This window comes from Carassius carassius, chromosome 30 (genome assembly GCF_963082965.1).
Source record: "Carassius carassius chromosome 30, fCarCar2.1, whole genome shotgun sequence".
NCBI lineage: Eukaryota > Metazoa > Chordata > Actinopteri > Cypriniformes > Cyprinidae > Carassius > Carassius carassius.
In genome coordinates, this window is record NC_081784.1 from 2488295 (window position 1) to 2744016 (window position 255722).

Genomic DNA, 255722 nt, shown 5'->3' on the forward strand with positions numbered 1-255722 from the left:
TAAATACTTTTTTTGTATGGTTGTACCACCTCAAAACACTTTTACTGTAGAGTATGATTTATAAACTAATACATTCAGAGGTTTGCATCACATTACCAGCACCATTTATGGTTTTTATGACAGTAAACTTGCTTAGTAGCTCACCTGGTACAGCATTACACTTACATTGACAGATTCATTTTCACTTGTTAGCTATTTTAGTGCCACTCCCCAGACATTTTCACATGAAAGCATTGAAAAATGTTCAAGAAATAATGTTACATAATTCAGCAGAAATGTTTTTTCAGTGAGCCTTGGTTTTATATTTCTTAAAACACTGTCTAGGGAAGCAAGTCACTAGATTTTGAAACGGTACTGTAGTGAAATTAGCCCATGAATGACAGACACACTGTTGTCTCACACAAGTCGGCTCGTAAAACCTGTGTGAAACAGGCAGAGATCCTTCCCTTGACTTGAGAGAAGACAATGTGGGGCCTTTAGATCCTGGAAAGGATGCTGGTTAAAGGAAGAGGTGAAGTGTTCCCCGGGGGCAGAGGGGTGGAAGGGACATCGAGACATTAAATCACTCCAGATGGGACATGCTGTCAGAGAAAGGCTTCCCAAGTCCCACTGGGAAAGAACTTCCTTTTGTTATCAGTATTGCTTAGCCGGTCTGAGCTCACTGGATAAATGATAACGTCTGTGAATCCAGCACTCTGAAAACTATCATGTACTCAATGTTTTTAGTGAAACATTTTTACAGCTAAAAAATTGAGTCATTAATTCAAGTTGAGTCATAATCAAAAGCATTGTTGGTTAAAAATGTAAGTAGATTTGAATAACTTATACCGTAACTAATTAAAATTAGTTGACCCAAGTTAAGGCAGCTCAAATATTTGAGTAAGCCCATTTAAAATAAATGATTATGAATCAATATTAATTTAAATTCACCTACAAAAGCAACTAATATTAAAGTCGATTCACCTTTTATTTTTATTTTATTATTTATTTATTTTATTTATTTTTATACCACTTTTAAAGCACTTTACACTTCAGATTGTTTCAGATCAGCTCGACACTATTAAACAATAAAAAAGTAAAATCAATGATGCAAACTTTAAAATTGAGGCAAATTCTGCCATAAAGCAGCTGTAGAAGGATAACTGTTAGTTCACATACACATCACTGCGACACTTAATGTCAACATTTATTCCATTATACAGTCTATATCAAAGTATGCTGGGAAAATCAGATTTCCCTCTCTTTGCATGTGAGTGTTAATCGTCTTATCATCTTAAGCAGCTGTTGTTAAAAATAAAGAATGCTGACATGGAATAAGTAATAATTTTAGTTATTGAAACTGATTAGCATAATTTCTCCAATTCAAAAAATAAGGCAACATGTTTATTTTGATTTAATTGTACTAAAATAACTCAAAATAAAACTAAAAAAAAAAAGGATATATATATATATATATATATATATATATATATGTATATATATATATATATATATATATATATGTATAAAAACTATATAGACATGCTAAAAAAACACACAAAAAAAAATCTTAAAACTTTAACAGAAATTACAATGAAAACAGAGAATATATATACATTTTGCTGAGAGGGAACTGTGAGATTTGCTCATTTTCGTACTTTCTGTTTGTCTGCAGGTATCAGAAGGTCGAGGGAACTGCACGTGGCAAAGAAACCCCAAACCCTGCACAGTCCCTCAGGACAAGGAGAGCGTCTTCCACACCATTTTTGCTTTCTTCACCAAATCTGGCAGAAAAGTTCTGGTATGACAAAGGACTTTTGGGGCATATAGTTCAGATAAGAAATGGCATCCAAATGCATTTAGCACTTGGAAATAAGCCATATTTGTGACCCTGGAGCACAAAAGCAATCTTAGGTCACTGGGGTACATTTGTAGCATAGCCAAAAAAAAACATTGTATGGGTTAAAATGATAGATTTTTATTTTATGCCAAAAATCATTAGGATATTAAGTTAAATTTGTAAATTTCCTACCGTAAATATATCACAACTTAATTTTTGATTAGTAATATGCATTGCTAAGAAATTCATCTCCAGGGTCACATATTTAATGTTGCTTGTAAGGACTTTTTGTCAGTGCATATACATTTGAGCAGTTGACCCCAGCATTTAATGCCCCATAAAACACTCATGAAAAACCTAATTTCACATCAGTTTTTGTGCTGAACGGGTGAATCTTTGATGGTATCCGGTGTCAACAGGACTGTGACCGGCCTGGCAGAGCGTGTCTAACTATTTCCTGCAGTCTGAGCTCTCAGGCTAAAGAAGAAGCCACGAGTATTGATGTGCAAATGCTACTGAACACTGAAATACTACAGAGGGTGAGTTGTTGCTTCAATTAATTAAAAAGTTAATGTAATGTCAATGCAAGTCTTCAGAGTTTGTAATTACGACTTTTAATGTTGTGGAATTGAGGCAACAAGCATTAGTTATAGCTAAAACTAATTAGCTAAATTAATTACCAGCCGTATTCAAATTTTCAGCAGTAAATGTAAACTGGTAACCTTAAGTTAGATAAAAAGTAGCTGGCTAAATGACAAGCTACTGACAAAATGAAGCTGATGAAATACATTGAGACTAATTAAGCAGCAATATATCTTATTATAAATAATTTATCAGGCACTTATCCCATGAAGATCATCAGTGTGAGTCAGTCATATTTCAACAAATGAATTAACACTAAATGTAACTAATAAAGCAAACAAACAAACATAAAACAGCCTTATTTATATAACCTAATCAAAAAGTGATAAACAACAGTATTAACAAGATATTTTGCAACAAATATTTTGTCATAAAATGCCACTCAGTAGTAATGGAAACTCATTAGCAGTGTCTAATTTACATCTAATGCTGCTATTATTAGTTAAATATATTAAAATTAAAATAAAGCTGAAATAAATAAAATATTAGATGATAAACCTTAACAAAATCTAAAAACTGAAATTGAAGCTATAAAACTTACAAAATAGAAATGTTGCCCAAATTGAAATACATTAAAGTACTAAAATTGCTTAAACAAAAATAAACTAAATAAGAATATTTTTTAAATTACAAAAGCACTTAACAAAATTACTAAAACCTAAACTAAAATTAAAACTAAAATTTATAGCATATTAATAAATACTATAATAGTATATAAATAATACTAAAATAACACTGTTTAATTTATGTACATGTGTCTGTCTCAGTGCTTTTTTATTATCAATGACATAGTATTATAGTTTTTAATATTTATTTTTTCTGTTTTAATATTTATTCTGTTCTGTTTTAGTTTAGGTTCTAGTAATTTAGTTGTGTGTTTTTGTAAATTTTAGTAGTTTTTTGTTGTTGTTTTGTTAGAAGTCAATATAGTTTTCATTCATTGTTATTTAAGTTTTAGTACATTAAATTAATTAACTAAAATAAAATGAGAAATGTTACCTTGGTAGCTAGCTATATTCTATACGGTATTTTATTTTAGTTAATGATTCATTTTATTTCAAGTAAATATATATATATATATATATTTATATATATATATATATATATATATATTTTTTTTTTTTTTACTTTCGGTTTCGGTGTGTGTTTGCAGGACAGCTCCTCTGTGATCCAGTTTGTGACACGAGGTCACGTCCTGCTGGACGACAGGGCCGTGGAGGTCTCAACCGGCCTTCCAGAGGACACTTCTGTAAGTGATCAAACGGATGAATAATCCAATCCAACAGTCAAGCATTATTGTCTTTGAAAGTCATCAGTTGCTGCTGAGATCTGGCTCAGGTTTGCAGTTCATGTGCGAGCAGGGGGCTTTTTTTTTACTCTACAGCTGTGCTCGAGAGCAGTCACCCCTAATACTGCAGACCTCGGTGTGCCGATTGATTGGAGGAATATGGGACTGTGTTTCGGTGTCTGGTGCCATGGCATCTGCTTTCAGCTGATTGGCCTTCTGACCCAATTTCAGCCTCCTATTTGTAGCATAGAAGCCAATTCCTAATAGGGCTGTTAAAAGTGTCTGTGCCCCCTTCTGCCCTCAGCACTTAGGAAATGCATTGGTCCCAAAGCAATCCTTTATTAAGTCACACACGACGCCCCCTGGGGCAAAAGGTGGACATGCAACTCTCATTTACAAATTGCATTGCCAGCGTACAAGAATAAATACCGCACAGTCTTGTAGCGTGTTTCAACTGTATCATTTCTGTCATGTTCACAGCCACCAGAACTAATTGGAAATGACAGCATTAAACCTTTATATGCTGCTGTATCATTAATTTAGTCAGCTCAACTCAACAAATGCTTGAGATATATTTAGTGCAATATTTATATCTTACACTTTAGTTTCCATTGTTAAGCAAGGACAAAAATAAGTCAAAAGTCTTATTTTTATCTCATTACTGTTTCAAAGTCACAACTGAGATATTCTGTTTTGTTCGTGATTTTACTTGACTGGGGGCTGCAAATGGCAGTTTTTTTTATTTTATTTTATTATGTTGGCCCTCATATTCAAGGAGTGAAATTGTGGCCAGAAGCTGAAGCGAGATTTATCTGGTCCGGCATCTCGCTCCAGACTGGGATTTTCTGCTAGCATTTCATGCAACATTTACATCCAGATCCATTGAGGGAACTATTTGCTGTTTTTGTGGCAGTACATTATGGTTTCATAGGTGAAATTCTTCCACATTTAAGGGTCAGCAAGCACATATGCCAGATAACACATATTGTGCATAAAACTGTGTGTATGTAAATTATTAAAAGAGAGAAAGTTCATTCAAAAATAGCCATTCTTTTAAACCAGACCTCAAATGTGACCCTAGACCAGGTTTTTTATTCTAAATAAATAAGCTTTCAATTGATGTATGGTTTGTTAGGAGGACAACATTTGGCTGAGATACAACTATTTGAAAATCTGGAATCTGAAAAGTTGTCCAAATGAATTTTTAGCAATGCATATTTTTGAATAAAAAGTTAAGTTTTTATATACATTTACCATAGGAAATGTACAAAATATCTTCTTGGAACATGATCTTTACTTAATATCCTAATGATTTTTGGCATAAAAGAAAAATCGATAATTGTGACCCATATAATGTTGTTTTTGGCTATTGCTACAAATATACCCCAGAGACTTCAGACTGCTTCTGTGCTCCAGGGTCACATGATATAATGTCATCCAACTATAAACAAATAAACTCTTCCTGGCATTCTGTGATGATCTGGATTCACGAAAACCTTCACAGACGCGCGTTTGATCGATTTGTTGACTTTAAAAATGACGTCTCATTTCCTTTTGATTGAGTCAACACCCAATATATTGTAGACTCAGCACAGACATGATACAATTCAGGAAATGACACGGTGATTCATATAGTCTGTAATGTCTGATCTTTGTGAGGATCTCTTGTGTGAATGTGGTGTGTGTATGTTCACTCTCTCTGTGTCGTCCTGCAGCTGGTGTTTGAGGCTCTTCACAGTCAGGAGCCCAGGGGTTATGTGGTGGGATGGATCATCGCCATCAGCCTCCTCGTGGGAATCCTCCTCTTCCTGCTGCTGGCGGTGCTGCTCTGGAAGGTAGCGCTTCAGACACACACACGTTCCTCCATCAACATCCTTGTTCGTTCCTTGAGCAGCGTTCTGAATTTAGGAGCTTGAACAACATTCGTTTTAGCCTAGGAGTAAGTTAGGATTAGATTTAGGGTTGACAAGAACACAGCAACCATTATAACACCGTCAATAATCATTATAAAACAAGCAGAAGCATCTACTGTAGAAACCACTAGGGCTGGGCAATAAAGAATAATTTTTGAGTATGTTTTTAATATATATTTATGATAGAAACGATGACAGAAACATATTACTGCTGTGTAATAAAATGTACTTTTCAAAGTAATAATAACAATATTATTATTACTTTTAAAAGTGCATTTTACTATAAAATATTCATATATTTCTGACATAATTTCCTCACTGTATAATATCAGTAAAGTAGTAGTAGTAGTAGTAATAATAATAATTATTATTATAATAATAGCATTTTTGTTACTTTGAGAATAATTATTATTTTAAGGATTATCATATAACCAAGATATTTGTAGATATCTTGAGTGTGTGTGTGTGTGTGTGTGTGTGTGTGTGTGTGTGTGTGTGTGTGTGTGTGTGTGTGTGTGTGTGTGTGTGTGTGTGTGTGTGTGTGTGTGTGTGTGTGTGTGTGTGTGTGTGTGTGTGTGTGTGTGTGTGTGTGTGTGTGTGTGTATATTGTATATATTTAAATATCAGTTGCGCAAAACACCATATTTGACCAAAAAAGTTTAAATGTATTGATATATTTTCAGTTGCTACTTTTTTAAATGTATGATTTCTTGAAAAAAATAAAAGTTTAATGAATTTATTTCAGATGATACATTTGTATTACAGAATCCAGTAAAAATAAAACAGAATTAGGGGGAAATTAAGATGTAATTAAATGTAGCTGCTCTGTGGAGTTTAGGTTTTTACATTGATTCTTGAGGTCTAACATGCATGTGGAAAGCATTTCCTTCCCCATAAATGACATATTTAAATTTGTTTAAACATCAGTATCATATGATATGAAAAAAAAGCTCTCCTCAGCACTCAGCATATGACTGAACCTGGTAAACTGTAATTACACACTTAACTGCTATATGACATCTAATTAATATTCATGATCTCAGCTGAGAAGACACAACACACTTTTCAGATCATTCCTAATGCCTTGAGGATTGAGATCATGAGCTTAAACAACATGATCAACCTCTCATTTCTCACTGATTTTAGAGTTAGAGTTGTATTTAATGGGAATTGCTTGATAGAAACATTATTCCAAGACCCACAGACAATGTTGAACCATGCAAATACACATCAGACTTTCTACTAGATATTCATCCTCATTGGTCCAAAACACACAGACGTTCCAGATGAGGTTGTTTGCTTGTCACGTTCACTTTGTCTTTTCACATGAGACCCAAATCATGAGACACTGAGATGGTTCCTGTTGAGCAGCAGTTCAGCTCTTGCAAAGTCAATGTGAGCGGAGAATGTGACCCGTCAGGTCATCGCGTCTTGAAAGAGCAGAACCACCTGCTCATGTGCAGCGTCCCGTTACAGTTAAATTAGCATCAGGCTGCTTTTAATACCCTCAGTCAAAAAAAGGCACAGTGAAGCGGATGTGTGTCAGTTTATAAAGATATTCCCTCAACTAGAATTTCAGAGGGTCATATGTCCCTCATTCACACACTACTGTTGTTTTTCTTAGCCTGAGGGGTCAATAGAGAGTTTTAGAGCGATCGTAAAGTAACAAACACAGCGCTGACTATAATTTACACGTACACATAAAAGTGCACTGAACAGATTTAAAGGCTTCTTTTTCTTTTCCACTCCATTACTTTCTAGAGGGAATACTAGAGCAAATCCTGGAATGTTGGTGTAGGGATAGTTTCCCCCCCAAATCTGCCAAAATAAACCTCCTCAACAAGAGCTGCACATGTCCAGCTACTCCAGCGTCAGGAAATGTCTGGAGAGAGCTGGGGTCTGAATCAATAAACCGCATTAAAACAAAGACAAACCTGTCGAGTCACAGGAAGAGGAACAGCACATTTCCTGCACTGACGCTCTTCTTTACAGTAGTGCTATCTGTGTCGCCCATCCCACCCTCTCCATTGGCTCCAACTACACAAAGGGATAGTTCACCCAAAAATGACATCATTTACTCACTCCTGTGTCGCTCTGAATCTGTGTGACTCTCTCTCTTCTGGGAAACACTAAAACTCAAGAGCCAGTGTTTTCAATACAATAAAAAGCACCATCTTAACTTTACATTTCGTTTTTTTTTTGAAGTGGTATTATAACTCCTGGCATCAGTTATACCTAATATATTTAGTAATGTAAATTTAGAGGATGCATAAATATATTTGGATACCTATATGATATGATAAAGCATGTCTAATGCAGTTTGAATGTCAATCACGAGGGTTTTCATAAAATCATGAAAACTCATGAAACCTTAACTTGTGATGGGTCAAGGCACCAAAAACGTACTGCATTTTTTATAGACTAATTTTAATGTGATTAACTTGATATTTTCATACCTATGCATCTAAGAGCAGGTAAATCAATCAGTAAAATTATTACAACTTAAAGTAAATGTTTTCTATCTTAATGTATTTTAACATTTATTTTATTTCTGTAATGCAAAGCAGAATTTTCATCATTATTCCTCCAGTCTTCAGTGTCACATGATCTTCAGAAATCATTCTAATATGCTGGTTTGCTTTTAACAATGTTGAAAACAGTTGTGCTGCTTCAAAATTTTGTGGAAACTCACTTTTTTCAGGATTATTACATGAATAGAAAGTTTAAAAGAATCTTATATCGTTAAAAATGTCTTTACTGTCACTTTTGATCAGTTTAATGCATTCATTACAAAATATAAAAATTTAATTCTTAAAAATATGTATTTCTGACCCCAAACCTTTTAACGGTAATGTATTTTGTAGCAGTAAGGTAACACGTGATTGGGAAAAGGGAGTGTAATTTTGTCAGTAAGCGTCTGTACATCTGTCCACTGCCAACAAAGCAATTATTTTTGTGTTTTGCAGATGGGATTCTTCAGGAGGCATTACAGAGAGATCATAGAGGCCGAAAAGAACAGGAAGGACAGCGATGAAAGCTGGGATTGGGTCCAGAAGAGCCAGTGAGAGCTTGGACTCGGTTCAGAAAATCCAATAAGCTGCTACCTTCACCACAGCTCTTTCCTAAAACCCAGACCCTCCAGCCTTCCATATGTGGAAGAACAGAATATTCTCCAGATTTTTCGGAGGTTTTACACTTTTTTTGTAGTTGATGGTGATCTAGCTGATGTTCGACCGTGTGGCCTGCCAGAAGAGAATCCCATTGATCCCAATGGGACAGGCCTCCTGCCAGTGGGTCTAAAGAGACGGAAAGAGAGACTTCCTGGAACGAATGTGGATATCGTGTCAATACTAGCAGACAATTACAACCCTCAGGGCGCTGTTGAAAAGCGAAAATCTATTTTTTATAAAATGTATTCCATACTGTATAGAAGAGAGCTTCAAGAGTTGTTTTTAAAGCACTGATGACTGACACACGCCAAAGAGTTGATGTTATTCCTTCACATCAGTTTTCAGATGAACCTTGAAGATGGATTGTACCTCTGGATTATCCCCTCAAGATTTTAACTTACAAAGAATCAAAGCAAAAGTTTGTGTCTTTCATTCGGACAACTCATGAATTATTAGATGTTGCATGAATAAATGAGAATGACAAGAGATGCAAACCAAACAAAGCTTGCTCAAGTTGTTAAAGGAATAGTGAAAATTAGCTGAAAATGTACTCACCCTCAGGCCATCCAAGATGTAGATGAGTTTGTTTCTTCATCAGATTTGGAGAAATGTAGCATTGCATCACTTGCACACCAATGGATGCACTGTAGTGAATGGGTGCCGTCAGAATGAGATTCCAAACAGCTGATAAAAACATCATAATCCACACCACTCCATTAAAAATTAAAATGCCTTGATGCAATTTGGCATGGTTTGGATTATTGTGATTTTTTGTTTGGACTCTTATTCTGACGGCACCCATTCACTGCAGAGCAAAGTGATGCAATGCTACTTTTCTCCAAAACTGTTCTGATTAAGAAACAAACACAGCAACCTCTTGGATGGCCTGAGGATGAGTATTTCTAGCCAATTTTCATTCGATTTCAGTTCAGCTGTACTTAAAACAGAAAGAGAAAACCTTATAAGTTCTCAGCTCAAACCTGTTTAGTTAAATATAAGTGAAATTCACAAGCTTAGAGTATTATTTGTACTGCACTGGATTTTGACTCCACTGAAAGATGCATGTTATTCAGAAGGAAAAGATTTTGTTTTTATAGTCTTTCACAAAATATATAAAATTTCTCTGACTAAATCCTATTTCACACAGAAATGCTGAAATCATATGTTGACTTCTGGTTGTCTAAAATCTCAAAATAAAAGCTATTTTATGGAACTTTATGTAAGGGACATATTCCAAGTTACGAAGTACAACTCTACTTAAGTATAAATGCTTTTTTAACAAATCCAATAAGTTTCATGAAGTTCAGACTGCACAGAACCTGCAGAACCTGAAGTGTGTAATGGCCTAAAAATAGGTGGGAATGTGCAGTACCTCATCACTGGGCACAAACTTTTGTCAACATTTTGGACTTCACTCAGAGCGTAGCATGAGCTGTTTACAGTCAGATTTCACATCCATTCAGCCTTTAACTGCTCGAATAGAGCAGAAACGGCACAGAACCTAAATATGTTTGATCGAGTTTTCAGTATAGAGCTTTTAAAATATCTCATCTGAAAAAAAAGAACTTAATTCAATGAACTTGGTTGTTTGTTTTTTGCATTTTACTCTCATTGTAGAGGCCTCATGTGAAAGAAACCATTTATTTGGGTATTAGATAATCTCTGGAAGATTCTCCAAAACAAATATAGGCCTATCTTGTATTATTTGATCAATAATCACCACTGGCATGACAAAACCACATCTGCATTTCATTTCCGGCCCAACTCCAGTTTTTTGCATAGGTGTGTTTGAGAGACACATACTTGACTTTGTAAATGTGTAACCTAACTGTGAGTGTTGTTGCCATTATCACCTATTTTAAGCATTTTAGAATAAACTACTGTCACTGATGTTTTATAGATGTATTGAGAAATATGTTTGTTGTACAAGCTCGAGCTATATATTTATCTACTGAAACTGCTTTTTTAAAATTAAAAAAATCACAAACAGATGCTTTCGTCTCAGTTTTGTTCGGTGCCACCCAAAATATTTCATTCAGTGCGGTTTCTTGTTGCACTGATGCCCTCTAGTGTAATACCAGCGTACTGTTTAAATTCTGTACAAAATTCATTGTACAACTATATATAAGTAAATGCTTGAGAAGTATGAATTTAAAAAGGGGTTTCCAGTTATATTAAAAATGTATTTAAAAAGGTTATTTTGGATTTATATATTTAGCACTCCCCTTTAAAACAATCAAAGTTTGTTGCTTTGCAGCCTGAAATGAAGACTCACAGTTTTGGTTTTATCCAGCTCTATTTTCCAAGCGAAAGATATAACACCAATATATCAGGGAAAAAGTTTTTTAAAAACAGAATCACTGTGTTGGAAAAAGGATCACCCCCTCAGTAATGTCAGTATTTTGTTGAACTACCTTTTGCTTTAATTACAGCATTTAGTCTGTTGGGATTGGTCTAACTTTGCAGATCCTGGCTTTGCAATATTTGCCCACTCTTCTTTGCAAAACTGCTCGAGTTCAGTTACAATTGATGGTGAGCACATGTGGACTGCAGTACTAATTGCAGTAATGCAGGGACATTCACCTTTTTCTCCTTCAGCCACTGTGTGCACAGTTTTTCTGTGATCTTTCAGTCACTGTCATGTCGGAAGGTAAACCTTCTTCCCATTGACTTTCTGGCAGAGGGCAACAGATTTTCAAGAATTTGACAGTATTTTTTACTAACCTTAAAAGTGCTCCAGTTCCTGCTGCAGAGAAACAATTGTTTCAACTCGTAGAATTTTTTTTTTTTTTTTTTTATAATTACTTTTTTTTCTGACATGTTGGTGTTTTATCTTTCACTTGGATGTTGCAAGATGCAAATAAATACAGCTGGATAAATCAAAACTTATTCACTCTTCATTTCAGGCTGCAAAGAAACAAAATACGATTATTTTAAAGAGGTAGATTCTAAAGATTCTTTTCTATACCCACTATGTGTGTGTGTGTGTGTGTGTGTGTATACCGTGTATATATATATATATATATATATAATATATATATATATATATATATATATATGAAATTGAAATGTATGTTTACAGTTTATATGGTTAATTACTTACCATGGTAACCATGGGACATCTGAGAGCCAAACACACAGTGCTGTCCCATAGTAAATGCACTAAATTATTCATTAGCTGCTACTGTGTGATAGCCAGAACACTTGCATGGAGCTACTACACCACCAAGTAAGTGTTTATCTTAATATATCAATTAGTAAAGAAGATCTTCACCTAGCTGCTTATATCAAACATTTTAATCTTACTCCATAAATGTCAGTATGAAAAATTGTTTGACCTGACAACTGTTTAAAAATGAAACCTTGGTTTTTGTTTTCCAGTTAGAATGCATTCAAATATATTGACATCTATTCTGTTACAGTAAAAGAACATGACATCTATACTGGAGGACGGCTTGATAAAAACAAGCTCAATAGAGCAGGTGGTGGCCCCTCTGTCCTCTCACCTGTGTCACCTCACTCTTCTGTGCGGGAGCGAGACAGAACTGGATGAATTCATCCAGCTGGAAGCTGCAGCTAAAGCGGTGGCCAAAGCATCCAAAAACATGGCAGCTGTAGCAACAAGGTCAGTTGCATGTGTTTTCCTGACAGGATATAAAGTGAAGCACAAAAATTATATTTAGTAAAATAAATGCTATCATGAAAGTTTCTTTGCCTCATGAAAACAAATACATCATTGTATATATAGTTGGAAAAATTGCTTTGTTGCTTAAAGAAAAAGTACCCAGGCAGCACAATGTTAAAGTGGGGGAATTAGGTGGTAATACTATGGTACATGTTCAAAAACATGGTGTGACTATGGTACATGTACAAAAAAAACAAAAAAACAAAAGCTTGGTATTGCATTGTGGTTTATACTAAATGTGTTACTGGGTACACAGAAGGTGGACATTCACATTACACTTCATATCCATGCTTTTAGGATAGTGGAGGATACTGATGATGATATTCTGAAGATGGAGATGGAGCCACTCGTGGAATCCCTGACTGTTTCTGGTCAGCACGTGCTCCTGGCCACCCAAAAGCTCAGCATACAACCAGAGATCATAGAGCACAGAGAAGAGCTCATTGAAGCCACTCAAAATGTGCTGTTATGTGTGGTCAAGGTAATACATGTTTTATTTGTAAAGAAAAATAATTGCATGAAGAAATTAGGGAGTCCTCAGCCACAGTCCTGCAGAGTTTAGTTCCAACGTAAACTACATACCTGAAGTTTTAAAAAAATTCTGGAGGGGGTTCAGGTCCATTTAATTAATGTTGAAGCTAAACTCTCCAGGACTGTGGCTCTCCAGGAACTGATTTTGGCCTACTTGACCTTCACGGTTATGTCCAGAAAAGTGTTTCCCAACCTTGTTTTTAGAGCAGAGGTCTCCAACCCTGCTCCTGGACAGATTTCTGTTCCAACCCCTATCAAACATAGGCTTCCTGAAGCTAATGAAGTTTTTTAGGGTTATCTCATAATTACAGGTAGATATGTTTGAGCAGGATTGGAACTGAAGTCTGCAGGACAGTAGCTCTCCAGAAGCCGGGTTGGATATCCCTTAATGCTTTTCCACTGGGGCTGGGGCTGGAGCCGATGCTCGACCAAGAGTGACACTCATTCAGAACTGGCTCACCTTTCCACTGGCTGGGAGCAGAACCCTCCATGTCACCAAAATATGACTGAAAACCCTCATTACCTCTACAAGAGGAGAGCGTTGGTCTCTTCATCCAACCACTGCTGAACTGACATTTTTGATTACTGTTGTTAATGCAGTTAGTTTACCTGAACTAATACGGCTTTTAAAAATGGCGCCTTTCAAACTGCGGTCTGTAAACTGGCCCAGGATTTCTTTGAGTGGAAAAGCTCAGTCTGGTTCCCAATTGGGCTCCAGCTCTTGCAGCAGCCCTGGTGGAAAAGTGGTACCAGTCCTAGAGGCACCCCAACAATACACATTTAGGATGTCTCCCTTATCTGACCCATCGATTTCAGGTCTTGGAGTCTCTGTTAATGAGCTGATGAGTTTATTCAGGTGTGTTTGATTAGGTAGAATTGTAAACTGTGCAGTGTTGGGCTTTGTTCCACTTCATGTGCACTTTCATTCTTGCGGAATAGCCATCGCATGCATGTCGCATGCAGGTTTTCCCATTCGTTGTTTTAACGTTCAGAAAGGTGCTCTCGAGCGCCCCCCTTGTGGCTGCTATGACAATCTTCATTCGGTGTAAAGACCTGAAAAATTCAGTTCCTAGTTTATTTAGAGTCATAGTGCAACCCTACCCCTAACTCTAAACCTGAACTAACTTGCTAGAAAATTAAATCTTCTGTTTTCTAGAACAATATTTACCACCAGCCTCTGTGATTGAAATGCCTCAAAAATGATGGATTCCATTTGTTTTGGTCTCTACAGATCCTTCTAGTGGAAGATGATGCGACCATAAGGAAGATTGCTGCAGCTGCTGATTGGCTCTTACAGTGTCTTTCTCAAGTAGGAGCTGCAGCAGACATATCATCCTTATTGAAAGCATTTCAAGTATACTCAAAGGCAATGCCGCTTCTTCACAACTTGGTGGTGGAAAGAATTCAGGATCTGCGTGACAACAAACAACAGGAGCATTTGAGGGCTTCTCTAGAAACCCTGAAGAAATGTGTTTCCATGCTGCACACTGCCATGTACACGACCATCAAACATCCAAACAGCGAGGAGGCACAGAGTTCAAAGCAATACATCTTAAACCAGGTGGACTCAACTGTAATTGACATCATTACCACACTCAAGAGCAACTGTGAACCAGCTGCCAGTACTTCATGTGGATATTACACCATAATACGAAACAAATTATTAAGACTGCTTTCTGATCCTGCATCTGTTAAAGATGGTGGTTTTGATGTTATGCTTCGTGACCTAGTGTTCCACAGCATGGCAGTAGCAAAAACTTCTCATAGGAATATTCAGTTTGAAGTTGCTGCACACTCCAAGCAGGTCCTTCAGCTCTGGTCAGAGATGTCACAACAAATGAAATGCTGTGATTATCAATGGCTTGCAAACACATGTGCTGCTCTTTTGCAGCAAATCCACAAACTTGACGATGCTTTGGTCAAGGCCACCCAGTTGCAAGTAATGGACATATTTGTCACTACTTCAACTCCCCTGGAACAGTTGGTGTACACCATGAGCAGCATCTTCCAGGATGAGCAAGATGAAGATAAGTTGCATCTGGAAACACTACAGGTTCAATCTGAATCCTTCATGGCTCATGCTGACAAGATATCAGAAGTGGCTGGCTTCATCTCAGCTTTAGCGTGTGATGAAAAGAGTCTTGAGAATGTAGAGAACTCAAGGGGATGCATCATGAGGCTGAAACAAGCAATTTGTGTACTTATGCAAAATTTAGAGGAAGACGAGTTGCATTCAAGTGAACCTCTGGAAAAACTAAAAGAGATGCAACAGAGATGGTCAGAGGAGATGGAGCAGCTCTTACATGCATGTAGTAGCATTATAAACGTGAATGACTTTGTCTGTCTTGCTCTTAAGGAGATGCAGAGCAACTGGATTGAGTTTGTTGATGCACATTATGATGAAGAAGCACACATTCTCACAAAACAGGCAAGCTTGCTCATTAGACACATGAGCTTGGTAATCCAGGTTGTGAGAAGGCATGTCAGTAAGAGTGACAATCCAATCTACCGTAACGGACTTCTGGTTCTGATAAAGCAAGCGGAAGGATCCGCTGCTGAGGTGACAAGTTATGTCACTGACATCTATTCTTATACCAGTCTTAGCAATGAGACTTTCTCATTACTCTCTAAAAGTGTTTCAACAGCCTTAAAACACTTTGATATTCTACGTGAAGGACTTGATGGTTTGCAGCATCCACATCTGCTCAGCCCACTGCGGGAGGGAGCTCGCCAGTCTGCCGGTACTGTACCATGTGCAATGCCCATTTCAGAGCATGAAAGATCAACTGAAGATCATTCCGATAAAACAGAATCTGAGTCTGCAGTGCAAAGTTCAACTAGTGAGGAAATTCCATGTCAGGTCAAAGCTGGTTTAGAGAATCCGACTGTTCAAACAATAATGGAGTATGCTGTGCCAAACCCTGAAGAAGCATGGATTGCACCTGTCGTGGAATCTAAAGCTGTCATACAGCGCCATAATATTGATTTGTTGCCTCTCTTGTGTGAAGTTGTCTGCATGACCAAAGGTAAAGATGTAGAGGCTCTTAACATGGCTTGTACTGGAGTACTAGGACTCTCAAACTGCTATGCCCAAGCTACAAGAGAAGCCACCAGTGTCATAGACACAGCTGATAGTAAGGAAGTGGAAAATCTGCGGTCCAAACTTGTGTCCTTGACACCCTTGCTTGTCCAGACAGCACAGGAAACAGCCATGAGTTCAGCTATGAGTGCAGATAGCATTTATAAACACAGTACCGAATTCTCTGACCTCATCAAAAATGCCCGTAAGATATTGCTGCCAGTGGCAGGGATGTGGTACCATGCTGTTTACTCCATGTTCCAAAACTATGTACCCAATCTGTTGGAGACCATCACACAGGAACTTACGGAGGTCATGTGTTTATGTGCAGATGCTGTGCAACTTGTGACATCTTCGGATATAAAGGTGATGGGAGAGTGTCATGAGAGTATAATGTCTTTGCAGAGCAAGCTCCAAAAAGCCCAAACCAACACCAAGAATCTAACAGATATAGCGGGTTCAAGACCAACTCAAAATGATGAACTTGATGGTCTCTGCATGCTTTGGGCCATGTCTGTCCAAGTAGTGTTGAACTCATTGGATAAGATTGTGGGAACAGCAACAACTGATGGTAAGGGGCACACAGTCAAACATCAAATGACACCCAAAAAATGGTTGTCAGTAATATCTGAGAACTCACTTCGTATACAAGAAGCTGCAAGACTGTCTTCTCTGAACTGTCGAGATAGCTATAAAGTTAAACTGCTAGGAGAACTACAAGATGACGTGAAGACACTTACAGACTCCTACCTACAGGCTGCTGAAGAAGTTGGTACAGTGTCCCTCTCAAGTGTCCTGATGCTGGCAAAGTCAGAGCTGCTTCAGAGACAGCTTCAGATCAAAATGAAAGCACTCTCTTGTCTTCTGAGCAAAGTTAACCAAGATTATGTGACGGCCATTCAAAACACTATTGCTTTGGCATGCTCTGTCCAAACAAAAGATAGAGACATGGAAACTGAAGGTAGTCTGGTACAGTTTGAAAGTGCTGCCGAACTGCTTATGAAGAATGTTAAAATCGCCACGGAGTCCATTCAGGACTGTTTCAATTTCATTAGAGACCCAAAGGAAAGGTCCAATCTAAGATTCATTAACGACCACTTGACATTTCAAATGTCAGACATTGTGAGTAGAGCCAGACTAATAGCAGAGACACAAACTCTTGGAGACACTCTCACCCTTGATATCCAGTCACAGTGCTGGTCAGCAAAGGCACATTACCTTGTGGAAGAAATCTGTAAAGTAGATGGAATTCTTGCAGTCACAAAGGAACAGATCAAGTGTAGCTTGCAGGGCAAAGAGTCTAGTACATTTGTCATGTCCCAGACACCAGGTTTCACAAAAAAAGCAACACTACATCCTCTGTCTACAAATAATCAAGGTCCTACTAAGAGCAAACCAAGTGTCCAAGATGTGTCCAATCAGGAGCCAAATAAGGTAAAAAAAAATTTTTTGATGAAACATGTTAAAGTTGAAGAATGGACAACATTATAAACTATTTATCTACCTCAGGAAGAAACATCCAAGAGGAGCCCAAGAGGTCCTGTGTTTAACCTGGTAGATACGACCCTCTCTTACACTTCTCTCTTTCTGAAACGGGAAACTGAGAAGTGGGATGATCAGGGTAATCAGATTGTCAAGGTGACAAAGGAAATGGCAGATAAACTCTATCACATGGCCCAGTACCTAAAGAAGAAAGGGCCAATCCAGGTCAGAAGCTTTTCAAGTTTTATACTGTATAAAGTTTGTTCCCATACTGACACTTGCTTGTTTCACCTGTAGACCAAAGATGCTTTTGTAACATCTGCGAAAGATCTGGTCTCAAGTGGCCAGTCGATCACCCAGTTTGTGCGTGTCATAGCAGACCACTGTCTGGACAAGCATTGTACTGAGGAGCTTTTTGTCATTGCAGAGCAGATCCTTACCATTTCCAACCAACTTACCATCATCTCAAGGTGAGAGACGATCAACAGTACATCTCCCTGACTCGCAACAATTCTGATTGTCTCTCTTGTAGCATCTAAAAGTTACTTTCTTCCTTAAATCCCTGACACATTCAATCATGTTCAAACAACATGTCCTGTAAATTAAACATGCAAAAATCTCATGTGACCCAAGGGGTGCATGGTGTCTCTACAGTGTTAATGCAGTTACTCCTGGGTGCAAATCATCAGATGAGATCCTGGTGAAGAATGCACAGAATCTACTCCAGTCAGTTATCCAAGGAGTACGAGCTGCAGAGACTGCCTGCATCAGGGTAAGGATTATGCGGACCATTATGCACCAGGCAATCAGTAAAAATTTCTATATTTTTTTGTATATATTTTTTTAACTTCAGTGTTTCAATTTTAAATGGCTGTTTCTGATTCTATAGGGTTTGAAACAGCCTGAGCCAAACTCGGAAGCAGCAAAGGCAGCAGCGTTCTGTTTCCAGTGGAAAAAGGGTTTCCTTATTCACCGAGCTCAAGAACAGCTTAACCCCGAAACTGATGATTTGGGTCTACGTAGGACCTCCCAGCATTCAGCGGCGCCCAGCCTTGCACCAACCATCAAAATGTTAGATAATCACAAATGAATAAACACAAAATAAAGGATCTTAATTTTGCCTGTAACTTTTGGATATTCTGTTATTATATGTTGAGAAATCAACAGCCTTGCGCACCAAACTAAAAAGCATTATGAACACAATGTGCCTTTAGAAAATACAACCGAGGGCATACAAATAAACATGAAAAGTACACAAAATGTGGATAAGGCAAAGATAAAACATTTCCGATATAATTTTATTTAATTATCAGTATTTAAGTAGAAATTGCACACCTGATCACATTTATTTACTGTAATAATTACATAACTAAAATACATAATTATTCTACTGCATATATTTGTTGGTTTATCGTTCCAACATTTTTTAAAATAATTTAGCAACATGTAGAAAATGGACATAAAAATCAAAAATGAACATATATTCCTAATGTAAACCAAACTTCAAAAATACTAAATGTATACATTTTCAGCTGCAGACATTTACAAAGGAAGAAATATGTTGATTTGGTATTCAGTACACCTATACATTCAATAATTTTAAGAATGATGATTTACATTAGGAAAGTATGCTACTTTTTTGTATTGGTCCTTTTTCTTCACATTGCTTTTTCAACATTTGTCTGAATTATATATATATATATATAATTGCTGACGATATTTGACTAAATATTTTTGAGGATGTAATCCTTCTAAAATCATTGTATAGTAAAATGGATTAACCTGAAGGCTAAAACAATGACTAAAATTGTTCAGACGGCTGCAATTGTCATGGACTTCACAACACAAAAGTGACAATCGACTAAAAAAACACTAATATCCGAATCTCTCAATTCCTTTATATTTTATTTTAGACATCAAATTAAAAACGAGGAAAGTGGCTGCTGTATTTAAATTCTCTTTCTACCATTTCAGTCAAACTGGAAAAGAACACAAAAACAATTCATTTTCTGTGGAAAAACATACAAATAAAATAAGATTTATCTACGCAAAAAACAATGACCATAAAAAAAGCCTTGTGTTAAAAAGAAAACCATTTACAATAGAGATTCTCTGAAAGGAATCTCATAGGAACCTTTTCATCACCAAAATCACAAATGATTTGATGAAATGCACAGTTGACATAAATGTGACACAGAAGTGCTGCTATATTACAGTGTTTATATATACTCTGTATGTAGTTATATGATAAATACTGTGGGGAGTAAGCAAAAATGTATATTTTTCTATAGCTTTACAGAGTACTACAAATATGAATAGTTTAAGCCACACATCCCTTTTAACCGCTGATAGCAACAGAAGCATTGTGTCACTGATATTTCATATACTCACCTGTTTAATGGACTCTGTCTGTTACAATTGAAACATCGTTTCAATCTATTAATTCACAAGAAGCCAAAATAAAAATATGTCTGGTTAGATCATGATGCAGCTGTGGAGAATGTATGTACAAACAAATATAAATAAATAGAAAAGCTTCATATACATGCAGGGTGATTACAAAGAACAGATGTACAGAATACAGTAAAATGCATGAGCTATATTCCATATAGGTGTGTTTACTGACAGAATGGGGAGGCTGTAGGGTCAAATGTTTTAAAGACATCCCTCAAGGGTCTGTCTTTTTTCTTACTGTCTTTGTCCTCCTCATCCTCTTGTGGAGTCCCAGCAGCAGGACCCACAGGTTTGTTCTGCCGCGGGTCAGTGTAAGCAGGCCGGATCAGTCCTGCTAGTGCCTGGATAGGCAAGTTGTGCACAGCGGGAGCTGCCGCCCGGACTGGCGAGCAAGGAGACGCTGGCATTACTGTAGGCACAGGAGGATTTGACGGACAGCCACTTGTGTTGCTCTCAGAGTCATCAAGTGGACTTTTTTGGTCTTTTTCCACTCCTGTGCCCTGTGATGGTGAGCCATGTGGTGGAGAGCTTGGGAGCTTCACAGATGGCTTTAGGATACTTGGTTTTTTAGAGTGCTCCTCACCATCACGTTTCGGGGAGAGTAGGCTGTGATTGCGTGGATCGTATAAACTAATCCCACCTAACAACGTAGTAGGGCTCTCAAGTCCCGCACCCCTTGAAGACGCCAGACGGGGAGCATAAGGGGGCAACTTTTCTGCCTCGGGCTTAACAGAAGCGGCAACCATTTGGTTTGACGATCCACGCTGTAGCCGCGGGTCAATGGCTCCTCCTCCAGATGCACTCTCACTCATACCCTGTAACTTGGAATCCAGGCTTCCAGACCGACTGATTCTGGGATCAAGAGTCTTATGTGTACGTGGGTCCAGGGGCTTGTCTGGGTGGTGGTGATGAGCATCTACAGTCCTACCGGGAGGACTGCCGAGTCGCCCAATGCCCTCTTTGAAGCGGGCGGCTGCCAGACGTGGATCAGGAGGTGTTGGGGTTGCTGAAGGAGGGTGATCCGGTGGGGAGGAGAGGCTACGGTTTAGTTGAGCATCTGCGATTAAAGGTGGGAGTGGAAGATTTATGGAAGGCTCCTGTTTGGGAATCAACAGTGGAATGAGGTCCTCTGGAGCCCAAACCACGGTTTGCGCAAACACCGGACGCTGGAGGAGAATATCCACCCGGATGTGACTGAACTGCTTGATTTGACAGCGGGGGTCACGCAGCGCTGCTCCAGGGCTGGGATCCAACGGGATCAATGCTGCTCGTTCCCTCAGCTCTCTCTCACACTCGTCATCATCCTCTCCAGCGGGAGGTTTGTGGGTCACAGCGAGGTTTGGGTGGCGATGAGGGTAGGGTTTGGAGGAGTCCAAAGGTTTCATCTTGCGTGGGTCTCTGGCAAGCCTGGGGTCCCCTACACCATCTCCAGCATCTTTCCTGGGATCTGGGGGACGCTGACGAGGGTCAGCTTTTATTCGAGGATCATTGGGCAAAGCTCGTTCCTTCTGGAGTCTAGGGTCGGCTGGTCCCGCACTAGGCTGGTTTTTTAGCATTTCATTCTGCTTCTTTATAGTATTAAGGATAGCTGTTACACTTCCACCCTCTTCCTCATCACTGGAGTACCAATTAGGGGCTTCATCTAATAAACAGAAATGATATTATAATATGAACATTTAAACAGAATCAAACCGGAACCAAGAACTAGTTTAAACCTACTTTGCCAATGAATTATTAATGAATATTAACATTGATTTGACTATATATATTATATATATAGTTAATAAAAATATATTATCATCACCCTGGTTCCCTCAACAAAAAGCCAACAAGATTTTCCCATTGGCTTTTGGATTATTGCAAAAAATAAGCTCTGTGACCAACAAAAGTTTATGATTCTTACAGGTTTTGTTAATCAAGATAATTTTCTCAAATTAACACAGCTTAGTTCTACTTGTTAGCAACTGCTTATTTCAAGACACATAAAAGCTAAAAGATATTACTGATGTATTTTATGATGCAGAATAAATTGTGAAAATATCTTTAACTTGTGTTAACCCAAAAAACCCACTGATATCAGGAGGATGGGACCATTAGTTAAAAAACGTAACTTGTTTCCAGGTTACAAGACTCATTCCTGCAGCACTCTTTAGTTCAGGGTTAAAGCATCATTGTTTCAAATTGTTTATTTCTAACATCCCACACTAACCTTTCTCTCTGTTGGGATGTGCAGACCCTTGTCCATCATTCCTGTGAGAGTCAGAGTCTTGCTTGTTTTGGTTTAGATGTAAAAACAAAGCCTTCTGTACAGCCGGAAGGAAATCCTGCATCCCACTGGAATCAGAGCTCCCATGTGACTGGGAGTCCTGCATGGGTCCCTCATCTGTAGGTACAACAAAGAATAAGGCATGAATAGATTCATATTTAATAAATATCAAACTTTTCATAAACAACAACAACCGAAACAATAATGCCAAATGAAAACCTACCCCCTTGGGCCAAAGACTGGCTGCTAAACAAATTCTTGAAGAACTCTGAGGGCATCTGGCCCATGTTTTGGAAAGGCATGTTCATTGGCATGTCAGGCACAGGTTGAAATGAAGCCCCGTGTTGATTCAGTGGAGGACGGTTCATGTGCTGCATGTTTCCATGAAAAGCAGGCGGCTGACCTGGAGGTGGCATTGGAGTGCACTGTCCAAAGCCCTGGGGTGGAGGTTGGCCTGGTGGGCTTTGGGGAATTCCTGGACCTGTAAATGGTATGGGAGGGCTCCCTATGGAGCCTGGATGAGGGGAATGGGAAGCATTGGGTGGAGAAGACATAATATTGCCAGCCTGCATTTCCTCAGGGCTACTGCCAAACTGTGGACCACCTTGAAACTGTCCAGCAGGGGGAGATGCACTGTTGTAGAAATTGGGCCTGCAATGAAAACAAGAAAGAAACATGCTACAAACCAAAGCCCAAACAAAAAACAGCAAGAAAAACAACTATTATTTAATTGACACTCACTTGGGCTATTGGGGGAAAAAAAACATATTTCTAAACTTTTCTATAATAATGAACAGGTAATCCATACAATGCCAATCTGAAATAACTGGTGGTCCTTAATTTAAAAGTAGTTTGGCAAAAAGGTGGAAATAATGACTCTTTTGAAGGTAGAAATAATTATCTTCTCTTCAGTTCAACTTGAATGAGGATATAATTACTGATATTGCCAACTTGTGAATAGAAGTATAAGAAAAAGCTAAATGACAATACTAAAGCAGGTTATATGACATGTCATGTAAACCGACCAAACTTGACCAAATATTCTAGATGTAAACAGTCAGTGTTAAGAGGACTAAGTCAATAAACATCAAAAGTACCTTAGAGCAATCTTTTGTGCCAAGTCCACAGTAGGATGAACTTTAATCTCAAAAAGAGAGGGGATCTTCTTGCCTCCATCCGTTGGACTTCCAGGACCAGGAGTGGGTAATAATCCAACTCCTGGAGGTGGTTTAGGTAGTGGAGCGATTCCTTGTTTTCTCAGGTCTTCTAACTCCAGCTCATCCTCATTGATAGTTTCCTCATCTGTATTTAGGATCTAAAATGTGCAACGGCAATTAGGTTTCCAATGTGTGATTTATTCATTGAATGTGACATACAATATATTATAGAGTTGATGCTAAAACTTAAAGGAACACTCCTACTTTTTGTGACTTTAGCTTATTCACAGTATCCCCCAGAGTTAGATAAGTCCATACATACGTTTTTCATTTCTGTGCGTTCGTAAGTGTTATTTGACGCACTCACCGCTAGCCTAGCTTAGCACAAAGACTGGATGTAAATGGATACTGGTAGCATAGTAATCCCAATAAGTGACAAAATAATGCAAACATTTTCCTATTTACATGTTGTGATCTGTATAGTCACAGTGTGTACAAATAACAAGGCTATATGAGACAGAGACCATTTTTAATCGTATAAATACTGGGAACTATATTCTCACTATGTGTAGGAGCACACCTAACGTTACTTGGGTGGATTGGCTACTTGGGCGGAGTGATTAGCGCAGCACACGAGACGCCCTGTTGATAGTTCCGTAAACAAAACAAATGTGAATAACTAGCTAGACGTGACTTGTGATCATGGCTGACTTTGAGGAATTGTCAGACTCAGAGGAATTTTACTGTGTATCAAACCAAGATCCAGAACCATATAGTTTTGAGCCAGAATACACAGACGAGGAGTTACAAACTTTGGAAGCTGTAAGACGAAGGGAGAATCAGAACGAACACGGACTGGTGGTGTAAATGTGGAACATGACAACCTATGCCGACAGAAACCGAGTGCCTTTGTTGTAATGAATGGGACCGGGTATTGCCATCAATGTCAAGGCTTGATGACAATCAAAATATTTGCGAACACCCATGATTGTACACTATAAATCTACTATCTAGTAATTGCTGACTCTATTACTCCAACTCTGAGCGAACTCTCTTCTCCTCACCACGGCGCGTCTCGGGTGCTGCCCTAATCACTCCGCCCAAGTAACGTTAGCTGTGCTCCTACGCCTAGTGAGAATATAGTTCCCAGTATTTATACGATTAAAAATGGTCTCTGTCTCATATAGCCTTGTTATTTGTACACTCTGTGACTATACAGATCACAACATGTAAATAAGAAAATGTTTGCATTATTTTGTCACTTATTGGGATTACTATGCTACCAGTATCCATTTACATCCAGTCTTTGTGCTAAGCTAGGCTAGCGGTGGGTGCGTCAAATAACACTTACAGAACGCACAGAAATGAAAAAGGTATGTATGGACTTATCTAACTCTGGGGGATACTTTGAATAAGCTAAAGTCCCAAAAAGTCGGAGTGTTCCTTTAAACCTTGCTAGATGTGACAGTTCCATATCTGGACTTTTTATAAAGTGCTAAAATAACTCTAATTGAGACCCTGGAACTGTATAGTTACTGAGAACACATTTTATTACCACTGCATAGCTGAGCAAGGCACATTATCCCAAGTTACTTAAAATTCTCAGTAGTATGTATTTTAAATATGAATACAGGGCATGTATCTGTATGGAAACTGAATATTAAGTCTCAATTTAGTTCATACCTTCTCCAAAAGCTCCTTGGTAACATCGGTTAAAGGCTCATGGGAGAACTTGCAGTTGTCTCCTTGATAACACTTTGCTCCGGTGTGAAAGAACTTGCAAGGATACTCACATACACTTTAGGGTCAAGGTCCAAAACGGGAAACAAACAAGAGAAAACACTTTCTTTTTTGATTAATGACATGTTAAGATTATCTCTTACTGTTAATCTGTCAAAACAGATGCAAGAAATGTTTTGAAAGGATATTGTGCATGTATATACAGATGTCTCCTTTGGTACAGTATCCCTGGACATAAAACTTGCACAGTTCTTTCTTCTTCTCTGGAACAACATTATCATGTTCAAACTTGCACTGGTCCCCCTGTGAAGCATTAAGATCATGTTTCACTTACAAATTAATTTTGACTTATAAAATGAATGAAGTGTGAAAAGGGTGGAATAAGCTTACCTTGATGCATCTACCCTCAAGGAAGTATTTACAAATGTGCCTCCCATTGTGTTCAACCGTATGTTGATTAATGAATTCCTGGCTCATAATTGGACGCTTCTTCTGGAAACTGGGTGGTCCTCTAGAATCCTGTATGAGGACAAGACAATAATAACATGAGTGCCCTGAGACCTCACCAGTTTACTCAAAAAAAGAGAAGTTCTCACCCCGTCTCCTCCACCATGTTCTCCCCCTCGACCACGACCCCGGCCCCAGTTCTTGCCCTTCTGTTTCTTATTCTTGTTCTGCATTCCCCGTCCCCTGCCAACGGCACCACGACCTCTACCTCGCTGCCCACCAACTATATAACAAGTGAAAGAAAAAGCCGAAAGATGATGAAAAAAAGAACAATAAGCCCCATTTAACTCGAGATCAAGGGTTTAGCATGTTGGGTCTTCAGATGGATTCCCATGCAGACTTTTATAATATTTGTAAGCAGAGTAAACAAACATACACTGCTGTTGTTGTCCCTTCATGATTGGTCTCTTGGCCTGGTCTTTAGGCCCTGCTTTGCCATGACCAGACGACTCTTTAGCATGTTTGTATTTAGACAGCTCCTCAGAGAAATCATCGTCTTCATCATAGTCGTACTTTTCTTCACTGTAGTCACTGTATTTATCCAAATCGCTGTTCTTGTGCTGTATTGATCTCGGTGGTTTTGCGGATTCATTTTCCCGCTGGAGACGTGGGTAGAAAGGAAATTTAATTGCATGCTTCTGATAATGAAATTTTAAATCTAGCACCCGACCGTGAACTCACCTGCACCAATTCTCCGTCATGGTCGCGATATGTTCCTTTGCTCTTCTTGCTCTTAGGTCTGTCTTGTCGCTCGTGCTCTGAGTCATAGCTGTCAGAGCTGGATCCGCTGGATGGAGAATGATGCTGAATTGGAAAATGTTGAAAAAAGAGGTAAGAGAAAATGTACTAGTATCCGTTGAATTAAAAAGATACAGCGAACGAAAGTACCTTTTGTCGGTCTCGTCTCCTTCTCTTCGACCGTCGCTTTTCTTTCCTGTGTCGCTTTCGCGAATGCCGGTGTGACTTGTCATCTTTTTCTCTGTCTTTTCCCTTCTCTTTGTCTTTCTCGACCTCTTCAGGCTCTTCCTTAGTTTCCTTCACTTCTTCTATGCTTATGCCTTCATCATCTATTTCTCCATCCTCCAATTCTCCATCCTCTCTGTAAGATCAAAACAAGCATGTTTGAGGATAGCCAGAAAAATGTTATCAAATCAGTGAAAAAGCTAAATATTCAGAGCAAAACTAGTATTCAAGCATCATTACTATTATTGTTCATACTCAGAAATAGGGGTTTGTTATGAACTTTTTAAAGACTTGAGCCAGGAAGCAACCACCCACAAAGAAAAACACCTACAACACCATAGTATTGTGGCAGTGAGCCTTCAGTAAATATAAAATTATAGCTATAACTTAAAACTTCTCTAGAAAAGCAAAGTGGAAAAATAAGAAAAGAATAAACAAAAAAAGTGTCAATTCTGTCCTGGAGACCATAGGCTGGATATGAACACAGCAATTTGCTTTTCTGTTCATAACAGCATTTTTTAAAACATGAAGATGAAATTAAAGAGTCATGTAATCATGCAGCATAAGCTTTCCTCTTAAATGCCTAATGCATGGAGCAAACTCTTATTGGATTAAAATCAATACGGATGTTTGATTTGCCAGGTGTCAAGTTCCCAACAGATTACAGTTCTGTCTGAAATGAGAGCAAGGAGACACAATTACACTGATGCCTTGTCCAAATACCCACACTTGCTGTCTTGGCCAGACCGTGTGCTCATGACAGCAAGTAAGTGTGCAAGACTGTCCAGATCTTAAAAACACCAAAACGCAGTGCCCTTAACGCACACTAAATCCCACTCTGGAGTGGTATTCAAGGCTTAGTGTATCCCATCATGCATTATGTTGTGGAAATAAATCGCGAGACGTTTTGCCAAGATCACGAGAGTTCACAGAAACCTTTCCAATGCAAGTTAAATATTAATAATAATTAAGATATTACATATAATTTGGTAGTAAAACAAAGTGCTACACATTTTCTTACTGCATAGACATTTGGAACTGCTTTTTATCACTTAATTAGAAGCACCACAAATTAATATTGTCATGTTATAGGGACTACTGAACAGACATTTAGAAGTTGATTTTAAAATGCAAAGTATTTAAAATTAAAATAAAGCTATGTAAACACTTGCATTTTTACAACATTATAAGTGTGTCCCATCAGGTTCGACACACACTTGTGGTCTTCATCCTCACTTAAACACTTGGACCAAATACAGGAAATACGTCATAGAAGTAGTCAAGTGCAAAGAGCGCAAGTGTGGGAATTTGGACAAGGCTTGAGAGTCTGGAGGTCTCTCAGTTTTTGCCAAACTAGGCCATGACACTATAGAAGGAAACCAAGAGCTCTGGGATTTCTACACAGCTAAATAAATGGCCTTAACATACAGTGACAAAGCATGGAGCATGCAAAAGATGCCACTATGGTCCTCTGGTGGGTTTAAAAACACAAAATAGTTAATAAATAGTCAGTGTTTGCAAATGGGATGATGTAGTGACTATGTAGGTGAGATTATTGGTTTGCTAACTAACTTGGCATCTTCTGTGTTTGACTTTGAGGAAAATGGAAGGAAACAAAATAATTACAATATTTTAACCATGCTGCATTTTTCGATTTTGAACGGGTAATGCACACACAGAGATCCAAGGTGCTGGATCTGGATGCTGTCAAGGCCAAGCCAGCAATTTCTTTATTCAATAACGCTGGTAATATTGTCAACTCAAGTGCAATGAATAGGATATAAATGCATCTGAATTGGGGTCAGAAATTATTCAAGAACCAGGACATAAAAACCCTCAAGAAATGCCCTAGATATTTAAAAGTGGGAGCCAAAAAATTGGTTATCTGCTACCTAACTTGAAAAATAATTTATCTAGGCCTATCTAGTTGTGTGTTCAGAAACGATTACATTATTCAGCATTATTTCTGACAATGACATTTGATATAAATGGACAACGCTCTGTGTAATGTTATAAAAATTTTGATGATTAATCATGCACAAAAAGACCAGGAATGCATGTCTGCATGAATCAATTGGGCAGATGAATCTTAAGCCAACCTACAGAGCCTCCAATCACTGGCTGATAATTAAAATTGCTCAACAATGCCTCAACAGTCGTGTCATATGAATTTCCAGGCATGTTTTCCTTTCCCAGGTGGGCGGGGCGTTTCAATGGAACGTGAGTGGGCGGGGCATCGCAAGACTATTTACATATTCAACAGCCTTCAAACGACTTATCATCATTACTATAATAACCAACTACAGCCTCCTACAAATATCCTAAATCAGAACAAATGGGGAAAGCGATGGAAATTGACAACGATGACCAGTGTCACGCTGCAACATATATTAAAATGAAAGTGCATGCAGAAAAATTTTAACTTGTGGGGGAAGGCCTGTCCAAAAAAAAAAAAAGACCAAAAACGAAGCCTAAACGTACTTGACGTTGGAAAAAACTAAAACAAGATTCACATTCACTCGATAGACGCACACAGTGAAGCATTTGCAGATAAGAACATGTTTACTCGACCTTTCTTCCCCTGTCAGCTCACAGTCTGTCATGTTTTTGTCAAGTACGGGGCTTGGGGGACTGGAGAAGAGGCTCACAAAAGCCATGATGATTGGAAACGGAACTGGCCCTTCTCCGAAACCAGAGTGAGGAGCATCAGTCACTCGTTGGCTGAAGGTTTTGATATAACGTTACTGACAGTCTGGAGGAAAAACTCACGGTTTACGCGTCTCAACAACACGTGAGACGCTTAACAGACATTATATCCGCTCTCATGTTTACCGCTGTCTCAACACAGCTTTGATACCCCCAGCTTTGTTTATGTCCCCGGCGGTTTCACAGATGCCCTGGTGCGAGACTGCAGACGCAGAATATTGTGTTTATGTTCGAAGGCTTTTTCGGGATCTTCCACAGACATGGCGGCGCCCGCAAACACTTTCGTTAAAATGGCTGCGAGGATCTTGCAGAAGCTACTGGTCCCGCCCAGTTCGTGAGCGGAGCCAATCGTTGTCTTTAAAGCTACAACGACTTTCTCTGTTATTTGTTGAAGCAGTGGCGCCTAAGCGCGAAAACAATTTTCTGTTAATCTATTGGCTATTGAGAATGTCATCGTTTTTAAACTCACCGTACGTGTTAGGATGACGCACTATTTATATCCCGATGTTTATTACTTTATTAACGGTTCTGTTTTGGCATTTGATTTAATCAAATAATTATTATTTTTAAAACATTGCTATGCACTTGGCCCTTGGAATTCAATAATCATAAAAACATATAAATACATACTTTTAAAGACTAGAAATATTGAATAGGTCAGTGCAGTTCCTAAATACATCAAAAATTTAATAATACAAAAGCTTAAATATATATAACTCACATTCCCAGTGCAATACCAATATACATTTGGCCATAAATAGCCTGTTTATTTTGTGTAAAGGAATGATTGCAAGTGAGGGTGATTTCATAAATACAATACTGAAAAACTATTTAGCTATGTTGGACTATGCAAAATAAAAAAGTACAAACTCTTTAAGCTGTGATGAACAAGCTTAGTATCCAAAAAAAAGTAGTATGCAAAAACATTTAATTTTAATGGAGATGTGATTGCCTGTAAAGAAATTAGTTTAAGTTCTACACAAATATGAAAATAAACTTACTTGTCTATGGCAATAATAACAACAGCAGTATTAATCATAATAATAATATGGTTTGGAGTCACACACAAGCCTTACATATCTTATGTTTCCTGAGAAATATTCATTAAATTCAATGGTAAAGATGCTTCTGATTCATCACTTGTGTCTTCTATCTTGTCCTCGGGTGGTTTTGTCGTTTCTTTCCTTTGTCCTTTACATATAAATAGTACAGTAATGCACACTGGTAAAGCAAATCCAAGAATAAAGGCAGCCAATGCCTTAAGTATATCTGTGATTTTTGATAGAAGCAAAGATTTCTCCTCTGACAAAAAAGAGCAAGTCAAGTTTTCACATAATTTATCATTATGCTCAAATGAATTATTTATGCGCTTGACTTACCATAGGCTATCCTCAGTATCCCATCAATGCTTAAGTGTTCGATCTCACAGGTAACACTCTGCGCACTCACGTTACTATGGCTAAGATAGGAGATCATTTGGAAAGTGCCATCTTTGTGAGGGAGTACTCCAGTAGTTGAGACACCAAAATAGACTGGCCTTCTATTTTGGATCCAACGTACTCGAATGATGTTTGGATAGAAGCCATGCACAGCACATTTAAGATATTCCTGACCCTTTTCTCCTCCAGAAGACACATATACTGCAGGTTTTGCTATATTTGAATAAACAATTGTTTATTAAATTTGCACTGTGAAGCCAAATAAATGGCATGTTATATATATATATATATATATATATATATATATACATGCATCAAAAGCATCCAATTTACAGTGGTAGACTCATACTGCTGATTTACCTGCCCTTGAGAGGGAGTTGTTGGACTTAAGGAAGACCGTTTTCACAGCAGAACACACCTTTACTAGTCGTGCCTCTTTTCTCTTAATGTATTCTTTGCTCTTTCTCTCTTCTGCTAAAAGCTGACCTGGTTCACTGGTAGCAACCACGGCTTCCTTCGCCAAATCCACGTGCATGATGTCTCTGCCATCATACCCATAGCGCCAGAAACGGCTTACTTGCCCTTCATTGTTAAATCCACATCCAATGAACTGCTGGTATGCATGTTCTTCTAAAATAAACCAAGTGTAATATCATTGTTACTGACTTTCAGTAGCTCAAGGTTAAAGTTAAAATATGCACAAAGCCCATTAAAATCTGTTTTAGCCTTTGTCTGAGTCTGGACTGAGGTGTTGACTTTTTTATTTATTTATTTATTTTAAAGATGATTGTAAGATTCAGATATTCTGTTTGCTATACTGCAGTGTTGAAATATTTCTAGATTGCACACTCAGGCTTGCAAACAAACGTAAAACTTCTTAAAAGTAATATAACATAACAGTTTGACAGTATTTTATATTAAAAATATATAATGGATAAAAAAAATTCCCTACCTGCCCCAAGGATGGTGTTTAAAAAAGCCATGATGGGGAGAAAAACTTGCATTTTGTTTTGTCAACATTCACAACACTTAAAGCCAAATTTTGAAACTGAAAGTAGGTGCTTTATATCGCTGCTAACGGTACAGGACAGTTATTTTGCGACTGCCGGTTTTATATTTGCAATCACTTTATATGACTAAAATTCTTAGGAAAACAAACTAATTCAGAGTTATAAAAGGAAACCACAGCATAACAAAAGTGAAAGTACAGAAAAAAATAAAAGAGAAAAAAACTAGTCAAGACATCATGTGACGAAGAACTGTTATAACTGTTTTAACAGGAAGACATTGGCTTTTAGTTACTTTCTGAAGACAACAGTGTGAACGGCACACATGGAGATCATCCAGACATTTGTGTTTATACTTCTGCTTTCTCCTCCGATCACCATGTGGACAGGTTATTTAAAACATTGTTTTGTTTTCTCATCCTTCCTTTTCAACAGGAAGTAATGCATCATTTAGACAACAGGAAGAATATAGTCTTAGCATGTGTAAATTCATTGCATTTATTAATTTGAATACGTATAATGTTTTGAATATAAAACTGATACTTCAATACTGTTATATACTGTATATTTCCATATTTTTCAGCTTAAAATGATCATAGGTTCTCTGAGACCTGAAGCAAAACATGAGAGTTAAATAAGCAATGATTTTAATGTTTTTATGTAAACATACGTTATGTGAGTGAAATTAAATGGAATGCAATGACTTGTGGTATTGTTTGCAGGTTTATTTTAAGAATATGATTTCTTCAGTGTAAATTAAACATTGAATGTTTAATTTTCTATGATTGTTCTCTCTCAATCTTCGTCTTGGCCTAGAGTATTAATGAATATGTTATGTTTTTTTAGATTACGAGACAGTGAATGTGCTGGCCTACACACGGATGATGGAGAATGGCTCCATAGACCAGGCAGTGGTTGTTTTGGTGAATGAAGCCACATTTGCATACTTCGACCAGGCAAAAAACACATTTGTGTTACGTCCCAGGGCAAGCGCTGGGTTCTCAGTTTTAGAAGTCAGTGATCGCTCCTTCTGCATGTATGAGGTGTTAGCAGGATTTTATCGACAAACTGATTACCTAGAGAAACTCAAACAAGAAACAAATTCATCAAAATCACTTTTGGGTAATCTGTTATGATGTCATTCTAAACCAACATTACCTTCTTTCTTTATCTGAATATGTACACTGGACAAAATTATAAATGCAGCACTGCACCATTTTTCATGAGCTGGACTCAAAGATCCAAGACTTTTCTATGTACACAAAAGGCCTATTTCTCTCAAGTATTGTTCACAAATCTGTCTAAATCTGTGTTCGTGAGCACTTCTCCTTTTTCGAGATAATCCATTCACCTCACAGGTGTGGCATATCAAGATACTGATTATACAGCATGATTATTGCACAGGTGTGGCTTAGGCTGGCCACAATAAAAGGCCACTCTAAAATGTGCAGTTTTACTATTTTGGGGGGTACGCGGGGGTCCGTAAACCAGTCAGTATTTGATGTGACCACCATTTACTTCATGCAGTGCAGCACATCTCTTTCACATAGAGTTGATCAGGTTGTTGATTGTGGCCTGTGGAATGATTATCCACTCCTTTTCAATGGCTGTGTGAAGTTGCTGGGTCACCGTGTTTTTGCCAAGTAAGACATGTTCCTGGATCAGCATCTTTTGATGATCCTGGATCAACATTAAAAAATGTAGACTTAACCCAGTCCCTACCCCTAAGCCTAACCCTACCCATAATTTATTTCTAAAATCAGTGGGAATTGATAACTGATAAAGAAGGGTGAAGAAGCACCTAACCCTGATTGTAAGCCTTAAACAGATATTTCCTGAAAAGTTATATATAAATTCTGATTGGTTGATTCGAATGTTGCTCCAGGACCAACAAGGATGTTGAACATGTTGTACTGGGTGAAATCACGCTCACCGAAGTCGTCGGATATTGTCAGGAACTGGAACACACTGTCGTATACACTGATCCAGAGCATCCCAAACATGCTCAATGGGTGACATGTCCGGTGAGAATGCTGGCCATGCAAGAACTGGGATGTTTTCAGCTTCCAGGAATTGTGTACAGATTCTTGTAACATGAGGCTGTGCATTATCATGCTGCAACATGAGGTGATGGTCGTGGATGAATGGCACAACAATGGGCCTCAGGGGCTCATCACGGTATCTCTGTGCATTAAAATTGTCATCAATAAAATACACCTGTGTTCATGGTCCATAACATATGCCCATACCATAACCCCACCACCACCATGGGCCACTCGATCCATCAGCAAGCCACTGGTTGACAACAGCAAACCGGTCACCCACACGATGCCATACATGCTGTCTGCCATCAGCCCTGTACACTGAAAACCAGGATTCATCCGTGAAGAGAACACCTCTCCAAAGTGCCAGATACCATCAAATGTGAGCATTTGCCAACTCAAGTCAGTTGAACTGCAGTCAGGTCGAGACCCCGATGAGGATGAGATGCTGAAGATGGAGGTCCTGGGCTGGTGTAGTTACATGCGGTCTGCAGTTGTGAGGCCAGTTGGATGTACAGTACTGCCAAATTCTCTGAAACACCTTTGGAGACGACTTATGGTAGAGAAATTAACATTCAGTTCATGGGGAACAGCTCTATTGTACATTTCTGCAGTCAGCATGACAACTGCACGCTCCCTCAAATCTTGCGACATCTGTGGCATTGTGCTGTGTGACAAAACTGCTCATTTTTTAGAGTGTCCTTTTATTGTGGCCAGCCTAAGGCACACCTGTGCAATAATCATGCTGTCTAATCAGATCTTGATATGCCACACCTGTGAGGTGGATGGATTATCTCGGCAAAGGAGAAGTGCTCACTAACACAGATTTAAACAGATTTGTGAAGAATATTTGAGGACATATAAAAAAGCAAAAGTGTTGCGTTTATAATTTTGTTCAGGCTATATATGCATTTTGTAACTGAAGCAAATTACTTCTTTAACTACTGTTCTACTTTTCTTATTTTTTTTCATGCAGTACGCCCTTCAGTCAATGTGTATACTGAGTTTCCTGAACAACAAGGAAAAGTAAACGTCCTTTACTGCTATGCGACTGGGTTTTACCCTGGTGACATTGAAATAAACTTTTATCTCAATGGCCAAAAGTCCACTGTGAAAGCAGAGACCTCTGACTTAATGTATGGGGAAGACTGGACCTTCAGAGTGTACAAGTATATGAATATCACCCCACAGTATGAAGACAAGTACACATGTGAAGTGAGACACAATAGTATGGTTGAACCTAAAATGATAGAGTGGAGTAAGTTTGGTCACTTTTTTGGAAATGTAGAAATATAAAATGTGTTCTAAAAGGAATACATTGATAGAATCAGTAATAAATATGTCTGCTGTTTTCTCAAGGTCCTGAGTTTTCAGTATCCACATCCCATCTCTACTGGGCTTATTCACTACCTCTCAGCATCCTGCTGGGCATCATGGTCTCTGTCCTGATTTTAAGAAGAAAAGGCCTCTCTCAGTAATAAAGGTGCTTTGAAAGACTAAACTGCAGCATATATGTGCATCTGTGAACTTTGTGCTCCTGGGATCCTGGCATAGACGTTTGACTTCTTTAGATTACATTGTATTTTAATGAATTTCTCTACATGCCACAGTTTTAAGTCTGAATGTCCTATTCAGAGGTTTGATCAAAAACACTCACTCTCCTTGTTCTTTAATAATGAATTTGAAATAATTTTCTTAATGTTTGTTGTAAATAAACATCTCAGAAAAATGTTATGGGGATTCAAATCAGAATATGAGTTTTTGTTTTGAAACAAGGCATAATTTTAATGCATGTCTTCTGGAGAGGACACCAGGACAAACAGCTGTTAATCAGTCAATAACAAGCCAATAGGGGGAAAAAAATCATAAATCAATATTCTTATGAAATGTAGAATGTCATATGAATTTATTTATGGACATTTTACACATATTGCATAAAGTAAAAATACTGTCTGGTCTTTCATAAAATAGTTGAGAATAATCTCTGTACAAAGTTTTCCTGAAACCTAAAAACTGGGAAAACATTGTTTTTGCTTATATGTGTTTAAATATAATATAAAATATTAATAAAATATATTATTTCAAAAAGTTTTTTTTCTCTCCATTTGTTTCTGTTATGGCATTAAAAAAAATTACAAAACAATTTTCAGGGGGATGTAGATAATAATACAGAACTCACAAATTAGGTATAATCCATCACAAGATCCTTAAATTATTTAATCATCAATTATTAATCTTCATTGTGTAAATATCCGTTTTGGCCTTTAGTTACTCTAAAATAATTTTTGATTTATAAAATTCTATATTTACTCTGCAAGACCCAACCTGAACACATGGCCGCAGCAAAACCCCAAAAACTTGACATTGTGTTCCTTTAGATCCTACTCTCAACTTCAATATCTTTTGAAACATTTATTCAGAAATTTTAGGAGACATATGTCATCAATAGTAAGCCATATGTTTTATGTCTTATTCTTATCATACATGTGTAGATCTGTGCAGTATCACATAGAGACCTTTTGATGGACGAATGAATGCTTCGGTTCGATCGAATCATTTAAAAGAATCGTTTCAAATGAACAACTCGCGAATCAGACATCACGACTCCACAGGCGCTCGCGCGTCTTCATGAGAGAACAGTAGCATCTTAACTAACTCCTGCAACAGTTTATCAAACATTTCCTCTCAGGTTTGTTTCCAACGACTTTTAGACTCCACAGCTTGGAACCGTGAACACACTTAAGGATTAAAAACAACCGACACAAGAAGAACACAAGACGAGCTTTTACAGAGTCCTGGCCAGAAATAGGAGAATGAAGTTATCATACACAGTTTATCTTCTACTGAATTTTTTATCATTGTACGACTGTAATGATTCAGCGCAGGTGAGTATGCACGTATATTTATAATTCTATTATTGATATTTACAAAATAGCTCTATAATATTTATATGAATATATAATTATAATGTAAAGTTTCAATCATATTAGTGCATTATATGATTTTTTATTATTATGGTATGTTTCAAAAATCTAAACAGCCTCAATTACAAACTTATGACAAGCTTGGCATAGAGTAGATCAATTAATTTGAATAAATATTGAATGATATTTTGTTTTGTTAATTTGTAATTGTTCCAAAAGTACTGAATTGTGGTATCACAAACAAAATAGCAAGTTAAGAATCATCCTTGCTCAAATTCTGCAAGATTTTCTTCATCTTTTTTGCTCAGTGACTTTTAGTTAATTTGGTGATTTTTAGTGGATTTATGAAGTCGGTTCTTCATAGTGTAGCTTTTTAACAATATATCTATTATCTATCTATTCATCTTTTTCATCCTTACAAATTTCTTTTTAAGTTTTGCTTTATATTTTCTTCACAATAAATCCCACTTGCATAGCTAAAATGTCTACTATCTAATTCAATGACATTGAGACATTTTAAGTGTGACTTGAGTGTCCAAAAGGTTTCAGAGCCAGCAATTTAAGTTATATCATTAAATCTGTCAGATGCATTTTTGTATTTTTTTCCAGATCAGCTCTGCCTTTATTTACTATGGCATGGCGCTTAGTGAAATTTAAAGCCAATACATTTCCTCTAATGAGACTGTATTAAACTGCCATGAATAACATACAGGAGGCCAGTGTTTTGGACAGAGGTTGTAGAGATCTGCCTAACAGCTTTCTGTAGAACTGCCATCAAGCAGCTGAAGAGAAAAAGCGAGTATTAGACTCTTACATGTGGTTCCTGGAGAGGACCTACAGGTTGCCCATTGAGCGAATGCACGGTCCAAATGCATCTGAGACAACATCGCATCTGATAAATTGTTGCTGGAGTAATATTTGTGTTTCTAAGGGAACTCAGTTGTGTTGGCCTGAGCTTTCATGCCATGCCACACAGGAGTCCCTGTGCATGACATTACCCACAACATCTGTCCTTGATCATTCATATGTGGCATTTTTCATTTTCATACAAAGCTAATGTTTAGTGGGAATGTTCTTTATATCTCCTCCATATATGAGCTTGTGTTCGGGCGAATCTGTAATATCGGGATAACTGCTTGCCATCAAATTGTAACCAGGTGCTGGGATGATTGTGCTTTTTTGCCTCAGGGTTGTATGGATAAGCATCGAGTGATGGGGATGCTGCGTCAAATGGAGAAGTTTCTTAAAGGACACGAGATCCGATTCACCGAAGGGCTACGGATTATTAAATCCAAACTCACAAACCTTCAAAACTCAGTGTCCAAGCTCCCACAAGCAGACCAGTCCTCGTGTAAGTGCCATAACACATGACATATTCATATATCTTATTATATCAATGTACTGTGTAACCGGTTCTTTCTTCTTTAATAAATGCACATGTTTATTTCTGACTTACTGATTATTCGAGGCCAGCACTGTTATCAAAAATTGCTTTCAGTAAAGCTGTAATTAAAACACAAATAATACCTGAAACACTAAAGGTATACTGAAAAAATTTTGTTAATTTGAAACCATTTTCACTCAGAAATTACTAGTAATTACTACAAGAGACACATTAAATGAAACATGAAATGCTGAAGTAGATAGACTAAAATAGTATTTTCTTATATGTACTCCAATCATCTTTGTTTTATTTACAGCTTAAAAAACATAATTGTAAAAAATGTAACTATAGTTACTTAAATGACTAAAACTGATATCAATATAAAATAAAGCTAAACGGAAATGTAACAAAAATCCCCAAAACTAAAAATGGATTGTGACAAAATTACTAAAATTTAAACTAAAGTTAAAATGAAAATTGAAAATGTAAATACTATATAAAAGCAATTTTTTAATAAACATTGAAATAGTCTATACATAATACAAAAATAATATAAAAAAATATATAACCAACAAAATAAATAAAATTAATAATGGAATTATTGAAATTGAAAAAATGGACAATTGGCCCTTTTGCATGGAAAATGACCCTAGGATTTCCCTAATGTAAACACACCTTTAGTCAGGGTAGATAGTATATATAATTTTATGTATACTGTATAAAATGAGACACTAATGGTGTAAACATACAGTTTTTTCAACAGGTGGTACCGCTGTGTACTTCAGTATTCATCATTCAACTGGAAAAACATTACAAATATATTCATGCATTTTCAGTGCACTTAAAAAAAGTCTGCACCTCTAGCGCCAGCAAACAAAATTGCGAAAATATTGATTGTGCCATTGGTTGAGTCAATGATGCTGCATCGGGATGCACACAGAGCAATGTTTTTGCATATGAAACTAGAATAGGACAAAATATTTTACCACAGAAAAAAAATCATATACTTCAGCTTTACTGTAAATATAGTTTCTGGCTAAAGTCTTTTATTGGAATTAATTCAATCACTTTCTCATGTATGTTTGCTCTGCAATGTGTTTATTGAATGAAATTGTGTGTGTCATTTGGTGACAAAAATATTCAGCCGATAAAAAAATTGTTTTTGGAAAGTAATTCTCACAAAGAGGATTTATTCATCCTAATAAATGAGGTTCAGAATTCCAACAAATCAAAGATCTCTAGAAACCTATTTGTGTTATATAAGCATGAAATGACTTCCTTCCTTTAAAAAGAGTGGTTGGCTTCTTCAGGTTTGGAAAGGAGTTAATGCTCAGCACTCTACAGATGATGTGAACGGGTCGGATGTGTAGCTGTGTCATTTGGCTCAAGCTGATGCACAGTTCATGAACCGGGGTTGGCGGCAGGAATGATCAGGAGTTACTTCAGCATTTGTAGCAGCCAGTGCTTGACAGGACAATATTAAATAGATTCTTTGACAAACTACAGATCATCTTCTACATCTACATTAAAGCACTGAAGTGATAGGATTGTGCATTCTTCTCATTTCCCAATGTGACAAAAAGAAAAACAAGTGCCTAAGTTACTAAAAATGCTAAGTTACTTGAAAAAAAATAAAAAATGTATATATATATTGCTCGCTGTGTCGGTTTTATCTAGACTTTTTATTATTATTATTATTAATCCATCATGCATTAGTTGTTTCCTTTCACATATTATATAATACAAAGTCATTTACACTTTAAATGTGACTTTTAATGTTACATTAACAGAAAATGCACAATGGTATTTTTTTTATAATAACACAGCCATTTTAATTTTTTTTTTTGATATTTTGGAGATATTTAAGATTTTTGCAGAACTGGTTTAGTTTAAAAGTCTAATTTACTGCTGTAATGTGACATATTATAGAATAAAACTGAATATTCAAGAAAAAAATAGAGAGAGCAGGATTGGAAACATTAAATAATTTTAATGTTTGTTCATTATTTTTTTATTTAAATTTTTAGTAACTTTACATTTACCTTTAAGTTATAGCATTTTGATGTGCAATTATTTTTATTATTATAATTTTTTTGGTGCATTAATTGTGCGCAATATGACCAGGAATGTGAATTAATAAAGCATATAGAGTCAACCTCAATTTCATGTTTACTTAAATAAAACATACAAGCACCAGGTCTTTATTTTTCTGTATTCTTTGCCTATTCTGTCAGTATAAAATAAGGCATTTCCAATCTTTTCTCATGAAAGTTCCCACATTCAGTAACACATTTCAGCACGTGTGACTCCTGGCCCTCATTTAACCTTGTTCTACTCTGACATTCCTCTCTCTTGATGTGTTTCTCCTCTCATGTCTTCTTTAGCTCAATCTTCATGTCCACCTCTGTTGGCTCCGGCCCATGGGAGGAAGTTTGGCTCAAAGTACCTGGTGGGTCATGAGGTCCATTTCACCTGTTCTCAGGGTTATCGCATGATAGGACCAGGCACACGCGTGTGCCATGAGAACGGTACCTGGAGCGGAGTCAGTGTCGTCTGCAAAGGTGAGTCGAAAAGCTTCAAATTAATGTGTATCACACACTGTTAATCATGGAACATCAATACATAATGTACATAATTCATTTGAATTAATTCATTCAAAACCGTTGATTCAAACTGGATGGAAACCAACAACTGTCTTTATGAGTGAATCATTGAATCATTCAATTATTGTTTCAGGAATGAAACATTTGACTGCCATTATGCTGATTCCTTCAGAAACTAATCAAGTGTCTGATTCATTCCGGAAAGAGTCACTGAATCATTCATGCAATCAATTCATTCAAAAACACACCTTCATCCATCAAGTAAACAAGTGTGTGCTTTTTATGAGTTAATCATCGATTCAACAGATTCATTCAAAAACTTTGATTTATACAGCAACAAAACAAGTGAGTGAATCAATGAATCATTGAAAGGGGTTTCTAGAACACCAAGACTACCGTTTTATTGTGGTATTGTGAGCTGGGTAATCTGTAATCCCATTCAGGGTGACAGTGCTGAGATGTTTCTTATAAATATATATTCTCATAAATTATATAAAATAATAATAATAGTAATGAAGTTAGTATTTATAGAAGCTTATTTCTACAATGGAATAAAACAAATAAAATAGGTCATTGTGATTTTCTCTGAATTGGAGTTACATAGAAACTCTTAAATGCAATTGCAACTTTTTATCTCACAATTTAGATTTTCTTCTTGCAATTCTGAGTTTATATCTCTAAGTTTATATCTTAAAACTAATTCTTAAATAAGACTCAAAATTTAGAGAAAAAAAATCCCAAGGCTGAAACCAATGCTATGCATGAGTATGAGAACCCATTTATACATATATTAAAATAAATAAGTACATACATACATACATAAAGGTTGTGACTATTTCTTGTGTAAGAAACTATATTTCTCATTAATTCATATCCCAAAATTCCTATTTTTGTTCTTTTTCATCTAATCTGTTTTATTTTCCACTCTAAAGCAGTAACAGACATCACACTTCCATCTGAGGTATTTCATAACTTTGAGACTTTAACATTATTCTAAAACAAGAAAATCTTAATAAAGAATAAATAGAAGTGTTCAGACTTCTGGACTGGTAGTGTACCTCGGTCTGTGTTTTGTATGAAGTCTCAGAGGTCAGAGGTTAAGCTCATGCACACATCTCATTAAGCATGCCCATGGTCCGATAGCACGCAACTATGCTAAGCATGCTATTGATGACTTCCTTTAATAACGCTGCTGGCAGCATTTGGGACATTCCTTGTGGTACAGCGGGACGGGGCGAGCGTGCCGCAGTGTGTTTGAAAGGGCCGTGTGTTTGAGGGGAGCGTTTAGGTTAAAGGCAGCACAGACCGTGTAATGTCTATATTTCCGTAGGCGGGTGTAAGGGAGTCTATTTTGAGAGTTTTGAGGTCCGAATGCACCTTTCAGGCTTGCTGAGAAAAACATAACTATGTTCATAGGCAGTTTTGATATATTTTGGGAACTAAAGTGAACCTTTTACATCTGTATATTCTTGCACTTAAGCTTTCTGGGAAAGAAAATAAGAAGGACACTGCTGGCGAAGAAACATTCCTTTGGTCGGAAAAAACTTTTGATTCCAAAGATTTTACTCGTTCACTCTTAATACAGAAAATGTAGAACACATTCCAGGTGCAATATATTATATATATATATAGCATTTGGACTTTTTCATAACAATTAAGCATTAGCACATCATCCCATTCACATTACTGTAATGTGAAATATCTATATATTAATTCATTTAATTTATGTACATTTTTAATTTGTTAATCCATAACACAGGGATTATCTTCGTTTATATCTTCATACAATTATCTTCACTACAAATATCTTCACATAAGTGTAAAAATATATAAAATAGAAAATTTTTTATGTATATAAGTTTATATTGAAGAAATAAGTTTAAGTTGACGTATTGACCAAAACTAAAAAAAAAAAGAGAAATTTAAATTTAAATATAATAAAAATTATAAAGGCACAGAAATCTGAGTGAAATAAAATCTCCTTCCGGACAAAATCTTCAAGAAACAACTTAAAACTGATCTTTTCTGTGAGCATCTAACTGCAATCCTCATAATAAAATAAATAAATAATAATAAAAAATTCTATGCACTCACTTTTTCTCTTCTATTATTATCCTTTATCCCTTCCTGTCCTAACTTTTACTGTTTTGAACGAAGACTAAAACTGATAATTTTATACACTGATTAAACTTCATTTTACTTTGCATATAGTTTTTGACAATATCCCACAATGATGTAAACTGTATCTTAAGCATATTTTTGAAAACATTTATGAATCATCTAAACCAGATACTCAACCACAGCATTACACCCTATACTTACATCACTACTGTTTTATTACAGAAATAACCAAATCAAAAGAAAGTGGTTTAAGGGACAGCTGCATCAGCGCTTCAGGGATCTCATGTGTAGCTATCAGTGCTCTATCTGCTCATCTCTGTCTTCTTCTGTCCACGAGCCTCTCAAGCATGCTCTCTCTGTCCATTACAGATGTTTACATCAGCATCAGTAAATTTGCCCCCCGCAGCTGCTGTAGACAGATGTTGCGTGGCACACTAGCTGTTGTAAACCTAACCGACCTCACAACCATTCACAATCAGATACTGTGAATGTGACAGCGATGAATAACGAGAGAACGCAGTTTAGATGAACTGGTTTTTAGAAGCCGCTCAACATTCCATTTCTCAGTTTCAACACTCTATTGCTAACATTCCAGGAGATCTGTTTCATTTCACTGTGCCATTCTGTACAGGAAATAGGGAAGAATGTGGGCTCGTTTAATTCCTTTAACAATTCAGGTGTTTTCCATGGACACATAATCCTCAGCTCTGTACAGACCCGAAGATAAGAATCTGGGGAATTTCAACTATTTCTTTTATTAAGCCTTAATTAGCATTGCAAATCTATGATCGGTATTCCAGTTAATACAGTAAGTGGCTGGAACAGTTATTTTTGCTTTGTGTCATTATTTTCATGACAGGATGGATAGACGGAGGGATGACTAAAGAAATAAATAAATAAGGTTATGTTGATTTAAATCATTGATTGTATATATAGTTATATATATATATTTGATTAATTTTTTACTGTTCCATATTGATTTAGAGGCTTTACAAAACACGACAATTCAGGATGAATCTAATGAAACATTTTTGGGTCATATTTTAGCATTAGAAAAGTAAAGAAACATAAGATATTTTGCACTGTGACATTATTTTCATGAGAGCATATAATTATTTATTGTATAATAATTTTTGTGTAACCTTTATGTTGCATTAAATCATTGGTTTATATTATTGCATTACATTATGTTCATTTTAATTAATAAAAATTTTTTATAATATTTTGCACAAAAAAAGTAAAAGACCCGGGTTCACTTTGGCAATGTAAATCGTTTGTCTAATTGTCCTAAAAAATAAGATAGATTTTCTGTATACCGCATATATTTTAATTTCTAATTTTAAGATTAAAAGCATTGTCAAGCCACCATTTACATCATTTATTTGGGTTGATTTGCGATCAAACCTGTTTATTGTGAACTGTAGCATCACTGATCCCAGCTAACCAGAGAACAGACACATAAGGTCAGCACATAAGGCTGTTGTCTTTCACACAGATGTGAGCGTGTGCGCCAGTAACCCGTGTCAGAACGGCGGCACCTGTGTGGAGGCTCTGAACCAGTTCAAGTGCACCTGTCCACACAACTGGAGCGGGAGTCAATGTCAATACCAGACGCAGACAGGTCTGTGTTTCAGGAATCTATTCTATACGTGTCAGAGGCAGACAGGAGGATGGGACAGAAGGGAATCTGGGAACCCAATCAACTAGGGGTGGATGATATGGCCAAAATATCATATAAAGATTTTTTCAGGAAGGATCGGTGACCCACGATCTTATTGTGATTCTATTTCATGTTAATTTTTAAAGGGATAGTTCACCCAAAAATGAAAATTCGGTCATCATTTACTCACTTTCAAGCTGTTCCAAAAAAAGTTTATTTCTTCTGCTGAACACAAAATAAGTATTTTTCTGAATAGTGTTGATAACCAAACAGTTGACAGTAGCCACTATGGAAACTTGCAATTCCGTTAAAAATAATTCAGAGACTATGAACTCGCAATTCTGATTTTATATCTTGCAATTGTGAGTTATGAAGTCAGAATTGCGAGATAAAAAGTTGCGGTTACCTTGTTTTATTTTTTTTTTTTTTTTGGTGGAAATAGGCTTCCATAAGCCACTGGCTTCCATAGTATGAAAAAAAGGTTACCCACCAGTGTTGAGGAAAGTTACTTTTAAAAGTAATGCATTACAATATTGATACTAATTGCATGCAAATACTGTACAACAGGCAGAAGAAAATGCATATTCACGTGTGTACAGTAGAGGGCGCACCTCAAACAAACCTCTCAGCTCTGCTACCATTCTGAATGCATGAAGAATAGGATGTAGGAAAAGAAATTTCAACACTCTTAAACAATAATAAAAAAATGACACACAAAAATAATCTTTGCTTATAAGGATGGTTGAATTAGATCATCAAAGTACAGCAGCAAAGACATTGATTATTAAAATGGGATTAAATACAAAAAAAAAAAACTGAAGTAATTAAATGTTAAATATCACAAATATAATTTTTTTCATTTTGAGTAATACTGAATCTGTTTTTGTGCGTGTGAGATGAGTAAATGTATGTTCACATTTAATCTTGAACTACAGTAACAATCATGTTTAGATTGAAAAGTAGGTAGTGGATGGATCACCCGCCCCTAATATCAACTACACATTCATGCCTAAAAATTAAAAACCCACTAACATAATGTTGGGGACGTCTTCAGAAAATGCAGAAAATAACACACTTCACCTTTAACCTGTGTTCCGGTCTTTAAATGAAAGCATGCATGTGAATGTTTGTTATTCATATGCGCCGTCTGTGTGTTTGTGGGAGGTTAAGCCTCCTCTTTTCCATTTCCTCTCTGTCTCTCTCAGCGCCTCCGGAGTGGAGCGTCATGAATGACCCAGCTTTCAGCCGAAAGCCCCGCTGTGCCAAAGTGGACCGAGCTCAACACTGCAGCTGTGACGCAGGCTTCCACATGAGTGGCACCTCAGACAACAGCATCTGTCAGGGTGGGTCCATACAGGGATTTTGGTGGAGATCTCCAAATGCATTAAAGCAATAAACTACTGGAGGCTGTCCATTACAATGATTATACCAGTAAATGCTAAATGTAATATTAACAATGATAGAAGATGACACTTAATAAGGGCCACTTTAACATGTCAGATCAAGTAAAAAAATAACTATTTAAATCAGGGATTTTTGTCAGCCAAACCTTTTCTGACCTAAAATATTTAGGCGTACTATAAAAAGTTGTATATTTTAATAATTTAACAATACATTCACATGTTCACAGTACTATGATTTATATATAAAATAATATATATATTTAGTGTAAAATTTTTATGATTCAATTAATTATTAGCTTTTTCATCAAAAGTTTGGCTTTTACAGTAGAACAGGGCTAAAGGCACACCAGCTTGAAATAAAGGCACAATTAATTGACGTGATAATAAATAAGAAGCTGACTTTTCACTTAGTTGACATGACATGGTTAGATTCAGATGGTGATAACATCACCATATCTATAATCGAACAAGCATATTTAAAAATATGAGATGAAACATATCATATTCTGAAATATCTCATTGATTGTTAAAACTATAAATCTATATTAAGTTATAATAGGATCTCTTTCACAGCTTTCAGAATCTTTATTTTTTTTAATGTGTTATATATATACTATAGGACTAGTTCAAAGAATATTTTCCCTAAGGTGTATTTTATTTTCGTGACTCATTTCCTTTCTGTCGCTGTCTCTTGTCAAATCCACACATGTAATCATATGTTGAGTTATTATGTGTGCATGTGCCCAGATGTGAATGAATGTGAGGTGTATAAGACTGAGCGTGGAGGGCCTCTGTGTGGTCACGCCTGTGTGAACGTCCCGGGATCGTACCATTGTTCCTGTCCCACCGGACACAAGCTGCTCGCTGATGGAAGAAGCTGTGAGGGTGAGTGAGAAACGCTCTTCTCTTAGAAATAAAGGTTGGGAATAAGTGTGTTTTACAGCCTGATGTCACAGGAGAGTAAGAAATAAATAGTTCAACTAAAAATAAACATCCTGACATTATTAACTCACCCACATGTCGGTCCAAACCCGTATGACGTCTTTGCTGAGAGAGCCTCTGATTTTAGTGGTTTTACACCTTGCAAAGCCCTGCAGGTGTAAATGAAGTGGGTAGATGAAGACAAATAGTGAGAAGCAGTTGATTCGGGTTTTGGCTGGTGTGGCTTAAGTACATTTGGAGAACAAATGAGAGAGATGTTTTGGCTGATCATGAAACTGCAAATAAAAAAAATTGGATAAAATAAAATATACAATATTTTCAGTAGTAGCATTAATAATAATAATAATAATAATAATAAAAAACCAAAACTAAAATAAATAAACAATATATTTGACCTAGCTAAATAAACTTTTTTTGACAACTAGTCGATTTTTGTGACCAGTCCCTAATATTTATGTAGTGTAAGTCTGACATTTAAATAAGGTTGTGTTGTTGTATTATTTGTATGTACTGTCAAGTTTAAGGCTGTTCCTTTTTTCTTTTTTTTCTGCCGCATTAAGCAAAAAACATTATTAATAAATAAAATAAATGCCATCATTCTGATGTTTTGTATTTACTCCTTGAATAGTTTAATTGACATTTTCTTTTTGGTTGAAGTTCTGATTACCTTAGAATAAAATTGTAAACAAAATAAAATAATTATCATTTTATTCTAAAATAATCAGAATTTCACCTGGCCAATGAAACTCTTTCTATAAAATAGAAAATCAAAATAAAATGGAATGAAATAAAATACAACAAAATATTAAATATTATATTTTTTTCTGCCATGTAGTAGAAATTTGGCTTAAATGCAGGAGTTTCATGCATTTAAAGTGTGGATAATTTTCTAGTTGAAATTATGATTATCTTAGAATAATAAATAATAAATCAAATATCATTTTAAAATACTTTAAAATATTTAATTTATCATCTAGATAAATAAAGGAAACGAAAAAAAAAACAGAAAGTAATCTGAAGTAATCTCTTACCACTGGTGAATGAAATGCTTGCTCTTTTAGAAAATCTAAATAAAATAAAATATATTTAATTCTCAAATAAATAGCTTTTCATTGGGCAGGTGGAAAACATGTGGCTTGATTATAAATATTTGTCTATATACAGCAAATAGACAGGGTAACAAAGATAGCAATATATTAAATTTGGTATGAAGACAATACACAATTACTAATATTTAATGCATTTAAAATGTAAGCATATAACTTGCATGAAATTGTATGTAATGCCATGGAGTGTCAGATGTGCAATGATGTGGCTCAATACAGACAATTTAAACAGGAAATACAGATTTTAAATAACAATAATTATAGAAATAAATTTTAAGGACACTTCAGTTTTAGATATTGCACAAGTGATTGAAAAGTATCAAATGTACAATGTATTTTAACACACGTGATGCTGTTACAAAGATGATCCCACTCAGAAATCCAGCCAGGAACACGTCTACCATAATTAGAGAACTGTACACAAATCAGATTTAAAGTCTAAATGAAAATTCCCTCATGTAGCCAGCATTTCCAGCTCTATGCATCTTCTCTCACTCTATTATTTCTCCCCTCTCTGAATCGAATCTCTCCCTTTCCTCCGGGCGCTCCAGATGTGGATGAATGTCTTACACAACAGCACAACTGCAGCCATGGCACCACCTGTATCAACAGCGGAGGAGGTTTCCAGTGTGTTAACCCAGAGTGTCCACCCTCGCTGGGCAACATCAGCTACGTCAAAACATCACCTTTGTGAGTTACAGCATACAGCATGCACACCTAGTGAGCTGTCTGATTACCTACTGCATACAACAAGTAAATACAACAGGAGACTTGACAACTCGTTCCAATAGTATGATGTTACCTTAACATATTACAGGAAGATGCTCATAACACTGAATTGATGATTGAATGTGCTTCCAGCAGCCATGATTAACAGCAGCTGGTAGTTAAAGATTTCTATGTGCAATTTGATTTAATGAGAATCTCGGGACCGATCTCTATCCAATCACGTGGATGGATAAAAATAAAATTAAAAGAGAAAAGTACAATTCTGATTTTAAAATATGCTTAATATTACTGTAACTTGAGTATTTGTAATTTATTACTTATTCACAGCTCTGTAATTATGAAATGAAAAGACATAATAATGAAATGCTGTCATAATTATAAAATAATTATTAGGTAAATTATGAGATATGGCAAATTATGACATGTCAAAATTGACATGCTAAGTCATGATTATGAGATGAAAGGAAAACTAAATTATGACATTAATTCATAATTATGAGAAAAAAGCCGGAATTATGACATATAATAATTCCAGCTGTTATATCATAATTATGATTTAGTTTGTCATTATGAGATAAAAAGTTAAATTAAACATACTAAGTCATAATTGAGATGAAATAGAAAAGTCAAAATTATGAGATCGTATAAATTTAACTAAATGACTGGATAAATCTATGATAATTCCAACTTTTATCTCATAATCATGACTAAGTCATATGGTTAAATTTATTTACTTTCATAATTTTGACATTTTTTTATTTCATATCAAATATGACTTAGTATGTTTAACTTGGACTTTTATCTCATAATGACATACTAAGTCATGATTATGAGATAAAAGTCAGAATCATAATACATTTAGTCAAATAGTTAAAATTATGTAATCTCATCATTTTGACTTCAGTTTCCTCTCAGTTATGACTTAGTATGTTTAACTTGGACTTTTATATCATAATGACATAGTAAATCATGATTATGAGATTAAAGTCAGAATAATTATATACTAAAATCATATTGTTAAAACGATGTGATCTCAATTCTGACTTTTCAATTTCATCTAAACTGTAACTTAGTATCTTAAATTTGGACTTTTTATCTCAGTGACATAAGTCATAAATATGAGATAAAAGGCGAATTTATGACATACTAAATCAAAATTATGCCAAAACGAAATTATGAAAAAAAGTCAATATTATGACATACTATGTCATAATTATGAGACAGTCATCTTAAGTTTCATATCAATTATGGCTTGGTATGTTATAATTCTGACTTTACATTGCATCATTAGGACCTAGTATGTCCATTTACATTTTTTACTTCATAACTATGAAATAAATATCAGAATTATGATTTTTCAAAGCATATATTTTTTTCTTTTATGGTGGAAATGAGGTTCCAAATTTAAAAGTGGATATGCATTCTGACAGATTCATTTGCAAGCAACCTTTAAATCACAAGTATTTAATTATGTAATATGTTTTATCGTAGCTTTTAAAAATGATAACTGTGATTATCAATTCAAAGGAGACTCCACCCCAAAATGAAATTTTTATCATTAAATAATTACCCCCATGTCGTTCCAAACACATAAAAGCTATGTAAATACACGTAGAAAACATATCCTTGTGGCGCGGCTGACACAGAAGATCGTATGCTCTTTGCGTTCAGCGATGTTCTCCAAAATGACGCTACGGTGATGCAGAGAGACACAGAGGAGACAAATTGTTGAAAGTCGTTATTTTTGTTTTCTTCACGTACAAAAAAGTATTCTTTTCGCTTCATAACATTACAGTTGAACCACTGATGGCAGATGGACTATTCTGAGGACATCTTTCATACTTTTCTGGACCTTGACAGTGTAATTTACTTTTGCAGTCCATGAGACAGTCACAAGCCTCCCGGTTTTCATCCAAAATATCTTAAATTGTGTTCCAAAGACGAACAAAGCTTTTATGGGTTTGGAACGACATGGGGGTAGGTGATAATTGCAAAAATAATTGGAGTATCCCTTTAAGTAAAGTTCTTGGGACTGGTTTTGGAATTGATCTGTAGTGTTTAATGATCCACAGCCAGTGTGAAAGGAATCCCTGTCCCATGGAGAGCCGCTCATGTCCGTTTGCCGCTAAGACCATTTCTTACCACTACCTGTCTCTGCCGTCCAACCTGCGCACCCCGGCCACGCTGTTCCGCATGGCCACTGCGACGGCTCCTGGTCGGCCGGGTCCAGACAGCCTTCGCTTTGGCATCGCAGGCGGAGGTGACGCCCGCAGCATGTTCGTGATGCAGCGCTCAGACCGTCAGACCGGAGAGCTGATCCTGGTCCAGCCGCTGCGAGGCCCGCAGGAGCTCAGCGTGGAGGTGGAGATGTCTGAATACGCTGACCGCACTTTCCAAGCCAAACATCTGGCACGGGTCAACCTTCTGATTTCACCCTACGAGTTCTGAAGAGGCTGGCCGCTGTCTAGATTGAGTGTTGATGTTGAGACTTGAAGAGGAAAGAATGTTTTCCATGTTACTAAAGCTGAATGATAGAGTTGTTCTCAGATGTGGCTCGATATTGATGCTGGAATAGCCACAAAACTGGAAGATATAGAAAGTACAGTGGAAAGTCATGCTTATATGGACGTGAAATTATGACCTTTAAGGTAATTTTTTTTATATAATGAAAAAATCATATAAAATGCTTTTGCTTTACCTTTTAATACATATCATGGTTAAAGGTTAAGTGTGTATTTTTTCTTGTCACAGTTAAATATACTTTTGTGCTGGATATCTGTTTTTAAAATCAAATGCAAGACGTTTAAGGATATTTTAAGACCTGCACAAATAAAATGAATACTGTTAATGTCCAAACACAACAAACCACAAATTATTTTACTAATTGAAGCACTCACGTATTTAATTCATTTATATCCATTTTTCCATCCCAAGATGTAAGACCTTTTAAAATGATAATTATGACTTTTGTTATACCATTTAAGACACACTTGACCTTCCATAAACCATTTCACAAATATAATTTCTAATTTCTCTAACACATCTCAGATTAATAAAGGTTGATGCAAGTGGGAAAAAGTCAAGTGATAAAAAGTTATGAATAGTAATTAAATACAACGCGAGCTTTATAATTGGTTTGTTCAATCAGTAAGGAAAAGAAGATGGGATTGTGTTTAAGAGCCAAAGAAAGAAAGACGCAAACATCTGCTAAACCTGATGAACAGAACAGTAAGTCATTCTTTGTTTTTAATTACTTCTGCTTCAGTACATGGTTAATATAAGTTTGTATTTATGCACTACTGTCTTTTTAAATAACTTACTTTAGGCTTGTTTAATGTTTTCTAATAAGAACAACGAAGTCTGAACGTTGCAGTTTTTTGTAATTATGCATTTGAATATGATATATTTCTACAGTATTTGCATCTGTCGCTCATGTTATATCAGCTTTGGGATCAAATACTGAAATCAATGGCTGTTTCCCACATTATTGCTTTTAATTGCTGTCTTGCACACACATTGAATGTTTCTTAATTAAAGTGAGAAATTCATTTTTCTGTGTTTTGATGTCTTTCTCTAGTTTCTTTGATCTCACACAGAACAATTTGCAAATGAACAACAAATGAATCAAAATGAAAACAAAGTCAGCATTATTCATCTCTTTGATCTTTGATGTTGTTTTGGTGCAGGACATTTCAAATGTTAATTTGAATTCGTTCTTAAAGGGACAGTTCAGTTATAATTTAAACCTATTTAAATTTAAACCTCATTTTTGTTCCATACAAAGTGAGAGTGAGTAAACCTTGATGAAATTTTCAGTTTTGGGTGAACTGTCCCTTTAATTTATTTAAAGAGAAAAGGACAATAATGTCAAGCACATGTGGTTCTCCAGCTCGTTTTCTCTCAAAAGATCAAAAGAACCACAGGCTTCCAGAAGCATATGTTCAGGAGGGACGGTCGGGTGCCTGTTTAAAATGACAATGCATTTCAATTGTAAAATCTTTGGATAATTACTGTGAAGCATCTCATCTCTGTTCACTGGCCCAGCCTGAAGATTTTTAAAAAAGTTTTCACAAAAGTGCAGAGAGATTTGCCATAATTTAACTTTCACTACAAGACATTTTGAGCAAACAAGTCGTAAGCAAAGAAAGTAACCTCATGTGGCTCCAAACCTGAATAACGTTTTTCCTTCTGGGAAACACTGATGGCTTTTAGAAGTGTTCACACTGCTCTTTTCCATACACTGAAAGCATTTATTAACTATATATTTCAAGCAATCCATATATATTTATTTAGTCTTCTGACTAAAGTCTTATGATATAGCAGCTCTGAATGAGGAATTTACCGGATTATTATTCTGTTAGTTTGAGATGCTTGTTAACCCAACTGGTCTTGAGGTGTTTCTTTCAGAGTTTGAGTTATTTATTATTTTGCACTGGACTGCAAAATAAGAGGGTAAAAAGTATGGCCAAAATGTCATGCATCAGTAAAAGCACATGTGTTTGCCTTCAGAAAAGTAGATTGTTATCTTGACTATGTTTGGTTCTGGTCACGATACGGTTGTGTTTGTTTGTCATGTAACTTGGTTTAAGACTCAAAGTTCATGGATTAGCTGAAAGACTACTACTCAGAAACTTTTATAGGTTTTATTGATATTTTGAATATTTTATTATTATTTATTTCAGTTAAAGTTTTTGTTGTGAGTTTTTTAATTTTAGCTGAAAAAATAACAAAAACTCACAACAAAAACTATATATATTACATTTATTAAAAAAATGTATTATTAATTATTTTATTAAACTTTTCTTCAGTCCCAAGTACCAAGAGAGATTTATGATAACATTGCTAACACTGTAAATCTTTTTTTATTTTTTTTATTTATGATCATCTTAGTACATCAAGTTATGTGAAAATAACAACAACACTGATGCTGAATTTACTTATTTAACACTTGTATCCAGGAAGGGTGCATTAAATTGTTCCAAACTGAGAGTAAATGTTACGTTACAAATCTTGTTTGCAATCTTACTTATAAGCAGATGGGCTAAAATGAAAATACTTCTAATAATAGCTCTACAGACAAATTATTAGTTATAAGGCCATGTATATGCACAGAACGTTTATAAATCAAAGAAATTGACAACGTGCTGTAATTACAATATAATTAAGTGATGCCCCTCGTGGCCTTACTGGAAATATAGATGATAATGAGATTGAGATTGGTGAGGAGAATGACCTCCATAAACATGATTAAATTTGACAAAACAGATAAAATGACACATTCTTGGTCAGCTGTCTTATCAAACACCTTCAGGACACTGGGAATCCTTTAAAAACAACATATTTTGACATAACTCACAACGCCTCACGATTTGGCTTTAATAAAGAGTCTTTATTGCAACCCATATTGTTGAACATGTATGAAACATGGATAAACATGCATGTAGACAGAAAGCAGACGAGACCTGAGCTCTACAGGACATCAAATGTGCTTTTTGAACAGTGTGAGCTCACAATTGAGGAGGGCAGCTGATTGTTAGGCAAACAGAAAGGTAAATAAAATATTGGAAAGGGAAATGGTTTTTATGGAAAAACTAAACAGAATGACACATGAAGGACAAGGGCAACATCACGCAGATAAATGAAGCTGCATCATATGACCAAAAAATATCACATTCTCTTAAAGTGCGCTTTGTAATAAACACAAATCAGAATTTTGTTTAGTCTCAAGGAAATAAAAAGACATATTTCTGAAGTTTAACAGTCTTTCTGTTTACCACGGTTCAGCATGGTAAAGCACACAACCTTCTGTTAAAGCAGACATGTCACAAATGTCCCACCGAGACCTGGGAAGAAAAGGCAATGTGACCATTTCACTGTGATACAGCAAAAACCCTAAAAACAGAAGTGAGTTAAGGCTTCAGTATGCATCTACACAGAGTTCCAAGATACATACGCTTTTCCTCAAAAAAAACTAAACCATTTAAAGGAATGTTTCACCCAAAAATGAAAAAGACACCCTAATGCTGTTTCAAACCCACAAAACTCCTTTTCGTCAAATTAAATCCATGCTACTTCTTTGCATACTATTAAAGTTCAAGCGCCAAAAATGCATCGTAGAAACAAAAAACACAAAACTCCATCATAAAAGTCAAATTCATGTACTATGTTCAAACTCATACTCAATCAAAAGTACACTGCTCTCAAACCTCATTCACAAAAGTATTCAGATTGCATTTTGTGAGGGGGAAAGCTTTTGGCCAAGAGAGGGTTAAATTTAGTGCTGTTCCTCTCACAAAGCTTTCACATCATGTCAGAAGATTTGGAATATAGTGCACAAGTTGCATGCACTACTAAATTGTGCTTTAAACTTCTCCTTTTGTGTTCTACGGTTTCCTCCAGAACCACGAGGTATAAACTCAAAAGTGCAAGATACAAATACGATTTCTGAGAAGTTTAATTTCTGAGATATAAAGTGCAATTGAAAGAAAAAAAATCAGAATTGCAAGATGTAAACCCATTATTGCTAGAAAAAAAGTCATAAATCTGGGTTTATGTCTTGCAGTTTCTCAGAACTGAAAGAAAAAATGCTGAATTGTAAAATAAAAAGATGCAATTACCTTTTTTATTTTATTACCTATTTATTTTTTACTCTTGTGGCCAAAACAGGCTTGTGGGTTTGAGACGAGATGAGGATGATTAAATATCAACCATTTCGATTTTGGGGTTTCTTTTTTTAAAGTGAGAAAAGTTGAGCTGGGCTCTCTACAAAACAAAACAACTTCATCAAATCATTCAGAATATATAACTACTCAATCTGCCCATTTATATTACTCCCTGTACAAACTCGCAAATACAAATCCAACACACATTCTACTATTCACATGATCATGTGCTGAGATCAGAGACAAAACATTTAAAATAACACTTTATATACAGCCAAAGACTAACTTACCGAACAGAGAAGACACTTTGGTCAACTTGAAGTTCTTAATCAAAGTTTAACCCATTTAAATACTTCCTCACAATTTTTTCAGGTATGTCATCACAAAAGTTTCTAAACATAGACCGTCGTCTCTTTATACAGAATGATGAGGACGTTAAAGTCTTCTGGACGTTTAAACAGTTCAGAAAAATAAAAGAGAGCGAGGTAACACCTCAAAGAAGGTCATGTAGTTCTGCATCTAGATCAGCTTCTTCAGCACGATTCCTTCAATGGACCTAAAAGCCACCACCCAACCGGAGCGAAGGAAGGAAACGCTCTCCGGTGAGGGTCAGATGCCAGTTTTGGTTGATCTCTGGAGGTTTGCTTCAGCTGCGGTGCTTTCTCAACCTCACTCCATTTTAGACATCTCAAACTTGGTGGTCATGATCTCCTGTGTCAGAATCAGGTATGAATTCAATCATTTATTTAGGACGGGTGATGCACATAAAAGAGACTAAAACTAGACTTTAGTGTCACTTTAATATCACTACATACTACACTGATGATTTTATTCATATTTTGAACTGTTTTCTATTTTTCTATTAATTTTAATGTTGAAGTAATTTTGTTGTTTTGCCATTTCAGATTTTCTATATTTATAGAGTTTCACCCTTTTTTATATTAATACATCAAGTTCAACTAAATGAAAAGGAAAATTGTTGCATTGGCAAATAAATTGGTAAAAAAAAATTTTTATAAATGTATTTAAAGTCAATTATTTTATTTAAAGTAACAAATAAGTGTTTTTTTATGGCTTTAATATTTGTTACTATAATAACCCTGGAACTGGATCAGATATTTTCTTTTTTCTCCACCTCATGTATCCCATTTGAGAAGAAAACGGTAAAGAAAAAGACTCAAACTTAAAGATACAGCAAAGCAAAACTATGATTTACATTTAGTCATTAGAGATGTGTTTTTGGCCGATTCTTGAAGATGGCTAAGGACTCAGTGCTCAGATCATATATTTTATTCATGACAGAAATAAAGTGAAACTGCATACCTCATCTGAGTCCAGAAGAACAGGAAGAGCTCTGAAAATAAAATTGAATGATTACAAATTCCCATAGGAAGCGCTCATCTTTTTTTTTATGCATGTATGTTTCTTTCAAACAGAAATGACCTACACATCAGTCAGAGAGGTAGGAATATTCTCCTCCACCCACTTCAAATCTTCATCCTGAAACAATACAACATTTGATTATATTATGTTGCCTTTTATTGTCAAATATTTATAACGCTTAATTTGAAAATTATAAAACGAAAAAATATATAAATGTTGGGTCTATGATTTGTATTATGCTTTTAATTAAGTCTCACCGAGGCTGCATTTAATTGATAAAAAAAAAACAGTAAAAACAGGAATATTGTGAAATATTTTTACAATTTAAAACAACTGTTTTCTACGAGAATATATTTTATGATGCAATTTATTCGTGGGATCCAAAGCTGTATTTTCTCCAGTCTTCAGTGTCACATGATCCTTCAGAAATCATTCTAATATCCTGATTCGCTGCTCAAAAACAATCCTTGTTATTATCAATGTTAAAAACAGTTGTGCTGCTTCATATTTTTACATATTTTCTGGATTCTCTGCATACAAGTTCAACAGAACAATTTATTCTAAATATAAATCTTTTGTAACATTATGAAGGTTTTTATGGTCACTTGTGTTCAATTTAATTTGTCCTTGCAATAAAAAGAGTGAACATTTTAAAATCATAAGAACAGTTTAAATATATAAAAAATACAATTATATGGTTTAGGTTCACACTGACCGGATGAGCTGATGCAGGCTTCATCGTCCCATTGGTTTCGGTCTTAGCTGCCCTCAACTTTATCCCATCAGCTGAGGATGAGCGTGCATATTAATAAACCCACAATTTTCATGTAGCACCATAACGTCAGTTTACAGTGAAAACCACACGAAAGAGTGACTGACCGATGTTTGCAGACACCAGGAACTCTTCAATCTCCTCATCATCTGAGTCATCAATGAGCGGCATGAATGCATACCTACACAGAGAGAACACGGATGCGGTCAGGATGCTGCTTTAAAAGAAAACTAGGATTATGATCTCTTCAGTACGCTTGCCTTTGGTTATTAGCAGACGGCCTCCACAGAAACATGATGACCAGCAGAATGATGGAGAAGAGGAACCTCCAGAAAGCATCATCCGCCCACAGCTCCATCCAGTCCTGCTCAGAAACACACATGAACACACGGTTTGAAATCTTCTGGTTCTGCTCCGATCAGAGCAGAGCTGTAATCTCTCTGATACTCACCGCCTGACAGTCTGCTAACCGGAACTTCTTCGTCGTCCAAACCATGAAAATAATGGAGGCTGAAACACGCCAAATATCAGTCACCTCGACTGGGTTTCACTATTTCAGTGATATTCCATGCTTTATACTCACCGAGAACAGCAAAGATGAGCGTGTTGGTGAAGTGTCTGTACAAAGACAACTTCACCGGGTTTCGTCTGAGTTTTAGAGTCTTAATAGTTTGTGCCAGACTGACAAATATGTGAGATACAGTCAAGGAACCGAGTCACTGACTTACAGGACCATAAGAATAGGAATATTATGATCTATTATTAATCTAAAAATTCCTATGTGGCATGCTGCCAATTATTACAGTCAAAAAATACCTAAATATGCTAAAATAGACTTGGAATAAGCAGGCTGAACTACAGAAATAATACTGAAAATATGCAACGATCACACGATTTCAGCGATTATGCATATTATTTATAAAATAGTTAATTTTATTATATAGAATTTTAAAATACTATGTTTTTGCATGCAGTGAAGTTGTGCATTAATACCGTTCAAAAGTTTGGTTTCGGTAAGATTTTTTAAAATGTTTTTGAAAAACTGCATTAAAAATTCAGTTAAAACAGTAACATTATGAAGTATTATTTCAATTTTAATGAAAATTCAAAAGAAGGGCATTTGTTTGAAATAGAAATCTTCTGTAATATTATAAATGTCTTTACTGACACTTTTACATTTGATACATTTAATGCATCCCTCCCTTCTGAATAATTGTTTTTTATTTCTTAAAAAAAAAAAAAATCTTACTTGACCCAAGACTTTAGAAGAGTAGTATATTTGCAGTGCTAAAAAAAATGCACCATCTTCCATTATATGGATATTTACATTACACATTTAACAGCAACGCACACATGCATAAACATAATGCTTAAAATAAACCATAATCTTCTTTTTAGCATCATGCGTAATAAAAAAAAAGTCATCAGGTCTAACTGGGAAATAAGAAAATAAAAACTCAATAAATAAGGCATCATGCAGGAATAAAATGTGGCCCAATAAACAGATCGTGCAGGGGTACAGACACAAACACGGCTTCCTAAAAGGATATCCACCAGCACAGAGAGGAGTCAATCAGAGCCAGGGGAATGTTGGCCAGCAGGGCCAGGTCAGAGTCTTTAGCCTGAGGGAGATGCATGGGAAAAATTAGGAATAGGAAATAGTAGGTACAATGAAACGAAAAGGAATAAACACCTTCCAATGCTTCTCAACTACACGGTTATAGTGTGCAAATAATTCACATTTGTAAAAAACTAAATCTGATATATTACAGGAATGTAGAAAATAAAAACTGTGTGAGGAATGTTGGCAATTAAACAGTTTTGGTTCCCACTGACTTAAAAAAATACAATGGAAGCCAATGGGAATAGAAACTGTTTGATTACCAGCATTCTTCAAAATATCTTCTATGTTCAACAGAACAAAGGAAGTCGACATGAAGGTGAGTAAATGATGAAAGAGCTTTCATTTTTTTAGTTGAATTATCCCTTTAAAACCCAGTTGGTGTAATTCTGTTAATGAAATGAATTCTTCATGATCGAAACAGGCTCAGTAAGCTCATGGGAAGGATATGAACCAGATAGCAGAAGAATCAAACACAGCTAGTATAACGTATGTGATGAGCGCTGGTCCATTATCTCGACCCTTACAGATCAATCACAATCATAATTCACAGTTATTAGACAATAACTGATGTTTATATTGAGCAACTGCATTATAAAACAACACTCCTGGATGTCAGCTTTACCCCAGTGATCCTCAGAACGCCCTCAATTGCAGCAAATATGAAGTAAAGCACACCCAGACCCACCACTCTGTGCATGACGGTGCCTAAACGCGGCCTGAAAAACACAAAAACATCATCAACAACATCCCATATCTAAAATAACTTACAGGAATAGTTCACCAAACAAGAAAACCTGCTGAAAACCTGCTCACTCTCAAGCCACACGAGATGTAGGCGAGTTTGTTTCTTCATCGGAAAAGATTTTTTTTGCAATTCATAACTATAGCATAACGTCACTTTAAACTCTCCCTTCTGGCAAAAAATGCAAGTTCATAATTCTTAAAAACACTTACTCCAGTGAAAAACTTCATCCCCAGTTGTTCTCTTACATCAAAATCTGCAAACATATTTGTTTAGAACTGCTTTTGCTTGTAAACGGTGCAGATTTATCTCCTGATTCAAAAAAGATTACTTTTTCTGTGGAGAAAGCAATATTGTGGATAGAGGATTCACATTTTAGTTATGCAGCAGTCTGAAGTTCAAAACATCTAAATGATGGTTTATTTTCTTACAAACATGCAGCTTTTCACTTGGCAAGATGTTAATTGATTAACTGGAGTGGTGAGGATTATTGTGATTTTTTTTAATCAGCTGTTTGGACTGTCATTCTGACGGCACCCATTCACTGCAGAGGATCATTGCTGAGCAAGTGATGCAATGCTACATTTCTCCAAATCTGTTCTGATGAAGAAAAAAACTCTCTACATCTTGGATGGCCTGAGGGCGAGTACATTTTCTGCAAAACCTTTAATGATCCTGAAACCAGTCAAACAATGCTTTCATCACTCACTTGACAATGCCGTAGCCCAGACTGACGATGATGACAAGCAAACGAGCCAGAGTCCTCTTCAGAGCAGAGACAAGCTCGGCAAAGATCAGCAGACCCTGAGCTGGAGAGACAGAGATTCAGCTATTAAACATTTGGACTCCTATTGACTGCAGCAAAAGCCAGTGTGATGCTTGATGCAGATTCATTCCTTTGAAAGAAAGGTTCAATTTGAATTGATAGAATAATACATCTTGTATTGAAGCTGAAAGCAAAAGTATTGTGTGCTTTAGTGTCATTAGTGAAGCATGTTTATAGTCACAAAGACCAGGGAAATTATCGATAACTATATATATATATATATATATATATTTAAAAAAATGTGATAGACAACAAAGCAGAAATTAAAATATAAATATTAGATTGAACAAAACAATGAAATGTTGCCTTGGCAATTAACTGAAATAAACCGAAGCACTAAAATTACTTATTGGAAATGTATAAAAACGAAATTATTATATATATATATTCGGTTTGGTATTAATATTTAAAAAGAACAAGAAACTAATAAAAACGACAAAAACAAATGACAAAAAAATTAATAACAAAATGAAAACTGAAAATATAAAACCATAAAAGCTCATTCAAAATATTAATAAAAACAATAACAGCTCTTAAAGACTGAAGACTGGAGTAATGTCTGCTGAAAATTAAAATTAAAATATATTCAAATAGAAAATTGTAATAATATTTCACAATACTACTGTATTTTTTTTTATCAAATAAATGCAACATAAGCACTAAAAATACAAATAGATGACACAATTTTAAGTGACTTAAGTGTCTAAAATTGCCCATTGTAAGTAAAGGAAATGGTTGTAACTGAGAAATAAAGAGTGTATTTTGACTAACATGCAGAGCCCACGTTGTTAGTGTTCTGATATTCAGCACAGAAGACAGCCTTCTCGATCATGCCCAAGAAAATTACTCCTGCAATCCAGAACTGGATCCTCAGCAGGTCTTTCCAGTAGCACGACGCCCAGACAAACCAGAGAAGAGCGTACAGGATGTACACCACACACATCACCATGTAGAACTGAAGAAAAGAGGGAGAGACGCATAATAAATCATGCAAAAAAAAAAACACAGAAATGTTTTTTATTTATATAAATTAAGGTCTAAAAATAGGTATCACTAATGCAAAATACAATATCTTATTTCTTATACATGCACATACACTAATTTATATTGCATACACACAAATGTATAAATGCAATAATAAACCTCCACAGAACCTCTAGCACTCCCTTGAGGCATCTAAACTACTCACGATCATGAGAGGCCATTCGGTGACAGAGAGATAGCCGTGGGTTCCCTTCATCACAACACTGACTGAAACACACAATTTAGATAAGACAGCATGAGATAAGATCATGCAGCCATGCAGAAACAGCTACATATTCACACATCTTTGATAAGAGCAGATTAGGCCTACAGGTTAAATTCCAGGTGACATCTTGTTTGCTTGAATTGATGTGAACTACCAGCAGGTATGGCCCGTCTCTCCAGGTCGTAGCAATCACATGATCCTTTAATAACAAAGAAATGATGTGCATTACTCAAGAAACCCTCAATCTATTGCTGTTCCCAAATACTCCATATATTGTGTCCCTGAATGTCTCACCTTTGCTCTGTATGAACCAGTCTCAGCAACAGAAGAACTTTTGAAACTGCCATCCTTTTTTTAAAAACAATGAAAATATATACTGCTCTTTTTGAGACGGAGTAGCTTTTGAAACAGTAACTTCAATTAACGGTTCTACCTGTAACTCGCTTTCCACTTGAGCCGGTTTCACTGTTTTCAGTTCTGCTTTAGATTTCTGCAGATAAATATGAAATAGTCAACATTAAAAAAATGCAAGTAACACTGAATCTCTTAGGATGCAATTTTTAAATAAAGATTAACATCAGCCGATTGTCAGGAACTTGGGAAAGAGGTTGAAAACATGACACTCGCATGAGATTTTTGAGATCTGTAAATGCAAGCATACATAATGTTAGTATTTGTCGAATTACCATTCATTACTGATCTTAATCATTTTAAGAAACTTCATTGTGTCTGAAAATGCAGATAATGTGAGAATGAGACTTCTATCACACTGTGGTTATGAGGGGGAAATAAAATGTTTGGCATAAAAATTTTCTTAACATTTTTTTAATAAAATAGTAATAGCATAATTTTGTTAATGCAAAATACAACTGTGACTTTTATTTGACGGAAAAATAAATATACATAAATATAAATATTACGTAGATTATTAAAAATATGAACGTAAACAAATGTAATAGAGAAACATTAGACTGGCAAATAACTGAAATAAAATAAGTTAAAGTACTAAAATTAATAAAACAAAAGTACAAAATACTTTTACGCTAAATAGAAATATAAAACATTAAAAAAAACTACAAAAGCACATAACAATGACTGAAGTTAAACTTAAATTAAAAACTAAAAGGCATTAAAAGATTATTCAAAATATTAATAAATGCTATAACTGTATATAAATGCAAAACAAAACAAAAAACAATGCTCTTGACTTATTTTTCTCAATAAAGGGGACATAAATAGGTTTAGCTGAATATAGGGCAAACACAACTGACTGAAATCAAGCAGTGTGAACGTACATTGAGCATGGGGAAGACGTGCATGTCACTGCGGCAGGATAATTCCCTGTATTTGTGTTGAATATACTGTCCGGGTCCCAGAGGGTTCGGGTCCAGACTCTCACCTCGACTCAGTGGTGTCTTTTCATACATCTCCTGAGTGAGCGAATAAACAAATGATAAACAAACAAAGAAGCTGCAAGGATTTCAGAAGCAGCTGCCACTCACTTCAATATTGTTGTACTCATTGTGACAGGGGTAATATTTCAGAAACCACTGAATGGAGAACATCACTTCCTCTGGACAACCGAATGATGCCACTGCAAAGTGAAAACAGATCCTTATGTTACTGTGAAATCAATACAGGACATGTTTTTATTAAAGTAACAGTTCAACTACAATGAAAATTTGCTGAAAAATGTATTTGCCCTCAGCCCATCCAAGATACTTTCTTCATTAGATTTGAAGAAATGTGTCATTGCATCACTTGCTCACCAATGGATCCTCTGCAGTGAATGGGTGCCGTCAGAATGAGAGTCCAAACAGCTACTAAAAAATATCATAACATTCCAAACCACTCCAGTTTGTATCTTCAAGTCTTTGCTTCTTCTTATGGACTCATATTTTGGCCAAAAGCAACAATCTAAAGTTAAAGACAAAGTTCGCCCCAGAGAATGAAAATTGTGTCATTAATAACTCACACTTGTATTGTTTCAAATTCATTAAAGCTTTGTTCATCTTCACACAAATTAATTATGAAATCCGAGAGCTTTCTCATAGACAGCAATGTAACTGACACATTCAAAGCACAGAAAAGTAGTAAGAACATCGTTAAAATTGTCATTTGTGTCATCAATGGTCAGTATATTTGTTTTCTTTGTGCACAAAAAGTATATTCATAAATTTATAAAATTACGGTTGAACCACTGATGGACTATTTTAACGATGTTCTTACTTTTCTGGCCCTTGATTGTGTCAGTTTCACTGCTGTCTATGCAGGGTCAGAAAGCTCTCGGATTTCATCAAAAATATCTTAATTTGTGTTCCAAAGATGAACAAAGGTCTTCTGGGTTTGGAATGACAAGAGGGTGAGTAATTAATGACAGAATTTTCATTTTTGGGTGAACTATGGCTTTTAAAACGTCTTAACGATGGACTGGAGTGGTGTGGATTATTGTGATGTTTTTACACTAATTCTGACGGCACCCATTCACTGCAGAGGATCCATTGCTGAGCAAGTGATGCAATGCTACATTTCTCCAAATCTCCAAAAGAAACAAACTCATCTACATCTTGGAAGGCTTGAGGGTGAGTAAACGTTAAAAAAGCTTTCATTTTTAAGTGAAGTACTCCTTTGAAGCATTATCTTCAGTCTAAGCAGAAATAACATCAGGCACCTCTTAGCTGAATGTCAGTATTCTTATACATGGCTTTTCTTAACAATAAAGGTCTTGATGTCTGCAAAAGAGAAGAAAACACAATGTCAAATTCTTTACACGGTTTCCCCCAGAAAGTACTCAGCAGTAAATTAACCTAGTGCAATATGGCATTGTCTTACAGTGGCAGACACTAGAAACCCTCAGTGGAAAAATTAGACAGGCTTTTAAATATTTAATAAGACCTGGTCACAAACTTTAAACAGATCATATGGACAGTCAAAAGTGACTGCATCACAGCAAGATGTCATACTTGACTGATTCCTTCATACTGAATACTAAGTAAAACCCTCAGTTTGCAAATTAAAATGCAGCAATAGGCTACATTTACAGTATTGCTACTAGGTTATTTAATGCCTCTTTCTTCTGTCATACAACAAATAGTAACAGATGTTCTTTGTTTTCACAACAGATAGATAGATATTGACCTATATATCTATATATCTATGTCTAAGTCGAGACATCCCATATTGGTGTCTACTTCTAAGGTTTCAAATAAGTTTTTGGTGAATAAAATGTCAAAATTTGGTTGAAATAATGTTACATGGTCATTCAGTGTGTAACACAATATTTATTTAAAGATTAAAACAACATGCTTAATTCTGACGTGTACATTAAAATATATAAAAGAATAAGGGAGCATATTAAATTGTATTGCTTTAAAGGGGGGAAAAAACCTAGGATAGTGGCAAATTTTTAAAATGTAAAATTACAGTTAATTAGTATTTGGGGTGTAAGTAATTAGTCTTTTAAAATGTCATAAATAGTTTTTTGTTGTAAATATGCCTGACAAGATTGTTACACTGAATAACATTTTAGTGGGTCTCTTCTATAAATCAGGGGAAAATGTATGAGATTCATTTTTTGCTCAAAAAAAGAAAAACAAAATTGCAATGAAATTAAACAAAAAACTAATTTTTTGTTTGTTTGTTTTGGACAGACAACAATTTAAAGCAGTATTAAACTTGTTTTTTAGCTTAAACCATTTGGACCCACACACACACCTACCTTTCATCACAGCACCGCAATAAATGTTGTAAAAAAATACAACAATGCAGTATTCAACCATTTGATTCTGACAGTATTATTAAACATAATCTCTCATTATCGCAGACCTCTTCATGCAAGTAAAATAAAACACATGCTTGTGTTTTGCAGAACTGCAGAATAAAGCATTGAGCTAGTCTTCATGTAAACACAGCAGATGGACACGCGTTTTAAAGCGTGTTTTATCATTTTAATAACTCCGACAGCTGTCTCATAACGTGTTTCGATCTGTCTCTAATTTCTAGAGGTTGCCTTAATAACAATAACCTAAAAGCATCACATAATCCATTAACTAAAGACACCCTGGTATCTAATGCTAGCTGATAGCATTTAGACTAGTCGCTCGTTTTCATCCATTTATAATCAAAAACATCTTCCACACTCACATTAAGCACTGTAATAGTCCACAGGCCCATCTCTGGAGCGGCGTAAACTCCATTTAAAGACGAAGTTGAGAGGAGAAATGGGATAAAACAGAGCAAACGGCCTCTGATCCATAACCACTTGCGACTACTATCGGCCATGTTGTTTGTTTACTGTCCAGAGACGCTCGAGCTGACCATAGACTGTATAAAACATGAGCGGACACCACTGATCTAAAATACAGTCATATAATAGATCAGCGACGGACACTCACACCTGTGCGCGTGACCGTAGAGTGCACGTATTTTTAAACTATTATTATTTTTAATTGAAAAATGATTGAACGTTACAATTAATTTACTTATCAAATCTACATACACAAGAAAGAATAATACTTTTAATCTGCAAGACAACATTTAAGAGAAGAGAGAAAAAAATCAATAAAAACACATATATAAACAGCTAAACAATAGTTTAAATTATCTTCCTTCTTCCTTAGGACAAGATCAAGGACTACAGTGGGGGAACTATAGACTACTGTACCTACAAGAAAAAAATTCCTCCATGAAATCTGTTATTGTTATTAATTTGCATTCGATACTCTTTCAAATATTTCTTTCTAATACAAATAAATTACATTGGGTATGCATTTCGCATTTTTTATATTTACCTTGCAAAATGTAAAAGCTATAACGACATAATAATTTGCTTTTGTGTGAATAAGCGCAACAAAAAAGAGAGTATGAGTAATTAACATTTCTTCGAACAAAGAAAAACGCACACACATTAGACCAAAAGCAAAAAGATTAATCAAAAGTATAAAACAAATCAGACAAGTCTTCCTCATGCGCGTTACAGAAAATGCAATTATCGTCAAAGTCCATGAATTTATAAAGAGCTACTATACATGGGTAAATTTGTGAAGTATTTTGAAAACCTTTTAAGGATGGTGTGCATACAGTACACAGGTCAATAGGGAAAGAAAATATATTTCTATGAAATATGAGATATTCTTATGAAAATATTGCCAAGTTATTACTCCCATTATAAAACTCTTTTTTTCCCTTTTTATTACGGTTTGCCCCAAGAACACATTAATATGCAAATTAGATGCAGTGATACATTGAATAGAATGGGAATATCGATTTATGGACATTTTACACATTGCATAAAGTAAGATAAGATTATCTTTCCTCACATAGGCTAGTTGAGAAACTTTGTACAAAGTTTGGTTAAAAATAGTCTGAAACCTAAAAACTGACTGTCTCATGAAAAAAAAACCTATAGGGTTACATGCCTTTTTATGTCTATTTATTTTATTTTTTTGAATAATTTTGTCCTGACGTTCTCAAAACAACAACAACAACAACAACAAAAACAAAACAATTCTCTCTACATTTGTGTCTTGGGCTCCTCCCAATGTAATTACATAAAATAAAAATAAAAACTCACAAAACTTTCTTAGCAGGATATAATATTTTCGCTGAATATCTTACAGAAGTCTCTCTCTTTGCGCTGGAAAAGTAAGAGACTGACTAAAAAGTGTGTTTATTTTTTATTTGTCAGCAGCAGGAGAAAGAAATAACTTTAGGCAGTTATAAAATAATTTTACTGTACCTCTATCTCTACACTACTGTACCTCAAATCAAAAGCTGCAGTTATTAAAAATACTTCACGTTTAAACACTTCTGTAGATTCATCTAAAGCTTCTGAGTTTCATCACGTCAGTTTAACTTCTTAGTTAACATATAAAAAACACTATATAAGAAAAACAGCTTGTTTAGATTTATAAAATGCATTTCTAATATACAAATTGGATTCTATGCAAAAACAAAGTTCACAAAATGCTTAAAATCACAATTTAGCTTAATTTTATAACACTTGAAAACAATTACATAAAATACAGGGCTTGTTTTCAAACTTTTGTAGCATCACAGTTTTGCAGTCTGTACTGTATATCAACATGCATTAAGGCAGAGACAACACCATGGTAAAGCTTTCAGACAGGGTCCATCATGTTTCTGTGCACTGTGAAATATGTGAGGTCAAACATGCAACAAGGTTTTATTCACACTGCACTCAATTTGACATCTCGCACAAGATGAAATCAGACATTTGTTGTCAGCTATTCACAGACACTATTGTTCAAACATTTGCAAATGAGTTGGTAGGATTTTCTTAATGATTTTGAAAGCAGTCTCTTATGCTCACCTAGGCTGTATTTATTTTATCAAATTACAGTTAAAACAGTAATATTGTGAAATATTATGACATAATGATTACATAAATATAATGAATAGATACAATAATACTCTGCAGTGAATGGGTGCCGTCAGAATGAGAGTCCAAACAGCTGATAAAAACATCACAATAATCCACACGTAATGCAAGTAATTCATAAACTGCATGTCTCTAATTAAGAGATCCATAAAGATATTTTTAACTTTAAATCATTGCTTATGTCTAAAAGCATAAAAGTTCATAATCCAAAATAATTGCTTTCTCCAGTATAATGGTTGTCTTGTCTGAATCAGGAGAGAAATACACTCAGCTCAAACACTGTTTACAAGCCAAAACCGATCTAAATAAATATGCCTTGATGGATTTGTTTCTTACAAACACAGATTTTCTCTTCACAAGATGTTAACCGATGGACTGGAGTGGTGTGGATTATTGTGATGTTTTTATCAGCTGTTTGGACTCTCAGTCTGACGGCACCCATTCACTGCAGAGGATCTATTGGGGAGCAAGTGATGCAATTGAAGCAATGCTACATTTCTCCAAATCTGATGAAGAAACAAACTCATCTACATCTTCGATGGCCTTAGGGTGGGAAAACTTTCAACAAAATTTCATTTTGGGCGAACTATTCCTTGAACTCAACCAAGTGTGTGAGTTTGGCACTGCTTGTCCAACAACGGCAGATGGGTGTTCAAGAAACCTGTTTGAATAAAATCATTATTTACTCAGTTTTTTGACAAAATATACTTCAGTTGGATACCACAAAAAGTCAATTTTCTGATGCATTTCAACTTCCCATCAGAGCAAACGTGTGGTGTCAGTAGATGTCTGCTGCGTCTCCGTCACGTCCCTGACAGGTTCTTCACTGTCGTGCTCCACGAGTCTGTGATTCAGGAGTGGTGTATCTACAGTACTTCTTGCCTCATTATCTCCAGAGGAAATGACGACAACATACCGGTCGTCCTCTGCGTCTGTGCTATTGTGAACATCCACTGTCACTACTGAAGTGTCTGTGGTTTGCCGACTACAGGAGGGTGAGGATGTGAGCACAGGGCCCTCCTCTTCCTCCTCGGGGAAGCTGGTGTTGATGTAGATGATGTCCTTCTGGCTGGAAACCGCGGGAAGCTTCTCTGCCAGATTCTCCAGCCTCTTCCTAACCTGTGTGAAGTCAGGTCGGTCCACTGGATCAGAGCTCCAGCAGCTTAACATGATGCCATAACTAAAACACAAGAGCACAGGACATGCTATGAGATTCAGATGTGTTGTTTAAGTCTGAGCTCTGGTTAGGCCATGCAAGGACACTGCAAAGCAACAAAACGTGATTATTTTAAAGGGGGTTGATTCTGTTCTATACCCACTGTATGCAAGTATCTGCTGTACTGTTATAAAGATCTCACTAACTTATATTATCAGAATTTCATCTTACTTTTTAGCCTTATATCATCATCTGCACCAAATTGCATATGTTTGCTCAGTTTGGGCCTCTGAATGAAATGTAGCTGTTTTTCCTCCTCAAGTATGAGCTTCATATTCTCAATCGATCATACTATATGAGCCACAAATGCTTGTTATGACACAAAACACCATATGCAAACTTTTTTTTGTCTAAATGTTTAATAAATGTTCAATTTACCTGAGATGCAAAATTGCATAACATAAGACTTTTTTTCAGAAAATGTATCTTGAGCTGAAAAAAAAAGTTGTTTCTGGTGGAGGAAATAAATCTATTTTCATAATAGACAACCTTTTCTTGTCTTTGGAATAATGTGCTGGTGAAGTGTTCGAATAGTAAATAAGAAGTAAATACAGTCACTTTTGATTTCATGTTAACATTTTGGTGACAGGATAATATCCATGCACACTTTCAACACACTCACAGTTCATCCAGACAGTCATTTGGTTGTTTCAGCCGGTTTCCCTCCAAGAGATAATCGTAAATCTCATGGTTTTGTACGCCAGGGTACGGGGTCATTCCTCGAGTGATTATTTCCCACATGGTCACTCCAAACGCCCACTAAAAAGACATTAAGAGATAATAAACATCAACAACTGTTGTAAACCTTCTGCAAAACAAACCACCGAAAACCCTGTCTACAGCTGATAACTAGGAAGTCTGTGCCATGTGAACGGGCATTTTCTGCATCAAAGTTACATTTATGTTTATGCATTTAGCAGACGCTTTTATCCAAAGCAACTTACAGTGCATTCAGGATACACTTTTTTTTTTTCTCCAGTAAGTGTGTACCCTGGGAATTGAACCCATGACCTTTTGCGCTGCTAACACAATGCTCTACCACTGAGCCACAGGACAAAGTATGAGGTAATAATAATTGTAATACTTCTATTCAGAGAGGATTCATTAAAATCATCAAAATATAAGAACTTTTATAATGTTGCAAAATATTTACATTTCAAATAAATACTGTTCCTTTATATTATATGAATTTTATATTCATCAAAGAATCCTGAAAAAAAAAAAAAGTATCACAAAGCATTATAGCCATTTGCAAAATTTATAATTGTTAATGTTTCATAATCAGCAAATTAGCATATTAGAATGATTTCTGAAGGATCATGTGACCGGAGTAATAATGCTGAAAATTCAGCTTTGATCACATAAATAAATTATTTTTTAAAACAAATTTAAAGAGTAAACGGTTATTTTAAATGGAAATAATATTTTAGAAGATTACTGTTTCAACTGTATTTATGATCAAATAAATGCAGCCTTGGTGAGCATAAGGCACAAAAAAAAAAAAACTTTTGTAGAGACTAAAAACAGAACACATCTCATAAATTTGGATGTAAAATAGTGAAGAAAGTTCTTACCACATCACTTTTCACCGTGAAGACTCTGTCAGCGAGGCTTTCCACAGCGATCCATTTGACAGGCATCTTGGCAATCCGGCCCTGTCTGTAATAGTCACCACTGTAGATTTTCTTTGACAGGCCAAAATCAGCAACACACACGCTCATGTCATCACCCAACCTGGATGAAATAAAACGTAAGTTAATTAAAACAAACCCTGAGTTTTTAACGGTTCAAATAAACAGACATAAAATCCCTTTTTTCAAAAGTCTCTTATGCTCACCAAGGCTGCATTTATTTGATAAAAAATGCAGTAAAATCACAAATATTGTGAAATATTATTACAGTTTGAAACAACTGTGCACTCTTTAAATCTATTTTAAAATGTAATTTATTTCTGTGATCAAAGCTGTATTTTCAGCATCATTACTCCAGTCTTCTTGTCACATCATCCTTCAGAAATCATTCTAATATGATGATTTGCAGTTTTTTGTGGAATCCATGATGCTTTTTTTTTCTTCAGGATTCTGAAAAAAAACTTGACTAGGAAGTTCAAAAGAACAGCGTTTATTTGAAGTAGAAATACTTTGTATTATAATGTCTTTACTGTCCCTTTTGAACAATTTAATGCATCCTTGCTGAATAAAAGAAAAAAAAAACATCTTAATGACCCCAAACTTTTGATAGTATAGTATAGTATGGTGTAGTATAGTATATATTTATTTAATGCCATGTCAGCATCAAAGGCTATTTTGCCCAATCTTTTGAACAAAGAAAGAAAAAAATGAAAGACTTAAAGGAGCTGTATGTAAGATTTTGACTCTGCTAAAGCATACAAATATCATAATATGTTTGCAGATATTTAAGAAACATGCCAAGTTAACATACTTGTTTATCTGAAAAACAATGCTGCAGTCAGTTATTTTTCTTTTGAAAATGTGCATTCTGGTCCTGAATGTCAAGTCTCTGTTTTGGTTTGTAAAAACCCGCCCACTGCCAGTTTACCCAATTATAATTCGGCACCCCGGGTTGCCAGTTTAGCACAGAAACACTGCGTATTTCATTTCATTTCATTCATCGTAAAGAGTGCTCGTTCCTGTTGGCGTCGTCAATCTGGCAATGCGTGTGTGTAAAGTCTTAGGATGAGGGGTGGGGTGAAAAAAAACACTCTCTAAAATTTTGAATTTGGACTGTAAAACCTAGTTCAACCACTGGGTGTCAATCCTATATACAGCACCTTTAAGACTAAAATGAAAAATGGTGCTACTCTGACTAAGAGACTGTAAGTTCAGGACACATACATGCAGTTGCGTGCAGCCAGGTCCCGGTGGAGGAAGTTTCTGCCGCTGAGATACTCCATTCCTTGAGCGATGTCAATCATGAACTTCAGGAGCATCTGCGTGGGGAGATACTGGAAGTACAACACCACTTCCTATAAGACCCTCACAGTTTGGTTCATGCATGTAGACAAACAGTAACGTTGTAGTTGTTTTTGCCATCTTACCACAGGGTCTTCACTGAGACGGGAGCGAAGGAGGTAGCTGTGCAGGTCTCCGTACTTCATGAAGGGAAGAACAACCATCGGTTTAGGAAAGTGGTTTGAAACAACCTCTAAACAAACACCTGTGTGAACAAATCAACATTATAACAAAAGATTAACAATAAGGGGTAGGCTTTGATTTCATTTTTTGAACGCATTATGGATTTGAACACCATTTCATATGAAAATTGTTTTTATTCTATTTGGTAGTAATGAGCATTCAGGTATGTTTCTTACCCAAGAGTCTGATGACATTAGGATGGTGAAAATCCTTCATGCAAGCAGCTTCGTTCAGAAACTCTTCGATCTCTCTCTGGGAGAAGTTATCCACTGAAAGAGGCAGAAATACAGATATTTCAGACATTTAGTGCCAGGCTCTTGTAATGATCTATACAGGTATAGCTGTTAGATTAGTTCATGCTACTTGAATCAACTGTTAAATACAGTATATGTCTAAAACATAGCCATAAAATCAGCTCTAAAATCAGATTATTATATCCAGATTAAAATCGTCCCACCACTGAGTCATGGACAATGCACAGGTAATATTTATGACATAATTTACTGACACTTTTGTATTTGATCTTAATTTGATTTTAGGGAACGCTCACAACTGGTTATTCTGAGAATGAATTTGAAATAATTTATTTAAATGAAGTTATTTACATGCATTAAAAAGATTCTCTCATAAGTAAAAAAATTTAATTATCAAAAAAATATGTGGGAGAAAATAACTAATTATATATTTTTTTTAATGCAATGAAATAAAAACATATAAACAAATAAAAAAAAGTAAAATAAAAAATATTTCTTTCAAAATTATTTTAAATAAAATGTTTTTTCAAAATAAATGCAAAATTCTTAAAAATACTTAAATATGTTTTAAACAACAACAACAACAACAACAATAATAAATGTAATACTTTGTAAAATAATAAAAAACTACTCATTTTAAATTAATAAATGAAATAATGAAAAAAATGAAATAACTACAAACTGAAACTAAAATGACTTTCATTTTGGAAATCCATAAAAGTGGACTCACATTTCATGGTCTTGACTGCAACTTTTTCCGACGTCCCATCAGGTTGTTTGAGATGCCCCTCCATCACAGACCCAAACTCACCTGTAAGAGAGACATCAGCTCATTAGCTACATCTGACAACGAGCTGCAACACCACACCACACCAGACTGCCTTCTCACCTTCTCCAAGGACTTTACCGATGGACAGCAGGTTCCTCATGATCATCACGTCCTGGAGTTTGGCCTGAAGCTCACTGCTAATGCCCAGACTGGCAACTAAGAGAATGAAGAAATACTTTATAATCTAGAACACATACTTTCTTGGAAACTGGACACAGGTAGTTGATAAATACACTGATAATGCTTGACGTACGTGTGATTTCGATGGCTGAGCGGTTGTAGGATCTCGGAGTTCTGTACTCAACACTGGGAGTGAGTTTATCGTCAGGTCCACACAAACACCTGTAGAGAAACATATTTATACAGAAACAGACCCTTTTTTAAAGCAAAAACAAACAATCAAATATTTAAAAAAGCTGCCAATGCTGTAAGAAAAATATAATTGTTCTCCCTTTGAATTAAGATTATATTTCTTACCCCACTGGCAGAAATGTTTATGTTATAAACTTAAACTTTTAATTTTGATAACATTTTTCAGAAAACAAGACTTAATGTCTAATGTCATTTTGCTTGCATCTTTGATTTAAGAATATTTTGATATTTTTTCTGGAAAACAATTTGTATTATTTTTTTTCTCAGCGTAACCAGTAAGCTTTACCAAAAAAAAATAAACAAATAAAAATGTGCTAATTGACTGATGTCAATCAGTTATATCAACACAAAACCAAAAATAACCAGCAAAAACTATGAAACTTCTAAGCTGCTCTTTTCAGAATAAATATTATTATTATTAATAAAGACCAGAAAGCAACTGGCTCCTAAAATGCAAAAGAAATTAAATGCATAGCTGAAAAGTAGGATTTCTTGCACATTTATTTTGTCTCCTTTTGAACTGGGATTAAGTAACTATATATTTAAACAATATAAATGTTTTTTTTTTTAAATGTTTGCCTTTAACTAGACAATGGCAAAGCAGACATTTCATTAACCCTGGTTTGACAGCATACAAATACTAAGTTTCCTGTCTGTCTTCAATGCAGATTAGCTTTATTTATGCATCCTTTGCAGCAATTTCAGATGCAGTCTAACAGACCTTAGACAGTTAACATTCAGTAAGCAACAGTGGATCTTTAACCCCAAAAGCACCACAGTAAACGACTGGTGAAGTCAGCCAGATGTTGTTAAAGGATTCCAGAGAATGAAGGAGGAGATGTTGTCTTCAGTCTCACTTACAAAAACAACCAGACGTAATTTGAAGCTCTTTGCTCAGTGCTGCTTTGGCCAGCTCTGTCCTCCATAATTTTGTTTTACTAAGAAGCCATGCTGTTTTTACAGACCAACTTCCCCCTTCTTTTCTTTCCTGAAGCCTTTAATTTCTTGCCCCGAGTACATTCAGATAAAGGTACTGTGGTTTCTAAAATAGCCCTTGTTTTTCAGATTTGTTCTTGGAATGAAAATCCCACAGCACTGTGAGATTTAACAACAATTACAGCAATTAAACCTTGAGGGATAAAATTAAGTAGTGGGATTGCAAAATGCATTTAAGAAAAACAATGCATACAGACACCCAAGCCGGTTATTAAATGAAAGTGCATTTAAATGCATTATTATGATTTCAATTTTATTTTATGAACATAAATGTAATAATACGAACTGATGAATCATGCACAATGAGACCAGGAACTGTTCAAGTAAACAACTTTGATTTCATGTTGACTACGAAAAGGAGAAATGACAAAAGAACTTACTGCAAATAAGAGCGATTGTGCAACCATACGGCCGTGAACATCAGAATCAGCAACAGACAGAAACTGCAAGCAACTCCAAGAACGATGTATGCAGAGTCAGAGCGACTGGGAAGCGGAGTCGAGGACGGAGACACGGGCAATTCTGAAAGCAAAACACACATGCATTAATAAACAACAGCATTAACAGTAAGACTGGCATATGTACTTTTAACTACAGTCAGCATTACAGCGTGAGTTTTTCCTCTGGTAACTCATTCATCAAACGGTTGATGATGTGTCCTTTGTTCATGACCCTCTTTTGGTCCAAAATGTTGAGACAAGAGTGATTTAACATCCCTCCTGACTGCTCCAAGAGTCTACTGTTTGTAATTAACCGACTGCATTTTATAAAGGTTTTTAAATATATAATCTACTTGAAAGGTTTCTTAGAGAAAACTATGCATGTGTCCACTACAATTAATTTACAAATCAAGACAAGAGTTCAGCAGGATGACTTCCTGAGTAAAGTCATTCGGGGTTTCCTGCAGTGCTTTTGAATGTAATATTATATATTACATTAAAACTGATTCCAGGAACTGCATTCAAATTGCAATGAACCACATTTTTAAGTTGGTAGATCTTTAACAAAAAAAGCTGCCATTTTCATGTCTAGAAAATATGAACACATTAAAGCACCTTCTTGGGTAATAAAAATTATATAAGTGTGAAAACCGGTGTGAGCAGGGCCGTAGCTGGGGTCAGCGGGGCCCCGGTGAAGGTTGTACCAGTGGGCCCTGTTTGAAATTGTTTAATTTGTATGTTCGTTTATTTTTATTTATTTGTGCTATTTACACAATGTTTAAGTTTTTTTCAAGTTTGTAGGTGTCAAGGTACAGAAACCAAATAATTACATGTAAAATAGCACTGGATAGTCTTCAATATAAAGATGAAATATACAAATCAAACCTACATTTATTCAGACACCTTCAACATTTCTCACATTATTACAGTTTTGCTATATATATATATATATATATATATATATATATATATATATATATATATATATATATATATCAAAAATTATATCTGGTGTCTGAATAATTTTTGGTTTGACTGTTAAAACTACAAAGTAATTCAGTCAAGAGCAGTGAGTGATTTTCATTTTCTTGGATTAACATTACAGCAGCCAGTCGCTAAATTAGGCGCGGTCACTTTAAGAGACGATGAACGCATCCAATATAATACACATCCCATTTTTTCCTTAACTGTTTACTTTCACTTAAGAAATAACTGACAGTTTTTTCTAGCATAATTTCCAAGGTGGATATTTTGACATACTTTGTATGTATTTGTCGGCACAAGAGCAAAAATAAGCAAATTCGGTGTTCAAGTGTTTTGAGACGCCTTTCTCTGCGTGAACCCTGAACACCAGAACACCACGGTACTGAATTGGAGTCTTTCACATTTTTTTGTTTGTTCAAACTGCGATCTGTATTTGTTCGTTCAGGTGCAGGAGGGACTTCGAGGAGAACTTCGCAGAAGAGAGCTCGGTTCAGTGTCGCTGTCCGTGATACGCGGCTCCCGATCTCTCTCATGCGCAGTGCGCACCGAACACAGCGCGCGAGTAAGTCTTGTTTTTGGATGCTTTAATGTTTAAATCGACAAGCTGTAAGGCTTAAAAACACGTGAAAAAGATAAGCTTTCGTGACGATGCGCAGCAGTGGCCCGTCAACTGTCCTGAGCATCTTTTTAGGCTGGCCTCAGCCAGTCGGTTATATAAAATATCAAGGTGAAAGTCATCATAGCTTGCTTAGTATAGACCCAGCTCCCAACCCAACTTTGAGAATAGATTAACGGCAATATTTTTTTATCGCCCGATAAGAGTCTCACGTTAACGGAGCACGTAAACGCCGATAACGTCCCACCACTAATATATATATATATATATATATATATATACACACACACATATTATATATATATATATATATATATATATTTATATTTATTTATTTTTTGTCACACTAAATACATATAAATAAAATTGTCACACTATAAATAAAATTATATATAATATTAATTAAATAATAAATAAATGCACAGCGGACATCAGTTACCTGGGACAATAGAACAGAATTATACAGAACATAATCAAGAAAAACAAACAATATATAAAAAACAAGTCATATAAATAGTACAATATAAATAGTATAATAATATAAGACAAAAAATTACATTTAAATAATAAAAAAAATTGAATTGAAGTAATAATATAATATAAGAAATTATGTGAAAATATATATAAATATAAACAATATAAAAATAGTCAAAGCCTTACAGACTGGTAAATATCACTATTTTTATTTTATTACTTATTTATTAATCTGCAGTGTCACTGCTTTGCTATATAACATCTTCCTAACAGGTGAAGGTTCTAGCATCGACTCACCAGCGTCTGGAACAAAGAGCCAGAAGCGTGATCTTCTGCTCCCGCAGCCGCTCTGAGTGCAGGCCACCACCTCCACACTGTACGTGGTGTTGAACATCTGCAGCATCACCGCGGCCTCTGTGCTGATGCTGTGAATCTAAAAACACACATTTTCACATACACTTTACATATATATATATATATATATATAAATATAACCTGCAGAACAAAATCACTGTACAGTCGAAAGTCTAGTACAGAGCAGTGTGAATTTCCATGCTGGTCTAAGCTGGCTTATACTAGTCTAGCATTCAGACGGAAGCATCTTAAGGTTACCTGATCATCCATATCTATATGTATATGTGTGTGTGTGTGTGTGTGTTTGTGTATGTATGCATGCATATACATACATATACATACATATACATATATATATATATTAGCATCAAATATGATCATCAGGCTTTTTAGGAAAGCTAATTTGTTCATCTCTCAATCATCATTGTACTGCACTGCATTAAATGTATTGATCATAAAACTGAGCATCTAAATACATTCTTACTAAGACAATATTTGGAGATATAGACTGACAACTGGTATTTATATGCATTTTATGCAATTATCTGCTGTACTGTTATTAAGATCTCATAGATTTACATTATAAACTATCAGAATTTCATGTTTTTGGACATATAAATATACAGGGTTAAACTAGTTAACTAACATCGTGGGTTAACCAGCACAGCAGCTTTTTTAAATACTATAAGCCACTCTTTCAAGTTCTTCCTCCTTCAATTTAAAATTTGACAATATTACACAGGAATAGTTTAGTATTACAGGAAAGAAAATCCTTTTGTGTGAAACCACACCAAAACAACGTGTGAAAAACAAACTTAAAGGCTTGCTGGAAAAAGGGAAAAAGAAAAAGGAGAAGTTGTTTTCATGAGCCATGTGCTTGCGTGATGCAGGAAGGTTAACACACACACACACACACACACAGATGCATGTGATACATCAGCACCATGCTGATTGCGTAAAGTTGCCATTGTCACTCTTGTTCCTAAAACTCTCAGACATGCTGACACTTCCACAAATACCATCCTTTTACATCCACAAATTAAAAACGCCATCTGCAGTTCTCCAAAAACAAGAAGTGAATCGTCCTAGGGGCCCTGAGAAGTACACATGGTGTGGTTTAGGGTATTTAGGGTGTGTGCATATAAATGTCTGCTATGCCTCTAGTCAGATTTACACTGCAATTAAAAAAAGTTTTTTTCTAGTCAATCCTTCCTTCAACCATAAACCCCAATGTCCTCCAGGTGTCTCAGGTGAACGTTTTAATGATTATTTGTCTAGCTTACATAATGGCTTCCTATTTTTTTTACAGGTCCTGAAGTTTTTCAAGGAACCCTTGATTGCTGTCATAAAAGCAAACTCAGCAGTTATATTTAAACCCAGCCAAAAACAACATACTTTTCAAACTCCCCTAGAAACTGATTGACTAAAGCACTCTCACTTACTGAATATAACCCTGATCACCTCCTACAGTGCATTAGTGTCTCAATCATCCAAGGATCTGCAGTGAACCGACTAAATACATATTATTTGGATTTCTTCAAGGGTTTAGGTTCAAAACCTAAATATATTCCCAGCTGTAATGCAAATGCACCTGTAATACAACATCTTGTTATTTAAATCAACTGAAGTATGCCAGGAACTGGATGAGAATTGCAAAACAGAAAAAAATTTACATTAGATTGCATTTAGTCATTTAGCAGACACTTTTATTTAAAGCAACTTACAAATGAGGATAATAATAGAAGCAATCAAAGATCAACAAGAGAGCGATCATACGCAAGTACTATAACAACTATCAGTTATCTTAACACAGTACACTACAAAGCAAAACAAATACAATTATATTTATTTTGATGTGAAAAAAATGACCCTTTACTAGAGTTATCGTTATTACTGTTAACTAAAAATAGCTAAAATAAAGGTGCAATAAATAAAAAAATATATAATTATTAAATGAAAAAACTAAACCAAACAATTCAACTAAATAAAATAAACTAATAGACAATTAGAAATGTTACCTTGGCCACTGACTGAAACAAGTTTAATCGACGCACTAAAATTGCTAACTGAAGACAAATTAAACACACTAAAACTGAAAAACAAAAGCACACACGCGCACAAAAAAAAAACTATTTTAAAATAACACTGCCCTACATGCTCTCAAAAAGTTTGATGAGATTAAAACTGGCAGACTTTTATGTGCACACTCTTGTAAATTTCTGTGATAAAGTATTTGTCAAAAACCTAATAATAAATGCAGGTCAAAATCATTCACTATTCTATGAGCAGATGTTATTTGAAGAACTATCTGGTGATTTTGTTGAGGGAGAGCAACAGGTGCTGGTCAGAGAGCAGCTGTGAGTGTGAATGCATGACACCCATTTCCAGTTACTGTTGTGTTCACAGTATGAGGTCACACAGGTCAGTCACGGCAGATTGTTAATCACAGACATTGATGCATCATCATTAAACTCCAGGTCACCCGGTGGTGAGTCAAGACAGACGGACAATAACAAATGACTTCTCCACACACTGTCGGTTTCCTGCTACCAGGCCAGAAACAGGAAGTACACATTGTCTACTAAATGCCATGCTGTTACAAAACCACTCCCATGTGATCACAGTTCACTGGTCACTGAAAAAAGACCACACAGGGCACTGAGAGGTGACTATAGGCACATGCTCAGTGTAAAAAAACAAGCGCAGATTTCTCAACTAACTTCTTGTTAAACAGCTGGCCTTGAAAAGAATTCTAGTCACACATACAACCCTATATGGGTCAAAAAAGAAAAATTGTACTTGCGGTGGAGAAATGACATACTTCTCCTTTACACAAATAGCTCAACCAAAAATGAATGTTTCTTGAAAAGGCCATCCGAGATGTAGACGAGTTTACATCGAGTTTACAGATTTGGAGAACTGTATTACCAATGGATGCTCTGTACTGAATGGGTGCCGTCAGAATGTGTATTACTTGTGGATTATTGTGATGTTTTTATCAGCTGTTTGGACTTTCATTCTGACGGCACCCATTCACTGCAGAGGATCCATCAAGGAGCAAATGATGCAATGCTACATTTCTCCAAATCTGATACAAATCTCCAAATTTTGGGGTGAACTACTGCTTTAACAAATGTCAGACATCGCTAACTGACTGCAAAGATAAAAGCATAACATCATAATGAAAACATCTGCTTATGAGGCTTTCAATAATACAGCTGAACTCAAGCAGGCTGGCATGCTGAAGGAAGCTGTAAAAGTGAATGATGTCAGTCTGCCGCTTTCATCTAAGAAACAAGAACAGCTGTTTTATCTTAAATTCTCGAGCTAATTTCCTCACAGCAGGTGAAAGTGACTTGCTATCTCAGATCCGAAAAAGCAGTGGTCTGTGGAGCACTACTGAGCAAAACACTGCTCTGGGCAACTTGGGACAAACTTGGTGAGCTGAGCAATAAAAATAAATGGTTACATCCAGGATATCTAGATACTATAAAGTCTCTTTAGGGGGTTTTTGCTGTTATTCTATTAAATTATTTCCAATCAGACAGAACAGATGTGAGAACGTTTACTTCAGTTGTGTTATTTTAGTATTCCTTTAAAATTTTAGTTAATATTTTCAATTAATTTTATTTGTTTTTATTTTATTATCAAAGTTTTAGTTATTTTGTTAATTTTTATGTAAACAAATGTCTATATATTTTTTTTTTTTTTCGTTTTTAGTTTTATCGACAAAAAAGCAGTGATCAGTTACAGAATCTGAAATATGAACTCTCTATACATACAGTACAAGCTGTGTCAACATTGGGATTCTAATGATTTTAAACTGATTTCTAAATAAAATCAGGAAAATTTGAGTTTTGTGAGTGAAAGAGAAGCAGAAGAGATGACTGTTTCTCAGTTATTTATGTTTAATAAAATAATTTTGTTAGTACAAAACAAAACACAAAATACACAAAACAAAATTTCCAAACCCAATTACTAACCTTGTTTGTACGGGTTCCATGTTTAATTGTGACATCATATCCTTGTAAGATTCCATTCAGTTTGTCCGGGGGCGGAGCTTCCCATCGGATCATCAGCATGGAATTGTTCACATGAACAGTCAGGTTTTGGGGAGATTCTGATGGAACTATAAAATTTGGAACAAATTCGATGGAACAATAAAAATGTAAATAAAATTACATAATTTCATTTCAGTTAAATTATCTTTTTGAGCAGCATGCAGAACAGACAAAAAATACTTCACATACTTAATCTAAGAAGGCTTTTTCTTGTCTAGACTGTAAAGATATGAAGGCATACAAGGACCTTCCAAAAATAAAATAATGAAAATAATAAAATAATGGTTCCCATGCAGAAATTCTAAAGAAGAAAGCCATTCTGAGAAATTAAAAACACTTTTGTTAATTGAAATGAAGCCGAAATAAAATATAATATAAATATCAGAAGAAAAAGTAAACAAAAATAGAAGCAATTGAAATATGTTTAAGTTGAAGCAATAACTCAACAAATTGGAAACAAATAAAAACTAAAACTGAAATAATAATAATAATATTACATTAAGTATATATATATATATATATATATATATATATATATATATATATAATTGTTTAGTTTTTTTTGTTTAAGTAGTAGTACTCACTTTTAGATTGTATTAAATTAGAAGTACAGTATCGCGTAAAACACGATGTTTATCAGAGACTAAAAGTATCCTTCACTGTTAGGAATACAGAGGAAGTCCTTCACGGACACAACCCACAGGAAAATCCTTTCTAACTACCAGCCCACTCCCATTCCCACATGGCATTCGGAAAACTCTTGGATAAAGACATAATTATCTTCCTCCAAAATGTTACTTCTCCTTTTGACTCTTTCACATTTAGCTTCATCTTCCATTTCCAGTGTGCAGATTTAACTGGAAGTATTACATTAGTGACTTCTAACATCGCTTTACTTTTTCAACACTGATAATCAGAAATGTTTCTCGAGCAGTAAATCATCATATTAGAATGATTTCTGAAGGATCATGTGACACTGAAGACTGGAGGAATGATACTGAAAATTCAGCTTCGATCACAGGAATAAATTACATTTAACAATATATTACAATAAAAAATGTTATTTGAAACTGTAATAATATTCCACAATATTACTGATTTTACTGTATTTTTGATCCAATAAATGCAGCCTTGGTGAGAAGAATAAAAAAAAAAGATTTACAAGTAGTGCAGGAATTTGCTCCAGGTTTATCTGAGCAGACTCACCGCCCTCTGTGGTGTTACTCTGGACCCAGACACTTGGCGGGGACGACCCGATCTCATTGGTGCAGGACACGCTCATGTTGTACCAGGTCATGGCCTTGAGGTTGGTGATTTCATACTGGAACAGAGGCATGCGTGTGAGGTGTGCGGCAGTGGGGCTTCCAGGCTCCAAAAGCTCTCGCACCTGGAAAAGATCAAGGGTAACACATTTATTATTTGTTCTAACAATCTACAATCATCATTTAGAAGGGGTGCTGTTACTTTACCAAGTGATCAGAATTATGATCAATGTGGTGGATGTTAAAATGGGTGCAGGATCTTATACTGAAGGGTCATATCTATTTCCTTAAAAGGTAAAATTGTAAAGTTTAAACCTGGTTAGAGAACCAAGCAATAAGAAATAGTCCCGAACTGAACACAATGTTCTGCAGAGGTTTCATCACAATGCAGTGGCCTTGCACAAGTAATGTTGATTCTTTTGTCCTTCTTACTGTGATGGAGCATGTGCTGAGAGGAGAGAAGCCGTCGTGTCCCGGTGTCCAGCTTATGAGGAGTTTGTTGGCCTCACGTTTTACTACTGTGACATTTGACACTTTGTCAGGAAGCTCTAAAAAAAATATATATATGTGACATTTTACAAATCTTTTACTTGTTGTTTTTTTACTGAAATGAAACAGAAATAAAAATATTAGACGAAGAGCTTGAAAATTAAAAAATTCGTCTTAAAATTTTTTATAGTACTAAAATAACTAAAATGAATATAAAAAGAAAATGACTAAAGTGACTAAAATTTTAATCAAAACTGAAAATGTAAAAAACATAGCATATAAATGAATAGAATAGAATAGAATAGAATAGAATAGAATAGCATAGCATAGCATAGCATAGCATAGCATAGCATAGCATAGCGCTACAAAAACCCCTGATCTCAGATTGGCTTTACCTTTGACATTGATGTGAGCTTCTTTGGATACTGTGAGGCCTTTCACATTGTGAGCTTCACAGCTGTACTGAGTGGGTGCATCAACACCTGCACAGAACAAAAATGACAACATTTAGCTTACTTTAATATCCAGGTACTAAAAGTACTGTCTGTGCATTTTTTTGGGGGGGGGGGGGGTTCTGAAGAATGAAAACATTCATCTCTCTTGTTTGACCAACCCAACATGTGAATATCTAGCTCAACCAACTGTGTTAAATTTGGGGAGGAACAACCCTTTTGGCTGAACAATGACAAAATGGGAGCCTGTTTAGGAAGAATCAGTGGTGCTCGCAAACTATTATTTTTATCATTACTGAACTGTTTTCAGCATTGATAATAATCAGAAATGTTTCTTGAGCAGCAAATCGGCATATTAGAATGATTTCTGAAGATCATGTGACACTGAAGACTGGAGAAATGATGCCGGAAATTTAGCATTGCATCACAGGAATAAATTCCTTTTTCAAAAACATTCAAATAGAAAAAAGCTATTTTAAATGGCAAAAATATTACTTTTTTACTGTATTTTTGAACAAATAAATGCCGCCTTGTTGGACATAAGAGACTTCTTTCAAAAAGATCATACCACACAAACACTAACATATCTGGAAACCATCTTGGATGTGAGTTTTGCACAACTAACTGTACATATATATTACAACAGCACTTGAGTTAGTGCTTTTCAATGCTTTACTCATCTAACATGAACTCTCGGGGGCACATTCTCAGCTAAAACTGACGTGTGATTAATTAGATGTAGAATCAGATTAATTAGCATCTAGTGGCTACATCATGGTGTTACAGATGATTTTGAATATGAATGGGTCTCCTCAAATTAATAATTTTACATGTATTTATTTAGGTTTTTATCTTGGATTGACTATGTATACAAGTAAAGAAAGAATCCTAGTAGTATCCCTGGAACAAATTATAATATAAAACCTGGTAAATAGGATGCAAAACCACGTAACTTTCACCGCCAGCGTGTGGCACAGTACGATTCTTTCAGTGGCACTCCATGCCAACACTCCAGTCCCACTCTGAAACAAGCCCAATCATAATATCCCTTTTGTGCGAGTGCATTTCAGAGCCGCGGTCACAAAGGACACATTGCGTCCCCCAACAAGAGTTGACAGGAAGCTGCTTGTCTGGTTGTTGACATGCTTCTTAGTACTAAACGTGTCTATCTCTGACTGTCAGAGGGACAGATAGTGCCTCCGTTCTCAAGCGACTGAACCATGCTAATGAAACCACGTCTGGAAAGAGATACAAATTTAAATAATAGATTGAGGCTAGGAATAATTACAGGTTCAGTCTAGACATGGAAAAGCAAGGATTCTTGAATATAAACTTTCCTAAATGATACCTACTTTGCTGAAACCAACTCACAGGGATGTTTTGCATGAATTATTCTCCTCCCTTAAGAAGACTTTTTCTGCCTCTTACCCAAAGAAGATTTAGTTAAAAGCAATGTACAAAACAACATGTCAGGGAAACTAATCAAATCGAAAAGAGTTGCCTAGGTTTAAACTATGAAATAAACTATTCAGTTTGAAATTGCACAGAAACGTCATAAGCCAAAGCCCAGCTCAAAAAGGGATGTTTTGCAAAGTTAAATTCATATTTTTAGCTTTAGTTCATCAGAAAAATGACTGATCTCCAAACTCCTTTAAATGAGTCAAACTGACTAAATTTAGAAGATTTACCAAAAAAAAAAAAAAGCTACAAAAACCCATGGTTACAAAAAAAACATGCATGCAGGCTGGACAGATTGTATTTCTGTATGTGTGCCAGGATGTATACGCTAGATTTCTGATGGCCTGTAATTATGGGGTTTGGAGAACAGCCATGCTAGCAGGCCCTGAATACGGATGCAACAAAATTGCAACATTTTATCAGAACACAAAAACAAAAAACATCACAATTCAAATTTTCACACCAAGAAGGGCCTAGCACACAGCATAACACCTACAAAATATCTCAACAATGCTCTGAGCAGCTACTTAGTAACAACTCAGTATACAACAGCAACACACTATCAACCATCCAGCCATTTCTTTTTTTTTTAAGTTTTTGAATAGTTAGGAAACAGTTTAGAAATCTAAAATGTTGGCTTGTTAACTTGTTATTAGGAGGGAATGAAGCATCTTTTATATTTTACATTTCAGTTGTGAGTCTAAACACAAGTAGCGCCGGTGTTTAATATGCTCTGAATGATTAAGCACATTCTCAGTGGCAGTGGTTTCGTAATAGCTTCACCAAACTCAGCATTTCTGTGCACATTTAGAAACTTGAGTGGTAATTACTGGCTAAAGTCCGCACATAAGAAACTGTCATATCCAGCTCAAACTAGTTCCCTCTTAATGGAAACACACATCACAGCATCAAGAGAAAGAATGAAAGTGTTTGTGTGTGCATTACGTAATGCAGTCATTGTGAGCCCGACAGGACAGTGAGTCCGAGTCCAACATGGAAAATCAGAGGCTTTATGTATTCAACACTGATTGAAACAATTTCAGTAAGAAATGACACTTTAAAAGCAGAAGTGAGGTGGAATGTAGTTTTACCACAATCCTAGAGAGCCTTTTTGTGCCCTACATACACAAGAGGTGAAAATGCACTTAATTCAATTTAGAAATTAACCTATCTGATCTGATTTTTTAACTGAATTGTCATATTCAGAGCCAGATAAAAGCCCTCTGGATGTGCATTTACAGATCTAAAATTAACTACATTGAACTACAAAAATGACCTTTTTTGTTTTTATACATGGTTATAAACTGTATTTTACATTACTGTTCTTCTTTTATTTGCCTAGAGCAATGTATTTAACACTAGCTATGTTTCCATCCACCCATATTTATACGCATTTAAAAAATGCTGGATGGAATGGGAAATGGCATAAATTCTAGAAATGTGCATTAAACTTGTGCGCTCAACTGAGAAGGATCAATTTCAATCCAATAAGAAAAAGTGCAAAAAATATGATGGAAACACATTTATCAAATAAATTACTCAAAGCACATCAAAAAAGACGTGAATTCGTAATGAGCTAACTGGACAAACCAGTGGATCGGACTCATTGCACAGCATCTGAAATGTTGTTTTGGTCAATCTGAAATTCCTGAGGCAAAGACTGTCATCAAAGTGGTTTAGTAATCACCTTCCAAAACCGTCTAAAACAACTGCATTCAAAACAGCAGGCATCTCTCTCTGAAAGCAAGATAACATGACCGTGTTTGGGGCATTTCATCTGCATACTGAGGTGCAAGGAATTTGTTTTTTTTTTTTTTTAAAAAAACACTGTTACATAACTTTTACTTACAATATCAACACATGAGAAGTAAATGAATAAATAAATAAACACTAAGAAAAAAACCTGACTAAATTAAAAATAAATACAAAATACAAAATACAAAGATACAAAATACAAAAAGCAAATGGAACAGTAAATGCACCACATACCAGAAAATGATCTGCATGGTTCAAGCATTAATATATATAAGAGCTATTTCCTTCAAGCAAATATGTTTCAATAAGTGCCCACTTCTGTTGAAAAAAGTCAGATTTTAACTGCAAGTCTGCTATCTTTTTCTCAATTATATGCATCTTTTTTCAGTGTTTGTGTCCATTCTTTCACAGTAGGTTCATGTACATTCATCCACAGTTCACAGTGTCATATACTGTAGGTTATACAAATGAGTGAGATTTACTGAACTGATCCAAATTGAAACCATCTAGCAAAAACAAAATAAATAAAGAATAAAAAAATACAGTGTGCATTGATACATCCCTTCCTAAAATGTTACTAATTTCCCTTTTAACCCACTGCCAATACAATAGTACTTTGGGACATTCCCAGAATATATGCACATAGTCCCCAAGAAATGTATTTTATATGCAGAAAGACCACCTAGCAACACTAACAACTCCTTAGCAACCATTCAGAACATTTTGAAGTAGAAAGAATGAAATATAAAGGATTTTCTTGTAAAACGTACTCCAATCATATTTCTGTTTTGAAAAATAACCTTTTACAGCGTAGTGTGGTTCTTCAGAAAATGCTCTGGTGCTTTTGAAGAGTTAAAAAGCACTTCACTTTCAGCTTCTTTAAAAGATCACAGATAGTATGCAGAACCAATAGGCTGATCTGAAGAACCTATAATGAAGCATGTTTCCATCTTAAAAAGGAACATGAACGAAAGTATAACAACTAAAATGGTTCCTGATGAGACGATTATTATTGTTGAACAAAGCTGCAAAGAAGCATTAAAAAGCCTTTATTTTAATGAGCTCTTGGCTCCAGGCAGCAAAAATTTGATCTGTCCGTTCATTTCGAGGCTCTGCAGGGACGCTGGGGCCCCTGAAAGAGGCTTTTGTGTGTGTTATATCACCACCGGGTGAGTAAACTTTAACCATAAAACTCCTGCTTTCATAATAACTCAGCTTTACGACTGTTGCCAAGAAACTGATAACCATACCTAAGAGATTAACCACAAAAAAAAAAAAATCTACATAATTGCTGAAACTGGTCACTGGTATCATGCTAGGGTATTCTGGGTAATGGCCAGGGCATTGCAATATGGTTGCTAGGATGTTCTAGTAAACAACAAGCCATCAATCTTTAACAAGACATGTAATTTAAGGTAGCACAGCATGGTATGAGATAGATGATGAGTTTGTTACAGTCGCGAAAAAACTGAAGTTAACTAAAACTTTAACCATAAAAAAATAATTGTTAAGTGAAAAAAAAAATGCTTGGCTTGTTTGCCAAGGTAACATTTCTCATTTTCATACTAAAATAACAAACGAATGCTAAATTAAAATGTAAAAAAAAAAAAAAATCACATATATCTATTTTGTAAAACTAATAAAAATCACTCAAAATAAAATTACAAAAAGATTGAACTAAAATTAAGATGAAAATAAAAAATATAAAATTTTACAGAAAACATTTAAGTGTCATATGACGCGATTTCAATTTTTCCTTTCTCTTTGGAGTGTTACAAGCTCTCGGTGCATAAAGAAGATCTGTACAGTTGCAAAGACTAAAGTCTCAAATCTGCAAAGAAAGAAGGCGTGGTTTCAGTAACCACAGTTAGTGTTAAGGGAGATGCTGTGTGTATCTAGGTAAAAGCAAAAGCACTTTATTTGGCCTTCTGAAAGTAGATGCATTTAGGAATCTTTAAGATTACTTACAACAGAACCGCAACACATTTTATGGATGACTGTTTCATGAACCTAGGAGAGGAGGTCATTCTGACTTTGCTACGACAATCTGGCGCTTCTGAATCAGTTACTGTAAGTATGTTTTGTTATTAGTTTAAGTATTTGATATTGACTGTGTGTGAGAGAGAGAGAGAGAGAGAGAGAGAGAGAGAGAGAAAGTAAAAGAGACATTACAATGGAGTCATCTAATGGTCTGTGGCTTGTGTACTGCAAACACACACGAGCTTCATCACTGTGTCTGTCACGCGACTCTGTTCCTCTTTCAGACTTGAACTGATGGTGAAACTAAATACATGATTAACTGTTTTTACATTTATTTTGAAAGAAGAAGCTGGCGATTATGGAAATGGGCATTACATTTCTGACAAGTGCTTGTGGTGTTCGGCCAATCACAATGAACTGGGTCAGCTGGCCAATCAGAGCAGACTGCTCGTCAACATATTCTGTTACACCACATACACAAAATAATGATCTTTAAAAACAGCATCATATGACCCCTTTAACAAAAACTACAATACTAAAACAACAAACAAACAAAAAATCTGTACTGGTAATTTTCAGTAATTTTACAGAAATTTCCGTTAACCATAAAAAGCAAAGCAATGAAGTACAAAATTTAAAATACAGGTGAAACATTGTGCCCTATTTTACTGTGATGTCAGTAATACTAAGGATCACACTGGTTTCCAGAGAGAAGCCTGTCGTCTCACCAAAAGATCAAGTTATGACATTCTGGTTAAAAATGTCATACAAAATTGTACAAAATCGTACAAAAATGTTACATTTAAACATGTATGAATGAATGGTTTACAGTAAGACTGATAACATTCATTCATAACATAGATAGGGTGAATTTCCCTTTCTTCAATCAAATGACTAATGTAATTATTACTCTTGATGTAATCAAAAAAGGAAATTACCCACAGTTTAAATCACTGCAGTCACGTGGTTCTCATTGTAATCAGACTGAGTCAAATGTTTGTCATCATCAGTAAATTATATCCCACTGACTTTGAAGACTTATTATTGTGAGTCGACACTAAACGCACAAACCAGCTTCACTAGCTTCCTGCAAGCTCAGTTACATTTCACAATATCTGTTATGTGCACATTTTCCATAACTGGAGAAAACAAAATACGCTGGATGATCTCAGCTGGGGACCTGCATGGGAATACATGGCCCTGCTTGGAATGTGAAACAGATTGCTTTTGAGAAAACTGGAAGTTGTAATCACTTTAGAAGCTAGGCAATAAAAATAGATTTAAGAGGTTTTATGACATCATCTGTTTGGAAAATAAATGCATAAGAGAGCTCTAGAGTTCAGATTGTTGCTAAGGCTCCTCACTGCAACACTGTCATTGAGAACTAACATAACTAAAATAAAAAAATTAATTAACTGAATAAAAGTTAAAAATGAAGATTATATGGAAAAATCAGTTAAATGAAAATTTGAAATGTTGCACTGACTGTAACTAAAACAATAACTGAAATAAAGCGAAACATAAATATTAAAAAACAAAACTAAAAAAAGAACAAACATGCAAAATATAAATATCAGACAAAAAGTTTTTAAATCACCAAAATAAAAACTGATATGAAGCTAAACATAAATAAATAAAAAACGTCAAATATAAATATTAGATGAACAAATACAATTAAAATAGCTAAATAAAAAGTAGAAGCATTGCCCCGAGTCCTAAAATGATTAAAAATTAAATTAAAATAAAGCTAAAAACAAAAATAAAAAAATGACAAAAACACAAATATAAATATATGGTGAAAAAACTTAGAAAAAATAGTCAAAAGTTAGGACAAATTCAAAATATATATAAATATAATGGTATATAAATAAAAATAAATGGTTAAAATAAATCAATTCAATCTATTTTTTTTGCAAATGCAATTTTATTAACACTTAAATAAGCTTAAAATCTTAAATATTTTTTATAATAGAAAAAAGATCTTTCATGTCTCCAAAACATGCAAGTCTTCACTCAACACTCGAAGTGTAATTAAAGTTTCAATTTCAATTGTTTTCTGTTGTTCAAAGTTACACCGACTAATGTTTTCCTGCAATAAGGATGTCGTGATTTACTAGAAGAACGGTTCATCGTGTTTTTGGTCATCTGTAACACAGTGCACTGAAAGGTCATTCAGTATCAACAGGCTCCTGGGAAAGTACAACCTTGTGGCAGAACTTCCAATTCTCAAAAAATTATCATGTGAACAACAAACCTATTACCATAACCTGACAAAAATCTTCAAAACAAATTCTTTCTGAACACTTTTAAGGCTTTTTGATTCTCTGCTATACTGATATCAAGATGTTAAGAAACGAAAGTATTTCTGAGTCGTCTTTCAAAGGAACAAAGTTCAAAAAGAGTGTCGAGGACCATAACTAAATCCCACATGTTCCTACCTTCAATGGTGATGATACTGGGAGATTGCTTGTGTTCTTCAAATCTCTTCCCTTTGTGGAGCCACGTAATGGTCACAGGGTTCGGAGGGCCGACCGCCTCACAGGTCAGTGTGAAGGGAGTGTTTCTCGTGATGTTCACATCGCTCGGCTGTATGGTGAAGGTCGGCAAGCCTGGATTTGAGTCAAATATGGCAGAACATCAATTGTCTAAAATGCACAAGCACGGGTTTGTGTCACCGAGTTGAAGGTTTACTTGCCTTCCACCTCAATAATGATAGGATTTGACTCAATTATCTTGTTAATGACACTGAGCCTGCAATGATATTTTCCAGCATCTGCTCTCTTCACACTTTTAATGCTGAAAGGCAATGTCAAAAGGCAATAAATGAAGAACATTTCTGACAATTCTTACAAAACAAAATATCCTGCAAAAATATCCTGATATAGTGCAAACTATAGGTTAATCTGTGAAATGGGCAGATTGTTCATCTGCCGAAGGCAATGATCTGCAAACATATTCTGGCAGATATTATTAGCCATAATTACCTCATAGTGGACAGCAGGATGACCGTCCCTTGAGTGTAGATCGCCGTCTGCATGCCATCAGGGATTTCCTTACCGTTCCTGAACCACAGAATATTCAGGTCCTGGTTGACGTCATTGATGTCGATGGAGCAGTTAAATTTGACCTCTGCCCCCTCTGACCGCTGGATTGTGCCCACGGTGGGTTTGAAGCGCAGCTTCTGGATCTCCTCCTGTGACAGATGTACGCTGCGGGCTCGTGCCGGGACAATCAGTGGCTCTGTTGCCTGTGTTGGCCAGAAAGAACGACCCTGCCTCGTCCAATGAGGTGACTCTCCCTGATGGACCACAGCTGCTTGAGCAAATATAAGCGTGTCAATCATGAGAGTGAAGATGTTTAACTAAACCTACATTTATCTGGAAATTATAAATAATATATATAAATAAAAAAGTAAAAACACTTTTAGAACTTTTAGAAATACTGTGACTTTCTCTCTCTCTCACACACACACACACACATATTTATATATATATATACAGTACAGACCAAAAGTTTGGACACACCTTCTCATTCAAAGAGTTTTCTTTATTTTCATGACTATGAAAATTGTAGAGTCACACTGAAGGCATCAAGGGCTATTTGACCAAGAAGGAGAGTGATGGGGTGCTGCGCCAGATGACCTGGCCTCCACAGTCACCGGACCTGAACCCAATCCAGATGGTTTAGGGGTGAGCTGGACCGCAGACAGAAGGCAAAAGGGCCAACAAGTGCTAAGCATCTCTCGGGGAACTCCTTCAAGACTGTTGGAAGACCATTTCAGGTGACTACCTCTTGAAGCTCATCAAGAGAATGCCAAGAGTGTGCAAAGCAGTAATCAAAGCAAAAGGTGGCTACTTTGAAGAACCTACAATATGACATACTTTCAGTTGTTTCACACTTTTTTGTTATGTATATAATTCCACATGTGTTAATTCATAGTTTTGATGCCTTCAGTGTGACTCTACAATTTTCATAGTCATGAAAATAAAGAAAACTCTTTGAATGAGAAGATGTGTCCAAACTTTTGGTCTGTACGGTATATAATTAATTATATACTTATATAATTATTATATATTACTAAAAATGACATACACACACACACACACACACACACACAAATACAGTTATTGGCAAAAATTGGTAAATATGATCAAAGAAGGCTGTGAAAATTCATCTGCATTGTTAATCCTTTTGATCTTTTATTTAAAAAAAAAAACAAAAAAAATCACAAAAATGTATTCTTTCATTGGATAATAAGAAATATTATTATGAAATAAATATTATTCTCTAATACACATTGGCCACAATTAATGGCACCCTTCTATTCAATACTTTTTGAAACTTCCATTTGCCAGTTTAACAGGTCTAAATGTTCTCCTATAATGCCTGATGAGGTTAGAGAACACAGAGACCATTCCTTCATCCAGAATCACTCCAGACCCTTTAGATCATTTCGTGTTGTTTTTGAGGTTTGTGTTTGGATTATTGTATGGTTGAATTATCTAAACATGGCCCATTATAAGATTTCTAACAGAGTCAGTCACTTACAGATTTTTTATTTGTTGGTATTTGATAGAATCCATGATGCCATGTGTCTAAACAAGAAGTCCAGGGCCTCCAGCAGAAATATAGGCCCACAACATCAAAAATACAGCAGTATATTTCATTGTACACATGGGGTACTTTTCATCTCTGTGTTCAACAAACCCATCTTGAGTGTTTGCTGCTGAAAAGCTATTTCTTTAGTTTCATCTGATCATATAAGCCAGTCCCATTTGAAGTTCCAGTCATGTCTGATATCTGAATATGCTTTATTCTGTTGTTGGATGAGCTAGGAGAATTTTTCTTGTAACCCTCCCAAACAACATGTGGTGATGTAGGTGCTGTTTGACAATTTTTTAAAGGTTTTCTGAACCAGAGACTCAACTATTTTCTGCAATTCTCCAGCTGTGATCCTTGGAGAGTCTTTAGCCACTTAAACTGATCTCCTCACTGTGCATTAGGGCGATATAGACACACGTCCTCTTCCAGGCAGATTCGTAACATTGTCTGTTGATTGGAAATTCTTAATTATTGCCCTGATGGTGGAAATGGGAATTTTCACTGCTCTAGCTCTTTTCTTAAAGCCACTTCACCAATTTGTGAAGCTCAATTATCTTTTGCTGCACATCAGAAATATATTCTGTTTTTTCTCATCGTGATGGATGATTAAGGGAATTTGGTCTTTGTTTTCCCTCCTCTTTATATTTCTGTGAAACAGGAAACCATGACTGGATGATTTCATGTTTATAATCACGCTGGAGTACTCAAAATTGTGAATATGAATGGGAATATAATTCAGAGATATTTTACTCATAAGAATTTCTAGGGTGCCAATAATTGTGTCCAACATGTATTTTAGAAAAACCTTTATTTCAAAATGATATTTCCCTCCATTTGAAATTCTTATTATCCAAAGAAAGGATACAATAAAAGATCAAAAGGATTAACAATGAAGATAAATTATCACAGCCTTCTTTGATCATATTTACCAAGGATGCCAATATTTTTTTAATATTTAATATTTTTCAATTTTTGAATATATATTTTTATTTAAATATCATTTTTTTTTAATTGTCTGTCTCTTCATGCAACTCCATCAAAAAGGTCCAATACATCTTAAATAACTTATGTATTATGCATAATTAAATGATCAGTTGCTGTAGAGTAGATCAGTGTTTTAGTGATAGCAACATATTTTGTCTTTAAGCCAAGAGCTAGAATGGAATGAACATGTTTCACTGCAGTGGTAACTCAGTTTCAATACTTACCAGTTCCTCTTATTTATTAGAAAATATTATAAATCACTTCATGTTTTATAGAAAATTACAAGTCATATAAACCAGTTTTCACAATGCCAATAAGAGCTGACAATATTTCAGATACATGAATGGACATCTTTAATTAATATAGATTTCTAAATAATAAAAGTCATACTAAAATGCAGTTTAAAACAACATTTAATCAACTTTTTTCAAAATGTTGTGTAACTGTATAGAAGGGAGTCATAAATACCACATCACTAATTTTGTTTTTGAATCACAATCTGTCAAGTTATTATGTCCAACCTATTCGTATAATAAAATAAAGATTTTATTTTTGACATTTAACAAAAAAAGCATCAACAACAGTGCTGCACAACAAACTATTAGGAATATCTACTGTGAGATTTCAGTAAAATCTCATCATTTATAGCTTTTTAACCACATGATCTAAATAGAGTCACAGACTAGTTTCTAAATCTTTACGAAACTAAGGTAGATTATTATCACAGCACTGTAATCCTCAAAACTTTACAATGAATAAAAGTCCATCAATTTTCACTATCTAGTTTGAGATCTACGTTGCATATCTGAAAAGTTAATGTCATATTAATCTTAAAAATGTATTCACATAATTTATATTTAGTAGCGTATAGGCCTACTTAAATATTTAAAGTGCATAAGTAGGCTAACAAATCACAGTTTTTCATGTAGAAAAGCAAACGTTTTGTGTTCCATTTAAAGATCCTGCGCATACTGTAAATCGTTTAGACCACACAAATCTCATCACATGCACAGGCTTTAACAGCACTTAATGAACTTTCTAAGGTTGCTGATTCACTTGCGTTTGAAGCATCCACAAAACATCACATGAACTTTAAGAAAATCGCACATCTTACCAGCTGTGAGTCTGACTGACTGCAAAAACAATCCGACGAGCACTGGAGTTAAAAAGCGCAACATCGCGGAGAGTCTTCTGCCTAAAATAAAGCCCATGGCACTTTCTATTCTTTTTCCTTTCTTCTAAGTGTGTCTGACAGTCTCACAGACGCATGAAGTAGAGTACGTGCAGATCATATAACATCTTCGCTGTTTTGCTCTGTAATGCGCGCGCATCGCCGTGATGGGCGCAGCTGATTCCACGCGCGCTACTGTTGGAGTGGAACGGACGGCACAGGGGTGTTACGAGATTTTCGGGTGCCATGACCTGAGTTACATGAATATTCATGAGTTTCCCGGACATGCGCGTGGAGCTGAGAATTTTAGTCCACGCTCCTTGAATCTCAGCAAATTTAATGGAATATTTCACCAAAATGTAAATATATGTTCAGCGTTGCGCAAACGTGATTCATAATTTCATAACAGTTTTATTGTTTTTATTAGTTTGCAGTGCACATTTTTGTTCATTCAAACTTTTGTGCAGCCGTCACTGAATGAATGATTGCATTCTTTGTGTTGGGATAAAGTACAGCAGACCTCAGTTAGCTGCATACATTGTTTTCAGTTCGATTTGTAGCAAATGAAGATTATCACAAGGTTTAAGGTTCCACTTGACAGTGAAGCCAAACATCCCAGAAAAACCAAAGTCGCCGTTTTTTTAGCTCGTGAATTATCCTAAGTATTTCATTTGCACGATCAATTTTACATAATAAACCTCATTATTCATCTAAAGGGGATGGTGGTTTCATCGGGGAGATGCCTTTGCGTCCTGATGCCTCTCTCGAATATACAGTATTACCCGATATGTGATGTTTTTGTTTGTTTACTAATCGTTAAACATTTTAAAATTAATATTTTAAAGTTTATTTTGAATGATTAACGGTAGAAATAAATACATTTTATTGTTCAACAGTATGACTAATCAACTTGCTGTTATACAGTGTTGTTGATATTTTAACTTTTTCCTAAATCATTTAGGCCTGGAAAAAAAGAATTATATATATATATATATATATATATATATATATATATATATATATATATATATATATATGTATATATATAAATTATGTAAATGCACTTTGAAATAAAATGTGAAAAAATGCTGTGACATTTAAATAAAAATGCAAAAATGAATGAATGAATTTACATGACTTGCCTATTAGGCAGTGTCAAAAACACTTCGTCTAGTTTAGGAATTCAAGTGCATAATAACAGACTACAAACAAGATTTTGCTTAAATTTTATTAGACCTCTAATACTACAGTAACTAAAAAACGTTCTTGTGATGTTCAAAACAATAGGCCTAGTTTTGAAATGTGTCCACAAAATGGCGCTATTCCACAGTGGCCCATATAAACCAGCTCAGACAATCAGACTGGAGTACGTTCTTCAAATATCAGTGATGGCAACTAGCTGAGTTATATAACAATATAGGCCTATACCTTAAATAAGGAAACTCTTTTCCACATTAAAAGACCTTAAACTGACAAATTAACTTTTTACAGCAATTATGTAAAACAACATTCATACAAAATTCAGGCAACCACTGGATAAAATGCTCTTGTAGCATGTGAAGAGTTTCTGAAAATGTCTAATGGTTCCCACCTTACTTTAAAATAAGAAAGATCTTGTAGAGATTGTCACATAATGTGGCTTTTTGATGCATCAAAAGCCTCTAGATTCTCTGTCAAAAGAGACATACGTCTTCTGAATTATAAGTCGATACATTTACAAATAAGAATGAAAATGAGTAGCATTATCCTCTGAAAACCAAATCATCTTCCCAGATAAGACTGAGCAAAGTTCAAGGGCAGATCACCAAGAAAATAATGGAATTACATGAGTCTGAATGTCCATTTCTCTACACCCTTTGCATCTGCGGTCGAGGTGTTACGTGAGGAAAGCTGGACATCCAGACAACAGCGCGAGGAGCTTTGGAGTTCCCATTGGAGCCGGAGCTGCTCTTGCTTCGGGTGACGTTCTCTGAGCAGTACGTCTTCATTCGGTACAAGTTGGCTTTGCTCTCACAGCAGCCCATGGAGCTCAGAAGGATGTAGGCATCCTTTCTGAAGGCCCTGGTGAAGATGGCATAGAGGAAGGGGTTTGTGCACGAGTTGATGGGGTAAAAAAGCACAAGGAGGATCTTCGAATTGGTCACTGTGATAAGCGGGACTTTGAAGGCCGCAGAGATGGCAAAAAACGAAATGGGAGCCATGCACAGAAAGTCGGTGAAGATCAGCACAGCCATGCGTTTGGCGATCTTGGCGTCGGCAGTGCGTCCAGGGAACTCTGGGTTGCGAACAGCGGTGTAGATGCGCACATAGCAGCCGCAAACCACCAGGAAAGCGCCGACGTTGAACAGCAGGAGGAGTATAATGTAGGCTTGGGATAAAGGCGTCTCGATGTCCATCGGCAAACACATGCTGACTTTGTTGTAGCTGCTGACGCCCATTAAGGGGAGGAGAGCCATTCCTAGACAAACCACCCATCCGACGACCATTATCGAAGCAGCGTGCCTCAATCCCAGACGTCGTTCCAACCGGAGAGCGTGTGTGATCGTGTGCCAGCGCTCTACAGTTATGGTAGACAGAGTATAGACAGATAGTTCGCCGCCGAACACCGACAGAAACCCGGCGATCCCGCATCCCGCTCCAGTTTGCCACTCGATAGCGTGCTGACTGTAATGCCCTCGTGTCATGAGATCCACGGTGGCGATCATAAGCAGATACACGCCGATGCAGAGGTCGGCGAAGGCCAGGTGGCACATGAGGAATTTGGGGACGGTCAGTTTGCAGCGGCTGGTAAATAACACAAGCAGCACGGTCAGGTTGCCGACGATGGCCAGAACGTTGATGAACCAAATAGCCACCCGCAAGAAGCTGAACCCGGCGATGTCCTCGCAGGGGTTGAAGGCATCGGCCTCTGGGCTGCACTGGAGAGCCGGTCGGTGACACTGGTCCAAGTCTGGGTAATGGAAGTCCATCCTGCCAAACCTGTCCTCAGCTGATGTGTATCCATCAATATCAGATGCAAGAGAATCATCAGAGGCGACATCAGATGGACTGAGAATGAGAAAACAGTCAGGTCACAGTGTGGTGAAAAATATGACACAATACTTTGCCTAAGTAGCTTTATATATGGGGCTATTATCTTTAAATAAAACGAATAAAATAACTAATAAAAACTTAAACGTGACCTAACAGAAAATACAAAATAAAAAAAATGAAGTTTTTTTTTTCATCCAGCTAGCAAGCAACATTGGTTATTTTCATTCTAAAATAATTTCATTCTAAAAAAATAATAAAAACTATATAGGCATATAAAAAAACTAATAAAATGATTAAGACACAACAAAATCCTAAAATGTTTGACTAAAATATAAATCAAGAGTACGGAGCTATAAAATCCATAAGGATTAAGTAGATCAGATGATCTGATCTCTGAAGAATTGGACTGAAATAAAATATGTGACCTTGGACCACAAAACCAGTCTTAAGCGTCAAATTTTTGAAAATTTAGATTTATAGACCATCTGAAAGCTGAATTAATAAGTTTTCCATTGATTTATGGTTTATTAGGATCAGACAATATTTGGATAGAACTATATGAAAATCTGGAATCTGAGGGTGCAAAAAAAAAAAAAATTGCCTTTAAAGTTGTGAATTCTTAGCAATTCATATTACTTATCAAAAAATTTTTTTTGAAACATTAACGGTAGGAAATTTACAAAATATCTTCATAGAACATGATCTTTACTTAATATCCTAAGGATTTTGGGCATTTAAAAAAAAATCGATAATTTTGACAAATACAATGTTGTTGTTTTTTTGTTTGTTTTTTGGCTATTGCTAAAAATATAACCCAGCGATTTAAAACTGGTTTTGTGTTACAGGGTCACATATATTTATATATACCTGCTGAAACATTGTAACAGATCTTGAATATTTTGACTAATAAAATCAGAAACAAATTACTCTATTTTTGAAATACGGCCAGATCGAAGAGCTATAAAATTCATATGGATTGCATAGGTCAGTCAATTTGGTCTAATCCTGATTTCCACTTTTTCCACTCTCGCAAGTTCAATGATACATGATACATTCTGAACACTTCCTCTTGTCATTATTATTATTATTATTATATAGATTTTATTATTTTTTTGCATTTGAATGCTTTTGTTATTTTGATGTGCATTAAAGTGGATACATACGTGTAAATTGAAAAAATGTGAAAATTTTTGTTTATATATATATATATATATATATATATATATATATATATATATATATATATATATATATATATATATATATATATATATATATTTTTTTTTTTTTTTTTTTTTTTTTTTTTACTCCATATCAAATTAAGTATTACAGTATTAGCTCTTCTTTGTAAATCAGCCAAAATCCCCCCCCCCCCCCCCCCAAATGCAGGGCTGTGCAATCAAAAATCAGAACTTTAGTCTTACTTAGCTGGTGAATTGTCAGCACAGATTGATGATTCATTTCTTAATGCAGTGATAACAGATTCCTCCCTGTATGAGAACCACAAAATACACATAATATTAAAAATAAATCTCAGCTGCTTAGATCTTATAGGAGCTCTCTTGTAATCTCATTATGTCAATGATTTTATAACGTTCATTCAGCAAGAAGTGATGCCCTTATTCAAAATGACAACTAATAAAATGAAATAATATTTTATTCCCATTTTGATTGGTGTGTTGACCTGTTGGAGTCCCAGCTGAGTAGAGCACAGCAGTGGCTTGGATACGTGAGCTGCGCTTCTCTCAGGCTCTTCAGTCCGTTCAGAGGAGGAAGTCTCTTCAGAGAGAACGCTGAACGAGCCACCAGCGTCAGCACAGAGTCCAGGCCATGAGAGGGCAGCGTCTCCAGGGCCGTGGATGAAACATCCCTGGAGGTGAACAACAGAGAGGGAAATACTCCATTTAGAAGAGAAGCACTGCCTCCCAATCAGGTGGCAGGGAAGCTGACCGGAAGTTGAAGTCGGCCGGGTGCTGCCATCTTGTAGCAGAACTTCACTTGCGTTAGCATCCCATTGACTCCCATTCATTTTGGCGTCACTTTGACAGCGAATAACTTTACATCTGAGGCATTTAAAGACTCAATTTGTCCATTATTTATTTCTAAAGATACACGACAATGTATGAAGGGCTCCATTGCCTTCTATGTTACATTATGGCCCCGTAGAAACAGTTTTTGTAAAAATAGGCTAACGATTGCGTCATAACCACTCGACTCTCTGTCGCATTACCGTACAGACAGGAGGAGAAGCTCGCAGGCAATTAACTTAATATGGCGTACTGGCGTTACATTTTAAAATACTATACAAAATAATTAATCAGAATACTTACTCCTGCTCATGCACGCCAAAGAACTCCCCGCTCAAGCTCGCCGTCTCTGCAAGATTAACGATGGCAGTTTTCACGCACAGCTACTTAGAAGATTTACATCTGTCAGAGAGGTTGCTGACGTCATTAAGCTTAGTTTGAGTCTGCGCGTCAGAAACGGAAGTGCTAAAAATAGCTAAAACTGGGCTTCACGTGTCTCAATTGAGTTTCAATGGGGTCGCTGTGTCCATTTCTTTTACTGTCTATGCTCCCAATACTATGGAATCTTAGAATAAAGAAAGATTGATTGTGACTTTAGACTTTTACATCATGCAGTTTTGACATATAAATATATATATATATCTCGCCATTATCCTGCAATTCTGAATTTTCTCTCAATTTTGAGTTTATATGATGCAATTCTTTTTGCTAAAAATGCACCATTTGCAAGATGATGAACTTGATCCATTTACCAAATTAAACATGCACATTAAGAATGTGCTCTTCCCATCATCAGTGAATGACAAACTTTCAATTATATATGGACACCCTCTGGGCAGTGCTCAATCCTGCTCCCTTGTGCTCCTGCAATCAATCACACCTGAACCAGCCAAGCAGGGTCTTCAGGTTTTCTTGAAAGTTAAAAGCATTTGTGGTAAAACTCTAGTCATTCACACTGATATCTGATAAGACTCGACACTAAGAACTAAGCACACACAGAGAAGGGGAAAGACGAAATGAACTCTTCACAGTCAATTTGCAAGAGAAGAGGAAAGTCTTTGCCACAGTATTTCAGCATCATATCACTTACAGCCTAGTGGGACCAAACGCTCCTCTGAAAGCATCTTCATGAATCAGACGCAGATTTTTGTTGTTCTTTAAAAACCTGCAAAACAAACAGATTATACTGTTATTTTACACTGATGATGTCGGGCTAACTTTGAAACTATTTTCACTCAGAATTTGCTAGCATATTTCACAAATAATAAATCATATAGAATAGTATTTTCTGTTTAAAACAAGCATATTTGTACAGTGTAAAGCACAATACTGTATACTAATAGCATGACTAAAGCAGAACTGAAAGGAGATTAGTGTATCCATAATTTGTCAATATTTACAGTTCACGTATTTTAGTTCCATTGAAGGCATGGCTTTCTATTTCTTGAAATCCATTGTTAAAGAGATTCCTGAGGAGACAAAAAAAGAGGGAAACAAATATAATTAGCAGATTTTCTCTAGTAATATATATATATATATACAGTACAGAGCAAAAGTTTGGACACACCTTCTCATTCAAAGAGTTTTCTTTATTTTCATGACTATGAAAATTGTAGAGTCACACTGAAGGCATCAAGGGCTATTTGAGCAAGAAGGAGAGTGATGGGGTGCTGCGCCAGATGACCTGGCCTCTACAGTCACCGGACCTGAACCCAATCCAGATGGTTTAGGGGTGAGCTGGACCGCAGACAGAAGGCAAAAGAGCCAACAAGTGCTAAGCATTAGAATTGAGCTGCTGAAACGAGTATCCGGTACGGATAAAGCACTTTTGCCGAGTACAAGTATTATACCAGTAATACGAGTCAATATCTGTGCTCGGATTAAATAAAAATTCTCATTGGGTTGCTGACCGTGTCTGCGTCCTGTGATAGGCTAGTCACAGTTCATACAGATTTATTGTGTTGCTGTGTCACGCTCTGCTCACTCACACACAGAACACTGAGAAGAGAACAGTATGGAGTCAATTTAACGGCTTATATATGCGCAAAAAATTTACGTTTTGCAAACGAAAATTAAAGTATTGAGGAAAATACATTTGCTTTTTGCAAACAAAAATTAAGAATTGCAAAACATAAATGAAACAGCGCGAAAGCAATGATTTTGCACGTCTCTCTCTTTGTGGCACTGTTTTGACGTAGGGGCGGAGTCAAGGGACGGGGGCGTGTACAACACGACTCCCTGGAAGTGACGTCACCGGCCCGAGACGCAGCTCACTGATCCAGGTCCTGTCATGATGAGCAGATACTTTAGAGTGGATCGTTTATTTTTATTCAGTAGCATTAAAACATTCATGTTTTCGTTTTATTTACTTTATTAACAAATGTATATGTGTATTAGCAGCGTTTTCTCAAATTAAAGAAGTTGTTAACATGAACATCTGCTGTTTATTTCTCTCGATGTGCACACTTTTATAGCATTAAAATGTGTATTGTTTCAGTTGGTTAACTGCAAGTGTTTGTTTAAAATCTCTTAACTTGTGGAGGACGCCAATGCACAGAAGTGTTCTTTGTTCACATTAGTTCAGAGTTACTGCTAGTTTTAATGTAAAATAATGCAATTCACTTCATAAACTATAACCTACATCATTAAAGAGGTCTACGACTCAAGTTTCATATCGATCGCAAATTCGTTTTTCATTTACATAACTACTGGCATAAATTAATAATAATAATTATTTTTTTAACTCGAGTCAACGAGTTAAAAAGAGAGAGAATCAACTTTTGGTTTAGTTTTGTCGTGGCCACGAGATATTAATTCTTGGGAACGTGAATGTCGTTGCCACGAGTTTAATGAATAAACAAACCAGGGTGACCAGAGCAACCTGATATTATCAGAGATTGATAAAATATTTTTTATCCATCCCACAGTCCGTTGATCATGTCTTTTTATGTAATATATGTTCATATAAGGCAAGTTTTATTTTTATCATTACCGTATAAGTCGCACCTAAGTATAACTCGCATCAGTCCAAAAATACATCATGACAAGGAAAAAAACATAAATCGCCCTGGACTATAAATTGCATTTATTTAGGACCAAGAGAAAACATTACCCTCTACAGCCGCGAGAGGGCGCTCTATGTTCTCAGGGGTAGACTACAGGAGCACTGAGCAGCATAGAGCGCCCTCTGGCGGCTGTAGACGGTAATGTTTTCTCTTGGTTCATGTCAAATGAATTTAGATTAAATAAGTCGCACCTGACTATAAGTCGCAGGACCAGCCAAACTATACAAAATTTGCAACTTATAGTCCGGAAAATACGGTATATATATCTGCACATTGCTGGTGGTTGAGGAGAGACCCCCCACATGATTGTACAGCGCTTTGGGTGAACAACAATACACAATAAAGTACTATATAAATGCATCATTCATTTATTCATTCATTCATATAGGCTAGCCGTATATAATTGATATTAATATTAATTAGGGCTATATTTTTATATTTATCGTTATGCTTATTTTCCCCTTTAAATTCGTGTATTGCTTACCTAATTAACGTTCTGTGATAAATAAATGTTTTCATTTACAAATGAAACTAGCAAATTATTAATTTATAATTCTACTATTTATTATTATTTGGTTAGGATATTTATATAGTTATTGTTAAATTCAACCTCTAAAGTGCACTTCCAGTAAAAATTCCTGTCACATAGCATAATCAAAGCTTTATTGGCATGTCGGGCTTTTACAGTAAGCTATTATTTACAAAACTCTTCAGGGCTGCGTTTTCCTCTGAACTAAATCTAAATCTAAACCTAACCCTAACCCTAACCCTAACTAACAATACACATTTTAATGCTATAAAAGTGTGCACATCGATAGAAATAAACAGCAGATGTTCATGTTAACAACTTCTTTAACTTGAGAAAACGCTGCTAATACACGTTGTCATAACCTTCACCTTAGAGATTGAAAATGTTTCTTTTTTGAGACACCAGAAGCCCAAATTCAGACCCAGAACAATAAAACCCACAGAAGAGGTGGGAGTTCAAAGGAGGAATCTTTATATTACCAAACTGCAGGGAGAGGAAGAGTAGATATAAGTCATGATCTGCAAGATAACTACAATCTGATGTGATCCAACCACCCAAAACCAGTGTTGAGCTGCTGCAAGAGCTTTTGATTTGTAGAGTCATTTGATTTGGATGGGAACTTCAGATTGTGAATCATTTGAGTCAGTTCGGGAGTTCAGAGCGTGAATCATTTCAGTTTGGGAGTTCGGAGTATGGAGCGTGAATCATTTGAACCAGTTTGGGAGTTCGGAGCGGGATTGGGAATCATTTGAGTCAGTTCGGGAGTTCGGAGCGGGTTCGCGGATCATTTGAGTCGTTTCGGGAGTTCGTAGCGGGTTCGCGAATCATTTGAATCAGTTTGGGGATCGCAAATCATTTGAATCAGTTCGGGAGTTCGGAGCGGGATCGCGAATCATTTGAATCACTTTGGGGTTCGCGAATCATAGCTGTATATGGATAGGCATTTTCAACTAATTTAGTAGCTAGTTCTAATTACGTTTTCCACGCGTGTTTAGGTGTGATACGTGAACTCGTATTTTTTGTTTTAATGATGTGCCTTTTAACAGTATCAAGTATATTCAAAAACTAAACAAATCGTGCCTAAAAAGTGCATGCATCTAGGCTAATGTAAAGTTTCATGATGAAGTCATACTAGTGCGCCTGTGCATTTTGAGTGCGAATAAAGTAGTTTATACGGTGTATTCAAATGCATTTATGAATGCATGTGAATGATCACAAAATTCAAGATATGAATGAATGAATGAATAATAGCCTAAAGAACCTTTGTGCCAAAAGGGTTCTTTCTTGTCATTATAGAACCTTTTTAGCATAAAAGGTTCTTTTGAGTTGAGTAAAGAACGCTATGGTTCTATATAGAACTCCAATGAAACCTTTTTTCTAAGAGTTTGTTGTCATAACGTTCACCTTGGAGATTGAAAATGTTTCTTTTTTGAGACACCAGGAGCCCAAATTCAGACCCAGAACAATAAAACCCACAGAAGAGGAGGGAGTTCAAAGGAGGAATCTTTATATTACCAAACTGCAGGGAGAGGAAGAGTAGATAAAAGTCATGATCTGCAAGATTAACCACAATCTGATGTGATCTGACCACCTCAGAGAAAACCAGTGTTGAGCTGCTGCAAGAGCTTTTGAAGCACAGCAGCTGTGGTCAAAGAGTTCTCATGTGTTCTGATTGGTGGATGATGATGATGAGTGGATAAAGACTAGAGCAATCAAATAGTGAGAGAGTGATCTGCTCACCTGGTTATGTTCGTGGATGTTTCGACGTGGAAAGCAGTTCAGAATGGAAATATTGATATTTTACTTGTTAACAACATACTTTTCGTATCTTAATTTCAGTAAATGTTATGAAATTAGAGAACTAAGCCAATAGTAGCGCTGGCGGTATCATTTGATTTGGATGGGAACTTCAGATTGTGAATCATTTGAGTCAGTTCGGGAGTTCGGAGCGGGTTCGCGAATCATTTTATGCCGCATTTCCACCGAAATTACCCGGAACATTTGTGCCAGGAACTTTTTTCCCCCCAGACCTATTGCTTTCTGCGTTTCCGTAGGTCTGCGCATGTTTCTCAATACAAAGTATGCTGATTTTGGGCGTGCATCCTCGGTAGTGCGGACTTTGTGCATTCGTCTCGGGAGTGAGATGCCGCGACGACGCAAATCCGGTAAATCTGCAAACAGCAGCGTACTTGATAACAACAGTCAGCTGACCATGGCTACTGCAATTTTCCTCTCTGTATATTTACAATAAATATGTCTTGTCATTATAGAACCTTTTTAGCATAAAAGGTTCTTTGGAGTTGAGTAAAGAACCCTATAGTTCTATATAGAACCCCAATGAACCCTTTTTTTCTAAGAGTGTACATTTGTTAATAAAGTAAATAAAACGAAAACATGAATGTTTTAATGCAACTGAATAAAAATAAACGATCCACTCGAAAGTCTTTGCTCTGCTCTGGATCAGTGAGCTGCGTCTCGGGCCGATGACATCACTTCAAGGGAGTCGTGTTGTACACGTCCCCGTCCCTTGACTCCGCCCCCACGTCAAAACAGTGCCACAAAGAGAGACGTGCAGAAAAGTGAAGCGCAAAGGAAAAATGGTATCGCAAGCTCAAACTAGACTGATACGCAAAATAAAAGCAGCGTTGCAAATAAATTAATAGATATGACCATGGAAAATATTTATTGCAAAATCATTGCTTTCATGCTGTTTCATTTATGTTTTGCAATTCTTAATTTTTGTTTGCAAAAAGCAAATTTATTTTCCTAAATACTTTAATTTTTGTTTGCAAAACTTTATTTTCTTTTGCAAAACGTAAATTTTTTGCGTATATATATGCCGTTAAATTGACTCCATAGAACAGCGCTCTCTGTCTCTCTTGTCTCTCCCTGAGTCACTCAAGTTCGCGGGTCTTTTCCGTTAACGTTTAGGTGTTCTTCAGCTTCAGGTTTGTTTTTTTACTTTGGTTTGTAGTACTTACTTATTAACCAGTAGAGTTTTGGTAAACGTGGGGTTTGTTTAGACGTGGCGCTTGGTAGAATGCGACTCGCGTTGCGTCTCTTCCTGTCGGAGATTTTTTTTTCTTTTTTAGACTTCACGCACTGAGTGACACTTATTTCTTGCTTTATTTCATAAAAAATAAATAAAGGTAGCTGTGGTATATAAAACTATATTACAAATTAATTAGCTACACACACGCACACACACACACACACACACAGTCTCTTTCTCCCTCTCTCTACCGGTCATCAGAGTTTTTTTTTTTTAAACCGTCTGCTGGCTCTAACCAGTTTTTTGACTTCACGCACTGTGACACTTTCTTGCTCTATTTCATTAAAAAAATAAAGGTAGTTGTGGTATAAATAATATTACAAATTAACACACACACACACACACACACATACCTGGTGTGGAAATAAAAAAAATAAAAAAGAACCCCAAAAAAATTTACACTGATTCTAAAAAAATTAAAAGTTAAAAAAAGAAAGTTTTGTTGAGATGAAAACTCTTGTTCATTACATTTAACTTCATAATTGCAACCGCATGTGTTGTATTCATTGTTGCAAAACTTGTTCTGTATATAGTTCATTTGTTATCGTGATCAAAGCCATTGATCTGAAGCTCAATGCTGATGCTGTCTTCTGATAGTTTTCTAATCAGAAATAAATATAACAATTTTTGATCAACCCCTATCGATTGCATGCTTAAAATAACATACCGGTTAAAGCCCCACCCGTTTTAAGTCAACCAGACCCACTTCTGGGTTAAATCCAGTGGCGGATGCAGAACGTGACAGATGGGTGGGCCTAGATTAAGTCGAGGTGGGCCTGAATTTATGGGTGTTCCGAAATCAAGGCTGGGTTTCCCGATAACGGTTGTTTCTTAGCGCGAAGACTCTAAAGGGGGCCACACACCGGACGCGCAGCTCAGCGCCGCGCCGCGCCACGTCTAGGACAACGCTCACCTGAAAATCCGATAACATCAGCAATTTTCTGATTTCTGTAAATAAATATAAAACTAAATGTATATTGCAGCACATGGTAAAGTCCGTATATACATTAACTACGATTTGAGACACATAAATGTAAACACGGTCCTGAGCCGTTGCTGGGCATTATATTATATATTTATTTACAGAAATCAGAAAATTGCTGATGTTATCGGATTTTCAGGTGAGCGTTGTCCTAGACGTGGCGCGGCGCGGCGCTGAGCTGCGCGTCCGGTGTGTGCCCTCTTTAGGAAGCTGATATATCTTCTTATGTGCGATGTTACCGGGTGCTGTCCGTGGCGATGGTGCTGAATTGGTTGATATCGATGGCTCGAGAATCAATTATTCTCTCGTGCAGGGGCTTTTTATGTAAGAAAGCGGTGTTCTTTATAAAAGAAGCGCTTCAGAAATAGTTGAAATTTCATTTATTAGGACTCATGGGATATTATAAAAAATAATCCAAACTATAATAGCCTAGCCTACATATTTTTAAATTGTATCATATATTGCTGCCATAATAACCCATAATAACCCAATAAACCCAATTTGTATGTGCTTTCGTCTCTTTCCCATTTTTGTTCGCTGAGGTGGAGCTGCGATTAAATTTTGTTCTTGTAAATACTTTACAGCATTTCAATAATAATAAAAGTGTACATCTTACGTATGGTGCTCGGCAGTGATCAAAAAGGATTTTAACAGTGTATTTTGAATTTCTTCTTGTAAACTCAGAGATGTGGATTCAGACGGCAATTAAATCACCACACGACCTGTTTGTCAAAAAACAGTAGGTACTAATTTGGAATGCCTGTAGATGAGGTTGGGTAGCAGGTTCCCCCAGAGCTGACAGATCCGACGGTGCAATTAAGTGTAGCAGTGATCGTCGATTAGCCATAGGCAGATCTGCTTCCCGGTTAGCATCAGTGGAGGTCGTCGGTTCGGAGTTAATCTCCGCTCCATTCTCAGAGCCAGTGGTTGTTCCATTACGATCCACAGATTGGTCCTCCAAATAATTATTAATCTCAATACGAGGTTTTTTAAAAAAATGAGTGAGAGTAACTTGTTTGGCCATACTAAGAAAAATCAAGATACCGTACACTTCTAGCGAACGTTATAACCGTTGGTTGTTCGCGTCATAGATGGTTCGCGCCAGATTACAATAGAGCGCGCTACGATGTTGCATTGACCAATGAAAACAAGTCACCAACACACTTAAATATTAAATAGTTATCAGGCTTACTTATAATTTTACTGTTTTAACATAACATGTTATAGATGAAATACACCACATAAAGTAGTATCCATATTTAACAATACAGAGTAGTATTTTATTTATTTTTTTATTTCTGATTGGGCGGGCCAGCTGTCAATGTGGGCGGGCCCAGGCCCGTCCAGGCCCGCCCACAGCTCCGCGCCTGGTTAAATCCCACCCACTTTCGGGTTAGGCTCCGCCCAGTCCGAGTACAGATACAGATACAGATAATTCATATGGTTAACAGATACAGATACAGATAATGCTGTACTCGCTCATCCCTACTAAGCATCTCTCGGGGAACTCCTTCAAGACTGTTGGAAGACCATTTCAGGTGACTACCTCTTGAAGCTCATCAAGAGAATGCCAAGAGTGTGCAAAGCAGTAATCAAAGCTAAAGGTGGCTACTTTGAAGAACCTACAATATGACATATTTTCAGTTGTTTCACACTTTTCTGTTATGTATATAATTCCATATATAATTCCACATGTGTTAATTCATAGTTTTGATGCCTTCAGTGTGAATCTACAATTTTCATAGTCATGAAAATAAAGAAAATTCTGTGAATGAGAAGGTGTGTCCAAACTTTTGGTTTGTACTGTATATATATATGTATATATATATATATATATATATATATATATATATATATATATATATATATATATATATATATATATATATATATATATATATATATATATTTAAAATACACTTATTTAATACTTAGTATAGTTCAAATCAATTAACATATTTTCTGACATATATCCCTCAAGACTTACTAATATAACAATTAGAATTAAACTTTACTTGGAGTACTAATTGTGCACAAAGCACGTTTCATAATGTTGAGCCTAAAATGTGTTTCAATGTCATTATTGAGAAGGATTGTATGATCTTTGAATAATATCAGTCTTTGAATGCAAGCACTACCATCTTGGAAAACTGACCATTATTTCACTACATCAGGATTGTAACCCATAACATTTATTTGGCTCTCTCTTGCTTTTGTGCAATACTCTTTAAAACACCAATATAATACTTCTGGTTGTGTTTAACTTGTTTAGTATAGGGGTCATGTCATGGAGAGTCATTAATTGAAACTAAAAATGCAAAACATAAGATCATTTCAAACCAGTGCATGAACTGATTGTTTCAAACTTATCTTAATAGTTTGGGGAGTGATTGTTTTATGGATCTGTCACAATGTAATGCATAAAGGCTGCTGTTAAAGGACGAGGCAGTTAAAAACTGTACTTGAGCAAAAGGCAAATCCACAAATCACAAGTGCTGCAAAAGAGCTGCGTTCATTTCAAAAGGAGCTTTTTATACAGTTGATTTTAAGGCATAGCAGCAAAAAGGCCCAATTCTTTTTTTGGGGTCAGAGAGAGTGGACAATGGTCATACAAACTAATTTAAGACAAAAGGAAAAGTACTGGTTTGACCCCTTTGACATATACATTATAATAGATTAAGTGACCACTGAAAAACCTATATTGATCAATTGTTAATGTGAATATTGAGAGAAATACATTTCCTTCAATGTTAATATCCCAGTTTGGGGTTTAAATTATGCTTAAACAGAAAATATTGTGAAATATTATTACAATTTAAAACAGGTGTTTTCTATTTGAATATTAAAATGCCATTCATTTCTGTGATGCGAAGCTGTATTTTCAGCATCATTACTCCAATCTTCAGTGTCACATGATTTTCAGAAATCATTCTGATATACTGATTTGCTGTTCAAAAAATATTTCTTATTATTATCAGTGTTGAAAACAGTTCATATTGTTTGTGGGAACTGTGAACAGCATGTATTTACAATTGAAATCTTTTGTTGCATTTTAAATGACTTTATTGACTCTTTTTATCATTTTAATGTGTCTTTGCTGAACAAAAGTATTAATTTCTTTAAAAAAAAAAAAATTCTATAATTTTTTTTTTATTCTATAATTATTGAAATATCAATAATAATTCTTAGAATTCCTGATCTATGGAGGTTACAGCCCTGAATCCAAATGTGAGATACTTGCATTGTGGTGATTTCACTCGTCATTCCGATGAAAGCATTTGTTGGGATTGAACGCAGGTTGAGATTATCACAAATTTCCCTAAAAAAGAGCAAAACCACTTTAGGTTGAAACAATAAGCTCTTTTGCTGACAAGATAAATTTCATGGATCAAGTCTCCTAATCTAATACACCTGTGCTCTTCTCAGCTGTATGTCTATGTCTTTCATAACACTCCATTTTCCGTCAGCTCAAGAAAGATAAAATACAGTAGCATGCTCGCATTACAGCTTCACTATTACTTTCCATCATTCAATCTGACGTACCACATCTCTCACACAGACATAACAGCCGCAGGGTAAAACTCACAGAATGAAATCAGACTCCAGGGAGAAGATGGAGGTCAGGTCAGGGAATACACCTATGCCAGTGTTGGAAATACTCCTGTAGAGACACACACACACACACACATAAAAAAACACTGGGACTTTGGTTTTTGCTGATACAAGAAAACAAAACCAACGAAGCACATAGAGATTGAAGCCTGTTATACTACATTTATATTTTGAGAATATATGTCTGTATGTGTGTGTGTGTGTGTGTGTGTGTGTGTGTGTGTGTGTGTGTGTCACAGTGTGTGTGGGCATGTTTTTGTGACGTGTGTGTGTGTGTCACAGTGTGTGTGTGTGTGTGTGTGTGAGAGAGAAGAAGTTACCCAAAAATGATTTATAATTTCATAAATATCATTGTTTATATGCAATTAAAATGTTACATATAAACTATAAATATAAAATAAAACTACATAAAAACTATAAATATAGAAAATATAGAAATATAAAATTACATAAATATATACCTTTTTTATACTTTTTAAAACAAATCTTTTTAGATAAAAATTTGAAATGCTACTACTGAAATACATCAAATATGGATAACAAAAAATAGAAAAAGACATTTTACAAATAATTATATTTTTTATATTTCTATATATATTTTCCACATGTTTCCATATTTCATATATATATATATATATATATATATATATAAATATGGAAACATATGGAAAATATATATAGAAATATAAAAATATAATTATTTGTAAAATTTATCTCTGATATCTAAGTTGTTTTTTTCTAGACATCAATGATATTATTACAGAGCAATGGAAACTTTAAAGATTTTAACAGCAGAGATCTTGAGACGTTGATATTTAATTTAAATGAATATACATTTCTGGTATACATCGATTAAAATGTGATTTTTGTAGAAAGGCAGAGCTTGGGGATGAGCTGCTTACAGATATTTGAGATTGGGAAGATGGTTGAACGCCCATTTGTGAATGTGAACGAGGCTCCGTGTGTTCTGGATTGAGCTGGGACAAGAGAAATCACAAAACCATGACACATTTCTGGGGAAAGAACTTTCTGTTCCAGTCTGTTTTAATTACGGTTAGCAATTAAATACAGTCATTCAATGATCTGTAAATCTCTTTCATTTTTCCTTGAGTGCTTTCTTACATCTCTGAGACATTCAGAAGATTGTTAAATGCTTCCGTCTCTATGGTTTCCACTGATATGCTCTGGGCGATTTCTCTGGATCCAAAAACAAGAACAAGAAAAATAATAGGTCAAATGTGTCCCATAAACACGATGAGAACAGGAATGTAGAAAGTACAGGTTAAATTCATGTTGAATTCATGGCATATAAACTTTGATAGATGAAGCCTAAATTGTTTATGTACATTTGAATGTAATTTAAAAATATACAATATCAATGCACTGACTGACAGCAGCTAAAGTATAAAACCAGTCGGAACTGGAATTCGTTTTCGAAATATTGTGACTCTCATAATGAAAATATTTCTGCCCAGTCTTTAGAAATCAAAGAACTGATCATAATTTCTGTAATGCTGAATTACCTAAATGCATGCATTAAACAAATTTAAACATATTTATTTTATGTCATTGCTATTCACTGTATGTCACTTATTAGTACATTAAAAACAAACTAAGAATTGAATATCCCATAAACTCTGAATGGTAATTGTGCTACAATTGTACTTCACATACAAATACTTACGAATACTAATGAGATTTAATTTGCCTGAATGACAAAAATAGTGAAGCATGCACCTGCTAATCTGTCTGTAACTCAGACTGTCTAGTCTTTATTCCAAACAGAGGTTTTTATTAGACTTATTTCTTGTTCATAAAATGTTTACATAAATGACAAAAAGCAAAAACAGATAAATACTGGAGCAGTAAATTTGGCCAAAAAATACTTCTGCATCAACTGCTTATTAACAAACAAACAAACAAACAAACAAAACAAAAAAACAGCTTTCACCATCATCTGTGTTCTGGGGCTCGTTCTTCGTACGTTGCTTATTACATCCGAGATCAAATGACACATCCAAGATGATTTCATCGTGCTAATCATAATCCGGCTAATCGGGTTCTTCGAACACACCTGTTGTTTATGATTAGTATCGCTGGATTGAGTTATCTGAGATAACTGCGCGTTCACGCGCTGGCTTAAAAGGGGATATGTATCGATAGTAGAAACATTGATCAGCAACGCTGCTATTGGCTGCCCAGCGTGGTCAAAGAGCGCGCACAGTTTTTCTCCTCAGCAGGGCAAGATAGTCGAAGTTTATTCGGAATTTTAATGTTTAATCAAAACGCCAGGGAACACCTCAAAGTCTGCAAAAGCCAGGAGAGAGGGCTGGCAAAAAGTAGCAGACAATTTAAATCCGTTAGAAGTGGCCATGTTATATGTTTTTATCACTTATTAGCCTATATTTTTGTATTTTAATAATTGCATAATTATTTTGTTCATTGTAATGTCAGAGTCACCACACTAAAACATGGGAACAAATAAAAGTGAAGTACAAAATATTCTACATGGTATTTTTTTGTTATATTATAGTCTCTTCTCTTCTATAAAAGGCACTGTTAAATAAATGGTTGTCTGTTTATAATAGCAACCAAGAAAAAGGCTGAAAAAATAGAAAAGATCTTAGTAGCCTACACTGTAAAATATTTTGCTGCATTAAATTAAGGCTGTATAGTCATTTCAACTGTTAAATCTTGAGTAATGATGAATTGCTTTGACATGTGAAAGTGAAAACTGATAAACTTATGTTAATGTAAAACTTTTTATTGAAGAAGAGTTCAAAAAGAGTTATTGATCACATTATTCCCAAGTGTAGTTCATTGTAATGACATTGTGTTTTCCTCTTTTGTGCACTTTTACATAATACACCAACACTTGTTAACTTAAGTGGACATTTTCTAACTTTCCAAAGGAAAGAAAGTATAAGACTTTGTAATGTCTATTTGTTTCCATTGCACTGGACAGTGAATAAACCCTCTCAGATAACTGTCATATGGAGGAACTAGCCTACCTGCAAGTGCATAATAACTTATATATATATATATATATATATATATATATATATATATATATATATATATATATATATCTCAGAAAGTGCACTATCGCGCTGGACTTCCCGTATCATCTCCGTTTATGAGCTGCAGTCTAATCCTGTTTACATGAAATAAGCCTGCTCGCGAGCAGGTTTAAGATTGCGCACCTGTTGCTATGACAGCAAGTCCGGGATGAGCTTCGAAGAGCCAAACAATCCAAGATCATGCCAAATCGTCAACAATCAAATCCAGCTAACTGAGTTAGCGACGTACGAAAAACGAGCCCCTGGTCATTTATATAAACATATCTAATAACATTGGATTCTTGCACATTCTAATTCAGGTTTTTGTTTATGTCGTGGTTGCTTTATAAAGTTCTGCATTTTACATTTTAAAGATGTTTAAAAAGATTAGTTCCAATTAGAATTTTTCAAAGTAGCCCATATAATCCAAACATGTCTTATTTGAAGCCATTTCGATGGATAGAGATGCTTCTTTTTTGGACAAATGAAAGTAAGATTCTTCACAATATCCACTGGAGTCTCAGTGTGGTATTAAAACTGTCATAGACAAAATACTGCCCCTTTTAATGCCCCCTATTCAGGCCAAATGTTCAAACTGTTCCTCCTAACTTGGATGTCCTGAGCTTTTTTTTTTTCTAAAAGATTCAAAGAAAATTGTCATTGAAAGCTTCTTCGACTCTGTAAAACAGGAGTGGACATCAAAAGATTTTCTTCACAGATCAAATGATGTGGAAATGAGCCAGCTGGCTTGAAGAGGAGTGATGATGGATGGCATTACCCTTCACTAGACATGCTAAACATCTGGTTATCTGGTGTCATATTTTTAAAAACAGTGACTACTCACATTCTTTTTACTCCCTTTAGGCCATCAAAACTGTGAGTGCTGATGATTTTCAGTGAGATGTAGTTTAAAACTCTGAAATTGAGATGCACAGGATGAATAAATTATAATTTCACATTAATTAGTAGTTTGTGATTTCAATAAACCCTTTTGCAACCATGTGTGACCCTGGAGCACAAAAACAGTCCTAAGTCTCTGGGATATATTTGTAGCAATAGCCAAAAAAAAAAAAACACTGTATGTGTGCGATTTTTCTTTTATGCCAAAAACATTAGGATATTAAGTAAAGATCATGTTCCATGTAGATATTTTGTAAATTTCCTACCGTAAATATATCAAAACCACATTTTTTATTAGTAATATGCATGCTAAGAATTCATATGAACAACTTTAAAGATGATTTTAGATGATTTTTTGCACCCTCAGATTCCAAATTTTCAAATAGTTGTATCTCGGCCAAATATTGTCTGATCCTGACAAACCATGCATCAATCGAAAGCTTATTTATTGACACTTAAGACTGGTTTTGTGGTACAGGGTCATATATAGCAACACATTAACAGCCATTCAGAACAGAATATTTATGCATACTGGATAAAATTAATAAACGTAGTTATTCGGTGGAAAATTTGCATAAACTGTAAGGTTTGATAAGCCTCAAGGAAGTTGAACATCAGCAAAGCACTTCTTTCCTGAGACAAAGCAGATAAAAGCTCATCCAGCAAGGACCACAAATCTGAAACGAACAGACAATTGACCTTCATTCTTTTAGCACTTAAACCGTGTAAAATCATATTATTAAGAATAGTATACAACTGTGTATTATTCGTACTATTTCTGCCATATCCTTATTTGAAACTTTGGGACAGATTTGTAGAAATGTAGCATTGCATCACTTGCTCAGCAGTGTATGCTCTGCAGTGAATGGGTGCCGTCAGAATGAGAGTCAAAACAGCTGATAAAAACATCACAATAATCCACACCACTCCAGTCCATCAATTAATGTGCTGTGAAGCCAAAGCTGTCTTGAAATCCATCTTAGTGATGGATTTGTTTCTTCCAAACATGAAGCTTTTCACATAACAAGACATTAACTGATGGACTGGAGTGGTATGGATTATTTGTAGACTATTGTGATGTTTTTTTAGCTGTTTGGACTCTCATTCTGACGGCACCCATTCACTGCAGAGCATCCATTGCAGAGAATCAAGAATCAAATTCAGATATTACAACAATAATTCCAAAGTTACCGTAAATATTTAACAAATAACACTAATTACACCTTAAATTTCAAGCAACAATCAAATTTTCCAATGCACTGCTAAAAATAACAACGCAAATTGGTAGTAATTACATCACATTATGTCTTGTATGTCTGGGCCATGTTTCGATTAAGAGTTTGGTTATAATTATCACTTAGGTTTGTTTTTAAGAGAGGGTCACCATGCTCTCAGAGTTTGTAATTGTGAAGCGCTGCTTGATTCATCTCTTACAGTGAAGGTCTAATGATGTGAGTGTGGAGTAACTGCCCGGCTCTAGTTAACACTCGTGAAGCCTCTCGGTTGGAGTGGAGGCTGTCATATTTCCTACCCTCTGCTGTGCTGAGCTCATCTAAGGGCTGGATCTTTAAAGGAAGGTTGTGTAAGCTACTAGAAATGTGTCTGGACATGCATACAGAAGCCTCAAATCATGTCTAAGTGCTAAGAAATAAAAACAAAAACAAAAGTGTACAATTAATCAAATTCAGAACTATTCTTCAGAATAACAGGCTTTCACTACAACCTGCCAAAATAAAAGTCTGGTTTAACATGACTCAAGTAAATTCAAATTAATAATAATAACTAGGCATTAAATGTAAAACATTTCCATGAATTATTATTTGTATTAAATTATATTTTATTAATTATAATATTAAACATTAATATAATATTATTAATGTTATAAAAATAAAATATTATAAATGATTATTATATATACTGTATATTATTATTGCTACTATTAATGAATTAATTAATTAACATTTGAAAACATTTGTGTCTTATGTGTTTTTTGTAGCCACTGTACAAATAATTATCCTTCGACAGATGCTCCATCCAAAACTTAACTTAATGTGTTAATGATATTTGCCACAAATTTTTTCAACTGCATTGGAATTAACAACATTTTTACAATTTACAAACCATAAAAAAAACAAGCAGTTGGGTGATTACAGTTCTGAAAGCTTTTCCTTATTTTCAAGGACATTATTCATTTATCTCATGCCCTTGATTGCACATAACTCTTATCAGGACTCAAGGTTTCACTAGAGGAAGAAGATGATTTCAAGGCCTCAAGGACATAAAACACAGACTCTCTTAACATAATCAGCTCAGCGGGCGCAATGGCAAGCCGAATCGAGAGACCCGTTAGTCAGACAAAACTACTTGACCCGTCTATTTTGGATAGTACTTTTCACAAGCTTGCCACATGTCAATAACTCCCCCATTGCTTTTTTCAAAAAAGGTAGAGGTGCCATGCGTAAGCAAGACTATAATGAAAAGCATATATTGCATCACTGCTGCTGCTTAGCAGGACTAACAGCTTCTAACAGGCCTGTTCATGTTTTCGGAGTAAAAGTAAACTAACAGGTTATTGTGATCATGCTAGCAAATTGGCAGGAGATAGAAAAGTAAAGTTGCAGTTTTTAGTAAAAATAGTCAATCTGCATTTTGATGGAGGCCTGTTTTTGACTTTAGACCATGCATTAGCTGGAAAATATAGCCTGAAAATACTGTTCCCCTTCTGCATCCTCAAGCGGACACTTTGGAAAAATGCTGCCAGCAGGACCGGTGTCTGAAGCACGTGGAAATGGACTGCATTTTTGGACGTGTGAAACAACTCCAATCCCATTGGCCCATGACATCACAAGCGGGCACCCAGAAGTAGAAGAGGGCACCTGCCAAACACATCACCAACTTTTGTTGTCTTCAGGAGCCGTTGGTTTGACAGTGCGTGTGAAGGCATTATGGAGAACTCAAGGCAAGTGAGCATAGTTAGAAAGTGTGTGCCTCTGTGTCTGAGGTTTCTGACACCTGAGGATGCACTCGATCTATGAGTTATGTGTCTTGGCGGAGAACTTGCACGTTCTGTGCACTATCATTGATAGTGTTATATTGAGCTCAGGGCATGGATGAGGTTGACGATGAAAGTTTGAGCACTGAATCCTCCCAACCTAACTCCAGCCCTGGGGAAATACTGGGAGTAATGGTGCACACCACTAAAAGGCTTGATTTAGTCTGTTCACATAAAGGCAGATACCCGCCCTTGGCGGATTAGACGAGTGCTTTTTTCAAGTAGTCTGTTTTCAGGCTGCCCCCCTTATTAGGGTTTTTCAAGTATGCAGACCCTTGAGCCTCTTCTAGCCATTTTTAATAGATGGTCTATTTCCTTTATCTTATCCCTTAAGCTATATCAGGTAATAGAGCTGGGCTGGGCTGGGCTGGGCTTCCCTCCCCCACTCTATGGTGTTTATTAGTGAACTCTCTCCCAGGGAGCAACTGGGGGTTCAGTGCCTTGCTCAAGGGCACTTCAGCCATGGGTATTGAGGGTGGATGAGAGCACTGTTCATTTACTCCCCCAAACCTACAACTCCTGCCAGCACCGAGACTCAAACTTGCGACCTTCAGGTTACAAGCCCAACTCTCTAACCATTAGGCCACAGCCGCCCCCAGAAATGGGTAATGGGAAATCCTTCTGGATTGGCTGGGTTCCCCATTTTTCCCGAGTTATGTACTGGCCATAGGTATCAGTGGATTGCTCCCTTTCTGAGTGAAAGTTCGGTGTATGTCTGTCGCTTCTCTTGGTGTTCTTTCACAAGGTGAACAGGCATGCACCGTGGCACGACTAAGTGGGCATTCAGTTCTCCAAAGTGTTCGTTAGAGAACACAGCTCGAGTCCCTAGAAGGGGAATGTCTCAGGTTACACATGTTACCACGGTTCCCCAAGAGGAAACAAGACGCCTCATCCCCTCACGATGCCAGACAACCATATTACTCATATATATATATATATATATATATATATATGACTGGAATTTTTATTATAATTGAAAATATTATTACTTATTTTTTATAAGTTTATGTTTATATATATATATATATATATATATATATATATATATAGTTAAAATAAAAAAAATTCTAATCCAATGACTGGAAGAATAATAAAAATTAAAATAATAATAATTATTATTAAAATACTAAAATGTAATTAGACATATTATTTTATTATTATTATTATTTTATTTTTTACTATTATTTTTTTTGTTCTTATTTTTTACTGGCCCTTCACTTGTCTTTAATTATGTTCAAACTTTCTTAGTTTGGCTAGTAATTTTTGCTGTGGTGTCGAAAAAGTATTTTAAGTAATAAATGTAAAGCAAAGTTGCATTTAAATATTTTTTCTTGCAATATTGCAATATTTTTTCATCATCAATTCATCAGCCAAAACAATGGCTTAATGGCAAAACAATGGCAAGTTATTTTCAGTAAAATGTATTTTGTGTAGAATGTATTTACATAACTGTACATTTTGCAGATATTAAATGAGTAAATATAGATAACTGCTTATTTACTGTTCAGATAACTGAATGGAACACATGTGTTTAGACTACAAATGCATTTGGGATGTTATGAAATGGAGCCACAGATAAGCATATCCAATGTCTCTTTTGGTTTGTTGTTGCTATGTTTGTTGTTAGATCTGCATGAGTCTTTAAAAATGCACTGAGACGAGAATAAACTTAAGACAGACATACAAACCCTTAGAAGAGGGAATGGCCCCCAAATCACATATTAAAGCAAAATGACATACTTTACCTCCTTTAAGATGCCCTCTTTTTCCAAATTAACATTCTGTACTGTAATACAAGCATTATTATGAAATAATTAAGCTGACTTGTGTCAGCATTAATTGACACAGTCACTATAAGTTTTATGAATCAGCAAAAAATGTCTAAATAATAATACCAATTAACTAATTAATGATTGCTAATGAACATCTTTTATACTGATGTGTAGTTGCATTTGAAGCTGCTATAAACAACACATATACACAAACACAGATATTTAAATTAAATAAAATATTAAATTTTAAATGATAAGATGTCATAATGAGAACAAGCTGTTTATTAATTCTGATTTGAGGTTTCATTTAAAATACGAAATTGTAGTACTAAAGTGAAAAAAACTGTCTTCCATTTCATGTCTAAATTTGATATTGCATTAAGAATTATTTTAATGCATCATAATCATTAATGCATTAACTAAATATTGGCTTTTCAGCAAAAAAGCTTAAAAGGTGCATACAGTAGCTACTTAAATATTAAGCCTTTTTTTTACTGAAAAGTTGTTGAAGATTGCAGCATATTACAGTAAGCTTATGTGACAACTTGCCCCGATACGAATGTGACAACCTGCCCCAACCTGACTTCTAACCTTCCAACCTGAAATATCTGTATGTTATATACCCCGTGTGACAACTTGCCCCGGTCTCCTATATACAGATACAGTAGATCGCTGGAAAAAAAATGGTGCTGAAACAATTTTCACTCAGAAATTGCTAGTGAGCTTCACAATCAATTGCAAAGGAAGGACAAGTTAAACTTTGACTTAAACGTGACATTTTGAAGTATTTTCTTTTAAAACGTAGCCTACTCCAATAATCTTTTTTTTTAAACTGTTACACTAAAATGTAAATAAAGTGGAATCAAAAGCACACGTCCTAATAAATGAAGGCAGTGCAATATGTCTTAAATGTTTAGTTGAACTTGTGTGTGAGATGTAAGGTGATGGATGAGATGCAGTGTGCTTACAGTCTGCTGTGAGTCCTGCTCTTCAGGCTCTCCGTCGCGCTGTTACAGGTGATGCTCTTCTGAGAACAGCGGCAGATCTCCGGACACATGAAACACACTCCATCGCAGAAAGACATCAGCAGAGGAGAAACAAGAAACAAGAAAGATCTCAGCATTGTCCCGTGGTGTTTTCACCCTTTTTTAAACCAGTAAGATCCACTTTCCTCTCTCCGGGCTTCTGAGTGGAGATCGAGTGAGTGCGCGCTGGAGACTGATGGGAATAAACGCGTTTGGCTGACTCAGCGAGGTGCTTACATTTTGATGAGTTAGTTGGACGATTGATTTAGAGTTTCTTGTCTGATAGTGCAGCAGCTACTTGTTAACAGTCCTTTCACGGGATCAGGTCTGGGAGAAGAGCTCACAAACAAACGGGTTTTCTGCGTATCTTGAGTCATACCAGAACTAACAATGAACGCCCTGCGTGTGTCCAGTCAATCTCACCAAACAGACACACGTAACACACACATACTGGATAGACAGACATACATGTACACAACAAAGAATCAATCATGTTCATATATATGTGACGAATAAAAATCTTGAATCGTGAATGTTGATATATATATATATATATATATATATATATATATATATATATATATATATATATATATATATACATACAGACAGACAGACAGACAGATAATTAGACAGACAGATAGATAGATAGATAGATAGATAGATAGATAGATAGATAGATAGATAGATAGATAGATAGATAGATAGATAGATAGATAGATAGATAGATAGATAGATAGATAGATAGATAGATAGATAGATAGATAGATAGATAGATAGATAAACAAATAACATGTACACACATATACATATAAGATTTTTTGTATATATATGTTGTTTTAATAAAGTTGCATATGTAAATAAAATATACAGAATATTGTTGACATATCGCTTTAGAGAATCATATATGGCAGTGTCACTGATGATATGAGGTAATGCATGTCATATATTACATTTCCGTATGGGCAGTAATTGTTTTTTTTTTCTTTTCTAAGACCACGCTGACCTGTGCAAAGCAGGCAGTAGTTTATTAGTGTCTACTCGTGTCTGCTCCGGCGCCTGGCTGTGCCATTGATAAGACTGGGAGGAGCAATCTAACCTTGATAGGACATAATGAAATCCACTAGAGCTGTGGGCCACTTCTCTCATTTCATATAATCATAATGGCATCATTGCTGACTGTTATATGTTATCATTTTACAGTCCTCTAATAATATGACTCTTTTACTTTTTAAAGGTTTCATAAACACACACACACACACACACACACACACACACACACACACACACACACACACACACACACAAAACTTTAGAATTCAGCAAAAGAGAAAATTAAGCATATTCTCTCATATGCTTTCTTGTAATTTATTACTGTTTCGATATTAAAGAGCAAGAAACACAAGGCATAAATACTCTTTAACAAAGATTATTTACGCCACATTTTTCATGCTGCACATTTTTATTATTGTTATGTTTTATTAAATTCAATATTTTATTGGTTTATTTGTTATTTGTTTGTTTGTTATACTTGCCAAAAAAAGTTTTTTTTTTAAAGGAAATAAAAACAGTATTTATCATCAGCATCTATATATATAGATATAATATTTTACTTTAAAGATTTCGTAACCACTTTTTTTATTTTTTTATTCAACATTCAAAATGAAACATGTCCTATCATATGCTTTCTTGTTGCATGATTGTTTTGATATTAAAGGCCGGGCCAGATATATATACAATGCATACATTTACATTTACTCTTCATCAAAGATCTTAAATTTTTTCCATCGCATTATTAATGTTCCGCACAGATTTCAACTTTAAAGTCTCTATTGGTATCATTTTACTGTAATTATATTATTATTATTATTTCCAGTTGATAAATGAGTGTAAATGTATGCGTTACCCATCTGGCATTCAGAACAAAACACGCGTATTGGCCGTGTTGCCGTGACGTCACCCAAACGAGGAAGTGGAATGTTACAGTTTCAACTGTTACAGTGAAAGTGAAAACACGAGGAACTCGAATCATGATGTTGTTATCCTCCATGGATCGGAGACAGTCCAGCAGCTTTGCCAGATATCTAGATGGAGAATCCTGGGAGATTAAAGATGCTTTACGTGACGCGATTGCAAAGTGTCAACTGTTTGAGTCCAGCAGGTAGGTAAACCGAGTTTCCTTAAAGACACCTCTTACAGACACATGATGGAGGCTGTGCACATTTCGTTTACATGCAAAAGATTTAAATCAATTTTGCGCTTAAATTGGATTTCCTCTGTTCTCCTGCAGTTATGAGCTGACTCTGGATCAGAGCAGAGACCTGACTGCAGAGAGACTCTATCACTTGTTAAGACTGCCTTGCATGAAAGAACACCTTCGAAATCAGGTGAGAGAGAGTCTTCTGCACGTCTTCATTACGCATTCAAAAAGAACTATGGTGTTACCATGGTAAAGCTATGTTGTCATTTGCTAAAAACGATAGCACTTTGATACATTCCTTAAATTCACGTTGTCCTTCAAGCCTCAACATTGGTAGAAGTCCTAATCACGATTTTACCATGGTACATGAGACAAAAAAGTGGTTTTGCCATGTTATCATAAAACCCAGTGCATCGAAAACATCCAGGCAGTACAATGTTGTTGTATTCCTTAGTGTAATGCATATTGAACATTTATTATTTGTCTTTGTTTAGCTAAAAGAGAAGCAAAAAGGCTTCATAAACAAGAGTTTAGGAATCACTGAGATCATCTGCTCCGCTGACATGTCCACGGGAGTCAAGGTTTGTACATTTTTGTGCTATAAACTGACAAAAATGGTGCAGAACAATTTTAACTCAGAAATTGCTTGTAAACTTCACAAACAATTACAAAGAAATGGCAAGTAACATGTTGTAAAATCATTGTTATGGTGTATTCTAAAATTCCCGCTGCTTTGTGATAGAGGTAATTATGCTGAAATCAGCTGCAACAGGTTTTCAAATATCTCAGGTTGCTGTTGTTTACACTATAACTGAATTTTGAGCTGTTCTCGAGACATTTGCATGTGGTGTTGGCATGCATGACGCTACACATTTGCATTTATTCCACATTTGAATAGTCACACTGCACTGTTCGCTGTAACCCTCAGCTCGGTGTTGTGTGTGGACTCTATGGAGGTGCTGTCAGTAATCTGGGCAGTCCAGAGCAGAAGATGAAATGGTATCTCCCTGTTTCAGTAAGTCATGAATAAATGCTGTGCACTCCAGACTTTGAAACACACTCAACAGATTTGCACAGTAATGTTTGAAAGTCAAAGTCCTGGTCATTTTGGTCTCTATGAGTTTGCACATGTGTTTGTTTATTGCAAGAATGGCTGACATTATTGATTTAAAGGTATAGTTTACCCCCAAATTAAGATGTAGATGATTTTATTTCTCTACCGGATTTTGAGAAATGCAGCATTGCATCACTTGCTCAGCAATGGATGCTCTGAAGTGAATGGGTGCCGTCAGAATGAGAGTCCAAACAGCTGATAAAAACATCACAATAATCCACAGCACTCCAGTCCATCAGTAAATGTCTTGTGAAGCCAAAAGCTGCTTGTTTGTAAGAAACAAATCCATCATTAATTGCTTTTCACTTCACAAGACATTAACTGATGGACTGGATTGCTGTGGATTACTTGTGGATTATTGTGATGTTTTAATCAGATGTTTGGACTCTCATTCTGACGGCACCCATTCACTGCAAAGGAGCCATTGTTGAGCAAGTGATGCAGTGCTACATTTCTCCAAATCTGTTCTGATGAAGAAACAAACTCATTTACCTCATCTTACATCATGGGTGGGTGAGGCAAATTTTCTTTTTGGGGTGAGCTATTTTTAATGTCAATGCAACATGCCCTATACAATTTTGTGTTTAATTGCAGGAGTTACAGTTTACAGGGATGTTTGCAATGACTGAGAGGGGCCACGGTAGCAACGTTCGAGGCATTATCACTGAAGCTCGATACAATCAATCCACACAGGTGATTCCCAAAACTCCTCTATGCTTTCATCTACAGGACTGTCTGGGATCAACAGTGATTTCAATGCACATTTTGAAAGTATAGTTTACCCAAAAATATAAATTCTGGCATCAGCAACTTATGTTGTAAACCCATATGACATTCATCCTTACTTATTTAATAAAATTCAGCTGACATTTATATCATTAAGCTCCAAAAAGGTTAAAGAGTAAATTGAATTTGAATTGAAACTGAAATCTAATGTTGTTCACTGGAGACCTTTCATTTTTGTGACTCATATCCACACTTGAATTATTGCGAAACAGACACAGAGTTCAGTTGAAATGTTTCTGATGGTGGTTTCGCAGGAGTTTATTATTCACACACCCTCTGAAGATGCTCAGAAAATGTACATTGGGAATGCAATGAAAGGAAACTATGCCGCTGTGTTTGCCCAGCTCATTATAAATGGAGAATCTCAGGGTAAGACTGATGCAACGGCTGTTCATACTGACTTTATATACTGAATTATCATTAGTTCAGCATATCTGGCATGTTTCTAACAACTCATTTGTGCTCATTTAGACACGGACCCACTGATTTAAATTGTTCATGTGGAGATGCATGCATTTTGTCGTTATTTAAAAATATTTGGAAAGCATAAACTTGAATTACTAACCCATGTGTTAAACTTTAGCACATAACTTGTATGTATATGAACGCCACCTAAATCATGCTTCTTATTGAGAAGATGTCTGTTTCAGGTCCCCACTGCTTTATTGTACCAATCCGTGATCAGAATGGAGTCATGTGGCCAGGAGTGACCACCATTGACATGAAGCACAAAGAAGGTAATGCATTAACACTATTTTTCAATGCAGACCTCCTCGATAATGTTTTTAAGTCTTGACTGTTGTACTTTATATGTGTTTTTGCACAGGTCTGCATGGGGTTGACAATGGCATTTTGATATTTAATAACGTCCGGATACCAAGGGCAAATCTGCTGGGAAAGTGAGTTAACGGACTAGGCATCGTGAACAAAACTGAACTGATTCGTGAGATTATATTTAGGAATTCCCACAATCATGAAAAAACTGAAAATATCAGCGAATGTTAAAATTGTGATTTCCAAACCTAGAAAAGCAATTGAATTTGTAAACATTTTATAGTCCAGATTTTTATGGCTATTATTTAAAGATTATTAATTAAAAAAAATCCTTATCCATTATTTACGAATGACTGGAAAAAAAAAATTATTGAAATTCATTGATGCCAACAGAAATCAAATAAATTAAACGGTGATTATTTAAATAATGCTTAAATATATTTGAACAATATTTTAATATGTTGCTATTATTATTATTATTATTAATATACAATTTTATAATTTTTTAATTTCTATTTGGTCATGTTTTATTATTTATTTATTTGATAGTTAGACAGTTCTCAGAGGTTAATTAAAACAAAAAAATGTAATTTTGAATTTGTCAACATAGATATATAGATAGATATGCATGTGTGTGCCTGTTTGATGTATATAGTAGTTCTAAATGAATGTAGGAGAGAATGCGTGTCTCTCACAGCTCATTGTTCTTGTGTATTGCAGGTTTGGTTCAGTGTCAGCTGATGGTTTGTACTCGTCTCCTGTCCTCAGTAAAAGCAGTCGCTTCAATGCAATGCTGGCTGCCCTGACGCCCACCCGCCTGGGTCTCACTGTACAAGCCATGGCTGCCATGAAGGTTTCTACTCACCTCCACTCGCATTTAACACAACAGAAATCAGTGTTATTACTCTGGAAACATGATTATTATGCACCATCACACACTTGCATCTCTGTGTGACGCAGTAAAGTCAGTGATGCTTCAGCTTCACCACAAGAGGGAGACATGCAATTATTTCTCTAGTGTAATATAGTGAGATTTTAGTATTGTTTGTTATTTTAGTAATATTTTGACATTTATTTTTCATTTTAGTTGTAGAAATTGTATTATGCACCTTTGTTTTTTTTATAAGTTTTTTCATATTTATTTTTAACTTTATTTTAATTCAGTTAACAGCCAGACAAAATTAATTGTTAAATTCTTCATCTATTTATATTTTATTTTAGTTTTGTGTTTAAGTTTAATATATATATATATATATATATATATACTCTGTCACCTGTATGACTTTGATTTATTTGATTTAGATATTTATTAGATATTTATGAAGCAGCTTTACAGAAAATCATGATGTTAATATTTTAAAATATCTTAATATCTTCATGCCTTATATTTATATTATAATTACATTTTATTACACTTATATAATATTATTACACTTATATTATAATTACATTTATCAGATCAGCGCTGGATGATAATATAGTATACATTTTGAGACGATACAAGCAATCAAGCAGTTGAGATTTGCTATATATGTGCTATGTGAGTATACTGTATGTATTCAGATAAGGTTGGACGTGATTATATATCCAAAAGACTCAGACAATAACATCTTGTGACAAAAAAAACCTAAACAGGCAGTTGAGATTTGCTATATAGTGTCTGTATATATATATATATATATATATATATATATATATATATATGTATATGTATATGTATATGTATATGTGTGTGTGTGTATATATTGCTTTACATGAGTATACTGTATGTATGTGGATAAAGCTGGATATATTTATATTTCCAACTTTATATAAAGGTCTGGATGCAATTATGGTTGAGAGCGGCCTGGTCATTCTGCTAAATATCAAATTTTGTGTTTCACAAAAGAAAGCAAGAAATACAGGTTTTTAACAACATGAGGATGAGTAAATGATCGTTTTTAGGGAGAACTGCATCTTTAATTATGAATAATGTCCAGCAGCAGTCTTATTAACTTGTTTTTGTAAAAATCACCTTTAAATAGTGTGTTTTCTCTACAGCTGGGGCTCGTCATTGCAGTGCGCTACAGTCACAGGTAGGTTGTTAAAAAAAATCTGTGTTTGTGAATGTCGTGCAAATTCATGTGAAATGCAGATGTGATGCATCGGTGGTAACAGATCAAAACAATTCCCTGTAATTATTTATCAGCGTTAAACAGTTGCGCATCAAAAGTGATTTATGTGGTCGTAGGGGAGAGAAAAATAAACAACAAGCTCTAGAAATGAGTGCAAACAAAATGAGAGCGGCGTGACGTGTGGAGTCTCTCCTCACCGCAGAGCACATCCAGTTCAGAGGGATACTCTCGGCTGCTGCTGCACGTCTTCCTCACATGTGGCTTGGTGCATGTGTGCATCTGCGTGGGCGATGCTGGGTCTCTCTGAACATGGCATCCCCAGGCTGAAACAAATACAGAAAGAGAGGAAATGTTTGCTTTCTATAGTTGCAGGTTTTCCATTTGCAAAACGGCTCTGCGCACCCACACGCACAAACATATCAGAGGAGGAACAAAGAGCCACAACATGTATGAGCGCTCAGGTGTGAGAGAAAAACCACACTCGCAGTTATCAGGCTCGATGCTCTCAGCCCACCACACCTCTTCTTGTTCGATCTTATTACGACATGCACCTCAAAGCCACTGCACTTCAGACTTTCTGAAAGAGAGAGGGTTTAAGATTAAAAACAACAACGTGCTGTGCTGTCAAAGCACAGTCGGTGGTCACTTTGTGCACATGTGGCTTGCAGATTTGCTTGCAAGGTCTGGGAGAAGCAGAGTAGCAGGTTGTTCGGTCAGTTGCTGGGAAACTTAGTTATAAGGATAAGACTTGGCAAACAGACAAGTTCAGTAGCTACGTACAGTCATTTAAAGTCAACATGAAATCAATCTTTAGACATGTTCATTGGTGCACACCATTCCAAAGAAAATAGTTTTTGTCTTTGCTGTTTTTGATCATCACATTACAAGTCACTGAGATCATGTAGCCATTTGTTAATTTTAACTAATACCAGTGTATGCATTTATATTCTACTGTATTATAGTATATTTTTTCATATTTTAAATTAGCTTTTATTTTTATGTTTTGTTTCAGGTTTAGTAATTTTGTTACGTAATTGTATTGTCATTTTTATGATATTTAAAACAAATTTGGTAATAGATTTCTATTTCAGCTGTAGTTTTAGTCATTTTTATTAGTTTTCATTGTTGTGTATTTTTATATAGCTTAAATAGATTTTTATTTCAGATTAAATCTTTTTATAAAGCTTTGATTTATATATACTTCACTTTTAGTTTTAGTCATTTTTATATAGATTTATTTATTTTTGTTTTTCATATTTTTAGAAAGCTTTGTTTATTGTAAATGTTATTGTATTTATTTTTTATTTTTCAGTCTTTTTTGTACTTAAGCTTATTTCATTTGGTTGCCAATGTTGCTAATTTTCCTGTACAAAGTTTTTTATCAATTTTTTTTTATTGATTTATTTTGATTATTGAAAATGATTTATAATAGTTTTAGTTGTCATTAACAATGACTGAGCTGTCCAACAGGCAAGTAGCATTTAATTAATGCAGTCTTTCTAAAATCTTACCAACAGTCAATAATAATGATTTAATGCCAGAAAATCTTAATATAATCTAAAAGTTAATAACTTAAGTTCATAATTCTTGTACAGGATGTTCAGTAGAAAGTATATGGCAAATAGAATGGGTTGTGAGAGCTGTATTATGTTGAGTTTAATGGTATAGCATTTCACTTTTTGAATGAAATAAGAGACAGCACTGTCATCTGTTCAGTGAAATGAAGGACAGTTGTTCAGATGACAGACGACACTTCATGCATTTCATCAGTCTTCAGGAAATGTAGGTGTGCGCTTGCATCATGTGGTTCCACTATGTCTTCCGGTGACTTCTATATATTCCACTATAGAATATTGCAGTTCAGAATAGTTCATAGATCTGTGCTTCCCGACGAAAAAGAGGTTTATTTCTAAAGAAATTGACTGTAAGGGATGTTAAACATCCCAAAAGGACTCTCAGAAAAAAAAACAACAACAGTCCTTTCTCATGAAGGCTGTCGTGTTGATCACATGAACAGCTGTATGCAACTCACTTTATCTCAATAGCAACTCTACTGACGTCACTGAAGTTGTGCATCTATTTGTTCATGCTAACAAATAGCAGTATTATTTATGTACTATTGAAGTATTTCATATTTTTATATTTTCTTATTTTTGGTTTTAGTAATTTTGTTATTTGCTTTAGTCATTTTATTAGATTCTTTTATTATTATTATTATTGTATATAGCTTTTATTTAGTAATTTTTATTTAAAAAGAATTATGTATATAGTTGTATTAAAAATATATTTTTTAGACATTTGTATTCGTTTTTTAAATTTTATTTTATATAACTTTATTTTTTTATTTCGGTTTTACTTTTGGACATTTGGTTGCAGAATGAATAATAATAGGTGACAAACTCTGCAACATGAATCAACACTGAGCTAAAATAATGACACTGTTGTCTTCTGTACAGCTGCTTATAGTCCAATTATTAATCATTTAATGAACATTGCACTATTAGTGAACTAATTTGAATCAACACTAACAACTAAATTAAACTGAATAATGACACTATTGTCTTCTTCATAGCCAAATTTGTATTTGTTTTTGTACTTTGCAACATTATTACTGTTTAGTTTGTTACTTACTTTGCAAATACTGTGCATCTATAAATAGGGTGTTTCTACAATAGCATCAGTAACCTTAATGCGCTTTAAATGACATTTGACCAGCACATACACATGTCTGTGTAATTTTAAGAGACCTGTACATGAGAAGACACTCAACTTTAGATGAGGCATGTTACAATTTCTGTGTGGGCTTCTCACCTTTAAAACCACACATATGCGCACACACACATGCTCCCATCTCGTCTGCTCTGTGGGGAAGCCACCTGCAGATGTTAGATGTAGAGATACAGTTTGTGGTAGTTCAAGAGTCACAGGTGTACAAAGCTCGACTTAAGTACACAAGAAAGACAGAAACACATACAGACACAAGACCAGACGTCCACCACACACACTAATGCATGCACTGTGGTAAGAAAAGTGGGTAACCTGGAATGGTTTTTGGTTTATTTCTCCGGTGCGTCGACATCCAGGTGTGTTGTGGGACGTCTGACCCTTTGCTGTGACCTGCTGTTTCTGTTTGGGTTTGAATGTGATTCTCTGACAATGACAGCGGTTTCTGAGATTGCAGTGACATTCTGAATGAGTTTCAATGTCTAAATGTTCTTTACAGTCGCAGACAGTTCGGTCCGAAGGATAAGGATGAGGTGAAGATCATCGAGCACCAAACACAGTACCTGAGACTGATGCCACACCTGGCGGCTGCCCTCGCACTCATCTTCACCACCAGGTGAATCTACTTCCTGTTCACGGCCTTTTTATATGTAAAGACAAGACACTACAGGCAAAAACATTTGTTTCAGTTTTAAGATTTGTGGCTGTTTTGGTTGTCATTATGTGTTGTTTCAGACTAGTGGAAAGAAAACATACAAAATACACTTTGAGGTATTTATTTTATAGGGCTGGGACGAGAAATCGATGCAGAATCGATTCTTAGATTTTCAGAATGCATCGCGATTCCTCTGGAATCGATTCTGAGCTTAGATTTTAACAGCAGATGGCGCTCTAATCTAGTTTTTATCTGCACACTCAAATGCTCATGAAGAAGAGTGCTAAAGAGCGCTGTTGCGTTCGGCTGAGTCATGTAATTTCACTTCATCTTAGAATGCTTTTATGATGCAAGATTAATGTAAACACAGCCCACTGTGAGCACCTTTGTAATTCACTTCAACTTTTTCGAATTTTATGAATGATTATTTTAGGTTCAAGTGTCTGTAAGGATTTGGAAACGAGCAGAGTGCGGGTGTTTCTAAAGCCTGCAGTGCCATCTGCTGTTCAAAACTAAGCTCAGAGTCGATTCAAGAAAGAATCGCCATGCATTCGGAAAATATCAGAATCGATGCTGAATCATTTCTCGATTCGCCGTGCATCTATTTATTTTCCCACCCCTATTATTTTTATTGCACTGTATCTATTTGCATTTGTAAATTTTAGTTATATAATGCATCTCTATAAAGCGTTAGTTTTGAAAAAATGAAAATATATTAGGATAATGAGGGTGAACATAAAAACACAAAGTTAGTTTGTTCGTATAGTTCATACAAAATTGTATTACTAAAATCATGGTTTTATATATATATATATATATATATATATATATATATATATATATATATACATATTAATTAATTAGAGTATGCATCAATTGCATATTTTAACATAATATCTCAGAATTCTTAATGTAATCAATAAACTTGGGACATGTGTTATTAGAAGTATGGCAATAACTATTAATATTCCTGGGGTGTCTTTCCTTAATTTAGGAGAGGATTTTGTTCAAAGCAAATTGCATTTGAGAAAAGACTATTTAAGGTATTTAATTTAATTTTAAAAAGCCAAAAATATTACCAGTGCTGTTGTTCAAATGTTTTACTGAAGAGAAAAATCTGAATAACAAAACAAGATTAATTTACATGCATCTACTCCAAGCATTTTCTGGGAATCGAACCTGTGACATTGGTGTTGTTAGGGTCATGCCGTACTGTTCGAGCAGGAAGGCTGCAAAATAAAAATGAAATAAAACATAAAATTAGTAGATTCTTTTGATTCTATGTTGCAAAAATACATTTTTGTTAACTCTTGTGATCAAGCAGTTCCATAATTATCAGCATTTCAAATCTAGGAACGTTTTTCATAATTCAAATGTTTCTAATACAATGACAGAGGGAGGGAAAATTGGACATTGTTTGACTTCTGATTTCTGTAATCAACCCTTCTAGATGTATTCCCTAATTTGGAAAGTTTTTTTTCTTTTGCTTTTGGAGCTACTGTAGAAGTTAACTGACAGACCACTTCCTCTTCTGAGAACCATAGAAATGTGAAAAGGGTCCATTGTATTTTTAATTAGCAAAAAAACATTTTAGCACACACAAAAGCTGTAAGTCTTTTTAAGCCATACAATATCTGTGGGTGAGCAACCATTTTTGCTTTTTCTTTTTTTTTTCTTTTTTATAAATGGTCAGAGTTTGTCTACACAGAACATCAAACTAGATTAAAAAATAAGAAGAGAATATCATAAGTGATCCTGGACCCTGGTCTTAAGTTTCAGTTTTTTGAAATGTGATTTTTACATCATCTGAAAGTTGAATAAATAATCTTTTCATTGATGCATGGTTTGTTAGGAGGACAATATTTGGCCGAGATACAACTATTTGAAAATCTGGAGTTGTCCAAATGAAGTTCTTAGCAATGCAAACTTCAGTTTTTATATATTTACAGTAGGTAATTTAGAGAATATGTTCATGGAACATGATCTTTAATTAATATCCTAATGATTTTTGGCATAGAGGAAAAATCAATCATTTTGACCCATACAAAGTTTTTTGGGCTATTGCTACAAATATACCACAGAGACTTAAAACTATTAAAAGGCTTTTGTGCTCCAGGGTCACATATATGTGTGTGTGTCCTTTAAAGACACAAAGTAGCAGCATTTTTATTGGCCTCCTCTGGAGGTCTCTGTGTTTGTGTAATTCAGGTCAGTGGCACATTCTGAGAAATACCACAGGAGGAGAATCAAAGCAAAAGAGGAGCTCAGGTGCCTCCTTCTGAGAAACCCCTGACGATTTCAGCATTATTTATCTAAAACGTCTGCGCTTTATTGGAAAGTCAAAGAGAATGAAAAAGTTTGATGGTAAAACGTGTACAGTGAAAGTCTGATTCCCTTTTGTACTATTTAAAAATATATATTTGTAATTTAATGTATTAATATTTCATCTTTTATTTTTATTCACATTGATTTTGGCAACATTCCTGTAGCTCAGAAACTACAGTGTGATGCTAGCAACACCAAGGTCATATATTTATACAAAGCAATAGTCCTTTATTAGGTTCTGGTTTGATGTGTTTGTATTGTAAGTGCATTGTCCTTATGTTCCTGTGTTTGCTCTCAGGTACGCTGCAGGTTTGATGGATGATGCTTTGTGTCAGGGTCAGGATCTTCAAAGCAATCGTGCTCTGCAAGCTCTCGTCGCAGGACTCAAAGCCTACAGCACGTGGGAGAACGTCGCGTGTCTGCAAGACTGTCGTGAGTGTACTGGCGGCATGGTGAGTGTGTGCGCATCTTTGCACCTAAACACACTGTATATATACACACTGTTACTCATGTCCTGTTGTGTCAAATACAATCATCCCGAACTGTCAAAAAATAACGTGCATTGATGTTTTCTTTGGATAGTGCTGGCACTGACATGTTTTACATACTAATACAATTCTAACTGGGACTTTGTTGCTTCTTCTTATATATGACTTTTTTATATTAATTTTAAATCTACATGGAAACTTTACAACTTTAAAATGATCTAGTCAAGAAAAGTGAAAAGTGTCAATAAATGATCAACAACTTGAAATAAATGATGACCAGTTCTCATTAACTTATTTTATGTCTGTTTGAATAATGAATGCAAATATCAGTGGTGTAATCTTATTAATAGGCCTTTTTATTTTTGTTGAGTGTTGTGCATATGGTGTGAACAGCATGTATATGTATAAAATGCGTGAAACCACAGGGCTGATGTACGATTTTGCTTTCACACGTCTAACATTAAATATTTTTGATCTCACGCAAAACAAAATGCATGCTAACAAAATAGCTTGTGTTAAGATATCTTTTAAATAAATAAGGCTCTCACGATTGTCACACAAACAAGTATTATTATTACAATAGCTCAAGCCCCAAACTTTACTTTTTTTTTTCTTTTACCTTGCAGGCGATTATTGACCACTTGGAGTTGTAAGCAAACACCTAACAGCACTCTAGCAACTATTTAATTAATGTGCTAGAAACTGTGCTAGAAACACATTAGCACCCATATACCAGCATCCCGCCAATCATTCTAGCATCATTGCGCAGAGTTCTGCAACTTTATTCCCATCCACTTAATTAACAGGGGCAAAAATACCAACAAAATTCATTCAAATTCTGTATATGGACAAGAAAAGGCCTCTGTATGGGCCCCTTTTTAACTTGTGATATAGTCAAGCAATATCACATGAGCAAGAGTGCAATTTATCCCAAATATACAACAAGTTAATATTAAATGAATCACATTTTAGACACTGTATTGTCTGTTTTTGCTCTACTTCACCAATGTAAATTTTTCTAAACAAACTCTGAAAATCTATTTAAGTGGGCAAATATTGGAAAAATTAACTGGTCACAACAAAACGTCATTTCTATTCAGTTTTATGCTAACTGTGTGATTTTGAGTGGGTACATTGAAAGTGGTCAGATTAAGACCTAAACATGAACATTTGCTGAAAATGTACACATCCTCAGGCCATCCAAGATTTTAATGAATTTGTTTCTTCATGGCAAGAGACTGGAGTGGATTATTGTGATGTTTTTTTATCAGCTCTCATTCCGACGGCACCCATTCACTTCAGATGATCCACTGGTGATCAAGTGATGCAATGCTACATTTCTCCAAATCTGACGAAGAAACAAACTCACCTACGTGTTACATTTTCAGCAAATCTTCATTTTTAGGTAAACTATTCCTTTTAGCGATGTCCATGTACAGTATGTATGTCAAATGTATATTTTGATTTGCTTTATTTCCTTTAGCCACTTCTAAATAGAGGCTGTGGTTGATTTTCCTTCCAGGGCTTTATGATGGAAAACCGTATTCCGTCTCTGAAGTGTGACTCCGACGTCTTTGTCACATTTGAGGGCGACAACATGGTCATGCTTCAGGTATTCATAAATACTACATTAGCTAGATGACACCACACAACATGCATCAGCAAGTATTGAGGGGAAAATGCTTGGTCACAAGGGTCATGTTTATTAGCCTCTTTTTCCTTAGGGTTGTTATTTGTTTTCCTTCTTATTTTAGAGCTATTCCCTTAATATAGTCCAATAACACATTCAAATACCCACGTTCAGACAAACAAGACAGTGTAAACAGAAAACACAGAGATATCTACACGCTTGGAGGGGAAACTAGACAGGCTGCAATTCTTTTTAAAATATAAACTGTGTCTCACAAACTAAATTGAATTAAGTAGATTAGCATAAAGGGGGTCATTTTGATGCAATTGCACACAATTTAATCAGCAATAATGTGTCTCTAGCATAGGGGCTGGTGAGGTAATTAGGTCAGCTTTGTGATTCATTTTGTGCTGGTACTAATTTGCACCACATCGATTCGGCATGTAAGATGACACATGCACACATAACATGCACGGAGACTCAAACACAACGTCTGCATTCACAGCTTGCCTAAAGACATGTAGTTTCTGCTGAAATTAGATTATGCCCTTCAGTACCAAAATAAAGTCATACAATTGAATCCTTGGAAACAGACCGATGGTGTTGACATTTTAACACTAGAGAGTCTAAACCATTGAGAAGGACAATATTCACTATTGCAGCTAAGCATTTTAGTTTTAATTTCCATTTGTCCCTCTGGTTTGGAATACTGGAGAGAATTTTGAATATCATGAAATATTACAGTTACAAAATATCGGTCTTAATTCTTTGATACATTTAATGGTGCAATCAGAATTTAAACTCTCAAAGAAATGCTATCTGTGCAGATTAATATTTTTAGCTTTCTTCTAAAACTTGAGCTTAGTAATTGAATTTTTGCACTACTGTAGTTTATATTAGTGTGCATATACACTGCTGTTCTAAAGTTTGGTTTTGATTAAGATTTTTATTTTATGTTTTTGAAAGATCTCTTATGCTTATCAAAGCTGCATTTATTTGATAAAAAAGTGAAATGTTATTATTTATTATTTAAAATATCACTTTTCTGTTTGAAAATATTTTAAAATGTAATTTATTCCTATAATATTAAAGCTGTATTTTCAGCATCATGTCACATGATCTTCAGAAATCATTCTAATATGCTGATTTGCTGCTCAAGAAACATTTATTAGGAATATTGAAAACAGTTGTGCTGCTTCATATTTTTCAGGATTTTTTTGATGAATAGAAAGTTCAAAAGAACAGCATTTATTTGAAATAGAAATCTTTACTGTCAATTTAAATGTATCCTTGATGAATAAAAGCGGTTCTTTCACATTTTTCTTTCTTCTGAAAATTCATCATCATGAATCGCCCTCATGTGCTACAAAAATGGCAAAAAATGTTAAAAAAAACTAGTTCATATGACTCGTGCTATTGAGCAAAACTGAAGTCATTCAGGATTTACAGAATCTTCCCTTCTGCACTCAAATCAAAGTTATGTTTGTACAACCTAAATTTGATCTCAGTGAAGTTAAAGGTTGTGTCTCATGATATTCTGCTAAAAAATCACTTTGTCGTATTCTACAAGTTTTGAAACAACATTATGATTATTTAATGGATGACTGTTGATTTGAACCACTTCTTTCCACTTGCCTTTAAAAAAGCAAAAAATGTTGAAAAATGATAATGTTGTTTAGGAATTATAGTGCCTACTATGTGTTGCCAAGTTTCTGATCATCCAGTAGGTATCACTCATGTGTAAATGTGGGCATTATCCCAATCTGAAAATTTACTGAAAATGTGCTCACCCTCAGGCCATCAAAGATGTAAATTAGTTTGTTTTTAATCAGATTTGGAGAAATGTAGCATTGCATCACTTGCTCAGCAATAGATGCTCTGCAGTGAATGGGTGCCGTCAGAATGAGAGTCCAAACAGCTGATAAAACATGTAATCCACACCACTCTACTCCATCAATTAATGACTTGTGTAGAGAAAATACAAATCAAATCCATTGTTGAGGTGTTTTAACTTGAGCTGTCAGTTCTGTCCAGAATACGTAGATAAGTCAATAATCGATAATATCTTCCTCCAGTGGAAAAGTCCATCACCTGTTGTCTCTCACATAAAAATCACACACACACACACAATTGTTTAGAGCTGTTTTGGACTGTTTTCATTTTTAAATGGTGCTTGATCTGTGCAGATTTCTCTCCTGATTCAGAGATCCGGAGATCCGAACACTACAGTAGCGTTTCATAGTACATCAAACTATTTTTATGTCACAAATCAAATAAACATCTCATGATATTATCTCTTTGAATCATAGAGAACATATAACTAAATTCTCTTTAAAATGTAGCCTTCTGCCTTTGACTGTTACTTTAATATATTGTAGAGCTGCAGTTTTGCTGTTCCAAAGCATACCTCAACAAGTTTTTGGCTATATTTGTGAGGGCTCTTATTTGATTAAGTGCTTTAGGCTAACGATTAACCAATGCCGAAGGTCATATTGGGGCATGTGAAAATAGAGGGTGCTGGGATTGAGGGACCAAACATTAGCTAAAGTCACAAGAACCGTGAGAGGCTCTGCCTGCCACTTTATTTCTCTTTCTCATTCCCACTCTCAGATTGGTTTTGAGGACTTTTTGTAGGACATCACTCTAATGAAGTGTTTAAGAGATTTTAGCGTCACCTATCATGAAGGAAATTAGCATTTAGCTTCAAATTTCATACACATGACCAGCACACTGTTGACTTTCGGCTGTGCCCTGAAAGAGTGTGTCCAGTTCAGTTACATTGAGAAGATTGGTTTACAGTATGCAGTTGTACAATTGTTACGGCAGGAGTAGAGGAGGTTTGATTTTGACATATATAGGGCAGAAAGACAACGAGACTTTATAATAATGGTACTGCTCTGTTACTCAAACATTCACATAAAACATTAACAAACGTTGCAAATAACAAAATTTTATTAAATTCCTTAAATGGTACAACAGAAGTCTTGATTATAATTCTCGATGATTAACCTTCAAAAGGCTACGTTTTCATTGAATAAATATGAGCGCTGCCAGGTTGTTTTTACAACGGTCTTCAGAAAAGGATCGATGACATTTTCATTTCATCATAGTTGTAATACCAGATAAAGTATGAGCGCTGTGCTGCTTTGTGTGCAGCCATTACAGGGGAAAAAGCTATATTTCTGCTGCTCCAAAAGCCACAACTGGAAGAGGATAAATTAGTATTTTTCAATCAGCACGTCTGCATTTTTTGTTCAGATCAATGCTAAAATCAACAGATATTTTTAAACAGGAAACACGCAGTGGTAAATGTGAAACAGTGGATTGATAAGAAGCTAATGTGTCAAAACAATTAAGACCCTAAGAAATGACTTATGTTTTAAACCAATATAATAATTGATACTTTTGACTCATTCCTTTTCTTTAGTTTAAAGGCTGAAATGTGAAGTTTATCATTTTACAAAACTTAGTTTTTGTGAAAACCTGTATCTGAACTTTAAAACATGTTTTTAACAGTCATTTTATGGTTTAATATGTTACCATAGATAGTGCCCTACCCCGATCATACAGTAGTACGTTTATCTGTGCAGGTCTTAAAAAAGTTCTTAAAATCCTTAAATTTGATTTTCAAAGTCCTGCAGATACCCCGAATCAGGAAGTGTTCAATAGTTGTACAGCTCTAGCAAAAAAAGAAAAAAGAAAAGTTTTTTTTTCAGTCATGTAGTATAAGAGTAAATAATTCTGTATCTTCTACCAGAGGGGAGGATATCAGAAGAGGTGTGTGTGGAGGGTGAGTTGGATTTTGGGGGTTCTAATGGTAACTGATGGCAGGCGTATATTTTGTGCCATTTTCATAACTTGTTTCAGAATGCTTATTTTCAAAGCACCTCTCTTGTGCATCTACCGTGCCAGGATGTGATGCAATATTTTAGTACACTCATTGCACATCAATAAAAGTTCAAAAGAAGTTTCTAAGCCAATCTTAGTTTTTTTTATTTTTTATCTTCTTAGAAAATAAACACATTGATGTGCTTTTCCGATGACAGTGGAGGTGCGTGTAGTCAAAGAAAACCCCTCTGTAATATTCTCTCTCTACATCCACTCCATTTAATAAGGGACTCTTTAAAAAATCTCTTTTGGATCTCTTTTGTCTTCTTGGTGTTAAGGATGTGACTATTGTTGGAGCTCCAGGCTGTCACATTTTGTACTTTGTTCCTGTATGCATACTCATCATTGTTCATGATCAAGCCCATGATAGTTGTATCATCTACAAACACCTCAGTGTTGTGTTGTTTTGCAGGTGGTGGTACGAGAGCTGCTGACCCAGTACACCAAACTGATGGGGAACAACTTGGTGATGGGACTGATTAGAAACTGGACCAGCTCAGTGTCAGACAGCCTTAGAACAAGGTAAGATGATTTATGGATTTATAGATAGATAGATAGATAGATAGATAGATAGATAGATAGATAGATAGTTAGTAGAGGTGTGGCAATTAATCGTCTACCAATCGCTATCGGCCGATAATCTCTTTGGGAAGTTTTCATCGTCACTAAAGTTTATAATTTTCATTTCTTTTTAAGTCTTGCTAGTGTGCGCTCATGCACACTCAAAGCGCACACACATAAGGCCACCTCACATACAGCTCAGCAAATCAGGCTTGTGCTGTGTGTAAGCTGTTGTGCAGCAGTTTCCCCATTGTAAAAACTACATGATCAAAAATTTAGGTGAGAAAATTATATATTTTGGGGGAAAAAAACATGCCTAAAACATGCCCTCCCCCACCCTTAAAAAAAAAAAAAAAAGTCACCTAAAAGTGAAATTCCGCTCATTTGAATGAATGTCTGTAAAAATCCTGACTGGAACATCACTATAAATCTACATGATAAAAATATCGTTATCAGTGATCTTATCAGCAGATACTGCTTTCTGTGATCGATATTGGAAATATTTCTGTTTTAAACCATGAAGGCTGACATAAAGCAACGTGCAAACTTTGAACCTTTCAACCTTACTTATTTATACAAAGTGAAAGTTAAAAAAAAAAAAAGTACAAACTAACAGCACTTTTGGCATAAATGTTGCATATTCTCTCAGAGATGACAAGAGACGAATCTCAACATATGCTGATTATTCATTGTATAAAATAATAGACCAGTTTTAAAATTGTAAAAAAAAAAAAAAAAAAAAACGTTTAAAAAAAAATTCCAATGAGGAAATAATAGCATAAACTTTTATTGTACTCACATCGTGTTAGTTATGCGGTGAAGCACTATGAAAGTATTGTGGAGCAAATTATTATTATTAGTCATCAATAGATAGATAGACATGGATGGACGGACGGACGGACAGATAGATAAATTTGGCCATAATACTCTTTATTAGATGGATTTGTCTGTTGTCTTCTCTGTGTAAGATCAGCTTCTATTATCCAGCCTCTAAAACTCCACACAAACACTGTTCAGCCCTGAGAAACCTGTCTACCATCGCTTGTGGTTACTCTCACAATTAGGTCACCAATTCAGCAATTTTGCCTAAGAGGAAAACGTGATCGGTGTAATTGTTTTCCGGCCTGCTATTCATAACATATTAACCGAAGCCGAGATTCTCAGTCGTCCCTCATACTGTAGGCTGACTGAAGTCAGCTTTTATTTGTCTAGAGGTGATTCTGATAGTACAGTGATTTTATACAGTTTCTCTTTGTTTGACTGAGTTAATCTGTATTGCTTTTGGCTGTTTCCTTGTTTGTCTAGCTTTCTTGGCTTCAGCGTGGACAAAGTAGGAGACCTAATGTTCCTGCTGAAAGCAGTGAGCTTCAGGGAAAGGGTGTTACAGCGCAGTCTGGCAAGTCGACTCTACACTAAGGTCAGTTGTTCTCACTGAATCACTGAACACAAACAAAGTTTCCTCTCTGTGTGTTTTACTGCTGCTTATTTTAAGGCAGAGCAAGTGACGAGATCCATGCCAAGTGTGAGTAGCTGGGAAATGCTTTGATTGAATATTTATGGCCTATAGTACCTATAGGATGAAATTTCAACCGTGTAATTATAAATGTAATTACAGAAATTAATTACAGATGTAATTACATGCAGGTATTTTTTTAAATATAAGTACAATGTAAAAACGTGTATATACACAATAAGTGCATTGTACCAAATGATTAATTTAAATGCAAGTGCATAGTAGTTAAGGCCACTTAATATAAAGTGGGATCCAACAATCATTTCTCAAATATTTATTACTGTATTTCCTGATAAACTGAACATTCACTTCAATGGTGTGAGAGACTGGATGATTTCATCTGATTTCCTTTTGAACTGTCAGCAACTGAACTGCAGCTAACTGTATTTCAAATGTGGTAAATTAAGCTACAAACTCGATCACAATGCTCAGTGTTTCCATCTTACATGTGTTTTGAGTGTTTCACTAGTTAGCAGTGAACCCGTTACCTTTTCTGAATATGTTTGCAGATTTGTGTTAAATATAATCTTTGGTATGGAAAAAGATATGTAAATTTAATTCAACATCAACATCTTAATTCAGTTAATGTTCTAAAACTAGTCAGCTGAGCCAGTAGTAGTGCTGACAGTGTCGTGTTAACGTGGCTGAAGAAGCGAAAAGAGGAGGAACAAACCTTATTAAATGAGTGAGTCATTTATGGTGGAACTCGTGACGTCGATTATTCAGTTCAAGCAATTCACTAGCAAAAAAAAAAACATCAAAAGATCCATTTGAAGATAATACTGTGGCACTCAGGGAGCAGTGTGGGGTTCGGTGTCTTGCTCAAGGGTCTCACCTCAGTCGTGGTATTCATTCCCCCCACTGACAATCCCTGCAGGTACCAAGACTCGAACCTGAGGCCTTTGGGTTACAAGTCAGGCTCTCTAACCATTAGGCGAAAAGCTATAATAGCAATATCCATAACTCTGAGCACAAACAAATATAATTTTTTCAATGAGCAAAATGCAGCTGGAGGACAGGAGGTGACTTTTTTTACATATAGGAATTGCCTGCAGAGATCCAAAATTCCTATGTTTTGTGTCATTTATGGATGCTCAAATCGGTCAAACCGTGAAACCACAAGGAGCTTTTATCGTGCATGAAAATATTTTGTTCATAAGATGGGAAAAGGCAAGAAATTAACTAAAAAACGCAGGAAAAAGTAGCTAATAAACCTGCATCTGCAGTTGGGAGGAGCCGAGTTGAATAATGCTCGTGTGTGCAAATGGTTAATATAAGATCTAATAAATATTAAAATATTAATAAAGAAATATATAAATAGGTACAAGGCTGTCAACTCTCGTGTATTCGACATGAGACAGTCAGAATTCACTCAATGTTTTTTTTACACTTTATTTTAAGGTTTCTTGTTACAGTGTAATTATACATGTAAGTACTGAGTAATATTAATTAACTACATGTACTTACTATATGGTTAGAGTTAGGATTTGGGTTTGGCCCAGGGTTACTTGCATGTAATTATGCATTATTAATTGTTATTATTTTAGTTAGTACATGTAATATGTGGAACAAGGACACCTTAAAATAAAGTGTTACCCAAAAAATTTATTTTTCATTCTACCAAATTTTTCAACCTCTGTGATGCAACACGAGTTGTCAATATTTTTGTTCTGTTTTCCTGAAACTGTAAATTGTAACAAATTGTATTCAATGCTATTTACTCCCTTGAACAGGTAGAGAAAAACAAAGATGAGTTCTTCATGGCCTGGAACACTTGTTTACATCACGTGACTTCTTTGGCTATGGCACACATTCACAGAGGTGAGAGAAAGCAGACGTTTATCTACATTATTTATAGTCCATGTGTTGCACGGATGTTAGAAGATGTTCTTTTTTTTTTTTTTTTATACTTTATTTTTATTCGTTTTCCTTTTGAAAATACACAACAACAAAAACAAAACAGCCATAACAAAATACCAACACAACTAAACAAAACGGAACAATCGTTTGGTCACTCATACATTCTTACATAAAACAAAATTGGTGAAAGTGTATTATGTCATACATTGGTCAATAAACATGTCATGAAGTTGTAAACACAATCCATTTTTCCCAATACTGCAAATACTTATCCATCTGTAGGTTTAAAGCGAAAGTCATCCTCTCCATACTTTGGACACTGGTAATAATGTCCAGCCATTCAGCCTTTGTTGGGGGTTCAAATTGTAGCCACTTTCGTGTTACAGCTTTCTTGCTGGCTGCTAATAATATCTTTATAAGGTACTTGTCTTTCCTCATCAATTGAGCTGCTAAATTGCCCAGGTAAATTGTAGAAAATGAGCAGTCAATTCCATCACCGAAAATAGAATGTATTACTTGTATTACCTCCTGCCAATATGACTGAGTGGCTGGGCAGCTCCAGAATACATGAAAATGGTCTGCCAGCTGTTCCCCACATTTCCTCCAACATAGACCACTTCCCTTCTCGCGAGACTGAATAGATTTTAACTTGGGGGTAACAAAGTATCTAATAAGATTCCGCCAACAAAACTCTCTCCACATACCCGAGCTGGTAGAAGTCGCCTGTACAGAACAAATATTCAGCCAATCTTCCTCTGAAATAACTAGACCAGATTCTTTTTCCCATTTTAATCTAACCTTATTTGTTGATTGTTTCTTTATGGATTGGATGGCTAGGTATAGTTTTGAGATAAGTTTATTATTATCTTTATTTTTATACATGTCAGTAAATAGATCAATTAAATTAGTGTCATGCTTCTCCATGAATCGTATCTCTTTATTAAAATAAGTTCTAGTTTGTAAATACCTAAAAAAATCAAGTTTTCCCAAACCATATTTACCAGAAATCTCCTGAAAGCTATCTAATTCTCCCTTTGATGAGATTGAACTAAAAGAGGTGATGCCAAGCCTATACCAGAGCTGAAACCTCCCATCGGCCCTTGCTGGTTTAAAGTCGGGGTCGAAAGCTATCCATCTTAATAGTCTAGATTGTCTTTCAAGTAACGGCGATTTGCATTCTTTAAACCAGATTCTAAAAGGAACCTTAGTCCACTGATTTAAACTTTTAGAATGCTGTTCATATAAAGGTTTGCTACCCAGCACCGATTGCAATGGAACAGTCAGCTGCGAGATCTCCAAGTCCTTCCACTTTGCTGTATACTCTGGGTTACAGCAGCATGCTAAGGGTTTTAGCTGGGCTGCTTTGAAATAATCTGATAGACACGGCAGTGATCTACCCCCTTTCTCTTTCGGTAGCTGCAGTGTTTTAAATTGAATTCTTGGCCTCCTACCCCCCCATACGAATCTTGAAGTCCATTTATCCCACTCATTAAATTGTTTTAAAGGAACTTCAACTGGTAAGGATTGGAAGAGGTATAAGAGTCGGGGGAGCATGTTCATTTTTACTGAATCTATTCTGTTATGCATCTCTAGGGGCAGTTGGGACCACCTATCTATATCTGATCTAATGTTCTTACTTATAGGACCATAGTTGCTATCAAACAATTTAGAAATATCCTTTGTTATTATAATCCCCAGGTACTTAATACTTGGTGAATTCCAATTAAATTTAAATCTACCCAGTATGTCATTCTGAGGGGTGTAGTTATAACTTAAGATTTGTGTTTTTTGAACATTTAATTTATATCCCGAGTAAGTACCGAACTTTTTTAAGACAGACATCAACCTAGGAATACTAACCTCTGGTGCAGTAACAAACAACAAAACATCGTCTGCGTACAGACAAATCTTTTGTTCGAAACCTTGAACCGTAATACCTTTTATCTCCTGTTCGTCTCTAACTGATTGTGCTATGGGCTCAATGAATAAAGCGAAAAGGGCGGGGCTGAGAGGGCATCCCTGGCGGCAGCCTCTTTCCAGGTTAATACTCTGAGTGAGATGCCCGTTGATCCTTATTCTAGCCTTTGCTGATAAATACAACATTTTGATGCATCTAATAAACTCATCTTTAAAACCGAATCTACTCAATGCCAAATACAGGTACTCCCAGCGAACCGAATCAAATGCCTTCTCGGCGTCTAAACTAAGTACTACTGCTCTGATGTTTCCTTTAGTGACATGATCGAGTACATGCAGCACCCGCCTGATATTATCTTGTGTCTGTCTGTCACGTACGAATCCTGTCTGGTCTGAATCCACTAATTCTGGTATTATATCTTCCAGTCTTTTAGCTAATATCGACGCATATAATTTATAATCCACATTTAATACAGAAATTGGCCGAAATGCGCTACACTCCTTTTTGTCTTTACCCTCTTTAGGAATAACTGAAATTATTGCCTCACTCCATGTTTTTGGTGGTTCACCCCCTTTTAGTGTATAGTTAAAACAATCAAAAAGTATAGGGACTAATTGATCTTTTAAAGCCTTATACCACTCGGATGGAAAGCCATCTGTTCCCGGCGCTTTATTAACTTTTAATCTAGAAATTGCTTTCCCTATTTCTTCCTTTGTGATCTCTGCCATTAGGGCTTTATTTTGTACTTCACCTATAGAAGGTAAGTCAAGTGATTCTAAAAATAAATGCATTTCCTGTGAGCTAGTTGTATTTGGTTCCTTGTATAGATTTTTATAGTAATTTTCAAAAATATTGTGAATATCTTCTTGCTTATGACAATTGTTTTTGGTTTTGGGATCCCTAATTTCATATATAGTATTATCAGCCTGTTGCTTCCTTAACCTCCATGCCAACAGCTTCAAAGCCTTAGGGCCATTTTCATAATATCTCTGTTTAATGAATTTAGCCTTTTTCTCTAATTCTTCCTCATATAATTTATTTATTTCCTTTTTAACATTGTTTATTTGATTAAATATATGTATTTTTTTCTTCTCAACATGTTCTCTCTCTAAGAGGCTCAGATTTTCTTGTAGTTCAAGCAGCCTTCTACTTCTTTTCTTTTTTCTATACGATGTGAGAGCTATGAGTTTTCCTCTGATCACTGATTTTAAGGCGTCCCACAGGACACTAGGTGATACTTCCCCGTTATCGTTGTTATCCATATAATCCACCAGTTCTTTTTGGACGTATTCCTTACATGTACTGTCATTCAAAATGCTTGTATTAAGTCGCCACAACATATCCTTCTTTTTATTATCTAAATGCAGGGTCAAGTAGACAGCGGAGTGGTCAGAGATATCTCTGACTCCTATCTTGCAATCTATAATTCTGTGTCTGTCTGATTGAAAAATAAAAAAATAATCAATTCTTGAATAAACATCCTGACTTGCAGAGTAGAATGTGAATTGTTTGTCTGTTGGGTGGAGATCCCTCCACACATCAATCAGTCCCATCTCCATCAAAAGTTTTTTCGTTATACTAGCTCTAGAAGTTAACCTCTTTAGTGCATTAGAAGAATCGAGTTTAGGCTGTATTTGGGTGTTCCAGTCTCCTCCACATATTAAAACCCCAGAGGATTCAGAAGCAATTAACTGAAAAATTTCTTTAATACAGGAATTGTCCTGCTCAGGGGCTATGTATACATTAACTAGTGTAACTTCTTTCTGATCTAGAAATCCCTTAACTAAAACATACCGTCCCTCTTTATCAGTAAATTCAGTAACCACTTGAAATTTTACACTATTAGAGATTAGTATTGCTACCCCTCTTCTTTTCCCTTTCTTATAGGATGAGTAAAATACATTCTTAAACCCTAGTTTTTTTAATTTTTCGTGCTCTGCATTGTTGAAATGAGTCTCCTGCCAAAATATGATATGTAACTTTTCCTTTTTCATCTTTGCAATAGCCTTGCTTCTCTTAATTGGGTTGTGTAAACCATTTACGTTTAGGGTTATCACCCTATATTCCTGACACTGCATTTAAACCACAGCAAGACACTGTTTGTAAACCACATTATTGGTGACCAAACCTGAACTATATTAGAACTATATAACAAAATGAGAACATCACAAAAACAAAAAATAAACCAGCAAATCAAAAAACATAGGTAGACCTCCATTGTGAAGTATTAACACTTCGTGATGTGGGGGGAATAGTCCAGCAGCTAACCACCAGAGCCCCCCTTCAGTGCAATCTATAGTACACTCAAGGATGTACTGTGCACTTAGAAAAGTCAAAAACATAAGTACCCGTACTTGTCGGTCAACTATTCTCATTAAAGGCTAAGGTTGATTCTGAACAGTTAAATTGTATATTTAAACTCCAACAGAGCTGAGGGATCAGCAATAGATTCAATAGGGAAAATATTATGAATAAAAAATAAAAGACTTGTGGGGATGTGAAGAACAACTTAAAAGAGCATAGGAAACTTATCCTAGTCTTTACTCCCACATTGAGGGCATAAAACCTTGTCCCTTGGTGCTAATGTCATTAATGCATTAGTGTCCATAACCATACAACCGCTTGATGTTTTTTGCTCATATTATGCAGTCACTTAACGATCTGTTGTCACCCGAATCCAACGTTACCTTAATGGCTTTAACGATAGATCTATCTTGGCCGGTGAAAACTCTGTAGCTTCTCCTTGATCCAATCCTGGCGGGACTGCCGATTTGTCATGTTCGCGCTCGTTGATCGTTGCCAGACGACCTTCTGTGCTTTTTCCGCAGCCTCAGCGGTTTTCTCCCACTCAATCGGGAATCCCCTCTTCTTCAGATCCTCTGCTGCTTCCGATGCATTTCCATAAGTAACTGGCCCACTCTCAAAAAAGACTCGCAGTTTCGCTGGCGGCGGTGTTTGAAAACGTATTCCTTTTTCTCGGAGAACCCTCCTAATCTGTGTATACGCCTTCCTTTTTGCTAGCGTTTCTGCAGGATAGTCATGATCGAAGTAAATCCTCCTGTCGCTGTGGTATATCTCCTTTTTCTTCCACGCAGAATGTAGAACCATCTCTTTAATTTTAAACTGCTGGAAGTACACAATCACCGATCTGGCTTGCGCCTCTCTGGGCGGTCTGGGGCCGAGTGCTCTGTGGCATCGTTGGATACCAAGGTCAACGTCAGCAAGGGGTTCCAGCTCTTTTCTAATAAAGTTCTCTATGAACTGGAATATGTTGTTTCCCTCGGTTCCCTCCGGGATCCCGTAAATGCGAACATTGTTACGCCTTGAGCGTGCTTCCAAGTCCGTTAGCTTTAACTGCAAACTGTCCTGAGCTTGTAGTGACTGGCTCAGTGCCTCTCTAAAGTCCACGGACCACTCTTCAGTTTCGGCTATCCGAGCCTCGGCCTCACTCACTCTGTCAGTAGTGGTTTTTAGATCGGTTGCGACCTCGTTAAGCTTCTGATGGATTTCCTCTCGAATGTCCGCTAGCTCCTTTTTCAAGTCGTCTCTGATTCTATCTCGAAAGTTACTCAGTTCAGTCTTCATCTCCGTTGACATCATCTTTATATCTGTGCGGATGGCGGCGAAATTAACTTCCATATCCACCGCTGTTGATTTGGCATTTTGTCCACGTGCGCCATCACTCTCTCCTTGTTCCTCGACCATGACACCCTCCGTCGTTATTTTTTCACCCTTCTCCGCCTTCCCAAACTGCTTTCCTTTGCCTTTCCTGTACTTTTCCCCTTCCATCACTGATTATTAAAAAATTAAGTCTTACAAATATTCAAATTGGGGAATAAACTCCGACCGAGCGGGAGTGCGGGATTATGCGGCCATACGCTTCGGATTACCACCGGAAGTCCCTCGAAGATGTTCTTTTTACATCCAAATTCTCACAAAAGACATTTAAATTATAGCAAAGGGTCGCAAAAGATCACTCTGAAGGATGCTGGGATGCACAACGATACCAGAAAGTATTTGGACACTGAAGCCACACAGTAAAAGAAACAGATTAGATGTTTGAAAATCATTGCAAAAAGGGCTTAGAAATGGGCAGTTAGTTCTGAGAAAAACTGGCACAGCATTTGATTGTAAATTACACTAGCTTTCAAATTCCGTAATCGAATTGTGACTCGGGTGCTTAAATACGTTTTTGTAAAATTTGCATGCATCTTAGCATCACATTATCAGCTAATTCCAATTAAGGAAACTAAGGAATTAAGGAAGCTAGTGAATTGCCAGATGGTTTTATCAACTGCAGACAAATGAAACCTCAAATTAAATGTGTAATTACACTTAGGATGTCAAAACGACTATTCTTAATGAGCGTTTTTGTCTGAATTTCCAGTTGAAAAATCTTAAAAGTTAAATTTAAGTTACAGATTTGAGCAACAATTACTGTTTAGTGATCTCACTGTATTTATTAGTTAAATAATTCCAATAATAATTCAAATAAACATTTATAATCAATATAAAACCAATCCATTGGAATAGTCTAATTATTTCAAAATTCTAAGGATATTTTTATAATAATTAAAATTAATTTATAAGACAGCAAACAAAGAAACATTTTAAATCTTTATAATCATAAAGTCTTAATATCTTGAGCAGTGTTTTTGAAGTAAAATGTAAGGGTTTTGAAATATTTGTCCATGAAAATGTCAAAAGACTAATTTAAAGACATCTGTTGCAGGGAGGATGTCGCTGAAACTAATCCCTAAGAGCAAATTTTCCTTATTTTACAGTTAAATGTGTCCTAAACTCAACAAGCACAGTGTATTAGTAGTGCATTAGTAGTGTGAGGTCTAGAGTAAGTGTTTCATGTGCCCGTGTAGACTATAAACTCACCACATGTCTTTGATCATTAAAGACACTGTTTAACTTCCCTTTGACTTTCTGATTCACTCTTACACTCAGTAAGCAACAGAAAGGTGCAGTGCATCTCTCAGCCTCTGATGTTCTAGAGTATTTCCACATGCTCAGTGTGTGTGTGTGTGCATGGGTTTGTGTGTCAAGATATATTTTCCTCTCCTGATAGCAAATTTCCATTCTCTCACCCTCCTCCCACACACTTACACAAACACAGATCATGCGCAAATTTTCTCTTGAGATGGTGCTGATAACATTGAGATGAGGGGCTTTTATTCACACTTTACATGAGTGTTCCAATTTGGGCTTTCATTTAAGATATTAATACTGACTTGACACGCATGATTGTAACATATAGAGCGCGGTCACAGATTACAGAATAATATTAATGACATTGTTCAGTGCCTCAAATCAGTCATATAGAGAGAGTCACAGGCACTGTAAGGAGATGCAAATAGTCATCTCTGTAAATCCATACACTTTTGTTCATTCAAAGCATGGCATGAAATCTGCCATAATAGGATATTTTTATATTACAGTTGTATTAAATCAAACAAAGCCATTTTAAAAGGCTCCTATCATGAGAAATAAATTTTTCTTTCATCTTTTGAGATAAAAGGGCTTGCTTGATGCCCTATAAAAATTTACTACAACTTTTGGAAATTTGTGCAGTTATAAATGAATGATCAGATGAATATTTACTCAATAATGTAGGAAAGTTCTCAGAACTTTAGCTAATGTTCCAGCAAGGCTTTATTAAAGTTATGAACAAACGTTCTTTTAGTAACATTACCAGAACATTCGTTGGAAGTTATCTGGTCTTTAATAATATTTTCAAAACGTTAGCACAAAAAACATTATGTACATTATGTTTCCTGAAACTTAAGTTGGACATTTGTCTAATATAATAATACAAATGGTACTACTTGTTTCAAAATGTTACATTCGAAAGTTGATAACATGGAATGTTTGGGAAACGTTTAAATCATTTTAAAAATGTGAACATACCAAAAGAATGTTTTTGTAACTTACTTGGAACGTTATAAAAATGTTCTTAGAACATATTTTTGTTAGCGGGAAATTTCTACATTTCAGTTAAATAGATTACATTACATTTTTGGTAGTTTGCTTACTTAAAATGCAAATTCATTAGCTGAATCCCAGATCTGATGATTTGAATGATAAATACATTTCTGTTTTATATTGTTTTTGGTCTTTCTTCTTTCAAGCTGAAATAAATATTGCCTAGATCGAAAACATATGCACGGTTGTGCAGCAGATTTTGTTACATCAAAGCACTGCTTCTCATTTAAAATGTGAAAGAAGTGTTTCTTAAAGACAAAGTGTCTAATTTTATTTTAAGGGTCAGGGAGAAGGTGAAAAATAGTAATTTTACTGTTTTTGATGCAAATCACTTGGACCTAAGGGGCAAAAATGTGTAATGCAACACTATTATGTGTAATGCAACCTTCTAACTTCACTATTATGCTGTTAATTTCTCTAATTGTGTTTCTGCAGTGACCTTGGAGCAGTTTGCTCTCGCCGTACGAGAATGCCATATCAAAGAGGACTGTGCCTTGCTCACCAAGGTATGTGTGAAGTGCTGTCTCTCCGCTGCACGACACTCTTTTTGTCTTTTGACTCATCAGCCGGTTCCAATGGAAAGTTCTCAGAAACAACAACAACAGCTTCGTGCCCACTCAAAAAACAATAAACTGAGCTTCTCAGCGTCGCAGGGAGATTTCAGAGGATTCCACTCTTAACCACGTGTTTGGAAAAAGCAGGCTGCAAAACTGAAAAAAGGGGCTAAATTAGTGCAAAGGGCCAGCATTATAAAGCAAGCTAGACTTTTACATTTTACAAGAAAAGAGTGGTGCTTTCCATGCAAAAGTCATCACCACAATAATTCTGTGTTCTGGGTTTTTTTCAACCATTCAAAATACTATAGCAACTAGGGCTGCCTGCCTAATAGTCAGCTAAATGTAAGTTGATCAGAAGAGGCTTAGTCAACCAAAAATGTATTAGTTGGTTAGTCTCAGACAAAAACTGTCAGCGTTAACAGCTGGTAATTACAGTAAATCAGGCAGGAAATCCAAATGTTCACCTATCATTCATCATACACCAACATTTTTACTCAATGCAGATAAGAGTAATACATCATTTGGAACTGTAAAGGGTTTACTTTCATTTGCGTTCATTCACAATAACATCAAAACATTGTGCTTTTGTAAAATAAAGAAAACAAATGGGATGTGCTTTCTGCTGTCTCTGTCTCCTTGAAATGGAATGCAGCACAAAAATTAACTGAAACACAGTGAATAGGCTACAGCCTCACAGACATGAGAAATATTTCTATAGAAAGCAGGCTATGAATTAAAGGGTCATCATGGCTTACTTCTCCACCCCCAGTATATACACAAGTAATTAAATTAATATAAGTGTGCGATTAGTCGATTAATGGCTTAAATGAACGACTACTAATGGACTAGATAAATCTTTAGTCAGGGCCAGCCATAATAGCAACCACTTTGAACACTTTAACAGCTGCATAGCAACATCCTAGCAACCACTTAAAACACCCAAGAAGCCAATAAGCTTTTACCTTGTAACCATTCAGAATATTCTAAGAACTACCACCTTAGCAACCACAGAGCAACACCCTATCAATCACCTACAACACCCAAAAAAACAAATAACAATCCGCCACAACCACCTAGAACACCTAATTTGTTAACCACAAAGCAATGCCTTAGCAACCACCCAGACACCATAGAAACAATGCCACTGCAACCATTCAGAATCCAAAAAACAAATGTTTTGATGCAAAAAGCCCCAAAAAGGCACAGTTGGTGGTTTTGCTTGCAAAAGTCTGTTCAGTTGCACAACGAATGGGGAAAAAATTCCACAGACCCTTTCTTACTTAATATCCAGAAAATATTTCACATTATGGAAGTGTAATGTGTTCAAATATGTCATGCATTTATACTGATTAGGCGAAAATGAAAATATGAATATATTGCATGAACTACTTTTATGGTGCTTTTTTGTCCTTTTTGGAGTCTACATCTTTACACTCTACAAGTTTGCAATGACATGAGGGTGCGTAAATGGTGACAGAAATGTTGAACAGTTAAAGAAATTTGTTTCAGCTTTTCATGGGACAGCTTTATGATAAAATGATTTCAACAGTCATTCATTGTGGCTTATGGGTGGATTAACACATTAACTGTCATTGGCAGTGATGTGACGCAGCAGTATCAGGATGTGTGCTGCATTCATATGAGTATCAGATTAGCTGTGGAGCACCGGAGCAGAACTGCACTGATCTCAGACCAGCTGACAGCAGCTGTCAGGTCCTCTGGAGAGCACCTAGCATGAATAAATCACAGATAATGACCTGGTTCCTGGCAGGTCATGAGGTGTGCTGTCACACTAGTCCTGTGATCGAGAGACAAAGCACACCAGTGAGGAACAGGAAAACCTCACTTCCACCTGTTTCTTCAAACTTCTCTTGCTGTTATTGGCACTGAGGAGCATGCTTACTAATCGCACAGTCATGAGACCTGTGATCTTACGTCAGTTTGACATTTCAAATTGATTGTTTCTAGATAGCATCTGTCAAGTGCAAAAAGTGCTGATACCAGAAGTATTTTTGAACGTTTACTTTTAGAATGGAATACTAACTTAGTTCTTATTTAATGCTATGCAATAAACACTATTTGTTTTATTGAATGCTAATTTAGCAATAAACCACAAATATGACATTTAAATTAAAAAAATTGACAGTTTTATATTTCTCCACCGCTTGTCATTCACAATGCTGTATGGAAATGTATTTATTATAGAAAAAGTTTTTGCTTAAATTCAAAGTTTGCAATGTTGTGATTCATTAGTTGGTTGTATACATGTATACAAATAGTGATATATATATATATATATATGTGTGTATGTTTGTTTAAAACTGACTAAGTTTAAAGCACACTGGCAGTTTATTTTTCCAAACGTTCTATTTCAAAACAGTAAAAAGGAAGCCACTCTCGTCAAGGCATTTCTTGGGGTCTTTAAGCTTTTAATAATAACCATTCAGTTGTTCTGATGATGGTTTCAGTTCCCATAGCTGACACGCCAATGATGTGACTTCCATTTCAGACGAACCCTCTTTCGGTGTGGCCTGATAAGAAACTCAATGGCTCTGTGATAAGCCATTGATTCTCTGCTTTCCATATGAGGAAGGGAGCAGAGCACAAAGCTTGACAGCCAGAGAGATCATGTGCCTCTATATGTTTATTTTGCTTTACGGTGCACGGCTTGCTACAGGTCAAAGGTTATATTATTCCTCTTAGTGTCCATGCTTTACAACTGATTGCTTTGCATGCTCTGTTTTTTCCTGTCCAGCTCTTTGATGTATCTAGGTGGTTTGGTTGCTACCTCACCTCTGAGGAGAAGAGATATTAGCTCGTACCGCTTCTGTTTTTCCATCCCCTTCATCTTCTGTATAACATCCTGTACTCACTCAAATTGGTGCATGTGAAGAGGCCTACAGCTTTTGTAAGGTCCTTCAGATATGCAAAATAAGAAACTTAACATACACAGTGGTCAGCAAGTATTTTCCACTTACATTTTTGGCCTTGCACTGTGCTGATACTGAATGCTCTCCGCCTTAGATGGTGACACAGCATTCACAGACTATCTGTTGCGTATTGCACACGAAAAATAGTGGCAGAAATTGTGATTGTTTTTATCAGTCCACCGGGAAACAAAATGGCAATAATGAATGTTTGACCTGTCAAAATCTGTCAATTTTATGTCACAGAATCTTTGAAATGAACACAATAAATGAACGCAGAAAAATGTTCTGTTAAATCACTCAAAATCAGCTCTGAGTTTGGCAAATAGCATCGACTCAACTTGACTACAAATCTTGGTCAAAGTCATGCAGTGAATTGCAGCCTTTAGTTGCATGTAAACAATATCTCATTGAGAACCGATTTGCTGTATATTCTTGTGCTGGAAATATAATATATATTATATATTTTTCCGCTCCGAAGGTAACATTTATATTTATGCATTTGGCATTTTGATGCTTTTATGCACTGAAGGCTCACATTCAATCAGTTCTTGCTTTCAGTGGGAATCGAACCCATTTCTGATTCTTCTTATGCCAGTAAATCAATGTAAATTAATTTCAAATCTTTTTGTATAGGACTTTTCACATAACATTGTTTCATAGTAGCTTTACAGAAAATGTATGTTTCAATGTCATGATCAAAAAGTAACAATAACTATAACATTTTAACAATTGTTCTAATTCGATGAGAATAGGGATGTACAAATCTACCTTTAAATGATAACGATGAATCCGACAGCCAGTCAGAATCTATATGACTTTAAAGAGTTATCATTTAGTTTTCATTTTTGGTGAGTAATTTTAGTGTAAGGCCTGTTTCAGACATTTTGCATCAGCAGCAGCATTTAAACTAAACTGACTTCATTTCTGGGTTATTGCATTGAATATTTTCTTTGACAATGGCCGTAAATTATAAAACGATTGTGAGGGGGTATTGTAAACTTAAACATTTACATCCAGCTGAACCTAAACCTCAAACCGTAGCTGTAAACCACTGGAATCATCTGGATCCAGTCAGATTTGCAGAATTGAAGTGCTATTTGATTCTGCATGTGAAACTTGCACATCAGGCCTGACAGACTTTTCAGACGGCATTTGATTCACAGCATTTTGACAGCATTCACTCCCTTAGTTCGCTTCATATAAGCCTATATTTCAGAATATCAAGTTGATAAATAGGTTTGCATTGCATTTGCTAGGGCTGTTTGATTCTAAAAATGTAGGAATGTGACTACATGATATTAACATTGCATGTTTCCTTGTTTTCAGTTATCATTCGTATTATAATGACATCGGTGTCTATTATCTCTTTATGTAGTCCAGAATGGCGCTTAAAACTGTCCATTGTGAACACTGCATTGTTTCACCATTTAAGATATTTTAGACTCCTAGAACAAAACAGTGTTTGACTATCAGTGTCTGTATTGTGTTTAAAGTAGAAATTTGAATGTAGGAAACTTGTCCAGGACATAGGTTAATCAATATTTTGTCAACCGTATGCTATTCGAAATGCAGGATCACATAGTGACAACATACCTCATTATCTTAAAGGTAATAATCAGCTATGTGTTTACAAAATGTACTTAATTTGCATGTTTTAGTGTGACATATCTTGACATGGAGTTGTCATAGAATGGCTGCAATAATCTTTTTGAACCGGTTCATTAAAACAAAACCATCCAAGAGAAATGAATCAGACTTGCATGCAACACATTTTATAAGTTGTGACTATTTAATGTGTATTGCAGTGGAACTACTGCAACCTGTTAATATTAAATATGCATCAGAAGCAACATGCAAATAAAGCCTTTGTGATAAATTGTGCTGCTAATTTGTCTTTTCTGTTGCACTATTGCATATTTTCTCCTACAGTTCTGCCTTCTTCACGGCACTAGTCTGGTGTATCAGGAGAGAGCGTGGTACCTGGAGCACAACTACCTGACCCCCAACACCAGCCAACAGATCCGCAGCCAGGTATTTACTCATTTGACAACCTATTCTCATCAGCAAGGAACTGAAGCACTGTCAAGCACACTGTCAAGATGCTAAAGGTGTCGCTGTATCAAAGAACTAGGAACTTGTTTTCAAATGACGTGATGGGAATTGGAGTATGATATTGTCATTATGACATATATGTTGTGGTGTGATTTGAATAGCCACAATAAATCAAAATAATATGCCATTCTAAATGATATGAATGGTATGTGAGTACATTCAAGGAGCGGGGACTATTTTAGCCTTTAAAACCTGAAGTTTTAATAGTTTTTTGTATAAAGATATTGTACACCTTCAGAGCACCTGGACTGCAACACGACTCATCATTTATACTGCTTTCTGGTCAGCTTTTGCAATGCTGTGACTTTACTTTTATCTGACGTTTGCATTTTATATTGTTGATAAGTTGTTTGGTTTAGGGTAGAGGTGGGATTAGGTACTCAAAAATATATATGGATAGATACACATAAAAATTACATCTGCTTTTACAAATACAGAGAATTACTCTGATAAAACATTTAGTTTATAAAAACATTTTTTAAATGTTTCTAAAATGTTGAAAAGTCCTTTTTTCTTGTCATGATTCGAACATTATTTAAAGGTTACAAAAACTTTCTTTTTTAATATTCTAAGAACATCGAAATGTCCAGTTTTGTTGTCATGATTAGAGCGCTAATTTAAAGTTACAAAAATGTTTCCTACACTGTTCTACTAACTTTCACCCAATATATATTTTTTGATCTTTACATTTTTAATATTCTAAGAACGTTTCTTGTCGTGATTGGAACATTATTAAAAAAGTAACAAATAACATCATAAGGACGATTTGAGAATGTTTTGTCTCTACATTATGAGAATGTATATCTAATATGAACTTTTCCCCCGCCATTGACAGAATTTTCCCTTACACTTCTCCGTCACTGATGGAATTTTCTGGCTGTCTGTGTTTACACTGGTGTACAGTAGGGGGCGCTATTACACATCTCCGGAAAGAGTATTGAATGTCTGAATCGAAACGTGGCAAGAAGTAGAAAAAATTATTGCGCATGTAAGCAGATCGATATGCAAAATAATGCAACCTTGAAACATTAAACAGCATATAAAAAATGGCCTAACATTACCGTATAAATTGATAATCCAGGAAGTGGTATAGGATCGTGCAAGCTTTAGATCGGTTGATAGAAGCAGTCTATTCCATCTATGAATTTATTTTTTAATTTTTGCTTTTTCCATGAAACCTACCCATATGGAAGTGTCAATAATTATAACAAATAAATAAAAAAGATTTAAGAATAAAAATAATAAAATGTGCTTTTTTTGTTTGTTTGTTTTTTGCATCTTCAGATATATTTATACAACAAAATATTCTGGGTGCCATTAAACTTTTGAAAATTATCAAAAAGTGGTGGCGGCTGGCAACTTATAAAAAAAATGCTGGCAAGGAAAGAGTTAATAAGGTTATAAGAGCATTCCATAAACATTGCTTTAACGTGTTTTAAAAGTTATATTAATGTTAGGACAAAACATTCTGTTGTTACAGTTGTGTGAATGCGTCTTGACCTAAAGCATGCTTAGGAATACCTTTAGCATCTTAATAAGTGACCATGCTTCAGTTTTTGACACCTTAGGAGAGAGAATGGGTTGGATTTGACCAGCAGCCACATCAGGAGGGTATCAGCATGCTGTCAATCAGTCTTTAGGCAGTTAAGGAGGCGCAAAGCCTTTCTGCCACACATCTGAGACTGTTTTGGATTAGACCTCCTCATTAACCCTTCTCACATTAGCTGGAGTTCACCGAGCGTGGCTGAATGTTAAAGGGTTAGTTCACCCAGAAAGCAAAATTATGTTATTAATAACTTACCCTCATGTTGTTCCAAACCCGTAAGACCTCCGTTTATCTTTGGAACACAGTTTAAGATATTTTAGATGTAGTCCGAGAGCTCTCAGTCCCTCCATTGAAGCTGTGTGTACGGTCTACTGTCCATGTCCAGAAAGGTAAGAAAAACATCATCAAAGTAGTCCATGTGACATCAGAGGGTCAGTTAGAATTTTTTGAAGCATCGAAAATACATTTTGGTCCAAAAATAGCAAAAACGACGACTTTATTCAGCATTGTCTTCTCTTCCGTGTCTGTTGTGTGAGAGAGTTGAAAACAAAGCAGTCTGGATATCCGGTTCGCGAACGAATCATTCAGTTCACCAAATCGAACTGAATCGTTTTAAACGGTTCGCATCTCTAATACGCATTAATCCACAAATGACTTAAGCGGTTAACTTTTTTAATGTGGCTGACACTAGCTCTGAGTTCAAACAAACCAATATCCCGGAGTAATGCATGTACTCAAACAGTACACTGACTGAACGGCTGTGAAGAGAGAACTGAAGATGAACACCGAGCCGAGCCAGATAAGAAGAATCGAGGAGCTGATGATACTGCGCATGTGTGATTCAGCGTGAAGCAGACCGACACACAGAGCGTCTGAACCGAACTGATTCTTTTGGTGATTGATTCTGAACTGATTCTGTGCTAGTGTTATGAGCGCGGGTAAACCGAAGGCTTGAATCAAGGGCAATCATCGCAAATGACGCCATTACGTTGAGCGCAAAAGAACCGGTGAACCGTTTTCTTCAACCGGTTTATTGAATCAAACTGTCCGAAAGAACTACTGGTGAGCCGAAAACCGATGCAACCAGTTCTTGACTCGTGAACGAGTCAATCTTTCGTTCGTTATCTGGCTCGGCTCGGTGTTCATCTTCAGTTCTCTCTTCACAGCCGTTCAGTCAGTGTACTGTTTGAGTGCATGAATTACTCCGGGATATTAGTTTGTTTGAACTCAGAGGGAGTGTCAGCCACATTAAAAAAGTTAACAGCTTAAGTCATTTGTGGATTAATGCGTATTAGAGATGCGAACCGTTTAAAATGATTCAGTTCGATTTGGTGAACTGAATGATTCGTTAGCGAACCGGATATCCAGACTTTGTTTTGAACTCTCTCACAGAACAGACACGAAAGAGAAGACAATGCTGAATAAAGTCGTTGTTTTTGCTATTTTTGGAATAAAATAGTATTTTAGATGCTTCAACAAATTCTAACTGACCCTCTGATGTCACATGGACTACTCTGATGAAGTTTTTCTTACCTTTCTGGACATGGACAGTAGACCGTACACACAGCTTCAATGGAGGGACTGAGAGCTCTCGGACTAAATCTAAAATATCTTAAACTGTGTTCCAAAGAGAAACGGAGGTCTCACTGGTTTGGAACGACATGAGGGTAAGTTATTAATTACATAATTTTGCTATCTGGGTGAACTAACCCTTTAAAATTACCATTGTCCACCTTGAACACACACACACACATAAAGTGGCTAGTTTTTCACAATTAGCTGTGATTAAACAGGCAGGCGGCCTCACTGGGGTTCTTCCCCACAGGAGCCGAGAGGACAGCGGGGTCGACACCGGTCTGTCAGTATGCAGTCAGCAGGTGCTTTCCTGCATGTTTATCACTCGGCCAAACCCAACACAGCCACTGTCTCTGTACAAACAACCCCCACTATTCTCCCAGAGTGACTGCAGTGGCCATGGCACGTGACTGAAGGCATGTGCTTACGGTTCCTTTCAGCGTGCTCATATGAACTATTGTTATATGTTTTCAATGGCTTATTGAAGATGATTTATCATGTGACAGGCTGCATAACGTGGAGAAAATAACCAGATCACTTGTTTATAATTAGCTGCTGTTCACTTAAGGACGTGCATAAGAATCACAATCCAGATCTCTAGTATCTCGACATTTCCTCCTGGACGGCACTGAGATTAAATGGAGAGCAAATTGAGACTTTGCACATTTTGCCCCAGTAATGTCAAATGTGTCAAAACATTGTGCTCAAAGTGTGCAATCAATAGTTTCAATATGAGCTTTTTTCAGGCCAAATGATCTGAGCTGAGTTGTTATAAGTTATGAAAATTTTATTTCTGCATGTTATCTGAACAATCAAAATGTTTTTTCTTGGTTATATAAATGTTAAGGGAAAGTTCCATTGCAAACATTATGAAAATTTTACTTTTAAATGTTCCTTAAAGGGCTCACATGATGCGATTTCATGTTTTCCTTTGTCTTTAAAGTGTTAAAAGCTGTTGGAGCAGAAGATCCGTAAGGTTGCAGAAAATGAAAGTCTCAAATCCAAAGAGATATTCTGTATAAAACTGAAGGCTCATCCACACCTTCCTAAAATGCCTCGTTCAGACATGCCCACACATGTCTACGTCACTGTGTGGGAAGATTTGCATAACACCGCCCAAATGTTCACGCAAAGAGAGAAGGCGCAACTTTTAATATCACTTTAGTATTGTTGCCGCCGCTGCCATGTTTTGAGGACGATGTGTGTTTCATTGCAAAAGTCAAATTAGTTTGTTTTGCCTTACAATAGAGGACAAAACTAGAAATCAGTGGTTAAGTTTTATTTACATCACTGTTCCAGAACAGTACAACCCAAAATATTTGGGTGTGTGCAATGCATTTTACAGAGGAAAGTTTTCTGAACCTGTTAAGAGGCGTAGCATTTCCATCACACTCTTGAGATATTCGGCCAATCACAAAGCACTGGATAGCTGGCCAATCAGAGCACAATGCACTTTTCAGAATGATGAGCTTTGTAAAAATGGACGCGTTTCAGAAAGGCGGGGCATAGAGGAGAAACAATGTACATTGTGGAAAATGTTTTTCGAGCCTAAAATCGCATAAACATTGCCTTACACTAAATTCACAAAATAATGTTCTTTTTAGCAACATCATATGACCCCCTTAAATTCAATTATCAAGCCATTTTGATTTTCTGAGCAGTATGATGTCATACTGTTCAGGCCCCGCCCATGACCGCTAATGGACTGTCCGATATTAGCATATTTCCACCCTCAGCCAATTGTATGCTGTCTGCCATTATCAGCACGCTTGCAAGCAATGCAGGTGTTTTGTAGCTAAATGTAAAAGTGAACCTTAAGAGTCTTAATTTTCTCCTGGCATCAGAGCCACTAAAGAGACAGTGGACTTTTTTTTGTCTTAATAGTAACGCGCGACCGAATACACAAAAATAAATGGAATCGAGGGACTGGTCGAGCAGTAGCTCATTATCATTTAAAGAGACATGCACCAAAACGGGTCACTGTGAACAGAGCTGTCCAATTTGTAAAGTTTAAAAAACATTACGTGAACATCCATTTTCCTTTTGGAAGTTTTATGTTTACATTACAACTAACTATATTTGTCAAATTTTTGATTGAGTGGGAGTTGCTGAAGAAAAGCTCTATCCACCGACGAGATGAAAACATGTTTTGGACAGATAAGAGTGAGCATCTTTGCCTATCGTCTAGTTTTCCATGCCGTGAAATAAGCCATGCAAATAACCTCAGGCTCAGCAAACTTTGATTGGCATTACATTTAGTTATTGATCTGAGAGTCAGTGACTGTTGAAGATAAACCAGAACATCTCTCTGTTGAAGAAACCGTACTGAGTAAATCACTTTCATTAATAGTTTCCAATTTGCTGCAAGTTTATTAAGAATGTATTGTTAGAATGGATTTCATTGAGCTATACTTTTCTAAGAGAAAGAACTGTAGATGAGGTTGTTCTTAAATCAAAAGATATTTTGATCTTTAATTAGTTAAAATCTAAGCAATACGTTGTTTACCTCTATTTTAAACAAATGTGGTTCTTTTGAACTTTCAAAGATTTCAGAAAAAAATACCACCATCTAAAAATACTAGCATCAAAGAATATTGAAAGAATGTGTATCATAGTTTTCACAAAAATATAAAGCAGCACAACCGTTATCAACATTGATAATAAGAAAGATGTGTTTCTTCAACAATAAATCAGCATATTAGAATGATTTCTGAAGATCATGTGACGCCGAAGACTGGAGTGATGATAAATTAGCTTTGCATCACAGGAATAAATTACATTTTACAATTTATTCAAATAGAAACTGTAGTAATAATTTTAGACTGAAATAATATTTCACAATATTAGTGTTTACTGTATTTGTGATCAAATAAATGCAGCCTTAGTGAGCGGAAGACACTTCTTTCAGAAGCAATGAAAAAAAACGTACCGACCCCAAACTTGTGAACATTTTGTATGCAAATGCCACTCAACAGATAGAGACTCTCAAGAGACTCCCTATTATCACAATATACAGAGAAAATATTTCTTCTTGTAGACCTAAAGATGTTGACGACACTCTAATTTGAGTACAAAATGCTTGAGTTGAATGTAATGAACCTCAATTAAATCTTTTGAAACTTAAGTCAAATCAACAGTCCAGCTCTGCTATTCCTGATCATGTAAAGTTTCATTAACATCCAGCAAATGATGCTGCTTGACTTGACACTAATTGGTAAGTCAGTGTGTGTGTGTGTGTGTGTGTGTGTGTGGTAGTGAGTGAGGCAGAAGAAATGTCCATGAGCATGTTATTGAGTGAGTAAGACTGTGTGTGTGGGGGGTCTGAGCACTGAGAACGGTTTCTGTGGATGAGATCCTCACATTTACATGTGATTTCTCTGTGTGTGGCTCCAGCTCTTTAGAATGAGTCTTATTGTACACACTCTCCTATCATTACATGTGTCAACATAAGAGCCAGACTCACATGCCTCACTGAACTCTCACACACACACACACACACACACACACACACACACTCACCCCAACACAGAGAGGGAGTGTTGGAGACTGTTTTTGAATTTTAATTGTGAGCATTGTGTGTTGATTTATGGGTAATGGATAACTGTTTAGAGGGGATTTGTAGTGGACATTAAAAAAAGAAAAAAAAGGGTATGAAAGGGTCATATTACTGCTCTTTCATGAAGACTTTTGGAGAGCTCTCAGTTGTGTTATTTGAGTATCGATTTTCTCAGATGCTTTTCCTAAAATCCATTTTTTTTCTTTTATATGAAATTCATACTTCTGTTCAGGAAGGACACATTTAATTTTTTTTTAAAAGTGACCTTAAAATATTTATAATGTTACAAAAGGTTTCTATTTCAAATAAATGCTGTTCTTTTTTCAACTTTATATTCATCAAAGAATCTTGAAAAGCGAAATGTATCATCGTTCCCTCAAGAATATGAAGCAGCACAACTGTTTTCAACATGGATAATAATCAGAAATGTTTCTTGAGCAGTAAATCAGCATATTAGAATGATTTCTGAAGATCATGTGACACTGAAGACTGGAGGAATGATGCTGAAAATTCAGCTGCGCATCACAGGAATAGATTTCACTTTAAAGTATATTACAATAGAAATGAGTTATTTGAAATTGTAAAAATATTTTTTTTTTTTTTTTTTTGATCAAATAAATGCAGCCAAGTAGAAGACACTTTGAAAACATTACGAAATCTTTCTGACCCCAAACTTTTAAATTGGTTATTTTGATACCAAAATCAATTTTATTTAGACCTTCAAAATATAAAGATCATACTTTGCCAGTATTCATTACTTAAAGCTCTTGTTTTAGAAAAAAATATATGATAAAATAAAATAATAAAGTAAATATTTTTGTTCATCTTATACTTAAAGGCTGATCAAATGACACTGTGTGTTTGACTTTACTTCTCTGTACACAGTGTACGAGTAACCAAACTCTGGCAGAATTTTCCATTCTGTCTCCCTTTCTCCTCTTTCATGCCATCTCTTTCTCTCTCTCTGTTTACACACTCTCCTTATCTCTACGTTTGCTTCAGTGGCGCATGTAACCTCTACATAGAGCTACATTCTTTTCATCTAGTCTGGAAAGAGAGCACAAGAGAGGTCAGACGTACTTCAGACTCCTCATTGGACAGACAGCTATTGAGCAAGACGTGTCCAAACATATTTCAACCGTTAATGCGCCACAGATAAGTGAGTGTTTCTCAAACAGAACAATGAGAGGGTTTATAGCACAGGGTTATAAAAGTCAAAATACACAAGCAGAGCTTTGCAGAAAACTGACAGGCTGTGATCATTTGTCTTTCATCTTGAGCTCTGGAGGACTTGAGCAGGAGCCAAAGCGTCAGGACGATAAATGATCTCTTTGTCAGGCGAAGTGGGAGAAAAGAGCAGGTTCTGTGACTCACGCAGGATGTCTGTGGAATCAGTGTGACACCTCAGGAATGAAGCATTGACATGAGATGAATAGTGTGATTGTGAATTTCACCTATTTGAATCCAACTTTCTTATCATTTAATCAATTTGAATCTATTTATTCTTATTTCTAAGCAAGTACGCCCATGTTCTGCATCCATCTGTGCATGAAAAACATTATGCACATCTCAATGTTTGTCATCAAAATGTGTATATGCTAATTTATCTCTGAAGAAAAGTTTCGATTTTTTGGTGTTTTATTTCCTTTTTCACCATTTTTGATCTTTCATTAAATAGTCCTTGTTTGTATTATAATACTGTTCAATGGTTGGGGCCAATTAGATATTTATTTATTTCCAAAGAAAGAAATTAACACTTTTATTCAGCAAGGCTGCAGTAAATGGATCCAATGTGACAGTGAAGATTTATTTTACAAAAGATTCTATTTAAAATAAAAGCTATTCTTTTGAACTTTTTAATTTATCAAAGGATTCTGAAAAAAAAAAAGAATGTATCGCAGCTTCCACATAAAAAATATTAAACAGCATGACTGGTTCCAACATTGATATTAATAATAATGATTCTTGAGCAGCAAATCTGCATATTAATATGATTTCTGAACGTTCATGTGACACAGAAGTCTGGAGTGATGTTGATGAAAATTCAACTTTGATCACATAAATAAATGACATTTAAAAAAAATTAGAAAACAATTTTTTAAAATAGAAAACAATTTTAAAATCTAATAATATTTCACAATATTGCTGTTTTTATTGTATTTTTTAATCAAATATATCAAGTAAATGCAGTCTTAGGGTATAAGACTTTTTTTCAATGCGTTTAAAAAAATTATGTATTTTTCCCAGATTTTTAGTCTAATCAGTCTATTATATGTTTTAGGTTAAGTTTAGGATGTCACAATGCTGGACAGGTCAACTGACCAAATTGGGACCACAAGAGATACAAATATTATAAACTCAATGTTGTGGTAAATACAGTAATTCAAAACTTTTATACAGTCAGTATGTCATCTGATCCAGCGTGCTGTGGTTCTGCTCGAAACATTGGTTATGGTGAGCACTCATTTCCGTCTTTAATCACAGCTGAGGCAGGAACTTCTCATTCCTGTTCCCTTGACCCTGACATGACAGTCTGACTGTGTTCTCACACATCAATGACTCACGCATCAATGTCTCTGCTGAATTGAAATGGAATAGAAATTAAAGTTGAACGTTTTTCAATGTTGCTTTGTTAATATCCACCAGAGGGTGCTGTTATAGAAGAGTAATGCTTATGGTTATACATTGACTGTGATAAATTGATGTCTAATACCTTGTAGAAATATTTTTTAAAGTTGTAAATAAAAGATGATTGGCATATGTTTTACAAGAAAATCCTAATTCAGTTTTTCCACTTCAAAATCTCATGTTATGTCTTTGTAATTGTGAAATGTACCAGAATATTCAGAGTTAAAATGGCTTCTTCACAATTTTTTCAATGTTCTTTGGAATTATCCTCATTTGTTGTCACTAGTGTCAAGTATCTTTAGCTGTGTTTGCTCTTGATCATAGGCTTGCTCAGGATTATATCCCTAACCTTAAGTATAAATCGCTATATATCGTGGCATTAACACTCGTGTGATTGTGTTCTGCTTGTTTTGAAGCTTTTGGAGCTGTGCAGATCGGTGAAGGATGATGCGCTGAAGGTGGTCGATGACTTCAACATCCCGTCCTGCTGCATCCAGGCCCCTATCGCTGGAGTGGCCAATCCCAGGGCTGAATGGGCCTTCTACCCACAGCCACAGTATCCCAGCAGCACCCAACCTCTGTCTAAGCTCTGAATTAGAGAATAAGCATGGCTTTATGAGGATGTGGAAGAACAATTAAGTGATTTCAGGTTGCTGGTCTCAATGGTTTCTATTTTCTTTATCATCGGTTGGGAGGAATGATGGACTGATTGGAGGTGGTCAATGCACTTACGAATGCATCGCTGATGATTTATGATTAAGTATCATGCTATGTGCCAAGAAGAATGGTAGAAATGGCTGCTAATGGCTAAGGCCTTGAGAAAATGACATATAATTTAGGCACAACACTACATTTTCTTGTTCACTCTTAAAAATAAAGGTTCCAAAGGGGTGAGTTCGCAACAACGCCATAGAAGAACCAATTTGGGGTACCACAAAGAACCTTTCTGTGAACGATTCCTTTTTTCGTGTGTGTGAAGAACATCTAAAGAACCTTGTTTAACATTAAAAGACCTTTTGTCCAAAAAAAGAAAACGTCATTGGATGTTAAAGATACTTCTTGGAACCAAAGATGCCAATAAAGAACCTTTCATTGAACATCTCTTAAAAGAACCATTATTCCTTAGTGTGAAGAACATCTAAAGAACCTTGTTGCACTATAAAGAGCCTATACTGTCCAATGGGAAATTTCCATGGATGTTAAGAGTTCTTCAGAGAACCATCCATACAGAACCTTTATTTTTAAGAGTGTATGTAGAAGGGAATTTCAGTTATATGAGTTGCACATTATGTCGATCATACAGGTTCTAAATATTTTTTCTTAAATTGATTTCAAATAAACACCAGCCAAGCGTCTATTGTTTACAGAGGAGCCCTGATAGCCTGGATCTGAGCTATAACAGCATAAAGAAGTGCCAAAAGGCAGTTTTTTAGTTGAATACTTTAAGAAAAGCCCAAATGTAATTAATCAAATCACATGACACACGGTTAATGAATATTTATGCGATTGTACAGTACATACATTGAGTAACCGTAAACGCAGTACAATGTTGGACAGACATTAACATATTAATGCAGCTATAGTTTTTAATGCTACTATCAACTGCCATAATTGTACCTTTATTTAAAAGGTAAACAATTAAATCACAGGTTCTAATGTAGTTAAATTCTGCTCAGTCTGGGTCTTCAAAATGATGTCTATCTATGTTATTCCTGTACACTAAGTCTGGACCAAACTTTCACAAAAAAAAAAAAAATTTCATTTTGTTCACTTTTTATTAAAGTCTGCAAAGAACAGCAACATGGAATTCCTTAATGTTCTGCCAAAAAAAAAAAAAAATTCCCTTATATTTCCAGATTTTCTGCACTTTTCAATGTAACCTATGGAAGACTGGTTAGAGCTATTTTCTTATTTGTCTTTGTGTGTAAAATGTGCATGTTGTCATACTGTGCCACAAACAGTGGATAATTTAATTAACAACAAAATAAAATGCATAACAAATACCTGCATTGCAATTGTTGACCTAGCTTGTATTGCATGCAGCATAATAACATTGTTTCAAATTGCCCATGATTCACTTGTGGCCAAACATTATTTAACAAGACTGCACATGAAATATACCACAGAAGAGACTACTAGCCTGTGCAAAAGAAGAGCTGTAGTGCTTTTGTTCTAGTTTAATCTAAAGTGTTTGTGTACATTTGTAGCCTGATGGTGTGGTTTGACAAGATGTGGGTTTGACCATTACAAGCCCATCCCATGTGGGGCGTGGCTTCTCCGGATTTTTTACTGTGAGGGTTTGCTTCAGTAAATAGACAGAACAACTCGCTCTCTCTGAGCAGCAGACACAAGGGAGTCAGCCACAGCGAGGAAGTGCACTTAAGAAGACACCGAGACAAAAGACACCATTAAAAACAATCCTGAGGACATTTTTCAAACAGGATCTTACATGACCGCTGCTCCAAGAGGAACAGACGCATCGAGAGATTTAGAGCCGTCGATTGCCAGCTATTGGAATTGTGCTTTTTTATAATTATTAACTTTGAAGAACACTTTTTTTTAATCCCTGGATATTTCTAAATTTACTCTTGGTTTTGTTGTCTTTATCGCTTAAGATGATGCGTTAACGCGTTTATGCCGCAGCGGATATGTCTGACAAGTCCAGGTGAGTTCATACGCGCGGATCTTACAGTATACCGGCTTTCTTTGGGACAACTTTTAACTTTTCCCTTTTTTTGCACAATACTGAATTTCAAAAAGGATTATAGGTTATTAATACGCGTTTTAACATTTGATCACCGTGATTTAAAACCCATGAAAAGGTTAAATCAAATCTAGGTTTTAATTTGTTTATTTGCCAAGATCACCCTGGAATATTTTTTGTGTTGGTATTTTATTCTAGCGAAGCATAACGCGCAATGCACAAAAGTTGCGCGCGGCGGCGAGGGGGAAAAGTGAAACTTCAGATGCGCGCTGTCTGGTGGCTTTACGTAGCGTCCAGCCAAACAATGTCGCAAAGAACACAAAAGTTGAGATGCAGTAGAGGGGTCCAGTCTTCTGAGTGGTCCAAACCCGTTGACATTTAACAATTGAACTGTTTCGCAATGGACAACGACAGGCACCTGTTTGTTTTGTTTTCCCGTTATCCACCGAAAATGAGTCAAAATACGATTAAACCCGCGGTTGTTGTTGTTCTACAGATGTACGCTAGGAGATACCCTACCTACGAGTGTAAAATATACATTTATTCGCGCTGTACTTTCGAAATAGGACTCGAAGTGTTCCCTGCTGGAAAGAATTGCTACGTGCGATATGCGTTTATTATTATTATTATTTAGTATTTATTTGTAACGATCGTCTAATCCGTCGGTCTGTTGGACTGATACTCGCATAACTTTGCGCTATTGTCTGCTGTCTGTTTGTCTTAACACTTGGAGGCGTCGACGCGCTCCTATTAATAGGAAACTTGGTTTTAATGCGCATGTTATTGTTTCGCCGCCGCTTTCTCGATGAAAATAAATCGCTATAAAACATTACCGAGTACTGACAGCAGAATGTTGGCCATTCCTGCTCACTGTCAAGTGACAAGGAAAGAAATAAAGACGTCGCGATCGAGTAGCGTCAAACTCCCCGCTCGTACATTAGCCTACGGGTTTCATTACTGTCCGAAAAACGCTGACTTTGCAACTCGCTGGCAAGTGACATCGAAGCAAGATATAAAATAAACCGAAGAAAGAAACTACGATCTAGTCGCGTGCGTGTTTCTAACTCGCGCTCCTGCTGATTATACAAAGTAGCCTACGTATTAGTAGGCTACTGTCTGACAAGTGCACGCGCAACAAATCCAGCGGTAGGTGATACTACAACAACATGACGGAGTTTGTTCTATTTTCATTTTAGCTGATATTTCTTGTTGTGTTTAGTTTACGCATTGTCGCTTTTTAGGCATGTTGCTTCGCGGTTTGTACAAACCGGCATGACTGAACAAAGCTGAACTGGGTTACGGAGAACCACGGGATGTGTTTTCATTTCTAAAAGCACGACATAATAAACCTCTCCAGACAAGAACGATGAAATACACAAAGTTGAACGCTTGTAGATTCCTCTACAGCGCGAGCTCCGAGTGCCGTGCAGTAGCTATTCGACGCGATCGCCTCGCGCGTTTTCGAGTTTTTTCCCAAAATGTAGACTTGTTTTGCAGTAAGGAAGAAATAGGAAGTTGAAGTGGAGATCGTGTGTGACGCACTTCTCCGGGTTACTGATTTACTTGTAGCGTTAGCTGCCAGCTGAGTTTCCAAACGCGTACCGATCGCCACGAAATAGACTGGAAGTTCAAAACCCCCTGCCAAACAACCCACACAACTCCTCTTCAAACGCTTGCAAACGACAGTAATGAGTGTTTTGTTTGTTCTGCAGAGAGCAAACGCCGGGTAATGTCCCGGCGTCGCGCGGAAGCGGAGAGAGCGCCAGTGTCGGAGCTGCGTTGCGCCCCGGGCACTTTGACTTCCCTCAGCCGAGCGATGGGGACCCGTTAAGGGGAGGGATTGCCATGTCGAATAGTCACCAGTCGAGGTCACCGATGTGCCGAACCTTCTCCAGGTCCTCTAGTGGCTATTTTTCCGTCGACAGCGATTCTGTGCCGGGTTCTCCGCTAATGCCCAATATTTCCGAAGCGCAAGACGACCAAAATGATGGTAAGAGCCCCCCGCAGTGAAAAAGGCCAGATTGTGTGGTGTGTAAACACGAGACTGGCGCGACGAGCAGCGATGCATCATAACAGGTTTCTTTCAGTGGGTTAGATTGATTTTATTAAATTCTGGTTTTGTCTGAGCATTGAATCGCACGCGCGCTCTGCTATATTTTGACCAACATGTCACGACAAATTTAATATTCTAAATAATTTTATTGTGATTAAAGTAAATAATACGTTAAATTGACATTTTTTATGCTATCTATAAACAACAAGGCTTTATTCCCAAGGGCAAAGTCCAATTTGGTTTTGGGCCCCTGGGTGGACACATATGTAAAGTATATTTTCTTTAAAAATATTTCTATATTAGATCAAGTGTAATACATTTGTTATATGTTAAGCATCACATACAGTTTGTTAAAGTTAATCAAAGACATTAGAAAGTGTTGCAAAAGTCTAGCTATTTTATGTAAAGCCTACTGAGGGTCTGAATTGGGGAGGGGGTCCTTTGGTCTGTAAAGTTAAAAACGAACACAAACCCTAACTTCCAAAGTGACCATGACAGATTGTACAGGTGAAGTAAAGGTGCATAAAAATATTAATATAGCCACATCTCAATGTTTATGAATGTCAGATGTTTAACTCGGCGCTTAGGTTTCCACATTAGCGCAGTGATAAGCATAATGTTTTGATGCTTGGCAGTGCACTTGTCTTAAGAATCTCTTCCAGAAAGCATGTTCTTCTCATTTAGAAGGCAGCACAAATCTGCCTAAAGCCAAGTCGACTCATTTTTCTTTGTGATAGCTGCTCTAAAAGAAGTATCTTACATTTCCTCTTTGTTAACATCAGAAGCATGTGCTTGCACGTGCATGAAGCTACTGCTTGGTTCATTCCCAATATCTTGCAAACCTGGTGCACCTGAGATGCATGACCACAGCGTGTGACCTGTCTTCTCATAATGCCTCAGATGGAGTTGGCTGATTTGCCTGTTGTCTTCTTGTTTACCTTCACTGTCACCGAGGCCTAAAGAAAGTGTTCGGAGAATCAGCTTTAGTGCACTCAGTCAAAATAGACTATCCTCTCTTTTGTGCAGGCTAGACGTGAGATCCAACCATCTCTGTTTTCCCTATTGAGAGCCAGGAGATATGAGATGGCGATAAATGTCTTCCTGTAGCCACTCTTAATGGTGAAGAGAAACAACAATAACTTATCAGGGCTCTCATCTGTTGCTTTCTCGGCAGGAGAGTTCCTCTACCAGTGGCCTCTTGTTTAGACCTTTAGCTGCTGCATTGTGTTGGCACAAGGTCTTGAATTTACACGTATGAACTCTGTGCCCGTTTTGCTCACCTTTTGTGGGTCAGACATGTTATTATGTGCAAAGATAAATGAAGATGCGGTGATAAACAAACCCAGAACTGAGCACACAGTCATCTGAACACTGCAATATTGATTTAAATGTCCTTATTTGAAATGCTATTGTTGGTATTGTGTGGTAAAGGCACGAGAGAATGAGGTTGAAGTGTTGACTAAAACTTTGAGATATTGTCTGGTTCAGTTCATACAGGTCTAGCGGAGTTGTGAAAGGAAATGAATATCCAATGGTCCTAATATGATTGAGCATGAGAAAAAAACAGTCAAACTGCTTCTCGCTTGAGTCATAGCGTGAGATCAATTTGAGTTCAGACAGAGTTTGGGTGATATTAGTGTTTAGCCTCATAATAAACCACTGTGGTTCAGCTACTGTCTTACAACTGACGGAAGGTGTAATTTTAGCACAGTTGGCAAATATTTAATCATGATAATGGCTGTGGAAAAACCAAACCAGAGGTCGCAGAGGTGGTTGTTAGCACCAGACGATGCTATGCAATATACAAGAATAGAGGTTTGTTTGAAAAATTGTGTCTTGCATGGTGTGAACTTGACTGTCAAATAGTATTTATGTTTTCATGAAATTAATCCTGGCTTTATGTGTGACACAATGTAGACCGTTTGAGCTCTGCTTCTTGAAAGAAGAAAAAAAAAAGTGGAGGGATGAATTTAAATCAGGAATATCTTGATTTGTAGTTGTTTTAATGCTTGTTTGTTTCATTTGAATTCAAATAGTCCTATCTTCAACGCTCTAAATATGACCCGGTCCCTTATTCTTAATCCTAGCCTTTTACAATTCAACTGTGCACTAAAGCTTTTTTTCTAAAAAAAAAAAACTAAAAATTTATTTTTAATCTTTCCACTTTAGAATTACATTTAAATTCAGTATTACTTGCCATTTATTTGTAATTAATTGTGAAATTTCTGAGTGCCAATTTTTTTTTGTGTGTGTGTTTTGTATTGCAATTATGTTTTCAAATAAAAAATAAATCAGATTAATCTTTGATAGACTTATCTCTGCTTTGGACATTAAGACATTTTGTTTGAATTTTTAGTGTTTGAAAAAAGTATATTTTTTTGATACTGTATATATACGTATATATATCTCAATGGGAAACAAAATGTTTTTTGCTCAGATTGCTCATCCCTATCATTTGAGGTTTGAATGAGCTTGTATATAGTGTGTCTTAAAATCAAATTCCTTTGTGTTTTTCTCAGAGGTATGGTTTGCCGAACCTAGCCACCAGCACGTGCAGATGGCAGCACCTGTGGGAGCCATGGGGCCGGAGATGGCGGTCGCTCGGGAGCTGCGGCGCATTGGAGACGAGTTCAACCGCTTGTACTGTCAGGGGGTGAGTAATATTAAGGTGACACCACATAATCAAATGCAGGAGATTGATGCTGATGAAATATTTTCACTTGCTAGAGCAACGGCTTTCTTTGTCTGTCCAAGGGAGGCAGTTTGATTTTGCGTTTGGATGCCACCCCCCTCATATCAAGAGTTTTAAACATGTGTTGCAGAGAGGAACGCGTGTAAAGAAAGTGGCACCGCAAGTCTCTGTAGATCAGGGCTTTAATGAGGGAATGTTTACTCTGACGCTGTAAAGAGAGCTTTATTTTCATAACTAGTACAGTATTTCTTAATGTTGCATCACTCCAGCAGCATTCAACAAATCAAGGTTCTTCATAAAAGAAGCAAGGTTGATATAGTGTTCACACTTTCATCTCTCATCATCTCATTCTCCATTACTAGATTATACAATCATCAGTAACCGTTAATTAATGGATTCCATTAGAGTCCCACTTTTTATTTGGGATTTTATTTTATTAGAAAAAATAATACAGTATGTAAAATGCAATGAGAGACTTGAAATTAGCACCACTATATATGACATCTGTCATATATCAGAATGAGGTATTTCACTTAATATTCACACTGCAATTGCCATGCATTAATAAGCTATTACAGTTTTTCTCAGTCGCTTTGCTACATTTCTCGAATCAAACTCACAATTTGCAAAACAGTAAGTGCATTTCTCAAAAAAACTCGTACAAATAGCAAAACACCATGGATTACCTGCAAAAGCCAGTCTCCTGCTCAAAATCCTTAGTTCATCTCTCAAAAATAAATATCTGTGTCAATGAACATGTCAGTGCCATCGAATGACAAGTCCTTGTGTCATAGTTTACAGATAAGACAGTCAAAATGCTTAGTCATGTTGTCAATATAACAGTGTACTCTGGAGAGATGTTCTGATGTAAACCATGGCAACATTTTGGATGACAGTTACTGTATTGAACAGTATGCCATATGCTTATGTATGCCATATATCCATTTCAAAAATACAAATTTACACATTACTGTATGTGGGATATTGATTGAAAGAGACAGGATAGAATTCCTAGTTATACTTTTACTAGTGTTCTGGCCCAAAAATAATAATAAAATAACCTTTACAATGTCATTTGGCTTTTTTGATGTGCACAAGTGACACAATGATGTGAGAATTGAACAGGTAGTTTTGAGAATTTCAATTCTGATCTGAGAAATGTACCAAAGTGACTGAGAAAAACTGTAATACATTAGCTGTTTGTAATAAGATATGATCTAGTTAGATTAATGTCTAGGGCTGTAAGACTCATCCTACAGTTTTATAAGTTATGTTTATGCACTCTCAGAGGTATTAATTATCTCAGATTGAACCAAAACAATAAAAGAATCTTATCACAGCCAGCAACGTCACCAAACAGAGAAAACAAGTTTGAATGTTCATATAGATAACCAAAGGTGAACAGACTATACTAGCATGGCTATATTTGCATAAGGAACACACACTCTCAGATATAAAGGTATAACAGCTGTTACTGGGGTGATACCTTTTCAAAAAGTACACTTTTGTACCTATTAGGTTCTAATATGTACACTTTAAGTACTAAAATCTACCTTAAAGGTACCAAAATGGACCCTTTAGGTACAAAAGTGTACTTTTTGAAAAGGTATCACCCCAGTAACAGCTGTTATACCTTTATATCTGAGAGTGTGTGTTCCTTATGCAAATATAGCCATGCTAGTATAGTCTGTTCACCTTTGGTTATCTATATGAACATTCAAACTTGTTTTCTCTGTTTGGTGACGTTGCTGGCTCTGATAAGATTCTTTTATTGTTTTGGTTCAATCTGAGATAATTAATACCTCCGTTGAGGAATTATTGCCTTTCACCTCTTGGACTCCAGAACTGTGTCATGCTTCCTGTTTGGGCAGTCGTCCAGTTGGACACGGTTCTGTCTGGTAGTATTTGAGTTTATTATGTTGTGTCAGACCTTACGCTCTTTTCTTAGCTTGTTATAGATTTGGAAACTGGCAGATGTTGCTTTGAGGATTTGAAGTTGAGCAGTTTCTCGTAATTGCCCTCTGTAGGAGTGTAAACGGACAGAGTTTTGATTGAGGTCATCTCTGTGAGCTCAGTATACAAAAACAGCCTTATCTACTAGAACTATTGTTTGGTTATTGCTGTGTAAAATTACCTTAGTCATTATTTAAGTGAGCAAGACCTGCAAATCTCTTGAAAGATATACCTGTAGGCAAGAGTCATGCTTATAAACGGCTCAACGGTACATTTATTAGTGTGCTTGTTAAGGCAACAGTTACTATTTATTGCTCATACTTCAGGTTAAGGGTGTGAACAAAAGTTCACTAAAAAACTTAACATTATCTTTTAAACTTTTTTCATAAATTTTCATCTTTGTATGTACGTTTACACCATTTTTTCATTAAATACCATTCAAAAGTTTGGTAAGATATTTTTTCATGTTTTTGAAAACTTTCAACAAGACTTTTCACCAAGGTTGCATAAATATATTATAACTGTAATATTATATATTATATTATAAATAACTGTTTAATACTTGAATAATTTTAAATTGTAATTTATTCCTGCGATGCTAGTGTAAATATGATTTGTTCTTCATTTGATTGTTAAGCTATGTCTCATACGTCACTCTGCCTGTGGAAGCTGTTTTATTTTCAAAGTTTTTTTTTTTTTACTTCAAATAATATCTTTCCTGAACAATCACATGTCGTCAGAAAGATATAGTCTTAAAGAATGCTGCTTGATGCATTTACTGTAAACAAGTGCCCTTGATTCATGAGTGATTCATTGTTGCTGGATGTGTCGTGTTTGCCTTGTTCTCCAGACACACCCTGTAGTCTTATCAGAGAGGACATTCATGTTTAGGACCCCAGAAGGACATTTTTAAAGCTAAAAAGAAGCATCTAGGCTGTTTTGCACCAAGTAAAGTTTTTTAAACCATTCATTTTGGTTAAGAAAGATAGCTAGACAGTTTATAATGAATGAGGGGGCATAAAAAATGCTGTTGACCTGGCCTCAGTGTTTTACATGACTTTTCCACGTGTAGAAATACTTTTGGGATTGCTCCAATCTCCAGATAAGAATTGCAAGAAAAAAAGTCAGAACTGTAAAATAAGGAGTCGCAGTTATCTTTTTTATTCCATGGCAGAAACAAACAAACAAACAGAATTGCAAGATGTAAACTCGGAATTCAGAGAAATTTCAGAATGTAAACAGAATTCTAAGAGGAAAAAATGTCAGAATTGCGAGATGTAAACTCAGAACTGCAAGAAAGTTAGTTTATATGTATTTTAATGTTTGTTTTGTCTTATTTTAAAGCATTTTAAATCATCTTGAGGTCTCCTTGGAAGTAAAGCAGTTGTATGACTTTGCCCATTTTTTTTTCTTTAAAGAATGCAAAACTCAAAAGTAATCTTGAAGTACAGTAAAGGGCATAAGAAGGAGCAGAATTCATCCAAACCCCCCTTTAACCACCCACTTCTGTTAAAGTCTCAGACTAATAGCCCTGGTGGAGCCCTAATAGACAGAGGGGTCATCTGAAAACAGAGACAGAGAGGAAAAAAAGAGGGAGGGTTGCATGGCAGTGCTGTATGTGTCTGGGACGGCTCAGCTTCATTATGTTTACCCTGCGGTTAGGCTCTGGGCTCTAATTATGCAGCGGGTCAGTCTCGTCAGCGCCATAGAGACGCACTCGGGCCGAGCGAGAGCTGCTTACACTGTCAGGGTCAGAGAGGAAACGGCTGGCCAGCACTCCAAATAGACGGGTTGGACTCCTCGCTTTTGTTTGTTTCTCTTCTCACGTGTCTGTGATGTAACTCTGGGAGTTTGTTCAGGGGTTTGATGCTCCTGTGTTTGTTTATTTATTCCGATCATGTTTGTTTGAGCTTGATATGGTGAATTTTGGAGTAGCTGATTATAAAAACTGTCAATTGATTGAAACTATTTGCACATTTGAAATACTGGATTACACAAAAAAATCTAAATAGTCCACAACTTAATCAAAGACCCCACGATTTTCCCAAATTTTTAGTGATTTAGTGGATAAGTAAACCCACTCTGGGGGTTTGTTTTGGGTATTGCTCCTGTGTGTGTTTATTTATTTAGACCATGTTTGTTTGACCTCTATATGATGAATTTTGCAATGACTGATTGGAAAAACTGTCAGTGTTTCCACATTTGAATTGTTGGACTAAACAAAAATCCAGAAAATTCCACAAAATACCATTAAATATTCGATTTTATGATAAAATTATATTTTGCTGGAGTAAAGGCCTGTTCACACCAAGAAAGATAACTATATGTGACCCTGGACCATAAAACTAGTCATAAGGGTTAATTTTTCTAAATTATTAAAGATACAACTATTTGAAAATCTGGAATCTGAGGGTGCAAAAAAATCTAAATATTGAAAAAATGGCCTTTAAACTTATCCAAATTAAGTTATAAGCAATGCGTATTACAAATATAAAATTAGGTTTTGATATATTTACAGTAGGAGATTTACAAAATATTTTCACGGAACATCATCTTTACTTAATATCCTAATGATTTTTGGCATAAAGGAAAAATCTATAATTTTTCAGGTCAGAGTACTGCTATGGTGTTTATTAGAGTGCAACTTAAGTAAATTATGAAGTAGACCTGTGGTTTTCAACCTTTTTTAACCTTCATATTGTCATGCTGTCTGGTCTCTGTTTCCCTGGGTGTCCACTAGTGGTCTCACTTCCCCATAGGCACCTCACCGCAGGCACTACAATTCCCACAAAGCCTTGTCCCTTCATCACGGTAATTGCACACCTGTTAATTGCACTCAGGTGTCTTTACTTTCATAGTCATTATCCTGCCCATATAATCCGGTCTGTTTCCAATTGTCGTCATGGAGTCCTTACTTTCCTTCACCTAGTTTCCTCGCGTTTCCTAGTCCTTGAGTTCCTGTTCTTGTTCCTGTTTGTTTGTTTGTTTTTTTGTTTGTTTGCTTCTGTTTGGATATTGTTGGTTACGACCCCGGCTTGTTTTTGACCGTGATTTGGATTACCCTTAATAAAACCACACTGCACTTTGATCTTCCGTCTCCTGTGTTCCCATTCGTGACAGAAGGACTCCATCATGCTAAGATCCAGCGGTGTGGAATTTCGTATACGTTCCCCAGCCACCATAGAGGAGCGGATGGGGAGACTTTCTAACCTTACCACTCTCCGTCAAAAGGGGAGTGAGGTGGGGGGCTTGGGGCAAATGTTCTGGACTATGGCAGTGGGGATGGGGTATAACGATGAGGCACTGAAGGACCTTTTCAACGACTGGCTGGATGACCCTTTACCTGGGTGGGAGATGAAGGGGCTGGAGATACTGGACTTTTGGGGGTTCACCAGTTACCTACAGCATCGATCTCGGTGGGATGACTCCGCCACACCTGTCTCTCTCGGTGGGATGGCCGACTCTAGACCGGGGTCTACAGACAGGTAGGACCGCCAGCCCAGCAACACTGCACAATAAGACCGCCAGCCCAGCGCCACAGTACAAGGTGGTCGCCAGCCCAGCGCCACAGCGCAAGATGGCCACCAGCCCAGCAACATCGCGCAAGATGGCCGCCAGCCCAGCGCCACAGCCCAAGATGGCCGCCGGCCCAGCGCCACTGCCCAAGATAGCCGGCGGCCCAGCGCCACTGCCCAAGATGGCCGCCGGCCCAGCGCCACAGCACGAGGTGGCCGCCAGACTAGCGCCACTGCCCAAGATGGCCGCCGGCAGAGTCAGGTCAAGTCACCGTTGACACTCCAGAGTCAGGTCAAGTCACTGTTGACACTCCAGAGTCAGGTCAAGTCCCCGTTGACACTCCAGAGTTAGGTCAAGTCCCCGTTGACACTCCAGAGTCAGGTCAAGTCCCCGTTGACACTCCAGAGTCAGGTCAAGTCCCCGTTGACACTCACGAGTTAAGCACTACCACAGTTAGACCTCAGGAGTCAAGTCAAGTCACTGGTGATCTTCAAGGACAGAGTCAAGTACCTGGTGTTCTTCATGGACAGATTCAAGTCACCACTGAGATCTGCATGTGCAAAGGCAAGTCACCAATGATCTTCATGGGCAAAGTCAAGCCACCAATCATCTTCATGGGCAAAGTCAAGTCACCAATGATCTTCATGGGCAAAGTCAAGTCACCAGTGTTCTTCATGGGCAAGGTCAAGTCACCGACTATCTTCATGGGCAAAGGCAATTCACCATTGATCTTCATGAGCAGAGTCAAGTCACCAATGATCTTCATGAGCAGAGTCAAGTCACCATTGATCTTCCTGAATCCAGTCTAAACTCTGCGGAACTACCAGAGCTTCTCCACGTCTCTGCTGAACTACCAAAGCCTCTCCACGTCTCTGCTGAACTACCAGAGCCTCTCCACGTCTCAGCCGAACTCTCTGAACGCTCGACTGATCCTGTCGTGGACACGGAGGCCACCCTTAACTTGTTCATGTTCTCTGTTTCAGACTTGCCTATCCAGACTTGCTCTCATGTATCATCGGTGCTGCCCTGGGGGGCTCCTGTTTCAACCGCACGGATGTGGTGGCCTTCTGCGCCACCCTGGTGGGCTTCTGTCTCGGCTGCATGGTTTTGGTGGTCTTCTGCACCTCCCTGGTGGGCTTCTGTCTCGACCGCACGGCTGTTGTGGTCTTCAGCGCCGCCCTGGTGGGCTTCTGTCTGGACCGCACGGTTGTGGTGGTCTTCTGCGCCGCCCTGGTGGGCTTTTGCTTCGACCGCATGGCTCCAGTTCCACCTTGCTCCACCCTGGATTACTGCCCTGTCGGTTCGGCCCTGGGCCACTGAACTTTCTGTCCTTCCTGGACTTGTGTTTTGTTGTTTTGTTTTGTTTTTTGCCCTTTTCTCTCTGTTTCCCTCTATGGACCTGGCCCTCCATCCCTCCCCCTGATCCTCCGCCGGTCCACCCCACTCCTGGGCTCCCTGTTTTTGTTTTGCACCTCTTGTCTCTGTTTCAACATTTTTACTTGGCCCTCCCCCTGGTCCTCCGCCGCTCCACCTCTCTGTCTCTGTGTTCCTTGGTCTCTTCTTGGTTTCGGGTGGAGCATCTGGTAGCTGCTCCGTGGAGGAGGGGGTAATGTCATGCTGTCTGGTCTCTGTTTCCCTGGGTGTCCACTAGTGGTCTCACTTCCCCATAGGCACCTCACCGCAGGCACTACAATTCCCACAAAGCCTTGTCCCTTCATCACGGTAATTGCACACCTGTTAATTGCACTCAGGTGTCTTCACTTTCATAGTCATTATCCTGCCCATATAATCTGGTCTGTTTCCAATTGTCGTCATGGAGTCCTTACTTTCCGTCACCTAGTTTCCTCGCGTTTCCTAGTCCTTGAGTTCCTGTTCTTGTTCCTGTTTGTTTGTTTCTGTTTGGATATTGTTGGTTACAACCCCGGCTTGTTTTTGACCCTGATTTGGATTACCCTTAATAAAACCACACTGCACTTTGATTTTCCGTCTCCTGTTTTCCCGTTCGTGACACATATTCAAAGACTCAATGACTTTCAGTTTTTCATGATCTACAGAATAATGATATAAATATTTTATTATTATTATTATTATTATTCACAATTTCTACCCAATAAAATATTTTAGAGCTTGGCATAACTCGAAAAATGCGTGTTTCCTATATAAATGCCTTATAAAAAATATAATTTCCTTATAAAAAAGTAGTTGTATAATGTGTTCATTTACAAGACTTTTCTAGATCTAGTGCTCAAACTTTAAAAATTATGCTAAAGGACATTTATAATATCCTCAAGTCTCTAAATATGGCTTGGTCCCTAATTCAATGCAAGTTTATGAGATTTGGTTTGTTTTATCCTTTGCCAGACGAAAACTATAATTTCGATCACTTAGGAAAGTAAAATCACGTCTCCTATTCAAGACGCACGTTTTGAGGTATTATGTGTTAGAGATTAGAATAAAGCCATAACAATAAGTATGAGGAATATTAATAATGATGCTTTTCACCAATAAAAAAATGAATTAAGAAAAACTTGAGCAATCAATTCTCCTTTGGCAGTCTTGTTTATTAAATGCAGCGGTGCAAGAACCCTGTGTGAGCTTTCCATTCAAGTTCCTTTCATAAATAGAAAGATAATAAGAATAAAATCATAGATAATAAGATCGTTCACTCTCCTCAGCACTTCTCCAGCGTTGGCTGTGATGGAGGAGTGCTGGTGTGACATGCTAGCACTCTGTTAGTAAGCACTGCGCTAATGCACAGCAGATGTCTGGCCACAGAGCGCGCTTGTTGTTACAGCACCGCTGATGTCTGCATCTCGCCCTGCAAAATCACACATGACGGACCTTTGTCAGCTCTTTGCATCAATGCTCTTTTGTTGCAGGCCTCTTCCCTGGAGAACTGGAACAGTCTAGAGTATTGTAGCTGGTGAAGTTTCTGTTGAGTCATGCGGCTACCTCTCAGGAGAGGATTGCATGCCGAACATGCTTCAAACTTACTGTCTTCCTGAGGGTTAGTGCTGTTTGAGTGACTGACAGGAAGTCAGAACCTCATCTGCCCTTCCTGGCACGCCTGAGATCAATCGTTGGATGCTTAATCAAGTAGAAAAGATGTTTCAGTTGACCTTAAATCTCGTTTACACCCAAGACAAAAACTATAAAGTTTTGATAATTATTCAAATTTGATGAAAATAGAGTAACTGTAATGATAACAACACAAAGAAACTTTATTGTCGGAATCACATCCAGAACGATTCTATGAATGATAAAACATTGACAGATAATTAGAATCCACCTGACTTTAAAGAACTTGAGCATTTAGAGTGGCAGATGACAAAACTGCAGCACGTGCTTATAATAAATACAATATATAGACACTACTATAGTTATATATATCATTATAGTTATTGTTCTTGATGTGAACCTGCCTTTAGTTGGGGTAGATGTCATATTTAATATGATGTGGATGAAAACGATGTTCAAAGGATAGAAGTACAGTACGTTGCACTGCGTTCATTATGTTGTGTAGTGGTGGTAAATTAAAAAATATCCTTGTTATCTGTGTTATTATAGTTAACTAAAACTAATACCATTAAATTAAAAAAAAATTAGTTGCATATGAAATATAAAATAAATAACTTATTTCAGCTAGTTTCCAAGGCAATATTTCTGTTTTTTATTTAGTTTAAAATACTAAAAGAACCAAAACTAAAATTGAAATAATAAATACTTATTAAAAAAAAAAAAAGAAATCACAAATATAAAAATAAAATGAATTCAAAATATTAACAAAAGTTTTATAGTATATCAGTTTAATAGCACTGCTGTTTATTGTTAGTTCATGCCAGCTCAGATTCATTAGATATATGAATGACGGATACATTTGATTATTTTAATTATCTAGTAAATGTTGAAGTTAACTCACTGTAAAGTTTTGATTTTGATTAAATATTGTCACTGGTGTGATTGAAGTCCCAGATTCTCTTTTTTCTGCATCTGTTAGTACTTTTCTCTTTTTTTTTATGTCATTACATTGATTCTCACAATAATATACATCCCATCATACTACTTGACAGTGCAACTGCAGTCTGACGCGCAGCTAATATGGAGTAGTTTCTTTGTTGCTCCATGTTTTTCTATTTCGTGAGTTTGTCACATGCTATTCCTCCATGTAAACTGAAAGCACATGCGCTTGTGTTGTATTACATTCATTTTTACCAGCTCTGTTAATAGCAGACTGGCCATCTGTGAATATATTAGCAGCTCGCTACAGTCTGTGAGGATTGTTCTGCTGCACTGTGGCTTTGTTGAGTTATGCAGCTCTGTTTTTCTTGCATGTGGTCGCTTGGTTTTTTTCCACGCTAGACTTCATTGTCGCAGTGAGATGAATCAGGGATGCCACTCTTCTTCTCCCGTATGCATTCTCTCCTACACAGTACAGATAGGACTCTAGATAAACACCATCTTTTGTGTCAAGATTGTTTTTAAAGCTAACAGTGATGAATTGATCCCAGATGGAGGAGTGAAGCGCAGATCTGTGTCGACTCAGACTAGGCTGAAATAGTACATAAGTGTGTTTTTCCGCAGCGGTGCATGAGCTAAATATGCTTGATTAGAGGGATGCGCCTCTGTCATTTTACTCGATCTTCAGTGTCAGGCTGGTTTCTAAAACGCGCTCCCCATATCACAACCAAGAGCCTTTTCGTGACCCGCTTATGTTGTGCATGCAACACACAACTGCTCTTTAGTAACAACATATGAACAGTTATGTAAACTAGTGATAGACCAATAAATCTGATGTTATTTGGCTGTTTTAGGGTCATCATATCTGTGTCCAATTAATGCAAGCATTAAATCTCCTTCCAAATTTGAAAACAGAAAGTTCTGACTTGGAACTCTGATTGGGTTGAGTTGTGTTTGAAGCTGTTTTAAAATGTTGACATCGTTAAGAGGGTTTTAGTACACCGTAACATTTGATTACTGTCGGCTGAATACAGTTTTATTCCAATTGCACCACATATGGTGTAAATGTTAAACCAATTCATTCAAAATATCATTGCAGAAATGATGCATGAAACTCGAAGGCAAATATTGTACAAACTTGTTTTGAATAGTATAAAATAATGAAAATGCAATATAGTAAATGTTTTGTAAAAATAGAAAATAACAGCAGCTTTCAGCCTGTGCACTGCACTGCTTTTCCATTGTTGTTGTTGTTTTTTTTGTTAGTGTAAATGTGCTTGACGGACATGTTTGACATCAAGTCTTGTGCAGTGTCTCATGCATGTTACAGTATTTTTGTCATTTTTATTTTCATTGGCATATGTCTAATTGCAAATTTGCGATTATTTTTATTCAAACCATTATTCATTGATTTAAAAAAAGTAATTGCAAAACATTACATTTGAATTAATCGATACACCCAGCCCTACCTGATTTGCACATCTTGTTTTGTTCAACAACAATCCTATTCTCAATTTATCGCTATTGAAGAACCCATATCAATGAACTCTACTTCTTCAGATAAAGCTTCCTTCATATTTAATACAGTACGTGGCACTGCTTCCTCTCTTAAATGCCCCTTGTATTCAGTTCACCTAAACTCAGTCACCTCAGGAGTAATTTTGTTGTGGAAGTCATTGACTTGCAGTGATGCGTGGTTTAGCGTTGACTCACTCAAGTCGAAATGAACATCATGTGAAAATATGCAGCATTTGAAACAAGCTTTTCTCTTTGAAGCACGTTCGGTTTAAGCACCTCGGTCCCACTGACTCACAATTTCTCTTGTATAACCACACACACACACACACACAGGGTGAAATCTCCCTCCATTTCATTCCACTTCCTCCTCACCTGTTTCCTCTGGCTGAGGACACAATCCCTCCTTGGTCACGTTGTGATTTTTGGCAGGGCTTTTACTGAATTAAAAGCTGTTTTTTATTATTATAATTTTTTTTTTGCTCTGTCTTTGTTTGTAAAGAAAGTGTTTTATTACGAGGCCCAATTTAGACCCCATGCAGACACACACCTGCCTTGAGTCAGTGATTTACTTAATTAATGTGTGTGCACGTGTGTGTGTGTGTGTGTGTGTGTGTGTGTGTGTGTGTGTGTGTGTGTGTGTGTGTGTGTGTGTGTGTGTGATAGCCATTTTATGAATCTCATTAAATTGGTCATATTTCATCCCAAAACCAAAAGAAACAAGTAAACTAGAAAAAGTATATATATATATGAATGTAAAAAAACAACAACAACAAAAAGCTTTAAAAATAATATTAATTTTATTACATTTTGTTGATATTTTTTGCATGAACACCCAGCTTATTATGTGTTTATTATCTATAATAATTCATATTTTATAATATAACTGAATATTATAAAATAATTGTTGTTTGTTTACTTGTATAAATAATTACAGAATATAAATAATATAATTGACTGATTATCTAAACAATTGAGTTATTTTGAAATATTTGTCATGGATTGTGGGCTGAAACACCAGTTTTTATGAGATTCACCCGTCCTGTTGATAGTTTTCATCTCAGAGTAGATTCTTATCCTGGAGGTGAGGGTCATGCCCCGGCCTGCTGTTTTTCATCCTCCTTTCATTCTCTACAGGAAAGGCTTTTTTCTGGCTTGTAGAGTGCGTTTCCTCACGAGTTCCTGCCAGTCTCCTGGGGGAAATGCCCTCGCTGCTTATCGCAGTCATTCAGCACACTGGGGGAACGCAGCGCAGAGCTGCAGGCCAGAAAGAGGCCACCTGGTTCAGGTCAGGTGCTGCCAAATCTCACAGACTCGGAGATCACCAGATAACCTGGCAGCTGCTAGTTCCTGTATTGCATTTGTTGTAGATCTGACTGGCGTAAAGAAACTGTAAACCCCTCAAAGGTCTCAACATGATATTTCATGTATCAACATGGTGCAGAGTGTCACAGTATATGTTGAAGGACTTATCTGGGTGGCTTTTTATGATTAGCAGCTATGAGTCAGAATGATTTCAACATGTGTATACGTGCACTAATATGCATACGTCTGTATCTATATGTTAGAAATGGGTTAGATTGAAAAAGAAAATTTGATTAGCAAGGCAAATATTTTTTGCATTTATCTTTTTAGTATTTACCTCTAAATTCAACCCCTTTGCTTAAAAGCATTTTAAAATCATTGAATTTATAGATGCAAAATAAAAAAGGTTTTAGTTTTTTTAGTTTTAAAAAGTTTTAGAGCTTTCAGCTCTAAATAGAGTTACAGCTCTATAGAGTGTCTGCTTAAAATAGAGTAACATCTCTATATTTATGCCCTTTAAAGCAATATTGTGGCTATCAAAACACTGCTTTTGTAGCCATTCCATTAAATCAATGTTAACATAGTTTAAAAAGTTGGCATCCCTCAACAGAAAGCCAATAAAATTTTCCATTGGCTTTTGGATTATTGTAGAAAATAAGCTCTGTGACCAAAAAAAAAAGTTGATAATCTTCACAAATGAACAAAAGGGCATTACCACTCAGCTTCTAGCATTTCTCTTTCAGTCTTTACTTAAAAAACATTTTCCCTGAAAGTTTGAGCAAAACATAAAGCTTAAAAAATCCCAAGTTACTGATGTATTTCATGGCTTAGAATAAAACCTGAAAATATCTTGAGCTTGTGTTAACCAAACAATTTTTTTCACACGTTGACTGGAAGTGCTAAAATGCTAACTACAAACTAGCCGTCAGCAGCGTTTATCTCCATTCCTGCAATTTGTACTTGACTACTTGATTTAAAAAATATGATTCTCACTTAAATGCATTGTTTTCTCTCATCCTAACAGGCCGGTGCAGGTGGGAACAACAGGGCCCAGCTGCATGCTCCCAATGAACACGCCATCATCATGTGGATGAACGACCTTATCGGACGTGTAGTACAGTTTTTCCTGCGAAGAAGATGATTGACACATTGAACACCCAGCAGACGTGTAGCAGACATGTAGCATTGTACATCACCCCCTCACCTGACTGTATATATGTACATATTAAGGAATAACAGCAGTGCTGCTCTTCCGCAACCTCTCCGGGTTTCGGCGTACAGTTTTGGACCTGTCGGGATATGTGCAGACCTGGACGGATACATAAATCGGGAACCCTCGGCCATCCATAGACTGACTCACAGCAGAGTTTCCTGCGTTCACATGGAAAGCTGAGCCATTACATGCTGTGTTGATGTGGAGGTTTTTCTTGAACCCCATGTGGAGTGTGGAAAAGGTGCCTTTATTGCCTGTTTGCCTTTGACACATCTATCTTTTTTGTCTTTACCCTGTCTTTTTCTTCATTGCTTTTATATTTATTTTCTCTGTATTTAATTTTGTACATTTTTTGTATAATTTCATGAACGTGGACGTTAGTCGGTTAGTGATTCTGCCTGACCCTCATGTGTTCATTGTCTCCAAATTTGCACTTGCATTCGGTTTTTCTTGCATTAGTCTTGCACTTGCATTAGTCTGTATAAATCAAATGAAATAGAAAATTATAATCCCTTAACAGAAAATGAAATTGGAATTGAAAAATTTGTAATTGAAGACATGACCGAAAGCATCAACAATATTTAGAAATTTTACCTATTTTGTCGAAAACCGTTTTGCAAGATAAGATGAATTACCTTCAGCCAGACTTTCTTGCATTTGACGTCTGAAATATATCCTCACCTCACTTTGAAGCCAAATAATTAAAGGCTTTTCCACATGACTCCTGTCAATCCCAACACATCAGGAAACTTTGAAACTTTTTTAACCTTTGGTACAAATGGGAGGGACACATTATAAAACAAAGATTGACTCATGAATATTAATTAAGTGATATGATGTTCACTCAGTAGTTTATACTGATTTGTCAGTACATTGACAAGTATGCACTAGTGTAAATTATAGTATGGCTGCCACTTCTCATTTTAGCGCGCTGCTGATGCAGTTACAGTATTTGGAAGAAACTTCTGCTGCAGAATTGCACTGTAGTCAAGCAAAAATAACAAAAATAATTATTATTTCCCCAAATATCCCATCCTTAAAGTGGGAGTTTCACATGAGAGTAAAAATAAAGTTCCTCACACAGATTTAACTAGTGTTCAAGTTGGTCATGTGAAATTCGTTGTTTTTACTGACAGAAAGCTGCTTGGTTTGAAAGTGACTTCTTTGTGAGCAACAATGGACAATTGACCTTTTTTTGCCAGTGAAATTTAGCTGTTGTAACCGTTGATACGGCCTTGCCTTTAACGTAATTTCAAATGATATTAACTTGAACCCTTTTTGCTGCTGAACTTTCAAAGCATGTTATATACAACTCAACATCTTGAGCAGTAAAGTTTCGTGAACCTACATTTTCTTACCAAGCAAGCCAAGAAAATTGCTTCGCCGTTATGCCATCTGCAGCTCTTTTCATGCAAAGGTCAAAGTGCCGCTTTATGCTTGTGTTTAAAAGTGAGAGTCATGTGAAAAGGTCTTACAAACACCTTAAGGTACTCATAAGATATAACTCAAGCATTGATTTATGTTATTGAATACCTAAATAAATCAGATTGGACAGGCAAAGGTAGTGTGTATTTGTAACTAATATGGACACATTTGTTGTTTTGACACCATAAACATTCCACATTTGGTATTTCGGTTTTGTTCAATTCCTTGTTTGGTCTGTTTGTTTTTTTATTAGAGAGCAAAAGTGACATTTGGGCTTGTAATTGATGATTCCATTCATGTCCAAACAGCATGTGATTATGTCCAGTTTTGTGAATCTAGTTTAGGTCAGGGGGTTTTATTTGGAATAGCTTTCTCACAACGTGGAAGAAACTGCGTTTAAGTGCCTTGCTCAAAGGCACAGTGTTGATAGTTCGGGATTTTATTCACAGAAACGTTGTTTCTGGTTACACCAAATTTGGGATTGAAATTTGCAACCGTTCTAGTTAATTCCCCATGTCCATATTATAACCACTGTTCAACTCCAGCATTACCTAACAAACTGGCCTCACTATATGACCTTTAACAGCCTCAGGGATTAATGGAAATACACCTGTGTAGATTTCTTGAACAAACCAGTCTTCCATCTTTACTTTGGCTTGTAGATTCACTTCCTGGCTTTGCCTTTTAATGCCATTGTCCCAGTATTCCAGAAATGAGTGCACAAGGCTCAGGACAAGTCTAGTATGTTGGTATAACAATGATGTGTTTTTTGTAGTTGCAAAGATTTAAATATGAACTGATGTATTGACTACCTACCACGAAAGGTATTGCTGAAAGTTATAGGAGTTGATTAGACAATTCCACGTGTGGAAGATGCATGGCCCTCTGTTATCATTGCATTTGTTTGTATATCAGTTTGTTGCTCTTTGCCAAAATGACAATGTTGAGCTTGTCTACCGTTCCTGGTTTACCACTTGAACCAAAGACCTCCTTTTTTAATGCTTAGCGCATTGTGTCATGTTGCATGCTTTCCTTCTCTGCCTTTGCCGAAGGATTCGAGCAGCATTCCCGTTCTTTAGCCCCCCCATGGTCAACCTGTGTATGTCTCACTGGACCTCTGACTGAGTCTTTTCAGTCCTGTTGCACTGAACACCCGCATTATCCGATCTGACGCCACCCAGGACCCAGTACATTTGTAGCACAATGATCATTTGTTTTTATTTGTTTGTATGATATGTTAATATGTGTCTTTTTGTATTTTGCACTGAACCATTTATGTGCTAATTTGTGCAATACTGCTGTAAATAAAAGCCGCTTTTTCAACTTTCTAAAAACAGACTCTTCTGTGTCAATAAGCATTATCAATCCACACATTTTTAAACATTAATTGATAGGATTAAGTAATTTATTGATGCACTGAAAAATTCAGCTTTGCATCACAGAAATAAATGATAATTTAAAGTATAATAAATGTAAAAACAATTATTTTAAATTGTAATAATATATCACAATATTAATTTTTTTTCTGTATTTTTGATAAAATAAATGTAGGCTTGATGAGCAGAAGAAACTTCTTTCAAAAACATTAAAAATAGTAATGTTTCCAAACTTTTGGTCTGTACTGTATAAAAATTAATATATTCTGCAATATGATAACAAAAAACAGTAATATGTGTGCATGTTTTTCCACCAATTTAACCCATCAAATTAACCTTCAACTACTTTAAGTCAGTTTAAAGTGATTTTGCTTGAAATAACAGTCAATTTGATTATAGAAATTATAACTTCAGTTTTTAAGTTGAATTATATGGACATTTTTAATTGCACATTTTAAAAATGTTTAGCCTAATGAAAAAGAAAAAGTGCATAATCAAATTGACAATTACTTTCATTCAAAAATCGATTAAACCTAACTGAATTCATAGGGTACATTATTAAAAGTAATTTACAGGTAAGCGGTACAGTTTGTTCTTTCTGCAAAACTGTTGTTCAATATTGCGACACTCTACAAAGACTTTATTTGTTTGTGAGATCTGGAAAGTCTCTCTTCCTCCAAAAGAGTGGCCTATCAGTGCTCTTCAAGAGAACATGGAAAGTACGGTACCTTCCACAGCTTGGCATAAACTCTGACATAATTCCATAGTTTGTATTCATCCAATCACCTCTCAGGGTTTGGTCACATGACTGCACGTGCACTAAAGAGGAAGGTTTTGAGAATTTTACAGTATTTTTACCATGACTGATGTGGCGAGGTTTGGGGGAATAAAACGGCTCATTAATGTCAGATAGATTTCGTCCAACATTTGTCAAGTGAATGAAAGCTTTTAATTGTGTTTGTTACTTCCAACCAATCAAAATGTGCACAAGCAGGTTTAAAACAAATTGTATCAGACAGACTGATAAAAAGCTGCACTTTATTGACCTTTGAGGGAAAATTACCATGCAAATGTTTCTCAATACAGCTAACCATCAGAGGAATATTGAACTTCGATGCTTTCTGCCTAAATAATATCTGAATTTACTTTATTTAATGGCACATTTCAATATCAACATATATTGCATTTTTGTTTTTCTTTCTAAAATGTCTAAATCGACAGCCCTAAAATTATCTGAAATAATTTTCTGAAATTTCTGAAAAATCTGAAATTAAATCAGCAGACCTTATGTGCTCTTAAATAGTCATACATTTTTAAATATCAGAATAAATCAATTAATAATAAAAAAATAATAATTAAAAAAATAGCATGGCAATATAAAACATATGATGACTTTTATTTAAATGTATAATTGTAATACTATCACATTATTTTTTTATTATTATTATATTACTATTTGTTGATTTGTGTCTCTTCCTCCTTTAAGGAATACTGTTGGTTTGCTTTGAAAAAAATTTATAAAAGTAAAATAAAAAAATTAATTAATTCCATATAGTGTAACTGAATTGATGCAATTCATTTTATTTAAATGTTTCATTCTTATACTACTGCATACCGTGCTAAATATTTCACATCGTGGTCAGTCATTTATTTCTTTATTATGCAGGATCAACATCATAAAATCAGAAAGACTTTGGCCATTATAGTCTTACAAGTTTCAATGAACACAATTTCCTTTTCCCCACAGGGGTAAAAGAAACTAGATGAGTGTCTTTCTTATCTTTTGTTAATGTTCTTGGCATGAGGAAGTACTTATTGCATGAGGGTCAGAGTATAAATTCTTAAACATTATGTCACACACTTCATTTCATCTGAATGTCAGAGAATTTATTGCCATTGTTAGCGAAAGTATGTGCTGTCAAGTGTGATGTAACTCAAAGCAAACAGATGCAAATTCTGTTTGTTTTGACATGTATCCCGTTTTAAGCTCAATTCATCATCGTTGCACAGTTCTCAAACGGCACGCCGGGTTCCAGCACGGCCGCAGTACATTGTTGGTTCCCCTTTCAGTGTGAAACCACATCTTTCAGGAAATTCACAGTCTTCATTGGAAGGACACACACTCACACTCACACTCACAGGTGTGTTTGTCTGTCACAGCTCATCCTTGTGCAGAACGGGGGCCATATGTTCAGGATATTGTGGTTTAGACCCCAGACAAATGTCTTCCTCTATTGACTTCATTCACACAGAGAATTTCCATCATGCAAACACCTCAACATATTTATCGGCTCATCTGGGAGAAACCTTCACCTCCAGTTCATTGCTGATTTTTTCCTGTCAGGTGTGTCAATGACATACTCCATTCTGATGGAGACCACAGCATCGCACAACCACAATAATAGCATTCCATATAAATAAATATAGTATTTATTTGGCAGATGCTTTTATCTAACAGCATCAGATAGCACCACTCGTTTTATTTGGAGCTGAATAATGACACTATTGTGTTGCTACAGCGGCTTTACAGCACAATTTGTTTGCGTCATAAATGATAATATTTGCATTGCATTGCTTTGACTTTCCGGTTTAATACTGTGAATCTGCTTTGAAACAGTCTGTATTATATAAGGCGCTATAAAAAAAAGCTGATTTAGAACAACTTCATTAATATTATGCTTTAACGTCAACAGTAATGGTGTGTTCACACATGAATGTCATCACAGCATCACAAAAGTTGGGAAACTTGGGGCTTTCTTTAAACCCATTTCTTTAAGTTTGAGAAAATATGTCGGATCCAATGGATGCAGTATTAATGGTAAATTTGTTAAAACTAAGCACACGTACATCTCCAAGATGTCTGTTAAAGATCGCGTCACCTGAAAAGCATCTGCAGTGTACAGACATCTGATGGCCATCTTTAAGATGTCATTTGTACATATATATTTTAAATCATAAACATCTTAAAGACATTTTCTAAAAGTCTATTTGACATCTGACAGGAAATGTCAGATGTATTGCAGATGAGCAAACACGTCGCGCAAAATACATCGTGCAGATGTAAATGCAGATGTAAATGCAGACATCTCCAAGTGTGCTATAAGGGCCATCATATATGCAAATCATATATATGCTGCTCATCATATATGTAATAATATATAATAACAAAATGTTATATGTTTGTTTTATTTAAAGTAGGATGTCATGCTATACTATCAGCAGCAAGAATGCTAACACACATTATAACAATCTATATTGCACTGAAATCTCTATATTGATTACTACTCTAAACACATTTCCCACACCTAGGAAGTAATCAGATTAAACTTTTCAGGATTTGACCCCAGTCGCAAAACAGTGCCACAGAATTTGCTTAAAAAACAACAAGCGCTGATTAACTGGGGAAAAAATAGGCTTCCCAGAGCCACGTGTGTGAATGTTTTATCAGAGCGGGTTTGATTAACGCCTCGGTTCACACGGCTGTAAAGGCATACCCAAAGAAGTCAACAAATGTCACACTACACTGCTCCCCATCGCTAAAAGCAGCTAGTTAATAAAAAAGCTACTGTGTGTGGAGAGCAGCTGACTTACTGTCACACTCCTGATGAATGTTTAGTTAGCGTTGCTGCTTTCACTCCCCAACACTAAGAATGTCGAGCTGATGTACAAGATTACGGTAAATCATGTAAATTCATTGAAATGTCAGCCTCAAAAAATATTAAAAAAATAAAAAAATCTCATCATGCTTGAATAACGGCTAGTGAATTTATATAGATAGATAGATAGATAGATAGATAGATAGATAGATAGATAGATAGATAGATAGATAGATAGATAGATAGATAGATAGAATTTTCACTCAGAAATTGCTATTTAATTTCACAAATGATTATGAAAAAAACAGTTAATGCATTGACTTAAAAGTTGTATTGTGAAATTGTAAAAAAAAAAAAAAAAAACTAAAATAATATTTTATTGTAAAACATAATCTTTGTCTTATTTACAATGTCAGAAAAAAAAATGTCATTATGTTTTGATTTCATGTTAACAACTTAAACATGTCTCAAGCACTATGACAGCCCCTCTGATATTCCTCCAAGTGCCTACTTTAAGGCCAGCGAGTCCCAAGCAGGTTAATTTGGGAACATGGGGTTTTGGGAGGAAGAACAGCCTTGTTTTTTGTGGTGGTCACGGCTTGCAGCAGACAGGTGCTCGAAGGGAAGTGGTTGAAACATGTTGGGCTATTTTCTCCTCCCATGCCGTCATGATGATGTCAGCTGAAATGGGATGTTGTTTCAGTTGACTTTTAAGATCACGCGGCTGTAATCTACATGAAGGCTGTGGTGAGGCTGAGGAGGATGTGAGAAAGAGAGATTTTAGCCATAGTTCTGAATGAGATATAAAAGCATGCAGAGCGAGATGCTCTTCTGTCAGGCTTTTATCTCAGCATGTGTCTGAAGTAGCAGCCGGTGCCTCACTTTCCATTACCAGCTGCACTGGAGGAGTTTGCATCAGGATGTACATGGGTTGAAAAGCACATGCTCCAGTATCACAGCAGAGTCAGGATGTGGAAATAAATTCATCATCAGAGTGAAAAGTGGATAAAAAAATTAAAAAGCATATTGTTTTGTTCCGTCTGTATTCCTTACTGTCAGTGCCATGCACAGCGAGTGTATGTGATAGTGACATAATGTGCACATTTTTTCAATCAGATAGCCAATAGCAAACATAATGAACAATTTAAAACTGCAATCTACAGATTTGATAAATGTGCTTTTTGTGAAGGCTAGTTTAATTTCTTCTCCATTTTTTTCACATTCAATAGAAATGAATAACTGCATAATTAGCATATTTTTTATGATTTGTCTGTTTAGAGTGTTTAGGCTCAGCGTATATGCAGTGATTAGGAGCGAGATATATATATATATATATATATATATATATATATATATTAATAGCAGAGTTGTTAAAATGTATCAATTTGGTAAATTATAAAAAAATAATAATAATAACTAAATAAAGTAACAACAACAACAACAAACCATTTAATAATGCATCCCACGATCCTTTCAGTTGATTAAGTGATTTTAAGTGTTATAAATTAATAAGTCATTTTCTGTCTTATAACATACATCAGAACTATGTACATTGGTATGAATAATAATAATAATAATAATAATTTGACCACTTTAGTTATGATCTACACTATCATTTAAATTGAAGGCAAAAAATGTAATATGTCTAATAATAATAATTATAATTTTTTATTATTTTAATTATTACTAAACTAAGAACTTCACGTGTCAGTATAGCGGTGTTGTTTCAGTATCGAGACATTACTGTATTTTTTATATTTTAAATTAGTCTTTATACATACATCTGTACTGTATTTAAAGAAAAAAAGTTTAAAGAAACCAATAATTGTGATAGGTCCTGTTCAGCAGCACACTTGAGTTCTGTCACTTTAAAATATTAATATGCTTGTGTTAGTATACAGGGAATATTTCAGGAAGTATAACAGACTTTCAGAAATCTGCTCTTGTCAAGCACAGACACTTAAGCCACTTTATATTAAACATATTTGCATTATTATCTTGTAAGTTGCTCTGAATAAGATAGTAAGCTTTGGATTTATATATACTTTATTTTGAAAAAGACTAGAAATTAAATTATTTAAAACATGTAAAAAAGCAAATACATTTTTGAATAGATATTTTACATTCACACACACATATTTCTAACTTTATTTAAAATTTAAAACCACAGAATTCACCAAATTGTTAATTTGCTGATGCTTGTGTTGTTGTTTTCCTTCCCGGACCGAGTCACTTCCTGACATTAAGGAAGTGGTGTTTGTTCGTTCTGTTAGTTAAAGGAAAAGAAAAAACTTGCATAAAAAGATTACCAATTTAAACAACATTCTCCATTAAACAGGTTTCGCTGGGAAAAAATTGTAGTAAACACCTGAAATATATTTCTTTAAAAATTACAATATAATTATGTAAAATGTATTTAAAATTCACTTTATGTGTCTATCTAATTGTCATACAGAGAGAAAAGAAATCTAATGTAATTTCCATCTTTAATAATTTATCTAATAAAGATAGCAACCTTGTTGTCTTGACTGCACAGACACTATTGGAAGAGAACTGGATGATGCGTCACCGAATCAACAATGAACTCACTTTCTATTGTCCTCTTGCATTATCAGCACACGGTTTTCCTGTTTAACACTGTAAAGCTACTTTGACAATCTGTATTGTGAAAAGTCCTATATAAATAAATGTGACTTGACTTCACATATATGATGTTCACATAAACATTCACTGCGTAGATCTTTGTAATAGACTGTTATGTAAAACAAAAAGCAAACAAACCCAAATAATGACAAGGAAATATACGTCAGGGAAATGTGAGGGGAAATTCTGACATGCCTGTATGAGTACATTCCATGTACATTGTTCATCATGTTTTTTGTATATCTTCATGCTTTATGAGAAGTGAAGTAGGACACAGGTCACTCACAGGAGGTGTTGCTTTAGTGCAGCCTCTGAAAGACCTCAAATGTCAGTATCCTCTCTGTGAGCCGCCCGTGTCACGCAAGACTTCAGTGCATCTAACTGAACGGCAGGTTTCAGCAGTGCAGTGGCTTTAAATTTTTTTTTTCTGAGCTAAATCGGACATGCATCTGGTTCTAACCAGTTTTGCTTGATAGTGGGTCATGAAATTAAAGCATGCATGGTTGTCTTGACAAGCAACATGTGACAAAAACAAAAAAGCTCATCAGACAAATATGAAGTTGTACTAGTTTTTCTAGCTGTAAAATATTAATCAGGGTGGTGACAGATTAATTGTTAAAGCTGCATGTGCATCAGAAGTTGGAGATCTAGGTGAACTCCAGTATTGAGATCAAATGTGCCCTGTTATTCTCTCATTCTCATGCAACTGTAAGGCTGAAAATATAGCTGAACAGAGGAAAGTTGCTGGTTTAATACATTGACAGCATTTCCCATACAAAAAAAATAAATAATTATTATTCTGGCCAAAATGTATTTTAAATATATGCTAAACATATGTTGTAAACAGTAAAGCTCAATATATTTAGTTCATCTTTCACACACCAAAATATATTTCAAAATGTATTTCAAGGGCAAGAAAATAAAGGATAGATATCATTAGGATAAATGCAAATATAAAATAGGATCAAAGCTATGAGATTTAGATTTAATTACTAGATTTTACTTAATAGTTTTTAGAGAAAGAGAAAGAGAGAAAGAGAGAGTATTTTGTATGTATTTTACTTCGTCGAAATATTCTTGTTTCCTTGTGCATATCGTATGAAATTTACCGTGGTTTACCAGATGTAAGTGGTCATGACAGGAGCTGAAATATAAGAAGGAAATATTAACTATAACTTTATACACAAAGACAGTAAGCGATCCTGTCATTTCAGTCGCAGTTTGAGATGCATAATGTTTAAGTCTTGTGGCTGAACGTTCAAAGCGTGTATTTTAACATTTATGCTGCACTACTTCCATTGTGAGGTCATCAACATAATAGCAAAATTTGGTCACATTTAAAATTTCTGAAGGCCAATGCATTAGACAACAAAATGTTAAAGCAAGTGGCATTTTGTTTGCAAGAAAGATGAATCAAGTACACTTTACATGGACAAAAAGACATTTGTTTTAATTATAAATAAATCATTTTAAAATGTACCAACCTTTTGTATATCACAAGTTTTCTGAAATGTTATCTTTAAATATGCACTGACATGCATTTTTAGGAAGAAAGTGCTGTATAAAATCAAGCAAATGAAATATGAACAAACCTTAACCCTAGAGAAAAAAAACAAAGAACAAACTCAGACCTTCAGAATATAGATAGGATTAAAGCTGTAAGTTTTGATGTATGTAAGTTCTTCTTAAAGGAGCCGTATGTAGGATTGTGGCCAAAACTGGTACTGCAATCACTATAAAAATACTGTAGAGCGGTGTATCCCCTCCCCCTACCCCCTGACTCGAGGTTGCCAGATAAGCTGCAGGATTCAGCAGAAACATAGGCTGCTTCAATGAGCTTCCAATGGCAAGTGGCGAACAGACGTACACAGTAAGTTTTTTTCTGTTAATTATGTTTATGCTTCATGAGAGACACAATGGATTGTTTTTTTAAGTACATTTTCTACAACATTTCTTATCATTTGGCATATTAGGAAGCTTGAGAGGCTTTATCTACCTTTCCTCCAGAACCTCAGAGGCATCCATGGTGCGCTCATCATCTTCCAGTATTTCCTCAATAGGCGACAGGTCCTCTCTGTAAATGATGTAGTTGTTTTAGACCCAAATTGTTTCAAAATATGCAATGAAAATAAAAAAAGAAATAAAAGTGGTACTGACTACTGACCGTTTTGAAAGTGTTTCAGATGATGCACATACAATACTGGAAAGTGATGGTGCAGTCAGGTGGTGCTTCTTCAAGTCTCTCTTACTGGGTGTTGAGGTGCTGGGGCCATAATAGCTGAAGAGATAAGCGTTTTTGATTTGATTTCTTTTTTTTTTTGAACATAAAAATACAATTACAATAAAAAAATAAGAAAATCTGAGAAAAAAAGGATAATATTAAAACAAAACAAAAAACATATAAACAACAAAATAAAGATTGCTTATTTTTCAATAAGAAAAAAAAAATCAATTTACAAGTACTAAAGTTTTTGTCAGAAGTAGGCTAACAAATAACCAAAACATTTGCCACAGCAATTATAACGCGGGACAAATTCAATATCACCAATGGCTATCACAGTGTTGTTTTCAGTTCCATCAGAAAATATTGTTAGAGTAACTAAATTACATTAGCAATGGTCAACTTGCAGCATGTGTAACTTAGTCCACGATATACGTGAAGAACAAATGACGAATCATTTTTACTGAGGTAACATTAGGCTACTGTCTCAATTACGTTTCAAATTGCCATAATGGGCGTGCTAATGTTGTTTTCCTCAGCGTCTCAGCATAATGACAGAGAAACGGGCACCTTTAATGTATTGCTAATGTTAGCATTCGTCCATGTGAGCTAACGTTATGTTACTTTGCACAAACATGCATAACTTTGTTCGACTGTCATGAATATATGAAATTTCCATTGACATCAAGTACAAGTTAGCCAAGCATAGATGAATCTTACCTGTCCAGGAGAAAATTAGCAACGTTGGCGTCTGTGTTCAAATTCTTCTCTGTTTTCAGCCGTCTCCATCTTTCAAAAGCATCTCCAATCCAATTTTATCCGACTGGAGTTAGGGTAGGTTACAGCAAAGCTGGCAACACGGATCCCGAAACACTACTGACTTCGTGATGGGTAGATAGGTGGAGGGAGGCGCGTCAGACCAAAACACAAAATGAAAACATCTTACATCAGTTGAGGGCTGCAAGTCCACTTTTTAAATGACAATATCCGGGCTGGACTACTGTTGTCAGTGATATAAGTATTTGAAATGAACATGATTTCTTAATGTCTAGTGACACATCAGGCCATTTTATGATTAATTGAAATAGATTTCTTACATACAGCTCCTTTAAGTGGAGAAAGAAAACAAAACTCATGAAATAAAATAAACACAATGTGTATTTTGGATGTTTTCTTTCCACTTATATGAAAAAGCAGAAAGACCACAGCATTAGAAAACAAAATATGAAAGCAAAGGCATTTATTTACAAGATGTCACAAATTCACGTTACATGAACACACACCCCCACGCAAACACACACATTCATTCAATTTTGATAAAGTATATTTGAACAACAAGTGTCTTCATACATCCACTAAAAAGTCATCAAAACAGCAGGTGATTTAAAGACAATGAGCAAAAATACTGAAGTGAAAAGATGCTTGAGTGCACATGACATTTGCTTTGATATTTTGTAATTTAATACTTTTGGGGCCACTGTACAGTATGTTTCATTTGAATATGAAATGTCAAAAGTCCCCAAAAGATCAGCAGCATTGCATAGCACATTTTTTTCTCTCGCTCTTTCCTTCTGATCTATCTTTCCTTGCACGCTTGCAACTAAGAAAAAAAAATCCCCTTTAAGTCACAAAGCAGCTGCACTTGCAGATCTGCTCTGGGATTCATTTAGTTGTTTAATGGAACAAACACACCATAAGTCAAAGTATCTGCCATTGAATAAGACAAACAGAAGCAGTGCAGTATATTCTGCAAAACTACAAATAAAGATGTACCCACTACATGCATCAGTGTTTGTGTATAGAATGCGATTGGGCCACACTGCAGTGTAGTTGCATTTACCGTAGTGCGTTGGATTTAAACTCTGACTGTGAACTTCTCTTGGTAAAGTGTTAGTGGGAAGAGAAACTTAGTGCTGCTGGTAATCCAGACCAAAAGCAAATAAATACATCCAGCACTCTACTTTATTGCCTTCCTTTCTTCCCCTCTTTCTCTCTCTCACACCATTTTTCTCTCAGCATGCAGCTGTTTCCAGAAGGGTTGGGGGGGGGGGACTCTTTCTGAGCTCGTCTCTATAGAGGGCAAGAAGGACAAACACATGAGCTGGCCACCAGTCATGGAAAATGTGTGTCACCCAAATCCTTCAGAAGAATACCCCTCCTGCTTTGAATGCCATTTTTGGACTGCTTTACTCAAAAAAAAAATTGATTTGCAACCCGTTTGGAAGATGCCACCTGTAGGAGCTTCTGCTGAAAGCATAATAAAAGATGCATGATTTAAGAATGCATGACTTTAGATACTTTTACAGTGCTAAAATACATTTTATATTAAGTTTTCTAAAATGTTGTTTAAACACAAAAAACAATGCGATACGTTATTTAATAAATATGTGCTACTTTGCATACATTTTTAGAACAGAAATGTGAATGAATACAAATTCCTGGATTTTCAAAGGGAATTTTGGATTCCTCTTTTTAATCACTCAGTGAATCAGAAAATCGTGTCAACAGCCAGAGAAAATGAATTAGGAATAAAATGCTGTAAAAACTGTAAGAAATATAAATATTAAAACCCCTCGCCATAAACCTTCCCAGTACAGATAAGAATAAAACTGGTGTAAGTGCTGCTGAAGTGGAGAAAATATAAAAAAACACTTATGAAAATGGCCTATAAAGATATGTTTTGTAGTTGAAGTATACAGACACAAACAGTTGAAGTGCAAAAACCACTTTCTTTCCACTAATCGAAAAAGAAAAACTGAAAACTGACCAGTGCGTGAATAAACAATTTTATTTATTTATTTATTTTTCACTCTGTAGTGTCTTGCCTTAAGAATAAAGTAAATCATACAAGCTTGCAGTGACATGAAAATGATATAATTTTTGGCTAAACTAACCCCACGTGCTGAACAAACATTAACTGTGTGACTTCATAAAAGTTCAGGAAATTATCCAAAGGCATCCACATGTGCCATGCACTGGTTTTTAATTTGTGCAAATACGATCCAAAGATTTCCAGCTGTAGACTCCATGGGTAAACACTGTCCTAACCCATGCCTCATCCAGCCACGGTTACCTCCTGCTACACCTGTGTGCCGGCCTCTCACCCTCCAGGAGTTCTGTGTACTTTCCAGGGCGAGTTAGTCATCCTATAGGACCTTTCACTTGCTTGAGCTCAACCCCTCCTGAAAAATCCCCTTCAGGAAGAGTCAACATGAACAGAGATTTGCCTGAGGGCAGCCGAGACATTTACACAACACCATCTTCTTTACCTTTTACTGCTGTCTGAGTGCACACTATAACACCAACAAGGTTTCTTCCTCATCTACTTTAGCATCTTATGGCTGTTTACTTTAGCTACTTTTCGCTTGTAAAGTTTATTCTTCTGCCTAGCAGAACTGCTGCAGGAAATGCATCAAAACAGGGTTAAAAAAAAATCATCTATTTTAAACTTAGACCAAAATGCAACCAGACAAAACTCACCACAACATAAATGCACAATAAATGATTAAATAAATACAAAGTGCTTAAAAAAGGTCAGTTGAAAGAGAGAAAAGAGAAAGAGAAATGTAACAGGTAAAATAAAATTGCTTTTATTTTCTATTTTAGAAAACTTGCTGGAGAAAATGCCTCAAAACATTTGAATATGAAATGTCACAGGTTACAACAAAATGCAACCTCACAAAAATCAGCAAAACAAAAATGCACATAAAAAAGTAGGCATTTATTTAGTGGATATGTATCAAAATGCATGCATTCAAATTTATTTTGAATGTATTTTTGCACATTCTTTTTTTTTTAGGAATTTATTTATTTATTTATTTATTTATTTATTTTACCTTACCCTCTTGTTTTATTTTTTCCCTTGATTTTGTTTACTTGTTTTCTGTATTGTCTGTTTATGTACTAAATATATAAATCCGGTAGACAAAGAAGAACAGAATTAACAATGTTAAAAATCTTTATGACTCCAAATTAACCAGAACAAACTGAGACTAACACAAAAACAGCAGCACATGTAAATGTGTGTACGTGTGTGTGGCTGGTGACTCATGAGGTGTGGCTAAGCTGGACGGTGTTATTTTGAGGAGGAATAAAGCTCAGGTGAAACTCACTCTCAGAGAGGAAACTACTACCGACTACTGACTAGTCAAATGTCTCTGGAGTATCCCAAATGTCTCGCTTACTGAGAACTGTGTCCCTTTACTGACCTGACTTCACTCACCTTCTTCCTCTTTCCTGCACATGATAGAGAAACACTTCTTAAACAGTTTACCATCAAATATAGGCCTATACAGTGACCCCAAAAAGTAGAACACTTAAGTCACACTTAAAATGGAAAATGGTTTTAGAATTCTAAGTTAAAAAAAATAGGTATACTGTCCGGAATGAAGACAAAAAAAGTTTTTCTAATGCACTGACATTAACTGCAGGAGGTGAATGCATGTAAATAGACTGTATTATAGCAGGGACCATGGTAAAGACAGACAAGTAAAATGCTGGCAGGCCCGTCCAAGCGTCCTGTAGTGTGAGTCATCACAATCTGTTAGCAGGTTGATTTCACAGGAGCCACCACATTTCAACACTGACATTTCGTTTCTCCTTTTAAAATGTAGTGCAATCGCAAACCTGTCATGCATGAAAGCAACACACAATTATAGTGCAACAAATAAATACAGTGTGAAGAATGAAAAAAAAGATGAATAGTGTGTTTTTACTGTTTAAATATATGTGTGTGTGTGTGTGTGTGTGTGTGTGTGTGTGTGTGTGTGTGTGTGGTATATACACATGAAGCTAAAGTGCAATAATTATGACTGCTTACATTTTAATTAAAAAAAAACAAAATATTGAATGCAACACTGTTACACACATACATACATATATATATATAGAGAGAGAGAGAGAGAGAGAGAGAGAGTCAATGAAATATTGAAAAAAAAAAGTTAACTTTAATGATACAAAAAGCCAAAACATTACCACTATCTTTTTAAATCTCTTGCGTAATCCACAAGGAAGACTTGGTTTATTTATTTCTTTTCAAAAGTTCCCAGTGTCGATAAAAGGTAAAGCATGTTTCTCACAATAACAAAGTCACGGCTTCACGATCTGGGAATATAAAAATTCCACTGCATGTTACTTTGGAAAAACCATCAAATGCAAAAAAAAAAAAAATCTATATTAATCAATCTGCTACAGTGTTAAAACTTGCTTGGAATAAATCACTGATAGAAGTGAGAGTCGAAGGGCTAATCAGAGATTGTGTTGTTAATTCATGACCCTCCGCTTCTCAGGAAAAAGTAAAGGGCTGGTGTATCTGATAAACCCAGCAGGCTGCACCTTTAGACACTTCACAATCCACCAGGACCAAAACACTTTGTCCAAACACTTCCCTTATCCGACTGAACCCTGCGCGAGACGCCCCAGCCTGCATCACACAGCTCCTTATCATCACGACCCGACCCTTCACCTACAACACAAGCTTCCCTTAGAGTCCTGAGCAGGCCTGACTATCTCAACATGATGTTTGTCCATGGATAGATGACACAGCACAACAAACATACAGAAAATGTCATCTGCTATCAGCTGCGACAATCTTATCATGAGCACTAACAATTAGTCAGAGAAACAGTTTAAAATAATATTACAGGATAGAGGCGGTGATCAATAAAACGGAAGAACTATCTATCTAAAATGCATGCATTAAAATGTTTTATTGTTCCCTTCGTTTTATTTACACATTTATTTATTTTTCTAGTTTGTCTATTCCTGTATTAAATATACTGTAGACAGAACTGTAGAACAGAATTAACAATATAAAATATTTAAATGTTAAAACAGCAGCGCATGTAAATGCATGGATTCAGTACTTGTGCGTGTTCATGTGTGGTCAAGGAACAACATCGCTATCAACCAATCAGATCTGTGTTATAGTACAAGCAAAAGGGTTGAGACTTTTTGTTCGACACAACTGTTGTTTAATAAAAAGATGTTGATCTAAGAACATGTTCTGCTCTGAGAACCCACAATCAGTGTTCAACGATCGCCTCTGCTGGGGAAGTCTGTGTCGTGTGTGAGCGGCTGACTCATGGTGAGTACGAGCAACTAAACCTGAAATAAAAAAGAATCAGTAGTTGTGGATGGCTGAATGTGGCTTGAATGTGAATCATTTCGTTTTAGGAGAATACAAAGTAAAAGCACTTGAGTGCTTGTGCTTTTTTCTGTCCCGTCGGACAGCATCATGTGTTTGATCGAAGTTAAACACACCTCGATATTGAAATCTCTGACTTTTCATTGACATTTGATTTCTTAGCAAATCTGAGCACAGTTTAAACCAATAATGAGATCTCTGTTAAAACACAAAGAGAAGCAGAACCATCTGAGATTAAATGGAGAAACAACTGAGATTATTTTATTCAGTTAGGTTTAAAATTTGACTCATTTTAAACTTCTCTTCACATTAAAGTGTCAACCTGTTTTCAACCTTTGAAGTTTTCTTCGGAGAGAAATTGCATGAGAAATGCCAGAGTTTATATTGATATCACTGACACCTGAGCATAAGACATTGAGATCTCACCTGAATCAAGAGAGAAGCAGAAGCTGTTGCTCTTAATCTCATTGCTTTCTATGAGAAAGATCATGGAGAGATCGACTCATCTTAAACCTCTCGACATCAAAGAGATAACTGATTTAACTCATATAAAGTAGTTTTGGCAGTAAATGAATGTGTTGAGGTTGATTCAGCAATATCAAGTCATATTTAGAGTCCAGTAAGTTTAGACGTTGCCTTTTTTCAGTGTCAGAAGAGATCTAAATAAAAAGTTGTATAGATACTTTATTTTAGATTTTAATATTATTCACATTATAATATTAAACCTTGTTTCTGATGTCAAAGTCAACACATTTTCTAGGGGTGTAAAAAAAAACATTGTAATAAAAAGGCATTAAATATAATATATTTTTGAAACATAATATACATAAATATTGTTTTTGATGTCAAAGCCAGCATACATTTCCAGTGGTGTGAAAATGCGTCTTTTAGAATTAAAAAAAAAACATTTATTACAGAGTTTAATTGATATTCATAACAGTAATATGGCAGTTGCAGGCTACTACATTTTGTCCATGAGAAAAAGGGCCAAAATGATCTCATCCGTAATTTTGCTTTCATGTGGCTTGAAATTTGACTCATCTTGAGCATCTTTTCACATTGAAGTGTCGACCCTTTGATTGAGATCTCTTCTAAAGGAGAGGAGAGTGAGACACTAGACTTACTTCCATGAGAGAAAAAAGGGCAAAAGTGTCAGTTTGCTCTCCATTCAATGCCTTCATGCATTTTAAATGAATTTAAATGTTGACTTTTAGATTGAGATCCTTCTGAAACTAGAGAAGACACACATGAGATACGAAACCTTTTCACTGAGATTTTGATGCCTCTGCAAATCTGAGCATAAAGAATAAAATGTGTTATTTAATGCCTAACACTTGAGACATTAAAGAGATTGGACTGGGTATGACTGTACTAAACAGACTGTGCTTCTTCAACACCAAAGGTGACACAACTTACTCCTGCTTGATTTAATATCAGTAAATCAGCACCTGATTCCACAGCTTTTGTGTACACAGATCTGGACAAAGAGCGAGGAGCTGCGAGAACTGCAGCGGAGCGACATGTCGGGGCGTGTCCCGTCTGCATGCACACGCAGGGCCCAGATGGCAAACTTCTCTCTCGCTGCATTGGTGTCATAACTACATGAGAATAAACAAAAAGCAGACTGCTGTTTCACGATAATGACCACGCCTCAGACTAATAAAAGCCCTGGGGTAATTGGGGCCGAGTTGTCATGGTGTGATTATAACCGAGAATGCTAATATCAGTGAGTCAGGTACTGTACAGTATGTAACAGACGTTTCAGTTTCAGGTGGATTAAGTAGAAACACAAACACACGGTCCCTCAAGCTACACGACATCAAGCATGAAACGCAAATAGAGTTTTGGGAGTGTGTCAATACTTCTCCATGACTTCACGTTTTCTTCATGACCCAGTATTCATACGGCTTTCCTTTGGAAACTGGAACATGTATTTAATAGAAATGTGTGTGACAGAAATGAACTTTATTATGGCAGAGTTTTTGCTTTCCGGAATTGTCTCTTAAGGCATTTTTTCCTTATTGATCTGGTCGCTCTCAGTTGTTGCATATATACATTATACAGTCCAATCAAAACAGATTTTTACATATTCATTAAATGAGCTACACATTCATAAACATTTACTGGACATCAGTAAATAGATATGTTAAAGATAATGTTAAAAAGTTTAGGATCATTTAGTAAGATATTTATTTTAAATATATATTTATTATGTATATACAGTATATCATTATACTTATTTTAAGAAATGCATATTTTTATTCAGCAAGGATGCATAAAATTGATCAAAAGTGACAGAAAAGGCATTTATAATATTACTAAACATTTCTGTTACAAAAACACTTTTACTTTCTATCCATCCTGAGTCTTGAAAAAATAACAGATAGCAGAGTTTACACAAAAAAACAAACAAACAAAAAACCCATAAAGGTTACTTGAGCAGCAAATCGACATATTACAATGATTTCTGAAGAATCATACGACAAATAATGATGCTGAAAATTCAGCTTTGCATCCCAGAATAAATTACATTTTAAAGTTTATTCAAATGGAATTTTTAAATTTTAACAATATTTCACAATTTTACCATTTTACAGAATTTTTAGTCATATACATACAGCCTTGGTGAGCAGAAGAGACTTTTCAAAAACATTCAAAAAATCTTACTGACCACAAACTTTTGAACAGTAGCGTTTAGAAACCTAGAATAAGATACTATAAAATATAATGTTAGATCGCATAAAAAAACTAATTCACTACAAAAGAAGTTTTTGCATCCACACCCTTAATTGTAGCAATTTTGCCACTTTTTTAGTGCCATTTTTGCACCCTGGCCTGTTCATTTCTGCCCCTGCTGTTTAAATACACAACCTGGAGGCATTGAGGTTAAAAGCAGGGGATTGGACAGTCTGACAGCTTTAGGCGCCGACGCTTGACTTACAGCCCCAGTCGAGGCGAGCAGGATCTGGACGGTCGTGGGTCACCACAGTCTTTGTGAAGTGACTCCCGGTGGCCTGTAAACAGATATTCATCATATCTGCATTACACATGCTTTCGGCTCCAACGTGTCTGTCAAGCTCTATTATGCCTCTCGTCTTCTCATCGTTCGGCTTCGGCTGACCTTGACTTCTCGCCTCTCACTAGATAAGATAATGGTTATGACACTGGATGGTGTTTGTCTTATGTTTTACATGATGGTGTTAAATGTGCTTAGAACATCAGGAAAATTTTTGCCAAAGAGATTTACAGTAGCATATCAAAAAAGAAAAACTGGGAACAGTACGCAGGCATTGTGTAATGAAACAACTTCCTGTATTTTTAGCTGACTCACAACAGAGGGTGTGGTCAGGAAGACACAAGTGGGCAGAATGCGCTTGTGAACCAGGAGCTTATTATCCATATGCTTGCTTTTTCAGTTTCGTAGTTTTGAATTTATCTATAGGGAACTATGTCAGTACATACAAGATTGTCTTGCTTCTAAGTGCAGAATACAGTCAAAAAAATTCATACTAATTTCAATAGACTGTTACCCTGATAATATTATTTGTAATTAAAAATAACTAGAAAATGCACTTGAAAAAAAAGAATTAGAATTTCATTAATTTATAAAAATATTGAAATGTTTTGTTTACTTATTTAAATTTATTTTTAGATACTTAGTGGTGTGTCTACATAAAATTATTTTCAATTTAAAAATGTTATGGCTATAACATAATTTGTAATGATAAAAAAGTATTTATCTTGACTTATAAATATAAATAAATGTATAATAAATTATATATATATATATATATATATATATAATATTTTAAACATTATAAAGTTGTGTTGTGAATTTCATTGGTTTCTAAAATTATTAATATGCTTTGGTTTTAGTGAAATAAATGATTTGTTTAAGATAGTGGTGTGTATACATTAAAATTCATGTGAAAGATATTAAAACATCAAATATAGATACTGACAGTATTTCCAGGGACAAAGAGACAAAGACAAGAAAAAAATAATGATACATAATTTAATAACTTGTCTAATGAATTTCATTAATTTAGAAAAATATTGAAATGTTTTGTTTACTGCTCTAAATATATATACCATGTCTGCATAAAAATATGCATATGAAAGACATTAAAACATATAAGATATAATCTCTGTATGATACTGAGAGTATTTTCAGAGGCACATAAAACAAATAAAAATACAAAAAAAAGTGATTAATCATATGTTATTAATTTCAAGAAAAATGTTCACCTAAATGTTCGCTGTTCTGGGCTTTTAAATGAATTTCATTAGTTTATGCAAATATTCAAATGTTTTGTTTACTGATCAACAATATTAGTACAGTACATAAAAATATGAAATATTGAAACAAAACATAATCTCTGGGTGATACTGACAGCATTTTTAGGGGCACAAATAATAATAATAAAAAAGAATAAATTCATTAATCATAATACATAATTACTTTTAATACAAATTTGCCTTAAACTTTCATACTGATATTATCTCAATTTTTAACGAAACAAAAAATTCACTTATACATTTTTAACTTGTGTGGTGAATTTCACTAGTCTATAAAAATACTAAAATGCTTTTTTTTTACTAACCTTAATTCCATCTTTAGATACTCACGTATACATAAAACTATGCATGTGAAAGATATTAAGACATATAAAATATAGTCTCTGGGTGAATCTAACAGTATTTCAGGGGGTTTTCATCAGTATTTTCCCGCACGTGTCTAATTTTGCCCACTGAGCGAGATGTTTCACCAATACCTCTAAAATAGAGCTAGTTCCTGATTTTATTTCAAGTTTCATGTCGAACATTGTGTTGTAAATGACTGACGTTGGATAATACACCTGCAATAATAAAAAAGGCCATTTCACATGCTTTTGAGTCAAATAAAGCACTATAGTTCTAAAGCAATGCTGTAAAGGTTTTTCCTATCATACATGTATAAAATACCCAAATAATGTAATGTACATTTCAAATAAAGGTCTAGGTTAATTTGCATATACCCTTAAAGTTGTGGCAACAAAATCTTCAAATACATCTGAGCTTCAGGATGACTGCTGCAGCTGCGCAGTTTCACCCTCTCCTCACAAAATCTGCTCTGCACCTGCTGCTGGAGATATTAAGAACAATTTCGAGAAAAACTATCAGATCAATCTGGCCACATTTGCAGTAGAATGAACAGGCCAGTCTACAGGATGTTTGTGTCTTGAGGGTAAGCAAGCATGATTATAAGTTCACAAATTTCCTCATATGATTCAAGTAATTACTCCCTCAATTAAACTAATAAACTTCCAGCGCTTGGGTTCACAGTTTGTTTTTTCAAGGAAAGCATGGGAAACAAATGTTGTTCTTAATTCTGGTGCCTATGAACGGACACATTAATGATTACATCAATAACTGCACTTAAGAGAATTAAAATGAATAGTGTGAGGGGGGAAAAGTTTGTATTATTTTTTTAATCAGTTTGAACTTCCTACAGTAGTTCATTAAAGGTCAGATGAGTTTGCTGGTGTGGAGCAGCACCTGTAGCTCTTTATGCAGTAAGTGTGTGACTAGCTTGGACAGTGAATGCGAGTGGTTAGTAGCTCATTATCCTGATGTGACCTTTAGAGTGACCCAATCTGAAGCCCACAGTGCTGAGACCCCTGTCACACATGCTGCTTATCACTGAACAACATCAGTTTATGATATGTGTTGACATTTATGGGAAATGTCAACATCAGTTATATGATATGGCTGTAATATGCATCAAAGCATTTCGTTGGGTTTATTGGAGTTAAAAAAAAATCTAAATAAAATTATATAAATAATATATTTTTAAAACATTATATAATAAAAGTAAACATCATGTCAGATTGTGGTGTATATAAGATTAATTAGTGATAAGAAAAAAGACAGAAAAACAAAGCTGAGAAGATAATCGATGAAAATCAATGGCATTTTATTACATGTTCTGACATTGATATTATCTAATATACATGTTTTATATATTATTTATATATTATATATAATAAACAGAAGACTTATTTTTCTAACCATAGATTGTGGTTATATATATATATCATTATTTATGATGAGAAAAAAATACAAAAAGATAAGCTCAAAAAAAAAAGTTCAAAGAAAATTCATGTTTATGATATGTATTGACATATATGGGCAATGCCAACATCAGTGATATGACATAATATGTATCAAAGCATTAATTAGGGTTTATGCGAGTTAAAAACAAAATGTTTACTAAATAATATTAGTACACACACACAATATATATATATATATATATATATATATATATATATATATATATATATATATATATATATATATATATATATATATATATGAGAGAGAGAGAGAGATTAATTTCATTATCATTTCATTTTAATTATAGATCGTGGTTTATATACAATCTAATTTATAATGTGAAAAAAAGCCTGAAACACAGCGTGGAGAAAATGAATGAAAATCCAAAAAATAAACTAATAAATGAAAAGACAATATCTAAAACCGTCAAAGGAAAGAAATAAGTTTTGTTTTGTTTGTTTTGAAACCATTCTTTGAAAAATCCACTTTTCAAATATTATTCTGAACCTCAACCCACTTTCTGTAAAACACAATATGTCTTCACCTACACATGTAATATTTTTAATCACTTACTAACCACAGATCAAGAACCAATGACTGTTCTTATCTTAACAAGCAATGACTCATTCTAAAGTCACAAATATTTTGGTGACCTTAACCCATTAGTCTGTATCTGACTTATAACATTTATTCCAAACTCATGATTCAACCGCTTGATTTAACCGACACCCATTAGTGTTAATAGTGGGAGTGAAATAAATTTGACATCTGCATAATCCAAATTCAGCAGCTGCATTGCACTGCATTTAATGCAGATGCATGCACATACACATCTGCAAAATGAAATTTGCAGATATGAAAAATTGCAAAATTTAATCAAGATCTATATTTAAAAATCAAAACATTTTGCAGTAATACTTGCACGTGTAAATTATAAAATAACCTTTTTTTTTTGTAATCCTAAAATGCCACTGCACAGTTAGTTGATTGCACTATGATTTACTGATTAATCCAACATATTCTTTCTGGTAATATGCTAGTTGAATAACAAAAACCAAAAACACATTTATTAATAGTCACACTCAGGAAATGCATCCTCCAAAAATCAACACAAGCAGAAATGCAATGGTACAAACTTCGAAAACGTTGTTTGTATGTCAACAACATGAAGCTTGCATCTCATATATAAGTGACTTTTTAGTGTGTTACACGTGTCCTCACACACAGACTCTGGGAATGCATGTGAACCACAACTCAACCACTCTGTTCGCAACTGGCAGACAGATCGTAGGAGGACAGCTCAACATAAACACACCGTTAAAATAAACAGTCACAAGTCTGACCACAGAAAAAGACAAATGTCAAACTGATAGGGTTTTTCAGGGAAACATTTATTGCGAGTGATAAGTGTTCATGTTACATGGCTCTGCATCGGCTCCTTAACAATCCTTCTGATAGTTTGGCAGTGCTGCTCAGTTTTTTGTCTTTACAAGTCCACAGTAGCTTAGATTGAAAATAAATAAAGCATGCTGCCTCCAAGTCATGTCAGAGTCATATACACCATGATGGCGTGATTATTAAAGAGACTTTTTGCGTTGGGTTTGAGTCAATGATAAAATGACAGCAGAAGCTAATGGTTATAAAGCACAATAGTTTGGTTCCAGACGTACAATCCCATTCATCTTCTCAATAGAGTTATAGCATTACTGTACAAACCTTTCAAGACAGGTCTACATGAGTGCTGTATAACATATAATCATCTACATGAGACGTCCTTCTGTCTAAGTTAATGACGTCAAGGCAAATTTCATGGAATGACAGCCCACTCTCAAAAAAAAAAAATTACAGAAATAGATAAGGAAAGAGACTGATGCTATCAAAACAAATGTACTAAAAATAAATCTAAAATAACAATGAGTAGATGCTTTCTATACTGTCTTGTACTTTTGCCTTTTTCTCGGATTTCCTTCATAGTTTAAAACTAAGATGTTTTCAAGATTAGAATAGATCATGGATAATAGAATTATAAATTGATAATGAATGAGAAAAATACTTGTGGAACCGAGGGTGTGAATGCTGATATAATGTAAAACTAATTTGTAAACATTTTGTGAAAAATACATTTTCAATCATTATATGCGGTTGCACAAGAATGATTAAATAATGTTTTCTTACAATTAATCTTAAATTGCACCTAATGTGCATCATTTCTTCTTCACTTTCTTGCACTGAGACTAAAAATGCATTATAAGGTTCCCAGCTAACAAAAATGGTCTAAGAACATTTAATGTTACCATGCATTAAGTTATGAAAATATTACTTCTGACTTTTGCGTGAACATTCTAAATATCTAAATTTTTTTAAACATTTTATTTTTGGTTACGCAAACATCCCATTTAATAATTTTGCAAACATTATGCGAATGTTACTTTTGAATGTTCTCTGAACATTCCAAAACAATAACATTAAAAAAAAACACATTAGATGAGTGTTCATCTCATGAACTTTGAATAAACACTGTATTAACATTCCAACCAAGTTCTGAGAACATTCCCTGTTAGCTGGGTTAAAGACACATAAATATGCTCAACTCATCCGTATTATTTCAAGCATAATCACTTCACATCATAATTATGACTTCCGAACTCTTAAGTAGGAACTTCCCAGGAGGACCTGAAGGCAGAATAAACACAGTGCGCTGAGTGAGCGGCTGACCTCAAGTGCTGCGGCCCACGTCTGACGCCATTCTGCTGGACGACAGTCTCTCCTCGCTGTGACCTGCACAAAAGGACACAAACTTCAGTTAACAGAGCTCCAGAAGCTTCCAGAATCACAACGATTAAAGTAAACATCAGGAGAGAGAGAGAGGGAGCGCCGCGGGCTGCGGCACCTGTCTGTGAGTGTTTCTCTGCAGACGTGCAGTAATAGCAGGGCTGAGGTTTCAGGGCCTGAGGCAGTGCCCTCAACAGCCCGTTTCTGCTTTTTTTGTTTTCTTTTCCACCCCCTCCTCCCTGATCCACAGAGTCATGAGTGAGAGAAGTCTCTTTGTTTGCAGACCGAGCAGGCGGACTTCATTACACACAGACACAAGCGCAGAGAAGATAATGACCGCCACGGATTTTAGTTTTAGAATATATATATATATATATATCTTGTTTGTTTTTGAAGGTCAGAAACATGAAACGGTCTCAGAACTTTGGTTAACGTTCTTTCAAGGTTCTCTCAAAGTTATGAACAAAATGCTCTTCCAGTGTTAACAGAATTGTTCATAGTAATCTGGTCTGTAATAATGTTCTCAAAATGTTAGCACAAATACATTGCTCATGGAACATTATATTTCTGAAACTATCGTCTAATATTTGTTTTTTAAATATTACTAATGTTACTACTTTTTTTTTTTTTTAGAACGTTCAGACAACGTATACAAAATTTTAGAATTTAATGTTCCCTTAACATGTGCGTAACAAAAAAAGTTCAGGAGATTTAATGAAAGATCTTTCTCATTCATTTTCTTACTTAAAACATAAAGCCAGATACAGTACAAGTCAACTGCTGGCCTAAGTAAGATGTTTAGATTAGGAGCTCTGAGAAAAAAAAAGAAAACAAAAAAAAGGATTGTTCTGAGACTCTAAAGGAGACATATTTGATATTTACTTTTTTTCTGCAAGATCACAATGTGAATGCTAAAAAGTCTATTTTGATCTTTATTGCCCCAAACTATGTAGCTTTTAAAATATTATATTTTGTATTTATCTTTCCTACAGAAAAAAACAACATGGTCTGAACACATTTGCATCAAACAGTTTTTCGAAATATCACATCACACTTTGATTCAATAATAAAGGTGGCAAAAAGCAAATAGTTCAAACGGAAAAGCAGCCTATACTAAATACTTATTAACCCACACAGTGTTTAATTTGCATTGTGCTGAGTGGCTGTCTCCCTCTCAACTTCAACCACATGATCTGGTGTTAGTCTGCCTTCTGTTAAGTCACTGATCAAGCACGTTGTTGGTTAATGGCTGAGAAACGGATGAAAGCCCACATCCCTGAAGTATACATGATACGTGATGACAAGGCTGAGAGATTTAACTTGAAAGAGTCTGATTAGAGTAAAACACGCTACACAGTATATATACATTTTAAACATTAATATAAATAAAGACATTAACTGTATTTATTAAAATAAAAAATAAATAAAATAAAGTAAAATTTATTTAATTGTTTTAAATGAAGTAATTAAAAAATAAATATAATATATAATATAAATAAAGGTTTTACATTTAAATAAATACACTTAATTAATTTAAATAAAGTAATTAGTTCATTAAAAAATCTTTAAAAACTTATTTGTTAAATACATTTATTCATTTAAATAAATGAATCACATTTAAGAGAACAAAAGTCATATATCTGCCTTAAAACGAAAAACTACAAATGCAATATTTTCTTCTAGACAATAATGAGATTAAAAAGTAGAACAAATGAAGATGTTCTGGTGCTTCTTTTGTTTGTCCTGAAAAAAATGGGCCCTAGTAATCTTAAAGTGTGCTCAGTTTTTCAACAGCAAATACTTCAATCAAAAATCTCAACATTATCTAATCAATATAATCAACTAAAGTAAATAAAACCTGCACTGCAATCTCTATTAAGTCTCCTGAGTTATGAAAGTCCTCAGTCTGAGCAATAACCTTGACCTTGTGATAATTCAACTGCACAGTCTTTATTCAGAAAAGAACTCAAGTGTGGAATGAGCGCGGCGTGAGGAAGCCTTTGAGTAGGAGGCTCGCCTCGCACCCGTCTCACTGTCAGCGCTGGAGGGGACGGTGCTGCTCGAGACTAAAGAGATAACAGCCAGAAAAGCCTGATGGGAAACCCGACACTGTGGCCGAGTGTGCCTAGATACTTACACACACACATACACACACACAAAGGCCCACACAGAGACTATGTACACATGCAACCAGACCAAAAACACAATATACACAACTTCATGTGGGGCAATTCACAGTATTATGAAACAATTGTTATAAAACTAATGCATCCTGGATGCTGATACGCAATACAGTTAGCTATGACACAAAACACCTGTTTGATCCTATAGTACCTAAAATATTACCAACACAAACTTTTATCAAAAAACCTATTGGAAAAAATGGTGCAGAAACTATTTTTATTCAGGAATTGCAAGTAAAATTGCAAGAAATGGCAAGTAACACATACTGTAGAATTAAGCATGAAATTTTGAAATGCAAAGACTGAAATAGTATTTTCTTATTAAAAATCCATGTGCATGTATATTGCATGTCACTTTTGAGTCTAGTTTTGCTTGTTTAGTTTTTTTTTTGTTTTACCAGAATATCAACAAGAGTTTTCTGCAATATGATCACAATGGATATACTTCCTACAAAAAAAACAATAGCAGGTTACAAGAAACTCCTGACGCCAGCACTCTTCAACAACACGGCGTCCCTGCCCATGAAATATTCACGCCGCTCGGCGAGCGAGTCTTTGACCTGTTAATTGATGCGTGAGTGAGATTAATGTCTCTATTTCTCCTAGAGGTTATTCTTTAAAGATCCATGTGCAAACAAGCCTCTCGGTTTAAGTCTGCGCTGACGAATGCTGTAAGGAGAGACGTTTTTATGGGTTGAGTAGTTTTTATGTATATTTACTGATGCTTTTGTTCATTAATTCAGTCCATGTGGATGTGCATTAGATGATCTAATATATAAATATTTAGATAAAAAAATAAGTGAATGCAAAAACGTCTTTCTCCACATGCATTTTAATTTATTGTTGTAGTCAATGGCTAAATCATTCACCGATTAATCCTTGCTGAAAAATACAATATAGAAACATGAAGGTACAACTCTTTATAAAAATAATAATGGTATGAGAGTCCATGAATTGTTTAAACATTGTGCTCTAATGCTCACCAAGTCTATATTTATGTGATCAAAAATACACAAAAACTATGAAATATTATTACAACTTAAAATAACTTGTAAAATGTAATTTATTTCTGTGATGCACAGCTGAATTTTCAGAGTCTTCAGTGTCACATGATCCTTCAGAAATCATTCTAATACACTGATTTGCTGCTCAAGAAACATTTATTATTATTATTATTATTATCAATGTTGAAAACATTGTGCTGCTTGATATTCTTGTGGAATCCATTTCTGTTGTTGTTGTTGAATACAAAGCTCAAAAGAGCAGCATTTATTTGAAATAAAAACATTGTAAATGTCACTTTTGATCAGCGTAATGCATCCTAACTGAATAAAGGAATTAGTTTCTTTGAAAAAATCTTTTGAATTGTGGTGTACATCATGCATCTCTAATTTTATGAGATATAAATGATTGCATATGCCAGTAAGAATGCATAACACATGTACTGTAGGGTGTAAAAATTCAAACAACTTGAACAGGAGATTTCAGAAATATCCTAAAATGTCTGTCATCGCAAATCTGTAATCTTTTGCTCCGAAAATGCACTTTACATTAATAAATGCCATGCTATTTGTGTTCTGGATGACGTAATAACAGATATGCAGCTATATGGGCGGAAAGCACAGCAGAGGGAATCTATGGACACTCGAGAGGAATATAGGAAAAACACTTTGCTGAGCACAGACGCCTTTATATCATATCTATTACTCTAGGCCGGATAATAAATGAGTTACAAACTAGAAAATGGTAATTAGTAACCGTCTCCAACATGAGCAGAGAAAAAAAAGGTGAGCTGTGTGAAAAAGCACCAGTCACGTAGGTGGATGGTAGGCGAGTAATTTCTTCACGCACAAAAGGTTCCTGCCAGATATCAATCAAAAATGTGTGCTTTCTCAACTGGATTATATAGAGAAGGAGAGGTTATGACACGTGCTTTTTCACAAAGGGGACAAAGTCAAGTTTACACTAATTCTTAGTCAAATTTGTGCAGTGTCTGAATTAACTCACCACAATGCACTACAGGATTTAGTCAGACAGTGAGAAAGACAATACGCGGTTTCCCATCGGCTTCACGCCACTATAATTCACTGAACACTGCTCTGTCTGATATGCTGCATTAAGGAACACTGAGCAGATCGCAATCTGTTTTCTTCTAAATTATTTATCATCTCATTGTGATTCTGATAAAGTTATGGGAATTATTATTCAAAGTCTACAGTCAGTTTCAGAGGTCGTGTGGGAGCTGGTAGACTTCAGAGGCAGTGTGCTCTTCTCTCAATCGAGGTCAAAGAGTATTTGTCAAAGGGGGCATGAGAATTTACATTTGTTTAATTCAATGCAAAAATAAGGAGAGAAACAGCACACAAGAACTGTCTGAACGGCCGCTGCTGAGAGGGTTAAAAATAGCACCTTCAAATGGTAAACAAAACAGTTTAAACAGGAAGTGTGAGGCTTATATCTTTGTGCGTGTGTGAGGAGAGGTGCATGAGAAAACATCAAATTATTCTGAAAATCTCAATCTCCATATATTACTGAATATATTCATGTGACCTTCAGGGGACAAAAAGGTCAAAACATGAGGCCTGTAAAACAGGTCTTCAAAAGAAAATGCATGATGCATTTAGAGTGTGTTTCACTCTACTAAAATAAATTTATTTAGAAATTAGGCAGGTTTATTAACCTTAACTAGAACTGGAACTAAAATGAGAAATGTTTCTGATTTAAACGGGCCATGTATAAAAAGTTTAACATGTGCATGAGGTCTCTATTAATTCTGTTTAGTTGCTCTGACATAATAAGATGAAGATTTGGAAGTGATTGTGTCTTTAGTGATTTAGCTGGACTGTATCAAATCAAATAAACAATAATAGCCTTAATAAGCATTTTTAAAAAATGAAAAAGTGCTCAAATTGAAAACCAGTAGATCACAAGCAAATCTTCAAATAAACTACTCATGTAATAAGTTCACTGAGATTCAGTCATTAACTTTGTAATCTCTAAAATACATGCTAAAACCATCTTCGACAAATTTCAGCTGTACACCGTCCCAATTTGACTCCTCGAAATGAATTTATGAAAGCAATATTTAATCAGTCAGTGAATCGTCGTAAAACCTGTAGTTTCAAATGAGAGAAAACTGAGTCATAACCGAAATGAATATCACAATTGTCCTTAAGATGTCTGTATCAAAACACACATGGCCTGTTTGTGAAAAACAGACTTCTCTCTCTCTCTGTGTCTCTCTCTCTCTCTACAGTATCTCTCTGACTTTTTGATGGGCATTTGTTGTTGCTGAAAAGGTTAAAGATTTTTCCTATCGAAACTGAGTGGGTTGTGAGAGAACAAGCTCAAGAGGCAAATTTCCCCTAGTGTCTCTATAATATCACCTAAACCCATCAGTTTCAAAATGACTTAAGAATTTGTTTATATAAAAACAAGACAAGACAAATGTGTCTCCAAATTAAAGTTTGCACAATAATTTTAAATGTATCATTTTAGAGAAAGAAAAAAAGAGATGTAAACAACATGCAAAAGCACAAAGAACTACTGCATTTCTTCAGATCTTTATAAGAAACCGAATATACCTCACTAAAGCATGTTGGGATATTTCTATAAAATTAGCCAATGAAGTGCACAATTTAGAAATAATTTAACCATGTTCAGATATCAGTGTTTTAGGGGGTTTTACAAAACCAAAACAATCCGAACCCTCAATCCAAGAACCTTCATCCAACAACAGAAAATCTCAATTTCCACATTTCAAAAGAAAATATGACAACGCTCTTAAAAGGCACACGGTTTACGCCGCATTTCTACTTTATCAGAATTAGTCATTTGAGGCAAACAGAAGAACAGAAGTGTGTTTGATGATCTCCGTGGTTAGGCAAAGAGGAGCAAAGTGTCGTGGGCAGAGTGTCGAATCCACTCCTGTCTTTCTTGTCCTACGACGCAACAAAATAAGAAAAAGAAGGTTAGAAAAATATGTGAAAGCCTGAGAGAGGCAACTGGTCATTAAAGCAGTAATTCAGACGTGAGTTCTGCACACATGAAGGCAGTGCTGATGTAGATCTTCCTGAAGAAGATCAAAACAAATGTTACAGCACTTTTCTCATCTCCAGCTCTTTCATATCAGCTCTTTTTGTTGCGGTGAGCCTCACACAATTTAATGCTTTTATAGTGCCAAAATATAACATTTTTCACTTTCATGCAAACTCTTCTAATCTTTCTGCACATATGTTTGCATTATCATCTAACAAACCTGCTACAGTTTTTACCAAAAGCGCACGCAAAAAAATCGCCGGAGCCCGAGCGTTATGAGCAACACAGATGATGACAACTCTAAAACGAATAGTTTGAGTAAAATCATACGCTGTTTTTGACTGCTGATAACAAGTTACTCCTACACACGCTGACAATTAATACTGAAACTTTCACAGTCAACACAGACCAGCCTTCGGCACAGCTCATCCACTCTTACCCACATATTTTTTTAAAGTATATAATTAAATTCCTTATTATTCTTCTATTAGTCAACACTGACTTGTCTAAAAGGACAGCTAAAAGATGCATGTGAAAAATGTCAGAGAAACTCAACTATAATAATCAATACTATGACCACAAGCAGTTTGAATATCCATAAAGAACTTATTTTGTATTTATAAGTGATTTATTTGATAGCATAAAGGTCATTATGTGAAGGCAAGACGTTTATGTAAGCATGGAAACTTTGATGGCATGCTATTTGCTCATTTCCTTTGGCAAATATAGAGTGAAGTCTCAAAAATTAATTGGGATAAGCATCAAAAACACAAAAAAGGCGACAGTTTTAACAACATTTTCGAATGCTCTAAAGTGTCCATTGTGTGCAGCTGGGTATTTTTTTGTTCTTTTTGATTCATGTGAGAGCGTTTATGAGACTGTTAAAATGTCTGCAGTCCTCCTACTGTCTGAGCAAAGCGGCACACAACCACAGGTGGGAGTACACACACACACACACACACACCAAACACACAAAAACAATACACAGACATACACATTAAACACTTCACACAGGCATAAAACCACTAAGGTGAATTTTGAAATGTAACATTTAAATGACAGATCTTGATGTGAGCAGATGAAATTGAAATGTGTCACTGAATGCATTTATACACAACTTTGGTCCACTGGCCTGTTTTTTGGATCACAGATATAGAAATTAGTTTTTAATGTCAGATCTCACCTGAAAATGACTTTAATAGTCATTCTGTATAAATAAAGGTCAAAGGAAATAATATTAATCTTATGGATTACTAGTGATTATTATTTTTCAGCATCAGCACCATGCGAAATATTTTGCAGACATTCTTAAATTGCACAACTAAAGTATAAAAAGCTACATTTTTGGTATCTGGATCATCACTTAATCCCATATCTATTCCAAAATATCTTCTACTAGTTACTAAAAGTGCTAAGTGATTAATTAAAACATGTATTTCTGTATTGACAGTGCAAGCATCAAAAGCAACCCCAATGCATCTGGATTATCAATTAATCCTATTAAACGTGGGATTAGCATTATTAGTGCAATCCGATCTGTACCTCAGATGCATGTGTGCACAATACAAAAACGAATAATATTGGCGGAGAACAGTCCGTAAATTGATAGCTAGGAAGAAGCGATTGACACGTGCAACAAAACCCAACATAAGGCCCAGAGCGAGAGGCTTTCTGAATAACACTGGCGATGTTCAGTGGAGGTTCCTGGAATGTTTGTCTTAACACAAAGATGATGAACTTAAAGATAAACCAAAATTACGCCCGAAAAACAAAACTGAAAAAAGTCTTGTGGTTTTCACTGAAAAAGAGAGAGAGAGAGAGAGAGACAGAGAGAGAAAGAGAAAGAAAAAAAGTCAATATATTCAGGCTGAGACCGTAATATATTTTGTGGAGGATATGGTATTTTAGCCTGACATTTAAACATCCTATGCATTTGGTTAGCACCATCTGTGCATTCAAAACCAACCCACGCGCACCCAAACACAGCTCTCTCCCCTATTATCTCTCAGCAAACTGTTTTTAATATTAAATCTGCATAACTTCACTATCAGAAAATGCATTTTATCTTTGATAACCACTGATCATCTCTTCCAGAATGCTGCTCAGACAGTGTCCATAAACAAATGCCAATATTGTAGCTCATGAATGCAAACACAAAGTCTTGTTTATTCCGTTCTGCACAAAAAGCTACAGAAATAGTCCCTTGTTGCGTGTAGTAAGACTAGTGCAGCTGTTCTTCAAAGAAACAAATAGAAGGTTAAAGGTCACAGTGAAATAGGCCGTGCTTCCCGACAGTTTCCAATTAGGGAATAAAAACATTTAAAAATCATGAATAGCAAACAGACTAACTCTTTAAGACTTAAGCGGACAGATGGTTATTGCACTGAAGAATTCACATTCCTAAAAACCCAGAAGGCCGGTTAATTTATGTGTACTTAGTATGGTTGGTTATGCAGTGTTGTGTTGTGTGTTGAATTTTGCAGTACACTGCATGTTAGATAGTCTTGTATCAGGAATGCAATTCTTTATGATTTACATTTATGCATTTAGCATGCATTTTAATCCGAAGCAATTTACAAGAGGTGCAAAAGCAAAACAAGAGAATAAAAGAATCATATAAAAAATGGTTTCAATTTATCTAGTCTATATTACATGCATGGGCTATTCAGTGATGCATTTCCATGTTGTAATTGTAAAAATAAGTTCATCTAAAAATTTGTGTGAGCCCATTACGTATTTCCTTGTCACTGCTTAAATACGTGGCCTTGCTCAATTTCCTCGTTCAAAGCAAAACAATTGTGCCATCGGACAGCTTTCAGATAACTACAATGTGGAAGTAAGCTCGAGTTTCAAGTTATCTCAGCCATGTGCAATTTACAATACTTCTTTTACAGCATCTCTGCTTTCAGGAGCGACAATCTGCTCTTATCTTCTGTTGTCATCATCTTGTTTTCATACTGTAAATTTGTGAGCCCTCGACAGTTTTCAGTCCATCACGGGAGAAGATTGCAGTGATTATGCAGTAAAAAGCCCAAATACATCTGCTTGGGAACATTGCATTGGTTTCACAAAGCGCCTAATGCACATCAACCAAGCTAAACATGAAACCATGCTTTTCTTTATTTGATGGATGGCAGTGTTCAGAGCAGAGTAAATGCACTAGTCTTAAAACAAATGCTCACTTTTATCTCTTACCCGAGCGTAAACTGTACTATAGTAATCTGTGCAAGATTTCATCTGCATAATAGCATAATCCAGATTTTGATGAAAATCTGCTACTGTGCTGAATAACATGATAAACTCTGATAAACATCCAATAGGCTACACATTTCACTGATACATAAAGACACAATATGAAGGACAGTGGAGGTGATAAACTGGTCATGTGGCCATTTCCTGTTTAACAAATACATCTTGTGAGTTGGTGCTGTAATGGGTGGGTTGTAAAACAAAAATGGGTCACAGGTCTGTTTTGATCAGAGAGAGCTGGAAAAAAAAACAAAGCTAAATGCAAATAATAAAATGCAACTAACCACACAAAAATCGAGCACAGTTAGGAAAATAGAACAGGCTTCAAAATCAGACTAATATCAAGCTGAGATGAAAACACATCATCTCTTAAAGGTGGTGCATCAAATAAAGTATTTTGGTGTCAATTAATCTGTTTAAAGATATGCACAGGAAAGGGGGGAAAACTGCATTGTGAAACATGGTTAGGGGTTGCTAATATTCACCGGCTACAGTAAGCATGAAAAGTGACATGTTCATATGTTTATAGCAATATTTTTACACTCCAATATTTGACTTTAAGGCCATTTATTAACTTTTGCATGCATGGTAAACAATTTCAGAATGGTGTAAAAATCTGAGTTATGAAGCAATTTCAGATACCAAAATAGCATATTCATGTTTACAGCAGTAGTATACACTCAAATATTTGATTTTGAGGTCATGTATTAATTTTTCCATAGTAAACAATCTTAGAACGATGTACAAAATCAGAGTCCTGAAGCAAAACCAGAACCACTGATCCACGGTCTTTATCAGCCAGTGCAGTCAAATCGATGCTTCAGGACAAAGAGAACGCCTGTCAAAGTGCTTCCTTTACACTCAACACACACCACGAACACTTGCACACACACATATATTCAGGCATAACCAACATCCCTGCAACAAAAACACCCGGCGCGCAAACAATATAGTCATATTCATCAAATAGACACCCACAACTACTAACGAAAAACACAAGTCATCTCAAATATCCCTAAACCCAGCCTGAGCAAATCTCACATTATTTCCTTCAATTTAAGCAATCAAATCAGCAGTTATGATGGAAAAGCAATCCAAAAGCAAACAACTCACCCTTCATTGTTAATTCAATGTAAATGACAAACATTTATATCTTCAATCTGAAGCTGATCCTCTATACAGTATGTCGTTCTATACAGCCCTGTAACCGTTTCCACTGAGTAATATTGAAATAGTCGATGTGATATCATCTCTTATCAAGCTGTCGGTCCATTCGAAATCTCACTAGAATCCCATATTGAATTATAGTCGACTTTACGGAACACAACACCCTTACATATGAAATTCAAACATTTTCTTCATCCACCCACAGTGTGTGAACTAGAATGTCAAATTAAAGGCTGCAACCTACAGTACATGTGCACGGCAGAAACTACAGGACTGCATGTTTGATATTCCTATAAATCACTGTTATTAGTTAACGAAGACAGTTAAAGATAAGATAAATTAAGAAAGAAAACAAAACAGGTCTGATGTTGTAATAGCAAACAGGAAATGGCACACCATGCATGCGTGAGAAAAACACAGAACCAAATCTAATACAGGTTTAAATGTTGCACATTGAACAGCTAATGCACATTTAAATCTAAAATCAGCTTGTTTTTATATAATCAAAGCAATTATTTTGCACACTTTGAAGGCAGTTGTATTGAAGATGACCGGGTTGTGATAAATTCTCACCTGACTCATTTATATATCATTAAATCTGGAAACTTTTATGCTGAGTGTGTTTTATAGTTTTTGTGTTGGCTGTAAATATAGAAACTCTTTAACCTGCTTCTAACACCCAATGAGTGTGAAACTAAAAAAATATATAAAATGTCAGTGAGGTAATTTTGAGAGGAAACTGGAGCAAGGACAGCATTTGTTTAAGTCATAATAATTGTGCCCTCATTTTATACAATAAGAAGAAACTTTCTGAATCCTCTCTCAGTATATTCTGGTGACAATTCAAGGAACTGCATTTATTTTTTGTTAAAACCAGAGCTCTACAAAATCTATTTTAAAACATATACATTGGTTATTTTTCACTTGGATAACTTTGATTTTGAACATAAAGAAATTATATTTATGATGTAGATTGCAAGCCAATTACTCATTTTTCCCCAGGCATCTTCTCACACATTTAAACTGAAGTAAAACTAAAATGCTGACATATGAAAGCAAATTCGAGAGGTTTAGATAAGAGGTGTAGCTCAGGAAATAAACGCCCTAAGAGGATCTGACTAAAAATGCAAATCCCCTTGTAATTCGGTTAATATATAATACATAAAGATAAAGAAAAATAAAGCCTTTGATATGAAAACATCTTTTCTGGTAGAACTGCAGCATGTTCTATGTGTATAAAGCATTCTGTCAGACCTAAAAATAGCTTTTTTGTGGTAGCATTCAAATTAGATCACTTGATTTTATCAAAATTATTATAAAGCAACTGAATCAACCAGAATAAATTAGACTAGAGTCATTATGAAAAATATATCCTTAATATAACTATACACTGTTCACTTTTTATGACACTTTATTATCACTTTATGACAGTGATGGAGGTGTAAAATTTTAGAGGGGAAAAAAACAAAAACAATAATATTTAATGCTTTTAGTGTACAAATTAATCATCATGGGGGGGGGGGGGGTGGGGGATCAAGCTCTAAAAACATGTAAATAAACAAACAAACAAAAAGGTGCTAATATGTTGCCGTTAGTCTAAACTAACCTTAGGGTTTATGTTAATCTGGATATTTAATCACATTTCAGAATGTGGTTAGCAAAAGAGACAAATACTGAAACCCAGAATGATGACATTTAGAAAGCAGATTAATATTTCAAAAGGCAGAGTAGGCCTAACAATCAAAATAAATGAGGTTTAAATTATCATTTCAATAAATAACATACGGGACTGTTTTCCTTTAATAAAGAAATGTCAAAATAGCTTTAATTTCATCAGACTGACTCAAAATAGCTTCAGGTGCTCTTTTAAATCTGGGAATTACCGTGTTAACCGAAGCAAAGCAGCACTGAACTCCACAGAAACCATGAGAATATTTATAACAGGGGTCGTTCATGAGTAATTTCGTATTTAGATGAAAGCACTGAGCTGCAGTCTAAACACGAGAAGAGATTGAACCGTAACTTTAAATGTAGCACCGCTCGAAGGGTCTTGATCTCAATTCCTTCAGTGTTCTTCATCAAAAACACAAGTTTTTGTATTAAATACTAAAGGTCACACGTTTGTAAATGAAACTCCGATATTCAAGAGAGTTCCCTTTGTTTCAAAATGACTGACTCATTTGTGTCATATGGGGAGAGATACCTGCGCTCAAACAAACTCAGTAAGAAAACAGAGCTGAGGCTTCATCAGGTGTTTGGCGACACCAACTGGTCGAACAAGATAACTACAACCCAATTAATAAACACTTTTTCATAACTCTGTTCTTTGTACGAAAGACTTATTAAATGCTTGGAATTCGAACAAACTTTTTCCATTTGGAAATATATATCAAAAAGCTGCTTTTAAAACTTGTTTCACTCAAGTCTATTTGATCAAAGGACAAAAAAAAGCGGAAAATATAGTCATAAAATCTCATATAAACCTAGTCACATAAAGGTCAAGTGAGTTTAAGACTTGACTGAAATCAAGAGTAGTTGTACACGTGCATAGTGGTTGGAGTGAAAAAAGTCACTCATTTCAAACCAATCAGATTGACCTTCCAGCAAAGGGAAATTATACAGTTATAATGCAACATCTCTGTTGCTGATTTTAAGAACTGAGCAGAATTAAGTGGACACTTTACAAAGCACATCTCAAAATCAACAATGCCATTCAAAATTCAACTGTTAAAATTCGAAAATGATTTCTGACTGATAGGACAATAATTGAAATATGTATTCAGAGCACAAACCATACTAAGAGAACTATACTAATAATGAGTGATTCTCATCACACGGCTCTTTTATCCAAACCGCCCAAGCATGTAGCTGATGGCTAAATATCACCACCAGTGTCATCTCGATCAGCAGACATCATCAATTTTTCCTCATTACACTACACACTGGATCATCATGACCAACCACATGAAAATATTACAGAAAATATTTACAGAGAAAAAGCTAAAGTGCATATAATATTTATTATTTTATTTGGTGTGTCATGGCCCAAAATTACAGTAAGTCAGGCCTGTTCTGATTAACTGCAGGCAATAAACAATAATATCTGTCTGTTATATCTTTCCTTTCTCTTTGGAGTGTTACAAGCAAAAGGACTTTATTTGGCCTTTCGAGAGTAGATGAATTTAGGAATCTTTAAGATTACTTACAACAGAACAGCATGCATTTGATGGACAATGGTGAACCTAGGAGAGGAGGTCATTCTGACTTTGCTACGACAATCTGGCACTTCTGAATCAGTTACTGTAAGTATGATTTTTTTATTAGTTTAAGTATTTGCAACTGAATGTTCGAATGCAGAGTTTTGCATGTCGTGTGTGTGTGTGTGTGTGTGTGTGTGTGTGTGTGTGTGTGTGTGTGTGTGCGCGCACATCTGTGTGTGTGAGAGAGAGAGAGGCAAGGTCAGTCACATCACAGTGGAGTCAGCTGTGACAATCAGAGCAGACTGTGCTTGTCGGAAGGAGGGACTTTGTAGAAAACGATGTGTTTGAGAGAGGCGGGGCCTACAATAATGTACAGAATTTGAAAAATAATGTGTTTTTAGAACATTAAAGCATGTCAACATATTCTGTTACACCAAATACACAAAATAATGATCTTCAAAAAAGCATCATATGACCTCTTTAAATCACTTACAAAATTGTGCTGTTCAGTCTATTTCTTGTTTATATTTTTGCATATTGTTGGGCAGTATAGTTCTACATTTAAATAGTGGATATTATTTAGCTTTTGTACAATAAACAATCATGTATTGCGTTTGGGTCGCTTTGTAATGTGAAATCACGATAAATTGTTTTCGACTCGAGGTGAAGTGAAAGTTTGTAACAACAGGCCAAATATGTGAGATGCCTTATCCGTGATGAACTGATAAGCAAAGAGTAAACGCACTTACAAACTGCAATCTTGAGAATCTGCAGAAATGACTAAAAGCTGTAGAAACCGGAGGGCCGGGACCACACGGTGTCCTACTGACATCATGCATCAGCAAATGTATTCGAAAAAATGTGCTGAATCGTACTACTAAAAAGAGAGACCAAACGAAATGACTAAACCATTTCACGGTTTATAATTCGTTTAGTTCGGTATGACGATAAATTGAACTGAAACCAAGCTCGGATGATCAAATAGGCAATTTTAGAGTCATTTGACACCTGATTCTACTCAAACAACTGATACTCGTCCTTTTCCTGTGACATTAAGATGACATTTAGCCAGCTCAACATCATCTTTACCAGAAATCATAACAACTCGTATAAACTTATTTAAAAAGTCACCTTCTATTAAGTCTTCACACAAAAATCTCAACCAATTCTATAACTGAGAAGATAAAAACACAGTAAAAGTAAAGTCTGGCCACATGAGAAATGATCTTTAAAAAAATTGTGTAAAAATGGCACCATTTGCATTTCAAAGAAAATGAATCATATTAACTCTTTCTCTCTCTGGTGAGGTCAAATTAAAACATTTTCTATGTTATGCATTGAGTTAGGGGATTATTTTACATTAAATATTAATGCTACATAAACTAAGACTTGTATTTTGTGTTGCATAAAATATTAATCTTCAATATATAATATCAAAAGTCCACAGCGGTCAATTTTGGTCAACAAATGACGTGTGTAAAACCTGGCGGTCAAGTCAATTCAACAAATGACGTGGACTAGTAAGCTGTCAAGTGAAAGCATTTCATTCATTGCCAGATTTCATTGAAAAAAAATTGTATTAACTGGTTAACCATGCAAAATTAGTTCATATTATATACGTAGTATTCAACATACATAACCGAACACAATGCAAAGCATAAAAGTGAAATTACTGTAAAGGTTTAAAATAATTAAATGCATGCAGAAGCTAAATGCATCAAAAAATCTCCCACAACAAATAGAATTAACAACTGCAATAATTCTTTATGTAAAACAAAATGCGTATACATTTAGACAATCTTATACATACAGTACACACAGAATAAGTCTTAACCTTTTTTTTTTCTTTAAAGAAAAATAAATGACAAAACAAACCTGCAATTACATTTTCTTGCTCTCCGAGTATTATGTCTATGAGAATGAGAATACGCTCTAGACAAAGATTAACGTTATTTTTTTCTTCTTTTTTTTCTGCTGGGTAAGATTGCTGACTCATCTCTGTCAAAGCCACCCATGCACTGCTCAGTGCATCATGCTCCCTGGAGCCAGTGGTTTACGCTATCAGTTCTGACGCTCTCCACTTACAGTAAATGGTACACTAATGTGGGGTACAAGCCTCCATGAAGGGGGTTATTTTAGTCTGTTCTGCATGGAAATATCAAAACAAGACCTCTCACACTTCTGCAAAATGTGCTTTAGCATCAAAGCCAGAAGCTGAGCTACGGTTTGGTGTGTTTTGGACTCTATTCTGGGTCATTTTCTCAATTTGTTCTGAAAACATACAAACAAATCTATACCTAAACTACTGTTTACCTGAAACACCATCTAACAACATTAAATGCAAGTACTGGAATATGTGCATGAAATATGCATCTTCAATCCAACTTTTCAAATACTTTTGTTTGCATATAAGCATTATCATGTAATGCATTATTAATCCTAAAATATATTTTTACGTTATGTTTATGTTCTATATTTGTTCATTTTGGCTTTGCTTTCCTTGCCAGTTTTATGAAAACCATCAAAAACTGCTCTTCTTAAGTAAATTTTCAAGAACTGCTTGTGTTTGCATGTTAGTATTAGCATGTAGAACATTATTTATCTTAAAATATATTACTACTTTATAATTAGGTTCACATTTGTTTACTTTGCCAATTTTATAGAAACCTTCACAAATTGCTCCTCTTCTGTAACTTGTTGAGTACGGTTTATGCTTGCAAGTTAGCATTAACATGTAGCATAATTATCTTAAAATGTATTATCACTGTATGTTTAGGTTTATAGGTTAATTTTGGCTTTGCATTCCTTGCCAATTTTATAAAAATCATCAGAAACTGCTCCTCCCCTGCTAAAAAAAACAGCATATGCTGGTTAGGTTTGTTTTGACGCTGGGATGCTGGTTTGCCAGTAAAGGACCAGCATAAACCAGCATCCCAACGTCAAAACCTAACCAGCATATGCTGTTTTTTTTTTCAACATGATCTTCAGTAACACGTCGAGTACTGTTTTTGTTTCCTTTAGAGGCATGTAGCATGCATATTAGCATGTATTTATCTTAAAATGTATTTTTACTTTACCCAGAGAGCACACGTACATCTGCAAGATGTCTTTTAAAGATCACTTCATCTGGAAAGCAACTGCTGTGTACAAACATTTATTAGACATCTTTAAGATGTCAGTTTCACATACATTCTAAATCATAAACATCTTAAAGACATCTTCTAAAAGTGTATTTGACATCTGATAAGAAACGTCCTATTTCAAATGCAAATGCAGACGTCAAATAGACGTCTCTGTGATGTACGTGTGCTATCAGGGTATGTTTCGGTTCATATTTATTCACTGTGGTTTTGCATTTCAACTTACTATGATTAGAAATGCATACATTTCAATCTTGTGAATCGTTCAGTCGAGTTAGGATGTGAATTGGGAGTTAGCCAGTGTTTCTCTCAATGGACTACACAGCCCTGCCTACAGTGAAGCAGCTAAAGATTGACCGGAGGAGGGAACCGTTTTTCCCACACTATGCTGGGAAAAATCCAAAGGGTCCCTGGGAAATGAAGGAGGTCACATAGACTTCCTTTTCTATTTCTACATATGCATGGAAAATAATATAACGTGCAACAGTTAACCTAGTAGGATAATACATTTACACCAGCTGACACAGCTGACATGTTTCTTTCTAATTCTGTATATCTTTCCTCTTTATTTGTTGTGTTATATTTGTGTGTGTGTGTGTGTGTGTGTTGATTCTAGATGTTCATCACCACTTTTATCATGACAACTTACATTGAAAATGGCTGTTATTTTAGTATCAATCATATATTATTATAGTTTTTGCTAATATTTTGAATTGGAATTAATTTTTATATTTTCTAATTTAACTTTAATTTTAGTGAACGTTTCAATACTTTTTTTGTAAGTATTATTATTGTTGTTTTTTGTCATTTCAGTAGTGCTTAAAGTTAAACTAAACTAGCTGAAATTTAAATTTGTTTTGGTTTTAAGTTTTCAGTTAAAAGTTTATAAATGTATTTAACTTTATTTCAAATAAAACAAACATTTCAAAAATTTTTGGTTGTAGTTAGCTAGAATTTCCACTAGTGTCTTTAATTGCACAGTACAGTAGCACTCACAAAAGACATAATTTTGAGAAAAAAATGGGCAATGAATATATGCTACATTCATGTTAAGTAAAAAGAAATGCATCAAAAGGTTATTTTGATGATCTTCTATCTGCATAGACATACACTGTGGCAGTAAATACATGACATATACTAGAAGATTTATGGTTCATAGCTTAAAATACACAGTCCATTTTCATGATATGCGCACCAAGAACATAAAACAAAACTTTGAAGGTTTGATGGCTGTCTGCCATCTGAGTGGAACAATATGAAAAGCTTCAAGTACATCTGCACCATTCAGACTGTAGCTAATGAATCACCACAATCATAGCACAAACAGATTCATTCCCCTTAAACTAGCAAACTGACGCACAGGCCCAATACCAAAGTATTACTGATGTCATCTGTTGTAATATGTCAACGCACCACAGACCTTGACGCATAATTTATAACAAACGCTTTGCGAATGAGTTTGGTAAAGTGCCAACCCTGTGCTACTATCACAGTGAAATGTCTCGATTTCTAACTTATTTTTTTAAACACAATAAAAAAAATTTTTTTAAGCAAATTAGAAGACAAGACCAAACAGAGGTTAAACACAACTAAATTAGAAACATTCCCCTCGCAGCTGTGTGTCATAAGGCCGTCCAGTCTGATGCCATGCTGTAAGTATTGATTAGATATTGACTTACCATTCACTGCTTCTCTTGACAGTCACACTAACGACACTGAACAATACAACGGAAGAACAAATGGACCAGAAACAGAGGAACGCAAGCTTTCCTCCCCCTCATACACACACCCATCTCACAGGACCACAGGGATCTAGATGACTCAAAGAGCTAAACCCAGCCAAAGGCCAACGGAACGGAACGATTCATGAGCGCTGACTCACAAACCACTGCTTCCTCTCTACCACATGCCTCTCATAACTGAACAGATGACTGGTCAATGCATGCATGGGTGGGCAGTGAGGGGCCAGAGCTCAGAGGAGACACATACTGACCCCTGACAGACATCAGAGAGTGTGTGTGTGGGAGAGAGAGAGATTGCATTAAAGTAAACCAACACAAACCAGCCCATGACAAGAATGCAACATCTGTTCAATGATCTCCAGCTTTAGCAGATCTTCCGTTTAATTTGTTATCAAGCAGTATTTCTGACTTGTTTTCCTTTACAAACATAAACTTTGTTTATGTTTGTAAACATAAACTTTACAAACATAAACGTTATTTCGGAATGTTCTTGGAACGTTCAAGACATCAAATTTTTTTAATGTTTGAAAATGAATGGGAAACATTGACTGATCTACAGTATAATAAAGAACTGGATTTCTCACGATGTCATAAAAGCCGCCATATTGATATTTCCTAGTATTCCTACATTATATTGAATCACATGATTTTAATGAAAAAACCTAACAAGTCAGCAATTATATATCTGAAGTATCACTGTACGTTCTTACAACGCAAACGTCATATGCATGTAAATTTGGTTATTTGTTTAATGTCAGGAATTTCCCCTGTGTATTAAAAAGGTAAGTATCATATTCATTACAGTAGTGAACATCAGATAAACATGATGAACATCAGACAAATGAGGTCCTCAACATGTATCTTACAAATGACAAAGTGCTCATTTGGAAATCTGAATAAAGATTTATGCTTGGTATATGCATGTATCTTAATTCCCCCTGTATTCATCGTTTGTAATTATGTTGTTTTATTGTTTAGTTTGTACACTAGGCTAACTCCAAATGTGTCAACAATGATTTCGTTAACAGCATGTAGTCTGAAGCATTTAATGATTGAAACAATGGTTAAAATAATAATTAATTAAACACAAATGCATAACAATTTACTGTAAAACGCGGTCTTGAGTTTGAACTGGATATTGCTCAATCAGACAAAAAAAATACATGCATCATATAACATCATTCAGAGAAATAACGCTGATAACGTACGGTACATGGAGCTTTATTTCCGAGACGATGCCTGGTAAGCTTTGAATGTCGATACAGTACAGAGCAATATAGTAACAGAGGCTTGTATTGTAATATTTATTGTATATTCGAACCGATTTCTGATACTAATACCAGATATATGTTCATGTTTAATATTTCTTGCATAATTACATACAGAGAAATATTTTTTGAACGTGACGAAATCTGATTTAAAAAATAAAAATGCAATCATGGTTTTTATGAGATCATGTGAATAAATGAGGCTGTGAGTCTGACCTTCAGATGAGTCACATGCTACAAACAGTTTCAAACTTCACTTTAAACTATTCGGTTTCTGTCTGAGAAATAGATTAGTGACTTTTACATGAAACAACAAGGTTTTTACATTTTCTGAAGAAATCGTGGGTGGTATTTGGATGCGCATGACTCGCAGGCAAAATGCATGGGTGTTGTGGGCAGTAGTTAGGGTGTTGCTATGTGGTTGCTAAGAAATTCTGACTAGTGTTTTGATTGCACTGCTATGTGGTTGCTAGGGTGTTCCCGGTGGAAGTTTACTGGCCCAAGTATCTGAGCTATTCAGATCTCTAGATATGACTTGCATCCCTACACTTAAATATAATGTTTAAAAATAAATAAGTAAATAATTGTACATCAGGTTAAAACTTGGCGAAAGTCTGATCACTGATCAGAAATAATAACACATCAGTCATGAGGTTTTTAAGTGCCATTCACACAAAAACAGTGTGACATGTAGAGTTATGTAGTAAGGTAGAACACTTGGGGTTTTGGATTGATAATATATATATATATATATATATATATATATGACAGTATATCTGACAGAGTATGACAAAAAAAAATCACATTGTGTATATTTGAAATTAAATGTTAAGAGAATATATGAGAAACTGTCAAAACGCCTTACATGCAATTTTTTATTGTAACAGAAAGGTTAATTCACTATTATATGTTTGCACCATGTGTATACTTCCAAAGGCAGATTTAGCAACAATACTCATTGAAATAATTGCTATATCTCTTATACTGTTTATCTGCTAGCTTTTTGGACCATGTTGGGTTTATTTGGTAGATTCAGTTTTGTATTCTGAAAGGTATCTGAGATGCATATCAGCCCTCAAATTAAAACAAAGCAAAACCAATGTATAAAGCTGGAAAGAACAACAGAGAGAAGACTAGCGTAATACCAGTCAAGCTGTCTATTTGATCGCACAGGTTTGTAAAGCTGCTGTGCAGTAGTGAGTACTGTACTCATGACTCATTATGATACAGCTTCATCACCCCCTCAATGATCAGACCTTCTCTGTTTCATTTTCACATAATCACAGTTATATGACACACCAGAGTCATTTAGGGTGAACTTTTACAGTAGACGTATATCACAGACATCACCTCATGCTGAATCGCTTAATCTGGAAATACTCATTTAAAATTAATTATGTTATAATCAATCAAAGATATGAAATAAGTATCTCACCCTAGTCTCATCCTCAGACCAACTAGTGGCCATTCACTGACCTCGTCTCCTAGGTTCATGAAACGGTCGTCCATCAAATGCATGCTGTTCTGTTGTAAGTAATCTTAAAGATTCCTAAATTCATCTACTCTCGAAAGGCCAAATAAAGTGCTTTTGCTTTCTCCTAGATACACATCTCCCTGACATGACTGCTTCAACACTAACTGTGTTACTGAAACCACGCCGTCTTCCTTTGCGTGAATATTTGGGTGGCATTATGCAAATATTCCCACATCGTGACGTAGACATGTGGGGCGTGTGTGAATGAGCTGTTTTAGGGCGGTGTAGCAGAGTCTTAAAGGGATACTCCACCCCAAAATGAAAATGTTGTCATTATTCGCTTAACACTATGTCATTCCAAACCCATAAAAGCTTAGTTTGTCTTGGGAACACAATTTAAGATATTTTGGATAAAAACCGGGAGGCTTGTGACTGTCCCATAGACTGCCAAATAAATTACACTGTCAAGGTCCAGAAAAGTATGAAAAGCATCGTCAGAATACTCCATCTGCCATCAGTGGTTTATCCGTAACATTATGGAGTGACGAGAATACTTTTCGTACACGAATAAAACAAAAATAATGCCCTTTATTCAACAATTCCTTTGTCAGCTGTCTCCTCTGTGTTTCTCCACATCACTCAAACTGCCTACGCTCTCCTGTGTCAGTCACATCACAAGGATGCAAGACTTTGAGACTTTTTTGCAACTTCAGGGATCTTATCTATGCACAATCAGCTTGTAACATTCCAAAGAGAAAGGAAAACTTAAACCGCATCATATGACCCCTTTAACTTTCACATAACAAAAACAATCTTTTGAAATTATTTAACATAATGAGAACAATGTTTTCAACTTAATGGGAACGTTAGCAAAACGTTCTTAGAACATATTTTTGTTTGCTGGTTTAAAGCGAAGCATAAAATCCAACACTAAATTTAACCATGATGGTAATACGAAAAAATCATTTTCGTATGATCCAACTATATCTAATTTTCATTTAAGATATGTGTTGATTTAAGACGATAAATAACTTTATTAAAAGTGAGGAAAATATCTTAAAAAGCACTCCAACATGTGACTTAGTCTGGATCCCATTCCTCTCACAATAAAAGCAAGAAGGCCAAAAAAATGTTACTTTCATAGTGTTCAGAGATGATCACAGAGTATCTAAACTATCTGAAACTCTCATGGTATGACGGCACACAGGAAAAGACTTGGCTAGTCAGGAAATGAGTCACTTAATGCTTGATTCCCATCATGTTTCAGATCCATAACTACTGAACTTCCTGTGCTGGGCAGCAGAGAGTCTGAAAACAAACAAACGGAGGGAGGGAGGACGAGACGGAAGAATAGAAGTGAATAAGATCCTGCAGACATCTGGGAGGAAATGCAGAATCTGTGAGTCACAAGCTGCTAGTTTGATTTTAGATTTAACACAGTCTTTCTGTCAAGTCACTGAAAGTCATCTTAAATGAGATAAAGGGTGAGAAGTGGCACCAATGTACACTAATGGCTCAAAGTCGAGGTTTTTGGTTAAATACCTGAAATATTTTATTTTACAACATAAAATGCATTAACATAAATCCCCACTTATGATTTTTAGCTTGAGGTGAAAGGTAAAAAAGTAGTTAAATGGGACATTAACATTAGGCTTTGCAATTCAAGTGTTTATTTGTGAAGATTAGCTTGATGAAAACATGAAAGAATCATAAACTTTTGTTCCTAATGGGGCTTATTTTCGGCAATAATCCACAATGCAATCTTATTGAGTTTTTGTCGAGTGCAGTAGCCTAACTACAGTTTTTCACTAATCTATGTTTATATTCAGAGAGAGAGAGAGAGAGAGAGAGAGAGAGAGAGAGAGAAGAGAAATCAATTAAAATACTTTGTAATCTACAGGTAGCTAACTTATAGATTTCTCTGCATATTAAGACAAAGATTCAGCAGGAGAAAAAAAAACATAGTTTTTTAGTCAATGTTGAGATTTTGGGCTTTTTTTTATTTATTTATTTTTTGCTTGTGGGTCATTCTACAGAAACGTAAATTTTTCCTAGCCTTTACAGAAATGTCCTAGCCTTTACAGAAATATTACAATTAAAAAACATTAGGGTTAAAAATAAAAATAAAACAATAGGTTTTAAAATAAAACAATGTGTTATTTGAACAATTAGACCTTTTTGTGCAATAAATGTGGCAATATTTGTTTTTAATTAATTATAAAGAGTTCCAAGAACCACAAAACTGTACAGAGGAAAAGTGCTTTATTTTTTTGGTCAAAACTAGTTTTTCTACCATTTAAAATACTTTAATGCATTCATAACTATCAAATATATGATATAAATCGCATAATAAAACAAAATAGGGAATAAATATGATAAAATATATAATGAAAACCGTGGACCCCTAGAGTTGTGTTTCTGGTGTTACCGTTAGACAACAATCTGTTATTTTGAAATAAAAATCACACTGATGACATCACTTGACTTCCTCCTTCCTGTTTTATAAAGATCTATGAAAAAAGGCCCATGTTAAGTCCACTGTTTCTTTTCGGTTATCAGAAATCTTCTCATTTAACTATTTCATATGAAGCTTTTAGTTGACATCACTGGTATGACCTATTTATTGTTAGGGAATAAAAAAATTAAAAAAACTATAATAAAAATGGATTAGAGTACTTAATTTAGTGAGTATACCATGACTGACAACATATGGTTTGATGATTTGTATGTCACTGGTGATTCATTGTGCACCCGTACTGTTTTTTTTTTCTTTCAAATTAAATAAATAAAACATAATCTCCTTATTTCTTGCATTTTCATTATTTTTCTATAACTATGACTACGTGTGCTGGAAAAAAAAAATAGAGAAAATATATTTCATAGAATCTTTTAATATTGATAAAAAATGGCTCATGTGGCCTTGAAATAATTGCACAAAAAAAAGCAAAAAAGCTAATTAATTAAGCTGTCATTCATATGTAATCATAAAGTATAAGGTAATCTAATAATGTGATCTATGTTTAAATGTTAGAAAGAATAAATACATTTTAAGACATTTTGCCATACCAAAAGTGGTTGTTTCTGTAGAATGACCCTTCTGTCATTTGCTTTCAGACTAGTGGAAAGAAAACATCAAAAACATATATTTTAGTCTTTACTTTATTACACTTCATCAATTTTCTCAAAATTATGTTTTTCTCCAATCTGGCAACACATGCATACACCGACATTTATAGTTTTATTTCTATCTATATTATGAATGTTTTTACAGAGTGGTTTATTCATATATCATCCACCTGATTTATATTATATTTTATACTATATATATATATTGTGACGAGCGCTCCCAGAGGAATCAGCGTGGCCCTGGCAATCAACAGAGAGCACCTGCACGTCCTCGTCACCGGCTGATCGGTCACAGCTGCTCCCCATCAGCCTGCATGCTCTTAAGCAGCACACGCTGCACTCAAACGTCAGTCTCGAACCGAATGCAACGCTGGTCTAATTCCTGTCTCATTTCATCGCAGAAAGCAGCGAGTGACCGACAGCCCGCCCACGTTGGAGCACGTCATAACACCCACTTTCACCTTAACTGGTACCAAAGAGCACAGAGAGAGCACGGGAAGCACCGGCCACCAGAAAGCGGAGCAGCACATTTCACCAGGCACCCTACACTGTTCAATAAATCCACCCTCCAGGGCATTTGATTTCACGCACCTCTTGTCGAGTGATTCTTCACCCCGTGACAGTGGTGGAGAATGCGGGCAGTACAGTGAAGAATTAAAGACAAGATCACCGCCTCAACTCCTAATTTTTTTCCCTCTTTCCCTGTTTGTGTCACCAGCACCACGGAAGGCGGCGTGCACATCCCCGCAATGGAGGACGTCTTACAACGCCTCGCTGAAGTGAGTATCAGCCAGCAGCAAATAGCGGAACACCTCGCCACTCGCCTGGGCTGGAGGATGGAGGATGAACTCGCTGCCATCCGGGCCGCCGCAGCCCAGCACGTTCCGCTACCTGAGCCTCGGGCACAAGCCACCCGCCTGTTACCCAAGATGACAGCCGATGACGATGTGGAGGCCTTCCTTCAGGTCTTCGAAAACACCGCCCACCATGAGGGATGGCCCGAGGACAAATGGGCACGTGCGCTGGCACCCCTCCTCACCGGTGAAGCACAGAGGGATTACTTCTCGCTCCCCTTGACGACCGCCGACGATTATGCCGAAGTTAAGCGAGAGATCCTGGCGAGGCTTGGCCTCTCCCCTGTGTGCGCCGCCCAGCAGTTCCACGAACACGAATGGCAGTACAAGCCCCGGGTGCCAGCCCGTGCCCAGGCGGCCGAACTCAACCGGATTGCCCATCACTGGTTGCTGGAGGGAGACCCCACCCCAAAACAGGTAGCGGAACGAGTGGTAGTCGATCGCCTCCTGCGCGCACTACCCCGCGCCCACCGACAGGCCGTCGGCATGAGGAACCCAAGTAACATCCGGGAACTAGTGGAGGCGATCGAGCTGGCGGATGCTGTCCATCACAGTGGGGCAGGGGACCGGCTGCCGCCATTCCCTCGGAGGGTGGTTCAGGAGCGACACCCGCTCAAAGGCGCCACGCGACCAGTCAGCAGACCGACGCTTCCCCCACCACGAGATGAGCCCATGCCCAGCGCAGATCCACCATCGCCTCCGCGAGCCTGGCTGGCAGGCTGCATCGTCCACCAGCGAGTACCGTCGGGAGCCCCCGAAGCAGAAGTGAAGGTGGATGGAAGACTCTTCCGGGCCCTGTTGGAATCAGACAGTGCGGTCACTCTCATCCAGTCGTGGTTGTGCGCCCCTTGAAGCGGCCGGAGAAACTTCCTTCCGATTACCTGTGTGCACGGAGACACTCGCCAAGTACCGGCCCGTGAGATGGTCATTTCGTCCCCCCAAGGCACCTGGCCGGTGGAGGTGGGCCTGGTGGAGGACCTGCCGGTGGCCGTACTGCTTAAAAGGGACTGGCCCGGCTTCGACAAACTGCTTACCGCCTCTACTCAGCCTGCCAGCCCCAAGGGAAACCGTTGAAGACCGAGGCGGCCGCTTGGACCCCTGGAGGCCGAAGTTAAGCGGTTCTGCGAAGCCTGCCCGACCTGTCAGGCCACGTCGCCCAGGACTCCTCCCCCCAGCCCGCTCATTCCGCTGCCAATCATCGAGGTGCCCTTCGAGCGGATTGGAATGGACATAGTGGGGCCGTTGCCGAAGTCTGCCCGAGGGCACGAGCACATCCTGGTCATTGTCGACTATGCCACCCGGTACCCAGAAGCAGTCCCGCTGCGGAAGGCCACTGCGAAGTCAATCGCCCAGGAGCTGTTTCTGCTGGCCAGCCGAGTCGGCCTCCCCTCGGAGATCCTGACTGACCAGGGAACCCCCTTCATGTCCCGGCTAATGGCGGACCTCTGCCGGCTGCTGCGGGTGAAGCAGTTGAGGACCACCGTCTATCATCCCCAGACCGATGGGTTCGTAGAGAGATTTAACCAAACCCTCAAGCAAATGCTCAGACGCGTGGCGGCGGAGGACAAGCGCGATTGGGACCTCATGATCCCCTACGTGCTCTTTGGGATCCGCGAAGTTCCTCAGGCCTCAACTGGCTTCACCCCCTTCAAGCTCCTGTTCGGCCGTCAACCTCGGGGCCTCTTGGACGTTGCCCGGGAAGCGTGGGAGCAGCAGCCGGCCCCTCATCGTACCATCATCGAACACGTCCGACAAATGAGGGTACGGATCGACCGAGTGATGCCATTAGTCCGGGAACACCTCACCAGGGCATAGCAAGCGCAGCAACGTCATTACGACCGGGCAGCCCAACCACGGGAGTTTCAACCGGGAGACCGCGTCATGGTCCTGGTCCCCACCTCCGCGTGCAAGTTTCTGGCCTCCTGGAAGGGACCCTACTCGGTGGTAGAGAGGATTGGGCCGGTCACATACCGCCTGAGACAGCCGGGACAACGACAGGCGGAGCAACTCTACCACATCAACCTCCTGAAGAAATGGGTGGACCCGGGACCAAGTAGCTGCCCTGAGCCTCACCGAGCCCGTGGTTGTGGATGTCAACCCCCACCTCTCGGCTGCCCAGAAGACGGAGCTGCAGCACCTGGTCAGTCAGTTCCAGGATGTGTTCTCCTCTCAGCCCGGGCAGACCAACGTGCTTCAGCACCACATCCGGACGCCCCCAGGAGTCGTCGTTAGGCAACGGCCCTACTGAGTCCCGGAGGCTCGTCGGCAGGCTATTGAGGAAGAGGTCCAACAAATGCTAAAGTTGGGGGTAATAGAACCATCCCGGAGTCCGTGGTCCAGCCCCATTGTGATGGTCCCAAAGCCGGATGGCACCCTCCGCTTTTTTAACGACTTCCGCCGCCTGAACGAAGTCTCTGAATTCGACGGGTACCCCATGCCTCAGGTTGACGAACTCCTGGACCGCCTAGGAAGGGCCCGGTACATCAGTACCCTGGACCTCACCAAGGGCTATTGGCAGGTACCGCTCTCCGAGGCCGCCAAGTCGAAGACCGCCTTCTCCATTCCCAGTGGCCATTGGCAGTACCGGACCCTTCCCTTCGGCCTGCACGGGGCCCCCGCGACGTTCCAGCGGATGATGGACATCCTCCTGCGGCCCACCAGGCCTACGCCATCGTGCCGGGGCCGCCAACGCGAACGCCGATGGCCTCTCCCGGATCTGGACAGCTTACACAGGTCTGTCAGGAGTCATTCCCCACCCTCCCCTAACTTCACCCCTACTCTCTACATGTCTTCACAGGACCAGAACGACACTTAGGTGGAGGGAATGTGACGAGCGCTCCCAGAGGAATCAGCGTCGCCCTGGCAACCAACAGAGAGCACCTGCACGTCCTCGTCACCTGCTGATCGGTCAATATATATATATATATATCCAATGTTCATAGTTTCTGTTCTCATTTGCATATTTATACATAACATTTGAGACAACTTGTAAAGGAAAACAATTGCCTTAATGTATTGTGATTAATCAACGGAGTGGCTTTTAGTTTTTTAATTATAGTAGTTAGAGGGATAGTTCACCCAGTGAATTATTTCATCATTTACTCAACCTCATGTTGTTCCAAACTTTTATGTATTTCTTCCGTTGAACACAAAATACATTTTTTGAAGATTGTTGTTGACCAAACAGTTGCCAGTAGCCATTGACTTACATAGTATATTGTCCCATACTATGCAAGTCAATGGCTACCATCAACTGTTTGGTCAACTACAATCTTCAAAATATCGTTATTTTTGGGTGAACTCTTGAAAGTTTTACCCTGTTCACCTGTAGTAAACCTGGGATATGAGATTACGATTTAAACACTTAAAGACCCGCATTCACCTTTAATAAATCAGACTAACATGATCTTCAAAACATCCACAGTTGCAGGCCCTTCAGTGCCATTTCACACTTTCAGGTGCTCCCAACTCCTACCTCTCGCAGTTTACCTGGCAAATGGGTTTAAAAGTTTGTAAAATGAAACTGGAACAGTTTGTGGTGACACTTCTACTGACTAAAACAAGCAGCGTCAATTAGGAACTGAATATCATTTGCATCACAAAACAGGCTGAAGATGATTTTACTGTTCTTCTGGTCTGTGAGAGAATGCAAGCTTCTAAACACTAATGCCATTCTGCATGCAGGACTGTCTATAACACAATGCACAGTCAATAAGTGTCAGGAAAGATGGCTGGGTCACATTAAAATCTGCGCCTCTCTTCCGTCGACTCTGTGAGAACAATTCCTGGATACATTCTCACTGCAACCCACACAAAACCTCTGATCAATACTCTCCTCTTACACACTCCTCCAGGGACAGGGATGCTCCAGAGCCTCCCATCAATCCCTGAGAGTGACGTCTTCAACACAATAGGCTCTCTCCGCTACAGAGGATCTCTAAAGACAGCTGTATTTAATCCTGCAGAGCTGACAGAGCAGCACGATGATTGATACACACAGGTTTGCTGTCTGTTGAATGGGACGACATGACAGAGTAGGTTTACTGTTGTAAAAAATGACACTGTTTGACTGCATTAATGTGCATGAAAACAGCAGTGGTGTACTACTCATAAATAAACAACTAGGCTGTGTTTGATACGATAATATATTCAATTGACTGTATTTTGTTTGTCTTTGGTTTTCATATTCAAATACCATAAAATGTATAAAAAAATTACTATAAATTATATATTTGTAAAATTATAAATAATATATACATTATTATTTGAAATTACATATTTGTGCAATAGTATAATGTATAATAATAATATAAAAGATACTATCATAGTATTTTATTAAATTATGTTTACAAAATTTGTGTATGAATATGTATTAAATTAAGTACATTATATATGATATAATATAATATTACAATAAAGAAACTCTCATGGTATGACCATCTGATACTGTCATTGTACCATTGCACTACCACCGTACTTGTTTATATTACACTAATATATACCATAATGCTGTATGATTACCATATAATTTACATATAATGTTTACATAGTAAACACCTCTAACAATACCATGGTACTATAAATGTTGAAAAAATAATTGATGGTATGACTATAGTATTACATTCCAAATGCTGCAGGACGTGCAGAAACATCTATAATAGATTATGATTAATAATCCTTCCTGCTGTTATTATTAACTGTAAGGCAAGTTTAATTTACCAAGGGCCATGTGCCAGGAATGTTGTAAGTACTGCCACCTAGTGGACAAAAATAAATTAACAATAAATTATAAACTACAGCTGCGTCTATGTTCGCACACGTCATCGTTTAATTTCAAAGTAAAACAAATTACAGTAAATTACAGTATTTTACACCTCACAGTCAATTTAAGTACGGTTACTTTACTTAGAACATCCTTGGTCTTCATGACTCACTGCTGATTATTCACTGATAAACCATTAACATTAAATAGTATACATTTACATTTAGCAGACGCTTTTATCTAAAGCACATTTCACTGTTAGATACGGTAGTAGATCAAAATGCTTGGGTTTTTATAAACATGATAGTTGGACTGTTTTTAAATATTGGAAATTGTCACACTGCCTTTTTATGAATTGCTTTTACTTCAGACGAAGTTCAAGTTATTTGAGAGAAATGTCCACTAGATGGCAGTGAAACCTAGGAGAAAAATGAGGCCCTCAAAATTCACCCAGCATACACCTCAGTAACAGCAAATGGGCCACATGTCTAGTTTTCTAATCGTCCAGTATCTATCAGATGTGCATAGTTTTACAGATACGTATAGATTTCTAATCTGATTTATCAGACAAAAATAAGGCTCAGTGACTGAGAGGTTTCCCTCTTGCATACCCAACCTCAGAGCCAAAGATGAATTGCATCAAACTTTGAAATATGAGCTGTGATCTGGAACCACCAAACTTACTGTCAAACTGTGTCAGATCACATACAGTCATTTCATTCAAACCCATCTGACACAGAACAATAGACACGGCAAGACTCTTTTTATGAATGCAAGTTTCATTGCTACCACTTCCGCCTCTAAGGCAACCAGTAACAGGGTTTACTGGAAACCAAAGTTGCCTAACTAAAAGTAGACATGGAGGCAGTGTAAAATGACAGGGAACAAATGTGACCTTAAAAATACATGACGACTTCTTAGAGTGCTTACTTTCAGTTCAATATTTAGTCCTTCTTTCACTTCAGATATGTAAATGATCACGCACACGGTAAAACTAGACTGTAAATTGTCATTGCACAGTCATTTGAAACTAAAAAGCACTGTGGCAGTGCCATGTTACTGTGATAGTATATGGTTTGGTATTCTGATGTACTATACCATGGTACTGACTGCTGTACATTTACATGGTACTAGTGCATGGATTTAAATACTAGAATAATATGTCATAAGTGCTTTTTGTGAGTGCATGTTTGTTAAATGATGTCGTGAGACCACTGGAAATCACCTCTGTGTTCACAGACTGGTCGTTGTATGCTATGTACTATGAACCACATGAATGGGCGATGAGAGGAAGTTCCATAAGACGGTTAAACACGACAAGAAAAAGAGGGGGAACGGCTTCAAATGTGCGGGATTGTAGCGCTTTCTCACACTAAAAAGGTCAAAAGTTGATTTCAAGCTCGGTGTCACATGTTTCTGGGCGCGTTCCGTCCGCGTTACGCGTCTTGCGCCTCGCGTCTCGATTGTTCAGCAAAGCAAAGAATGAATACCAATACTATAAAAGCTAGTTTTTATTTCCATTCGGCTATGTTTAAGTCAAAACAAGGCGGAGGAGGAGTGACTGGGTTTTTGATGTGGTTTTAAAGACACATATATTCATAGATGCAACAAAAGACACGCGTTCTTTAAAAGTCAACCACAGTAATCGGCTGTGTGCACCTTAGCGCGCGCTTTTCTACCCAGATACAAACGCTTAAACTAGGCGTCGCGTTGACAGCCGTGGGCCACGCCCCCTCACTGTGACGTGGCTGGCTACTAACTACGTGACTCGACACAGTAACTAACCACAGACCGGGCCTCGCGTAACGGGTCCAACTCTGCCCAGCTGGATAAGATATAGTTTTTATACAAGGACTCGGTTACAGGTGAAATACAGGGTCGTCTACATTATTCCAGACTCGAAAACAGCTTATATGTACGCTTGCCATATGGAGCCATAGCTATTCCAATTAAGTGTCTTTTTCTGAAGAGGAACAGGAAGTCAGAAGCTCTATCTCATGCTTGCACCGCAGGCTTCCTCTCATCTTCATCGAGCGCCGAATAGAAATGACCCGAATAGATCAATGCATCTTGTGTAAGAAAGTCTGTAAAACGTCTTCGCAAATGACAGTATAAAATAATACATTCTATGTGAGCATCGATTTAAAAAAAAACTATAATAATAATGCGAAGTGCATTGATCTGACAGTGTTTTAGAAGATCTGTTACAGCCTTGGTGATGGGAGGAACGCACCAGTGCACGCTCAAAATCTGACTCATTTTTATACTAGAGTAGAAGAGTGCATCTAACCAGTAAAAGTTTAAAGAATTCAAAAGAAATTAGCAAAAACATACTTTTATGATGATATTTCCCCCCGTGAATACTCAGCTAAGTGAGTGCATTATTGAGTTTAATAAGCACTTACCCAAAACTGCTTGAGAATGGAGCTGCACTGGTGCGCAAAAGTTTCCAAGACTTTGGAGAGACTTTGCGCAGATGCGCACTCAAGTTCCACTGCGAATGCTCAAGATGTCCCTTCTTCCTCTTCTTTTTCCTTTGAAATAGTGGTTTCACGCGTGTTTCTTCACTTGAGTCATTCATGTAGAGTCACAGGTCCACACACAGACTTTCTCTTGAGCGCTATTGGTGACGCCCACTTCACCAGACACGGTTTGCCGCAACGATTCAAAATCTCTCTGTAGGTTGTGAATGAATAGAGTCTCAGTTAACGACTTGACAACTGTGACTACAGTTTCCTGGGTAAAACAATCTGTTTAATAACTCCATGATGCATTGGGCACAATGAGCTCATTGTGATGTGTGCCAGAAAGAAAGGGGGGAAAAATCATATGGGTGAGGTTTGGTTAATAGGCATATAACTTTAGGACTTTCAAAAATACAAGGAAATGCACACAGCATTGCTTATGTCAACTACAGGTGGGTGGGTGACACGACATGATAATATGTTCAATCTACAACTATTATAACTGATTGATTATTTTGTATGAATTATGTCTTATGGAACTTCACAAATTTCTCTTAAACATCTTAAACACTCAATTTTACTTGAGCTTCAACCTAAAAATGTAAGTCAAAATAAATGTTAGTGAACTACCCAGACCCAGTTTTTACATGGCAGCATTGTAAACCATGGTAAAAAAAATTTTTTGGGTGTGTACGAGAATTTAAAACACGATGCTGTCTGAAAACCTGTTCTTGCATGTTCAAATGATTGTTAAATTCAAAGTCACAATGAGGAATTAAAACCATCCGGTTTGACGTCACCTGTAATAAAACACTACATGCACATGCTCTCAGTACATAAAGGAACACTTTCTCATATTGTACATTTGAATGCATTGGGACGTCACAGCAGAACAAAGGGAAGTCCTAAAGCTTCTCTTCATTCTGACATGACTAATCATGCCAAATATAGACATAGGCCTGCAGACCAGGGGGATATCCGATCACGTTTAAACACAGACAGCATGCTTCGTTGAAAGTGAGGGCTTGCCAAAAAAGCTGCATGCACAGAACCCAAGTATGCTGAACCTCAAACTGTTTAAAAAGCACAAAAACGTTCCCAGAGCCCTTCTGCCACAAGGTTTCACAACACCATTTTTCACATTCCAAACATCCCACGTCCGGTGTGAAAGTTTGCCTTCCTTCCTGAAAGAATGACAGAAAACTGGGACACAATATATTAAAAAAATCTCTTTAAATAAGCTTCATATTACCCTTTTAAATCAACTAAATCTTACAAGCCTCACAAATGAGTTTCAAATGTCTATTGGTCTCTTGATTCGGTACAGCTCTCATGATTGAAGGTTCAGTAATCACAGGCGTCACTGTTCAGGAATGTCCAGACACGTGGGCAGCGGTTATTTCAGGGCAGATTTCCTTCATCTAGACATTATCCGTGGCCTCCCAAAGATTGCATAGCCTTCTGGGACGACGTTTAACTTTAACTAAGCTCATCGAAGCAATTCCAGAGAGAATTGAGCAGAAATGAAGCATTCAAACACTTACCACACACACACAAGAGTTTATCTGATCAAAGAGTACTGGCAGAATCACATTGCATGGGTTTCCTGAACAAGTCACTGGCATACTGATGCCCAGTTACACTTAACGATACTCCCAACCACACAGGAAGTACTATAGAGAAGCTAAGAGAGGGTACGAAACTCTGAATATGCTTTGCATCCAAATGGTGCACTCCACACTAACTAATGGAACTGCAGTGTGCCATTTCTGTGTCACCAAATGGATATTTTGAGTGTTCCAACAAAGCAACACAGGCTCAACCTGGTGGGGTTGGTGGATGGGAGTGTTTGAAACCATTATTTTTTTGTTTTGCCAATAATGCCACAGAAAGTTCACAGTGGAGATTTAGGTTACTTCCCCCTTGTTATAGCTCTCAAATCTCATTCACACTTCTACATGCTCCAATTTGGGAAGTGACATTCATGTATGAGAGTCCCAGTTAACTCATGGAAAAACATGACTTTAGTTCTCAGGATAAAACAATCTTTTTAATAATTCCAGGATGCACTGGGCCTAATGGATAATGAGGTTTGGTGACCTGTCCAAATAATGCACACAACATTGGTTGGTCAACTACAGTTGGATAGTTGACATGGCATTACAATATATTCCATCTAAAACTGTTATAAGCAGACTATTTTAGCATAGGCATGCAGACTTAATAATAAAAGACTATATTGAACATATAAAGGATAAGAATTGAGGCCATGCAAGATGTAGATGAGTTTTCTTCATCAGATTTGGAGAAACTTAAAATTACACTTGCTCACCAATAGATCCTCTGCAGTGAATGGTTGCTGTCAGAATGATAAAACATCCTGATAAAAAGATGACAATAATCCACACCACTCCAGTCCATCTTTAATTTGTTGATTTTGGCCAAAATACAAGTAGGTACATAATCCATGATATTAAAAAAATTCCATCCCCTGTTGACTCTCTCATCAAAATCCACCCACATATTTGTTTAGGACTGTTTTGAAACAATTACTTTTGTAAACGGTGCTTGATCTGTGCATATTTCTCTCCTGATTCAGACAAAATTACTTTTTGAAGAAACTAAAAGTATGGACATAGAACTCGACAGAAAAAAACATTTTAAGGATGAATTTGTTTCTTACAAATTTGCTTCACATGATGTTAATTGATGGACTGGAGTGGTGTGGATTACTTGTGGATTATTGTGATGTTTTATCAGCTGTTTGGACTCTCATTCTGACGGCACCCATTCACCGCAGAGCATCCATGTAACGCAAGTGATGTAACGCTACATTTCTCCAAATCTGATGAAGAAACAATCTCATCTACATCTTGAATGGCCTGAGCATGAGTACACTTACAGCAAAATGCAATTATTTTAACCTAACTTGACTTCAGACCTTACAGAAATGCATGACGTGTAAGCACAAATGATTTTTCAGCGCAGCAGTGAAGGGGAAGATTTTCAGTGTATAACGAATAACACAAATCCGCACACAAAACATAGTACGACTTCAGAAGATCTGAAAACTAACGCACAAGTCATGAAGACTAATTTGATGGTGCTTTTTTCAGGTCTTTTTAGATCTTGGCAGCTCCTAAAACTGTATACTGTTAGAAAAGAAGCCAAATTTCTCCATTTGTGTTTTGCTGAAGCAACACTTCAAGACGAAATTTAAATTAATGATCATTTTACCCTTTGAACATGTGAATTTAAAATGGTCTCATATCCTTATGGCTTCTACAGAACTCTTCTAGCTTCACTTAACTTGACGTTTAGATCACTTCACATTTTTTTAAACAGCAAGAGTTTCAGCAGAACTTTCACTTCAGTGTGGTTTAGTTCAGTAAAATAGTACTGAAAGCAGTATTCAAAGCACAAGACAGCCGAAGTTATTTTAAAACTGCAACGTGGCTATTCAAATACTGTGGAATGTGAGAGGGTGTGTGGTGATGTGTTCCTGGCAGTGGGGTGGTTTTCATTTATACAGGAATGCTCATGTGAAACTTGTCTTGCTGAGCCAGAGTTAAAAAGGGAAAAAGACAGGAGAGCAGTGTGGAAGACAAGCACATATGCAAACAAGATTTTTACATTTCTATCAGGAAATCGATGTGAGAAGGTGGATGCCCATGCAAAACCTGCCACCATGTGCTCTGGGTGCTTGTTTACTGGCCTACTTGCCTGAAGACTGTGGTTTCTAGATATGACTCTGGATCCCTCTGTAGGAGTCTATGGGATTGTTTTTTTGAAACTATATATGTCGTCATATAGTGACATATATATAGTCATATAGTGACATAGTCATATAGTGTTCCTGTAGCTCAAGTGGTAGAGCATTGTGTAGCAAGCGCAAGGTTGGGGGTTCGAATCCCAGGGAGCACGTTAGGAAAAATTGTTAGCCTGAATGTAAGTCGGTTTGGATAAATGCATAAATGTACATTTTAAATTTATATATCATACGCCAGGTGAAAAGACGATAATAATCAATCAGTAAAGTAACCAATATTCTAAATATAAAAGTTTACCAATTATTATGGTTTTATATATTTTTATATACAAATACATATTTTGAAGTAGTTTTTATATTTGTTTTTTCCTTTTTTGGTTTACTAATTATGATTTGTGCTTTCACCGCTTTTCTTAGTTTTTTTTATTAGATATTTCTATATACCTTTAAGTAATATCAGTTACTTACTCAGTAACTTAAACTGAATGTTATCTCAGATGTCAAAGCAACATTTCTCATTTTAAAGTTTTGTCAATTAATTGTTTTCATCTAATATTTACATTTTTCAGCTCAATTTAAATGGCTGAATTTATTTATTTATTTTTCATTAACAACAGTGAAGGTATCAGCACACCATTCATGTCCATTCACCATTCACTCATTCATTCTCAAGTGGTAGAGCATTGCGTTAGTAGCGCAAGGTTGTGGGTTCGATTCCCCGGGAACACGTTAGGTAAAAACTGATAGCCTGAATGCACTGTAAGTCGCTTTGGATAAAAGCGTCTGCTAAATGCATACATTTAATTTAATTTAATGTCCAGGTGCAGTTATTGTGGCAAAGTTTAATACTTAAGTTTAGTGACCCCTAACCTTAAATATAAACCTAATAGTAAAGGGGCATTCACATGTACAATGATTTGCACCAAAGAAGTGACAGGAAGTCATTCATTTTAATGAGAATTATTGATTTCCAAGCAGATGTCGGAGTCAAATCCTATGAAAATAAGCAGTGACACAATATAGAGACTATAAATGAGAGTACCGTCGGACCATGCAATTTAGTAGATGTTGCATGTGTAAAAAACCCTTAATAGTAATGTTCACCATAGCAACAAAACTGACAAAACCAGACCAGAACAAGTTTCTTTTATTTAATACAAGCCAGGCATACTTTATGAAAAACATTTCAAGTCATATTTATTGACTGAATAATCATAGGTACAAATATAATTACAAACTATTTACATGTCAAAATAGGGCTGAGGGAATCTGTTTCCGCTCTTCAAGACACTATAGTGTGATTAAAAATGTCCCCAGTTCCTGTGTAAGAACAAGGCACCCATGACTCCACGGTACCTGGTTAAGCAGAAGGTTGGCTGACCTCTGCCCAACTGACTGCTCTTGAGCAGCAACTCTGGAAAACAGGAACATCCTGTACAGAGAGATCAGTGGAACATATTGATCAGAGATCCAGTACTTCAAGGAACAACTGACCTAAAAGTTACATTTCTCTAATTATTTATTCTTGTTCTTGTAATGCCGAAACCACAACTTTACTCCAAAAAAAGCACAACGGCCCAGAATTGTTATTAGTTTTTTTTTTTTTTATTAGATTTTCTTTTATTTTTGTTTGAAATACCTGAGCAAGCACTTTTAGCAAACATTTTAGGAAATTTAAGGGACACTGTCTGCATTGCTAGAAGCAGAAATTAGATTAATACGTAAACTTGTTGTGCATGCTCTCCTCTCAATAACAAAATACACATGCAACAAAACTGACAGTTATGAGAAAACAGCAGTTAAGCAAGCATCTGATCATTGCGATTTGGATATGATTGCACCAGCTCTGCAATTTGGAAGCCCAGTCAAGTCATGTTTATATAGCATTTTATACTACAGATTCCTTTAAAAGAGTAATTCACCACTGGAAAGATAGGGTTTTAATAAAAGTTGGCTCTCTATGTAGTATAAACACTTTTTCTTTTATCAGTGCTACAAGATTAGAGAAAACAGTAGAGAAAATGGACAACTTCAACACCCATAATGCACTGGGCTCGATCAAACTATCCATGAGCGGGGATTCAAAAGCGCTGAGGTACGAGCTTTAGTGTTCAAAAAAGCTCTGGCTTTTTATCTTTTGCTGACAATTATCCATTATGGTTTAACTATGACATATATAAGCTTTATAGTAAATAAGTAGCTTTACAGTATTAAACTTGAAAAAGCAGCTCTTCAGAGTGATTTCCATGTCAAAGAAGGCACAACTATTATGCAATCGCTGCAAACTAATGCTAGTTTGAAGGTGTTTACAAACCAATGCTAAATTTTCTGGAAAGTTTGCTTAGGGAATCGAATTTTGGTGAATTCCAAACAAGCTTTGTTTTGGCCTGATTTTGTTTGAAATTACATCCCACCAGTTCGCTTCAAGTATATCAGGGCCTTAGGTGTAATCTATACAACTCTTGCACTATATTTCAAGACTTCCGAAGCCATATAATAGCTTTTTATGGTGACTTTAGAGCTTAATTTTGTGTTTCACCTGAACTGCGAAAGTCACACTGGTTTGGAATGGCATGAGGGTTCTTATGTTCCTTTAAATCAAGACCTCTACACTGAACAATAACCACGTTCTCTCAGCAGACCAGAGGTTATCTTCTGTTTGCGTGTGATCGTACCTTTCAGGTCAGACGCCACCATGTTCTTGAGGCTGGGGATTGAATGGTAGACCAGGAAGCAGGCTAACATGTTGACATCAGTGTTGTAGTTCATCGGCTGTCTTCTCAAGTATGCTTGCAGCACGTGACTGTTATCTGTGAGATAAGATTAACAGTTATGTTTGCTTACAAATGACATATGCATCTGTATACATATGAACTGAAGTGAATAGAGCACAATGTCTAGTGTGGCTACAACTTTAGACTCACCAAATGAATCTCATAAAGAAATGTCAGGGTCATATTTTTCAGAGAATTTATATTATGTTTATTTTATAAAAATAAAAAAATAATGTTGTTTAAATGAATACATTTATATTAAGGTATAATTATTTTAGGATTATAAAAACATGTATTATTATTATTATTATTAATAAAAAAAATTAAAATATGTTATTGATGACTTAATTTTGGGCTGGAATCTGATCTGGACATTCCATGAGTCAGGTTTTATGAATCTCACTAAAATAAAATAAAATATTTGATTAAAAAAATATAATATAAAAATAATTACTTTTTTTATTTAAATAAAAAAATAATCATACATTTATATGGATAATTATTTTATAATTATAATAATAAATACATCTACAATTAATATTATTATAAAAAAATATATTTTGTATAAATAAAATGAAGCGTGGTTTTTATGGCAATTATGATTTTTTTTGCATTGTGTCATTATGACAATTAACCAACTGAACCCTTCAGTTCTCAATGTAATGCAAAACATTTTGTTCTCATTATTGTAATGTAGTAATATCATTGTTCAATTAAAATTAGAATAAAGCCAGTACAACATAACCCTCCAATGATAATTATAAATATATTAAATGATTTAGAATGTGTTTTGCGTCACAGTAATGAGTCAACAATGTACAATTAGTATGATTTCCCCCGTTAGCCTTCAAGTTGCCAACCCTGCAAAGGACAGACATGACTACAGCCTTTCACACTTGCTGAAGGTGTTGACCAAAACAAGAAACACATGCAAGACCCAAACGCTGACTGGATGAGCTGACACAAAAGCTTGAAAATAGAAATCTGAGTAAGCATATGAGCTAATGATGCTAAACGCTGATGGCTGTGCTGTTCCTCACAAAGACCCTTGTGCTGATCTATAGCGTGCATAAATGTGACCCTGGACCATAAACCAGACTTAAGGGTCAATTTTCCGAAATTTTGATTTATGCGCCATCAGAAAGCTGAATAAATAATGTTTTTTTTGGCTATTGCTACAAATATACCCCAAAGACTTAAAACTTTTTTGTGTTGCATTTTTGTGCTCCAGGGTCACATATTTCACGAAAAAGCTTCTATTATGATCACGCTTGCCACACATCTACATTTGAAATAAGGAACTTGATTTTGAACTTGAACTTGTTTTGACGTCATTTTTTGTGTATTTGGACGCTTGAGTGCAACAAGCAACAAAAAAATAACTAAATTTGGTACTTGCGAAACAGCTTTATACACTTTATACAGCTATATACACTTTGGAGCACATGA

General features: G+C 36.1%; 11 protein-coding genes and 1 long non-coding RNA gene across 12 annotated transcripts in view; 6 read left to right on the top strand and 6 right to left on the bottom strand.

Moving 5' to 3' along the window:
- LOC132110398 (integrin alpha-9-like) overlaps nt 1-9843 on the top strand; it is an 81708-nt gene extending 71865 nt beyond the window's left edge. Inside the window, exons 24-28 of the mRNA XM_059516968.1 lie at nt 1655-1780; nt 2239-2358; nt 3615-3710; nt 5465-5584; nt 8629-9843. Of these exons, the coding sequence (XP_059372951.1) occupies nt 1655-1780; nt 2239-2358; nt 3615-3710; nt 5465-5584; nt 8629-8727 (561 nt within the window). The 3' untranslated portion in view covers nt 8728-9843. The remainder of the gene's footprint in view (nt 1-1654; nt 1781-2238; nt 2359-3614; nt 3711-5464; nt 5585-8628) is intronic.
- Nucleotides 9844-15070: 5227 nt separating this feature from the next.
- On the top strand, nt 15071-18827 carry LOC132110401 (uncharacterized). Its single transcript, XM_059516970.1, has 5 exons — nt 15071-17561; nt 17637-17834; nt 17907-18079; nt 18243-18381; nt 18499-18827. Exons 1-5 carry the CDS (start codon nt 15120-15122, stop codon nt 18697-18699), a joined length of 3153 nt encoding a protein of 1050 aa, XP_059372953.1. The 5' UTR covers nt 15071-15119; the 3' UTR covers nt 18700-18827.
- Nucleotides 18828-19497: 670 nt separating this feature from the next.
- On the bottom strand, nt 19498-29719 carry LOC132110400 (zinc finger CCCH domain-containing protein 6-like). The gene is made up of 12 exons (XM_059516969.1): nt 29268-29719; nt 26622-26832; nt 26415-26537; nt 26110-26332; nt 25823-25956; nt 25617-25745; nt 25415-25529; nt 25170-25279; nt 23427-23644; nt 22553-22980; nt 22273-22446; nt 19498-21705 (listed from the first exon to the last, which is right to left on the bottom strand). Exons 1-12 carry the CDS (start codon nt 29351-29353, stop codon nt 20228-20230), a joined length of 3429 nt encoding a protein of 1142 aa, XP_059372952.1. The 5' UTR covers nt 29354-29719; the 3' UTR covers nt 19498-20227.
- Nucleotides 29720-30322: 603 nt separating this feature from the next.
- LOC132110402 (hereditary hemochromatosis protein homolog) lies at nt 30323-31927 on the bottom strand. The gene is made up of 4 exons (XM_059516971.1): nt 31794-31927; nt 31202-31471; nt 30782-31054; nt 30323-30704 (listed from the first exon to the last, which is right to left on the bottom strand). The coding sequence occupies exons 1-4, from the start codon at nt 31843-31845 to the stop codon at nt 30484-30486; spliced, it is 816 nt and encodes a 271-aa protein (XP_059372954.1). The 5' UTR covers nt 31846-31927; the 3' UTR covers nt 30323-30483.
- A 183-nt stretch (nt 31928-32110) lies between these two features.
- LOC132110403 (class II histocompatibility antigen, B-L beta chain-like) lies at nt 32111-35774 on the top strand. The gene is made up of 4 exons (XM_059516973.1): nt 32111-32237; nt 32695-32970; nt 34867-35148; nt 35250-35774. Exons 1-4 carry the CDS (start codon nt 32174-32176, stop codon nt 35366-35368), a joined length of 741 nt encoding a protein of 246 aa, XP_059372956.1. The 5' UTR covers nt 32111-32173; the 3' UTR covers nt 35369-35774.
- A 784-nt stretch (nt 35775-36558) lies between these two features.
- LOC132111078 (fibulin-7-like) lies at nt 36559-51243 on the top strand. Its single transcript, XM_059518245.1, has 8 exons — nt 36559-36775; nt 38003-38165; nt 40583-40759; nt 44418-44543; nt 45788-45925; nt 46733-46870; nt 48585-48723; nt 50835-51243. Exons 1-8 carry the CDS (start codon nt 36704-36706, stop codon nt 51208-51210), a joined length of 1329 nt encoding a protein of 442 aa, XP_059374228.1. The 5' UTR covers nt 36559-36703; the 3' UTR covers nt 51211-51243.
- A 3540-nt stretch (nt 51244-54783) lies between these two features.
- Nucleotides 54784-66390, bottom strand: LOC132110404 (transmembrane protein 87A-like). Its single transcript, XM_059516974.1, has 20 exons — nt 66164-66390; nt 64692-64752; nt 63523-63614; nt 63316-63450; nt 62454-62510; nt 62315-62368; nt 62126-62219; nt 61961-62022; nt 61543-61726; nt 60655-60754; nt 59826-59919; nt 59126-59201; nt 58163-58267; nt 58031-58089; nt 57840-57943; nt 57687-57760; nt 57523-57593; nt 56872-56924; nt 56748-56778; nt 54784-56135 (listed from the first exon to the last, which is right to left on the bottom strand). Exons 1-20 carry the CDS (start codon nt 66299-66301, stop codon nt 56094-56096), a joined length of 1686 nt encoding a protein of 561 aa, XP_059372957.1. The 5' UTR covers nt 66302-66390; the 3' UTR covers nt 54784-56093.
- Nucleotides 66391-68323: 1933 nt separating this feature from the next.
- Nucleotides 68324-96545, bottom strand: LOC132110405 (tyrosine-protein kinase Mer-like). Its single transcript, XM_059516975.1, has 20 exons — nt 96261-96545; nt 94240-94259; nt 92552-92879; nt 92263-92363; nt 92006-92176; nt 84318-84404; nt 83866-83981; nt 83378-83558; nt 82094-82239; nt 78054-78189; nt 75623-75764; nt 74128-74216; nt 73935-74030; nt 73776-73856; nt 72968-73060; nt 72695-72813; nt 72492-72601; nt 71211-71370; nt 70259-70395; nt 68324-69600 (listed from the first exon to the last, which is right to left on the bottom strand). Exons 1-20 carry the CDS (start codon nt 96362-96364, stop codon nt 69180-69182), a joined length of 2838 nt encoding a protein of 945 aa, XP_059372958.1. The 5' UTR covers nt 96365-96545; the 3' UTR covers nt 68324-69179.
- A 989-nt stretch (nt 96546-97534) lies between these two features.
- On the bottom strand, nt 97535-168365 carry lhcgr (luteinizing hormone/choriogonadotropin receptor). Its single transcript, XM_059516976.1, has 14 exons — nt 168227-168365; nt 132232-132296; nt 129618-129743; nt 122376-122472; nt 116528-116599; nt 113747-113821; nt 113527-113601; nt 112599-112673; nt 112254-112331; nt 102785-102853; nt 102475-102549; nt 101042-101227; nt 100782-100847; nt 97535-99372 (listed from the first exon to the last, which is right to left on the bottom strand). The coding sequence occupies exons 2-14, from the start codon at nt 132269-132271 to the stop codon at nt 98172-98174; spliced, it is 2235 nt and encodes a 744-aa protein (XP_059372959.1). The 5' UTR covers nt 132272-132296; nt 168227-168365; the 3' UTR covers nt 97535-98171.
- acoxl (acyl-CoA oxidase-like) lies at nt 124367-168974 on the top strand. Its single transcript, XM_059516977.1, has 19 exons — nt 124367-124593; nt 124723-124819; nt 125127-125213; nt 125561-125647; nt 126341-126439; nt 126787-126901; nt 127183-127269; nt 127359-127431; nt 128027-128159; nt 129347-129381; nt 132644-132760; nt 135423-135576; nt 137135-137224; nt 141543-141652; nt 142997-143108; nt 144938-145025; nt 153409-153479; nt 158390-158491; nt 168294-168974. The coding sequence occupies exons 1-19, from the start codon at nt 124463-124465 to the stop codon at nt 168468-168470; spliced, it is 1965 nt and encodes a 654-aa protein (XP_059372960.1). The 5' UTR covers nt 124367-124462; the 3' UTR covers nt 168471-168974.
- Nucleotides 168975-170211: 1237 nt separating this feature from the next.
- On the top strand, nt 170212-189835 carry bcl2l11 (BCL2 like 11). The gene is made up of 4 exons (XM_059516978.1): nt 170212-170542; nt 172294-172571; nt 175154-175287; nt 188597-189835. Exons 1-4 carry the CDS (start codon nt 170526-170528, stop codon nt 188711-188713), a joined length of 546 nt encoding a protein of 181 aa, XP_059372961.1. The 5' UTR covers nt 170212-170525; the 3' UTR covers nt 188714-189835.
- A 10000-nt stretch (nt 189836-199835) lies between these two features.
- LOC132111079 (uncharacterized) lies at nt 199836-200855 on the bottom strand. The gene is made up of 3 exons (XR_009424725.1): nt 200767-200855; nt 199990-200103; nt 199836-199899 (listed from the first exon to the last, which is right to left on the bottom strand). It is a non-coding gene; the product is annotated as an uncharacterized LOC132111079 (long non-coding RNA).
- Nucleotides 200856-255722: the final 54867 nt, after the last annotated feature.

Bases quoted from the DNA above. Each gene is read 5' to 3' on its own strand.
- LOC132110402 (XM_059516971.1), bottom strand. From the start codon at position 31,845: ATGCAAGTTTTTCTCCCCATCATGGCTTTTTTAAACACCATCCTTGGG. The intron at 31,472-31,793 runs GTAGGGAATTTT...GGTTTATTTTAG, and splicing joins AAACACCATCCTTGGGGCAG to AAGAACATGCATACCAGCAG. The intron at 30,705-30,781 runs GTAAGTCAAGCG...CTTTTTTGTCAG, and splicing joins GATACTGAGGATAGCCTATG to AGGAGAAATCTTTGCTTCTA.
- LOC132110400 (XM_059516969.1), bottom strand. From the start codon at position 29,353: ATGGCTTTTGTGAGCCTCTTCTCCAGTCCCCCAAGCCCCGTACTTGAC. The intron at 25,746-25,822 runs GTGAGAACTTCT...GTCCTCATACAG, and splicing joins AACATGGTGGAGGAGACGGG to GATTCTAGAGGACCACCCAG. The intron at 22,447-22,552 runs GTAGGTTTTCAT...TTGTACCTACAG, and splicing joins CCAGTCTTTGGCCCAAGGGG to ATGAGGGACCCATGCAGGAC.
- LOC132110401 (XM_059516970.1), top strand. From the start codon at position 15,120: ATGGCTCATGCTGACAAGATATCAGAAGTGGCTGGCTTCATCTCAGCT. The intron at 17,835-17,906 runs GTCAGAAGCTTT...TTTCACCTGTAG, and splicing joins AGAAGAAAGGGCCAATCCAG to ACCAAAGATGCTTTTGTAAC. The intron at 18,382-18,498 runs GTAAGGATTATG...CTGATTCTATAG, and splicing joins CAGAGACTGCCTGCATCAGG to GGTTTGAAACAGCCTGAGCC.
- bcl2l11 (XM_059516978.1), top strand. The intron at 172,572-175,153 runs GTAAGAGCCCCC...TGTTTTTCTCAG, and splicing joins GCAAGACGACCAAAATGATG to AGGTATGGTTTGCCGAACCT. The intron at 175,288-188,596 runs GTGAGTAATATT...TCATCCTAACAG, and splicing joins ACCGCTTGTACTGTCAGGGG to GCCGGTGCAGGTGGGAACAA.
- acoxl (XM_059516977.1), top strand. From the start codon at position 124,463: ATGATGTTGTTATCCTCCATGGATCGGAGACAGTCCAGCAGCTTTGCC. The intron at 137,225-141,542 runs GTATTCATAAAT...GTTGTTTTGCAG, and splicing joins ACAACATGGTCATGCTTCAG to GTGGTGGTACGAGAGCTGCT. The intron at 143,109-144,937 runs GTCAGTTGTTCT...TCCCTTGAACAG, and splicing joins CAAGTCGACTCTACACTAAG to GTAGAGAAAAACAAAGATGA.
- lhcgr (XM_059516976.1), bottom strand. From the start codon at position 132,271: ATGGGAGCATGTGTGTGTGCGCATATGTGTGGTTTTAAAG. The intron at 129,744-132,231 runs GTGAGAAGCCCA...TATTTGTTTCAG, and splicing joins GCATATGTGTGGTTTTAAAG to CCTGGGGATGCCATGTTCAG. The intron at 101,228-102,474 runs GTAAGTGATATG...GTTCACCTCCAG, and splicing joins GCGTTTGGTCCCACTAGGCT to GGATGTTTCATCCACGGCCC.
- LOC132110403 (XM_059516973.1), top strand. From the start codon at position 32,174: ATGGAGATCATCCAGACATTTGTGTTTATACTTCTGCTTTCTCCTCCG. The intron at 32,238-32,694 runs GTTATTTAAAAC...ATGTTTTTTTAG, and splicing joins TCCGATCACCATGTGGACAG to ATTACGAGACAGTGAATGTG. The intron at 32,971-34,866 runs GTAATCTGTTAT...TTTTTCATGCAG, and splicing joins TTCATCAAAATCACTTTTGG to TACGCCCTTCAGTCAATGTG.
- LOC132110405 (XM_059516975.1), bottom strand. From the start codon at position 96,364: ATGGGCTTTATTTTAGGCAGAAGACTCTCCGCGATGTTGCGCTTTTTA. The intron at 74,217-75,622 runs GTAAGTTCTTTT...GTTTCTCTACAG, and splicing joins CACAATCGCTCTTATTTGCA to GTGTTTGTGTGGACCTGACG. The intron at 69,601-70,258 runs GTGAGTGTGTTG...CTTGTGTTTTAG, and splicing joins AATGACTGTCTGGATGAACT to TTATGGCATCATGTTAAGCT.
- LOC132110404 (XM_059516974.1), bottom strand. From the start codon at position 66,301: ATGGCCGATAGTAGTCGCAAGTGGTTATGGATCAGAGGCCGTTTGCTC. The intron at 62,369-62,453 runs GTAGAACCGTTA...TTTTAAAAAAAG, and splicing joins AAGTGGAAAGCGAGTTACAG to GATGGCAGTTTCAAAAGTTC. The intron at 58,090-58,162 runs GTGAGTATAAAG...GGCGTGTTTCAG, and splicing joins GCTCATCTTTGCTGTTCTCG to CCTCCATTATTTTCATGGTT.
- LOC132111078 (XM_059518245.1), top strand. From the start codon at position 36,704: ATGAAGTTATCATACACAGTTTATCTTCTACTGAATTTTTTATCATTG. The intron at 44,544-45,787 runs GTCTGTGTTTCA...TGTCTCTCTCAG, and splicing joins TCAATACCAGACGCAGACAG to CGCCTCCGGAGTGGAGCGTC. The intron at 45,926-46,732 runs GTGGGTCCATAC...GCATGTGCCCAG, and splicing joins AGACAACAGCATCTGTCAGG to ATGTGAATGAATGTGAGGTG.